Raw genomic sequence first — 262,806 nt, forward strand, 5'->3', positions numbered from 1 at the left:
GGATGGGTTAAAGTCAGTCAAATCAACTGGAGGAAGAGGGAGCTGCTTTCCAGACTTGACTCAGGGATCAAATTACCCTTATGTAATCGAGGACGTTTTGCAATCCAGTACGGAAGATATGCCACGATGCAAGCTGGAGTCTTTATCGATCACCCACAGGATGCATACTGGAAGCTCATTTTTATCTGATGCTTTGTCTCTCTATAGAAATGACCTTAGCAGCAAGAAACTCAGACTTCTAGGGATGCATTGAAGTATTCTCCGCCTCCATGTTATAAATCCATCCATACTTCAAGACAATAACAGACTGCTCCTGTGGTAGCCTGCTCGACATTGTTTCTTCTAACTTTGGCTTTCAGGAATATCAACCTCTCTCATATAGGCAGCATCTTTCCGCGAGAAAAGAGTATAATTATTTTATTATTCGCTTGTCGAGAAATGTATACATTCAGCCACAAGTGCAGGGTTGCAAGGGCATAGCAGACACAGGGTGCGTGGGAGACCTTCCTGCCCTTTATGTCCCTTGCCTATTTGGCCTGTATTTCCAAGTTTGATAACTGTACGAATGCGCCGTGGCTTGTAGGTTATAGTGTAGCTTGTTTTTCCATGAGCAGGCTGTGAGCACAGACAGTGAGAGAGGTGCTCTGACTCTGGATGCCATAGTCTCAGTTTAACTGTGTTGCTGTGTACAGGGGTAGACCTGCCATCGATCGACGGACGGCCGTTTTGTTGTTGTTTTTTTAACTCTCCCTAGGAGCCCCGGGACATGCTGCTGCAGAAAAATACTCGCTTGAGAACGAAAAAAAGTTGTTAAACTGCCAATAAATAAATTAATAACAACCATTTTATTAACTCTACACATATACCGTCAGCATTAAAATGATATAACAGCAAATTTGACTAACTGGCTGTACTGTACTAGTCCGTCGTGGTGTAGTGGTTTGTGATTTTGCCATGAGAGCAAACGATGTGGGTTTGATCCCCAGCCATGTTAATGTCAGATAGAATTCAAGTGGGGAAAAACCAAAACAAAACAATAGTTTGATTAATCGTTAATTTTGTAATTTATCAGAAAATAAATTGCAGTACCGCACATGTTTCAAAATGCACTATGAAAATCCTTTTGGTCCTGAAAAACCTGCCTGTGTGACTTCTGAAATTAAATAAATGATAAATAAATGGGTTGTACTTGTATAGCGCTTTTCTACCTTCAAGGTACTCAAAGCGCTTTGACACTACTTCCACATTTACCCATTCACACACACATTCACACACTGATGGAGGGAGCTGCCATGCAAGGCGCCAACCAGCACCCATCAGGAGCAAGGGTGAAGTGTCTTGCTCAGGACACAACGGACGTGACGAGGTTGGTACTAGGTGGGATTTGAACCAGTGACCCTCGGCTTGCGCACGGCCACTCTTCCACTGCGCCACGCCGTCCTTAAAATACAATTTTAGGTTGATACAGCGATCTCAAATTGTTCAATCCATTCATTAGTCAATAGTCTTTCCTGAATCCAACCAATCATCAAGTTATTCTGGACGATTCCATGCTTTTAACTTTGAAGAGACAGTCCTTTTTTTCTGTTCCTACATGAAGTCCTGGTTTTATGTGGTAGAACTTCACTCTTCCATTCTTTAGGCATCATGGCAAGGTACTACCACAATGTCCACAACAGATACTAACTTGAAGAGTATTCTAGAGTCATTGAAGCTTTATCAACGCTGTTTTACTTTAAAAGTTCCTTCAACCTCACTTCATCTGGGCTGACAGATGAAGGTCACACAGTTCTCCAACCAGACCATTCCCCCCCTTTTTTTATTTCAAATTATTTCTTAAAGAAAAATGGCATGTTCTCGAGTGAAGTCCAAGAGCATAATTCACTGACAACGTGATTTACATATCCTCCCCGTTCCGTTCTTTGTCTGTGACATCATGCTGACATGCTGGTGGCAGAATGGAAGTGAACCCTGTGATACCTTGAGAGCAATCTGCATAAAAATGAGCGGGATAATAATAGAGCTATGTAAAATGTCTGGCCAGCTGTGATATCCATACGTTTCTTTACCGTTTTGTCATTGCTTTTGACAGTGCTTTTGCTCCTGTTAAATTCATTTCCAAAACTCCATTACCAAACACACAATTTGTGTCTTTAAGCTCAGTTCTCATTACTTCAAGGCAGGCCGCCGCTTCAGCCTTCCTTCTCTTTCTACCATATTGATTCGCTAAAATTCAGTGGGCTGAGCTTGCAACGGAAAAGGGCACTGGGATCAATTCCCACAAAATTCCACATATTCGCCAGGCTTGTCAGTCCAGGATAATTTGTCTACAGGCTTGCCCCTCTGAATACACTGATGCATTCTGCTTTGTAATTGGTGCCCATCAGTGTCAAGTGTCTCCGCTAGCTAAAAGATGTTCAAGGCCAGCAAACCAGCCTCTCACTCCTTATTCACTAATTTGCAAGAGCCTGCATATTTCACGGTGATGCACCTTTGTTAGGCAAATACTTTGAAGACAGTTGCAGATAATTGGGAACGCAAACAGCTCCAATTGGCATGCGTTGTCAAAAGAATGAACAGCACAGTGTTGCATATCTGAAGGTATTGTTTGGTTGCTGTGCCTTCTATGAGCCATACAATTTCTAACTCTATTTACAGTTTGCAGATACTGATATAATTCCCCTTTCATTTTATAATCATGCTTTAACTAGAAAAGCATGTTGTTCTTAAAAGTACGGTCATGGCGTAAATTTCTTTAGTACAAAATAAGTTAGATTAGATTAGATAGTACTTTATTTATTCTGTCAGGAGAGTTCCTTCAGGAAAATTAAAATTTTCAGCACAATCCCACTCAAGATCAGACAAACATTACAGGGAGACAGAACAGGATCGCTGACGAGTCTGCCGGCTTCCAGCGCCCCTTACAAAAAAGATGAGATACAGGTAAACAACGGGTGGGGATGGGAGAAAAAAAAAAAAAAAATAGAAGATTAAAATAAAATAAAATAAAAAATAAAAAATAAAATTAAAAATCGGTCTTAGAGGGGGGGTGCAGACTGAGGCCAAGGGAAAAAACAACAACTCATAGCTATTGTACACATCCCTCTTACATGTGTGTAAGAAGGAAACATCAAACATCAAAGAACACAGAGGACATTAAAGACATTAAAGCAGCAGATACAACCAGACACTCCTCATACAGCTATGAATAAAAAGTAAAATAAACATATCCACTGTGGTGGCCTCTGCGGTGTTCCACGCCATCGTCCGCTGGGGTGGAGGGGGCATGGCCAGAGACAGGAGCAGACCCAACAAAGCAACCAAGACAGCCGACTCCACTCTCGGCCGCCAACCAACTCTCGGCCAGTGTCCAGTCCGCATGGATGAGCGAGGATACGTCCAAGGTGACTGAGGTGTCCGACACCTGCTCACCCAGCCAAGACACCGCGAAGACTCTCCGTCCCAGCGCTCAGTGCTAGCTCCGCAGCCCTGTCCCCTCATCCGCATCTCCTCCAGTCCCTCCAAACCGACTCCGGTGTGGCAGACACCCAGCAGCTGGTCTCCATGGCCAAAAGGCTCCCGGGAGGCAGATCCAGAAGTCCACAAAAAAAGCACCACAGAGGTCACGAAAGTGCCACCCCTTGTCACACAGTCCCAAAGGGTCCCGGACCAAAAGGCAAGAAAATATAATAACACATGAAAACAAGAGCGAAACATAAAAGGATGACACAAGAGCACAGAGCTCCTGCCTACAGCAGCCACTACAGCAGCGCCATCTTGGAAAATAGGACACTCAATGGGGTATTTGTGGTATTACTTCCTGTTTCGTCCTCAGTAACTTTTAGGGGGTTGAGTGCAATCACCACAAAATTGTGTATGCACAAGCATAAACATTTGTGCAAGTGTATTGCAAACAAGCACGTCTGCAAAGTTTGACCAAAAATGTTTGGACAAAATGTCCACACTCAACCAAAAGCTATTTAGAACTATTTGTATAAAAGTCATTGAGCATTTGTCGAATGATTATAAAACTTAAGTGATATTTGTACTTGATTGCATGTATGTTGGCATGTTTATCTAAAACAGGGGTCACCAACGCGGTGTCCGCGGGCATCAGGTAGCCCGTGAGGACCAGATGGGTCGCCCGCTGGCCTGTTCAAAAAAATAGCTCAAATAACAGCACTTACCAGTGAGCTGCCTCTATTTTTTAAATTGTGTTTATTTACTAGCAAACTGGTCTCGCTTTCCCCGACACTTTTAATTCTAAGAGAGACAAAACTCAAATAGAATTTGAAAATCCCCAAAAATATTTTAAAGACTTGGTCTTCACTTGTTTAAATAAATTCATTTATTTTTTTACTTTGCTTCTTATAACTTTCAGAAAGACAGTTTTAAAGAAAAAATACAACCTTAAAAATGATTTTAGGATTTTTAAACACATATACCTTTTTACTTTTTAAATTACTTCCTCTTCTTTCCTGACAATTGAAATCAATGTTCAAGTATTTTTTTTTATTGTAAAGAATAATAAATACATTTTAATTTAATTCTTCATTTTAATTTCTGTTTTTTCGACGAAGAATATTTGTGAAATATTTATTCAAACTTATTATGATTAAAATTCAAAAAAATTCTGGCAAATCTAGAAAATCTTTAGAATCAAATTTCAATATTATTTCAAAGTCTTTTGAATTTCTTTTAAAATTTTTGTTCTGGAAAATCTAGAAGAAATAATGATGTGTCTTTGTTAGAAATATAGCTTGGTCCAATTTGTTATATATTCTAACAAAATGCAGATTGGATTTTAACCTAATTAAAAAATGTCATCAAAATTCTAAAATTATTATTAATCAGGAAAAATTACTAATGATGATCCATAAATTCTTTTTTCAATATTTTCAAAAAGATTCGAATTAGCTAGTTTTTATCTTCTTTTTTTCGGTTGAATTTTAAAGAGTTGAAATTGAAGATAAACTATATTTCAAAATTTAATTTTCATTTTTTTCCTGTTTTCTCTTCTTTTAAACCGTTCAATTAAGTGTTTTTTCATCATTTATTCTCTACAAAAAAACCTTCCGTAAAAGGAAAAAAAAATGTACAACAGAATGACAGACAGAAATACCCATTTATATATATATATATATATATATATATATATATATTAAAGGTAAATTGAGCAAATTGGCTATTTCTGGCAATTTTTGTAAGTGTGTATCAAACTGGTAGCCCTTCGCATTTATCAGTACCCAAGAAGTAGCTCTTGGTTTCAAAAAGGTTGGTGACCCCTGATCTAAAACATGTTTTAAAAACTCTTAGGGGGCGCCACACATATTATTTACCTCTAATATTTAAAGGTATCTTGTCCAATTATGCCTTACCTACCTAAAAAAAAAAGGAACTGACCGTGTCCCAGGAGTACTACAGACAGGGATGGAAGGGGGTGTTTGTTCCAAAATCTCAGAGGCATTCTGGCAAATCTGAGTCTGACCTCCTGGGAGAGCCAGCAAGAGAGATGAGCGACAAAACTGTATTTCCAACTTTGTTTTTAATCCCCCTTACACGCTCTGCTGGTTCAACAGTAGTACTCTGTGCCAAGCTTTATGTATTTGCAGGGAAAATATAAAAATGAAGGGGTTGCGTGTCAGCGAAAAAACATCCATTTGTTTTCTTTTTTTTTTTCTAACACCTGCTGGCTGTGTCATCATTCTAGAGAGACCCAACAACTGGCTAACTTTTTGACTCTTATCATTTTGTTACCAATCAGCTCAGGCATCGGCTTATTGTTACCGCGATGGATTCAATCAGCGCGAGTCAACAGTTTGTCTGCTTGATGTCATTTTCAGGAGAAAACTGCAGGAAAGCCAAATGGCTTAGAGAGGCCAGCTCGACGTTTATGAAGCTGATCAAAGCCCTTTTGTGGGATTATTTTGTTACGGCAAACTCACAGGGCCATTGCAGCTGGACAAACTCTTTTTATGCAACACAAATTCCAGATGTTCCATAAGGGGACAGCTGATAATTAAGTAAAATAAATCTTTGTTGCATCAGCAGTGCCGAATGACTTCATAGCTGCTGTTGTTTTACCCTACTGGGCTAAAATAACAGTTGGCACCCTTTTCTGTAGACAAAATTGGCAAGCAGATTTACCCGTAAAACTGTTAGACACCTGGATGCACACAAGATGAGCATCTCTTTTAAACCTTTTTTACAAGTTTGAGTAAATATTTTTTCACAATTGCCTTTTCCACAGACACTTCATAAAAGAACCAAAAAAAGATCTGGCATTCACCCAATGTGCTTTTTACACTGCAGAACCCAAAAAGGTGTAATAGTTCCATGAGGAATCAAGCCCACATTATAATATTTTTTCTTTATGAAACAACCTTGCTTCGCCATTCCGGTACTTACTATTTACACAGGAGTTATTCCTGCTACTGTTAGAGCAGGGGTCTCAAACTCAATTTACCTGGGGGCCACTGGATGCAGAAAATGGGTGAGGCTGGGCCGCGAGAAAAGATTTCTTAAAAAAATGTAACATGCACTTTTTAATGAATTCACCTTCTTTGAAGGGCTTTCCCGCCCTAGCAACATACTTGCAAACTCTCGTGATCTTTCCGGGAAACACCCGAATATCAGTGACCCTTCCGACAATCTCCCGGGGCAATCATTCTCCCGGTTTTCACCTGAACAACAATATTAAGAGCGTTCCATAATGGCACTGCCTTTAACGTTCTCTACAACCTGCCGTCTTGTCCGCTTTTCCACCATACAGTGGCCCAGTCACATATTGTATGAGGTTTCTGCAGACCAACGGAAGTGACTGCAAGACATACTTGATCAACAGCCATACGGGTCACACTGAGGGTGGCCGTATAAACAAGTTCATCACTATTACAAATATGCGCCAAACTGTTAACCCACACCAAACAAGATTGACAAACACATTTTGGGCTACAACTCTTCCGGTCTACAATAGGGGGCAGAGTTGGGGGTGGGGGGGTTGTATATTGTAGCCCAGAAGAGTTAGGGCTGCATGGGATTCTGCGTATTTGTTCTGTTGTGTTTATGTTGTGTTACAGTGCGGATGTTCTCCCAAAATGTGTTTGTCATTCTTGTTAGGTGTGGGTTCATAGTGTAGCACATATTTGTAACAGTGTTAAAGTTGTTTAAAGGGCCACCCTCAGTGTGACCTTAATCAAGTATGCCTTGCAGTCGCTTACTAAATCTGTAGAAGCCAAATACAACATGTGGATTGGCTGGCAGGCCGTTTGTACAGGTTGGAGAGGGCGCTGAAGGAAGTGCCTCCACGGTGTCCAATTGATATTTTCGTTTGGGTGAAATTCGGGAGAATGATTACCCTTGGAGGGGCAATGAAAATTGGGAGTCTCCCGGAAAAACTGAGGGTATGCAAATCGATGGTGTACAAGTATGACGCTGTAAAGCACCATTCATGTAAAACTCGCGGGCCGCACCAACATTAGATTTTCATATTAAGGTGCGGGCCGCAAAATAACGTCTCGCGGGCCGCGTGTTTGAGACCCCTGTGTTAGACACTTAAAAGACAACCTCAGAAAGGTGGAATATTGGTGTTTTAGGGCTTTTTAAACAACAACCCAGCAAAAGGTGAAAGCAGTCTAATAAAATCATGCAAAAACGCCAGAACAGAAGAGCTTTGCTTTTTACAAAGAACCCAAAGAAGGTCCGTAATATCGTCAAAGGTTCAGAGAATCTGGAGAAATTACTGCACATAAGCGATGATATTACGGACCTTCGATCCCTTAGGCGTTACTCTATCAAGAAGCGACATCAGTGTGTAAAGGATATCACCACAGGGGATTCAAGAACACTTCAGAAAACCACTGTCGGTAACTACAGTAAGTGCAAGTGAAAACTCTACTATGCAAAGTGAAAGCAATTTATCAACAACACCCAGAAACGCCACCGGCTTTGCTAGGCCCGAGCTCACCTAAGAAGGACTGATGCAAAGTGGAAAAGTTTTCTGTGGTTTGACGAGTCCACATTACAAATTGTTTTTGGAAACTGTGGACGTTGTGTCCTCTGGAACAAAGAGGAAAAGAACCATCCGGATTGTTCTAGGTGCAAAATTCAAAAGCCAGCATCTGTGATGGTATGGGGGTGTATTAGTGCCCAAGGCATGGGTAACTTACACATCTGTGAAGGCACCATTAATGCTGAATGGTCCATACAGGTTTCGAAGCAACATAGGTTGCCATCCAAGCAACGTTATCATGGATGCCCCTGCTTACTAAAGCAAGACAATGCACAGCCGCGTGTTACAACAGCGTGGCTTCATATTAAATAAGTGTGGGTACTACACTGGCCTGTAGTCCAAACCTGTCTCCCATTGAAAATGTGTGGGACAATATGAAGCCTAAATTACCACAATGGAGACCCCGGACTGTTGAACAACTTGAGCTGGACATCAAGCAAAAATGGGAAAGAGTTCCACCTAAAAAGCTTAAAAAATTGGTCTCCTCATTTCCCAAATGTTTACTACTTGTTGTTAATGGGAAAGGCCAAGTAACACTGTGGTAAAAATGCCATGTGATGCTACCATTAAATTCTAAGTCAATGATTATTTGCAAAAAAACTCTTCACCTTGATCACCCCCTGGGAGGTGAGGGGAGCAGTGGAAAGCAGGGGTGCCGCGCCCGGGAATCATTTATGGTGATTTAACCCCCAATTCCAACCCTTGATGCTGAGTGCCAAGCAGGGAGGTAATGGGTCCCATTTTTGTAGTCTTTGTTATGACTCGGCTAGGGTTTAAACGCACAACCTACCGATCTCAGGGCGGACACTCTAACCACTAGGCCACTGAAGCTTGTTTTGTCTTGGTATAGAGAAAGAATACTAGATGTTCAAAGTCTTCCATTTTTATCCATATTCCATGTCCACATATATTTTCATCAAAGCAATTTTGTTCCACAACAGATATGCTTCCATGTACACATTAGAACCAATGACTAAATATATATAGGGTAAACTGTATATTATAATATTAAAATATAACCTCGAAAAAACTTTTAGTGTGGTTTACAAAACAGTGCTACTTTTTCATAGACATTTGTAACTTTAAGAAAAGAAATACACCAAAACCAAATGTCCACTCGTGGATGCAGGTGCTGTAGCATATTGACTAATGGAGGGCCTCAGAATATGGAACCAGTCCGCTGATGTTGCAGTTCTAATTTTCTGATTGGCCAAAATGTACGTTTTTATTTGACAGATGTTTGGGGAGGGGGTGTTCAACATTGTATAAGAAAATATAAGATATAGACAAGAAATATAATAATAAACAATAAAAAAAATTATATTAGAAAAAAAATGTTAGCGGTAGAAATGTGAGTATCTTAAAGGCTTACTGAAATGAGATGTTCTTATTTAAACGGGGATAGCAGGTCCATTCTATGTGTCATACTTGATCATTTCGCGATATTGCCATATTTTTGCTGAAAGGATTTAGTAGAGTACATTGCCGATAAAGTTCGCAACTTTTGGTCGCTAATAAAAAAGCCTTGCCTGTACCGGAAGTAGCAGACGATGTGCACGTGACGTCACGGGTTGTGGAGCTCCTCATATCCTCACATTGTTTACAATCATGGCCACCAGCAGCGAGAGCGATTCGGACCGAGAAAGCGACGATTTCCCCATTAATTTGAGCGAGGATGAAAGATTTGTGGATGAGGATAGTGAGAGTGAAGGACTAGGAAAAAAAGAAAAAAAAGAAAAGGTGAGGGCAGTGGGAGCGATTCAGATGTTATTAAACACATTTACTAGTGTTTTAGTAAGATTATATGGTACCTGAAAGTCGGAGGGGTGTGGCCACGGGTGTGGTGACCGCCAGTGTGTCTGGTGGGAAGAGGCAAGAGAGTCCACAGCTGCAGGAGAACGCAAGCTCCGACTTATTACCACAATTTTCTCAACCCTGCCGGTTGACATGTGGTAGGGAACCATGTTCGCTTGACCGCTCTGTTCCATAGTAAAGCTTCACCTTCAGGAATGTAAACAAGGAAACACCGGCTGTGTTTGTGTTGCTAAAGGCAGCTGCAATACACCGCTTTCCACCTACATCTTTCTTCTTTGATGTCTCCATTACTAATTGAACAAATTGCAAAAGATTCAGCAACACAGATGTCCAGAATACTATGTAATTATACAATTAAAGCAGACTACTTATAGCTTGGATCGGGCTGGAAAATAATGTCCGCTACAACCAGAGACGTCACGCGCACGCGTCATCATACCGACGTTTTCGACAGGATACTTCGCGCGAAATTTAAAATTGCAATTTAGTAAACTAAACCGGCCTTCTTGGCATGTGTTGCAATGTTAATATTTCATCATTGATATATAAACTATCAGACTGCGTGGTCGGTAGTAGTGGGTTTCAGTAGGCCTTTAATATCATGATATTTAAACCAACCTGCGACACAAATGGCACATGGACCGAAGTATGGCATGGCATGATTTCCCGTATCAGATGACTCTAAGGATGAAAACTGAGTGATACCCCACTTGAGGAAGTATCTATTGATCCCAGTGAAGGCCAACTTTGACAAACACTGTGTGGCATCATAGTAAGCGATTAGAGTGCAATGGGCACGGGGCCAAAATGGCACCCTGATGGTTTCCACCACCAACAAGCATTCATCCTGTAAAGCTTCAGGCACCTCTGAACCAATAAAGGCGTCAACAAGAGATCTGAAGTGTGTGTGTGTGTGTGTGTGTGTGTGGGGGGGTGTAACAAGCTCAATAGCAGACAAAAACAGATGACGACGTAATTGCACACATAGACACACTAAAAGTCCCAATGCCTGTCTTAATGTTCACAAGCCTGCCAGTTTTTCCGTCTCTGCCCATATGCTCAAGACAGCCAGTATGAAAGCAAAGACGGACGAGGACAAAATCACAGGAAAATAACAGAAAGCGGCGGTAGATGACATCATCGTAGCAAAGTCGTTTATTTAGTGCTTAAAAACTGATACAGTACTAATCCCTCTTCTACTATACGTAAGTGCATTACTGCACAATATGAGATACATTTCTAGTGGATCCAGACAATGGCACCTGAAGCCACATGCTTTTTTTTCACAATATTTCATCATCAACACTGGACCTTTTACTCTGCCGTGTTATTACATTTTAAACACTTTGTGTTGCACATAACTATACAATAATTCAGAAGGGGCTAATACAGCCCCACTTTAAAAGGAGTCTGATTTATAAAACACATTAGGGGCTTAGCTCTTTCTTATATATATATATGTATATATATATATATATATATATATATATATATATATATATATATATATATATATATATATATATATAGAAGCAGTGAAGCAGATACTTAAATACTACATTTAAAGGTTAAACAAAGGGTGGCTAAATGTACAAACTTTTCAATTGCATGTCTTAAAACAAGCGCTAACAAGGCAATTTAAAGCTTTTTTCCCCAAGTACACATGTTTTTTTAAGTTTAAACACATCATTGCAGAGGTAGTTTGAATAATCAAATTAGTACTTTATTGGGATATTCGGGGTTTTATTGTAGAAGCAGAAGAGATTCAGTTTTTGTAACGCTGGATATATATATATATATATATATATATATATATATATATAATGTTACAAAACTGATTCTCTTCTGCTTCTACAATAAAATCCAGTCTTGGTCAAAAGTTTACATACACTTGTGAAGGACACAATGTAACCTCGGACTATGTTAAGGTAACGTGTGGAGTTCCCCAGGGTTCGGTGTACAGTACACTGAAACAAAATTACCATATTTTTCTGCCTATAAGGCACTCTTATAGGGGCCATATGTAGAAATGGCATGCCAAGTCATCATTAAATGGCCCTGGTATGTCAAAAGGCATTAATAAATCATGTTCTTTTGGAATACCTCTATAACTGATAACGATAGTTCAGCCGGGATATGCTCATTTCAAAATTAGATTTCCAGCCCCGAAATCGTGTTATTGTTTTCATTTTGATGCCCCCCCCCCCTCCAACGTTTGACCAATTTTTGGTTGCCAGTTACGCACTGCCACATTCGTTGAGCTACTGCCACTGGTAAAGTTACTAAACATGTCAGACCTTAGTAAATCTAAAATGCCTCGTTATGATTCTCAACTTATTTATGACAAAGCCAGGATCAAAACTAAGATTTGTATCGAGGGACGATTTTTTCATCTGACGCCAAACTTTCTCATTTCCTCCTTGACAGGTAAGTAAGGCATTTACGTTTTCTTATGACTTGTAATAAATTAAAATTGACATTTTGCATGTAAACTATATTGTCCAAATACAGTCTGTGATATTGTCTAACAAAGCTAGTATGTTCTTGCAACGAATTCTTAGCATGCTAGCCCGGTCAATGACACATCGACATACAGACTAAAGGAGGAAATATATGCCCGTTAGCCTGTATGTTGATGTGTCATCCAACTGACAGGGCCAAATATATTTTCAACAAAAAAAACAAAAAACATGCTGATATGGGTAGTGTCAGTGTCTGTTTTGTTCTCAATATGCTGACACGCTGAAGAAATGTGTTCCAACAGTAGCACGGCTAATTGCGGTTTCTGGTACTGTATGTGCATCAAACACATATGGGGTGGCATTTGCTTGGCACAATGATTTTCTACTTTGTGTATTGACATGGTATTAGGCTATATGATTTATGCGTAATGTGTTTTTTGTGTAACGTGGATTGGCTCACAGAATTGCACTGTGCATTGAAGGACGGTGATGTGTGTACATGGAAGAGAATGCAGTGCGTCAGGTGGGCTGCAACATGGAGTTATGCTGAACGAAATGTGGCGGTAATTTTACTGTTGGCCTTGGTTTGCCATTAAAAGTAGGCCTATGCGATATATAACGTATTACCGTATTTTTCGGACCATAGGGCGCACCGGATTATAGGGTGCATTAAATGGGTCATATTATGATTTTATTCTAAATGTAAAACACTTCCTTGTGGTCTACATAACATGAAATGGTGGTTCTTTGGTCAAAATGTTGCATGAATTATGTTTCACAGACCATATTCAAGTCGCTTTCTGACAGTTGCTTCAGGATGTGCCGTTTTGTGGGGAGTCTTTGTTCACCTTCGGCAGCACCTTCTGCCCGTCATCTTTGTTGTAGCGGTGTAGCGTGCAAGGACGGGAGTGGAAGAAGTGTCAAAAGATGGAGCTAACTGTTTAAATGACATTCAGACTTTACTTAAATCAATAACAGAGCAGCATCTACTCATTCGTGGCTCACTACTGCAACAACAACGCCGGAAATGTATCCTGTGAAAAACCGTCCGACCGGAACTCTCTAATAACTAAAGTTCCGTGGGTGAATTATGTAAACTCACTACAGCGGTATGTTTTAGCGCTTCCGAAGCGAGTTTAATGAAAAATATGAGTTACAACTTTATGGTACTTTATATTACAAATGGCAACAGTGGAGGATAATGCCCGACAACAAGAGGATGGAGAAAAAGAAGAAGCTTATCGACTAGGTGTCAGGCACACATTTTCAAGATGTATTCATATACCAAATCACATCAGCAAGTACCAGAAGGTAAGAAAAGTTGGTTTTGCAAAATATTGTGAAACCAAATGCCAGATATGTCTGTTAATAGGTGGAATTTTGCATTATACAAACACCATAATAATACTCGTATGCTGTTGTATCGCTCCGACAATCCATCAAGCGGTGCGGCTTCATAGCTTACCAAAGTTGTACTAAAACATTTTGACAGATTTTTGAGCACCCTGTGGAATGTTCTATATTCTCAATGGAACATTTAAAGTGTTGCTGTCGTTTACTAACGTCATCTTGCAATTTACACTTATCTATAATGTGTGACGGCCATCTACTGGTTACACTTAACATTACACCATTACCGAATAATATAGCTTCGAGGTCAGTAAGCACAACTAGATTTATTCCGTACATTAGGCGCACTGGGTTATAAGGCGTACTAACGATGTAAGCAAATGAGAGGATTTTAGGTGTGCCTTATAGTGCGAAAAATACTGTTTATATATATATATATATATATATATATATATATATAATGTCTAGCATTAAAAGATTACAGTTGGTAAAAAATGCGGCTTCTAGACTTTTGACAATAACAAGAAAGTTTTATCACATTACGCCTGTACTGGCTCACCTGCACTGGCTTCCTGTGCACTTAAGATGTGACTTTAAGGTTTTACTACTTACGTATATAAAATACTACATGGTCTAGCTCCATCCTATCTTGCCGATTGTATTGTACCATATGTCCCGGCAAGAAATCTGCATTCAAAGGACTCCGGCTTATTAGTGATTCCCAAATCCCAAAAAAAGTCTGCGGGCTATAGAGCGTTTTCATTTCGGGCTCCAGTACTCTGGAATGCCCTCCAGGTAACAGTTCAAGATGCCACCTCAGTAGAAGCATTTAAGTCTCACCTTAAAACTCATTTGTATACTCTAGCCTTAGAATAGACTCCCTTTTTAGACCAGTTGATCTGCCATTTCTTTTCTTTTTCTCCTATGTCCCGCTCTCCCTTGTGGAGGGGGTCTGGTCCGATCCGGTGGCCATCTACTGCTTGCCTGTGTATCGGCTGGGGACATCTCTGCGCTGCTGATCCGCCTCCGCTTGGGATGGTTTCCTGCTGGCTCCGCTGTGAGTGGGACTCTCGCGACTGTGTTGGATCCAATATGGATTGAACTTTCACAGTATCATGTTAGACCCGCTCGACATCCATTGCTTTCGTCCTCTCCAAGGCTCTCATAGTCATCATTGTCACCGACGTCCCACTGGGTGTGAGTTTTCCTTGCTCTTATGTGGGCCTACCGAAGATGTGGTAGTGGTTTGTGTTGTGGTTTGTGCAGCGCTTTGAGACACTAGTGATTTAGGGCTGTATAAGTAAACATTGATTGATTGATTGAATAGTATATAATTATTTTGATGGTGGTTCATGTGGTCAAACTAGATATTTTAGCAGGGTAATGCCAACAATCTGTCCCGACACCCGACTAAAATATTGGTGCGTAATTTAAAAAAATACATTGGGCTAATCGACATTAATAAATGTGGCATAATTAATTAATAAACCATCTTGCAAGAAGCATAACCAAGAGGAACCTACAACGTAGGACTTATCGATTTCCATTTGAAGTTCTTGGTAGTAAGATTCGGATTCGGCTGCGTATCTGGCAAAATCAGTCATAGAGTGTGGGAGCGGACCACAAAATTGTGACCGTGATTGCAGTACAATTTCCGGCCACATTACTACATATGGCTTCTTTAAAATATTATAATTTTCTCCAAAATTGACAGTGCGCCTTATAACCTGGTGCGCCTTATGTATTACCGTATTTTAAGGAGTATAAGTCGCTCCAGAGTATAAGTCGCACCTGGCAAAAATGCATAATTAAGAAGGAAATACATTTATATAAGTCGCATGGAGTATTAGTCGCATTTTTGGGTGAAATTTATTTGATAAAACGCAACACCAAGAACAGACCTTTGAAAGGCAATTTAAAATAAATAAAGAATAGTGAACAACAGGCTGAATAAGTGTACGTTATATGACGCATAAATAACCAACTGAGAACGTGCCTGGTATGTTAACGTAACATATTATGGTAAGAGTCATTCAAATAACTATAGAACATGCTATACGTTTACCAAACAATCTGTCACTCCTAATCGCTAAATCCGATGAAATCTTATACGTCAAGTCTCTTACGTGAATGAGCTAAATAATATTATTTTATATTTTACGGTAACGTGTTAATAATTTCACACATAAATTGCTCCTGAGTATAACCATGAAAAAAACTGCGACTTATTGTCCAAAAAATACGGTAATTGTGGTTTTGCTTATTCTGGTTGTGGTACATTGTGTAATCATAAGTGTGACCAGTAGAAAGTCGTCACACATAGTGTGGAATGGCAGTTGACGTTTGTTTAATAAATGACACTAGTGCGTACAAAAATCTATCCAAAATGTTTTGCTATGATGTTGGTAAGCTACAAAACCATACCACTAGATGTCAGGGCGTTACGGCTAACATAGTCAGATGTACTGTGCTTCAACATACGGTTATTATTATGAAGTGTGCATAAGGACCCCAAAATGGGGTCAGTAGACTCGCTATGAAAGTGCTAAAAACTACATCAAAAGATGACTGGGAGAAGACGGTGTCGCAGTAGAGTCACGTAAATAAGACCGACCACAAAACGGAGCATCCTGAAGAGATGGTTAGAAAGCGGCTTGAAGATGGTCTGTAAAACATAATCTATGCAAAATGTTGACCAAAGAACTACCTTTACATGTTATGTGGAATCACAAGGAAGGCTTTTCAATGTAAAAAAATATATTTAATATGACCCCTTTAATGCTTCTTATAATCTGGTGCATCTTTTGTATGAAAATAAACTTGAATAGACCTGTTGACCGACAGTGCGCCCTGTAATCTGGTGCGCCTTATGCTTTGAAAAATACAGTAAGTAAAACTACTTTGCCTTTGAAGATGATGACACAATGGAGAAGGACCAGGAAGGCATCCTCTATTAGAATTGTATACTTTATAGGTATTGCTGGAAACAATACTAAAGACGACTTATTTTTTAACAGCTACTTTGCTAATTCCAGTTACACCAGTGTTTCTCGAACAGTGTGTCACGCCCGGCAGAATAGATTTTTATCATTTGTGTCTACATTTTAGAATTCATGTTAGAACGATAAGCAACCCTGCAGTTTTGTAGCGGCAGTCGAATCGAATCAACACACTCACTGTTCTACCCAGTAAACATAGTACTGTACGTACACGCAGGAACACGAGTACGAGGCTAACAGAGGCAGGGAGAGGAAGGAGTTTGTGACAGAAATTACAAGCAAAAAAGGAGTTGTCGTCAGTGGCATGTATAAAGAATGTAACTCACACAGTGTTGGTCAGATAAATAAATAAACATCAAGTTCTCAATAGTTTTTCAATTCATTGGGGTCACAGGAAACATCTGTCCCCCAGGGGGGCTATAGCAGGAGATAGATTTGCAGAAGTTATGTCAAAGGCAATACAAACAATTTTAGTTCCTACATTGTGAAAGGTTTGATTCTGGGGTGTGCAGACACACACTACCCACTGTTATAATATATACAATACATATTGCTATGTCACAGTAAAGTTGACTTTCTGGTCTGGGGTTATGATCACACTTTTTTTCTGCTATGCCCAATAATCTCTTGCAATGGCATCACAAAAGAAAACATTCTGAGGCGTTTATTTTTTACAAAATATATATTATTGATTTATTATATTATATCTGATATGTGTCAACAATTTCAAGATGAATGCACTCAACATCTTTAACTCCTACATTGAACAGAAAATGATGCAAACTAACTTACCAAAACCCTAATTTTTTCCGTACGCAGTCAGCACCAACATTTAACACAAGCTATTTTGGACAGGCAAACAATCAACAGCATTAGCGAGTATTACCCTTAAGCGAAAGAGATTAACTTCAAACAAACCCATTTTATGGCACATTGAACCAGTTTGGAAAATATCATTATGGCTAACGTATCATCTAACACTGTTCTGTCATTGTAAACCAGCTCATTTCAGTTCTGTCTATATTTCCTAACATCCATCCATCCATCCATTTTCTACCGCTTACTCCCCTTTGGGGTCGAGGGGCTTATCTCAGCTACAATAGGGCGGAAGGCGGCGTACACCCTGGACAAGTCGCCACTTCATCGCAGGGCCAACACAGATAGACAACATTCACACTCACATTCACACACTAGGGCCAATTTAGTGTTGCCAATCAACCTATCCCCAGGTGCATGTTTTTGGAGGTGGGAGGAAGCCGGAATACCCGGGGGGAACCCAAGCATTCACGGGGAGAACATGCATATTGTATACAATGACTAATGGTTACTTTCTCACATTTTTAAAAATATTTTATACCATACTGTTTTATTGTAATGAAACTGTCTTGGACCCATAGTGAATTGACAATAAAGAATATTGAATCTCAATTAGCAACACTTGTCCAAGGACTATTACTGTTGTAGTCGTAATGATTTGTGCAGTCCTTTGAGACATTTGTGATTTGGGGCTATATAAATAAACATTGATTGATTGATTGATTGACTATTATGTTACTTTTCCCACATGCAGCACAATGCCAGCTCACTGATGTTAGACTAAGGCTACGTTCGCACTAACCCCATTTGTACATGTTTTTTAAATATTATTGGAAAAAAATAGAGGATTTATATTTATGTTTATCTTAAAAACTGAGAGTTCAGTTTTTAAGATACTTTCATGTACACCATAGAACAATAATAAATAAATATTATTACAAGCAACTTCCCTTTTTTTTATTTTACATTTTCAAGTCACTGTATGTGTTTTTAGAAGAAAAAAAATGGAAACACCACCTAAATTACTCAATGTAACCTTAATACAGTAAACAAAACCACAAATACAGGAAGCCGCCCCATGTGTTAGTACCCAAAGTCAACATTTCTTAAATGTTTGTCCATCATCAAGTTATTGTTTCACCACCTACTGTCACTTGCTGGCCTGGAAGAGTATGCAATTGTGATGATGATGTTTACTGCAATTGCAGTACAGTACATAATATTTTTGGGACTGGTTAAAAAGGTTGGGTAAACATGAACTCATAATAGTTGTTTAAGTGTCGGTTTTATTGTTTAATGTCCTTAGTGTGTTGTCTCACTTCTTGTGTCTGTTCAGGCTTTTGGTATGTAAGGCATATTGACCCTGTGAAAATCAGCCTACCAATAAGTGACAAGGAAATTTGTGGAAAAAATATTTCATCTAAAGTTGTTAAAGGCCTACTGAAATGAGATTTTCTTATTGAAACGGGGATAGCAGGTCCATTCTATGTGTCATACTTGATAATTTCACGATATTGCCATATTTTTGCTGAAAAGATTTAGTAGAGAACATCGACGATAAAGTTCGCAACTTTTGGTCGCTAATAAAAAAGCCTTGCCTGTACCGGAAGTAGCAGACAATGTGCGCGTGACGTCACCGGTGTGAGGGCTCCTCACATCGTCACATTGTTTATAATGTGAGCCTCCAGCAGCAAAGGCTATTCGGACCAAGAAAGCGACAATTTCCCCATTAATTTGAGCAAAGATGAAAGATTTGTGGATGAAGAAAGATAGATTGAAGCACACAAAAAAAGAAAAAAAGAAAGAAAAAGCGACGGCTCCGGGCAGCGGCAGTGTGAGCGTTTCAGATGTAATTCGACACATTTACTACGATAATTCTGGAAGATCCCTTATCTGCTTAATGTTTTAATAGTGTTTTAGTGAGATTGTAAAGTCATACCTCAGAGTCGGATGGCTGCGGTGATCGCCAGTGTCTCTCAGAGAAGCCAAGGAGCCAAGCTCACATCTGGCTTTTTTGACAGCTGCTGCAGGACGCATAATCCACTGATGTCCCCAGTAAGAGTCGACTTAATATCGCAATTTTCTCATCCAAAAACTTGCTGGTTGACGTAGACAAACATGTTCGCTTGACCGCTCTGTGTTAAAGCTTCACAGCAAACAAAGAAACAGAGGCTGTGTCTCGGTTGCTAAAGGCAGCTGCAATCCACCTCTTTCCACCAACAGCATTCTAATTTGACATCTCCATTATTAATTGAACAAATTTCAAAAGATTCAGCAACACAGATGTCCAAATTACTGTGTAATTATGCGATGAAAAGAGACAACTTTTAGCCGCAAGTGATGCTGGGCTAATATGTCCCCTCAAACCCGAGATGTCACAAACACACGTCATCATATGCGTCATCATTCCGCGACGTTTTCAACAAGAAACTCCATCCATCCATCCATTTTCTACCGCTTATTCCCTTTCGGGGTCACGGGGGGCGCTGGCGCCTATCTCAGCTACAATCGGGCGGAAGGCAGGGTACACCCTGGACAAGTCGCCACCTCATCGCAGGGCCAACACAGATAGACAGACAACATTCACACACTAGGGCCAATTAAGTGTTGCCAATCAACCTATCCCCAGGCGCATGTCTTTGGAAGTGGGAGGAAGCCGGAGTACCCGGAGGGAACCCACGCAATCACGGGGAGAACATGCAAACCCCACACAGAAAGATCCCGAGCCTGGATTTGAACCCAGGACTGCAGGACCTTCGTATTGTGAGGCAGACGCACTAACCCCTCTTCCACCGTGAAGCCGCGAAACTCCGCGGGAAATTTAAAATTGCAATTTAGTAAACTAAAAAGGCCGCATTGGCATGTGTTGCAATGTTAATATTTCATCATTGATATATAAACTATCGGACAGCGTGGTCGGTAGTAGTGGGTTTCAGTAGGCCTTTAAATAGTAAACAGAGGCTCCAGGCGCTCTAACACAACATCCAGTCCACAGTGCAGGACACCAAGAAGGACACAGTCCTCCATGTTTATGTGAATTACAACTTGTTAAAATGTTTGTTGAGAACTGTATTCTTTCAGGAAAACAGGAAGAGAACAAATGTGTTAGTAATTTCTATCAATTGAAAAAGAGGTAGGATTAAATAAGCTCTGCTTCTTCTTACTCCTTTTTGGAGGCGTTATAATGAGAAACTGGAAATATGTGATGTGTCACATTGTAAACTGTATGCATGTTTGAAATAAACTTTAACCAAACCAAATCAAACCAACCTTTTCACTATGCAGCTCACTACACCATGCAGATCACTTTGAGGGCTACTGTTAGCACACTCTCCAGCCCACAATGCATGAGACTACTCACTGTTATGGACATGATTAGGTTACGCTGCAGCTGCCTATATAGGAAACGTTGCAGTGGTAGGAAAAAGTATCGTTTGATCGCCTGTGCTATCGATGCCACTAATGGAGCTCATAAGCAGGCAAAGGCAAACACTGGAAATGCAGTGGCTCCACGGTAATATTTTTGGAACTAAAAAGATTAAACTTGTCTACATCCTAATCACCTTACAATCAGAAACCTGCAAGTCTTTGCATTATGCTCCCTCACTTTACAGAAACCCTCAAGCCTTTCCTTGAGGGTTTATGCCACCTTTTACTGTACTTTCTTCTGCACGCTCTTCAAATCGTTGTTCCTTGCTTTCCTCCTTTCCTACCCAATCATACTATGCAACCATAACCTCATCCATACACCCCAACCTCCCTCCCAAACCGCCCTGAGCCTTCTACTTCCCTACCTCTCAGTAGCTACAGTAAAGCTGCAGCACTCGGCTCACTTATCCTCTCGTCTAAAACGGTTGTACTGCCTTGCTACATCTGATTCCTCTAGACAGGAGGTGAGAGTTCTCCTTTCCCCCTTGGTTCCGACCCCTGGCATTGTTTTCCCAACACAAACAGGCTGGCAGTAGCACGTGTCACAAAGCTTTGGACAAAACAGGTTCTAGTGCTTCCAAGGGAAGAGAGAAAATCCTTAGGAGGCAAGATCTGTATCGGATTAATGCATAAGTGAAAGATAAAGACTAGAAGGGGTGAAAACACAGAGGATATCCCCTGATATCAGTTTGGGGTAATGAATACAATTAATGTTAATCTGTTGAGTATTCACTTCCCAGGAGGTTAATAAAGGCAGTGATTTACATCCTCAGACTGTGAGTCATATTTAATCCAAGAGTACTCATGTGATTATTAGTCGCCAAAGTGACGTCTTTCATTACTAGCTCCCTCCCACATATGCCCAAAACTCTTCTGTGGGGTTAGAGATAACAATTAAAAATAACTTACGGGTTCGGAAACGGTGGTGAGGCCTTGTCGCAGGGCCCTTTCCTTGACGTCCATGAGTCCAACGAGATGTGGGCTTTACGGGGTGGGCAGCTGGCTGTGAGGTGGTCGGCTGCATCTTAGTGGTTATCCTCACAGTGGTGGTGGTAGTGCTGGAGGTTGTGGAGGCCTCAGTGGTGGTCTGCGCTGGCTTTGAATGGCCGTTGCGGCCACTTACTTTCCTGACTGTGCTGCGAGGGGTCACTTCCTTACCGCTCGGCGGTGGGGTGATGCGGGGGGAGCGGGTGGTGGACGTGACGACCGCAGTACCGCCAACACGCGTTCCCACGCGGTTATGAAGGTGTGGGGCTTGGTTGCCATCGCCAGCACCAGCGGCACTGCCATTGGCTGAGTGGTTCACCGGTGGCCCAAATCGAGTTCTTGGCGCCGGTGCAGTCCCGTCAGCAGCTAGCGGCGTTGTCGTGGACACCATTGCACTGGTGGAGGTGGCAGACGTGGTGGCAGTAGAGATGTCTGGCCCCTTGGGCATGGCACTGGGTTTTGAGAGAAAGATAGGGTCCTGCCCCATGCTACCTTTGGGATCCACCAGGTCTGTTGGGACATAGTCTTGGACGGATCCCACCACAATCCATTTCAGCAACATGAGACTAAGTCCCAAGCCCACAAAGCCCATAACTAAGGGCACGGCGCACAACCAGGTCTGCTGGCGAGGCCACACAGCGCAGGGGCCACAGCGGAGGGGGCCCGGAGCTCTGGGGGACGCCTGCTCAGCACCGGGCTCCTCCAGAGTCATGGCCGCTAGAGTGCTTGCACCCGAGTGCTCACTCATTGTGCTTTTTGGTCTCTCAGGGAGCTTTGGAGGTCAAACAGGTTGCCCAAAGACGGGAGAAATGGTTGGCAGAAAAGCGAGGCAGCACATCTTACATACACAGCAAGCTTTTTGTATATACAGTATACCAATGTATATATGTATTAATATAAATATAAATTAAGACACTCACATACATGCACTCACCGCTACTCTAGCACATCGCTCATGTAACAAATATTTTACCGCTGGAACATGCAGACATAAGCGACACACACTCCCTCTGGCGGACAAGAAACCAAACACACACACATGCACAAGAACACACACACACACACACGCTCACAAGGTATGCACAGGTGAGGGTGGGGGTGGTTTTCTCAAAGATGATAAATCCAAAGGTGCTTCACTCCCTTGTTAAAAAAAAAATGGTGAGTATCGATCCTTTGCAAGGTGATGGAGATCAGCGCTGTAAATCCATGGCGTGAAAATAGAAAGTCTTTCCTTTTAGTTCAAGTTCCCTTGCTCAGCCACGTCTGCCAGCTCTCCTGTTTTTAAGTAATCCAGTATTTGCTGAAGTTGATGCCATCCAAGCACCACCCGGCCCCACTTTCCTGCGAGAGACACCCTCGTCCCCGTTGGGCTTTATTGGCGTCCGCTTGCAAATAGATCCGCTCCTGGTGGTGCAAGGAGGCTGGTGGGAACCTTAATGGCTGGTTTACCTCCGCTGCATTCCCACAGTGGCGCAAGCAGCAGAATAGGAGATGAAGAGGAGGAAGAAGAGGGGATGGATGGGGGAAAAAAATTATGTGGCGGCTGTTTCTGGAGACGGTTGGGTCAGTCCAGTGATGTGTCTCCGTGCATCCCATTCCCAGTCCTCAACACTCCGAAAGTGACGCCCGCTGATTGTCCTGTCTCCATGGCGGCGGGCGCGGACAAAAAAGCGAGAAGACAGACTGCGTAGAGATGCTTGTTGGCTAAGCTCTGCAGCAGATGCAGATGGGAGGCAGAGGGAGGGAGGCGGCAGCAACAGCAGCACACACACATTCATGCACACACACACACTGCATGGAGAGGAGAGGCACAGACACACCCCAGGGAGGGTGGGACGAAGGGAGGGAGGAAGGAGAGGATAAGAGCGAAGCAAAAGGAGAATGGGGAGGGAGGAGCCAGGCTTCCACCCTGCAAACAAACCACGAAGCAGCAGGATCGTTTATGAACCACTACTTCAAGTTGAGATTTGGGCGGGCGTATTTGACAGTTCACAAGGCAGCCAGGTGTTCATTGTGAGTGGAAATCACCCTACAGGCAGAGAACAATTAAAGCTACGTGTACATTATGCAGCCCTTTGAGACACTAGTGATTTAGGGCTATATAAGTAAACATTGATTGATTGATTATCAGCACAAATATTTGGTAAATAAATTGAACAAGCAGTATGTTTCCTAAAGCATTGCAGTATATCATAGCAATCCACAGATACAATGCAATTATGTCGTCCTTTTGTGGCTTTGAACCATATGTCATAGGACAGTGGTTCTCAACCTTTTTTCAGTGATGTGCCCCCTGTGAACATTTTTTTAATTCAAGGGACGGCGTGGCGCAGTGGGAGAGTGGCCGTGCGCAACCCGAGCGTCCCTGGTTCAATTCCCACCTAGTACCAACCTCGTCACGTCCGTTGTGTCCTGAGCAAGACACTTCACCCTTGCTCCTGATGGGTGCTGGTTGGCGCCTTGCATGGCAGCTTCCTCCATCAGTGTGTGAATGTGTGTGTGAATGGGTAAATGTGGAAGTAGTGTCAAAGCGCTTTGAGTACCTTGAAGGTAGAAAAGCGCTATACAAGTACAACCCATTTATCATTTTATTTTATTTATAAGTACCCCCTAATCAGAGCAAAGCATTTTTGGTTGAAAAAAAGTGAAGTGAAGTGAATTATATTTATATAGCGCTTTTCTCTAGTGACTCAAAGCACTTTTACATAGTGAAACCCAATATCTAAGTTACATTTAAACCAGAAAAGAGATAAAGAAGTAAAATACAGCACTATGTCATCAGTTTCTGATTTACTAAACTGTATAACAGTAGTGGTCTTTCTTGAACTATTTGGGAAAAAAAAGATATAAAAAATAACAAAAAAACTTGTTGAAAAATAAACAAGTGATTCAACTATTGATGAAGATTTCTACACATAGAAGTAATCATCAACTTAAAGTGCCCTCTTTGGGGATTGTAATAGAGATCCATCTGGATTCATGAACTTAATTCTAAACATTTCTTCACAAAAAAAGAAATCTTTAACAATCAATATTTATGGAACATGTCCACAAAAAACCCAGCTGTCAACACTGAATATTGCATTGTTGCATTTCTTTTCACAGTTTATGAACTTACATTCACATTTTGTTCAATCAATCAATCTATTTATCAATCAATGATTATTTATATAGCCCTAAATCACTAGTGTCTCAAAGGGCTGCACAAACCACAACGACATCCTCGGTAGAGCCCACATAAGGGGAAGGAAAACTCACACCCAGTGGGACGTCGGTGACAATGATGACTATGAGAAACCTTGGAGAGTACCGCATATGTGGGCAACCCCCCTCCCCCCCAAGGGACCGAAAGCAATGGATGTCGAGCGGGTCTAACATGATACTGTGAAAGTTCTTTACAAGTTCATAGAAAATGAAGTATTATTCAATAAATATATTTATAAAGGATTTTTGAATTGTTGCTATTTTTAGAATTTTTTTCAAAAATCTCCCGTACCCCTTGGCATACCTTCAAGTACCCCTAGGGGTACGTGTACCCCCATATGAGAACCACTGCCATAAGATATGTCAAAAGTTGACAGTATGGAATAAAGAAAAATATTATTTCTGACGGTTAATAGTCCAAGTGTAAATGATGGATTCACAGCACTCACACAATAAAAGTAAAAAATATAGTGAATGCTTATATGTGAGCATTCTCACAATTAAAAAAAAAAACATGTTATGGATTAAAGACAGTAATAGATTCTCAGCATTCACACATTTAGGAAGAGTCGTATGTTTAGTAATCCACAGCATTAGAGTGAATGCTTGATTCTAATTACATTAAAAAGAGACCTTACATACAAATGCTAATGAGACTTATTCATATGCCTCATCATGAAGAGTTTGCTTGAAAAAAAAAGACGATAAGCTAATCTCATGTGCATCACTGCATGCAAACACATTGCCATGCTGTTACATCTTTCTGTCATCCTTTGTTGTGTGCATCATTTGTGTCGTGTTGTCATCCCACAAACACTAACCCAAAAAAAGGAAAAACTCCTGTTTATGAGGCAAGAATTTAGATCTCAGAGGATGTACCTGGCTGCTTTTGACAACAAATTTCCAATTCTCACAAATTGGAAATGAATGTGAGTTGTCGGCAGATATATGAAAAAGACCCTGCTTTTGCTACATGTATCTTTGTCACATTTATTTCCAAATTACATTCACGAACGTGAACTAGAAAATATTTCTGCATTAGGGAATATGAAGACTATGACGATTGTAATAATTGGCCTGAGTAAGTGTATAATGTGTGAGCTGACATCAGCACCTTTAAGAAGATAAGAGAAGAAAAAAGTTAGGTCAGTGTAGGAGGAAGATCTAAGCTTCATCGGCCAGCGTTCTCTGCTATCCCACATCACATCTTTTTCAAAAACATCTCAACTGCTCGTGGCAACACAACAATCTAGTTCAAACTCATCTTTTCTCCCCTCAAATGACCTCAAAATTATGCAATTTGTAAAGTAAAGTAAATTGAAAATGACACAATGACAGCCTGAACCCATGAGATTTTAGTAAGATTTCATCCAAAAAGCATGGTAATTAGTTTGAAACAAAAGTGAGGCTGCTTTTGTTTAAAGGCCTACTGAAACCCACTACTACCGACCACGCACTCTGATAGTTTATATATCAATGATGAAATCTTAACATTGCAACACATGCCAATACGGCCGGTTTAGTTCACTAAATTGCAATTTAAAAATTTTCCGCGAAGTATCTTGTTGAAAACGTGCGCGTGACGTCAACGGTTGTAGCAGACATGTTCTTCCAGCCCGATCCAAGCTATAAGTAGTCTGCTTTAATCGCATAATTACACAGTATTCTGGACATCTGTGTTGCTGACTCTTTTGCAATTTGTTCAATTAATAATGGAGAAGTCAAAGAAGAAAGATGTAGGTGGGAAGCGGTGTATTGCAGCTGCCTTTAGCAACACAAACACAGCCGGTGTTTCCTTGTTTACATCCCCGAAGGTGAAGCTTTACTATGGAACACAGCGGTCAAGCGAACATGGTTCCTGACCACATGTCAACCGGCAGGTTTCGGTGAGAAAACTGTGCTAATAAGTCGGCTCTTACCGTAGACATGAGCGGAGCTTGCGTCCTCCTGCAGCTAAGGACTATTACCTCCTCCCACCGGAGACAATGGCGGTCACCACACCTGTGGCCACACCCCTCAGACTTTCAGATACCATATAATCTCACTAAAACACTAGTAAAACAATAAGCAGATAAGGGATTCTCCAGAATTAACCTAGTAAATGTGTCTAATAACATCTGAATCGCTCCCACTGCCCTCGCCTTTTTTTTTTTAAGTCCTTCTCTCTCACTATCCTCATCCACAAATCTTTCATCCTCGCTCAAATTAATGGGAAAATCGTCGCTTTCTCGGTCTAAAACGCTCTCGCTGCTGATAGCTATGATTGTAAACATTGTTCAGATGTGAGGAGCTCCACAACCCTTGACGTCACGCGCACATCGTCTGCTACTTCCGGTACAAGCAAGGCTTTTTCGTTAGCGACCAAAAGTTGCAAACTTTATCGTCGATGTTCACTACTAAATCATTTCAGCAAAAATATGGCAATATCGCGAATTGATCAAGTATAACACATAGAATGGACCTGTTATCCCCGTTTAAATAAGAAAATCTCATTTCAGTAGGCCTTTAAAAATCTGCAGTGACAATGTTGGTTTGGTTGTTTATAGGACTATGCAAACACTACACAACCTATTTTCACAAAATGTCATGGATGGGTGGGAAACGTGTCAAAGAATAAATTATTCCAAATAAGGGTAAAGTACTTCATTATTAGGGGTGTCCCGATACAACTTTTCACTTCCGATACGATATCGATAATGTAACCTTGAGTATTGGCCAATGCCAAGATCAATCCAAGACGATATCAGCACATATCATGCCTACTTGTATCATTCATTTTGCAGACAGGGTCTCTGCATGTTTCAACAAGTCAAATTTGAAGAGGTCCTATTTTGCAAAACCAACTTTTATTAAATATTGATGCCTGTTTTTGTGTATTTGGGATCTGCATAAGTCTTGAAAATGTTAAATCAAACCATGGAAGCATGGCAGGGATATTTATAAAACAATATTGCCTTCCTTCACACTTCGTCCAAACAAAAAGCCAGGGATTTGCTCAATTGTGACACTTTTCCCCATCGGTGACGTCAGCAGATATTTCCATTTATGGTAAAGTTTTACCCAAAGAGTTTTGCGCTAGTCTGCCATCGTAGTGAATAAATTCCTTCTTTTTCTCTATCCTCTTGTTGTGGAGCAGACTGGCTTGTACATGCACATGCATCCTCCTGTGTTGCCATTTTGTAATACCAATTAGCATCCAGTTCTAACTTATATCTGTCAGCAGACTCCATATGAAAGTATTAAAAACTACAACATGGCTGACAGGGAGAAGACGAAGTCAAAGTGTAGGCGCATAAAAAAGACCACCCAAGAGAAGTATCCTACATTTCTCTTTTGTAAAGTACATCTGAACAGCCGATATGGGCATCTACATCAACTATATGATATACCTGAAAAGCTGGACAGGACAAAAAAAAAAAAAAAGACCAACCACAAGATGTTGCATTCTGAAGACATGGTCAGAAAGCGGTTAAACAGGGTCTTTTAATACAATATGTGCAAAATTTTGCCCAAACAACCACCATTACCTGTTATGTAGACCACAAAGAAGTGCTTTTAAGTAAAAAAACTAATTGACTTTATTAGCTTATTTGTGTTTCATTGTATCCATTAAAGCATATCCAATTGTATTTACAATCCACAAAGTATAGAAAAATAATGTCTAAAATGTCGCAAAATGCCACAATTTCCGTTAGCCATTTTGAATATTCCGTAGATTCTATGTCATTAGAGTAACGCGCAAACATTTGTAACAGTAAGTCTTTTTTTTATGCTTTCAAAATCGTAAATAAATAGCTAACAATTGAGTTAACAGATCGAGGGTCCTCTGTTGCGCTCATTAAACATTCTCTAAAAACATTCAGAAATCACCAACAAACATGTACATATTTTGATCTGAAAATTAACCAACTATGAGCAGTGCCATAACCAGGATTTGACAAATCCATCCATCCATTTTCTAACGCTTATTCCCTTTGGGGTCGCGGGGGGCGCTGGTGCCTATCTCAGCTACAATCGGGCGGAAGGCAGTGTACACCCTGGACAAATTGCCACCTCATCACAGGGCCAACACCAATAGACAGACAACATTCACACTCAAATTCACACACTAGGGCCAATTTAGTGTTGCCAATCAACCTATCCCCAGGTGATGTTTGTATGTTTAGCACTTAGCAATGCTGCGAATGCTAGTGTCACAATAAAATGTTATCCGCGTGGCAGTCAGCTTTCTAAAACTTATTGCTCATCCTCTTTGCAATGGGGCTGAAAAATACATGGTTTTGAATCACAATGTTTCCCAAAGTAATCGTTGTTGGCTCTCACAAAGTCTGCTTGATTAGCATTGTTGTTGATGGAGAAGTGATCTGTGGTTCTTAACGCAACGTCACGGATCACGTGACTGACTTCCTCATTATCCCCTCAAAATGGCTCGGGAATCTCTGTGAGATTGATACTATTTTGATCATGTCTATTTTCTTTGCAAACTTTGGAAGTCTTTTGGGTTCATAAATCTGATATGTATGATAATAGCTTCAATATACTGGCAATTTGTTTTTTCACTCTACTGGTACTATAAATGTAGAAAAAATCCTAACATGACCTCTTTGAGACTTTTTAAGCCCACAATAAATACAATTTAGGTCCTATTTTAAATCAAATAGTGTCTGTTAATTTCCAGTACAGTGAGTGAAATGCATGCAAAACATTAAAGGCCTACTGAAACCCACTACTACCCAACACGCAGTCTGATAGTTTATATATCAATGATGAAATATTAACATTGCAACACATGCCAATACGGCATTTTTAGTTTACTAAATTACAATTTTAAATTTGGGAGTTTCGTCCTGGAAACGTCGTATAATGATGACGTGCACGCAAGACGTCACGGGTTTTTAGGAAGTATGAGCTCTGCGCACACACACAGCTAAATGTCGTCTGCTTAAACGGCATAATTACACAGTATTTTGGAGATCTGTGTTGCTGAATCTTTTGCAATTTGTTCAATTAATAATGGAGAAGTCACAGTAGAAAGATGGAGTTGGGAAGCTTTAGCCTTTAGCCACACAAACACACGGTGATTCCTCGTTTAAAATTCCTGGAGGTGAAACGTTACTATGGATCAGAGCGCGGACAAGAGAACATGAATCAAGACGGAATGTCAACCAGTAGGTTTTGGTGGGAAAATTGTGGTTAAAAAGTCGCTTCTAACCAGAGAAAAGCTGAGCTTGTGTCGTCCATAGCTGCCGTCGACTCCCCTGAGACATCGCGTGTCAACACACCCGTAGAGACACCCTTCCGACTATCAGGTACTATTTAACTCACTAAAACACTAGCATCACAATAGAAAGATAAGGGATTTCCCAGAATAATCCTATTAAATGTGTCTAAAAACATCTGAGTCCGTCCCAATCGCGTTTTTGTTTTTTTTCTAGTCTGTAGCTATCAATATCCTCAAACACGAATCTTTCATCCTCGCTCAAATTAATAGGGAAATTGTCGTTTTCTCGGTCCGAATAGCTTTTTTTGTTGGAGGCTCCCATTAAAAATAATGTGAATATGTGAGGAGCCCCCACACATGTGACGTCATCGTCTGCGACTTCCGGTAGAGGCAGGGCTTTTCTCTTAACACCGACAGTTGCGAACTTTATCGTGGATGTTCTCTACTAAATCCTTTAAGAAAAAATACAGCAATATCGCAAAATGATCAAGTATGACACACAGAATGGACCTGCTATCCCCGTTTGAATAAGAAAATCTCATTTCAGTAGGCCTTTAAGTGGGGGCCAAATTGATTCAACTTGTGCATTAAAGATGCTGAAACCAATCAAATATAGGTCAGTACATTGCATTATAAGATAGCTAAGCTTTATAATGTAGGTGATCAAGCAAATTACTGTAACACATAATAATACATGTAGTTAATACATAATTTTATTTTTCAAGTAAGGACAAAGCAGTTAAAAAAAAAAGCTGCAGTCCAAAAATGGCCCCTGGGCTACACTTTTGACACCCCTGGTTTACAGTGTTTTCTTTAAACCGATATGTGATATCGATATCAAACCGAGACCCCCCCCGAACAAATGATTATTTTCAACGCCCACTATTGTAGTCCACTCGCATTGGGGGCCAAGAAATGCAAGGACAAACCACATCCAACAGACGGAGCTGAAGAGTTCTGCGCTGTTATGGAATGACGAAAAGTGATAATGGTACATTCTGCACATCGTTATCATAAGAGAATATAATGACAACATGAAAGGTGTGATTCTCTGTGACCACATATTGAGTTTCTCTCGCAAGGAAAGCAGAATCAAAGAATAGATATGTTGTATGGTTGCCCAGTCCTTTGAAATTGCCATCAAACATGTCTGAATGCAGTGCAAATCCGATGGCATAGTGTTTAATAGATCAGCTAAGAAGACTGAGTAATTCCTGGACTTCAAACTGCATCTGGGAAATATATTGAGAGAACCTGACCAGGATATCAATTTAAATTCAACTCCATGAATTTAAATTGAAGTTGCAACCAGGAAGGTCAATTCCAATTCAAACCAAATGTTGTTCTATACCAGAATAAAGCTTTAAATAAAAATTAATAACTTATTATAAGCCTCATGTACGCATCACATTATAATTACAGTAAGCATTTTCATACACAATTAAGAATGAAAAAAAACATATTTTATAAAGCAGACAATTAAAAAACTTATGATCACTTTCAAACAAAAAATATGTATTTTTGAAACAGTCCGTGTTAGTGTGTACATGGCCCAAGTGTTAAAGGCCTACTGAAACCCACGCACTCTGATACTTTATATATCAATGATGAAATATTAACATTGCAACACATGCCAAGAAGGCCGGTTTAGTTTACTAAATTACAATTTTAAATTTCCCGCTGAGTTTCTTGTTGAAAACGTCGCGGAATGATGACGCGTATGATGACCTGTGTTTGCGACGTTTCGGGTTGGAGGGGACATACTAGCTCAGCACCAGTTACGGCTAAAAGTCGTCTCTTTTCATCGCACAATTACACAGTAATTTGGACATCTGTGTTGCTGAATCTTTTGCAATTTGTTCAATTAATAATGGAGACTATAAAGAACAATGCTGTTAGTGGAAAGCGGTGTATTGCAGCTATCTTTAGCACCGAGACACAGCCGGTGTTTCTTTGTTTGTTGTGAAGCTTTAACACAAAGCGGTCAAGCGAATATGTTTCTCTACGTCAACCAGCATGTTTTTGGATGGGAAAATTGTGATATATATCTTACCGGAGACATCAGTGGATTATTCGTTTGTCCTGCAGTAGCTGGCAAAAAAGGCAGCTGTGAGCTTGGCTCCTCGGCTTCTCTCTGAGACACTGGCGTTTTCACCGCAGCCATCCGACCTCGAGGTATGACTTTACAATCTCACTAAAACACTATTAAAACAATAAGCAGATAAGGGATCTTCCAGAATTATCTTTGTAAATGTGTCTAATTACATCTGAAACGCTCACACTGTCGCCGCCTGGAGCCGTCGCTTTTTATTTTATTTTACTTTTTTCTAGTCCTTCACTATTAATATCCTCAGCCACGAATCTTTCATCCTCGCTCAAATTAATGGGGAAATTGTCGCTTTCTCAGTCCGAATAGCTCTTGCTGCTGGAGTCTCCCATTTTAAACAATGTGAGGATGTGAGGAGCCCTCACACGGGTGATGTCATCATCTGCGACTTCCGGTAAAGGCAAGGCTTTTTTATTAGCGACCAAAAGTTGCAAACTTTATCGTCAATGTTCTCTACTAAATCCTTTCAGCAAAAATAGAGCAATATCGCAAAATGATCAAGTATGACACATAGAATGGACCTGCTATCCCCTTTTAAATAAGAAAATCTCATTTCAGTAGGCCTTTAAATATGGAAGAAGTTGTGTTTAATTATAGTGTTTTAAAGTATGTTTAGTATGTAAGCGTAAACATGTATTAATTATGACATATATTTTTTCTGTTTCTTAATTGCAAGTTCTAAATCGCAATTAATGTAATTCCACTAAATGCAATTTCAATTCATCCATCCATCCATCCATTTTCTACCGCTTATTCCCTTTTTTTGGGGTCGCGGGGGGCGCTGGCGCCTATCTCAGTTACAATCGGGCGGAAGGCGGGGTACACCCTGGACAAGTCGCCACCTCATCGCAGGGCCAACACAGATAGACAGACAACATTCACACTCACATTCACACACTAGGGCCAATTTAGTGTTGCCAATCAACCTTGTGCTTCAAATAAACTAAATTAAAATTCAAAACTTCAAATGTTTGTATAAGCCTCATACAGCAAGTTCACGATCCCTTTCGAGATCGGATATTTAATGTTAGGATAACGTTCATAAAGTGCTTTTAATTAAATTGCATCTATGCAAGAGTGTGAACAAAAGGCTCCTGCTGCAGCAGAAAAGGGCTCCAAGGTAATGCAGATTTGAATGGTTTTACTCATTGGTTTAAAATATGCGGCTTGATGCTTATCAAATGAGTCAGCAGCAGCAGAACGGCGTGCATACTTCAAGCCCCTAACAGTCACATGCGGCACTAAATACAAGGGAGTCGTCATGGCGGGATGTAATTTATGGGCTACGGCGGCTGGAGGCTGGTGCCTATGGGGCCCAATGGGGAGTCGGGAATTAACTATACCGACGCCATTATGGTCTTCCGGCCTGATTAACGCCTGTTAATGTCAGGTAAAGTTCATCGCATCACGTGTCTCATTGACATGGCACATTTACAGCTTCATACATTGGACTGTCCAGCCAGTGTGTCCTGTCTCCAAGGGTCTGCCTGCCTGCTCTCCTCCCTCAGCCGGAGCTTGTGTTCCACAACACTGTGCATCAAGGCTATGAAGACGAGCCTTTTAGTGAATAATGGATGACTGCTTACCCTCCGCATCCTCCCCAAGACTCTGCTATCATGCTGTGTTTACCCCAAGACTGGCAGGATAAGGACACATCAAAATACCTTTTCGGTGGTGGTTTTGCTTCACTGCTGACAACGGCAACACCCACCAGTGTATTGATTGTTTCACATTAAAAGTCACTTCCTTACATCCCGTCCCTAGAATCTACATCAAGCCATTTTAGGAGAGCAAATATTAAGTCCGACTTTATCCTTTTGGGGGGGATTTCTGCAGGGGCATTTGTGTTCTCCGTTATTATTGATTGGTAGAATATATTGTATTCATTCATCCATTTACTCTACAGCAGTGGTTCTCAAATGGGGGTACGTGTACCCCTGGCGTACTTGAAGGTATGCCAAGGGGTACGTGAGATTTTTAAAAAATGTTCTAAAAATAGCAAAAATTCAAAATTCCTTTATAAATATATTCATTGAATAATACTTCAACAAAATATGAGTGTAAGTTCATAAACTGTGAAAAGAAATACAACAAAGCAATATTAAGTGTTGACAGCTAGATTTTCTGTGGACATGTTCCATAAATATTGATGTTAAAGATTTCTTTTTTGTGAAGAAATGTTTAGAATTAAGTTCATGAATCCATATGGATCTCTATTACAATCCCCAAAAAGGGCACTTTAAGTTGATGATTACTTCTATGTGTAGAAATCTGTATTTATAATTGAATCACTTGTTTATTTTTCAACAAGTTTTTAGTTATTTTTATATCTTTTTTTACAAATACTTCAGGAAAGACCACTACAAATGAGCAATATTTTGCACTGTTATACAATTTAATAAATCAGAAACTGATGACATAGTGCTGTATTTTACTTCTTTATCTCTTTTTTTCAACCAAACATGCTTTGCTCTGATTAGGGGGTGCTTGAATTGAAAAAATGTTCACAGGGGGTACATCACTGAAAAAAAGGTTGAGAACCACTGCTCTACAGCACATAGTGGGAACGAGGTTGTACCCTAAACTTTTGGGGGTTGGATGTTTCCAACAGGAAAGAATGAACATAGAAATCTGTTCTAGGGACAAACTGTTGCCTTTGCGCCAATAAACAAATAAGTTAAAACTCTTAACATTAGGATGGACAATTTTTACTATAACTTAACTCTTAATTACTGGCACACAAGTGTAGAAACAAATGTCAATCTACTAACATATTATCTTACTTAAAATGTATGATGCCACTGGTCATACTGATTTTATAATGTGTAAACGGCTTATTTTAAGGCAACTAAATTACATCTTTTTGAATAAGTGTCACACACAGGACCAATACAAAACAAAATATGGTGTTAAAACTGACTTAAGCAAGCTCAAGTAAGGTTTTACAAGAGATTTGCCTCATCTGTTTTTGAGATCTATTTTTTCCTAATAGTTTACTCAGTTTCCAAATTGTATGAGTTTGGGGGATTTCTATTTGTATATGCTATTGCTTGTATTTTGTCACATGATTTCTTCCCAGAAGTGAAAACCAGTGGTGGTCAACAAAAGTCAAGATTGCTGTAGTACAGATAGCAGCGCGCAAACTATCTCAGTACAAAAGAGGCTTAAATTTTCCTGCAAAAAATCAAACAATGCAATGGAATGAAACACTATGCTTTATCAAAAAAAGATGTGGTATCAAGGATTATCCATTGGTCGCGTTCCCAGACATAGATGCCATTCTACACGACAAAACAGATGGAAACTTGGAAAAGCATGGAGGTCTACAACTTCTTTGTGAGTTGCTGGGTCAAGGAAATTGTTATAAAGCAGGGGTCTCAAACTCAATTCACCTGGGGGGCATTGGATGCAGAGTCTGGGTGAGGCTGGGCAGCAAGAAAAGAAAATATTGTAGCGTCCCGGAAAAGTTAGTGCTGCAACTTTGGGGTATTTTTTCTTTTGTGTTTATGTTGTGTTACAGTGCGGATGTTCTCCCGCATTGTGTTTGTCATTCTTGTTTGGTGTGGGTTCACAGTGTGGAGCATATTTGTAACAGTGTTAAAGCGGTTTATACGGCCACCCTCAGTGTGACCTGTATGGCTGTTGACCAAGTATGCATGACATTCACTTGTGTGTGTGAAAAGCCGTGGATAATTATGTGACTGGGCCGGCACGCAAAGGCAGTGCCTTTAAGGTTTATTGGCGCTCTGTACTTCTCCCTATGTCTGTGTACCACTCCATATAGCGGCATTTTCCATCCATCCATTTTCTACCGCTTATTCCCTATGGGATCGCGGGGGGGCGTTGGTGCCTATTTCAGCTACAATTGGGTGGAAGGTGGGATACACACTGGACTTTTAAAAAGTCATAAATTTTACTTTTTGAAACTAATACCGATAATTTCCGATATTACATTTTAAAGCATTTATCGGATATTATCCGATATTATCGGACATCCCTACAAATAACGGTTTGAATTGGTCCAGGTTAACAGGGACTGTTATTACCGACAGACAGGTGTCGTGGTTTGACTGCAGCCGGGCACGTAAGAAAACCCTCGTCTACATGGCAACATCTCTGTCGCTTTCACTCATTTGCCGCTTTTCCACTAACGCAGGGCTAGGCAACCCAGAACGTTAAAAGAGCCATTTTGGAGCCAAATAACACTACGCTGTCAAGAGCCATTCATATAAAACTCACAAGCTGCACTAACATTAGACTTTCATATTAAGGTGGGGGCCGCGTGTAAAGGCTCTGCCGGATAAACATGCATCGTTTTTGCTCAGGTAAGGTTGCATTTCATGATTTACTTTGTGTCTAAGCTGTCATGTTTGTTGTTGTTGCATGCACATTTGACAACTAGCGTGTTTTCCCCGTCTTTATCAAACTATAGATGTCAACATTGTGTATGTGTTAAAAGCTTCATTTATGATTGCTGCCTTTGGTAAAAGTTGAACACTTTTGGGTTTTGCTCACATTTGCTTTTTTTTATATAGACTCGCCGAGTTGGTGCTATCCAACACATTCGTAGCAAACATGTGTTTAAGAAATACAAATAACATCAAGATAATATTTAAATCGGAATCAGAATCAGAATCAGAAATACTTTATTAATCCCGAGGAGAAATTTTAATTTTCACCACAATCCAATTTAAGATGAGACAAACATTACAGGGACACAGAACAGGATCACTGACGGGTCTGCCAACTTCTGTTACCCCTTACAAAAAAGGTGAAATACAGGTAAACAATGGGGGGAGGACGTGGAAGGAAAAAATAAATGAATAAATAAAAAATTGGTCCCAGGAGAGGGGTCCAGAGTGAGGCCAAGGGAAAAAACAACTCATAGCCATAGCACATATTCCTCTTACACATGTGTAAGAGGGAAACATCAAATTAAATGGGAAATAATAATTGTTAAAAGTATATCAAACAAACCTTTAACGAAGCAATCACTGTAAACCCATACATTCTTCGACTCTGCTCTCTTGGACTGAAGTTTGAGCTGCTTTTATCGTCAATTTCAAAATATCTTGCAGTCTTCCGCCTTTTTTGATTACCTCTTGGGGAACTCTAAAGAAACTTTTATCCGTTTCGCGATTTGAACGACTCATACAGCCGAAAACAACACAAACATAGGGCATTATTTTATTTGAAAAAGGTTAAATGGCACCTTGTACCCATTGAAAACAAAGCTAGCTTGACCACCACGCATAATTAATGGAGGGGGACCTGATGGGGACTTGACGTCAGTACAATCCAAGCAGTAGTCACAAAAGTATGCTGTACTAAAGAAATGTCAACCCTGTTGTGCAATTTTACATTCCACCATCTCAACTTTAGTACAGCGCTGACCTCAGTCTCCTTTCTGGTGGAACATATGTGAGAACTATTATTTTGTCTATTGTTTAGTTTTGACTGATGCATTTAATACACCTCGGTTTTCTCAGTTTCCTGCCGAAAGATTTGGAAATGTAAAACCAACTCCATTAGAACGTACGTCGATCGACAGTTTAGTTTTCATGTAAACTTACAGTAATTGTATGATAATGAACTGTCTGCAAAATTGGAGTACCAGGAACCAACCTTTCAAGCACAGGAAGAACCAAATTCTAGGTTCTTCAGTTAGTACTTTAGTCCTTGGCTCTGCAAAAAATCTGTGCAACAATAATAGAATAAATTCAAGAAGTGAGCGCATTATTGTCATTCAACTCTGTAAAATGGGATTTTGTTTAAATGGGTTCACCCAGTGGTTCAATGGGAAGCTAATTCCCTGCACAGGCAAATATCTCTACCTGAGTCAGGGATTGTTTGGTGTCGCTGGACAACATTCTATTCCAGGTCCTCTTTGTCCAAGTCGCTGCGGACTAAACTACAGATGTATTGTTTACTCCGAGATAATGATTGCGAGTATTCCAGGTACTACTGCGGACTAAACTACAGATGTATTGTTTACTCCGAGATAATGATTGCGAGTATTCCAGGTACTATTGTGTGCAGCTCAGGTTTTACGGTGTTGCTTGAAAGAGCTTATTTGTTAGGTTTCTAGAAGGTCTACATTGTGTTTTTCAACCTTTGCCGCCTTAGCTTTCAGGGAACGGGTCTGTAGAGACTATGCTTCCCTGCATGGCTGCCTTCGTGAAATTCTGAAATCCTGTGGGATCATTGCTTCGGTTAAAAAAGATAGATGTTCACTTGTGCAGTGTGTGCTTGAAATTGGGATGTTTTATCTGCCAGGACAACCAGAAAGACAGATTCTCACTGAACCATCGTTACTGTATCCTAGTAAAGCAAAGGTTTTCCATTGCATGTCTTCTTGAATTATTTTTCCATGAGGAAGAGAAGGATGCCAAAACCACATTAGGAAACCAGTCTGGACCTCAACCAAGACTGCAGAGAGTAATCAACAATATGTAACAGCCATTAAAATCATGAGCTTTCAGATGGGCTTCTCCCAAAACCCAGCACACTTCCAAAAATGGCCACAAGAAGGCATATTTCAGTCTGACAGTACGTCAGACTGAAGGACATCACGTCTGACACTGTGATCAGCAGCACCGGAGCACATCAGGAAACGGTGCTAGCCCCTCTTCTCTTCACCCTGTACACCGCTGACTTCTGCTACAACTCAGAGCTGTGTCACATCCAGAAGTACGCGGATGACACAGCAATCGTTGGGTGCATCAGGGACGGCAGAGAGGAGGAGTTTCGGAATCTGGTGAGGGACTTTGTTGTCTGGTGCTACACGAACCTCTTGCAGCTCAATCCGTCAAAGACCAAGGAGCTGGTCATTGACTTTGGGAGGTCGAGTCCACGGTCACAACCTATTGTGATCGAGGGAGTTGAGGTAAAGACCGTGGACTCATTCAAGTACCTCGGGGTCTGGGTGGACAATAAGCTGGACTGGACTGTTAACACGGACCACCAGTACAAGAAATGACAGAGCAGGCTGTACTTCCTCAGGAGACTGCACTCCTTCAACATTTGTAGAAAACTCCTGTGGATATACTACCAGTCTGTGGTTGCCAGTGTTCTGTTCTACATGGTAGTGTGCTGGGGGGGCAGTACATCTAAGAAGGACAGCTCCAGACTTGAGAAACTGATCAGGCGGGCCGGTTCTACAATCGGAATGAAACTGGACACACTGGTGACGGTGGCAGAGAAGAGGACTGTTGACAAACTAGTGAGCATCCTGGATGATGCCAGTCACCCTCTGCATAGCATTATCAGTAGCCAGAGGAGCTGTTCAGTGCTAGACAGCTTCATCCCAAGTGCAGGACTAATAGACTCAAGAACTCCTTTGTCCCACACGCCATTAGACTGTACAACTCCTCTCTGGGATGGGGGGCGGGGGGTACTAGGATGACAGGGGATGCAAAACAATAACAGTGCAATACGTTTTCATAACATGGTCACTACTGCCTACTTCATCTTGTTATATTCTTATTTTACTGTTATATTGTTATTCCCATTGTTGCTTTTTAGTTTTTATTCTTATTGTAATTTCTCTATTTTGTTTCCATTTAAACCCCCATTATTTACTTTTTACTTTTATTTAAATTGATGTCAACTCTGTACACTGCTGCTGGAATTTTAATTTTCCTGAAGGAACTCTCCTGAAGGAATCAATAACGTACTATCTATCTATCTGTTTGGCATCATACAGACACAAATCAATTATGCCTCGGCCCACCTGTGTTACAAAAAAGATAAATTAGAACAATACATAATGTTGGATATAGAGAACATACAAACCCTTTATTTATTGAGTCAAAAATATTAAAGCTTGATGATTTGATAAAATTGCAAACAGCTAAAATGATGTACAAAGCAAATTATAACCTGCTACCAAAGAATGTACAACAATTCTTCTCAACTAAAGAGGAGAAATATAACCTTAGAGAAAAATCTAATTTAAAACATTTGTATGCACGTACAACACCCAAAACCTTTAGCATATCAGTAGGTGGAATTAAATTATGGAATGGATTAAGTAAAGAAGTTAAACATTGTACTGATATGATCCACTTTAAGAGGATGTTCAAATTAATGCTTACAAAGTACAAAGAAGAAGAATTATGAGAAACACTTTCAACCTTATGGAAAATAAGATATTCTTCATCTCAGTATGTTGGTAATGTCTGAATTAATTAGTTACATGTTACAGAACTGTTGTATTACTCATTCACGGATTTCATTTTACTATTTTGCTGTACAAAGAGTCAGTAAATGAATGTATATATTTTTAAACACTCTGACGTGGGAAAGGGGTAGGATTAAATAAGTTTTGCTTCTTCCTACTGCTTTTCGGACATGATGTGATGTGAGGTGATATGAATTGTCTGATGTATTATGTTGTAAATGTGCTCATGTTCGAAATAAACTAAGAAAGAAAGAAAGACAGAACCTGGCAGTTGGCCTAGCTAGGTTTTGCAAGTATCAATACTGCTTAGTATGATGCAAAGCTACACTGCTGCAAAAACTGAAATCTAAACAACATTAAATATAAATAAATCCATCCAAAATACTTGAACTGTAGTGTATTGATCAGAATATAAAAACATAGGTGTGACTGACAACGGACAAAAAAAGTAGGAACACTGATCATAACATAAAAAATGTCTCAAGACAATTTAAGTTCAATGAAATTTACAATAAACACATTGAACAATTATTGTCTCACACACAGACACGAATAATAATTGAGGCTCATGCTGTATAAAATGGCGTGACAGTTCACAGTAGTTAGTTATACTTGCATAGTGCTTTTCTACCTTCAACGTACTCAAAGCGCTTTGACACTATTTCCACATTCACACACACACTGATGGCAGGAGCTGCCATTTAAGGCCCTAAAGGTGATGTGTCTTGCTCAAGGACACAACAGATGTGATTACGACGGCAGAAGCTGGGGATCGAACCAGTAACCCTCAAGTTGCTGGCATGGCTGCTCTACAAAACAGAGCTATGTCGTCCTCAATAAAAAAATCCATCAATGAATAGTAGTTTATCATTTAGCTTAGCTTAGCAAAAACCAACCTCGATTGCAGTGTTTATGTTACTTTGCTTTACATCATTGTTAATGGCACCATGACAAAAATGCTCAATAAATCACTTGATTACCTGCATATAAAAAAAAATAGAGTTCAACATTAGGAGGGACACATATTGTATTGGAAACCAGAACAGTCCATAAGTAGTTTAAACAGAAAGCTGACACAAATTAACATTCACAAAATGCTATGTCACATTAACCATTTTTAAAGTAACAACTTTCTAAAAAGAAAAAAACACAAATAATGCAAAAATTTAATTGTTTACGTTTTAATATATTATATTCTTAATGCAACAAAGTAAACAAATCCACACTTTACCTAAACTGCTGTACTTTTATGTTTTACTGATATTCATAGAGGCCCCGTGATGAGGTGGCAACTTGTCCAGGGTGTACACCGCCTTCCGCCCGATTGTAGCTGATATAGGCACCCCACGACCCCAAAAGGGATTAAGCGGTAGAAAATGGATGAATTATATTCTTAGATCTTAATGTATACATTACTTAGGAACATTGAAAAAGTTAAGAAATAAATAATGGACAAGTGACCATTCCAGTCAAACAGCAAGACGTTATAAACAAGTCACATCTGTGGCAATGTTCCCTACATACCTTTTTACAGATTACCTGCTTCATGACGCTCGAATCAGAGCAGGGAAGGGACTGTGTGGGTCAGTTACACGACACTTTGTTGCGCTTTCAAAATGAAGCACCTCAGTTACAGATTTCAAATGTGTCTCACATCCCTACCTGAATAATCTGTCTTCTAAACTGAATAATCCGTCGGGATCCTCTCAATGGAAGCTGTTCAGAGGATGTTCCAATGAGTGGGTTATTCGGCGATTCTGCAAATCGATTTTGTTGCAGAAGCAAGGGCACTTACTAAAAAAACAACCTTCCCCAGTACCCCAAAAAACAGGATTTGCATGATTCACAAGAGATGCAATTTCAGGTCGGAAAAAACGTACTTCTGTTTAGAAAAAAATACATTAAAAAAAAAACACACTTCTGAAGAAAACCCTGATAATAAGACTCGACCTAAAAATAAAAAAATGTAAAGGTAAAATTAAGGTGAAACGTCTTATAAGACATACAAAACAGTCCAGTTGCGATTGATTGAATGCCGTGAGAAAACAACGACCTGGATGAATGATGGATGAATGGTGAATAAAAGCACCCATTGACGTGTGTTTAATATCTTTTCAATAACAACTGGTAGATTGTAACAAAAACAATATATTTTGTAGCTGCTCAACAGTTGCTTGATGACGGCTCACCACTACCTTAAAAATTAGCATCGTGACTCCACTAATGAATAAAGAATTTTTTTTTTTTGAAAGTGGGTCTGCATCTCTGCAGGTCAGCTATATGTATAAGTGACAAAAAGAAATGCTCAAACGCCATATGTGCACTATCATAGCTGCCAACATTTGGTGTTTGCAATCCAGTAGATAACCCTGCAACCACCCCTGGCCCTACGTTTCCAGGGACTGACCGGGGGTTAGTGCTGTTAGATTAAATTGTTTTGCAACAGCATTGAAAAGCTTAGCGTTCAGCTACCGTATTTTCCGCGCTATAAACCGCCCCGTGTTATAAGCCGCACCTTCAATGAATGGCATATTTAAAATCTTTGTTAACCTATAAGCCGCACCGGGTCATAAGCCGCGCCCACGCTGCGCTAAAGGGAATGTCAAAAAAACTTGAATAATACAAACCAGTGTGCAAATGTGCAATGACAACAATAGTAACTCTCAAATATTGCAGAGCAATAGCAATATCAATAACTCAACGTTGCTCGAACGTTAATGTCACAGCACACAAAATAAACATTTAAAGCTCACCTTCAGAAGTTATTCCTCATCCATAAATCCCTCGAATTCTTCTTCTTCGGTGTCTGAATTAAAAAATTGGGCGAATACAGCATCCAAAATGGCGGGCTTTGTCTCGTCGAAGTCATCAGAGTCAGTGTCGCTGTTGTTGTCCGGCAGTTGCATGAATCCTGCCTTCCTGGCCGGATCTTTTTTTCAGCTATCTTGTTTTTACAATATGCGCGGAAAGTAGCCAGCTTTTCTTGAAAGTCTTTTGGCAGTTGCTGTGAAATAGTAGTCCGTGTGCGGATGGAGAGATTGCGTCTTTTCATGAACCGGAAACACCAAGAAGCACCACCTTTAAAATCATCCAAGTGAAGTTCGCTTGCTGGCGCTGTTGCCTTCATTTGAATAGTGATGGTACTGACATTTCTGCTTGCTGCTCTCTGCTCAACAACCCACTGTTCCAGTTTGTCCTCCAACTGTTGCCATCTTGCTTTGTTCCCTCGGAAACTCTGTGTTGTCTTCTTTACTTGGCGCAGGTCATCTTGTTTCTTCCTCCACCTACGCACCATTGACTCATTTATGTTCAATTCTCTCGCTGCTGCTCTGTTTCCGTGTTCTTCTGCGTGACTTATTGCCTTGAGTTTGAATTCTGCGTTGTACGCGTGTCTCTTAGTAGGACCCATTTTGTGGTCGTCTTTACAGAAACACAAAAGTGAAATGAATCGGATTAGCCGCGCGCTTCTTCTACGAGGGCGGGTGCTTACCTTGGCGGTTGCGTATCATAGAAGAAGAAGTGCTTCCTCTTTCCAGGTGGGCGGGTGCTTACCTTGGCGGTTGCGTATCATAGAAGAAGAAGTGCTTCCTCTTTCCAGGTGGGCGGGTGCTTACCTTGGCGGTTGCGTATCATAGAAGAAGTGCTGCCTCTTTCCAGGTGGGCGGGTGCTTACCTTGGCGGTTGCGTATCATAGAAGAAGAAGTGCTTCCTCTTTCCAGGTGGGCGGGTGCTTACCTTGGCGGTTGCGTATCATAGAAGAAGAAGTGCTTCCTCTTTCCAGGTGGGCGGGTGCTTACCTTGGCGGTTGCGTATCATAGAAGAAGAAGTGCTTCCTCTTTCCAGGTGGGCAGGTGCTTACCTTGGCGGTTGCGTATCATAGAAGAAGAAGTGCTTCCTCTTTCCAGGTGGGCGGGTGCTTACCTTGGCGGTTGCTTACCGTCGAAGAAGAAGCGCTTCCTCTTCTACGGGGAAAAAAGATGGCGGCTGTTTACCGTAGTTGCGAAACCTAAACTCTATGAAAATAAATATTTATATGAATACATATATAAGGCGCACCGAGTTATAAGCCGCACTGTCACCTTTTGAGAAAATTTGTGGCTTTTGGGTGCGGCTTATAGCGTGGAAAAAACGGTATATAATCAAATGATTGCCACCCCCACTAGTCAGATTTCTGACAAAATCTTAACTTTTTAAATAATATAAATAATGATATCCACTCATATTACAAGCTGATACATTTGCTAATCATCTGATAGTGTATGGGAGTTTTGGAATATTTTTTACTTACTGCATTCAAAATATATAGTATTAAAAACAAACTAGAAAAATCAGTATATATTTTTTTAAATATGGTAAAATGCAAAAATACATTTCCTCTGGGTTGTAACCACAGCGCTCAAATGTTTCCACATTTTGTTATGTTACAGCCTGATTCCAAAATGGAATGAATTCATTATTGTCTCCAAAATTCTGCAGACAATACCCCATAATGACAATGTGAAAATGTTTTGTGTTTTTGTGCAAATGTATTAAAGGAAAAAAAAAACAGATGTACGTTAGTATTCACAGCATTTACTTAATACTTTGTGGATGCACCTTCGGCAGCGATTACAGCCTCAAGTCCGTTTGAATACCATGGCACAAGCTTGGCACACCTATCTTTGCCCATTCCTCTGTGCAGCACTTCTCAAGCTCCATCAGGTTGGATGGGAAACGTGAAAGAAAATTATCTGGTCTGATGAAACAAAGATTGAAGTCTTTGGCGTGAATGTCCGGCATCATGTCCGGAGTAAACCAAGCACCGCTCATCACCAGGCCAACACCATCCCTACAGTGAATCGTGGTTGTGACAGCATCATGCTGTGGGGATAGTTTATAGCGGCGGGAACTGGGAAACTAGTAAAGCTGGAGGGAAAGATAAATGCAGCAAAGTACTGAGACATCTTGGATGAAAAACAACTTTTTCTATCCAATCTGATAGAGCTTGAGGTGTGCCAAGCTTGGGGAATCATATTCAAAAAGACTTGAGGCTGTATTTGCTGCCAACAACAAAGTATTGAGCAAAGGCTGTGAATATTTATGAACATGAATTTTGGGGATTTTTTTATTTTTCATAAATTTGCATGATTAAAAAAAATCACACTGTCATAATGGGGTTTAAAATTTTGAGGACAAAAAGACTTCAGGATGTAATTGCTGCCAAAGGTGCATCAACATAGTATTGAGCAAAAGGTGTGAATATTTATAAACATGTAATTGTTGCGGCGCACGCGCAGTCGGCATTTCCCTCCTCTGCGGATCCGCCCGGAGGATCCGCGGACAGCGCGTTCGGACATGATCCCGCTGAGCGCAGCACGCCCACGCACCGACAAGCCTGCACTCTATTACCAATCTGATCACTTGGTACTGATGAGGGCAAGTTCAATAAAGGACCAGTGGACACAAGGATTGGCGTGGGAACTTAGTTCTCAAATCAGATACCGTGAGGCTTATGTTCTTTCTCTCTGCGCTTTTGCCTCGTGTTCTGATATCCTTGTTTGTTCTCCCGTGTTTTGATATCCTTGTTTGTTCTCCCGTGTTTTCCGCAGTGTTTCCCTTCCGTTGCCCTGGATTTGGACTGCCTCCCTCGTTTCCCGACTCCTCGCTTGCCCCCGGAATCTGACGTCTCTCACTGCCCCACGGACCCCTCGCGGATCTTGGACTCAGTTTGCATTGCCCTCTTTGGTTTTGTCTGCTTCCTCATTCAACATTTACAGTAACACACACTTCAGTTAATCTACACACATAGTAACACATATTCGCACATGGGTTTGACACACTCCATTTCCTTAGTTTATTTAGTAGTATTGTTTGGTATTAATATACATACATTGACTTTATATGCAGTATATATAATAAATTGTACATTACTTTACCCTGATGTCAGTCTGCCGTCACCTTCCCTTAGTAGACATAACAGTAATAGTTTTTAGTTGTTTTTTTAAATATATTTGCAAAAAAATACATATATATATCATTGTCAAAGGGGTATTATGTTTGGAATTTTGAGGACAAAAATGGATTTAGTCAATTTTGGAATAGGGCTGTAACAACAAAATGCGGAAGAAATAAAGCGCAATGAATGCTTGCTTGGATGCACTTGTAACATCAAGATATAAAACTTTAGTTCTAAGGACTATTCAACTACACTGTTATGAGGGTCTCATTTTTATTAATGGATCATGGGGCAGGACATTATTTTATTAAATTTTTATCTTGTAGGTCAGTCTTTTTTTGTTATTCCATTTTATCTCATCAAATGAATAATACTGTATGATCAAAAAGTCATACTAGTCAAAGATCCTCTATGTGACAAAAGCGCTCCACTATTTTTAGGAACAGGCTTAAAAAAACACTTGTCAAAGATCTTCTGTATGACAGGTGTGTTGTTTTAAGGACCTAGTGTAAAAAATAAAAACACATATTACAAAGATGCTCTGTGGAGTGTTCAGCTGCTTTTAGAAATATGTTAGCAAGTAAGTGTTTAACTACTGCACTATGCAACTGTCCTCACTGGCATGAGTTGGCCCACTGGCTATTTACAGTAGTTAAAGTTAAAGTTAAAGTTAAAGTACCAATGATTGTCACACACACACACTAGGTGTGGTAAAATTTGTCCTCTGCATTTGACCCATCCCCTTGATCACCCCCTGGGAAGTGAGGGGAGCAGTGGGCAGCAGCAGTGCAGCGCCCGGGAATCATTTATGGTGATTTAACCCCCAATTCCAACCCTTGATGCTGAGTGCCAGGCAGGGAGGCAATAGGTCCTATTTTTTTATAGTCTTTGGTATGACTCGGCCGGGGTTTGAACTCCCAACTTACCGATAGTTAAACATTTAGTGAAGTGAATTATATTTATATAGCGCTTTTATCTAGTGAATCAAAGAGCTTTACATAGGAAAACCCATTAATCTAAAAGCGGTAGAAAATGGATGGGTGGATGGACATTTGAACCAGTGTGGGTGACACTGGGAGCAGTTCGGTAAAGTGCCTTGCCAAAAGACACAACGGCATTGACTAGGATTGCGGAAGCTAAGATCGACCCTGGAATAGTGTTGTCCTGATACCAATAAAATGTAAATCGATACTTTTAGATACTTTTCCAAATAAAAGGGAACTACTAAAAATGTCAATATTGGCTTTATTTTAATAGTAAATTTTATCATACAATAAACATACAGTATGTTTCCTATTGCACTCAGATAATTTTACAAGGTTCAAATATAAATTAAAGGGCATTAAAGACATTGGGCTTTTCTTGTTGCATGTAAAGAACAATTGTGCAATAGGAAACATACTGTACGAGCCTATGTAGCCGAGCGAGTTAGTCAAGCATGGAGAGCGGCCGTCGGCGGTCGAAAGTGTGGCTTTATTTTACTAAAAAAAAAGAAATATCGGCGAAATGTAACACGTGCGACAGGACTGTTTCGTGCTTAGGAGGGTGCACGTCGAACATGATGAAGCACCTCCGAGTTCCTGGAGTACAAATAAATGCGTGTCCTATCTTCGATGCGCTGCGCCGACCGTCCTCCTCTGCCTCTTCCTCTGGCTCCGGCTCCGACGCCCAGCCTGGCACCTCGGTGACTGCACAGCAGTCCGAATCCGGTAAGTAAAACAATATATATGGAATAAATAATGTGTTTTGCGCCAACGTTGAGGCAGCTAACAAATTAGCCCGCATATTTTTCATAGACAATTTACAACCTGCTAGCCAGGCTCTGCGATGTGCTCAGCGTACTCCGTTCACCGTAGCGGCAATGGGGAAGATGTCGGTGCCACAGATGGAAGAGTGCCACAAAAAGGTCACTGCACACATAGTCAAAAGACTACATCCCTTTTCAGAGGTGGCAAACACATTGATCTCGGCATAGTACAAGAAGAATCGCAATCGAGAATCGTCAGGAATCGGAATTGAAACAAAGAATCAGAATCGGAATCGTTCGAATTCAAACGATACCCAACCCTATTTAGAGATAGGGTGAGAAGCTCTGTCATCCGGGAGGAACTCAAAGTAAAGCCGCTGCTCCTCCACATTGAGAGAAGCCAGATGAGGTGGTTTGGGCATCTGGTCAGGATGCCACCCGGAAGCCTCCCTAGGGAGGTGTTTAGGGCACGTCCAACCGGTAGGAGGCCACGGGGAAGACCCAAGACACATTGGGAAGACTACGTCTCCCGGCTGGCCTGGGAACGCCTCGGGATCCCCCGGGAAGAGCTAGACGAAGTGGCTGGGGAGAGGGACGTCTGGGCTTCCCTGCTTAGGCTGCTGCCCAAATCCACGAACATTAACATTTGCAAAGGAGGAGCTGACAAAAAGGAGCAGACAGAGGGAGAAAGGGAGGGGTTGGGAGCAGTAGCTAAGTGTGTGTGTGTGGAAGAGGTACTATTGTGGCACACGCACAGTCTGCGTCTCCCTCCGCTGCGGGTCCACCCAGAGGACCCGCTGACAGTGCACCCAGACACGCCCCCGCACACGCTGATCGCAGCTCGCCCACGCAACTTAGTTCTCATATGGTGAACCGTAAGCGAAGCTTTATGCTCTGTCTTGTTTCCTCTCCGTGGCTTGACTTGTCCCTTGTCTTCTCCCGTGTCTCCGCAGTACCCTCCGTCGCCTGTAAAGTGAGCTGTGCGTCTCACTCTTCCCCGGATCTCCTTCTTCCTCCGATTGACTCCTTCGTTCCTCGACTCCTCGCTCGCCCCGGACAACGACGACTCGCTCCTCTCTGCCCCGCTTCCGCCCTTGGACTTCCCTGCCTGCCCCGCCCTTGTCTGACAGCACCGCGTATCCAACACTTTGGTAAAACGCTCCAATTAAATACTTCACATAGTCTTACATCATACACACTCTTGGGTTTTTGACACACACTGTTCTATAGTTTGTTAGTATTGTCTATTATTATTATTATTATTATTAGTATTATATATATATATTTATTATATATTACATTTCTGTACACTACTGCCATCTGGTGTCTGTTTGCCGTCACTCCTCTTGTTAAACCAAAGCACGTACTTCTGAAAGAGAGTTAGCACTTCTCCTCTGCTGTGAAATAAGTCTGCTTTGGCATTTTCCAGAAAATTCTGATCACATCATAATTAAAACTTGCTGTGGTATGAAACCTGCTTCATCCATTATACCGTGCCATTAAAGTACTCCGCGCAAATAGTCTCTTTTTTGTAACTGCAGGGCGATTCCCTCCTTATTTCCACACTGCTGTTGTCTTTTTAGGACTAATATTAAGTTAGCAAAATGGACAAAACTTGTCAAAGGGCAAAAAAACACAGAACAGTCGCACACGATAAAGAGCTGAGAAGTAACTAGTGGTGTACTGTGCAGCCAGTGGTGTGGAGCACTCCGCCTCCCCCAAAAATGCAGCGCCCTACTTTTTGTACTTTTTGCCTTAAAGCGAGACACGAAGTGAATGATGAATGAATGAAGTGTTCGTACACAGAGACATTCACAAAATATCTATTTATTATCATCATAATTTGATTGACAAACTTTAATATCCTCACAAAAACATTGTAAATCTGGATGATTTGTATTTGAGTCAGGATGTTGGTAGAGGAGTGCAATTTACTGAAGTCTTTCGGAGACTTTCGGAGAATCCGAAAGACTTGGCAGCTATGCAGTATGTATCTTTTGGGCTTGGATTAGCCCTGCAGTTATCAACTATTTTAGTAACAAGGTAATCTATTGATTAGTTTGTTCAATTAATCGGATAAAACACACTTCGTAGCCTAAATTTTTTTTTTTTTTTTAAGCCAAATAGTGTAAATAAACAAAAAATGTTCTTGCTATATCCTCTCACCTGCACTCAGTTGCAGCGGCTGTGTTAAAAACTATGTCTTAGAGGTGACAGAGCTTTCGCCGCAGCTGCTCCCAAGCTCCGGAACGACCTACCTCTAAATGTGTTAGACAAGCCTCCTCTCTTCCTGTTTTTAAATCTCTCTTAAAAACATACTTTTATTCCTTGGCTTTTAACACTGAGTGATATCCATCCTGCAATGGCGCCCCATTATACAGCTGCTGTGAACCTGTTGTATTGTTTTATTTATTTATTTATCATGTTCTGTTTGTGTTGTGTTGTTTGCTCGGTTCTCGTATTATATTTTAACCTGCACATTGTACAACACTTTGGCTACCCCTGTGGTAAATTTTAGATGTGCTTTATAAATAAAGTTGATTTGATTTGATTTGAGTCTGTGTTTTTAAAGTTCCAGGCTGCCCAAATCCAGATCAGACTGAACTCAGCCTAATTTGTTTTGTTTTGTTTGGAAGCAATGCGGCATCAGTGTAATGCAAAGCTAGTCTACCTCTCTGATCTCTATCAAAAATGTTTCTAAGTAATTAGCCTTAAATAGATTAAGGAGATGTCTCGTGGAGTTCATTGACTGTTCACCTCAGTCTCTGCGTGAACAGCAGAATATAGTCTTGGTATGAAGACGGTTATTTCCGACTGTTTTCATGCATGTTGTATCTTTGTCAGCATCATGTTTCTTTTAAGAGCTTGGCCTCCTTGAGTGGTACACAGCGAGCGCAAAGGCCCAGTCAGCTTCACGTTGTGCGTTTGTAAATGACACCATAACATAGCCTCTTTCAAAAAGTCACACAGCTAGTGCTAATTCTGCTAAATCCTCAAACTTACAAACATCAAATTCTACGCATAATCATTCAAATAAACAATTGTGTAATTTGTCATGCTGTATTAGTGATGGTAAATATGATTCTAACCTGTGAGTCACTCACCAAAGTAAATCGATTCACTTCATTTACGCATCACAAAACGCATGCCCAACAGCTTACATATGGTTACTGCATACTAAAGCTCGCCCCTGTCAAAGGTATTTGGTGATGAATCCCATGATGCAGAGAAGGAGGCAGGCATAGAATATGGAAACATGATTTAATTAAGACTAAACAAGAACAAATCAAAAGCATGCACGTGGGCGGAATAACAAACTAAGGGAGCTAGCACTGGAAGCTAGAAAACAAAAAGGAACTTTAGCATGGAAGGTAGTGGATAGCAAACAGAAAAACTGGAACTAACTAATGCTAACAGAAACAGCTTACCGCTACGACGACCAGGACAAAATGTAGCCTGACAGGTAGTAGCTGTAACAAACAACACAACAGGTAGCACGACAAGAGTGACGTGAGGCAACGACAATACAATGATCCAGCCCTGACTGGAGGAACAAAGCAGGTAAAATAGGAGCTGGCCGATTGACATCAGGTGTGACCAGATGCCAATCAGCCGCAGCTGAGTGAAAACAGGACACAGGGAGACAAACAGGAAGCTGAACCAAAATAAAAGCACTAGACAGGAACTAAGGACAGGAAATACTAAACACAAAGGAGAGAGACAAATGGAGAGGAAAAATCTAAAATATAGACAAACTGTCAGGGGAAAGTCTGACAGCCCCTACTCAATCCACTTGATTCACTAAGCACAGATTGCATGTGCAGAACCTCACTCGCGATTCATTTGATTCAGTTAGCACAGAGCGCATGTTTAGAACATTGCACATAATTGGCGACTGCTCAAGTCTCGCTGTCATCCGTCAATCATCTCAAGGCGCATAAAATGGTACTTTCACATAATGTAACAAGTACAAGAATTTAATAACATCCGCAAAACTTAAAGGCCTACTGAAACCCACTAGTACCGACCACGCAGTCTGATAGTTTATATATCAATAATGAAATATTAACATTGCAACACATGCCAATACGACCGGTTTAGTTTACTAAATTACAATTTTAAATTTCCCGCTGAGTTTCTTGTTGGAAACGTCGCGGAATGAATACGCGTGCGCGTGACGTCTCGAGTTGGAGGGGACATATTAGCGCAGCACCACTAGCGGCTAAAAGTCGTTTCTTTTCATCGTGCAATTACACAGTATTCTGGACATCTGTGTTGCTGAATCTTTTGCAATTTGTTAAATTAATAATGGAGAAGTCAAAGTAGAAAGATGGAGGTGGGAAGCTTTAGCCTTTAGCCACACAAACACACGGTGTTTCCTTGTTTAAAATTTCCGGAGGTGAAGCTTTACTATGGATCAGAGCGGTCAAGCGAACATGGATCCCGACCACTTGTCGGCCGGCAGGTTTCGGTGAGAAAATTGTGGTAAAAAGTCGCCTCTTACCGGTGATCAGCGGAGCTTCTGTCGTGCTGCTGCTGCCGTGACTAGAGACTGGCGTCAAGACACCCGTGGACAAACCCCTCCGACTATCAGGTACTATTTAACTCACTAAAACACTAGCAACACAATAGAAAGATAAGGGATTTCCCAGAATTATCCTAGTAAATATGTCTAAAAACATCTGAATCGCTCACAATGCAATCGCCATTTTTTTTAAACTTTATTTTATTATTTTTTTTGTTCTAGTCCTTCACTATCAATATCCTCAGCCACAAATCTTTCATCCTCGCTCAAATTAATGGGGAAATTGTCGCTTTCTCGGTCCGATTAGCTCTTTTTGTTGGAGGCTCCCATTATAAACAATGTGAGGATGTGAGGAGCCCTCACACGGGTGACATCATCGTCTGCGACTTCTGGTACAGGCAAGTCTTTTTTATCAGCGACCAAAAGTTGCGAACTTTATCGTCCATGTTCTCTACTAAATCCTTTCAGCAAAAATATGCCAATATTGCGAAATTATCAAGTAGGACACATAGAATGGACCTGCTATGCCTGTTTGAATAAGAAAATCTCATCTCAGTAGGCCTTTAATGCTGCACAACTTTAGAGGTAACAGTATTGATTCTACAACTGTGACAACAATCAAAGATAAGTTCACTTCGTCTGCAGCCTTCATTCAGTTATCATATCCACAGCAACAATTAACAGCGTTGTCTGTTTTGCCAACAACTCCTCATGTCTCTCTCTCTGCCTGTGGGCTCCTCGTGCAACTACTAATATTAATGCCATCCATCCATCCATCCATCCATCTTCTTCCGCTTATCCGAGGTCGGGTCGCGGGGGCAGCAGCCTAAGCAGGGAAGCCCAGACTTCCCTCTCCCCAGCCACTTCGTCTAGCTCTTCCCGGGGGATCCCGAGGCGTTTCCAGGCTAGCCGGGAGACATAGTCTTCCCAACGTGTCCTGGGTCTTCCCCGTGGCCTCCTACCGGTTGGACGTGCCCTAAACACCTCCCTCGGGTGGCGTTCGGGTGGCATCCTGACCAGAAGCCCGAACCACCTCATCTGGCTCCTCTCGATGTGAAGGAGCAGCGGCTTTACTTTGAGTTCCTCCCGGATGGCAGAGCTTCTCACCCTATCTCTAAGGGAGAGCCCCGCCACCCGGCGGAGGAAACTCATTTCGGCCGCTTGTACCCGTGATCTTATCCTTTCGGTCATGACCCAAAGCTCATGACCATAGGTGAGGATATTAATGCAAAGTTTGCTAATTTAATGAGATTGTTATATCGCCATTGTGGGATAAATAAAGGTCTATCGCTCTATATACAATGGCAGAAGTGATGCATCAGCGCCTCTTGCTGGTAAAAAGGTGGCAAAAGCCACAGGAAATGCTCACAACTGTGAATTCCCTGGACAAAGCAAACAACTAAATGCAAGCAACAAAACCAACAATCGTACGTTATTACAGTATGAATTATCAGTAAATAAGATAACTAACTATCAGACAATAGGCTAACAAAGACGTAATTTCAGTTTTTAATGATTCCTTTCTGACTCGCCGACGTCGATGGCCCCGCCTATGACCAGTTAGTTAGTGTCACCGGTTCATCGCTCAGCGACAAACGATGAACCAGTGGGACTCATCATTGACTTTGTAGTTTGTTCACTTAGTATCTGCACTGCAGTGAGTCATCGTCAAGCACCCGCAGCAGCACACATCAAACTGGGACCCAGCAAGTGATTTCAGCTCGGGCGAGAAGTGCAAAGGAGAGTTAATTTGAGGCAAGGCACATATTTGTTACTGTTTCTATGGGGCTACTACATTTATAAAAACACAGTTTGATTAACAGGGGCATTATTAATTACATGTTACATGGTTTATTCTCTTAATTGTCTAGCGTGGCAGGAACAAGTTAACCTGACACTCGCCAGATCTTTGTAGTTTGCTGAGCTCCACACAAGGATCTGGGCTCGACGGCAATGGAAACTCCTTCAAGATAGCAAAAAATAATGGACCAATCAGGATCGCTGGGCGGAATTTTATAGATGTGACGTAGCGCCAAAGCGACTGTTTGATTCAAACAACAATGACGGCACGCAGCGAGGAGTCGCGTGCTGACATTGATTCTGCATATTTTCTTTGCACAAACGACATTGATCGTCTACTGACATTGCTGTGTTTTTTTCGTAAAAGTTCTCTAACTGTTCACTCTGTCGTTATCCAATATATCGGCTCTTCTATTATGGATTTCCCAGCGTCGCTCTCATAAGCGTCACGGGTTGATTTCAATGTGAGTGGTTGACGTAGCACGTCATTCAAGATAACAGACAAGTGGTTTATCCAATCACATACAATGTTTTTTTTACAACGCCCCACCTTCTGAAATACATCTCCTATTGAGAAGTCCCAGATCCGTGTGTGGAGCTCAGCGAACTACAAGGATCTGGCGAGAGTCAGGTTAGGAACAATTCACTGACTGAGTTAATGGCCATGACAGCACTGATTCAGTAAAAAAAAAAAACATGCAACTTTTCGTTCATGACCCGCAGATCACTATTGTCATTGTGCTAAATAGTGAAAAGTGAGCTAGAGAACCCCTGCAGGCTCCGCTTTTAGTTCCTATACCACTATAGAAATGTTCACCACAGTGTCCTTGACGCCCCATCTGTTTGCTTTAATGAATGGAAGACCCAATATTTGGAACAACTTCACTTGATTAGCCATCCGTTTCCCCACACACACACACACACACACATATAGGCGCCGATCCCGTGGGATTGATGGCAACTTTCAATCTTTAAAATTATTTTTGAAAATTCAATCTTCCATCCATCCATTAATTTTGTGGCGAGTTTGGCCCGTTTTACATAAAATAAAAGTTACGAATTAAATAGTCTCTTATTAACAAAGTCTAACCAAGATTTTATTGTGCCCTATAATGAACTAATGGCACAATTATCTTGACTTTAAAAAAATGCAAACGAGTGAATGAAGGGCATGCTTATTCAACAGCCATACATGTCACACTAAGGGTGGCAGTATGAACAATGCCAACACTGTCATACATATGTGCCATATAGTAAATCACACTAAACAACAACGACAAACACACTTTGGAAGAATATTTGCAACACAACATAAACACTACAGAACAAATTCCCAGAATCCTGCAGCACTACCTCTTACGGGATACTACATCATAAACAAACCCCATTGGTGGAGCTACACCTAACATCCACTGTAATGATACCACGTACAATAGTGTATCTAGTCGATACCACTATAATTACATCGATATTTTTTAACATCACAAAATCTTCTTTTGTTTTTTTAAAATGTATATTATGTTTATAAACTCAGGAAATATGTCCCTGGACACATGAGGACTTTGAATATGACCAATGTATCATCCTGTAACTACTAGGTATCGGATTGATACACAAAAGTGTGGTATCATCCAAAACTAATGTATCAAAAAGTATCAAACGACAGAAGAATAAGTGATTATTACATTTTAACAGAAGTGTAGATAGAACATGTTGAAACAGAAAATAAGCAGATATTAACAGTAAATGAACAATTAGATTAATAATGATTTTCTTTACCACTTAACCCTAATAATTTTGACAAAATAATAGAATCATAAACAACACAATATGTTACTGCATATGTCAGCAGACTAATTATGAGCCTTTGTGTTGCGATCTGTGACTCAGATCTTCACATGTTTATTTTTCCATCTTTGTTTCATTCTCTTCTGACCCACTTACTTCCTGTTTAGTCCGTTACCATGGTTACACATTGATTTCACCTGCTCCTCGTTTTCTACACACCTGGTTCTCCTTGATTTCTCCCTATATAAGCTTTCCTCTTTTCTTTGTTCAGTCTCGGATCCTAATTTGCCCACGCGCAACAGTGACGACTCTCGACCTTCATCTTTGTATGTATATTCTCGCTAGCTTTTACGCTAAGCCATTTGTTTATTTAATAAATCCATTTATAACTTACCTTGTTGTGTTCATCGCTTCGACGCATCCCCGGAAGAACCAATCCGGCATTACAATGCCACACAAGCGTCACAGTAGGATCCGAGCATCAAAATGTTTTTCCGCGTCGAAACCACGGGAGGAACCCTTCGACTTGGGTTTGTGGTTGGAGCTCATGGCTTGGGAGCAGGAAAGACTTGACTGTGGGCCTGAAGTCCCCTCCGAAGCCGTTCGCGCTGCCCCGAAGAGGCGGGGGGTCCAGTGGAGAGGTCCCCCGCACGGCAGTAATTATCCAGCACCACTTCATCCTTCCTACGAACACAGCAAAATTCACCCCGACCAGGATTCACCTTCCACTACCGGTAATCCAGCTTGTTTTTTTTCCCCTGACTCTAGCAGTCACGACATTTGGGGTACGCCCACCGGTGACGCAACACCGCCCCCTGTTGTTGACATTTTTTCAGAAGATTTTTATATTGTGGACAGTACTTTTCATTCCCAACCTTTTTCGAATACCAATAACATTTATGATAAAATACGTAATTATCAGGATATTTTTTCTCATTATTCTAGTCAACCTCAGTCACCTAGTTTTTCTTCAACTCCACCTGTAAAACCTCATTCCCAGCCCAAGTCCAAGGTTTTTTCTCCCTTTTCAAAGGGACACTCTGGACAATATAGAGGGGAGGAGTCTGCCCGCCTCCAAACCTCCCACCACCCTCCCTTATGGTCAGTCCCTGACCACAGGGAACGGGTCTGGGATTCCCGTCTGGAGGGGGGGGCTATGGCCTATAGCTGTGTTGCGGAGGTAGCGCAGACGCTACCATTTCTTAAAACTGTCAAACCGCAACCTCCTATGAGGCCACCCTTACCTGTTTTTCGGCCCGTTAAACCGCTAGCTCCTCCTAGACCTCCTCCACCTGTGTTTCCCCCGGCCAAGTCTCAACGGCCTTGTAGACCTCCTCCACCTGTTTTTCCCCCGGCCAAGTCTCAACGGCCTTGTAGACCTCCTCCACCTGTGTTTCCCCCGGTCAAATCACAACGACCAAGTAGACCTCCTCCACCGGTGTTCAGACTTGCGAGGTCATTACCTCCAGCACGTCCTCCACCACCGGTGTTCTGCACTGCTCCCAGTCTGGTTCTCACACCAGCTCCCAGTCTGGTTCTCACACCAGCTCCCAGTCTGGTTCTCACACCAGCTCCCAGTCTGGTTCTCACACCAGAAAATGTTTCTAGCCTGGTTCTCAAGCCAGCACTAGACTCCCACCTGGTTCTCACACCAGCCTCCGACCCAGAACTGGTTCTCATACCAGTTACAGACTTTAGCCTGGAGCCCACTCCAGTACCAGCTCCAGAGCTGGAGCCTACTCCAGTACCAGCTCCACGCCGCCAAGCGCCGGTACCAGCTCCACGCCGCCAAGCACCGCCGACGACGGGGCTGGAGCCCACACCAGCGTCGACGACGGGGCTGGAGCCCACACCAGCGTCGACGACGGGGCTGGAACCTTCACCTGTGTCGACAGGGCTGGAGCCCACTCCAGTGCCAGCTCCTCGACAAGCGCCGGTACCAGTTCCACGCCGCCAAGCACTGCCGACGAAGAAGCTGGAGCCCACACCGGCGCCGACGATGAGGCTGGAGCTCACACCAGTCACGACTCCTGCGGCTCCCAGGCCGCCTCCGACGACTCCTGCGGCTCCCAGGCCGCCTCCGACGACTCCTGCGGCTCCCAGGCCGCCCCCGACGACTCCTGCGGCTCCCAGGCCGCCTCCGACGACTCCTGCGGCTCCCAGGCCGCCTCCGACGACTCCTGCGGCTCCCAGGCCGCCTCCGACGACTCCTGCGGCTCCCAGGCCGCCTCCGACGACTCCTGCGGCTCCCAGGCCGCCTCCGACGACTCCTGCGGCTCCCAGGCCGCCTCCGACGCCTTCTTCGGCTGCAGCACCCGCATCATCCTCGCCAGCTGCACTCGGGCCTGCTTTGGCTGCAGTCCCCGCACCCTCGTCTGCTGCTTCCAAGCCTGCTGGGATTTCGGTGCTGAGGCGTCGTCCACCACGTCGACCACGGGAGTGGCCTCTGCGAGGTCATCCTCCTCGCCAGACACTCCCTCCTCCATGTCGGCCACGGATGTGGCCGTGCCCGGGTCGTCCGCCTCGCCGGGCACCTCATCCTGCGAGGCGGCCACTAATGTGGCCTTTTCGAGGTCGCCCGCCAAAACTTTTTCGGCAGCGGCGTTCCATCCGCCGCCGCCACTTGACTTGTCCTCGGTGGATTCGGGGACACACGACTTGGCGACCCTCCACCGTGGCCTCCCTCCGCCCTCCCTTCGTTTGTGGACTCTGTTTTTGGGGAGGGGGTTCAAGTTGTTTCTTATTTGTTTTTGTTTTCTTTGAGACATCTGGAATCTGTCTTTTTGGGGGGGGGAATACTGTTGCGATCTGTGACTCAGATCTTCACATGTTTATTTTTCCATCTTTGTTTCATTCTCTTCTGACCCACTTACTTCCTGTTTAGTCCGTTACCATGGTTACACATTGATTTCACCTGCTCCTCGTTTTCTACACACCTGGTTCTCCTTGATTTCTCCCTATATAAGCTTTCCTCTTTTCTTTGTTCAGTCTCGGATCCTAATTTGCCCACGCGCAACAGTGACGACTCTCGACCTTCATCTTTGTATGTATATTCTCGCTAGCTTTTACGCTAAGCCATTTGTTTATTTAATAAATCCATTTATAACTTACCTTGTTGTGTTCATCGCTTCGACGCATCCCCGGAAGAACCAATCCGGCATTACAATGCCACACAAGCGTCACACTTTGTTTGCTTACTTAATACTAAAAGTCAAGTTGTCTTGTATGTTCACTATTTTATTTAAGGACAAAGATGCAATAAGAAACATATGTTTGATGTATTGTAAGATTTTTTGTTGAAATAAAGCCAATAATGCAATTTTTGTGGTCCCCTTTATGTAGAAAAATACCGAAAAATACCAAAATACTTTTGGTACTATTACCAAAATATTGGTATCGGGACAACAACCATAATAAGTTGATGAGAGCTTTATCTGTTAGCATCTTACATCTCTCAACAGCAGCTCTCTTGTTATTGCAGCCCTTTGAGACACTAGTGATTTAGGGCTATATAAGTAAACATTGATTGATTGATTGATATTAATATTGGTGTTGAACTAGTAAACAATCATATTTCTTGGAAGAAGCATTAACTTCTGCTAGTAATGGGGATGTTTTGGAAAGACCGGTTGTTTATTTGGGCTTGTTTTCTGTCACCACAACAAGCCATTGTTAGATGTTCAACAAGTTTCCTGGTTATTACGCCCAGATCGACTTGTCACGCTCCGAAAGACACGCACACATGACGCATGTGCAACTTCTATAGAGCACAGACTGACAGAAAACTGACAGATGGAGAGTTGGTGGCAGAATTAGTGGGTAAAACATAATTAGAAATATATATTTCTTTTAAAACAGACATATGTGCTTGGAAAATGTGCGTCTTTGTGTGTGTGTGCGTTTAGCTATTTAAAAAAGCATAAACATTTGCAGGAATCAAACCAATTGCTTGGATTTACGGGACATCACGTCCGGCTCATTAAATATGTGTGGTGGTCAAGCGAGCGTCTGTTTTCAGTGGGTACTTCATCATTTAGTTTTTCCTTGAAGAAAAATGCCTTATGCTTACATTGTTTTTGGCTGTACAGACCATCCATTTACTACCGCGTGTCCCTTTCGGGATTGCGGGGGATGCTGGAGGCTATCTCAGCTGCATTCGGGCAGAAGGCGGGGTACACTCTGGACACTTCATCGCAGTCGTTCAAATCATGAAATAGATCAATCATGTCTTCTGAGTTTCTCGAGAGGTAACCAAGAAGGGCGGAAGAGTCCAAAATGTTATAGGAAACAATGACGATAACAGTGGCTCTCGAAGGGAGCAGAGTCAAAGAACGCACAAGTTTGCAGTGACCACTTCGTTAAAGTTTTGTTTGATGTATATTTTAATATACTTTGTTTAGCATTATCTTGATATTGTTTGTATTTTATTCAAACCAGAAAGTCAGTGTCAATGATGCTTTGTCAGGAAAGGTACTTCTACGTCTCCCCTCTTGTTTTGTTGGTACACAAATGTGTCAGAGTACATATGACAAAAGAACAAAAATCGAATTTGAAAATGATTCAGTAAATTGTTAGTTTGTTTAATGGATGGACGGCTGTCCACTGTCGGCTGCGAATCATCGCAGTTTGTTTACACAGACACGTCCTCGCAAGTTGCAAAGTTGAATCATAAAATGTAACTTTACCCGAGCTAAAATGAGGCATATTTATCGGGGAGAGTCTTAATACCAATTTCCTTTATCCAGCCACACACAAAGAAGATGTAGACCTCCATACTTTTCCAAGCTTTCATCTGTTTTGTTATGTAGAATGATGTCTGGAGCACAAGGTAGTTTGATATTTCTGGGAACTCCACCGACGACTAATCCTTGTTATCACTCGACAAATCTTATTTTGATATTGAGATCTATTCCATTTCATAGTTAGATTTTTTGCTCTTTGATTGATTGATTTATTTCTTATCTGCTTTTTGCAGGAAGATCTATGTCCCTTGCGTACTGCACAACAGCCCTCTTGGCTTGGTTGACCACAATTTTTTTCACATCCGGGAAGAAGTCACGTGACTGAATACAAGCAATTGTCCAGTGTCATGTTGGGTGTACAATTTAAAAAGGTGCACCAATTAAAGATAAAAACTTCTATTTGCATCCATCCATCCATTTTCTACCGCTTATTCCCTTTTTGGGGTCGCGGGGGACGCTGGCGCCTATCTCAGCTACAATCGGGCGGGAGGCGGGGACACCCTGGACAAGTCGCCACCTCATCGCAGGGCCAACACAGATAGACAGACAACATTCACACTCACATTCACACACTAGGGCCAATTTAGTGTTGCCAATCAACCTATCCCCAGGTGCATGTCTTTGGAAGTGGGAGGAAGCCGGAGTACCCGGTGGGAACCCACGCATTCACGGGGAGAACATGCAAACTCCACACAGAAAGATCCCGAGCCTGGATTTGAACCCAGGACTGCAGGACTTTCGTATTGTGAGGCAGACGCACTAACCCCTCTGCCACCGTGAAGCCATTCTATTTGCAATTAATTGTAAATTAACTATGGAAAACATTTAGATTAATAGCAATTCAATATTTAAATCGTCAGACAGTCCTACAAAAGTTATCAGTATCGTATTGAATCAAAAATATCTGGCATCACCCATCACTAATTTCTGGCATCCGTTGTTTTTTTACTGCCCCTGTGAAAAGACTTTCCAATATATTGGACTTCAAAACTATTTCTCCCATAGGAAACTGGAAATAGAAATAATAACAATTTCCAGGGACGAACTCTTGCCTTGACTGTCATACAAATGTACAAATAAAATAACCACTATTCATACCAAGACATACAATCATTTTTTAAAAAGTTTTAACATTGTTGACAAAGGGGGATTTTGGTTAACTCCTGGTTTAGACGGCTCCAGTGTGTTTCATCACCTGGATCCTCAGTACTCAGCCGTGAAAGGTTGTTTTGGCGTACAGTGATTTGTAACACCTGCCATCGGGGAAAAGTTTGTCACTAGGGTGTGAGGGGTTTGCAGAGATGCTACTTGCCCATCTCCTGACCGTGGACTGGTATAAGTCAGTTGCAGTCTGTTTCTATCCAGCTTGGTCTGCAGATCCAAACAAGATAGTGATGGAGGTGCACAGAACAGACTGAACCATGAATGTGTAGAACATGATTAGCAGTTCCTAAGGGTAAGTTGAACTTCTTGAGCTGCCTTTTTGCTGATTGCATTCATGTCGGAGACATTTACAAATGGTAAACAATGTAGACTATATGCTCACGGTTACACAAGAGCCAAGCACAAAATGGTAGACGAGCTAGATGTACATGTCCTTAAAGGGGAACTAGAATTTTGGGGAATTTTGTCCATCGTTCACAATCATTATGAAACTCATGACAACGTATGTATTTTTATTTTTTAAATTCTAAATATTAAATAAAAGCGACCAAAAGTCTGCTTACAAAGGAGCCTTAATAAAAGCCAACAAACATAATAAAAAGTCACGTACTGTGCCAGGTTAGCTGTCATTAGGATGCCGACTTCTGGCATGTTCATATATTTCCATTTGGACAAAGAATGACGCATAATTTGTAACGTACAAAAGGAGGTGGAGGTGTCTTTTTGTGCTGCATCGCCAGTTTCTGGTCCTGTCAAAATGTACCAACTCCTCGGAATACCTATTCAGACTTCTGTGCAGGTTAGAGGCATGATTTATGATTTAGAATAAACTTACAGGAAGCAAGGAAGTAGAAGACTTCTCAATAATGTAAACATTGGCACACAAGCTTGTGATCATGGCGTCGCTATAAATAGTTTGTCTATGTTAGCGTTTAAAATAACAATATCACTAATGCTTGGTTAATATTCATGTCACAAAATGTAAATGGAGAATTGTTGGCGTTTTTTGAATGGTTATTTATTGAATTCTGTGGGTGAAATAGTGGAGCCCTCATTGTCAGTGCTGTAAACTCTCTGTTATTTACATGTATTTTTATATTTAGAATGCATTTTAAAAAATCCAACCGTCTTCATGTCTTTCATATTTATTGTGAACAATTGGCAAAATAAAAAAAGGTGCAGTACCCTCTAATTAACAATATTGCAGTCTAATACACCACATTTGTCAATATAAACAAGAATTAAATAATCAGAGTTGCATATTGGCTTCACGGTGGGAGAGGGGTTAGTGCGTCTGCCTCACAATACGAAGTTCCTGCAATCCTGGGTTCAAATCCAGGCTCGGGATCTTTCTGTGTGGAGTTTGCATGTTCTCCCCGTGAATGCGTGGGTTCCCTCCGGGTACTCCGGCTTCCTCCCACTTCCAAAGACATGCACCTGGGGATAGGTTGATTGGCAACACTAAATTGGCCCTAGTGTGTGAATGTGAGTGTGAATGTTGTCTGTCTATCTGTGTTGGCCCTGCGATGAGGTGGCAACTTGTCCAGGGTGTACCCTGCCTTCCGCCCGATTGTAGCTGAGATAGGCGCCAGCGCCCCCCGCGACCCCGAAAGGGAATAAGCGGTAGAAAATGGATGGATGGAGTTGCATATTCCTTACAGATACAAAGTCTACAACACAAAAGCGTAGAAAGCGTCCAGAAAAAACGTATTTTAATTACCACACCACTTAAACTTAAGTACAGTATAAGTTAATTTGTTATTGTTAATAATAAATAGATAGTTTTTAAAATCTACCTTTGTTCTCTCTTTTTACTCATTTGACTTAATCAAAACTTTTCTAACATTACACTCGACAAATTAATTAAAGAATGTATGATTCCTGTTGATATTGTATCGAATTAATATCTGTATCGTAACGGAAGTGAAAAAGTTATATCGGGACAACCCTAACACTCACATAATCACTGATGTGTCTGCAGGGCTAGCTGGTTGTCATATATCATTGTTAATGAAACTAATTATAGGAGCTTTATTATTGTATGTACACTGTCTACCACACTGCCTCCGACTGAAGTCAGATGAGCCAACCAATGACTAATGACTAATAACTCACGACTCGCTTTAAGTTCATCCATCCATCCATCCATCATCTTCCGCTTATCCGAGGTCGGGTCGCGGGGGCAGCAGCCTAAGCAGGGAAGCCCAGACTTCCCTATCTCCAGCCACTTCGTCCAGCTCTTCCCGGGGGATCCCGAGGCGTTCCCAGGCCAGCCAGGAGACATGGTCTTCCCAACGTGTCCTGGGTCTTCCCCGTGGCCTCCTACTAGCTGGACGTGCCCTAAACACATCCCTAGGGAGGCGTTCGGGTGGCATCCTGACCAGATGCCCGAACCACCTCATCTGGCTCCTCTCGATGTGGAGGAGCAGCGGCTTTACTTTGAGTTCCTCCCGGATGGCAGAGCTTCTCACCCTATCTCTAAGGGAGAGCCCCGCCACACGGCGGAGGAAACTCATTTCGGCTGCTTGTACCCGTGATCTTATCCTTTCGGTCATGACCCAAAGCTCATGACCATAGGTGAGGATGGGAACGTAGATCGACCGGTAAATTGAGAGCTTTGCCTTCCGGCTGAGCTCCTTCTTCACCACAACGGATCGATACAACGTCCGCATTACTGAAGACGCCGCACCGATCCGCCTGTCGATCTCACGATCCACTCTTCCCCCACTCGTGAACAAGACTCCTAGGTACTTGAACTCCTCCACTTGGGTCAGGGTCTCCTCCCCAACCCGGTTCAGAATTTCTTTAAGTTCAGAATTTCTTTAAGTTCAGAATTTCTTTAAGTTCAGAATTTCCTAAATCAAATAAACAATTTGGTAGTAGTTTTAGAATTTCTTTATGTACTGTTGAAAGCTACAAAGTTTTACACTGAATCTCATAGACATTTATTGATGTTCATAGGGTGATATAATTCCAAACTGTACATTCACAGAAGATTCAGACCTTAGCAATTCCTCTGTTCATGTGTCCAAATATCCTGTTGTTGAAGAGAGACTTTGTACTTTATTCTCATTATCAGATACACCTGCTTCAATTCAGAAGCAAAGTTTTAGCCAGTGTCTCATCAATTCAAGCTCCAAGCCAGCGCCGTCCAAACACAGTGCAAAGAATAATTTGGGAATCACCAGTCTTTATCTATTATTCAACCGCTTTCTTAATAATGCATGGATCTACTGCGCTATTAGATAGCCAGTTCGAAATGTTTGTTATAAATTTTCTCTCTTAATTGGCCAGAGGAGGTAGCCTCTCTGACCAGTGTCACATTTATAGGATGCGAAGACAACACATTAAATGATGCAGAGGCTTGTTTACAAAGCTAAAAGAAATCTTTCACAAAAACTACTGACTTAATGAAGAGCTGGACTTTAAATATATTGCTGTGCAGGTCTTTCCCATTGTGATGTGATGCGATGCACATTGTTGGACAGTCAATCAAAGTGTTTCAAGTGATTGTGTTGGACTGGCGGGATAAATTGGTCAGTGAGGCACTGAAGACAAGCTTGTTTGCAATTCAAAGACGCTTCTACTGCTAGTGATGTTATAGCGACGTGCAGGCATGGCACAAATCACAATGTCGACTAATACATGTATCTGCACTCACTGCTGCTGCTCTGGGGTTGCTCATTTAAAGGCCTACTGAAATGAGATTTTCTTATTTAAATGGGGATAACATGTCCATTAACATGTCCAGAAAAGGGTGGAGTGCCATCTCCGGGTTGGGGAGGAGACCCTGCCCCAAGTGGAGGAGTTCAAGTACCTAGGAGTCTTGTTCACGAGTGGGGGAAGAGTGGATCGTGAGATCGACAGGCGGATCGGTGCGGCGTCTTCAGTAATGCGGACGTTGTATCGATCCGTTGTGGTGAAGAAGGAGCTGAGCCGGAAGGCAAAGCTCTCAATTTACCGGTCGATCTACGTTCCCATCCTCACCTATGGTCATGAGCTTTGGGTCATGACCGAAAGGATAAGGTCACGGGTACAAGCGGCCGAAATGAGTTTCCTCCGCCGGGTGGCGGGGCTCTCCCTTAGAGATAGGGTGAGAAGCTCTGCCATCCGGGAGGAGCTCAACGTAAAGCCGCTGCTCCTCCACATCGAGAGGAGCCAGATGAGGTGGTTCGGGCATCTGGTCAGGATGCCACCCGAACGCCTCCCTAGGGATGTGTTTAGGGCACGTCCAGCTGGTAGGAGGCCACGGGGAAAACCCAGGACACGTTGGGAAGACTATGTCTCCCGGCTGGCCTGGGAACGCCTCGGGATCCCCCGGGAAGAGCTAGACGAAGTGGCTGGAGATAGGGAAGTCTGGGCTTCCCTGCTTAGGCTGCTGCCCCCGCGACCCGACCTCGGATAAGCGGAAGATGATGGATGGGATGGATGGATGGATGTCCATTTTATGTGTCATACTTGATCATTTCCCAATATTGCCATATTTTTGCTGAAAGGATTTAGTAGAGAACATAGACGATAAAGTTTGCAACTTTTGGTCGCTAATAAAAAAGCCTTGCCTGTACCGGAAGTAGCAGACAAATGACTTCACCCATGTGAGGGCTCCTCACATCCTGACATTATTTATAATGTGAGCCACCAGCAGTAAGAGCAATTCAGACCGAGAAAGCGATGGCAGCTGCAATCCACTGCTTTTCACCAACAGCATTCTTATTTGACGTCTCCATTAATAATTGAACAAATTGCAAAAGATTCAGCTACACAGATGTCCAAAATACCGTGTAATTGCGCGATGAAAAGAGATGACTTTTAGCCGTAAGTGGTGCTGGGCTAATATGTCCCCTCCAACCAATAACGTCACGAACACGCGTCATCATTCCGCAATGTTTTCAACAGGAAACTCCGCGGGAAATTTAAAATTGTAATTTAGTAAACTAAACCGGACGTATTGGCATGTGTTGCAATTTTAATATTTCATCATTGATATATAAACTATCAGACTGCGTGGTCGGTAGTAGTGGGTTTCAGTAGGCCTTTAAGGATCAAAAGTGACATTTCACACAGGCCAATTACAACATAATGCACACTCACCGACCAGCCACGTGCACTGCCTTTACACCTAAATTAGACCCAGTCATCTCAATTAGTCTGCAGCACTCGTGTTAACCAGGAAAGCTATAGGTTACCTCTTACATGCACCAAATGACCTCCTCAGGGGTTGTGCTTGCTCGCCTCCAATACAACACCATACAATTTAACTGGCCACATGTAGCAGAGTGTGGTGAGCTTTAAAATATAAAAGCAATCTCTGTGAGTTTAAAGGGGCTTGGAGGGCTGAGCAGGGCCAACAACAATAATAAACATACAATAGAATCGTCCCTAAAGTCAAGTGAAACAGACTTCTACCACCATTTTTTGCAAACAAATGCACACAAACTCTGCAAGACCTGAGCTCTGTGAGCATCAAACCTAGTTTTCTGTGGGTTCAAGATTTGATTAGGATTCAGAGACTACAGTTCAGTTATAAATATGCATATTTTTTTGCATCTTTAATTATTACATTGTATAGTAATATTATATATTCAAAATGTATTATATTTAAATATTATTTTGTCTAAAAGGCTTCTCCTTTGGTTGTGTAATTTCCGGTTTTTGGATGTAGTGCACACAGAAATGTTTATTTTGAGAGCAGTTTTTAATTTACTTTTGACGAGAATATATTTTAATTTTAGTCATATTTTAGTCATCTGAATTAAATTTGTTTTAGTGTAATTTTAGTTGGCTAAATTCCTCAACATTTTAGTCAAAAAAATTGCAGTACAGTTTATTGACTGAAATAATGTGTAACGGCCAAGCATTTGTTAAATTGTCTCAAAAGCACTTTTATTAATTATGTATTATTGCAGAGCATTTCAAAAACTTTTCTTTTGTATGTTGTTAAGTTTTGCAATTAGTAGCTGAACAGTGTGCCGAGGACATCGATTAGAGGGCACTCTACAAATATTTAAATTTTTAAGTTGGCGGGCAATCTCGCATATGGTGTACTACAAAAGTAGAGGTAGAGTAAGCAGTCATGTTGCTTCTTTACTGTCTTCAATATTTACAGTAATTCAGTACAGTATTAGTAATTTAGAAATATTAGTTAAGATGGAGAAGCACGGTGGAAGAGGGGTTAGTGTGTCTGCCTCACATTACGAAGGTCCTGATTAGTCCTGGGTTCAATCCCGGACTCGGAGTTTGCATGTCCTCCCTGTGAATGCATGGGTTCCCTCTGGGTACTCCGGCTTCCTCCCACTTCCAAAGACATGCACCTGGGGATAGGTTGATTGGCAACACTAAATTGGCCCTAGTGTGTGAATGTGAGTGTGAATGTTGTCTGTCTATCTGTGTTGGCCCTGCGATGACGTGGTGACTTGTCCAGGGTGTAACCTGCCTTCCGCCCGATTGTAGCTGAGATAGGCACCAGCGCCCCCCACGACCAAAAAGGGAATAAGCGGTAGAAAATGGATGGATGGATGTATAGTTAAGATGGTGGTGAATGACTGATGAATGATGGGTGGTGGTCGGAGGGGCCTTTGGCGCAAACTGGCAACCACGCTTCCGTCAGTCTACCCCAGGGCAGCTGTGGCTATGAAAGTTGTTTACCACCACCAGGTGTGAATGAATGATGGGATCTCACTTATCTGTGAAGCGCTTTGAGTGTCCAAAAAAAAGCTCCATAAAAATCTAATCCATTATTGTTATCATTATTCAGGCCTACTTACTGTTGAGTAGTAGTAAACATGACTTGTTTCTAAAGACAAAATTTAATTTAATTTTAAGTTAAGCCACAAGTTTTTCAATGTGAGATTTAAAAGACAAGTTATTATCAATAACATTCCCCGAGTACTTAAATATTCCAAGTTCAACCATATGAGCAGTTGCTGTTTTTGAAATGTTCAATGTCCGTCGCTTGCCATTTGAGAATAACATCGCTTTAGATTTCTCAGCATTTAGCACTATTCTAAGCTGAATCAGCTAGAATTGAACAACATCAAAAGCAGACTACAGAGCTTCAAGGTGTGCGCTATCATCATCTGAATAAAAATGGAATGCAGCATCCAACACATTATTCACATTATACACTGAAAACAGCAAAAGAGCTAATATGGAACCCTGAGGTACACCCTTTAACACAGGGAGGAAAGACGAAGAGGGCCCAGCAAAGCTGGACAATATTTTTTGCAATCCAATGCCTCAATAATGTCATTCACAACTTTAATAGGAATGGTTAAGGTGCTATGTCTCTTTGCAAAACCTGATTAATCCTGAGAAAGAAGATCATAGGTGTCTAATAATTATTAAAGTTGTTTGCTAACAAACTTTTCAAGAACTTCAGATAAGATGCAAAACTTAGAGATATATTGCTTATATAGTCATTAACAGCTGTGAGAATGCCTCCTTTGAACAAAGGTAAAGCATAAACCGATTTTCATATGTTAGGAATCTCATTACTGGACAAAGAAAGATAAAAAATATGCAAGTTATGCAAAAAAATCAACGGCTGACTGTAAAAAAATGGTAAATGAGTTGTACTTGTATAGCGTTTTCTACCTTCAAGGTACTTAAAGCGCTTTGACACTACTTCCACATTCACACACACACTCACACTGATGGCGTGAGCTGCTTTGCAACGACCTTACCCCGACCCATCAGGAGCAACGGTGAAGTGCCTTGCTCAAGCACACAACGGACGTGACTAGGGTGACGGAAGCAGAGGTTCGAAACAGGAACCCTCAGGTTGCTGGCAAGGGCACTCGACCAACCAAACCACGCAAAAAGAAGGGCTCAAGATTGTCAGGACCGGCAGATCTAGAATCCACTTGTTTTAAGGCTTTCTTGACCTCAAACACATCAAGAGGAGTAAGAATAAATGTATGAGCCATGGGCGTGTAATGAGAAACCTTCTGAACATTTGTCTAATTTGGATGTTGCAATAAGGAGTAAAATTAAGAACCAGAAGAAAAAAAATTCTTATCAAAACTATTAAATATGGCTGGTTTGTCAGTTAGATCACATGAGTCTTATTTATAGTTAGCAGCTTATTTGTGGTTTCACTTCCGTAAGACGTTTTTATGACTTCCCAGAATTTATTGGGATCATTTAAGCTACTGGTGGTTTTCGCAGGATAAAACTCAGGCTTTTAGTTCTTTAAAAGATTGTTCAAAAAGTTCTTAAAACATAACTAAAATAAATAGACACATTGTTAGAAAACCTACTATTGTGCATGCCCTGTGTTTCTTGGGCTTCACTGAAGTGTTTTAGTCTTTGTGTTTTATCTGTTTTAGTAACTTAACGTTTATTATTGTAATGTAAATATTGGTTTGTAATGTACAATTTTAAGATATATTTAAATGAAAAGTGTGTAACCCAAAAAAATATACTCTAATTATGTACTACTTCTGGCGGGCGTTATTTCTGTCTTACTGTGTTCAGCAGTATTTAAATGCACCGTAAAACACCTTGTCTCAATTCTCCCAGGAAAGATAGGATAGTTCCGTGCAAAGAGAGCACAGCTTGTAGGTTCAATGTACACAACTAAATATCTTATTTGCTCAGACAGTACAGTGTTTAAATAAGTTTAGATTGGGATGGATGGATAGATAGGGGTATGTTGTTTTTAACGGGGAAAAATGTATGTCTCTTGTTTTCGTGTGTGTGTGTGTGTGTGTGTGTGTGGATATGTTTATGTATGTATGCTGCATATGTGTGTAGATATGTACATACGTATATATAGATGTATGTTTGCATGTATATATATGTATATTTGCTCAGACAGTACAGTGTTTAAATAAGTTTAGATTGGGATGGATGGATGGATAGATAGGAGTATGTTGTTTTTAACGGGGAAAAATGTATGTCTATTGTTTTCGTGTGTGTGTGGATATGGATGTAGATATGTAAATGTGTTTATGTATGTATGCTGCATATGTGTGTAGATATGTACATACGTATATATAGATGTATGTTTGCATGTATATATATGTATATGTTTATGTATCTAGGTATATACAGTATATGTGTGTGTGTGTGTATATATATATATATATACAGACAGTATATATTAGGGCTGGGCGATATGTCGATATATTGCGGGTTTGTCTCTGTGCGATATAGAAAAGGACTATATCGTGATATTAGAGTACACGTTCTCACGCAGTTGCTTTTAGCTGCTGGCATTACACTGCATGCTCTTCGTACTCTTTGTCGCTCCTTCTCACAGACAGCAAGCGCACCTTCTTACACACGTCACATACTGTAACGTCATACGTCACGTACGCAGACGCCCTCGCGGAGCAGAGAGGTAGCAGCATGTGTACGTTAGTTGTGATGCGGGTGGTAATACGAGAGAAAGAAGGTACGAATCTGGTAACAAATGAAGGAAGAATTAATTCCCAAGAAAAACAGCAGGGTGTCCATCGTCTGGCGGTGGTTTGGCTTCAAGTGGGAATATGTCAAATAAACCATAATTTGTCAAGTGTGGGGCAAAAGCTTTGCTACCAAATGTAGCATTACTGCTAATATGTATCATCATTTGAGAAGTCACCTGCTAGAGAATGAAGAGTGTTTGAAACTCTGCATGTCAACATTTCCATTCGGTGACACACCAACAAAATGCCAAGGCAAACATTTCCAAATCAACACCGTATGAAAAAAAAGTCAACAACAAAAGGAGGTGATGTAACCTACAACATAGCAAAGGACAAACACTATTTGATTTCCTATCATGGAGCTCATTTTTACTTAACAGTTTTTGAAATAGCTTGTGTGACATCATGCACAAAAGTGCACTTAATTTGTTTTAAACTATTGTAGTGGCCATCCATCCATCCATCCATTTTCTACCGCTTATTCCCTTTTGGGGTCGCGGGGGGCGCTGGCGCCTATCTCAGCTACAATCGGGCGGAAGGCGGGGTACAGCCTGGACAAGTCGCCACCTCATCGCAGGTATTGTAGTGGCGTTCTGTACAAAAAGTGCACTTTAATTCATTGTTGTTTTGATATGTCATCTTAGTGACATCATGCACAAAAGTGCACTAATAGCTTGTTTTAAAATAACTCTGACAATCTTTCACTTTCTGTTTTGAAATTACATGAATGTTTGTGCCACTGCTTAATAACTGCTTGATAAATACAGTTTTGGTAAATTGATTTCCCTGTCTGCATGAAAGTTTAAAATGAGCATATATTAAGGCAGTTTGAACAAGAATGTTTTAATGTAGACACATAGAATCATCATACTGCTGTGATTATATGTATCAAGTGTTATTCAAGGCTAAGGCAAAATATCGAGATATAAATCGGGTATCGGGATATTAAAAAAAGGCCATATCGCCCAGCTCTAATATATATATATATATATATATATTCCGCCCGATTGTAGCTGAGATAGGCGCCAGCGCCCCCCGCAACCCCAAAAGGGAATAAGCGATAAAAAATGGATGGATGGATATATGTATAGGGTGTACCTTCAGGGCCTGGTTGTCAGGCGGCGGTCTACGCCTCAGGCTACTGCATCCGGGTTGCGTGTCTGGAGCTCCTGGATCCCACAGTCCATCCTTTCCGGGTGCCCGTCTTGGTAGGGGCCTGCTGGGTCTAATTCTCGTGTCTATTGTGGCAGCTTGGTGCACTGCAAGGTACTCGCGGTGCTGCAAGTCAGCCAGTTACTGACCTTGTGTCAGCGTGTCTGTGATAGTCTTTTAATTGATTTGTTTTATATACAGTATATATATATATATATATATATATATATATATATATATATATATATTTTTTTTTTTTTTTTAATTATTTTTTATTAAAACATTTTTACCCTCCCTCAGAGGGGAGGGTTCGACAGGGCAGTTGCTGGTTGTTCCATCTCCCTTGCTGGGGTTCCTGCAGGTGAGGTGTGTGGTTCCTGTGGCCCCGTACTTGGCGGCGACCGACTTGGGTGGGGTGGCCAGGGGCGGGCCCCTCCGTGCTTTCATGGGTGTGGGGGGTGGCTTGTGGGGGCCCGGTTGCTATAATAGTAGTGCAATAATGTTCATTGTCATTTCTGTAGTATTTATTTCACTAACTGCTTCTTTGCTATCACTTTTACCATTATATTTGTACATATCTTATTTGCTGCTGTTGTTCTGTTGTTGTGTTTGCTGTTGTTGTTGTTGTCTCTCTGTCTTATCCCCCCCTTTTTTTTATCTTTTTATCCCATCCTGCTCCGGTCCAGCTTGCTCGTGTAAATGGGATGACAGGCAGCAGAGCTAATTTACTCAGAATCACAGAAGCTGGGGAAGGAGGAAGTTAACGGCAGAGAGTGACAATTTCAAAAAGATGCTTGTCGTGAGGCAAAATTGTGGGATATTATTGATATTTTACATGCAATGCTGGTGGAAGTCTCGGCCTCACTTGTCAGTGAGAGGCATTAGGCAGCCGTCTCTCTAGGGGTACTGTGCCCCCCCCCTCCCACCACATGCTAGAATAGCTTTTGTCAGCTCTGATCAAATAACTCACAGCAGCAGCACATGGATAAGAATGAGTGCACTTCACTGTCAAACACAGCATGTGGATTTTTTTAATCAACGTGATCTCGTCATTTTCACTTCGCCTGGCGACAACACGCAGGAAGCCGACAGACAGCTTAAAGCGCACTTTGGTGGAACCTAGAGACGTACAAAGGACCAGCACAGTCAGCCACCTCATCATTAGGGACAACCTTCTTATGACATCCAAAATTAGATCAATGTCCAAAAAAAATCTGGCTTTGCAAAAATTAATGCTCAAGATATAATGCTGTGTTTTCCGTTTTAGTACCAACTCCCCTCCGCTTTACTTGCTATTTATGTGTTTCAATTAGCAGGTACTGCCAGTTACTATTACTACAACAGGGGACGTAAAGCTAGCCTACTCAGAAGACGACAAGATATTTACCTTGTAGCTACAGCATCATACTCCTCAAATAAAAAGTAAATACAGCGGCACTTCAAGCTAAAACGAGCACATCTCGTTCCACAACTGAGCTTACAACCCAGAATGCTCGGATCTGAAGGCCTCCCAAGCCATTGAAATTAATTGAATTCAATTTATTCTGCGCTTGGACCCACAAAACAGCACAATTTTAACTTTTACCATGTGTTTTAAATTAAAAAAAAGTTTTGATAAGGAAAGTTTTTTAAAAACAGTACGACAAATAACCACAATAAGTAGATTTATGAATGTAACAGGAGAGGTAGGTAATGTAAAATTCTCACAATTCTCACTCCTGCGAACCCATCACCTGTATTTTCTAAGACAGTAATAATAATGTGAAACATTGAACTTTTCCAGCAGTGTGGAATATAGATAGATCTAAATGTAGAACAAACCAAGTTACCAAAGAGGAAAGGCTGATCAAAAAGGTTTGAGATAGCCTCGAGTAATGGTGTTAAAGAAGCGGATATTCCCACAATCAGTGTTGTCATAGAGAAGAGTTTACAGTTTTCAGTGGATGTGCTGGGAGTGTTAATAGGAAGCAGCTAGAGTGGAGACGACATCTTTGATTTGTAGCCTAGCATAGAAACAGACCCCTCCAAGAAGGGACGGCACTACACCTGGGCGAGGGGGTGTGGGGACTATAGTCCCTTCAGAAATATGTTTAGCCCTAGTTCAGCCCTCGCAGCATTTTAGGTAGGACCATTTAATGTAAAACCAACTGTTGTTACCTACTGGTACCTGCTGTTGTGTATTTGGGATCTGTATAAGTCCCGAAAATGTAAAATCAAACCGTGGAAGCATGGCAGAGATATTTATAAAACAATGAGTGCTTTCCTTCATTCTTCCTCCAAACGAGCTGCACTATTTTTGACGCCCAAAGGCCGCCCAATCCCAGCGCCAATAGGACCTTTTTTGTCTCGCCCCTAAACCATAGGTAAGCACATATTTGGATCAGGGGCCACATTGGCTTTTAAACTTTAACACGGTGAGCACATGATGCATTTCAAAGCATATCATATCTGTTAGAATTAAGAGTAGACTTCTCGAAGATGGCCTATTTAATTACAATACAATTATATTCAACTAAATTATATCAGAACTTTAGTGCATCAAAGTCTGGCGTCTGTTTTGGTGTGGCAATTCTCAAAACAGATATGAGGTGTCCATCACTCAACTGGGATCTGTGGGGTGTTTTATTGATGTTCATCATACTGAATATCTGTCCACAGACATACGTAGATCTAAAGAGCACCAGTATCCTCTGGGTCATCTTTTGGATATTTGGAAATGTTGGTTGGCTTAATGAAGCATAAGACTCATCCAGTTTAAGCGAGTGGAACTCCTCCCTCAAGATAGGGTCACACTGGAGATCAAGCGTTTCAACTGCAGCTCCTGTGGCACCGTTTTAGGATATCGTGTGAAGGGACAGGACACCAGTTGGAGCGGCTTGTCAATTTTTCCAAAATCAGAGAAGCAATGACAGAATTCCCCATCCAGGTCATCTAGTGATTCCTCGTATTTTTTCACATGTTGTGGGGCCTCTTTCAATGTAGCCAGTGTGGGTAAATGAGTGAATGACTTATTTGACTGACAAAATAAACACAGCTTGGTTTTGATTTCTCTGACATTTGTGTACATTTCAAATACAAACTGATCTCTGCCTTGTAGCTTCACATGCAGCTCATTCATGTGTGCCAGCATGTCCACAGCAAACGCTAAATCACAAAGCCAATCTGTATCACTCAGCTCAGTGTTAGCTTTTTTAAGTTGCTCAAAAAAATGAGATAATCTCCTGTTTTAGCTCTCACACACGTTGACATACTTTACCCAAACTTAACCAACGGACATTAGAGGTTTAAAGTGGTGGTTGGCATCTGTCTCTTCAAAAAATCGAATAAACTGACAATGGTGAAGTGCCCTCGCACGAAATAAGTTAACAAGCTTTTTAACCGGCTTCACTACGTAGTCAAGCTGCACTACGGATTTGCACAATACCTCCTGGTGGATTTTGCAGTATAAAAAAAAAGCAACTTGTGTTGGGGGTTGTCCTCTTTCACTCTCTTCTAGATTCTTCTTAGTAACCCGATGTTTTTTCATGTGAGATTTGGCGACCCATCCGTGGTAACGTTAGCTAGCTCACTCCAAGCCAGTTTGTGCTTCATGCCGACTTCCGCCATGCTGTTGAATAAGCTTTCTCCTCGCATTTTTCCTTTTTGGGGTTCCATGGCCAAAAACTCCTCTGTTATCTCAAAATTGTCATGAATCCCTCTGATGAAAATCAAAAGCTGAGCAGTGTCCAGAATGTTATTACTTGCATCCAGTGCCAAGGAATATAATGTAAATGACTGTTTTTTTGTTGAGCTTGCTAGTTAGGTCTTCGCCAATTAGCTCCACAGAGCGAGTCACTGTCCTGCGTGACAAGCTATTTTTTTCAAATTGGCTCTTGCTCTTAGGGCACAAAAAACTTGTGGTCTCAAACAAGTACTCTTTTAGAAACTCTCCTTCGGAAAAAGGCTTACTCATCTTGGCTAATTTGAATGCCAGTAGCTAACTTGCTTTTGTGCATGATTCTTGGATGGTAGTTTGTCGGAAAAAGACGTTTTGCTGAGCCTGCAAATTAGCTTACAACTTCTAAGAACTAGCGGTCCGTTCTTGCATTGACTGGTTGTCTGCATAATTAGCGCACTTGATGGAGAAATAACAATTTACGTTGTATTCCTTCAAAACCGCGACGGTTTCTTGGCAAATAAGACATACAGCCTTTGACTGGACTTCAGTAAAAAAGCATTTAGTTGTCCATTCCTTATTGAACACCCGGCATTCGCTGTCAACGTTTCCTTTCTTTAGCCCATTCATTGTTGAAAATTGGTTCTGCTGTCAGAGCAATAGCAGTACAAAAAGTGTACCTGGGCTGGGCAATCAATCAAGCATACTGCATTCCTATTGCGCCATTCTGTGGAATTACTTGGTAATACAGGGCAGTTAACGTGGTCCTACTTTTTTCACAATTTGCTAAATTCTCCTTAAATTTTTTGGCGGGCCGGATCAAAAAGACCAATGAGCCAGATCACACCTCATTCCAACCCACTTCTCCAAAGTGGGCTGGCTCAGGGTGGAGGACAGAGTAAAACAACTTGCACTGAGCCTAGTCTATAAAATCCGCTACACCTCCTTGATACCGAAGTACATGTCAAATTACTTCCTTAACGTAAATGACCGCCATAACCACAACACCAGGGGGAGCTCCACAAACCACGTTAAACCCAGATTTCGATCTAACAATGGTCTTAACTCATTCTCTTTCTATGCCACATCAATATGGAATGCACTCCCAACAGGTATAAAAGTAAGTGCATCTCTATATTCCTTCAAAACCGCTCTAAAACAACACCTCCAGGCAACTTCAACACTTTACTAATACCCTCCTCCATTCACATCCCATCTCCCCGGATTATAAACAACTCAAATGTACTTCTAATGTATATACTTGTTCTTATGCTATCTGAACTCGCTATGTTCTCTGCTGGCTGTACATATCCTACTAAATAAGACCTACACTGTTTCAATGTCCATTTCTCTGTTGATGCAATTGTTGATGACTGAAGTTCTGATATCAACCAAAGCTCCTCATCCCACCCCCCGGATTGTAAATAATGTAAATAATTCAATGTACATACTATGATGATTAACTTGTGTGATGACTGTATTATGTTGATAGTATATATTTGTACCATGAATTGATTAACGTGGACCCCGACTTAAACAAGTTGAAAAACTTATTCGGGTGTTACCATTTAGTGGTCAATTGTACGGAATATGTACTGTACTGTGCAATCTACTAATAAAAGTATCAATAAATCAATCAATGTGGCTCACGGGCCATAGTTTGCCCACCATTGCCCTAAACGCAACCAACCAAGCTAATCTTTCTGTGACCAATCACGCAACCGGGTCTATCTTTTCGAACACCAATCAAATGTCCAGCAACAGCTTTTGGCTGCCCAATCACAACGTGAACGCAAAGGTTTTTGTCCCGCTCCTCAGAGCGCTTACTTTGGAGCGATCCCTCTTAAATTAAAAGGTAAAAACTTATGTGTTCATCTATTTCGCCTTATTTGGAAGTAACCCATGTGTTAGTATTGTTCCATAGTCATTCAATAAACATAAGCTATTGTTATTTTGCCCTCAAACGTACTGCAAGTGAAAAAGGGTGTCCCCCAAGGTTCTGTGTTGGGCCCCTTATTATTCACTATTTACATTACTAATCTTGGACAGAATATTCCGAACTCAACTTTCCATTTTTATACTGATGATACTGTCATATACAGCACAGCACCAACGCCTGCTGAGGCCTTTAAATATCTACAATATACATTTGACAGAGTACAAGAACAACTTTGCTATCTTCAACTGGTTTTAAATGCAGAGAAAACAAAGTGTATGTTCTTTCACACATCAAAAACTGTAAGATCAGCACTGTGTGTAAACATTTTAACGAGAAATGGGCAACAAATTATGTTAGTATCTTCTTTTAAATATTTGAGATTTTTAATTGATGACCACTTGAGTTTTAAGGAGCACATTCAGTATGTTGTAAAAAACTTGAAACTTTTACTGGGATTTTATTATAGAAAAAAGTCTTGCTTTTCTTTTACTGTGAAACAGAAATTGGAGGAAATAACCTTTTTACCTGTTATTGACTATGGAGATGTGTTGTACATGAATGCTACTGCTGGTTGTCTCCACAAGCTGGATAGTGTGTACCACGGGGCACTGAGATTCATCACCAACTGCGCTCCCCTTACTCACCATTGTGTCTTATACTCAATGGTTAACTGGACATCTTTATGTGCTCGACGCCTCAATCATTGGTATGTTTACATCTACAAAACCATTCTTTGTATCACTCCATCTTATCCATCTTGTCTTTTAACAAAATAAACAAGGAAGTCATAATCTGCGTTCAATGAATGTTCTTCAATTTGTCATTCCTAGAGTAAGAACTGAACTGGGCAAGAAAACATTTAGGTTTTCAGCACCGAAGGCTTGGAATATCCTACAATTGAATATTCAACTTCAAACCCTTGTTACATTGAATGAGTTTAAAGTTTCTGTGAAAGGATTGCAGTCTACCTTGTGTGTATGCACATGTGTGATGTGAGCAAGTTTTAATGTTGTAAATGTGATGTTTAATGTGTTGTTTACTGTTTTCATTGTAACCTTGCTGCTGCCCTCTTGGCCAGGTCTCCCTTGGAAAAGAGATCTTTGATCTCAATGGGATTTTACCTGGTTAAATAAAGGCTAAATAAATAAAATTGTAGTAATGTCTTCTAAGCACCCTAAAAACCACAAGGCAATGATGGCAGTGTCGGTGGCTTTCTCGGCTTATGTCTTTGGGCCACACTGGTGTCTGGCATGCAGATGCAGGTAAAAGGCCTGTACCAAGGCAACAAAAGTAGTACTATTTGCATCAAAAGGTATATTGAAAGCCTATTACATGATGTGTATCAATGTTAACTAAAAAGAATAATTAACTATCTACAATTATAATCACATAGTAACAGGTATTCTGGTTACAGATAGAAAAGGCAGATGCTAGGAATAATGAGGAGGAAAGCATAAAATCACCTTTTGATTTTACTTACAGTACTTCCCTGTAGCCCACAGTACTGTAGCCCATCTTTGTCCAATTACCTGGTTCTGGTTTTATATAGTGTAAATAGTGTGTAATGTAACTTGTTCTTTGTAAAAAATGTCTGTAAAAAGTACTGTACATAATGTAAATAAATGGATATAGGTTGTGTTTTGTGTTATTTCTTGTATGTGTAATAAAACATGCAACTTTAATATTTTCTATTTTCTCTTTGCAGAACATAATTTGAGGGCTGATATGTTTTTGAGTTTTTTAATAAAAAATAAAATAAAAACAGGTTAATAATCCAGCGTACAATAGTATACTGTTGCGTTTCGGACGCATTTTGAATGCGCGAGTTGTCGTCCCCCCCCCCGGATGCTATAGGACTTGGACCAGACGGGATTGCAGGTAGGAGCTTGTTTTAATAAATAATAAAAAAACACTTGACAAAAACAAAGAAATGGCTTGCCTATGAACGGAAAGCTAAATGCTAATGTTTAGCACTTGTTTTAATAAATAATAAAAAAACACTTGACAAAAACAAAGAAATGGCTTGCCTATGAACGGAAAGCTAAATGCTAATGTTTAGCAAGCATTGAGTGCAGAGTCCAATAGGGAACGACGTACAGAGGCCACGCGAAGCTAAGATGAGACTTAGCAGAGTAAATACAAAGCAGAAAAAAACAACGCAGCTGTTGCATAGAGCAAACAAAACATCCAGACAGAACTAAGGCGGCAAGCCGGTTAAATACTAAACCAATAATCACAAACAGGTGTGCGTCAGGAGCCAGTGCAGGTGGAACAAATTAAATCGCCATGGTGATGAATATAAACAAGGAAGCGCACACGACTCAGAGAACGGAAGAGTCCAGAAATAATCAAAACACAAAAAGGGATTCAAACATGGACTAGAGATGTGATCCGGGAACCGGATCACAACAGTATACAATGGTATACAATATACATACAATATATTATATTATTACATATTCATATACAGTATTTATGAGCACCATTCAAGGTCAAATAAATCACAATTATATAAATTACACTATGGATAAATAAACATATTTTATAACAAATGTATCACGGGTTGTTAGCAATGTGCAATATTGGCGGTAAAAATGTATTAAACTAACCACATTCTATTATATAAATAATGTAACACACTACAGTTGTTGCAGGAAATGAAAACAGAATCAAAATAAAACAAAACAAAGTTATTAATGACTCAGCTGTGTTCAGGATTCGAATGCTGTTCTCTTGTCCTTCTCCCTCCACCTTTCCCTTTTTCTTCCCCATCATGTAGGGACGATTGTTGCACAACTTGCAGAGCTGCCTGATTTCATTAACTACATATATACAGTATATTCCTCGTGACTGCATTGGTTCCCTCCGGGTACTCCGGCTTCCTCCCACCTCCAAAAACATGCACGTGGGGATAGGTTGATTGGCAACACTAAATTGGCCCTAGAGTGAAAATGTGACTGTGAATGTTGTCTGTCTATCTGTGTTGGCCCTGTGATGAGGTGGCGACTTGTCCAGGGTGTACGTCGCCTTCCGCCCGATTGTAGCTGAGATAGGCACAAGCGCCCCCTGCGACTCCAAAGGGAATAAGCGGTAGAAAATGGATGGATGGACATATATATATATAAATATTTATACACATATATACACACACATATACGCACACACAATGTACTGTATATACAATATTTATACAGTTCTGAAATGAATGTACCTATTTATATATATGTATATATATACATATACACATGTATATATATATATATATATATATATATATACATATATATATATATACATGTATATGTATATATATATCAAATGTGTAATGTATTTAAAAAAGCATCTAAATAAATCTTTGCATATCTCCCATCAAGCACTGTAATGGATTAATACAGTATATGTGTAATTTAAAATTATAGATAGGGACTTAATGTGTTGTATAATGTCCACAAAGTTCAATGAGCAGGAGGTGTGCTGATTTTATTTGTTAGTTTCTACCATGAGTGGTAAAAGTTGTTTGTATTAGGTCATATAAATTGATAGGAAAAACAACCTAACAGAAACCGAAAGGGAGCAAGTACGGCTGACAGGGGCTCTTTCTAATGCTAAGCTTCACCCACAAACCTCACCTTGGATGAGAGAAAGGCAGTAACATCACTGAGCAAGGATGAAAACATTACAATCCTGCCAGCCGACAAGGGGAGATGCAGAGTCATTCTCAACACAACCGACTACCAAAAACAGTTGCTTACACTCCTCAAAGACTCCAACACATATGAAATACTCCAAAGGGACCCCACAAGTTGGTATCAGAGAAGAATCATTGCGTGCTTACAAACGCTACAAAAGTAATAAGCCATCATCTGGGCATTGTATAACCGCTTATACCCACAAGAAACCATCCCCGGTATTGATGGCCTTCCAAAAATGACCCAAGATGGGGCTCCCCTCAGAGCCATTGTCAGCAGTATTAACTCTGTGACATACAATATTGTTAACCATGTGGCTAACATCTTGGCACCTTTGGTTGGCAAAATCACATAATGTCCAAAACTCGATTGACTTTGTAGCGAAGATCAGAGATCTGAAACTGGACCAAAATAAAACTATAGTTCAACTCGACGTCACCTCCCTGTTCACCTGTATTCCTACCCAGGATGCAATAAAGACAGTGAGGCAACGTCCACTCCGTGATCGCATCTTACAAGATCAATCCACACTAAACCCAGAAGAGATTTGCCTTTTGCTGGAATTTGGGTTTAAAGGCCTACTGAAATGAGATTTTCTTATTTAAACGGGGATAGCAGGTCCATTCTATGTGTCATACTTGATCATTTCGCGATATTGCCATATTTTTGCTGAAAGGATTTAGTAGAGAACATCCATGGTAAAGTTTGCAACTGTCGGTGCTAAGAGAAAAGCCTTGCCTGTACCGGAAGTCGCAGACGATGACGTCGCAACTGTGGGGGCTCCTCACATACTCAAATTGATTTTAATCGGAGCCTCCAACAAAAAGTGCTTTTCGGACCGAGAAAACGACAATTTCCCCATTAATTTGAGCGAGGATGAAAGATTTGTGTTTGAGGATATTGATAGCGACGGACTAGAAAAAAAAAAAAAAGAGTTAAAAAAACCGCGATTGCTGTAGCGGCGAACAGCTGTCTTGTCAGCCGATGCACAAGCTCGCAACCGCAGCAACTTGGCAACCAGCCAAACCCCGTTTAAAAATAAATAAATAAATAAATTATTATTATATTTTATGGTAAAGCACATCCGCACCACCTATTCACCTTCCGTATTGGCCCTCTGAATAGGGGTCGTCACTCAGCATGAAAGAAATTACTCGCTGTGCACTTTTTGCTTGTTTTATTTGGTACTGCAACAGCAGCAGTAGCAGCAGTACTAGTAGCAATAGCAGCAGCAGCAATAGCAGCAGCAGCAATAGCAGCAGCAGCAGCAATAGCAGCAGCAGCAGGTAATAACCAGTGGGGTATGCCGGTGACGAAGCACACTGTATTTTACCAAACGAACAATGACACCATTTTTAAAAGCTACCCAAGTAGTCACCTGACAGTAGTAGCCACGCCCATCTTAAAACTCCAAGCAAGGCGGCCATAAATAAATATACACATAACAAATACACATAATAAATCCAACACCTCCCACTTAAGTTCCTGATGTCCCATCTGAAGAACTTACACCACAATCAAGAGACCCCACCTCGTGACACCTGTTCGATAACCCAGTTACAATGATTTTTTTTTTTTTTTTTTTTTTTTAATTGGTAACTTCTTTGCATTGGCTAACTAGTGTCCACCCTAATTGTGCAGTGTCGTGTACTGTTGGCCGAAGAAGAGCATAGTCCCAGAGTCAATCATGACCCTCTGGCAGATGATGTGTGGCAGGGTCAATGTTTTTTTTTGTTTTTTTTTATGGAGTGTGGATGCTCATCTTCGTATATGTACTGTGTGCACTGTGTGGGCATTGTGGCAGCGATCCGCCTACACCAACCAGCCAAATATCTTAAAGGGGATTGGGACGTTGATTTGGCCAGGGGGTGAGGCAGTGACTGGAACTTTGAATTCCGGAAGATCGCGTCATGAAGTCGCAGCTGGAGTCGAATTCTCTGCTGGGATCAGCACGACCAGCCGCTTTATATCCCTTTGCAGGATGATGGGAGTTGTTGACTTGTCCTGCCTTTTGCGTGCGCTCCCCGTGGGATAGACAGAGGTGGAGTGGTCCCGGGGCCGCCAGGCTCAGGAGGCTTCATTCTTCTGTCGCTCTCCTTTTTCTTTCGCCTTGTGACCACGGCAGAAGATCCGCGTCTTTGAAGCTTCTTAATACTCTCATCGGCGACCGTGGCAGCAATTTCACTTGCAGTCTTCACCGGCCACTTGCTTTCAGGCCACTTGAGGAACTCAGGCCCGTTCTGCCACTCCGAATCATCGTTCAACTCCTCAGGAGTGCTGCTCCTAATCCCGTCATCTCTTAAATCAAGCCCAGTCCTCATCTTCCCCCTCTTCTTCGAGAAGTTGCTTGTAGCGAGGATGCGGAGGTTGTCTGATTCGGGCTCGTACCCAACGCTGGGGGCTTTGCTGTCCTCCTCATGCATCTGATTAGGGAGGATGAGGATGTCTGGCGTGCTCGGACAGCCAAACTGAGGACTGCTCTGGGTTCCCCCCCTCCCACTTTGGCCAGAGAAAACCCAGGGTTTTAGAGAGAACCCTCCTGCCTCCAAGATCTTCTCCACACCAACTGTTGTCTCTCTTAGAGCATCCCAATCATTGTACGACGTCAGGATGTCATCGACGTAGCAGTCTTCTTCTAAAACTCTACGTTCTTTGAGCATTGACGAGAACTGTGGCAGTTTGGCTGTCTCTCGCATTGCAACTTGGGCAATACATCCTGCTGGCTTATCGCCAATGTTCACTCGGACAACTGAAAACGTCTATTTCAGTCAGAGGGTCATCCCTCCACAGGAAACGATGCTGGTGGACCTCTTCATCCTTCAGCCAAACTGAGTTGTGCATCTTTCGTACATCGCCTAGGGCAGCATGTTGCCCGCTTCGGAACCGTAAGAGTACTCCTCTTATTGGATTAAGTACATCTGGACCTTTGTGGAGAAGGTCATTCAGGCTCCAACCCTGAAACTCTTGGCTACTGTTCCACACTATTCTCAGAGGGGTGGAAGCGGAGTGGGGATTCGGGGAGACCAAGTGGTTAAAGTACCACTTTGGGCCCTTCCAGGAATCTATCTCTTCTTCTGAAAGTTTGACAGCCACACCTCTTCTGACCATGTCATGGATTTGTTCCCCATACACTGCTTTCCAAGCGGGCTCTCGTCCCAGCCTGGACTCCGTCCTCCTGAAAGTAGCCTCCACGGCTCTGCGAATGTCAGGGAGAGAGGCTGGGTCTCCTTGCCAGGGGTACGCAGCATCCCAGTGTGGTGACTGGCTGTGCTTGTCTGCTAGAACATAGGAGAGGCCATTCTTGATTTTCTCAAACTCCCTTTCTTTTCCAAGGGTCATCTCCTTTCCTCCTGGGGCACACATGCCACATTTGCAGCCCCCACTTTGAGGGTCGCACGCTGCACCGATGCTGTCCCACCTGAACCACTCTTACACTTCCTTGTTAGTAGTAGCGGTGCTGCTGAGGACTGTCTCTTCCTTTGTGAATTCGGTATTCAGATTGCTTGAGTCCACAAGGACCTCTTCATATACTCTTGAGGCAGTTCTCATGGACCTCGCGAAATGAGTGTCGGACTGGTGTAAGGTTAAATCCACCATCTCGAGGAGGTCAGGGTGGGTCCCAGCGACCGTCTTTCCAAGTCGGCCATCCCAAATGATCAGGTCCCCCTCTCTCCTGACTGGCTGTGGGACCAGGCAACCTTCCCTGTGGCTGATGAGGAGATCGATTTTGGTGGGCCGGACCAAATCTTCAGTAGCAACACGAGGGAAGAACCTTTGAAGTTGATGTGGTGTGGCTTTCTGCGTGACCTCTGCGATGCTCTCCAGGCCGTAGCAAATGATCTTGTGCACTCCCACCGTTCTCTCGGGAGTTCCTACCCTCGACCGAAGGGTGTATCTCCGGGTCATGATTGTCCTCCGCATCCCACCAACTCCATGCACAATCAATTTGATGTTCTATCCACGTAGTCCGAGACGCTTGGCTCCAGTATTTGTGATGTAGTTGGTAACTGAAGCAAGGTCAATCAATGTACCGATGAGATGGCCAGAGTTGGTAGTGACCTTGAGGAGCATCATTAGCACTGGATATTCTTTGGGTACACTTCCAGTGCTGGTGCAGATTGCTGTGGTGGTTTTGTTTGAGAAGACTTTCCTGCACTCTGTCCTCTGCTCTGGGGTTAGCGTTGCAAGAAACTCTTCCTGGTGGCTGGTTAGGCCAAGAGGCCTTTTCACCACCTTCGCTGGGACTTTACTGCCACCATCCCTTGGAGTGGCAAACCTGGGGCAGAGCAGGTAGTGGTGAGCCTCGTCTTGCCGGCAATCTGCTTTACTACAGAGGAACCCTGAGTTGCAACGGCCATCCTTGGGGTGAATGTTCAAGCACCTGTTGCATCATGGATCCTTAGGTGAGACTTTCTTTTTGCCAGGTCCAAGTCCCTGAATGTTTTACATGCAAAAAGCCTTCCAGTGTGTGTTTCGTCGCCACAGACGGAGCATGCCGATTGTGGCTTTGCTGGAGGCCCGCGTTGACCTGCAATGACCCTGGAAAAAGCCTTCTTCGCCATTTTCTCTGAAGTTTCTTGGGGGCATTTCTCAGGGGGAGTCTGTTCTGCAAGGCTTGTTTCCAACTGGTCCAGCCCTTCAAGAATTACCTCCTGTCTCTTTAGGAATTGAAGAAGACACTCAAAGTGGTTCTGATGGGCGAAACCATTGGTGGGCTCATTCTTGTGAGTCACCCACTTCTCCTTTAGGAAGTTCGGTAGCTTACTCTACAGAGTGTGCCACCAGACGATTCTTCATAACGTCCTCCTCACCCAGGATGAGAAGGTTGCTTAGGGCCCTTTCCACTGTCTGGATCAGCTCAATTGATCTCCTAGGGTTATTTCCTTTTACAGGGGGCAGGCCTTGCACCTCACTCGCAATTATTTGGACAATCCTCGCCTTATTCCCATATCTGTTGTCCAAGCGTTGGAACATTTCCTCAGCGGACGCGCAGCTGGACAGGACTAGGTCCTTCTTCACTTTCTCACTGAGGCTAGCTAGGAGATGGAACCTTTGATACACCTGCCGTCCTCAGTGGATTCCCCAATTGCTCCAGTTCTCCTCACTCAGCCTTCCAACGGTAATAATCTCTTATGTCACCAGAAAATGTGGGGAGACGTGTTTTTTCGAGGGGGAACTGATTTCTGTAGCCGTAACCTCCAGGATACATGTCAGGGATGTCCCGGGGAGCACTCTGAGTCATCAGCGGTGTGCTATCGGCATTTGAAGTGGTTCCAGTGCTGCCACCAACTGGTCCACTAGGTGCCTGGATTCTGGCACCTGAAGCTGAGATGGTTGTTGGGAGAGGATTGGATGGAGCAGCGTGGGTGATGCTGCCTGTAGGAAGTTCTTCTTTGGGACTGGGACAGCTAAATGGAGGCTCTGTGAGACCGACTGGGTTGAGCACGTCCTGCGCCCTGTCAGACTCTTTTTCTTGTCGGACTTTGTCATCCATATCTTCATCGGATGACTCTGTGCTTCTTGGGTCTTGCCAGCTATCCTCCCAGTCTCTCACTCGGCGCCACAGAGCTCGGACCTTCTCCTTGAGCATCTTTGTGTTTGCATATGAGATAAGAGCATCCCAGTTGCTGCATCTTCGCTCGAGGTCATCGATCCTCTCTCTCAGGCCATGTCTGTTGAGCTCAAAATCAGACCTCTGTAACTTCTTTATGTTGCAGCCCTCAATCTGGTCCATCTTAGTCTCTGCACTGGAAACACATTCTCCGACGTCATCTGCTGCAAACTTAGTCCAGATTAATTTTTGAATGAGCTCAACGGTGTCTGTGTATTTACGGAGGCACTGAGCTGTCTTCTCCGCTATGCAGGCTGCTTCTTCTTTTGCCTTGTCCTCTTCATCCTAGGTTCCTTTCACCGCATTGAGGGCTTCAGCATAGTCATCTCCTGCATCACTGACCCTCTCATAGTCCACCTCAAGGATCCTCAGCTCGTCAATCAGGGCTCTCTCTCCTAACAGGTTGACTCTGGAGCCAAGTTTATTGGCCCTCTTGGTGACAGAGAATTGTGCAGCAGAGCGCTTCCCTCTGAGGGCTTCAAGTTCCTGTGTGTCCATTTTCCTTATTTATTTATTTATAAATAAATAACTAAATATTTATTAATTTATTTTTCTGACCAGGGTTTGGTTTCACCAGCAGGGTCCTTTCCCTCCAAATGGTGGTTCTCCTTTGGTCAATGGTTAGGTGGACACAGTATTGTTTCGCTTGGAGAGTTATTTATTTCTCTTCAAGGCTTGAAACTCATCGGAGGATTTGTAGGTTAGTTCCAATCTCATCCAACCCGTTGGTTATTACTGTTCAGTTTTTTCCGTATTTGCCCTCTTAATAGGGGTCGTCACTCAGCATGAAAGGAATTACTCGCTGTGCACTTTTTGCTTGTTTTATTTGGTACTGCAACAGCAGCAGTAGCAGTTGCAGTAGTAGTAGTAGCAATAGCAGCAGCAGCAATAGCAGCAGCAGCAGTAGCAGTTGCAGTAGTAGTAGTAGCAATAGCAGCAGCAGCAATAGCAGCAGCAGCAGCAGTAGCAGCAGCAGCAATAGCAGTAGTAGCAGCAGGTAATAACCAGTGGGGTATGCCGGTGACGAAGCACACTGTATTTTACCAAACGAACAATGACACCATTTTTAAAAGCTACCCAAGTAGTCACCTGACAGTAGTAGCCACGCCCATCTTAAAACTCCCAAGCAAGCCCGCCATAAATACATATACACATAACAAATACACATAATAAATCCAACACCCAGGTAAATAATAGATAATCTGGCATTATTTCAGCTAGTCTGTTTATATGATCACCTGATCTATTCACATTCACACGCAGGCAGAGCGCAGCGCGCTCCCGTCTCACCTGCTGGTGCGCGAGCCCGATAATCAGACAGCTGCGTTCAATCACGTGGTGCATAAAACGCCACCGCAGCGCAGAGTGGAGGAAGGTTCACTATCCTTGACAATAATCTAGAGTTGTGCAAAAAAAAAGTACCAAATCCAAAAGCTGAACGGACAGCCGGTAAGATTGTACTTTATTCCTCTTTGTTGGTGTTACGCACTTGTTGCGCTGGTGAGATGCGTGGGGGGGAGAGTTGTGTGCATGTAGCGTGCCTCGTCTGGAGGCTAAATACACACAGTGTTTGTTTAAATGTTGCTTGATAAGGAAATGTTAATGCATATTCTTTACTTGGTCTGATAAATGTTGGAACACTTTGCTTCATCAGGAGGGTGAATTTATTCAATTTAAAGTGTTGGATTTAATTATGCTGGATCATTGGCTGTCAGTGAGGGCATATATATAGGAAACATGTCATTTTTCTACCAGTAGACAACATTTAAGATCAGAGTGTTTCACTGCTAAATAAATACATTTATATTGGATATGTATTTTAAATATATATATAAAATAATTGGTTAATTGGTATGGTATGTATGTATTTTCATATTGGGTTTTCTGTTGCATTTATTTATTGTGTTTTTGGGGTTAAATGTATTTCATATATATCTTGGTGCATTTATGTTGAGACAATTTATTTCAAATCTGTTTTAACTTAAAGGGAAAATATTAGTCAATTTTCTTGCACGTGTTTAATGGTTAAGAGTTTGATAGCCTAATTATAATTGTAAATTAGGGGATTAGAATTCATTAATTTTGTACAGCATGTTAATCTTGTGGTGTTTTGTCTTTTACAGGTTTTTCACCTAAAAACTAGAAGCAAGAAGTTATAAGCTAGAAGTTAAAAACTAAGACTGCCAAAAGCTCCTAAAGACTGCAAAGACTCCATTTTCATTGGTAGAAGAAATTGTTGCAAACTAAAGGAAAATAAAAGGAAAAAAATAATGACGGTCTGATCTTTTGAGTGAAATCCAGAATCTATATTCAGCATTGGTACATCCTTTCAAGTGTGGGATAACCACAGCTAAAAAACCAAAACACTTGACAATTGTATTGGGACGGATTCCGATGTTTTTAAACACATTTACTAGGATCATTCTGGGAAATCCCTTATCTTTCTATTGTGTTGCTAGTGTTTTAGTAAGTTAAATAGTACCTGCTAGTCGGAAGGGTGTCTCCACGGGTGTGTTGACGCCAATGTCTCAGGGGAGTCGACGGCAGCTTCATGGACAGCCCAAGCTCAGCTTTTCTCCGGTAAGAAGAGACTTTTTAACCACAATTTTCTCACCGAAACCTGCTGGTTGACATTTGGTCTGGATTCATGTTCACTTGACCGCGCTCTGATCCATAGTAAATTTTCACCTCCGAGAATTTTAAACAGGGAATCACCGTGTGTTTGTGTGGCTAAAGGCTAAAGCTTCCCAACTCCATCTTTCTGCTGTGACTTTTCCAATATTAATTGAACAAATTGCAAAAGATTCAGCAACACAGATCTCCAAAATACTGTGTAATTATGTCGTTAAAGCAGACGACATTTAGCTGTGTGTGTGCGTAGCGCTCATACTTCCTAAAAACGTGTGACGTCTTGCGTACACGTCATCATTACACAACGTTTTTAAGACGAAACTAAAAAAGCCGTATTGGCATGTGTTGCAATGTCAAAATTGTATCATCGATATATAACCTATCAGACTGCGTGGTGGGTAGTAGTGGGTTTCAGTAGGCCTTTAACACTACATACATTAAATACATGGGCACGTTTTACCGAAAAAAACATGGTTGCGCCATGGGATCACCTCAATCTCCAATAGTAGCAAACCTTTACATGGAGGACTTCGAAAAGAGAGCTTTGAGCTATTTTAAGGGAACAGTACCAAGTCATTGGTACAGATATGTGGATGACACATGGGTGAAAATAGGAAACCAAGAAGTGCAAGCCTTCACTGAGCACATTAAGTTAGTGGACTTGTGAGAATGTCAAAGACAGCAGATTGCCTTTTTTGGACTGTGATGTCCACACTGGAGAAAACGGGGGCCTCCATGTTGGGATTTACCGAAAACCCACACATATCGATCAACACCTACTTTTTGACTCACACTACCCATTGGAAAAAAAACTGGGTGTTGTCAGAACCCTACAACACAGAGCTGATAATCTTCCTACCGGCCCACAGGCCAAAGAGAAAGCGCGTAGGCATTTGAAGGAAGCCCTCAAAACCTGTGGTAATCCCAGCTGGTTGTTTGTGAAAAGTGCATCTAGTTCCAGAAATGACAAAAACAGAGTGGATGAGGTGGAAAGAGTTGACGGATGCAAAACTATTGTCATTTCATTTGTATCAGGTCTATATGAGAAACTCAGAAGAATGTTTAACTGGTGCATATCTGGTATCTGGTGCAGATACTGGTGCATCTTAAAGACCAAACACCCCACACCCACAAAAACAATCCGATTTATGCTATCCAGTGAAATAATGCGGCTGATTGGCACCTGGCCACACCTGGTGTCAATCAGCCCGCTCCTATTTTAGACCTGCTTTGTCCTCCACTCTGCGCTGGATTATTGTCGTTGCTACCTGTCGTGTCGTGTCATGTCGTGTCAATGCAGCGTTGCGGTAAGCTATATTTGGTAGCGGTTTGTAGCTTACTGTCTTTTATTCCCTGCTTCCAAGTTTGTTTGTTCATGGCCAAGTTTGTTATGCGCCTCGTGCGCGCTTTTTGTTTGTACCCTTTTGGTTTTGTTCTTGTTTTAGTATTTAAAGATTAAATCATGTTTCTTTAAATTGTAAAGTTAATGATTTGCAAAAAAAAAATGTTTATCAGTTTGAACATCAAATATGTTGTCTTTGTAGCATATTCAACTGAATATGGGTTGAAAATGATTTGCAAATCATTGTATTCTGTTTGTATTTAAATCCAACACAATTTCCCAACTTATATGGAAACGGGGTTTGTAAATCAAAGATCATATTTACCAACTCAATAATTTGAATATACTGCAGGTACACGAGTGGAGGAGTTGGGTATAGGCCTCATGGAAGGACGAGAAACTGAACCCCTGTGAGAATATCACAAACAGCAAAATCAATTACATGCTTGGGTCACCTAATTGACATCCACCTGAGCATGAAGATAGATAGCTACCCGAGCAATAACATGTTGCAAACACTCCCAAGAAAGGTGGCTGCTAAAATTACTTGATCCCTGGCAATGCTTTTGCTTTTGTTTAACAAGGACAGCAACACTTTAATTTATGATAATGAATTACCTGATTGTGCTGGTGTCTTCAGCGGTAAATATACAGATACTGGACTGCAGTATTTACTACGTTTCCAGTGACAAAAACTTAACTGAACACTAAACAGTAGAATAACTAGCATCTAACGTTGGACGACAAATCCTGTGATTGCAGAGGAAATGTTACAGTCAGTCAAGACAATCCATTTAAACTTTGATTTGTTTGGAACTCGTTTCAACTTTCAGTGCCATTTCTCCTATCATGTTAGTGCAAAACATGCCGTACAAGCAACTAGTAACATTAATCATCGCGGATGAAAAATGTGTACGCGGGTTGACGTAATTACCATTCTATGATGTATTTGTGAAAAAGTTAAGTCATGAACAAAATGTTAAAGGGGAACATTATCACCAGACCTTTGCGTCAATATATACCTTGACGTTGCAGAAAAAAGACCATATAATTTTTTTAACCGATTTCCGAACTCTAAAAGGGTGAATTTGGCGATTTAAACGCCTTTCAATTGTTCGCTGTCGGAGCAATGACCTTTCACCCGTGACATCACAAAGTGAAGCAATCCGCATTCTTCTCAAACACATTACACACACCAATTCAAATCAGCTCTGTTATTTTCCGGTTTTTCGACTGTTTTCCGTACCTTGGAGACATTATGCCTCGTCGGTGTGCTGTCGGAGGGTGTAACAACACGATCAGGGACGGATTCAAGTTGCACCAGTGGCCAAAAGATGCGAAAGTCCCTCGTTTGTTCTGCACACTTTACCAACTACAGCTATGCTACGACAGAGATGGCAGAGACGGAAAGAATGTGTGGATATCCTGCTACACTCAAAGCAGATGCATTTCCAACGATAAAGTCAACGAAATCACAAAGGTGAGTTTTGTTAAAACTATTGACTTATGTGGAATGCTAATCATACATAATTGGTTACGGCATGACTGCAAGCTAATCGATGCTAACATACTATTTAGGGTAGCTGTATGTACATATTGCATCATTATGCCTCATTTGTAGCTATATTTGCATCCAGCCTTTCCCTCCACCCACATTTAATGCCAAACAAACACATACCAATCGTTGGTTAGAAGGCGATCGCCGAATTCGTCCACACTTCCTCCCGTGCCACCGTCTGTCGTGATATGGCTCGAAAGCTTCTGTTTCTTCTTTAATTTCTTTTTCGGTACCTGCCTCCACACTCCAACCATCCATTTCAATACGTGCGTAATCTGTTGAATCGCTTACGGCGCTGAAATCCGAGTCTGAATCTGAGCTACTATGCTAGACCTTTCTGCGCTATCCGCCATGTTTGTTTCTGGTGGCTTCACGCAGTGGCGTCACAGGACAATAGACGGGAGAATATAGTGATAGTGTAAATCAGGCACTTTGAAGCCGTTTTTCGAGATATTGCGTGATGGGTAAAATTTTGAGAAAAACTTTGAAAAATAAAATACGCCACTGGGAACTGATTTTTATTGGTTTTAACCATTCAGAAATTGTGATAAAGTTCCCCTTTAACTCAAAAACACACACAAACTAGCACAGGAAGTTGTTTGAGCTATGCAACTTTTTATTTTTTTAATTTGTGGCCTTGTATGGCAATTTGAGGCACTATGTCCTGTTTCCTCATGACTAATAACCATAATAGAGGTAATACAAATTGTAATATGTAACATTTTGAATATTCACACAAAATAAGTTATACAAGCAAAGTTAAACATAAAACTTATTAAAACATGTAGCTACAAATGAGTGACCATACAAGGTACCAGTGTACTCTTTCCCCATAAGAATTAGAAATACAATCCATTCCAGAATTTTTTGCAATTATAAAATCGTTTTTTTAAAATGTACTGTGTTAAAATCATGTTAGTGCAAATTAAGTTAAACAGTAAGCAGGCAAGCTAAAAAGTATCTGAGTTTCCTCAGCAATCAGCACTGCTAGCTGAGTTTGGCTATTTCTTTCATGTTTGCAGAAATATTTTTACACCATGACTTTCTACACGATATAATCTACAGTTTGTGTAATGTATCTAATGTGTGAAATTATTATTCTTTCTAGATGGATTACAAAAGCAGAAAAATCATACTGAGAGGCACTGGAGTACTCTGAGCCACAATGAAAAGGGCTACAGTTTATGCGCTCGCAGGTGCATGTTGCTACCGTCACTTTTCAGAGGAGGCCAGCATTATGTTTTCATCAATCAATCAAAGTTTATTTATATAGCCCTTAACCACAAGTGTCTTAAAGGACTGCACAAGCCACAACGACATCCTCGGCTCAAAATCTACATCAGAGCAAGAAAAAACTCAAACCAATGGGAACAACGAGAAACCTTGGAGGGGACCGCAGATGTGTTTTTAGGTAAGTGGCAAGAACATTTTTTTAATGCTCTGCTAAATGAAGGGTTGGAGGAAGGAATGAAAGAATATATAAAGGAATGATTGAATGTGGCTATCAAGATGGAGGATTATATAATTAAGCTCAAAACCCTCTTCAAACTGGACTTTCAGACAAAACGGACAGTGATCAGAGTTTTACAACAAAGTAAGTTTCCTGTAGAACGATAGAAGCACTTCAGATCAGATACAAATAAAAGGAATGACCCCAAATGTTTTTGTGTTATAAAAGTCAATAAATAGAACTAGGATGTTTTTGATGACAAAATCTTCATGAAAATAAATAATTTCCTTATTTCAACTATTGTCATTTTAATGAGCAAACAGTATTAACAGTGATTAGACCATATGAATTAAAAGTTTATTAAAAAAAAATTGCATAGCAACGTAAGTCACTTACAAAGGTATGCAATTCAAAATCTGGAAAATTTTAATCCTAAAAAAATTATCTTACGGTTATGCTTAAAGGCCTACTGAAAAACAATACTACTGACCACGAGGTCTGATAGTTTATATATCAATGATGAAATATTACATTCCAACACATGCCAATACGGCCGGTTTAGTTTACTAAATTGCAATTTTAAAGTCCGCGCGATGTATCCTGTTGAAAACGTTGCAGTATGATGACGTGTATGATGACGCGTGCGTTTGACGTCACCGGTTGCAACGGACATTTTTTTCCTGCCCGATCCAAGCTATAAGTAGTCTGCTTTAATCGCATAATTACACAGTATTCTGGACATCTTTGTTGCTGAATCTTTGCAATTTGTTCAATTAATAATGGAGACGTCAAAGAAGAAAGATGTAGGTGGGAAGCGGTGTATTGCAGCTGCCTTTAGCAACACATACAAAGCCGGCGTTTCCTTGTTTAAAATTCCCGAAGGTGAAGCTTAACTATGGAACAGAACGGTCAAGCGAACATGGTTCCCGACCACATGTCAACCGGCAGGTTTTGGTGAGAAAAATGTGGTAAGAAGTCAGCTCTTGCCGTAGACATGAGCGGAGTTTGGGTCCTCCTGCAGCCGCGTGGCTTCCCTCAGAGACACTGGCGGTCACCACACCCGTGACCACACCCCTCCGACTTTCAGGTACCATATAATCTCACTAAAACACTAGTAACACAATAAGCAGATAAGGGATATTCCAGAATTATCCTAGTAAATGTGTCTAATAACATCTGAATCGCTCCCACTGCACTCGCCTTTTTTTTTTTACTTTTTTTTTTTCTAGTCCTTCACTCTCACTATCCTCATCCACGAATCATTCATCTTCGCTCAAATTGATGGGGAAATTGGCGCTTTCTCGGCCCGAATATCTCTAGCTGCTGGTGTCCATTAATGTAAATAATGTGAGGATGTGAGGAGCTCTACAACCAGTGACGTCACGCGCACATTGTCTGCTACTTCCGGTACAGGCAAGGCTTTTTTATTAGCGACCAAAAGTTGCAAACTTTACCGTCGATGTTCTATACTAAATCCTTTCAGCCAAAATATGGCAATATTGCGAAATGATCAAGTCTGACACATAGAATGGACCTTCTATCCTCGTTTGAATAAGAAAATCTAATTTCAGTAGGCCTTTAATGATTTTACCCACACATAGGCACTAAATAGCAATATAACTGAAGAAAACAACCAAAAGTAATGTAATTGTAAGGATTGGGAGAACAGGGCTTGCAGCGTGACCACAGAGAATGTAAGAGTGTAAGTAAGATATTATTTAATTAACAAAGAAGGATAGGAAGTGCACAAGACACAAAATGTCTTTAGAAATAAACATATACTCTTACTACAGCAACATAGACTATGTAGCTTGGCAGAGAATAGCTGTCTGACAGAGTAGGCATAAATAGGAGCCTGATTGGCTACCAGGAACATTTGTCCCTGTTGCCAATCAGGGACAAGTTGGAAGCCAGCGCTTAGTGGCAGACAGGGGAAGTGACATTACAAAAAGAGCGCTGGGCAGGAACACAAATACCAGCGACAGAAAAACCCAACACAAGTCCACACTGTCATGGAGGTCAAGACAGTATTAGCATTAAAATGGTGAGGTCACAATGATCCCAGTTTTTTCAAAACTACAGAATAAGTGCCAACTGAAACTGTTGGCTATGCGATGGTGTGGTGACTTGTCAGAGTATACGCTACCTCCCGCCTGAGTGCAGCTGGGATAGGCTCCAGCTCCCCTCCTCCACAGCCCCCAGAGGGACAAGCGATAGAAAAAGGATGGATGTACAAGCTAGTGGGAAACCATGGCAACATGCGAGCGACGCAAATACTGCACACTTCCCATCAACCAAGAAAAATCTTTTGTTGATCTAACTGTCCTTCTGCCAGCCTGTGATCTAAAACTGAAATGATCAAAACAACGCTACAGCTTGTCTTACATACTCATCCTCCTTCCGATCTTTAATAACATTTTACTGACATGCACACAACAAAGCTTTAAGTGGTTTCACACTTAAAGTGCCAAAACTTTTTTTCACAAATGCTCACGTACGACAGCAGCAGCTTTTTTTATGATAAGCGTGTTTTACAACCCATTGTAGAATCGCTTCAAAGGCCCTGTTAAAAGTAGTTGCTTTGTTGTCAGCAGGGTTATTTGAAAATGACTTTCTCCTCCTACTACTACTAGCACTAGCACTTCCAATGATAGAGTAGGATTTGATACAAAAATGCACACTGCAATTAGTTTAAAATAATTTTTTGGTGGGCTTGACGTAAAACATCTTTAGTTGAAAAAAATGAATTTTGTAGAATTGTGGACAAAGTGTCACGATCCGGTATGCGGATCGTTTATTGTTTTGCCGCTTATATGTCTTTGTTCATGTTTAGTTCTGGACTCTGCCGATTCCTTGTGTTTGAGCACTTCCTTGTTTGTGTTAGTCACCATGGCAACGTATTGTGTTCCTCCTCACGGGCTCCTGTCACACACCTGTTTCTAATAATTATTTGTGTATTTAAGCCCACCTGGTTCCTTAGTTCGCCCTCGGTCCATTACTTGCTTTTCGCAACACGTCACGTTTTGTATCCTTGTGCCCTCGATTATTTTGTGCTAAGTTCCACCTTAGCTTCACGTGCGTGTGGCACGTCGTTTAATGTTTTCTGTTTCCTGCTACGTGTTTAACATTAGCTTTCCGTGCATTGGCACGCGCTTTGTTTTTCCCCTTTTTTGCACCAGTGTTCTTTTGTTTTATTATATTAAAACGTATTCTTACCTGCAATCCTGCTGACTGGTAGTGTGTGCATCCACGAAGTGGCAACTCCGCGCAACAAGTGCACCGAACGCGTGACACAAAGAGCCAAACTGCAATTACCTAAATTAGTATTTTGTTGGGCCACAGGGGTTAGTATGTGTGCCTCACAATACGAAGGTCCTGGGTTTGATAATGGACTCGGGATCTTTCTGTGTGGAGTTTGCATGTTCTCCCCGTGACTGCTTAGGTTCCCTCCGGGTACTACGGCTTCCTCCCACCTCCAAAGACATGCACCTGGGGATAGGCCCCTAGCGTGTGAATGTGAGTTTGAATGTTGTCTGTGTATCTGTGTTGGTCCTGCGATGAGGTCGTGACTTGTCCAGGGTGTCCGAATGCAGCTGGGATAGGATTCAGCACCCCCCGCAATCCCATAAGGGACAAGCGGTAGAAAATGCATGGATGGATGAAATATTTTGTGGGTAAATTTTTAAGTACGAAAGCGGATTTGATTTCATATTTTTATTTTAAGAAAACAGAAATCTCCTTTCTACTACAATATAGTTCAAACAGTTCTTACTCGTATTCAGAAGGTATTTCTACAAAAATACGAGTCTTTAGTATACTCAACCTACTTTATTACTTGACTATTGCAATTACATGATAACTAGTTTTTTAATAATGCTATCTGGAATGGTTAAAACATTTTCAAAATAATTTTGAAAAAACAAAAACACAATTAGTAAACAACAAAAAATTCTGATTTAGTACATCATTTAGATTTGTAATTTTTAGTACAATATTTTGATTTATCTAATATTAAATCAACACCTCTCTGGCAGTGTAAAGTAAAAATGTCCATTATCATCTTTGCAAAGGTACAATCTTGTATTGGACCTGTTGTGGGTGTACCTAATGCTTTGACTAGTGAGTCTATAAGTGTATACAGTCTTGTGTATTATTTCAAACAAAAAGCATAATATGAGGCAAAGCTCTTCTTTTGGATGGCAATACATAAAAATACAATTTAGGTCAGTGGCATTGTGTACAATCATTAGAATGTATGAAACTTGACAAGAACTACAAATATTCTTATGTTGAAAATGTAAGAAAGCAACCTCCCAAAGCAGTGTTGTGTGACATATGTACAAAGTGCTGAGTGAGCCCAGTTTCTTTGGAGTTTTTGAATCGTACTAGCAAGCGTAATAAATCTACATGGAGAAAAAGAGGGTGGGGCGAGAATGCTCTTTGGCAAGCTCCAGTCACTGAGATGACAGAGATCTGTTTCAAACATGAACAAAGTGATATTTGCATTTAGATATTCTGCAGAGATATCAGCAAGACAAACAAACATAGTGGGAACTCTGTGACTGACTATCTGTGCATTAGTAAAAACAAGAGTGGCTCCCGTCATTTGATTACATTATCTATAAACTGAGGCATTACAAGTTGTAGTAGGGAATCTTAAACCGCCGCACACAAAAAGGTAGAATATTGTCAAAACGTCCACCCCCACTGCTTGTGTCACCTGTTTTATTCAGATAAATACACTGGTGGCACTGTTATGAATCACAATTAGTTGTATTGACTTGAAAATTACCACACAGCTCACTCCCTTTATAAAACACTCAAATGTACACAAAATACACACCTTTACTGTGCGTTTACGTTTTTTTTAAATTTGAGCAAGAAAAAACAAAAATGTTTTAAAAAATGTTTAAAACAACAAAAGTTTAGTAAAATGAAGATTTTTTTTTAACCAATTAAAAAACATTTACAATACAGTACTTTATAGTGTGTAATTATAATAAATTCAGTGATGTTGATTGGTGTACAATGAAGTACGTCCCAAAGACACACAGGTGGAGATTTGAGTGGGTCCCTGAAATTTCTTGTTTTCTTTGTATTCTTAAATTGTAGTGTTAAACTCCCTTGATGGTGGTATGGTAGGATAGTGTTAACTCCTGTACAAACTCCGTTTCCATATGAGTTGGGAAATTGTGTTAGATGTAAATATAAACGGAATACAATGATTTGCAAATCCTTTTCAACCCATATTCATCTGAATGCACTACAAAGACAAGATATTTGATGTTCAAACTCCATCCATCCATCCATCTTCTTCCGCTTATCCGAGGTCGGGTCGCGGGGGCAGCAGCCTAAGCAGGGAAGCCCAGACTTCCCTATCCCCAGCCACTTCGTCCAGTTCTTCCCAGGGGATCCCGAGGCGTTACCAGGCCAGCCAGGGGACATAGCCTTCCCAACGTGTCCTGGTTCTTCCCCGTGGCCTCCTACCGGTTGGACGTGCCCTAAACACCTCCCTTGGGAGGCTTTCGGGTGGCATCCTGACCAATGCCCGAGCCACCTCATTTGGCTCCTCTCGATGTGGAGGAGCAGCGGCTTTACTTTGAGCTACTCCCAGATGGCAGAGCTTCTCACCCTATCTCTAAGGGAGAGCCCCGCCACCCGGCGGAGGAAACTCATTTCGGCCGCTTGTACCCGTGATCTTATACTTTCGGTCATGACCCAAAGCTAATGACCATAGGTGAGGATGGGAACGTAGATCGACCGGTAAATTGAGAGCTCTGCCTTCCGGCTCAGCGCCTTCTTCACCACAACGGATGTTCACACTTATAAACTTTTTTTTTTTTGCAAGAAATAATTAACTTGGAATTTCATGGCTGCAACACATGCCAAAGTAGTTGGGAAAGGGCATGTTCACCACAGTGTTACATCACCTTTTCTTTTAACAACACTCAATAAACGTTTGTGAACTGACGAAACGAATTGTTGAAGCTTTGAAAGTGCAATTCTTTCCCATTCTTGTTTTATGTAGAACTTCAGTCGTTCAACAGTGCGGGGTCTCCGCTGTCGTATTTTACGCTTCATAATGTGCCACATATTTTCCAAGGGAGACAGGTCTGAACTGCAGGTGGGCCAGGAAAGTACCCGCACTCTTTTTTTACTAAGCCATGCTGTTGTAACATGTGCTGAATGTGGCTTGACATTGTCTTGCTGAAATAAGCAGGGGCATCCATGAAAAAGACGGCGCTTAGATGGCAGCATATGTTGTTCCAAAACCTGTATGTACCTTTCAGCATTAATGGTGCCTTCACAGATGTGTAAGTTACCCATGCTTTGGGCACTAATGCACACCCATACCATCACAGATGCTGGCTTTTGAACTTTGCGTCGATAACAGTCTGGATGGTTCGCTTCCCCTTTGGTCCGAATGACATGATGTCGAATATTTCCGAAATCAATTTGAAATGTGGACTCATCAGACCACAGAACACCTTTTCACTTTGCATCAGTCCATCTTAAATGATCTCGGGCCCAGAGAAGCTGGCGGCGTTTCTGGATGTTGTTGATAAATGGCTTTCACTTTGCATAGTAGAGCTTTAACTTCCACTTACAGATGTAGCGACGATCTGTATTTAGTGACAGTGGTTTTCTGAAGTGCTCCTGAGCCCATGTGGTGATATCCTTTAGAGATTGATGTCGCTTTTTGATACAGTGCCGTCTGAGGGATCGAAAGTCACGGTCATTCAATGGTGGTTTCTGGCCATGCCGCTCACGTGGAATGATTTCTCCAGATTCTCTGGACTTTTTGATTATATTATGGACCGTAGATGTTTAAATCCCTAAATTTCTTGCAATTGCACTTTGAGAAACGTTGTTCTTAAAATGTTTCACTATTTGCTCACGCAGTTGTGGACAAAGGGGTGTACCTCGCCCCATCCTTTCGCGTGAAAGACTGAGCATTTTTTGGGAAGCTGATTTTATACCCAATCATGGCACCCATCTGCTCTCAATTAGCCTGCACACCTGTGGGATATTCCAAACAAGAGTTTGATGAACATTCCTCAACTATATCAGTATTTATTGCCATCTGTCCCAACTTCTTTGTCACGTGTTGCTGGCATCAAATTCTAAAGTTAATGATTTGCAAAAAAAAAAAATGTTTATCAGTTTGAACATCAAATATGTTGTCTTTGTAGCATATTCAACTGAATATGGGTTGAAAATAATTTGCAAATCATTGTATTCTGTTAATATTTACATCTGACACAATTTCCCAAATCATATGGAAACGGGGTTTGTATTTACAGTGTTTCTTCGCCAAAGGGAGACAACAAGAATGCTAGCTCCCGCGGACTTGGGAGTACTACGGAAAACAGCGAATGCATTTGGACTGGCAAAGCAGAAAATCAGTTATTGTCGAACAATTACTCAACGTCTAGTTTTGTACTCCATAACCATTGTGAAGCCATGAAGTGGTTGCGGCTGTCAAGTATGACTGCCAATTTCAGCCTACAAGCACTGTGTCCTAACAAGATATCTAGATCCCTAGATTGATTGTTGTAAAATGTTCATTATCACATTGTTTACATCCACACGTCCATTAAAGATATGATGCATGTATGATGGCTCAGGTGTGATTCACTACAATAGGGTCAGTCGAACAGCTGCTGATGGTGAGGCAAGCAAGGTTTACTGTTAAGAGAAATGGGGCAATAGGCTACAATGAAACACAGAGTAAGAATAAACTTCCAGGTCAGGGGTAACTATGACGTGGGCATTTTTTTTTTCCGCGCATGCGTACTAGGTCTTGTTGTGCCGGCGGACAGAGGGGGGAGGAGTCTTAAACAGCAGGATTCTGTGTGTGTGGACAAGGATAAGGCTAGGTTGGATATATAGCCTGGATAACTTTAGTGTAGAAGGGGCCTTAATGTCATTAAAAGAGTTAGCTCCATCTTTTGATACTTAAGTTAAAGTACCAATTATTTTCACACACACACTAGGTGTGGTGAGATTATCCTCTGCATTTGACCCATCACCCTCACCCCCTGGGAGTTGAGAGGAGCAGTGAGTAGCAGCGGTGACCGCGCCAGGGAAATCTTTTTGGTGACTTCTTCAACTCCCGTCCTTGCACATTACACCGGTACAACAAAGATGATGGGGAGAATATATGTACTGTCAGACTCCCTTATCATCCTCTTTGTCAAAGCAGTCTCAACTTTAATATTTGTCCAGGTCCTTGACAATAAGTAGTCTTGCTTCTGGACCGCCATTCAGCTAAATGTAGATTTTTCAGCTGGTCCTCCAAGTTCCCTGAAGTTTTTGTGATGGAATGTTGCAATACAAATACATTTTCACTTGTAATTCCTTTATTTCAAAATTGCACTTTTGAGACTTTGGCGTAAGATTAAGCTGTCTACAGTTTTTTTTATGATGAAGAAAAAGTATAGGACATTTGCATTTTCTATATAAAAGTAGGGGTGTAACAGTACTCAAAAATTTCGTTTCGGTACGTACCCCGGTATAGAGGTCACGGTTCGGTTCATTTTCAGTATAGTAAAAAAACAACAAAATGTACATGTTTTGGTTATTTATTTACCAAATTTGTAAACAATGGCTTAATCCTTTTAACAATGGGAACACTATAATAATTCTGCCCACGTTAATCCACATTAAACTGACTCAAAATGTCGCTTTGACTAAATAAAAGGACAAAACCTTTCTTCTACATATAAAAACTGCAACATTAAACAGTTTTATTTCAACTCTTCATGCTTAATTTATTACAGCATTTGGGAAGCCTGTAGTTGACTTTTATTATGTAAATGTTATATTTTTGTCGTGATAGCAGGGACCCTGCTATTCAAAACTAGGCTCCTACATTACTAATGATTAATGTAACTATTGCTGAAAAAAATAGTACAATAGCAATAGGAGAGACTATTCATCCTTGAACACCATGGACTTAATGTTAATTCATGTGAAATAAGAGACAGACAGGGCTTTGCTGCCCCTAACACACGCACACACACAGCAAAATGAGCTAACGTTACGCTAAAAGCTAATTAGCCTTCATCTCAAACCAGGACTGCGAGCGAGCTGAGCTGCAGTTTAAGTTTCGAGAAGGTCAACGGGCTCATAGTGATGCTAGCAGTAGTTGTGACTTGGAAGTGTTTAGTATAATTTGGGGAGAGTACGCTGTCCGCTGCTGAACCCATATCTGCTCAACGCTGAAGCATCGACTACATCGCTCTGAATACGCACTGCTGATTGGCTTTGTATGTAACCAATCAGATGGTTGTGTGGGCGGGACAATGCTGGGTGCTCAGACAGAGGCAGAAAGCAGAGCAGCTTGTTAAGACTTTAGATTACAAACTCGTTCGATGCACCTACGAACCGGACCGAAACCACCGTACCGAAACGGTTCAAAACAAATACACGTACCGTTACACCCTTATATACAAGTGTAGTGTGGCCCTGATACCCAGCCCAAGGCATGCATGCATGCTTGTGTATCGCTTGAGACGCTGTCTGCCTTCAGCCACAACAGGAGCCTGCTATTATATCACCTAGCGGAAGAGGAGCAAAAGCAAATCAGGAGGGCGCTTGATGTCAGTATCATGTTAGACACGCTCGACATCCATTGCTTTTCTCATAGTCATCATTGTCACCGATGTCCCAGTGGGTGTGAGTTTTCCTTGCCCTTATGTGGGCCTACCGAGGATGTCGTAGTGGTTTGTGTTGTGGTTTGTGCAGCCCTTTGAGACACAAGTGATTTAGGGCTATATAAGTAAATATTGATTGATTGATTGATTGATGTGACATCTAGAGAGTGACGTGTGTGACATGGGTTCCATCTGCACTGAACAGAAGCGCAGAAAATAATTTCTTGTCTAGCCTGCTGACAACAATGTTTCTTTTGCAAGTTACTATGATTTTAAAAAAGTTGTTCACAATGTATCGTTCATTTAACCAAAAATTTGCTGCATCCCCAGGACGCATGGAAAGTCAGTTCACCATGGTCCTCAAAATTTGAATGTGTCAGAGACGCAGGACAGGTAGCGAGCCACATCACAAATGAGGAAAAATATTGAATTTGTTACTGAAGAAGAGTTTACAGCACAGCAAACATATAATGTAGCTATTAAAGTGGCAAGTATGTGTGGCCCATTTACCCTGCAGTGCCAATAAAGTCGTTGTGATGCTTAAGTATTTAGTATCTTCCCATCAGGTCAGCTTGTTCGGCGCATAAAATTGTGCCTGCGGCACCATTGTCACCCTCGCAAATGTGACTCAACATTTCATTTCAGTCCATTAGAATGCCTTCCAGCTCCAAGTTTAACGACCACACGCAGCATAGACCAAATTCCGACAAGTCTCGCAAGAACGCCAACCGTGAGATTTAATTGAAAGTAGCCAATTCCCTGCACTAAAATCCTGGACGCGACCAGCAACGACAGAGCATTAGCGAACATCTTTGGGGAGATGGGGTGGGGTAACACTAGAACGCTGGCGCTTCATTCAAGGCGCCAAGACAAGCAGGCAGCGAGTGAAGCACAGAGACGTGGAAATATGGGTATGTGCCTCAGCGCTCTCCTAGGACCAATATAATGGCACTGCTAAAGTAGACATTTATGAGCCATATGCAAGACTTCATAAACTTTATTTTTGATTGTAGTATTAAATGAATAAAAGCTCAGTTTAAAGATGTGCTACTATTCAAATGTACAGCAAAACCTTGTGGAGTTGAATATAATTTATTACCAGAACAGCAGAGCAACCTAAATTGTGGTAAACATATTGATTATGGCAGAACACACCAAAAAGTCTCAGGAAGCAAGTCAATAAGTCAGAACGCTGTATATTTGGTTTTGAGGTTGCCATTTTGGACCTTTTTTTAGCTTTCCAACAATCGTAAACTTGTCCTGAACGGTTTGTCAACTCGGTACCAGTTTTTGGTCCACGTATTCTTTTTTGATTGATTGATACTTTTATTAGTAGATTGCACAGGACAGTACATATTCCGTACAATTGACCACTAAATGGTAACACCCGAATAAGTGTTTCAACTTGTTTAAGTCGGGGTCCTCGTTCATCAATTCATGGTATATCTACAGATATACAAAAAGCAAAATTTCTGTCATGACTCTAAAGTCTGCCTGTCATAAGTCAGCTGTCCAAATTCAGACATGAGCAGTTAATAAAAGTCCTAGTCCAAAGAGATTCATTCGTCTTTATATTGTTTACACCACAACCCAGTGATGGCAGGCAATGTCTAAAAATGTCTAATAGCTTTTTTGCCTTCATTGAGCATCAAATTGTTACAACTCTTTTTGGGGAAGCTCAGATAAATTTGATACGGCGGAAATCATTTTTGTGACTGCTCTGACTGATGACAAAATACGAACACACCCCGAATGCACCTCTCAAAAACTGTCAAGGGTGACTCATTGACAGAAGCACTTTTTTAAAGAAAGACGGAAAGGAAGCCAGCTGCCTCCACCTGTGTTCTTCCTTCTGTATAGATTTTCTAGCCTTTTGCAACCTTTGAGTGAACGCACGCACACAAGGATTCATGGAGTGTGAGTCAATAAGTTACACAGTAGACTCAGCAAAGAAACATATTCTACTCTACAAGCAAGAGTCAGTCAGTTAATTAAGACAAATGCATCAAGCATTCACAATGTATGGTCTCATTCATTTCTGTTTCTAGCTGTAATTTTATTACGCAACATGCCTGAAAGCTAGCTATTGATTTTAAGCTGTGTTTTATGTTTCTGGCGCCGATTCGAATGTTGGCTGGATTTTATAATGTAAAGATATTTCCATGTTTAATTGTCTTTTATTGATTTCAATATTGGCCTACAAACTAAGCTAACACTTTCACTCCTGGACTACTGGGTGAAATGGTGAAATGTCAAAACATGCCCCTATACTGTGTTTCCTGTGTTATTTTTCTCACAAATGCAACAGCACTGGTATTAAACCACAAGAGTCAGACTGGCTTAAATATTTTACAGCGCTATTAAGAACACCATAAAACGATTTACTGTTTGTTATTTCTATCAGTATTTTAAGACAGGAAACATCTGAAGTCACAATCTGCTCCAACCCAAGATGCTGGTTGAAATCCAGTTCTTCCCATTGACAGGTTGCAAAGAAAAATAAATAATATGTTCTAGTGTCTAATCGTCACTATATAAAAATGTGATTACATTTGTTGTAGAAGTGCAAAACAGATTTTGATTGCTGTTATTATTGTGGGTCCTTGCGCCTGAATGCAGTGGATATAGGCTCCAGCAGCCCCCGCGACCCCAAAAGGGACAAGCGGTAGAAAATGGATGGATGGATGGGTTATTATTGTGACTAAAATATATAATTTTAGCTTAAGCCTTCTTGTGGAATAAATGGCACACACAAGCCAAATAAAAAGCAAAAAAGACAAGGAAATACTTTAAAATTTGCTGAATTAATGTTTCCTGATGTACATTGACAGCCTGTGTCTTTACTTCCACAATTTTCTATAATCATTGAAAAATTGTTCAATAACAGATTAGAGAGTTTCATAAATAAAAATACAATACTCGAAGAGAACCAATATGGATACAGAGCTAATATTTCAACTTCAATGGCTTTAATTGAAATTACAGAATAAATTACCAATGCAATAGATAATAAAAAATGTGCGGCAGCAGTGTTTACGGATCTAACAAAAGCATTTGACACAATTAATCACAATATTTTAATTAAAAAACTACAACAATATGGCATCATAGGGTTAGTTTTAATTTGGATAAGAAGTTATCCAACGAACAGGAAACAATACGTGAAGCTAGGCGAACACACTTCTACAACGCCAAATATAACCTGTGGTGTACCTCAGGGATCAATACTAGGACCTAAATTATTCAATCTCTATATAAATTACATTTGTAAAGTTACAAGAGATTTAAAGTTAGTCTTATTTGCGGATGATACAACAGCGTTTTGTTCAGGAAAGAACACACAGAAGATAATACAAAAATAACAGAAGAAATTAAGAGATTAAAAAAATGGTTTGACAAAAACAGACTATTATTGAATCTCAGTAAAACTAAACTATTTGGTAACAGTAGAAGAGAAAGTCAAACACAAATACAAACAGATGGAATAGAAATTGAAAGAGTAAATGAAACCACATTTTTAGGTGTAATGATTGATGATAAATTGAACTGGAAATCTAATGTAAAAAATATACAACATAAAGTAGCAAGAAACACGTCAATAATGAATATAGCCAAATATGTTCAAGACCAAAAATCACTTCATATTCTATACTGCTCACTAGTGTTACCATATCTGAGTTACTGTGTAAAAATATGGGGAAATAATTACAAAAGTACACTTCATTCACTAACAGTGTTACAACAAAGATCAGTTAGAATAATAGATAATGTTGGATATAGAGAACATACAAACCCTTTATTTATTGAATCAAAAATACTGAAATTCCACGACATAGTGAATTAGCAAACGGCTAAAATTATACACAAAGCAAATTATAACCTGCTACCCAAGAATATACAACAATTCCTCTCAACAAAAGAGGAGAAATATAATCTGAGGGAAAAATGTAATTTAAAACATTTGTACGAACGTACAACACTTAAGATCTTCAGTATATCAGTATGTGGAATTAAATTATGGAATGGATTAAGCAAAACTATCAAACAATGTACTAATTTGATCCACCTCAAGAAACTCTTCAAACTGGAAGTGTTAACAAAGTACAAAAAAGAAGAACAAAGATAAACATTATGAATTTATTCACCCATTCATTCTTTCATTCTCAAAATAATCTTACTTATCTCATCGTATGGAGTAAAACTTACTTCACCAATTATTTATTTATTTATTTTTATTGTGATTACTTATGGAGTATATTGGGATTACATTGAGAACAGGAAGTGAACAAAAAATTTAGCAACTGTTATGTAAAAGAAAAGGGGTAGGATTAAATAAGCTCTGCTTCTTCCTACTCCTTTTCGAACATGTTGAAAAGAGAAACTGGAAATTGTGATGTATCATGTTGTATGCTTGCATGTTCCAAATAAACTCAAATTCAACTCAACTCAACATTTTAAGCACATTTATAGGCTGGGATGTTTTGGTCAAATTCCGAAGTTTGGACTTTAGGGGCGTTTAAATATAGTGGTAGTCTTTTTTATTTTCTACGTTGGGCAAATGACAGCTTTTTATGATTAGAGTGTGCCTATCTGAGTCACAATTCCTGTCAACTAAACAATAATTACCCAGAAAGAGTCGGAATTGCGTGCTCCCAGCTGAATTAAGTGTTGGAAGACATGATGAGGCATAGGCTTGTGTTACCATTTGTCTGCTGGGATGTAGGATGTAACCATGGCAATGAGCGGGAAGACATGGTGGTTGATGGATACGAGTTACCGACAGCACCTTCTTGCGTAGTGCAGCGCTTCTCATTGTTTTATTATCTATTATTTGATGTACTTGTTATTTACCCCTTATTTGTGTTCCTCTTTAATCACTGCATAAGTGATCTGTTTGGTACACATTGTCTATTGTCTTCTCTCCCAGAAAATGGAAACAAGGGAACAAACATTGATGTTCTTAATGTATCTTGTTAAGCATGTCTGACACAAATAGAATACCCAATCAAGATCAAATACCATTGCACAACAAGGTTAAACTAAAAAAATTGAAATTAGTCCCCAGTTTTTATAATTCTAAGACATTGTCTCCTAATTCGGATTAAAATATCCAGGGGCACTCCCAGAAAAGCTACTGTATTTATTGTTAATTTGCTTCCATTCTTCGCTTCCAGCGACAAATTGAAATGAAATAGCCTCCCATGGCAATAGATGAAAAGATCATCGCTCAAAGGCCTTCTTTTTTCATCCCTCAATTGCAGAAGGCAGCTTCATGCCTCTGTGCTAACGTCAACATTCAGTTTGCTCTAAACAACAACACTGTAGCAATTTTTAAAGGCATCCAGCAGCCAGCCATGCCCCTCGGCAGCAGGAAGCGTTCACACCTGAGAGAAAGTGTAAGCACAGTTAAAAGACAAGGCTCTCCTCTCTAATCCCTTTTTTCTTCCGGAGCAGGTGCTCGGATTTCTGGTGCCTACCCCCTCCTCCTCATCCTTCTCCTTTGCCTCGGCTCATTGCTTATCTCAGTTCAGAAGGCCTTTTTATCATTTGTCATGCGCTGCATATTGCCTCGCTAGACGTTTGGCTTTCTATTATTGCTCCCCTGCAGACGCCAATGATGCTTTTATTGCAAGAGCAAGGAACACTATCACCCTGGGCAGTTTTTTCTTCCATTTCGTCTTGTTTTTGGTCCTACGTACACTTTCTCTGCTGCTGAGCAAAGTACAGGTTCCACAGATTAAAGAAGCTTGTAAAATCACAATTACTGTGCAGAATAATGTGCGCTAAACTTATTTTGCTATTAGTTAGGTGATACAGTATGTCCATTCCATATAAAAAACTGTCAGTGATTGGTAGAGGTCTTCCATCGCTGTATCGTTACGACAGTCAGATGCATCACTAAGTTTTAATTGAGAGGCAAGTTTAGTACCTGCTGAGGCCCCCTGTCTACAGCTGGTGTGTTTGGTGGATTGTGTTCATTTAGTCTTTTTTAAATATTAGGAAAAACGCTTGTGTGCAGACCTGCGATGAGGTGGCGACTTGTCCAGTGTGTACACCACCTTCCGCCCGAATGCAGCTGAGATAGGCTCCAGCGACCCCCAGCGACCCCAAAGGGACAAGAGGTAGAAAATGGATGGATCGCTTGTGTGTAGACAAAGAAGAAAGAGATAACCTTTCCCTGCTTACAGTTTTGGTTGTCACTTCAGTCTTCCTCAGAGAGGTCACAGCTTCCTGGTGTGTTGTTTTTCAAAAAAGGTGGCTGTATTTTGCCCTTCCAAATCTCTTACTCTCTAAAACCTATTCGTCTGCACAAAATAATCTTTCACTCACTGTATAGTGTTTGAAGTGTATTTCTACATGAGCGGCACGGGAGTTGTCGGGACGCTCTGCTGTCAGAGAAAGAGCTTGACTTGCCACCGTGCAGACTATGTGAATTCGACACAAAGAACAATTTTACATTTTATTGAAAAAGACGGCGATGAGCGGGGGGAAGAGCAATGTGGAGACCACTTTCATACTTTACAACTTCTTTCATGAATTGAATTGTGTTTCTCAGCTACTTTATCAAAGTGTTGGAACTTGCAACTTTCTTTGGCCCTCGTGATGACTAATTTTGCAGTCATACTCAATAAAAAAAACAGAGACTGGGTCACCGATGCATTTGTTTGGGCTCTTAATATTACGGAATAATCCTGGCAAACAAACAAGTTTGTTTTCCCCAGTGTTTAGCTGCACAGTAACCAAAATGATATACAAAAACCGGGTCACGAATTAGGCAAAAAATTTAATCAAATAGTGGGGTGTATGTAAACCGACCTCCCACTATAGTTAATTTATTTGATTTATAAAAGCCTTAAAAGGGACTGTGTGGAAGCTTTTTAAGAGGCTAACTTTCCAATGTGTTTTAAGTAGGGCTGTCAAACGATTTAAATGTTAAATCACGATTATTTGCAAGTTCATAGTTAACTAAAAATCTATTGCGATTAATTGCGGATAAATATAACTTTTTGTCAATGAGTGTACACTAGACAAATCATTTTCAAGTTTATATTACCATAATTGGAAAATTATTTACCTTGAATGAAATGTTTTGTGTTAAACATTATGCTTTTTTTAAGCAGCTCGACACAAAAAGGATAAAAACACGCTTTTGTGAATTATATTTTATATTTTTAATGACGATAAAAAAATACCTGCAGTCCATTGGTGTTAGGGAGGTCACGGTATGAACATGTCTTATCACTGTTACTGTGACTAAAAATATTACGTTTAACATTATTATTATTATTATTTTTTTTTTAATGTGCTCAACATTTTCAAAAAGTACTTATACTGAAATCTTTAAACCAAGTTTTATATTAAAAAAAAACAGAAAAACATTAAAAATGATTTTTCTTTGAAAAGAAAAAACATTATTACAAATAAAAACAGTTTCATGTACATCAAGTAGAAATTGAATGTGCAAATGAAAAAAACACAAGCATTATAAACAAAGTATTATATCAGAAACCAAATAATAACATAAATAAATACTAATAAATGTGAAACTTGTGAGAGATGGGACCTTATGGATCTAAAGATAAACAAAAACAAATGTAAGAATTTTTCAAGATGGCACCTGATGGCCATTAGACGTAACTGCACTTTTGTCGATATAGACAAAAAATGTGTCATATACAGTATGAGATCTAGTTTTAAAGGCCTACTGAAATGAGATGTTCTTATTCAAACAGGGATAGCAGGTCCATTTTATGTGTCATACTTGATCATTTCGCAATATTGCCATATTTTTGCTGAAAGGATTTAGTAGAGAACATCGACGATAAAGTTCGCAACTTTTAGTGCTGATAAAAACGCCTTGTCTTTACCGGAAGTCGCAGACGATGACGTCACAAGAGTGAGGGCTCCTTACGTCCTCACATTGTTTTTAATGGGAGCCTCCAGCAGCAAGAACTATTCGGACCGAGAAAACGACAATTTCCCCATTAATTTGAGCGAGGACGAAAGTCTTGTGGATGATGATATTGATAGTGAAGGACTAGAAAAAAATAAAAATAAAGTAAAAAAAAAAAAAAAAAAAAGGCGACTGCATTGGGACGGATTCAGATGTTTTTAGACACATTTACTAGGATATTTCTGGGAAATCCCTTATCTTTCTATTGTGTTGCTAGTGTTTTAGTGAGATTAAATAGTACCTGATAGTCGGAGGGTTGTGTCCACGGGTGTCTTGAGGCCAGTGTCTGAGGGAAGTCACTGCATATACAAGGACGGCGCAGACACCACAGATCTCCGGTAAGAGGCGTCTTTTTAACACAATTTTCTCACCGAAACCTGCCGGTTGACAAGTAGTCGGGAACCATGTTCGCTTGACCGCTCTGATCCATAGTAAAGCTTCACCTCCGGGAATTTTAAACAAGGAATCACCGGCTAAAGGCTAAGCTTCCCAACTCCATCTTTCTACTTTGACTTCTCCATTATTAATTGAACAAATTGCAAAAGATTCAGCAACACAAATGTCCAGAATTCTGTTTAATTGCGCGTTGAAAAGAGACGACTTTTAGCCGCAAATAGTGCTGCGCTAATATTTCCTGACAGTCCGTGACGCCACGCCTTCGCGGGAAATTTAAAATTGCAATTTAGTAAACTAAACAGGCCGTATTGGCATGTGTTGCAATGTTAATATTTCATCATTGATATATAAAAATCCCTTGTTGACATTATCATTAGACATTTGTAAAAATAAAAATAAAAGAACAATAGTGTCACAGTGGCTTACACTTGCATCGCATCTCATAAATTTGACAACACACTGTGTCCAATATTTTCACAAAAAAAAAGTCATATTTTTGGTTCGTTTTATAGTTAAAACAAATTTACATTATTGCAATCAGTTGATAAAACATTGTCCTTTACAATTAAAAAAGCTTTTTTATTTTTTTAAATCTACTACTCTGCTAGCACATCAGCAGACAGGGGTAGATCCTGCTGAAATCCTATGTATTGAATGAATACAGAATCGTTTTGAATCGGAAAAATATAGTTTTTGAATCGAGAATCGCATTGAATCGAAAAAAATAGATATATAATCGAATCGTGACCCTAAGAATCGATATTGAATCGAATCGTGGGACACCCAAAGATTCACAGCCCTATTTTAAACGAACAAAATGCTTTGCCACATGAATGTTTTTTAAAGTAATAACTTTTTGAAATAAGGAAAAACACCTCATGTAAAAATTAGGATGTTCAATATGGTTCAATGCAACAGTTTGGCTAACAAAAATAAAGAAGACTGATGCAATCTATTGTCAAATACACAATCTTTGTGCCTTACTGAAAACTCAGCGTGTTGATACTTCAGAGTCTGAATTCAATTTAATTTGATTTTTGTTGTTGTTTTTTTTAGCTAGTACTGATGTTATTGGAACACTGACATGGTTAGCAGGACGGCGTGGCGCGGTTGGTAGAGTGGCCGTGCCAGGAACCTGAGGGTTCCTGGTTCGATCCCCACCTTATACCAACCAAGTCACGTCCATTGTGTCCTTGAGCAAGACACTTCACCCTTGCTCCTGATGGGTCGTGGTTAGGGCCTTGCATGGCAGGTACCGCCATCAGTGTGTGAATTTGTGTCTGAATGGGTGAATGTGGAAATAGTGTCAAAGCGCTTTGAGTACCTTGAAGGTAAAAAAGCGCTATACAAGTATAACCCATTTACCATTTATATAAAGGACAAGTGACCATTTCAGTAGACAAATGGCAATACTTTATAAACAAGTTGTGGTAACGTTTCCTACACATCGCCTGCTCATGGTCACTTTTAGTCACAGCAGCAGGAGGACGCTGTGTTGAGAAAATCAAAGCAACATCAAATACTTTTCTCTTTTCCTGTATACTTTTTGAGTGGGAAAACATGTATCTGTCTCCAATATTGTCCTCATTTGTCACCATCTAATAACAGTGCGCTCTGAAACGCACTGCAAAACTCCACAGTAGTGAAGCAAGTGTAATGAAGTAAAACAAAGCTATCGGCTCCATTCACCAGGAGGGAAAATCTCCGGAGCAAGGTTTGTATAGTTACCGCCATGTTCTCTAAAGCTAAGGTACTAGTGTGCATGTGCCGGCGGTGCTGCGATTCAGTTTCCAGGACGTAAACAGTGTTGCCTAAAATGCATTAATAAATGCAGTATTTTGGTCATTAAAAATTTGAACGGTATTACTAACCCATCTGGAATTTCACTTTGGTTTGTAAATATATAGTTTACCATTTCAACCCTAGTGGTGTCTCGCCAGATTTTGTAATTTATCGGAATGAAGACATTTGTATTCCTGCTGTAGAAGCACTTGCCATCAGAAGAGAGGAGCTACAGCATGTTTAGATACCAGTTTCGCGCATAAATAACACAAAATGTGGATTGTTACATTCATGGTCTGATTGTCAAAGATGTTTGGTAATGTAATGTGTGATATCTCTACCTGAATATATTCTTCTGATATTCTATACATTACATGTCAGGTTAATGGTACTCATATGTCTGCATGACTATATTTTAACCTTCTATATTTATTTATAAAATGTAGCATTCAGTCTACTAAACATTCTGTAATTGCAAACTATTAATCAAAACAGGTTATAAAAGAATAAGCATTTTTTTTCAATCTACCAGAAAACATTTATTCAGACAGAAAAATCACAGATTAAATCACAAAACATCTTTGACAAAGAATGATCGTAATGTAAGACGATTTTTAAGTGTTTTGGTGGTTGGAACAGATATGGCCCGTAGCGCTTTTATTGTAATTATAATAAGAAGTGTCTTGACATGTTTTGACGAAAGTCTCTAATAAAAGTGACTATAAAATTCCTCTCTACCGTATTGCTGAGCTTTTTTCCATCTTACTAAAGCAGTTAGAGTAAAAATCTACATGTTATATTATTAATGCACTCAACTGGACTGTAAACACGGTTGTGTAGCACCTCCTCTCAGCAAATGGAAAAGGCGCTGGCAGGCGTTTGATTCAATATTGTCGTTTCACAGCAGTTGAAGATAAAATAGTCTAGTATTGTCCTAGGAACGATTTCCCATGGCTTTGGACCTGAGATTTCCTTAATGTCCCCTTTACTGAGTTCATGTTTGTTATTTTCGAGCTTGTGGCTCAACAGTAACTGAACGAAATTACATTACCCCATGCAAGGGAACGGAACAAGGGTCAAAAAAGACTGAGGACACGTGTGTTAGTCACGCATTAAAAAAATTATTGCCATCAAAGGAACTTATAGGCAACGCATTATAGCGTTAACATTGACAGCCCTAGTTTTAAGCATTATGGCCTGCCCTCTTATGGCTTTCAGCAGATAATGGTATTATTACAGGCCCCACATAAGAAGCGCCCGAATATTATCAACTGTACTGTTGATAATAGAGGTAAATTATTGGTATTGTTCATTATCAATAGCGCTATTTCTATTGGTATTTGTATTGCTGCATTTGTAGTGTAATAATGTTCATTGTCAATACTATATTATTTATTTTACTAACTGACTAACTACAAACCACAGTTCCATATGAGTTGGGAAATTGTGTTAGATGTAAATATAAACGGAATAGAATGATTTGCAAATCATTTTCAACCCATATTCAGTTCAATATGCTACATAAACAACATATTTGATGTTCAAACTGATAAACATCATTTTTTTTGCAAATAATCATTAATTTTAGAATTTGATGCCAGCAACACGTGACAAAGAAGTTGGGAAAGGTGGCAATAAATACTGATAAAGTTGAGGAATGCTCATCAAACACTTGTTTAGAACATACCACAGGTGTGCAGGCTAATTGGGAACTGGTGGGTGCCATGATTGGGTATAAAAACAGCTTCCCAAAAAATGTTCAGTCTTTTACAAGAAAGGATGGGGCAGGGTACACCCCTTTGTCCACAACTGCGTGAGCAAATAGTCAAACAGTTTAAGAACAACGTTTCTTAATATGCATTTGCAAGAAATTTAGGGATTTCAACATCTACGGTCAATAATATAATCAAAAGGTTTTAGAGAATCTGGAGAAATCACTCCACGTAAGCGGCATGGCCGGAAACCAACATCGAATGACCGTGACCTTCGATTCCTCATACGGCACTGTATCAAAAACAGACATCAATCTCTAAAGGATATCACCACATGGGCTCAGGAACACTTCAGAAAACCACCATCACTAAATACAGTTTGTCGCTACATCTGTAAGTGCAAGTTAAAGCTCTACTATGCAAAACGAAAGCCATTTATCAACAACATCCAGAAACGCTGCCGGCTTCTCTGGGCCCGAGATCATCTAAGATGGACTGATGCAAAGTGTAAAAGTGTTCTGTGGTCTGACGAGTCCACATTTTAAATTGTTTTTGGAAATATTCCCTATCGGTTCATTCGGACCAAAGGGGAAGCGAACCATCCAGACTGTTATCGACACAAAGTTCAAAAGCCAGCATCTGTGATGGTATGGGGGTGCATTAGTGCCCAAGGCATGGGTAACTTACACATCTGTGAAGGCACCATTAATGCTGAAAGATAAATATAGGTTTTGGAACAACATATGCTGCCATCTAAGCGCCATCTTTTTCATGGATGCCCCTGCTTATTTCAGCAAGACAATGCCAAGCCACATTCCGCACGTGTTACAACAGCGTGGCTTCGTAAAAAAATCAGTGCGGTTACTTTCCTGGCATGCCTGCAGTCCAAACCTGTTTCCCATCGAAAATGTGTAGCGCATTTAGAAGTAGAAAATATGACAGCGGAGACCCCGGACTGTTGAACGACTGAAGCTCTACATAAAACAAGAATGGGAAATAATTCCACTTTCAAAGGTTCAACAATTAGTTTCGTCAGTTCCCAAACGTTTATTGAGTGTTGTTAAAAGAAAAAGTGACGTAACACAGTGGTGAACATGCCCTTTCCCAACTACTTTGGCACGTGTTGCAGCCATGAAATTCTAAGTTACCGGTAATTATTATTTGATAAAAAAAATTAAATTTATGAGTTTGAACATCAAATATCTTGTCTTTGTAGTGCATTCAACTGAATATGGGTTGAAAAGGATTTGCAAATCATTGTATTCTGTTTTTACTTACATCTAACACAAATTTCGAACTCATATGGAAACAGGGTTTGTAGTTCTTTCTGACTGCTTTTATGTGTGTGTGTGTGTGTGTGTGTGTGTGTGTGTGTGTGTGTGTGTGTGTGTGTGTGTGTGTGTGTGTGTGTGTGTGTGTGTGTGTGTGTGTGTGTGTGTGTGTGTGTGTGTGTGTGCGTTTGTCAAAGTGACATATGGGGACATTTTTATGAAATTTCACCTTACATATGAGGACCTGTTGAAATATGGGGACATTTTCCATGTCCTCATATTTCCCGCAATGCTATCGTGTTCTAGACCCTCCCAGCATGTTCCCAGACCAAAAATCTCTAAAGTCTTCATTTGTCAAATTTTCAGAAAGTGTGAAAGTGTGTTTAATTTTTTTGCTCACCTTCGATTTTGCCCCTAGTGGCCATCTTTGCTATTATGACACACACACACACACACACACTTGTCCTCATATGTCATATGTCCTCATACGTCATGTGGGTCAGAAACTCACACACTCCAACATTTTGAAAAACAGATAATCATTACAGCAATAAACATACTCTTGAATTCTGAATCAAATAACAACACATTTTCAACTGATCTGATGATCTCAACCTTTTTTTTATGTTAGTTTTATCTTTTCAATTGGTTTATCTGGAGAAGATTTGGGCTAGACACTTAGTAATAAAGTGATTATGGTGATGCTTTTATTTTTTTAATTCAGTATTTTACTATATTGGGCTTTTTGCTATTCTGTTGACTAAAATACAATGCCACACAATAATTACTTTAAATGTACCTGAAATGTAGGTTTCTGCATAAATGGCCCCTAAAAAACCTTCAACCTTGATTGACACAAAGGCAATAATTCAAGTGCAATTCAAACTATTCAAACATCCACGGATGACGCCATATCCATGGCTCTCAACTCCACACTGAGCCACGTGGAACACCGGGGGAGGTATGTCAGGATGCTTTTCATTGACTATAGCTCCGCCTTCAATACCATCATTCCAAACATCCTGGTCACCAAACTGCTGGACGTAGGCCTCCCCTCACCCACCTGTCTTTGGATTAAGAACTTTCTGACCAACCGACCTCAGACAGTAAAACTTGGCCCCCATCTCTCCTCCCCCCGCACAATCAGCATCGGCTCTCCACAGGGCTGTGTGCTGAGCCCTTTGCTGTACTCCCTCTACACCCATGAGTGTAGTCCAGCCCAGCCGGAGAACACCATAATCAAGTTCCCATTACAGGGGCGGGGATGAGTCTGCATACAGAGATGAGGTCCTGAAACTATCAGTGTGGTGTTCAGTGAATAATCTGGCACTGAACACCACAAAAACCAAGGAACTCATCTTTGACTTCAGGAAAAACACTGCAGACTCCGCCCCCCGCTACATCAACGGCGAGGAGGTGGAGAGAGTCAGCTCCTTCAAGTTCCTCAGCACCCTCATATCTGCTGACTTTTCCTGGACCCAAAATACAACTGTGGTCATCCGGAAGGCCCAGCGGAGACTCCACTTCCTGAGGGTGCTGAGGAAGAACAGACTGGATAGACAGCTGATGGTGACCTTCTATCGCTCGGCTGTCGAGACCCTGCTGACGTACTGCATAACAGTGTGGTACGCCAGGTGCACTGAAGCAGACAAACAGGCGATTCAGAGGGTCATAAAGTCTGCACAAAAAATCTTCAGCTTCCCCCTCCCCTCCCTAAAGGATTTACATAACTCCCGTTGCCTCAAGAAAGCAAAAAACATCACCAAGGACAGCACACACCCTGGCTACCACTTGTTCCACTTGCTACCATCAGGCAGGCGCTACAGGTGCATCAGAGCCAGAACAAACAGGCTCAGAGACAGCTTCTTTCCCAAAGCTGTCACCATGCTGAACTCTAACTTATAATAATAATAATTCACCGCTATACAATATAATGCCCTAATACCCTACTGTGCAATACTACCCTTCGAATGCAATACGTCCGACACTGATTGTTATTTATTAGGGCGTGGCGCAGTGGAAGAGTGGCCGTGTGCAACCCGAGGGTACCTGGTTCAATCCCCACCTAGTACCAACCTCGTCACGTCCGTTGTGTCCTGAGCAAGACACTTCACCCTTGCTCCTGATGGGTGCTGGTTGGCGCCTTGCATGGCAGCTCCCTCCATCAGTGTGTGAATGTGTGTGTGAATGTGTGTGTGAATGTGGAAGTAGTGTCAAAGCGCTTTGAGTACCTTGAAGGTAGAAAAGCGCTATACAAGTACAACCCATTTATCATTTATTACTTCGTAACTCTTGGTTTGTTCTGTATATTGTACAATATTTTATATTTCTATAGTGTTTTGTATATTGTACAGGATTGCTTGTTATTTTTACTGGATAGTAGTCTGTTTATTTCAATTGTTAGTTTCTCCTTCATTACCTCTTATGTTATTTTACCCCATATTTGTTCCCACAACCTCACCTTAAGTTGGTGTCTTTAATCTTGTAATATGCAAATATAATGACGATAAAGTCTATTCGATTCTATTCTATTCTTCTAAACTACATAAAGTATTTAATATTTTCAAATGGTAACAATAGCACATGGTTTTGGTATTTGTGTCTTTGGGACACATTTAGGATTCAATTAGCGATTGTTTTTGGAGGTATTCATTTTACATCAGTGGTTCTCAAATGGGGGTACGCGTACCCCTTGGGGTACTTTAAGGTATGCCAAGGGGTACGTGAGATTTTTTTGACAATATTCTAAAAATAGCAACAATTCAAAAATCCTTTATAAATATATTTATTGAATAATACTTTAACAAAATATGAATGTAAGTTCATAAAGTGTGAAAAGAAATACAACAATGCAATATTCAGTGTTGACAGCTTGATTTTTTGTGAACATGTTCCATAAATATTGATGTTAAAGATTTCTTTTTTTGTGAAGAAATTAAGTTGATGAATCCAGATGGATCTCTATTACAATCCCCAAAGAGGGCACTTTAAGTTGATGATTACTTCTAAGTGTAGAAATTTTATTTGTAATTAAATCATTTGTTTATTTTACAACAAGTTTTTAGTGATTTTATATCTTTTTTCCAAATAGTTCAAGAAATGAGCAATATTTTGCACTGTTATACAATTTAATAAATCAGAAACTGATGACATAGTTTCTGTATTTAACTTCTTTATCTCTTTTTTTTCAACCAAAATGTCTTTGCTCTGATTAGGGGGTACTTGAATTAAAAAAATGTTCACAGGGGGTACATCACTGAAAAAAGGTTGCGAACCACTGTTGTATTCAAGATGGTTACTTCCACCACTCTGAAGAGTCATAGTGTCTGATTGGTCCGATTTTCAGTTAGGCGCCGCCTGATTGGCCAATGGACGATGTCAGGTCCTAACAGATGGCTAAATCACAAGCTGACTATTTCTCTCGTGGAAGCTATATAACTGACGCATGACACTCAATATTAAATATATAAACATATATATACATATATATGAAAGTTTTCCAAAAGGACCATTTATAACCAGAATAGAAAACTTCAGACACGATTTTGAGCACTCGGTGAACACCACTTCCGGGACCTGCAGCACCGGAGGAGGACATCTATCTTGGCCACAAACGATCTCTGACAGTCTACTGCACGTGGAGGAGTCAGGTGAGGCTAAAATGGAGTTTAACTTAATTATTTAGACCAATGTTTTTTAACAATTCAACTTACTTCATTATAAACAACAGTTAAATGTTTTTTTGTTATTAATTGTGGTCAGATTTGATTTTATAAAGTTAAATAGAGCATTTCAGGTCTAAGCCAAGTCCAAGGCATTTAAATGTTTTAAATGGTTATCAATTAAGATGAAGGATGATAAGGGTTGCATGGAAGATTATGCCAGTAAACCTTTTCATAATTTTAGATAGACTAGACTAGAGTTGTTCAAATTGTTTCTCAAATACAAATATTTCAGGCTGATAAGCACTGTCTAGTAGGCATGTTACTGTTATAGTAATTGTAATAATTTGTTTGAGAAGCTTCATGACTGCAATAAGCCTAAACTTAACAGTTTTTGAAGGGTTTGGTTCTTTGTTTTATTTCTGTGTCACTGATGTTATTATTTTTATGTGTGGATTTGTTAGGTGTACCAACACATTTTGTAGATATCATGTCCAAAAGAAGAGCGAGACGTAATCCTGAGGCTGAAGCCACTGAGTTTATTTTATCTGGATGTGACAAGTCTTGTTTAAAGGCCCAGTGGATCAATGATTGGAAAGGTATGTCTTGTAATGTACCCTATTATTGTTAATTTGGATAATTTTCTTACTGTCTAATAGAGGTTGAACTATATGTCTTTAATTAGCAGTGTTTGGAATAACAGCGGTATATGATAACTAATGCAGTTACTGGTAAAAGTAACGAGTAAACTAATTACTTTCATGTACGTTACAATGCCGTTATGATGCATTTCATGTAATATGGCATGCTACTGTTGATGTGATTGTATGTCAACAAGACAGCTTCAGAAGCACAGCACGTTTAGTGCAGGTAATATCTTTTTACTAATGAAAGCAACACCCAGAACTAATTACGAAAATGAACTTGATATCAAATAGAAAGAGGCAACATCTCCCTGCAGACAACAAACACATACATACTACTAGTAACTACAAAGGAACAAATCATTGATTAATGTGACAAGTTGAAGTAAATAACACACCGTTTTTAGACAAAAAGCTATTGAGGCACATTCTATCTCTTAATTGACCAGAGGTAGCACAACCCAGTGAAAACATTCAACAGAACTACCTTGACTGGCACTGCTTAGCTAACAAACTATTCTGCTCTGTCTGGGCGCTGACGCCCCACGTCACTTGGTAACAGACACAGCCTTTTCAAGGCACACACACTCACACACTCTGCTCTCATGAAATATTTAAATATTTTTTTTTAAGTAACACAATTACTTGCCTAGTAATTATTTACATTCTGTTAGTAATGAAATGACTTTTTGGTCAAGTAACGACTAACTATAATTATTTATTTTTTTGAATAAATGTTCCAAACACTGTTAATTAGTAAACTCTGCATTATCAGGACGTGGTGTATTTGCTTGTGCATCAATTGAAAAAGGATCCTTTGTGGTCGAGTACCGAGGGGAGTTAATCTCGAGACGTGAGCGAGACAAGAGACAAACAACGTACACGGAAAAGCAAAATGCTTTCCTGTTTGATTTTAAATGGAACGATGACATTTGGTGGTAAGTAAAATTAGGTGTTCTTTAAAGGCCTACTGAAAGCCACTACTAGCGACCACGCAGTCTGATAGTTTATATATCAATGATGAAATATTAACATTGCAACACATGCCAATACGGCCGCTTTAGTTTACTAAATTGCAATTTTAAATTTCCCGGGAGTTTCTTGTTGAAAACGTCGCGGAATGATGACTTGGTCGCGTGACGTCACGGACTGTAAGGAAATATTAGCGCTGCACACACACACAGCTAAACGTCGTCTGCTTTAACGGCAAAATTACACAGTATTTTGGAGAACTGTGTTGCTGAATCTTTTGCAACATGTTCAATTAATAATGGAGAAGTCAAAGTAGAACGATGGAGTTGGGAAGCTTTAGCCTTTAGCCACACAAACACACGGTGATTCCTTGTTTGAAATTCCCGGAGGTGAAACTTTATTATGGATCAGAGCGGTCAAGCGAACATGGATCCCGCCCGACCAAATGTTAGCAGTTTTCGGTGAGAAAGTTGTGGTAAAAAGTCGCCACTCACCGGAGATCAGGTGAGTTTGTGCCGTCCGTACAGCTGCCGTCGACTTCCATCAGACACTGGCGTCAACACACCCGTGGACACACACTTCCGACTATCACCTACTATTACACTCACTAAAACACTATCAACACAATAGAAAGATAAGGGATTTCCCAGAATTATCCTAGTAAATGTTTCTAAAAACATTTGAATCAGTCCCAATTTTTTTTTTTTTTTTATTAATTTTTTCTAGCCCTTCGCTATCAATATCCTCAAACACGAATCTTTCATCCTCGCTCAAATTAATGGGGAAATTGTTGTTTTCTCGGTCCGAATAGCTCTTTTTGTTGGAGGCTCCCATTAAAAACAATGTGAGGATGTGTGGAGCCATCAACATGTGACGTCATCGTCTGCGACTTCCATTAAAGACAAGGCTTTTCTATTAGCGAACAAACGTTGCAAACTTTATCGTGGATGTTCTCTACTAAATCCTTTCAGCAAAAATATGGCAATATCGCAAAATGATGAAGTATGACGCATAGAATGGACCTGCTATCCCCGTTTAAATAAGAACATCTCATTTCAGTAGGCCTTTAAAGGCTTCAGCAACACAGATGTCCAAAATACTGTGTAATTATGCGGTTAAAGCAGACGACTTTTAGCTGTGTGTGTGTGCAGCGCTAGTATTTCCTAACAGTCCGTGATGTCATGACGTTTTCAACAGGACACTTCGCGGGAAATTTAAAATTGCAATTTAGTAAACTAAAGCGGCCGTATTGGCATGTGTTGCAATGTTAATATTTCATCAGTGATATATAAACTATCAGACTGCGTGGTTGCTAGTAGTGGCTTTCAGTAGGACTTTAAGTTACTGTGTAATAGTGGCAAAAACTTGAATTCTTGAACTTCTTAAATTTTAGTATTGATGCCTCTGATGAAGATGGGTCTCTTGGTCGCTTGGTTAATGATGCCCACAAGTCCCCAAACTGCACAATGAAAAAAATTACAGTCCAAAGTAGACCTCATCTTTGCTTGTTTGCTATTGAAAACATTCAAGCATTTAGTGAAATAACTTACAACTACGGACAATCTCAATGGCCTAGGAGAACTCAGGTGAGTAAATGACCTAATATAATACAATTCATTATCATGCCATTGACTAACAGCTAATTAAGAGTGCTGTTAACGATGTAATTAATTATTTCTGACAATATATTTTTGGTGCTTTGCTGCAGACACTTGAGGTTCCATCTCAAGATTCTCCAGATTCAGAAATGAGCATCAGGCAGACTTCATCCCTCCAACAGGTTATCAAATGTCTATGTGTCTAAATCCTCTCTAAGGTCATGTCCAAACAAACACAGGTACTTAATAAACGCATACTTATCTCTGCGTTTAGGGCCTCTTGTCCACATGCAAACGCATACTTATGTCCTTAAAAAGGCAGACTTTTGCAAACGCTGGACATGACATGTTTCAAAATTCTCCTTGCACGGCTCAAACTGAGACTTGTACTTCTCTGATGACTTCACTGTTGTGCGCTGTCATTTCCAAACCTGACTTGCTGGCTTTAAACACACAAAAAGATGACTTACTGTACATTTGAACTTAAAGGTGCTTTTATTTTCACTCAACATTGACAAAAAATACGCATCAAAATGGGCTTTGAGACACTCCCGACAGCGACAATGACAGTCATTTTAGATACGATTGCTGTTGGACTTCCAGTTGATGAGACAACTTTGACAGTCAAGACTTTTTGCTTGATATATTAGAAAGGACAGCTCATGAAGTTATCTTATGTGTGTTGGTTCCATTTGTGTAAATGGAGCGGGAGCGACTGTGCACACACCTGTGACGTGTCCGAGCGACTAAAAAAAAACATGAAGTATTCTTAATCCTTGTTAATGTTAAAAAAATATACATTTCATTGCACATGTACTTCTATATTGATCATTAAATGCATTATAATTCCACGAGAGTTTTGCAGCGGCACACGCACGTGCGCTTTAGGTACTTAAACGTGCAAAAAAGGGTTCCTTGGCTTGTGCTGAATTTACAAATAATGTGCACTTCACTGCACATGTCACCATGTTGCTGATTAAAGATGTCATAATTCAAGGTTTCAGCAGCACGGTTATGCATGAACGCTATGAACAAACACACAAAAAAAAGATTCATAATTTTCCCACGGCATAGTATCACCGGTATACTGGTCATATTACCGGTATATCGTATAAGTATATCAAGTAGTATATCAAGTATAGCAGTATGTCAAGTATTATATCATAGTAGTATATTGAAATTAACATAATGACAGACGTACAATGCCATCAGCAGTGGGTGCTTTTCCAGGCTTCTGATTGTGTGTGCATGACAGCAGGTGTATGCAATCGTATGTGGACGTAGACTGTTTTGAAACTACGCTTGTGTGGATGGTGATAGTTTTAATCCCATATATGCGTTTTTGAAACTCAGAGTTTGTGTGGACATGGCCTATATTTGACACACTATATACTTTAGAAGACATCTAATCCATTTAACATCTCACATATAGTTTGTACGACAACATATTCGGCAATGACAACACATGTTAGTCTGTGTGGAGTTTAAAACTTCAGTTTACCAAAACGGGAGATGTTACATTTTAACAACATGAATTCTACATGTGATCACTCGTCATGTCCTCATATTTTTTGAACTAAGAAACACTGTGTTTCATATAAGGTCCTCATATTTGTCTAAGAGCGATAACTCTATAATAATATTTACTTTTATCCGACATAATATGCTCAGAATGTAATCAACAAAGAGTGCTGATAATGTTATGATTAATGAGTTCTGACATTATATTTTTGTGTTTTGTTGCAGACACCAACTGTTGATGTTCCATTTCAACATTCTCCTCGTACAGATGTGAGCGATGAACTGACTTCATCCCTCAAACAGGTTATTACATTTCTATTTAACTATATCCGCTCTGAATTTGACTCAACCTATACTTTGGGAGACATTTAATCCATTTAACCTCTCACAGATCAGTTTATACAACAACATTTTTGTAAGGGTACATCCATGTTAGTCAGTGTGGAGTTTAAAACTCAGGTTTACCAAAACAGGAGATGTTTCAGGTCAGCAACATTAATTCTACATGTGATCACTCGTCCTTGTCCTATTGTATGAATTAAGAAAGACTTAAGTTTGTTTCACATAAGGCCCTCATATTTTCTGAACCAGATTGGTATGTGTTACAATATTAATGTCAAAGCTTTCAAATGAGCGGTTCAATCCAGGTCCTCATATTTTCTGGACCACATTTTAGTCTGTGTTACATCCTTAAGTAATTGTCTAAGAGATATAACTCTACAATAATATTTGCTATTTATCTGGCATAATATGCTCAGAATGTTATCAACAAAGAGTGCTGATAATGTTATGATTAATGAGTTCTGATATTGTTTTTTTGTGTTTTGTTGCAGACACCAACTGTTGATGTTCCATTTCAACATTCTCCTCGTACAGATGTGAGCGATGAACCGACTTCATCCCTCAAACAGGTTATTACATTTCTATTTAACTATATCCGCTCTGAATTTGACTCAACCTATACTTTGGGAGACATTTAATCCATTTAACCTCTCACAGATCAGTTTATACAACAACATATTTGTAAGGGTACATCCATGTTAGTCAGTGTGGAGTTTAAAACTCAGGTTTACCAAAACAGGAGATGTTTCAAGTCAGCAACATTAATTCTACATGTGATCACTCGTCATGTCCTCATATTGTTTGAACTAAGAAAGACTTCAGTGTGTTTCACATAAGGTCCTCATTTTTCTGAACCAGATTAGTGTGTGTTACAATATTAATGTCAAAGCTTTCAAATGAGCGGTTCAATCCAGGTCCTCATATTTTCTGGACCACATTTTAGTCTGTGTTACATTCTTAATTAATTGTCTAAGAGCTATAACTCTATAATAATCTTTCCTATTTATCTGGCATAATATGCTCAGAATGTTATCAACAAAGAGTGCTGATAATGTTATGATTAATGAGTTTTGACATTGTTTTTTTGTGTTTTGTTGCAGACACCAACTGTTGATGTTCCATTTCAACATTCTCCTCGTACAGATGTGAGCGATGAACCGACTTCATCCCTCCAACAGGTTATTACATTTCTATTTAACTATATCTGCTCTAAATTTGACACAACCTATACTTTGGGAGACATTTAATCCATTTAACCTCTCACAGATCAGTTTATACAACAACATTTTTGTAAGGGTACATCCATGTTAGTCAGTGTGGAGTTTAAAACTCAGGTTTACCAAAACAGGAGATGTTTCAAGTCAGCAACATTAATTCTACATGTGATCACTCGTCATGTCCTCATATTGTTTGAACTAAGAAAGACTTCAGTGTGTTTCACATAAGGTCCTCATTTTTCTGAACCAGATTAGTGTGTGTTACAATATTAATGTCAAAGCTTTCAAATGAGCGGTTCAATCCAGGTCCTCATATTTTCTGGACCACATTTTAGTCTGTGTTACATTCTTAATTAATTGTCTAAGAGCTATAACTCTATAATAATCTTTCCTATTTATCTGGCATAATATGCTCAGAATGTTATCAACAAAGAGTGCTGATAATGTTATGATTAATGAGTTTTGACATTGTTTTTTTGTGTTTTGTTGCAGACACCAACTGTTGATGTTCCATTTCAACATTCTCCTCGTACAGATGTGAGCGATGAACCGACTTCATCCCTCCAACAGGTTATTACATTTCTATTTAACTATATCTGCTCTAAATTTGACACAACCTATACTTTGGGAGACATTTAATCCATTTAACCTCTCACAGATCAGTTTATACAACAACATTTTTGTAAGGGTACATCCATGTTAGTCAGTGTGGAGTTTAAAACTTAGGTTTACCAAAACAGGAGATGTTTCAAGTCAGCAACATTAATTCTACATGTAATCACTCGTCATGTCCTCATATTGTTTGAACTAAGAAAGACTTCAGTGTGTTTCACATAAGGTCCTCATTTTTCTGAACCAGATTAGTGTGTGTTACAATATTAATGTCAAAGCTTTCAAATGAGCGGTTCAATCCAGGTCCTCATATTTTCTGGACCACATTTTAGTCTGTGTTACATTCTTAATTAATTGTCTAAGAGCTATAACTCTATAATAATCTTTCCTATTTATCTGGCATAATATGCTCAGAATGTTATCAACAAAGAGTGCTGATAATGTTATGATTAATGAGTTCTGACATTGTTTTTTTGTGTTTTGTTGCAGACACCAACTGTTGATGTTCCATCTCAACATTCTCCTGATTCAGATGTGAGCGATGAACGGACTTCATCCCTCCAACAGGTTATTACATTTCTATTTAACTATATCTGCTCTAAATTTGACACAACCTATACTTTGGGAGACATTTAATCCATTTAACCTCTCACAGATCAGTTTATACCACAACATTTTTGTAAGGGTACATCCATGTTTGTCAGTGTGGAGTTTAAAACTCAGGTTTACCAAAACGGGAGATGTTTCAAGTCAACAACATTAATTCCACATATGATCACTCGTCATGTCCTCATATTGTTTGAACTAAGAAAGACTTCAGTGTGTTTCACATAAGGTCCTCGTATTTTCTGAACCAGATTAGTGTGTGTTACAATATTAATGGCAAAGCTTTCAAATGAGTGGTTGAATCCAGATCCTTATATTTTTTGGGCCACATTTTAGTGTATGTTACATTCTTAATTAATTGTCTAAGAGCTAAAACTCTAATAATCTTTCCTATTTATCTGGCATAATATGCTCAGAATGTTATAGACAAAGAGTGCGAGGTCTAAGGTCCTAATATTTTTTAACTACATTAGTGTGTGCTACAATGTTAATGTCAAATCTTTAAAATTAGTGTTTCCTTCAAAAGTGCGCATATTGTCTGAACCTTTTTCAGTGTCTTTTGAATTATTCCTTTGTTGTCTAAGAGCTAAAATATTTCTATAATTTTAACTATAAATATTTCAGTATATGCTCAGTATTTAATCAACAAAAATGCTTATAATGCTATAATTAGGTAGTTCTGACAAAACATATTTGTATTTTGTTGCAGACACCAACTGTTGATGTTCTATCGCAACATTCTCCAGATTCAGAAGTGAGCGATAAAAAGACTTCATCCCTCCAACAGGTTATTACATATCTTACTTTTCTATATCCTCTCTAAAATTTCTACTACGTATTCTTTGGAAGACATTTAATTTATTAAACCTCTCACAGATCGGTTTATATGACCACATTTTTGTAGAGGTACATTTATGTTAGTCAGTGTGGAGTTTAAACCTATGTTTGCCAAAACAGGAGCTGTTACGAGTCAGGAACATGAATTCTACATGATATGAACACTCTTCATATTTTCTGAACCACATTTTAATGTGACTTCTAAGTGACTTCTTCTGGGGCCTATAATACATTATATTACTTTAATTAGTTTTCTTATGAAACCCGTACTTTCAAGATGTGTGCCACTTTCAGTTAAATTAAGGGGGAACCTGGTTGTGCAGTAATGAATGTCAAAAGTAGTAAGGAAACTTATTTCCATCTGATTAAAAATGTTACTGAGAAAAAATGTTATATGTGAATTTTATCTCATTTTTTAATCGCTTCCTAGGTTCATCATCTGTCAGTTAATGATGGGGTAATTCCTGATGGAGACTCTTCCAGCTTTAGTGACGAGGTAACATGTAGGACAAAACTATTAAGAATTGCAAATATTTTCTCATAGTTTTTTAACAACCTGTCCGTATAAATAGTGTTTAGCTGAAAATGTTGGCCTTGAAATGTAGTTAAAAGTTATTTCATTTTCCATCAGATACCGGATCTTGAATACTCAGACAATACCGATTGTGACGATAAAACCTATGTTCCAGACTCAAGAGGCAGTTCTTCAGATTCAAGTGTTTGCAGCAGTGATCTAGGAGTCACACCAGGTCTCTACCAAAATATTTTAAAGGACACCATCAAATCATTTGGTTTAGTCAAAACAGAGAGTGAAATCACCATTTCAAGCAAACCTGGAAGTTTCAGTTCATCATTAGCAAGCAGTGGTCCTAGTGCTTTTGAAACAGTTTGTTGCGCTGATTCTTCAAAGACCACTTCAAAAAATATCAGCTCCATAAAAGTTTTACCATTTCTCAAAACAGACAAGCAAAGCAAGTACAACAAGAAACAATACTGTCTGTATTGTAATAAGTCTCTCTCTAAATTGGCAAGGCACCTCCAAGTGGCACACAGGGACCAACCTGATGTTGCAAGGGCTTTTAGTCATGGTAAAAAATCTACCAAAAGAAGGGAGTTATTACAGAGTTTGAAGAAGAGGGGAAACTTTCAACATAACGCTTCTGTGGCAAGCACAGGATCCGGAGAGTTAGTCGCTTGTCGAAGACCCACTGCAGCTAAACCTCCTGATCAGTATGGTCACTGCAAGTATTGTCAAGGACTGTATGCAAAAGAATGCCTCTGGAGACATGTGCCAAGGTGCCCTCAGAAGTCTTTTGAGGCAGGGTCTCATGGGCAAAGGCAAAACCAGCTGGACTTACCAAAACCTGTTGAAATCCATGATGCTGTTTGGAAAATTGCCTGTGAAATGAACCAGGATGACATTTCTCTGGTTGTAAAAAGTGAAGGAGATATTCTTCGCCTTGGTGAATCGCTGTACAATGCCAGGAAACCACATGAGAGAAGGAATGATTATATCCGCCAAAAGATGAGAGAAATTGCAAGACTTTTATTAATGGCAAGGGCTACAACATCTTTGAGGACCACAGAAGATCTCGTTATGCCCAAGAACTTTCTCATTGTGATAGAAGCAGTTAGAGCTGTTGCTGGTTATGATGTAGAAAGCAACACTTATAAAACACCATCATTGGCTCTAAAACTCGGGCACAGTTTGGCTAAAGTTGCAGGCATTGTGCAATGCAATTCCATAATTGCAAATCGTTCTGATGTTGCAGAGTCAGCCAAGCAATTTGCTATTCTGTATGAAAAAAAGTGGGCGGAGTCCATTTCTGCTGCTGCGCTGGGCACACTTAACCAACGCAAATGGAATAAACCACAAGTTCTCCCGTTTACAGAAGACGTGTCACGGCTGCACAAGTTTCTTGGCTTCAAAATTGCTAAATGCATGAAGGCTCTGGAGGAAAACCCCAACAGAACAAACTTTGGATGTCTTGCCAAAGTGACATTGACGCAGGTAGTGCTTTTCAACAGAAAAAGACAGGGAGAAGTTTCCAAAATGGAGTTGCAGTCTTTCACATCCCGAAATCGCACACAGTTGAATCCCGACATTATGATGTGCCTTTCTGAGTTTGAGAAAAAACTTGCGAAGCACTTCGACAGAGTAGAGATACGTGGCAAACGATCTAGAATGGTGCCGGTGCTCCTTACACCGGAAATGATTGCTGCTATGGATCTCCTGCACAAAAGCAGAAAGGAATGTGGCGTTCACTCAGAGAATATATACCTATTCGCAAGGCCAGGTGTCCGCTCCTCATACAGAGGTTCGGACTGCCTACGCAAGTATGCACATGAGTGTGGTGCAATGAACCCAGAGGCACTTACATCCACAAAATTACGGAAACAAGTTGCTACTCTGTCAACATTGTTAAATCTCAAAGACAATGAAATGGACCAACTAGCGTCCTTTCTTGGACACGACATCCGTGTACACAGGGAGTTTTACAGGCTTCCAGAGAGTACCCTGCAACTCGCAAAAGTAAGCAAATTGCTAATAGCAATGGAAAAAGGAAAACTATCGGACTTGCAAGGAAGAGGACTCGAGGACATTGAGATAAATCCTGATGGTAACATTTAGAAATACTTCTTATAAATATATAGTGTGTTTATTAACCTTTCATGTAATACATCAGTTTTTTGTAACCCACCCAGAGGAAGTTGCCATGACTGATGATGATTCTGAAGAAGATACAGCTGACCTAAAAGAAAAAGGTACTTGTTTGGCAAGTTATGATAGGGGAATTTGTAATTATATAGTCCTAAAATGTTTCAATCAAAAATGTTCTTACTTTTCAAAGGCACAAGAACTGAGTCCCTTGGGGAACCACCGTGCACACCTAATCAAAACACCTTAAATAACATGGAGGACACTTCTGACTCTGTTGTGCTGGATGGCAAAACCATTAGCAGCACTCCGCCAAGAAATGGTAAAGTATTACAATTCTGCAGTGACGGAAATATTTAAGTGTTAAGTGTGATATAAAGTGTATTCTTTTTACGAAGTGCAATATGTTAAATGTTTACTTTTACAGTTTTCTAATTCTTCCTCTCAGATTCACAGCAGGACACCGCGGTGGAAGTGGGTTTTTCTCAAGCTTCTTCAACGTGCTCCACTCAAAAGCGAGGTAAATAAATTATCCACATTACTAACTATAATATTGTATTCTGTTTTTTACTTTTTTTACAAAGTGCAATATGTTAAATATTGACTTTTGCAGTTTTCTAATCTAATTCTTCCTTTCAGATTCACAGCAGGACAAAGCGCTGAAAGTAGGTATTTCTCAAGCTTCTTCAACACGCTCCACTCAAAAGCGAGGTAAATAATCCACATTACTAACTATAATATTGTATTCTGTTTTGCACCTTGTCACCGTGTTATAGTCATTATTTCTTCAGTAAGACATTGTGTTTTGTCTCCTTTATGACAGCTGCAAAGGTGAGAAGCAAGTGGACAGGTGAAGAAGTGGAAGCAGTTGAACGACACATGTTGCATTTTATAACTGGCAACAAAGTGCCAGGTAAAAAAGATTGTGAAGCCTGCCTCCAGAAAGAACCAGTAGCTCTACAAGACAGAGATTGGTTTGGCATAAAGTACTACATCCATAACAGAGTCATATCAAAAAAAAGAAAAATGTTGAAGTAAAACAAAGAAACATTTTTGTTTTTCCACATGTTCTGTGGTAGTTTGAATATGTTACCAGCAATTAAAAAAGCAAGATAAAAAGCAAGTGTTTTGTATTTATTCCAGATTATTGTTAGCGACAAAATCCACAAAACCAATACAGTTCAATCAATCAATCACAGTTTACTTATATAACCCTAAATCATGAGTGTCTCAAAGGGCTGCACAGGCCACAAGGACATCCTCGGCTCAGATCCCACATGTTCTTACATGTAATTACACCTAATCACAATTACATTTTTACCCATGTTTCTTTTAAACTATTCTTAGTTTTAGATCACATTAGGATTGGATTCATATTTATTTTAAATGACAACACATGAACTAACCAACTCAGGCGGTTTTGTTAAGTCGCTGTGATGTCATTAGCCTGATATGTCACATGAACCTGAAATGTTGTAACACTATGTGACGTCATGGACATCATATGTCACATAAAGCTGAAATGTTAAACACTTTAATGCCATGGACCCTAATATGTCACATGAAAACAAAATCTTTAACGCTCTGTGACGTCATGGTTGTCATATTTCACAAACTTGAAATCTTAAACACTCTGTGACGTCATGGTCGTCATATGTCACATAAACTTGAAATCTTAAACACTCTGTGACGTCATGGTCATCATATGTCACATAAACTTGAAATCTTAAACACTCTGACGTCATGGTCGTCATATGTCACATAAACTTGAAATCTTAAACACTCTGTGACGTCATGGTTGTCATATGTCACATGAACCTGAAATCTTAAACACTCTGTGACGTCATGGTTGTCATATGTCACATGAACCTGAAATCTTAAACACTCTGTGACGTCATGGTCGTCATATGTCACATAAACTTGAAATCTTAAACACTCTGGTCTTCATTTGTCACCTAAACCTGACAAGTCCTCATATGTACCATAAAAATCAGGTTCAGAAAAAAACAAAAGAGTTGCAAAAATCTCAATAGACCACTGTGTGTCTAAAATTCTGGTTCACTAACCGTCTGATTCCCAGGCCTGTAGGACCATTGGAAAGGCATGTCCCCATATGTCACGTTTTTGTCATAAGTCCTCATATGTCACCCAAACACGTATGTGTGTGTGTGTGTGTGTGTGTGTGTGTGTGTGTGTGTTCCCTGCGCAAGGGGCAAGCCTAATTGCCAAACAAATTCCATCCATCCATCCATTTTCTACCGCTTATTCCCTTTCGGGGTCGCGGGGGGGCGCTGGCGCCTATCTCAGCTACAATCGGGCGGAAGGCGGGGTACACCCTGGACAAGTTCCTTGGATTAAAAAGCAATTATTACTGAAACTACTAATGGTAACATAAGCTACCTGGTGATGTTATTGTTACTATTTTTTGGTCTTAAAAATGAAACAAATTGTAAACAACCCTTTTAGATTAATATTTTAAAGTAGTCTGAAATTTAAATGTGCTTCTAATCCCTAGTACCTTTCCTCCAAAACTCTTATGAGAAGAAGATGAACTGTGCTACAGTGTATATATACAGTATCTTGTAAAACAGTGCTTCTTATCAGACAAGTGAAAACAATGTAAATCTGCATAATAGCCAACTTGTTCACTAATAGGATTGGTCGAAAGTGCAATATCAGCTACAAAAAAGAAATTACATGTTCAAATCTCTACACATATACTCGGTACAGTCTGGACTGGTACATGCACCAGTGGTCCATGAATGTCAAGCGATTTTACTCAAAAAGAAATGCTGTGCAAGGAGGTCACATGTACACATGCAAGCAGGCATGCTGTTACGGTGCGCGCTCCTAATTTTAACATTTCATCAACCTAATGTCATCATCAACCAATTATAAAAGCACGTGTCAAAACACCCACATAGCCATCCTACATGGTAAAGTTCCTGCTGTCTCACTGTGCTTTCACACGGCTGCCTAATAAGTATTCAGTAGAGAAGCCAAGCAGAATTAGCACACTGAGTCACAACTTCTTGATTGCTGGTGGCAATTCTCTTTAGTCTTTTGGCACTCTACAATTTGCCGACCATGCTTTAACTTACACACTCAAAAGCAGCAAAGTGGGATGCATCCACTTTCCAAAGTAGAAAAGGCAAAACTTGCCAAATGTTGTTTGTGTAAGGGCCCGCAGGGGGACCTGTTGGCCTTCAATGAAGCTGGAAGAGTCAGTATTCCTCACAATAATGTCTTTTTTTTTACATGCACAGCCTAACATGAACTGAATGAGATAACTGCAATGTGCCTTTGAGAACAGCAAGCATTGTCATTATGCTGCTGAATTTTCACACTCACTAGGGCTAATGGTTGGCTGCTAACTCCAAATTTCCACAAGATGCGTAATAGCGCAAAGGTTTTCAGATGTAATTTCACCTCGTTGACACAAATGGATGAGGACATGCTGATCTTGACGGGTAAAATGGGTGTGTGCAGACAATCGCACACATATTTACATGGATGAGTAATAATTTAGGATACAAGTTTTTGTTTTAGACACAAGCCAACCACAGCTCAATTGTGTAATTTTACTTCAAAATAAAAGCGCTACGCTATACACAGGGGTTACCTCTCTTTAGAGTTTCTCCCTAATGTACGGGCTTCATATTATCCACCACACCTAACAAAAGGAAAGTAATATAATGTATTGTCGCGTCCAGAAGAAAACCAAATCTAACGCTCTTATTAGCTTTTATGGCCAATTTCATGCTAACAACGGGCCCAACTCCATCAAGTATTTTCTCCGTGCACACACATCTGCCCCCTTGCTTCACTCCTATATACACAACACTTGTTCATTCTCCACTGACACGGTGTGTTCACAGACCATGGGAAAAATGACCATCATAACACACTAACATATAACACCAGACATACGCACGGGGTTGTCTGAAGCGGAGGCCGGATGTCCACGCTGTGGACGTACTTTAATATATTCAAGGTATACCCGTGGAAGGCGATCTTTACAATTTAAGATGACACCGGTGGCTTTTAATGAGAGGCAGACTCCTAGCAACGCTAAGCAAGTGTGACGTCAGGCTCTTTGCAACTCTCTTTTGTCACAGATATGGCCCAACAGAATCCAAACAGTCTTTAAGTCACCAATAACACAAAATAGATTCTAGATTTGTATCCAGTCATTTTTATTACAGAAAAAGTGAATACATTTATTGGAGAAATCTCTAAAAAATATATATTTCACAAATTTTTGAAGTCCATCAGGGCCGTCACTAGCTTTTAAGGACAGAGGGGGCTTAGCCCCCAGGAGATGAACAGGATGTGAGCGAACGTAGTGCATAGGTACAAAACTTCCCAAACGACTAAAAAGACTTAGAAATTATTCTTTGTTATTATTAATATTTCAGTCGGTTAAGGAAATTAAATATATATGGAAGTCTGAATAGAAGTGACAAACGTTTACGTACTGTATACCAGTGGTTCTCAACCTTTTTTCAGTGACGTACCCCCTGAGAACATTTTTTTTATTTAAGTACCCCCTAATCAGAGCAAAGCATTTTTGGTTAAAAAAAAGAGATAAAGAAGTAAAATACAGCACTATGTCATTAGTTTCTGATTTATTAAATTGTATAACATTGCAAAATATTGCTCATTTGTAGTGGTCTTGCTTGAACTATTTGGAAAAAAAGATATAAAAATAACTAAAAACGTGTTGAAAAATAAACAAGTGGTCTAATTATAAATAAAGATTTTTACACATAGAAGTAATCATCAATTTAAAGTGCCCTCTTTGGGGATTGTAATAGAGATCCATCTGGTTCATGAACTTAATTCTAAACATTTCTTCACAAAAAAGAAATCTTTAACATCAATATTTATGGAACATGTCCACACAAAATCTAGCTGTCAACACTGAATATTGCACTGTTGCATTTATATTTCACAGTTTATGAACTTACATTCATATTTTGTTGAAGTATTATTCCATCCATCCATCCATCTTCCCTTTGGGAATAAGCGGTAGAATAAGCTACAATCGGGCAGAAGGCAGGGTAGAAGTATTATTCAATAAATATATTTATAAAGGATTTTTGAATTGTTGCTATTTTTAGAATATTTTTGAAAAATCTCACGTACCCTTTGGCATACCTTCAAGTACCCCCAGGGGTACACGTACCCCCATTTGAGAACCACTGCTGTATACCTGTAAGAAAGACTTAGAGTCCGTCTGCTGATCTAAAAAAAAAAGAGCCAAAGCTGTCAAAGAGCTGATAGGACCATCTTCAGAGTGCAATGCTGAAACAAATATTGCAAACAATAAAATGTAACTTCCAGGGCTTGACATTAATGATGTCCCGTCGTCCCGGGTACGGTAAAAAAAAAAAAAGCACGGGATGATGGCTTTTAACCATTTTTTTTATATTTCTCTTTATGTATTTATTCATTTTACATTTTATATTAAATGTCTTGGATTTTCATCCCTCTGAAACTCCTATGAAATGTTTAACAAGCCATCTTATAATAATACAACAGCTATTAATGTAAGATAAGAAATCAATGCAATAAAACAAATATATTTTAATGATGTTTTTTTCATTATTTTAACATTAGGCAAATGTATACTACTTTATATAGATGCTACAAGAAACACAAAACTTAAAAACTAAACTATTTACAATTGCAGACACAAGGTTTTGTGCAGCTTGACCACAGAGTTGAGAAGGGCAAAGATCTTCAATATTTGTATGTGAATATCACAAAGAAATCTTCTGGGGGAGGATGACGCCCCTACAGGTATTTGGTTTACAAACTTTCAGCCCCACCTAAAACAAAATTCACCAGCCACCACTGATTATGATGCATTCTCATTTTAGGCAAAACATAAGACAATACTCTCTTAACAGTATATCTGTAACCAGGAATAAGTCTTCAAGTAACAAAATTCAAATACTAACTTTGTTGGGTAAGACATAGTTTGGATTTATTCTGAATCCAGTGAAACAGATGGTGGTTTTAGCAGATTATATAAAGTCTTTCAGGTGTTTATATATGTTTAAGTATTTGGCAGACACTAATTTTATCTAAAGCAACATACATGAAAAATACATGTAAAACAATCACTGTAAACATGATCGTTTACGGGAAGAATGTAATAGAAAATATCAATACAAAATGTCAAGACAGAATAAACTCTCTGCTGTTGCAGCAACAGAGATACAGTCTATTGGTCCGTAAGATATATAGATATCTACTATATTCATACATTGTTTGGATTTATTCTGAATCCAGTGAAACAGATAGTGGTTTTAGCAGATTATATAAAGTCTTTCAGGTGTTTATATATGTTTAAGTATTTGGCAGACACTAATTTTATCTAAAGCAACATACGTGAAAAATACATATAAAACAATCACTGTAAACATGATCGTTTACGGGAAGAATGTAATAGAAAATATCAATACAAAATGTCAAGACGGAATAAACTCTCTGCTGTTGCAGCAACAGAGATACAGTCTATTGGTCCGTAAGATATATAGATATCTACTATATTCATACATTGTTTACGTAAGATATACACATGTATATGTAACCTAATCATATTGTTTCTTCAACTTAAACATAGCTGACCATTTTTTCCCCCCTTCTCTGGGATTATTATTCCCAGTTTTGATCTTGGTCACTAATAGCATATAAGAATATTCTATTACTGTTAAGCAAACTATGAACACGCCAAAACATGTGTCCTTTATCATAGTTACACGTATGAAAAAAAAGTGCGTGAAAATCAGTGGTATTCAGTGAGATAAAATGCGCTGACAGTTCATTGCTCCTGCCAAAAGAATTGCACTGAGTGGAGCGGATCACCACTCCAAGATGGCGGCCTCTCGTCTCGTCAGCGCCAGTAGGCAGTAGTGCTCCTTACGCTATAAAGCGAGGGGAAACTGAGTGATTAATGACAGGTTATATGATTATTTATTTTAAACTCTTATTCGGGCCATTTTAAAATGAATATTTCGGCATGTATTTGTAAAAAAAGAAAATAAATAAAAATAAAATAAAATATAACGCCAAATTATTTAGGGGGGCTTAAAAATATTTTTAGGGGGGCTTGAGCCCCCTAAAATAGGCCTAGTGACGCTTCTGAAGTCCATCGTACTATAAGCAGCAACAATTTAAAAATAAAACAAAATGATATCATCTAAGAAACATATACATGTTAATACTAGAATTAACAGATTTTTAAAAAATGTATATTCACATTTTTTTTTTGCCTTTTTAAAGAATATATGCATCATAGCAAATCATGCTATGACGTCATATTTGATCACGCCTATCTCAGCTACAATCGGGCGGAAGGCAGGGTACACCCTGGACAAGTCGCCACCTCATCGCAGGGCCAACACAGATAGACAGACAACATTCACACTCACATTCAAACACTAGGGCCAATTTTTAGTGTTGCCAATCAACCTATCCCCAGGTGCATGTCTTTGGAAGTGGGAGGAAGCCGGAGTACCCGGAGGGAACCCACGCATTCACGGGGAGAACATGCAAACTCCACACAGAAAGATTCGGAGCCTGGATTTGAACCCAGGACTGCAGGAACTTCGTACTGTGAGGCAGACGCACTAACCCCTCTGCCACCGTGAAGCCCTCACGCCCCACCACCACAGGTATTTTGGCAATTTTGAGGCAACCCTGACTTTAAAAAAACAAAAATGTCTTACATTACAATCCTGCTTTGTCAGCAATGTTTTGTAACGTTAATCTTTGATAAACACACACAATCTTTGATTGCACTTAAAAGAAATTCTAGTGCATCGGTTTAGAAATATTGTGTAATTTATTTTAAACATGTTCTGGTCGAGTCCTCAATTACAGAATGATTAGCAGGCACAATATTACATTTTATTCATTAATAAAGAAGGTGTCAAGCAACAATATGAATCCACCTCCTTGAAAACTATCTGTCTAGGGTACACTTATTAATGATGAAAAATGATATCTTTCTTCGATTAATTTGGAGTTAAATATAAAAGATGGGATTAATTGTGATTAAATATTTTAATCGTTTGACAGCCCTAATTTGGATACAAAAACACATATATATATACATACATACATGACAAAAAGTTAAAGCGTGTATCTGACATTAAAAATTCAATGTTTCTTGGCGGAGTTTGTGAAAGTGATGTGTTAGAAGTGGTCAGAAAGTTTAAAAACAAAAAATCTGTCGATGGTAACAACGTGGATATGTCACTTGTTAAAGTGATGGATTGTGTTCTGAAGCCGTTTACTTATATAAGTAATACATCTTTATCAACTGGAACTTTTCCTGGCAAAATGAAAATCGCTAAAATTATTCTGATTCATAAAAATGGTGATAAACATATGGTTTCAAATTATAGACCTGTGTCCTTACTACCTCAATTTGCAAAAAACTTGAGAAATCATTTGTAAATAGACTTGATAAATTAATTGACAAACAATAGCTACTAAATGACCATCAGTATGGGTTCAGGAATAATCGATCTACATCCATAGCGGTGATGGACTTTGTAGAAAACGTAGCTGCAGCAATAGAAAAAAAAAAAAGCAACAACACTCCGTTGGAGTAATTATTGACTTATGTAAATCTTTTGACACAATCGATCATTCCTTACTTCTGCAAAAATTGGAAAACTATGGCATAAGAGGTGTTTCACAACATTGGTTAAGTAGTTATTTAAGTAACAGATCTCAATATGTGGAAATTAATAAGACTAAATCACAGTCAAGAAGAGTACTTGTGGGGTTCCACAAGGCTCGGTATTGGGACCTAAGTAATTTATACTTTATTTAAATGATATTTGTCCAGTATCTAATAATTTGAAATGTATTATATTTGCAGGTGATACAAATGTATATTGTTCAGGAGAAGACTTGAAGGAAGTGTAGGATAACATGCATTATTTTTAATATGTCATATTCAGCTAAAAAAATGGTTTGATGTCAAAAAGTTATCATTAAATGATAAGAAAACTAAATGTATGGTGTTAAGTGGTGCGAGAACAAATTGTGAAGCAAAATTAAAATTAAATGAAGTGGAAATTGATAGAGTATATGAAACAAAATTCTTGGGAATAATAATTGATCACAAACCATGTTGGAAACCGCATATTGAATATATAAAAGGAAAAATATCCAAATCTGTTGCTATTCCTTATAAAGTAAGACACATGCCGAATATGAAATGTCTGCATATGTTATATTAATCTCTAATTTTTCTATATTTAACATATTGTGCTGAAGTTTGGGGAAATGTTTTTAAAGCAAAAATATACCCAATAATTAAACTTCAAAAAAGGGTCATTAGAATAATACGTAAAGCGTGCTTCTATGAACTTACCAATCCATTATTTATAAGTCCTAATGTGTTAAAATTTTCAGATATTGTGTTTTTAAAAACATTGGAAATTATGTTTAGAGTAAAGAACAACAGCCTTCCAGCTTGTATTTTTAGGTTATTTAAATTAAGAGGAGAAAACTATAATTTACTGGGATATTGATTTTTGAAATATGTAAAGTAAGAACGAATATAAAAATACAAATGTATTTCAGTTTTAGGAGTTAAATGGTGGAACGAACTTAGTAATGAGTTGTAGTCATGTAGTTCTTTGTTAAGGTTTAAGAAAACCTTGAAAGGTGAAATAATTGAAAATTATAACATATAGTAACAATTACTTTCATCCGATTGATTTTTTTTAACGTTGATGTTCCAGGCAATCTAATTTTCAGTGACGGAATAGGATAGGCAAATATAAGCTTTAGCTTCAGCCTATTCCTTTTTCGGTGATTCTTTTTCTTTTCTTTTGTGTTTGTACGTGTACGATTGTTAATATGTATAACCTGTACTGTTAAACTGATCACATAAAATGGTTGATTGTTGATTATATGTCCGAAATAAACTTATTTCATTCATTCATAAACTTATTTCTTTCAAGCACGCACGCAATCACTCACTCACATGCATGCATACATATATACATACCTACCTCTACAGAAACGGTACTCTTACTTGAGTACAATTTCTGGCTACTTTGCCCACCTCTGCTAATTTGGTATGCATATACAGTAGACCATAAATGTTCAACCCCTTTGCAACCGAAATTGACTATTACTGTATTATTCAAATTTGATATAAAAAACACACACATGCATTATTTTTAATTTGTCATTTATGCATTTGACTATTAAGCACTCTGTAAGGTAATGTGTCCTATTTTGTAAAACTTGTTTTGAACATAAATTCATCCCACAATAACATTAAAAGTCTTTTATAAGGTAATTATTCCACTTACCGTATGTACATGTGGAGGGGGAGCGGGAATGGCCCAGCCGGGAACCTGCTCGCGGGGTCGTGGCTCCAGGGCTGCCTCCTCTGGTGGTGCGAGTCGTCTACGGGGTGATGGGGTGGGCCTTTCGGCCGGCTTTGTGGTCGCCTCCCGCTGGACCGCCAGATGGTCCTCGGCCAGTGTCACCGCTGCCTCCAGGTCCCGCGGACGGTGGTATCGGACCCACGCTGCGGTTCTTGCTGGGATGGAGTCGATGAATTGCTCTAGCAGGATGAGCTCGAACATCCTCCTGTCTGGTTCTCCGGGTTGGAGCCAGCGGGTCGCCGCATCCCGGAGTTGCTGCGCCAGGATGAACGGGCGGTCTTTAAGTCCCAGCCGCAGGGCCCGGAATCGGCGTCGATGGTCCTCCGGGTTTCTGCCGACCCGATCCAGGCATGCACGGCGCTGGTTGGAAAACTGCAGCCGGGCGGCTGCTGGGAGACTGAGCGCCGCCCGATGCGCCTCCCCCGCCAGGAGCGGCAGCAATATTATGCCCCATTCATCTTCTGGCCACTTACATGACGTTGCTGTGGCCTCGAACACGTCAAGGAATGTTTGGGGATCTTCCGCCTCCGCCATGCGCTGCATCGCGGCTGTCGCCCCGGCTCCCGTTGTCCCTGCTGCCCTGCCCATTAGCACCTGCAGCACTTGGGTTTGCTGTTGGCTCGCCGCTGAAACCTCTGCCAACACTCGACCGAGCGCCTCAAGGGGGGTCGGGGCCGTCATCTCCTTTGTGGTCCTGTCACGTTGGGTGCCACAAACTCTGCTCTCGCCGGGTTCTTTTGGACCACAGACCACGGCCACACGCCCTCGTTTAGGGTTTACAAGGTTTTTATTTTCAATGTTCGATTTGGCTTTTCAGCAAAATGTCTCCTCGCGCTCCTTGCTTCCTCTGTTTCTCTCCCTCATGGTCTTCAACTCTGCTAATAAAGAGACAGGTGATTAGATTACTCGTTCCAGCTGAGAAATCTCCTCACCTGTCATTGCTTCACAGCCGGCTCCTGCGCATGCCCTGCCCACAGGGGATACGTGACCCGCTCCCCCACCACAGTACACTTTGCCTCACTCCTCTCAAGCCATTAGTAAAATAGGTTGCATGTTAGCAAAGTGCAATGAGCAGGTAAAATGCCCTTTAGACTCCCAAATAAAACAAAAGACGAAATAGAAAAAAGTGGAATTTTAAAAAAAGTTTTTGACCTTTGACTGTCCCCGGGTTCTGTGCTAGAAGTCTCCGAGCTGAGGAGGACCAGGCTTCAAACTGGACATATAAAAGATGCTTGAGATGCCTCTCAGCGAGTGTGGCTGGAAATGTGGTGGCTCAAGCGAGCTCATTTCCATTATGTCGTGCTCGCACTACGACAAACGCAATGGAGAATACTAAACACAGGATGGAAAGATGAAGCAACAAAGCTACATTCGCTATTATAATTACATCCCAGGTGACCTGTGGTTAATTTTATTTAATATTCACAGAGCTGCCCTGAAGCACCAGGGAAGATTATTTATGCTCTGACTGCTTTGCCAGGCAACTATGTATGCTGGTTATTTTTATTATTATTACATGTGCGTGTTTTAAAAGTAAATAATATTGTGAGACTAGTAAAATAGCAAAGACAAGCATAGCAAAAGCTCTTTTTTCCCTTATGCATATACTGAAATTAGGAATGTTTAGTAAAACAAATATTCTTGAAGGTTAAATTGAAAAAGAATATATGCCTATATTAGTAGTAGTACTAGTACTAGTAGTGGTGGTTGTACAATAGTTGTGGTGGTTGTACAATAGTTGTGGTGTCAAAATTGTATTTGATTTGTTTGATGTTCGGTTTTGGAATTTTCTTAATCATTTTGAAATTTACATTTCAACATGACTGTGCCTCTTAATGTATCTTTCTCACCCTGAATATAATATAACCAAGTCTTGACTCTTCCCCGAAAATATATCTTTAATCTTAATTGGATTCACCTCGGTATGAATGAGTAGCACAAATTTTACTTGCCGCTATCTTTACTCGCATTTCAACATTTAATGAGTAGTGAAGCACAAAGCAAAAAAAGGTCCTCAAGTGGGTCAGGAGTACTTTTTTTAAGTTTGAAAAATAGGTATTCAGAATGTACTCATGTAATTTAGAAGCTTTTCTTATCTTGGCACTCCACCTTTTCTTTTCTTCTGGGTTAAGTTTTGCAGTGACTATATGTAACATTTTGCTGACGACTTCTGTTTTGTGGTCGTAGCTATAAAAGGTGTGAAGCACACCGTTAATTGAAATTAAACTGCGATTTAGCTGCTGTGCAATCACAATTTGCCCCTTTTCATTAGTGTGCACATTTTATTGGCTCCAACCAAATGTTTACAGACTTTTTGTTGCCTTTAATGAAGTAAGCTCAGAAGAAAATACTATGATACAAGCTGGTCAAAACATTTTTGACCAGCTTGACATTTCACCTGAATGGCTAATTTTAGTATTATTAAGGTGAGGCTTAGAATTAGGGCTGGGTGTGATGTTAAAGATTACATGTTAACTTAAATGTATTACTATAGCGCCAATATTCAGCATGTTTTCTTAAAGCTCTTCACACATACTTCAGGCTTTACTAACATTAAGATATTGTCATTATTGAGATTACAGCATTTGTTCATTGTATTTATGTGTTCTAAGCAAATGGATCGTAGAAAATATAAAATAAAAGTGATGCTAAACAATGATTAAAAACATAATTTGGTACATATGTAATGAAGTTGTACAATTACGCATTTGAATAAAATCTTCAGGAAAAAAAATAAAAAAATAAGAATTCTTTATCCTTAACGTCATATTGCTCAAGATTGTAGCATACCTCAATACTTTAAAAGAACATCTTTAAATATATACTATATGTTAAACTTATATTTTGTTTATTATTATTACATCTCCAAATTTCCACTCTTTGTGTTTCCCTTTAGTTGCAATGACCTTCGCTTAGGGTGGCCCCACGAGGGCCACCTGTAGCCCATTGTCAATCAAGAGCTCAGGAAGTAGGCACAGGATTGTACTCTTCAGTTCGATGCCAAAATTATCCGTTGTTGGACTCCTTTTTGTTCATCTTGTCAATTTGGGAAACTTCCAGGATAAGCCCCTGTTTAAAAAAGGAGTCCCTCCTCTTTCCTGGTATTGTCACGTTGTGTCAAACTGGAACCTTGCCTTTTTCTAATTGCCCCTGTTGAGAATGGCTACAATTTTTTTCTTGCTCCTTAACAGTGTTGCCTTAATTTTGTTATAACCATATTTTTCACTAACTAGCTTAAATCATAAAGCCTCATTTGAATTTAAAGGTTTGCCTTTGTGAAAACTTTTTTAACACCTGTCTTTGTGAACTGTTAATTAAAACTTGTTGACCAACACACTTTAATTTACTAGCGGTAAACCAAAGCATTTTTTTCCTACGAGAGATGATGTTAATCCAATTCATATGTTCCACACAATCAAAAAAACTCCTATGAAGAATAATAGTTGTTTCACATGCAGAAAACAATGTTAAGTAGATGTGACAAATGAAATGGATAAATGAACATTACAAATCATTATCTCACATTGAAAACGCTTGTTGGCAAAGACGACATTGAATGAAGCCACCTTTGTGATTTGCTCAGAGTTCTTTCTTGAAATCAATATTGTTTCTCATTCTCTTTATCACTTACAACTTTATTTTCTCACGTTGTGTCACCCCGGGATGCGAGAGGACCGAGGACAAGCAGGAATTGCAGGTAAGAGCTTGGTTTAATACAAAAAAATTTAAAAGAACACTGACACAAAAGGCAAAAGCACGTGCCAACGCACGGGGAGCTAGGTTAACACTTAGCACTGAGACAAAATCCGAAAACAAACGTGCCGAGCGCACGGGAAGCTAAGATAAAACTTAGCACGGAACAAGACATAGGAAGATAACCACGTGAACGTTGCTTCCCGCAAACAAAAGATCCAGACCGAACAAAGGGAGAAGGAAGGCTTAAATACTGGCAGCAATCAGAAAGCAGGTGCGCGTCAACCAAAAGTAGCAGGTGGAACAAATACGAAACCATGGTAACAAAACAAACAAGGAAGTGCACAAACTAAAAATCGGAAGAGTCCAAAACAAACCAAGAATACAAAAGGACTCAAAAACCGAAATCAAAATGTGATCTGAGAAGCGGATCACAACATATTTGGCCCCATTGTTTTTCTTTTGCAATGATAATCAATAAAAAGACAGACTGAATCAGAAAAGCATGAAAGTTTGGACACTTAAACAGACTCATTTGTTACACTCATTGTTTGGCCATAAGATGTAGACAGTACTTGAAAACAGTGTTTTTGATTGATTGATGGAAACTTTTATTAATAGATTGCACAGTTCAGTACATATTCCGTACCATTGACCACTAAATGGTAACACCCGAATAAGTTTTTCAACTTGTTTAAGTCGGGTTCCACGTAAATCAATTCATGGTAACATATTGACGAAAAATTTAATTGAAAACCAAATACGAAAACCGAGATACCACCATTAGTATTTTACCTTTTACGTGTATCTATTTTATGTATTCATATTTGATATTGTTACATTTTTAACTTTTATCTTAACACGTTTCAAAATCCAAACTAATGCAATGTCCTTGAAAGGCCCATGTTCTTTCCAGGTTCCGCCATAAACGTCTGATGAAGAGCCCTTTAGCATGCTAATGTTCAGCGAATGGCTTTGTGTGCATGATGCCACCTGCTAGAGTAGAGATGAGGAAGAATGACATGAATATAGCCACTATTCTAAATAATCAAGAACTAGTTTCTAATAACGCAACAACTCAATATGACTTTTGTGCAGCCTTTGTCTCCATTAAAAAACACACATGACAAGGGTAGACTTATTCAAGTCCACAAAAGAATATTCCAAGGGGAATAATCAACCTCTCATTTGAATGTTAAGTGCTGATGTTGATGAGAGAAAGGGACAAAATGAACTGCGATAATCTGCTGCAAACCACTTTTTGATGGTCGAGTTGTCCTTGAAGAGCCTTTTCAATTATGTGCTAGCTATGTCTGTCTCGCACAGACAATTTTTGGGGGGATTAGAATGTTATTTCATGGAGGCAAAGCACATTTATGCTGCAGTCCAAGTACGGCATGGCAGTATAGTGTCCCATTAGCCACCTGGCACATCATGAGTCCACATAGTTTTTATTACAATGTGGCTTTGAGCTGCATCACAGTGAAAATGAATATGCTGCTAAATCTAAGGTCATTCTAATTTTAAGGTAATGCTAAAGGTTGCTCTAAAGGATGAGGAGGATGGTTTGGCGGCTCACACCTACCTAGTAAGCAACTCACAATAAATGATGGGGGTAGTGGTTGTTAGAATAATTATGTATATATTATCACACTAACTTTAGAATGCTTAAAGTCTGTTGCTTTAGTTATTAGCTATTGTGCTCAAGTTAGACTTTTTTTCTGATCTATGCAAGGACAAAACTTCTTGTCTGAGCGGTGGCCTCAGCCAGATGATGTTATCATAGTTTTGGCTCACTACCAGCCAAGGACTTCGGAGACTTCGGCATGGATGGGATGACAGCACGCAGACGAGACAGAGACTTCAAGGATCTCAACGAAGATAAGATGACAACACGGGGACGAACTCGGCGACAAGGCAAAATCACATTCCGTCACGTACTATGCGTCCTGGTCCTGCTTTGCATAATATATGTGACCACTCCTTTTAGAGGCAGATTCAGTGATGTTGACTATGGAACTCTGAATAAAAAGGAGAACGCGGCAACTGGACCTTAGAGCGTAGGGCGAGACTGTGACTAAGTGTGCAGTGCCCGCGTTCTCCTCATGAGCCCTATTTAACTCTGTGTCTGCTTGATTCCTTGCTTCTTGTCTGATTAATAGATGTCACCAGTGTTTGAACCTGACACCATTAGCACTGCATGTCAAAGGCACACAAAAAAACAAATAAATAAATAAATAAATGATAAATGGGTTGTACTTGTATAGCACTTTTGTACCTTCAAGGTACTCAAAGCGCTTTGACACTACTTCCACATTTACCCATTCACACACTGATGGAGGGAGCTGCCATGCAAGGCGCTAACCAACACCCATCAGGAGCAAGGGTGAAGTGTCTTGCTCAGGACACAACGGACGTGACGAGGTTGGTACTAGGTGGGGAAGATGTTGCAAACAAACTCAAGCAGTCTGATCGTTTATAAATCAGCATCCTGACTAAAATAATAATAAAACTGACACTTAGCCCTCCAATGACAGCTTTATTACTGACTCTGTACTCGCATTTGAAAAAAATATACATATATTGTAATGCGCTTCTAATAGAGCACTTGATAAAAAATATGTATATTGTAATGCGCTTCTAATAGAGCACTTGATAAAACAGCAGTGTATCCAGAGTTAAGGTAACACACTTAATTGAACTTCTGGGAGAATAATAATGTGTATAATAGTTCAACATACATTTCTCATACCCAAACTTGGACACACCATCAGTGTTGTGACCTGGCTTCACTGGGTGTTTCAGGTCTTGCAACAGACACCCTCTACCAGGCGACCCGAACGGGATTGATCAAGCTCCAGCTTGTGTCCAAGTGGCTTACGGCCTCCACTTGTCCCCCCTCTTTAACCAGAGCTATTTAGGTGCCATCTCTCCTACCTCCATGTCTGACTGGATGGATTATTACCTGCTTTGCCCTGTGATGCCCAAAGTTTCATAGGCCCATCCATCCATCCTTTTTCTACTGCTTGTCCTTTTGGGTCGCGGGGGGTGTTGGAGCCTATCTCAGCTACAATCGGGCGGGAGTCAGGGTACACCCTGGACAAGTTGCCACCTCATCGCAGGGTCAACACAGATAGACAGACAGCATTCACAGTCATATTCACACACTAGGGCCAATTTACTGTTGCCAATCAACCTATCACCAGGTGCTTGTCTTTGGAGGTGGGAGGAAGCTGGAGTACCCGGAGGGTAACCCACGCAGTCACGGGAAGAACATGCAAACTCCACACAGAAAGATCCCGAGCGTGGGATTGAACTCAGGACCTTCGTATTGTGAGGTACATGCACTAACCCCTGTACCACTGTGCTGCCAGTTTCATAGGCCTTGCTAAAGAATTGGCCTGCAAGTCACCGGCATCCCACCTCTACTGGCATGCACCTGGTCTTCCACCCATTCCTGCGACAGTCTTCCAAAAGCTGCTGATATGTTGCCCTCTTCCTCCAGGGCACAACCAGCTCCAGCATGTGTAGTTTCCTTGTGGCGCCTGAGATCAAGATGTTGTCTGGTCTCAAGGAAGACTGGGTGATATAAGATGAAACTCTCAGCTGCTGCTCCAGGTCAACTGACATTACCCAGTCTTGAGCTGCTGTAAACAGGCCTCCCAGGTGGTTCTTGGGTATGCGTTTCAGCTGTTCTCCTGCCCTGACTAACTGGACTGTACTGGTCATGGTATTAATGCACCTGTTGGCTATGATTTCCCTACGGATAGCCTCCGTAATGGACTTGGGGACCTGGTCTGCTTTTGCTCTTAGCCTTAGAGCAGCTGCTCAAGATCTGCTCAAGGGTCCCAGCTGGCATCTCCACCTTGCCCCGTAAGAAGAGGTTGGATGGGCTTGGTAGAATGTCATAAATCCCTTAAATAAGGAACTTAATCCTTTGGTGATTCCACTTCCAACTATCCTCCCAGGTGACATTCCGCTCAATCGCCTGAAATCTCCTTTCCGCTTGCAGGATTCACTCGGATCAACGGAATACATCTGAGTCCGGCTCGACCACGTGCCACACATCCAAGAATGGCCTTGTGCTGCAGGCGAGCCTCAACCTGTAGTATTGCCTCTCCTGCTTTCCACTTCCTTCCTGACCTCACAATAATGCCTGCCCCAGAGACTTTGTTATCCCTCAATCCAGTGTTTTGGAGATGCTCTCTTGCTTGAGTCACTACAAACTCCTCCCTGACAGAGCTAAATGGGAGCCTGAGCTTGTAGGTGCTCCTCTACAGAGCGATGCTTAACAAGCTGCGAGGTAGGCCCAGTCACCTACGGAGGTAGCTGTTCACCTTGCACTCAAATCCCTCCACCACAGTCATCAGAACCTAATATATGAGCAGAGGCCAACAATTTTTTGGAAGGATACCATTTTGGTAGATTCATGCCTTTAATCGCCCAGGAAGATCAGTTCTCTGCACTGCCTTCATTCAACTTCGAGGTTGGTGCTCATTTCCTTGATGGAATCTGTGTTCTTCAAACTGCAGCAAAGACCTCGCCAAAGCTTTTCACAGTTTTTTCCATCACAGACAGGATTTGGTCTTCTCCGAGCATGAATTGAAATGTGCCTGTGACTTTTCTATTGTTAAGGACCATGGAGCGGGATTTTGTGAGTTTGAAGCTCATGTGTGCCCAGGACATACACTTCTCCAACCCCTACAGGATCCATCTGGTTCCTGGCACAGTAGTTTTTGTAACCGTTAGATCATCCATAAAGGTCCTGATAGGTGGTTGTCTTGTGCCAGTCTTGCTGAGCGGGCCGTGGCACTCTGGTTCACCCGAGGTGTCGATGTAATTGTTGCTCAGCAGGAATTTGCTGAGTCTCTTCGCAACAACACTGAAGATCTTGCTCTCCACACTGAGCAGAGAGATGATCAGGACCTGATTGTCGTTCACAGGTCTCTCCTCTTTGGGAATAAATATCCTTTCAGGGAAGTGCCAAATGTTGGCGATATTCCCCCCTTCTCCAAATCACCTTCAAGGCATTTGTGAGCCGGCGGAGAAGCTTTGAGCAGTTCTTATAAACCATGTAAGGCTCTCTGTTTGTACCCGGCGCTGAGCTAGCTCTCGCTCAATGAACAACTCCCTCCACTTTTTTCAATTAGGGTTCTTACATATTGAAATCCAAGGTGTCTGGATGGTTTCTTTTGAGAATTATAAGTGCCCAGTTCTCTTATGACTGAGGAGTTCCTTTGAGAGCGGGAAACGGTTAGCCAGAAATGCCCCTCTCGGCTTGCTCTCTCCTTTCGCATTCTCCTGTGACTCTCCGTAATTAACAAGGTCAAAAGATCTGTCTTCAAAGCTTTGATAAAACTTACTTTTCCACACCTCCGGCCTACCTGTACTGCCTCTTGAGTGCCTTGAGCTCTTCCTTTAATTTTTGTGGTTGGGGACGTAGGCTGAAGGTGCAGACTTGGCCTCCTTGATTCCACATTGCTCCACAGCAGTATTCACTATGATTGTCATCAAAGCAGGCAGCCGGCGGTCCACATCTTCTTTCACTGTCCTCTCTATAAGATTTGGTCTACGTCTTCATCAAACTGATGCCACACACTTTTCTTCTTAGACCGGGGCCATTGGATCCTTGGATAGGCCGATGGTGCATGGCCATGTTCATGTTTTTGGCTCGGCACAATATGGTCACTAGTGGCAGCTGACAGAACTAGAAGACTTTGAGTACTCCTTTGAGCTGGGCTGGCCAACGGAGTGCCGGAAGTTTGAGTGACTGACACTTGGATGCTCTGGGTACTTTGACTTACAATCTAAATAAAAAAAGTAAAAATGTATCATATAGTTTTATATATTTTGATTTTTTTTTCTCCACATTTAAAGCGTTCCCTCAGGGCATACATTTGGCACACCCCATGATAGTCTACTTGGTGTTGATTTTTGTGCTAGTGCTAACTGCCGCCTTTGTTCTTCTTGCACCTTAGTTGCTAGTTCTTGCCTACGGGATGTTTTTTTGTGTTATTTATATTATTTTAGTGGCTTTTGTAGCGTTAAAGCTCGCATTTACCTGCATGAAAAAAAAAATCCGCTTACTTTAAAGTTAGGGTTAGGTGATAATATAATCGCAATCAATCATTCCAGTTATCACATCTGAGCATAATTACTTAATCAAACATGCCAGAAATGTACATAGCAACATCCAATCAGAGTAACCTTTTCCTGCTCTAGCCTGCCACCACATGAAGAATTAGCACTTCTACTGGTGCTGCCACCGGACCGATATTCTAACCTGAAACTAGCTAATGGGTATTGTTATTATAGATGATGCACATTAGCAAGTAGCAATGATGGTAACAGGGTGTGTAGCATTATAATTTTGAAATAGTAATGAATACTTTTTAAAATGTCTTCTACGCATCCCTATGCATCCTGATAAATAATCACCAATGTTAATTTTGACACCAGTTTTTAATTTAGTTTTAGTCATAATCTCTTGATGAAAATGCATTTTCGTTTTAGCCATACATTATTAGTCATCTAAATATTTTTTTTTTACGATAAATTTTAATAGACTAAATTTTTTCCAAATTTTAGTCAACTTAAATTATGGAAATATTTTTTAGTAAAATATAAAATATAACAGACAATGCATCTTTGAAGTTGTTTTGAGAGCACTTTTTTTACGTATTATTGCAGCGCATCTCAAATTTACAACAAGACCTGCTCCCCATTAATATTTAAATAAATACATTTCACACTAACCTTGTTGTGTGTTATTTTAGCTTAAATTAAGCATTTTTTTCAAATTCAAAAAAATAAATGACTAAAATGGACACAGGACAAAACCAACCAGTTGTATTCTGCACTGTGTATATAATAACTACACCGAGTGTGCACAATTGCCATCTTGGCCACTGTCCTGAATAAATACAGCAACCAGTGTTACAACTCTAGAATGTATATACATCTCACATACCTGTCTTCCTCCTTTGTGTGTTGTCAAGTTGTGCAATTAATAGGCGAACTGTTCACCGAAGACATCGATTATATTGCACTTTACAAGTATCTTACATATTAGATTGTCGTGCAAGCTCGCCTGTAGTGTACTACAAAAATCATGGTTGATTAAGGAGTCTTGCTCCTTTTCTACTGTGTTTAAAGTACCAGTAGAGTGGAAAACCAAGTTGCCTCTATATTAAAGCTATTATATATATATATATATATATATATATATCTGATTCATGAGACCGAAAGACTTCAAAAGTTTGCCGATAAACAAATATGATCAATAAAGTATCAATCTCACGGAGATTCCCAAGCCATTTTGAAAGCTACTGAGGAAGCTAGTCAGGTGATCACTTGACGTCGCACTAGGAATCACAGATACCGTCCCCATCAACAACAATTCTAATCGAGCAGACTTTGTGAGGGCCAAAAATTATTACTTTTGAAAAAAATATGATTCAAGACCTTATATTTTTGAGCCCAAACACAAAAAGGATGAGCGATCAGTTTTAGAAGCCGAGTGAAGGGGGCAGTCTCAATGTGACACTATACCATTCGCAGCGTTGCTAGGTGCTAAACATACAAACTAACCATAACAAACCAAAATAAAACAGACACTTAATGTAATATTTTCACTTTTGCTGGGATACCGACCGACCGGACGCTCATAGAGTTCCCTTAAGCTGAGGAATCAATCACAATCCTCACGAAGGGTTTAAAAAATGTTCCTGCAGTAGCGCTTTTTAGGGTCTATTTCACCATCCTGAGGATGTGAATGTCGACCAGCCTCAGTCCATGGTGACATTTGTCAACTACCAGGTAATCGATGCATGAATTATAATCTAGAATGAACTTTTAGCAAGTTTGACACGAAGCAGAAGCAGCTGTCGGCTCGGTGTCTCAACAATAGCACCGTAAACAAGCAATAGCTCACTGCTATCAATGCGCTGCTAAAAAAGGGTGCCTGCGTTGGCACTTATAATAACAATATTACTCATATTTGGTTAATTTTCAGATCACAACATGTAAATGGAGTATTGTTGGCGCTTTTGAAATGTTTTAGAGGGAGTATAATGAGCGCAGCAAATAACTCTCAATCTTTTGACTCAATCGTCAGCTATTTATGTACAATTTGAATGCATAAAAAAAGCCAAGCATATGTGTTCTTGTCTTACTTAAAGATTGTAAATGATAAATGCCACATCTCTTTCCAATTTTTGCGTATTTCCAGTATGACTGATCAGATAATATGGCCAGAGTGCAGAATTGTTAGTGTCGTGAAGTCAATCTTCGAAAACAGCTGAATGTTTTCGGAGCGGAATATTCAAAATGGCTGACTGAATTTGTGGTATTTTGCGACTTTTAAACAGTATTTTCAAATACTTTGCAGATTGTGCAATAAATAATATTGGATATGGTTTAATGGACCAGGACACCCTAGGCCGCAGTTCCATGATCGACTTTGTAGTTGTGTCATCGGATTTGCGGCCTTATGTTTTGGACACTCGAGTGAAGAGAGGGGCGGAGCTTTCTACCGATCACCACCTGTTGGTGAGTTGGTTGCGATGGTGGGGGAGGATGCCGGACAGACCTGGCAGGCCCAAGCGCATTGTGAAGGTCTGCTGGGAACGTCTGGCAGAGTCTCCTGTCAGAGAGAGTTTCAATTCACACCTCCGGGAGAACTTTGAACATGTCACGAGGGAGGTGCGGGACATTGAGTGGACCATGTTCCGAACCTCTATTGTCGAGGCGGCTGATTGGAGCTGTGGCCGCAAGGTTGTTGGTGCCGGTCGTGGCGGTAATCCCAGAACCCGTTGGTGGACACCAGCAGTGAGGGATGCCGTCAAGCTGAGGAAGGAGTCCTATCGGGTTCTTTTGGCTCATAGGACTCCGGAGGCAGTGGACGGGTACCGAGAGGCCAAGCGGTGTGCAGCTTTAGCGGTCGCGGAGGCAAAAACTCGGACATGGGAAGAGTTCGGGGAAGCCATGGAAAACGACTTCCGGACGGCTTCAAAGCAATTCTGGACCACCATACGCCGCCTCAGGAAGGGGAAGCAGTGCACTATCAACACCGTGTATGGTGCGGATGGTGTTCTGCTGACTTCGACTGTGGATGTTGTGGATCGGTGGAGGGAATACTTCGAAGACCTCCTCAATCCCACCAACACGTCTTCCTTTGAGGAAGCGGTGCCTGGGGAATCCGTGGTGGACTCTCCTATTTCTGGGGCTGAGGTCGCTGAGGTAGTTAAAAAGCTCCTCGGCGGAAAGGCCCCGGGGGTGGATGAGATTCGCCCGGAGTTCCTTAAGGCTCTGGATGCTGTGGGGCTGTCTTGGTTGACAAGACTCTGCAGCATCGCGTGGACATCGGGGGCGGTACCTCTGGATTGGCAGACCGGGGTGGTGGTCCCTCTCTTTAAGAAGGGGGACCGGAGGGTGTGTTCCAACTATCGTGGGATCACACTCCTCAGCCTTCCCGGTAAGGTTTATTCAGGTGTACTGGAGAGGAGGCTTCGCCGGATAGTCGAACCTCGGATTCAGGAGGAACAGTGTGGTTTTCGTCCTGGTCGTGGAACTGCGGACCAGCTCTATACTCTCGGCAGGGTACTTGAGGGTGCATGGGAGTTTGCCCAACCAGTCTACATGTGCTTTGTGGATTTGGAGAAGGCATTCGACCGTGTCCCTCGGGAAGTCCTGTGGGGAGTGCTCAGAGAGTATGACTGTCTTATTGTGGCAGTCCGCTCCCTGTATGATCAGTGTCAGAGCTTGGTCCGCATTGCTGGCAGTAAGTCGGACACATTTCCAGTGAGGGTTGGACTCCGCCAAGGCTGTCCTTTGTCACCGATTCTGTTCATAACTTTTATGGACAGAATTTCTAGGCGCAGCCAAGGCGTTGAGGGGTTCCGGTTTGGTGGCCACGGGATTAGGTCTCTGCTTTTTGCAGATGATGTAGTCCTGATGGCTTCATCTGGCCGGGATCTTCAGCTCTCACTGGATCGGTTCGCAGCCGAGTGTGAAGCGACCGGAATGAGAATCAGCACCTCCAAGTCCGAGTCCATGGTTCTCGCCCGGAAAAGGGTGGAGTGCCATCTCCGGGTTGGGGAGGAGACCCTGCCCCAAGTGGAGGAGTTCAAGTACCTAGGAGTCTTGTTCACGAGTGGGGGAAGAGTGGATCGTGAGATCGACAGGCGGATCGGTGCGGCGTCTTCAGTAATGCGGACATTGTATCGATCCGTTGTGGTGAAGAAGGAGCTGAGTCGGAAGGCAAAGCTCTCAATTTACCGGTCGATCTACGTTCCCATCCTCCCCTATGGTCATGAGCTTTGGGTCATGACCGAAAGGATAAGATCACGGGTACAAGCGGCCGAAATGAGTTTCCTCCGCCGGGTGGCGGGGCTCTCCCTTAGAGATAGGGTGAGAAGCTCTGCCATCCGGGGGGAACTCAAAGTAAATCCGCTGCTCCTCCACATCGAGAGGAGCCAGATGAGGTGGTTCGGGCATCTGGTCAGGATGCCACCCGAACGCCTCCCTAGGGAGGTGTTTAGGGCACGTCCAACCGGTAGAAGGCCACGGGGAAGACCCAGGACACGTTGGGAAGACCATGTCTCCCGGCTGGCCTGGGAACGCCTCGGGATCCCACGGGAAGAGCTAGACGAAGTGGCTGGAGAGAGGGAAGTCTGGGCTTCCCTGCTTAGGCTGCTGCCCCCGCGACCCGACCTCGGATAAGCGGAAGATGATGGATGGATGGTTTAATGGATACAATAGAAGAAAAATAAGCATATAAAGTCCACTTGTTTTCAACTCTGCTGGTAGACTAGTAATAGCGAGAGTAATTCAGAACATGAATCATTTGGAAATATTAGTTTAGGCCTATTTACTGTTGCGTAGATGTCCTGACGATTAGCCTGCAGATGGTGCTTCAAGTTGGTTGTATTTTTACCGGAGAAAATTGAGCCACAGGGTTTACAATGTGTCCTGTTGTCTACTATTGAAAAGGTAAAATATGTTCATATGTCTTCTCTTTCTTTCAGGTGTAGAAAACATCATGTAATTATATCTGTTACAATACAGTAGGGATGTAACAATATGGGAATTTCCTATCACTGTATTGTGACCAAAATTATCACGATTATCATTATCACCCTGGTATTGTGGAATGTGCTTGAAAAGATTTTTAAACAACTGAAATAAATAGACACACTATTTTGCATGTATTGTGTTTCTTGTGCTTCACTGAAGTGTTTTAGTCATAGTGTTTTATATGTTTTAGTAACTTAACATTTATTGCTGTACTGTAAATATTGCCTTGTACTGTAGCATTTTATTATTTATTAAAATGAAAATTCTGTAACAAATAAAATCTATTTTAATTATGTATGCATTGTGTCTGGCCTACTGTGTTCAGCGGTACAACACCTAGTCTCTTTTCCTCCGAGGAAAGATCGATCATCATAATTCTGTTCTTGTAGGTTCAATGCACACAGTTTAATACCTTAGTTGCTCAGACAGTAATATATGTTCGCATAAGTTTAGATTTGGGTTGTGGTTTTTAACGGCTAAAGACGTATATCTCGTTTTCATCTTTGCATTTAAGATAGTAAGTTGGCACCAGTAAGTCCGCTGTGAGTTCCTCAAAGTGCAAGTTATAAACGTTGGTTTTTAGATCATTTTAGTTCAAATGGAATACTACCGCCGGAAGTTTTGCCGTGGTCATCGTTCCCCTCACCTCCCAGTGGGTTAGGGTGATGGGTCAATTGCAGAGGATAATCTCACCACACCGTGTGTGTGTGTGTGTGACAATCACAGAAAAAAAAAGAGAAAGATTATTTAAGATTTTTGTTATTCCCATACAGTACAGTCTTGTGTCTCAGTGAGAAATCCAAGCACTGTCTTACAAAGACACTAGTTCCCCACCGTGATTTTCCCCCGACCCTCTCCTGCATGTCACGGTTATTGGACAGATTCTTAACGTATCCTACTCAGCTTAAGACAAAATTAAATATAATTGGATTTCTTCTTTGTCAACATTTTTGTCTCATTTTATATTCAGCAACTAAATTGTCAATTGATTTTGTCATTGTTTTCATCAACGTGAATTTGTTGTGATTTGTTATCGTACTATTTTAGTCAAGAGAAAATAGGTCATCGACGATAACTAAGCAAAACATTTTTGTCAAAATTAACACTCAGTCACATTAGTAAAGTTTACAATAAAATAAATCAAATAATACATAAGTCCATGATATTCTTGTTTCTTGTCATCATTTACTTTTCTTGTTTTAGACTATTTGACGTGCTGTTTCTCTTTTCTGCCTCCCTCTTCTGTATGGAGAGGTTACCGGGTGGCCAGGGATAAACCCCGGAGAGGTTTCAGTCTGGAGGAGATGCTAGCTGTTTTAAGTATTGACGTAGTGTGACTTGAAAGAAGACCTACGGCCCTCCGCTTTCCCCCACTGGACTGCACTATCACAATATCATGAATAATTTGCAATTACCGTACCCTCTTGGCATTCATTGCAACCTGTCACCAGGAGGGGCATCCCCACATCTGCAACCCCTTCCTATGGTTTCTGCTTTGTCTCATATTGGGTATTGAGTTTTCCTTACCCGGATGTGGGTTTTAGATCATGGTCTGTCATGATCCGATCATGTTTAGTTTGATATTTCCTCAGTTGTTTAGTTTAGCACCCTTGTTTGTATTCTTTGTTATCATGGGTGCTGATTTTTGTCACCTGCTCCAGGTCACTATTCAGCGAACTATTTATTCCTGCCTCGCGCGACACTCCGCCTGGCAATCTTATTCGCATTACGTGACATTAAGTTGTACTTTTTGCTTCTTGTTTTTGTCTGTTAAGCCTTTACCGTAGCTTCCTGCGCCATCAGGACAATTTTGTATTTTCGTATTTGGACTTGATTTTTTGATTAAATCATCTTTCATTCCTGCACACTGCTTCCTGACGTCCGTCTGCATCTTGGGGAAATGACAGCCAGGAAACGATGCGATCCCAACTTGACAATGTAATTGCGGTTTGTGCAGCCCTTGGAAACACCTGTGAGGAAACTCATTTTGGCCGCTTGTACCCGAGATCTTGCCCTTTCGGTAATGACCCAAAGCTCATGACCATAGGTGAGGATGGGAACGTAGATCGACCGGTAAATTGAGAGCTTTGCCTTCCGGCTCAGCTCCTTCTTCACCACAGCCGCCGCATTACTGAAGACGCCGCACCGATCCGCCTGTCGATCTCACAATCCACTCTTCCCCCACTCGGGAACAAGACTCCAAGGTACTTGAACTCCTCCACTTGGGGCAAGATCTCCTCCCCAACCCGGAGATGGCACTCCACACTGTTCCTCCTGAATCCAAAGTTTGACTATCCGGCGTAGCCTCCTCTCCAGTACACCTGAAAAGACCTTACCGGGAAGGCTGAGGAGTGTGATCCCACGATAGTTGGAACACACCCTCCGGTTCCCCTTCTTAAAGAGAGGAAAAACCACCCCGGTCTGCCAATCCAGAGGTACTGCCCCCTATGTCCACGCGATGTTGCAGAGTCTTGTCAACCAAGACAGCCCCACAGCATCCAGAGCCTTAAGGAACTCCGGGGGGATCTCATCCACCCCCGGAGCCTTGCCACCAAGGAGCATTTTATCTATCTCAGCAACTTCAGCCCCAGAACTAGGAGAGCCCACCCCAGATTCACCCAAGCACTGCTTCCTCATAGGAATGTGTTATGAATACTAAATATAATGTTCAGGGATGGGAATGAAGATTTACAAAATCAGCTGAAATTTTTTTAATCCTAAAACACCGCTTTGAAATCTATGTTAGCTTAAGATACATTTATAAATAAATAAATAAATGGGTTGTACTTGTATAGCGCATTTCTACCTTCAAGGTACTCAAAGCGCTTTGACACTACTTCCACATTTACCCATTCACACACACATTTACACACTGATGAAAGGAGCTGCCATTCAGGGCGCTAACCAGCACCCATCAGGAGCAAGGGTGAATTGTCTTGCTCAGGACACAACAGACTTGACGACGTTAGTACTAGGTGGGGATTGAATTAGGGACCCTCGGGTTTCGCACGGCCACCCTTCCACTGCGCCACACCGTCCCCAATTCCTGCTATTTTGAGTCAAAATCAAAAAATATTCTCCTAACCAAAATTTCACATTTATTAGCAAATATTTTCATAAAAATGTATCGTGATGAAAATTATGTATACAAGTTTACACATATATCAAATTCTTGCACTTTTGGATTATAGACAAAAATAGATCAAACAGAATTCTTCTCCGTAAACTCACTTTACTTAGATGCCTTGCCGATTTCGCAATGGTCAAAGAGTGCCACCTTTCCCCGGGATCCATAGTTCACAATGTCCTCGCAATATAAGCACTGAGCACGTCCCATTTCACCGCACTTTGCGATGAAATCGCTGATCAGTTTGTCTACTTCTACGATATTGTTGTTAATCTTCACCTTCAGTTTGATAGATATATCGAGCCATGCCCAGTTCCGCATGTTTCTCACGCCCTTATTGATATATTTCACTAATGAAGCATTCCTATCTTGAATAAGCTTAACCATGTCTGAAACTGTTTTGTCAATAAAGAAACGTGTTAATTGAGAGCTACTGTGTTTTCTTTCCAGATTAGTCGCCGATAAACACAACCAATATAAACAGAATACGAGTTCAGAAACGCTCACAATAATTGAGGATCAGGGACTAGATATTGTCGGCAAACGACGCGTGCAGACGCCTATAACGGGCAATGTCATTGGTTGATGTTGTCAGCTGATAGTAGAGCTAGCCAATCTGGTGCCTTCACACATTGGCATTATATTTTTCGCGAGAATTCTCTGCCTTGTACAGATAACTAGGTCAACGCAGGGACAAAAACCATGAGTACTTAACCCCCCCTATAATTTTCTCCCCGGATTTAAACGAGTCACAGAAATGACCCTGGCGGCGCCAAAATCGGCGGAACTCCGCGGATTCGCGGAAAATTCCCGTCCCTGAATGTTAGGGTTAATAATAATGAAACCATATTTTCTAAATGTAGTATTTTTCTGTTGGCATACACTTTTAGGTGAATCTAAAAAAGCCTTTTATGCTATCTCAAACAAATCAGTAAAAAGTGTGTGTGCGTGTGTACAAACTAGACTAAAAGGGATCATTACTGTCATTGACCTTGTCATGTGCTTGACTTTAAACTAAAGAAACAAGAGGATTTTTGGGAGGGGGGGGCCTGGGGGTTTATCAGAGAGTCACTAAAATACAAAAAAAAACTTAAATAATTCACTTTTTAATCTAAAAATATTAGTATCAAACACTCAGCCACCAGAAGCTAATCAGTGTTTGTCAACATTAAAAAAATGAATCACTTTTCATGACGACTCATCAACTGTTGAGCTTTGACTTTGCTATTCAGATTAGCAAAGATAATTTGCGGGGAGAGAGGGATAACTATGCTTGTATTTATTTTGTGAAATGTATTATTTTGTGTATTTGTTCCTTTTACTCTGTTTTACAATATGCCTTTGTTATTTCATTTTAAGTCCATCAAGAGTAATGTTCTTTTTTTAGAGCAGATGATCGTAACAATATGTCTGAGTGTCAAGCATATTAATCTAAATATAAATGTGTTTACAATGTTTATTGAAAGCATTACCGGATGATTAAACTAAATGTCTTCTTTGAAAATGGTTTATAGAAAATTATAAGGCCAAATTAAACCTTCTACTTGACAAAAGTAGGGATCTCAAAAATACTATTTTTGTTTGTGATAGGCCACTCATTGAGAATTTGTGTTACGAATATATTTTAGAACCAGGAACCTCAGCATTCAGATAAAGTGTGGGTTTAATATTCATGTAAAATTTGGGGATCAAATATCATTTCAAGCCAGTTGTGCATCACAACCTAGATAAGAATCAGACCAACATACATTATAAGGAGGTTCCAAATAACAAAAAATGGCTTTTACCATAGTATGATAATTGCGACTGTGTGAGGAGTTTTAAAAAGGCATTCCATTCTTAAAGCAATAAAGCATACAGCATCATTCAGCATTACTAAGAGGTTCATCCAACTGATATGTTGCCAATGTAAAGTATTTGTCTTCTTCAATCAGTTCTCAAATAGAAATAAACACTATGAAAGGTCTCTCTCAGCTAATTACAACTTCACAAAGAAATCCTTCTATCTTTTTTGACACCCTATATATAACTGTGACGCTTCTTGTTGTTGCACCAAAGTGTAGTTAACATCCAAACTTTATTTTTGATGGTAATTAGCCATCATGTGTTTGTCTTACCACCTGTTCACGTTCTGGCATTTGCAAGCCTCCATCTCGCATGCAGAGGTAAAAGTGGATGGCAGAAATCCTCTTACAGAACTACCATAAATACATGTAATTATAGACAAGGCCTTTGTCTGCTTAAACTGAGGACGCAGTATTATTTGCAGAGAGGTTAGTATTTAACAAAAACACAAAGTGGTACCTTGACCTTCAAGCACATTGCATTCCACTACCAAGCGCGTAAATCATGTTTCTTAAAGCAGCCCCGCTCATTGAAAATAATCTGTTCTTGGTCTTTTCACACAATTAAAATGCGTGTTAAAAAGAAACAATAACTTAGTCAGAAATATATGTTCAGGCAGCACTGTCGGACATGGGTTAGTGCATGTGCCTCACAATATGAAGGTCCTGTGTTCAATCTTGGGCTCGAGATCTCCCCGAGACTGCGTGGGTTCCCTCCGGGTACTCCGGCTTCCTCCCACTTCCAAAGAAATGCACCTGGGGATAGGTTGATTGGCAACACTAAATTGGCCCTAGTGTGTGAATGGGAGTGTGAATGTTGTCTGTCTCTGTGTTGGCCCTGCGATGAGGTGGTGACTTGTCCGGGGTGTACCTCTCCTTCTGCCTGATTGTAGCTGAGATAATTCAAGTGAAAATAGCATTGATTTTTTTTCACATTCAATTACTTTTTTTTTTTCAATCAGGAAGTTTCAGTGAATATTTAATTACCATTGTACACCACCAACACAATGTTTCAATATTTCACTCTCAATGTGACTGACATTGATTTTGTTCATCTATTTTATTTATTTTGTGTCATCAGTTCATGACGGCTTTCTGCATTCAGACAATGTTTGATACCATACATCAAGGGTCTCCAAAGTGGTCCAAATCGTCACAAGAATGGGACCTGACAACAAAAAATGCCCGATGACCTGTGCTTCTGTATAGGGTGGAGGATTTCTGTGCGTCTTGTTATGATGAACATGTGTACAAATTTCTTGCAAGATATATGTTTTCGAGTATGATAAAGCCGTTGAAATGTTTAAATTGGTGGAATAAGAATAGTAACGAATAATAATAAGAATTTTAAAAGTATATCTCAAGGGGATTGGACTAAATATGTCACTAAGTTGTGTTCCATCCATCCATTTCCTACCGCTTATTCCCTTTCGGGGTTGCGGGGGGCGCTGGCGCCTATCTCAGCTACAATCGGGCGGAAGGCGGGGTACACCCTGGACAAGTCGCCACCTCATCGCAGGGCCAACACAGATAGACAGACAACATTCACACTCTAGGGCCAATAAGTTGTGTTATATTCAATTTTAACTAGGGCTGGGCAACGATTAAAAATGTTAATCAAAGTTAATCGCACTTTTTCTCTGATGAATCGCGATTAACTGCATTGTATACGCAAAGCCCAATAATGAATTCAAAAGTAGTGTGTAGTGCACCTTTATTGGAATATTCTCCCACATGAACAAAAGCGCCAAAACATTTGTTGTGCAAACACAATTCAAATCAGTCCTTGTTAAACAGTAGCAGTTAAATAGCATATTTTATGAAAATCAACTCAAAAAATGTAAATACAAACATTTAAGCTTATTTCCACTGCCAGGGTATTTAAGTTATCCTGTTTGTTATGGAAAATAAATATAATCTACATACAAATCTCTGAGCCACAATCATAACATCTGAACAGGCAATTTCTGAGGTAACAGCAGAAACATTTTTTTTATCAGGGATCTTATGTTTAAAAAACCTATATTATAGGTAGTGGGCTGTTTTAGGGAATTTTTGATTAAATTATCCGTAGTAGCAATATTAATAATGTTGTGTTTATTCTGTGTAGTGCACTTAAAATAATTATGACCATATCTAGGAATTGATATGATGGGAATTTTCCGATTGGTTGCTTGGTGCTTTGATAAACTGAACGCATATACATGGTACTATATTGTGATGTTATGAGCCAGGGAACAAAAAAACTACCCTACCCAGCATGCAACAGGAGTGACGAGCATGCGCGGTAGCCCGGTAGAGGTTGTGTGTCGCCATGACGGCATCTTGTATGTTGTGATATGCACGCTCTGAAAGTAAACGTTAAGAACTCAGCCAACACGCCTCGCCTGCATTATTCATAAATAGACAGACAACACATATACTCCGCTGCTTCACAGGCCGCTGGATGTAGCCGGCAAAGTATTCCCATGCTAGCTAGCCGGTCTAGCAAGCACGCGTCATTCAGTCCAAAACGGCCCGATCTATCCACATCCAGAACTGTCTGGCGGTCGTAAGTGATCCCGGAGTGACCACGCTGTAAGCCAGCCATGAAATTTGTAGAATTGTCCGGTATTTTTGCCAAATGTTCCATCTTTACCAACAGCCCCTCCACGCCGAAGCCCGTCTGGGCGCCGCCATCTTCATAAGAAAAGGCGTTAACAAAATAAAAGCATGTAAACAACATACGCAAATGCGCGATAAAATAATTGTCGGTGTTAATAGATTGATGAGTTAACTTGTAATTAACGCATTAATTTGCCCACCCCTAATTTTAACACAAAGCTAAGATGTAGATGTTTTGTTTGGATAGTTCACCATATATTGATTGACCCACATTGTATTGGTTTTAGTATGTATAGTGCCTGTAAAAATACCATGCACTAAACTCTATAAAATAGTGTGTACTATTAATGGGGGTGTTGAGCAAAAGTGGTCCAAATCGCATTATCTAAATGAGGTTCTTGATTGTACTTCGCTGCTTTCATCATGGAACACCCATTTTTTGTAATGTTACAGCAGCCCTAGGCAAATTAAGGCCCGTGGGCCACATGCGGCCCGATGAGCTTGTCAATCTTGCCCGACGGACATTCCCAAGAAATTTTTTTAGATCTTTAAGATGGAGAGTGTAGCTGCCATTATGATGTGCAGTTATGTTTTCAAATGACCGTAAATCTTTAACCATACAAAGTATTTCAATGGTTGGAATCTGCCCTTATGGATGATATACCAGTTACTGTGATCATCTAATTAGTTACTATGGTCATCTATGTCACAGCAGCTCAGACTAGGCACCAAGCAGTGTGGGCAGGAAGCGTTTCCACTGACGCGGAAGGAGATTTTCACAACAAAGTTCTAAAGCTTAGTGATATATAGAATAGAATAGAAAGTACTTTATTGATCCCCGGGGGAAATTCAGCAAATATCAGATACATCAGATTGTAGGTGGGTTTATTGTGTACCCTTCGCGTTCATATTTTACTGTTTGCTGCATTTTGGTTGCGTTTCACTTGATTGTAAAAAATATGTCGATCGAAAGTGGGTGTGACATTCATATTTTGTCAATATTCAGTGTTTTATCGTTCACAGAAAAATGTAAAAATTCCATTCTGTTTTTTAAGGCGGTCTGTCATAACGTTTTTAACATTCAATCAGACATTATTGTGTGGTTTTGTATTAGTGTTCCTAAAAATAGAGATACAGGCTACCCAGAAACATTTGTTCTCTAAATGTGGCCCCAGAGTCAAAATAATTGCCCAGGCCTGTGTTACAACCTTATTCCAAAATGTACAGAATCTTCCAGATCATAGGGCGCACTGCCGATGAATGGTCTATCTTCGATCTTTTTTCATATACAAGGTGCACCAGATTATAGGGCGCATTATAGGAGTCATATTATCTATTTATTTTTCTAAATTGAAAACCCTTCCTTGTGGTCTACATGCTAACTGTTTTAATGACATTCAGACTTTACTTAAATCAATAACGGAGCAGCAGCATCTCATCCGAAAACAACAACAAGGCAGGAAATGTATCTCGGGAAAAAACAACCGACCAGAACTCTCTAATAACTAAAGTTCCTTGGGTGAATACTGTGTACTCACTGCACCGGTATATTTTAGCGCACTCATGGTGAGTTTACTGACAGATATATGTAAGAACTTTACAATACTTTATATTAGAAATGGCAACAGCAGAGGATGAATGTCCCATAACAAGAAGATGGAGAAAAAGAAGAAGCTTATCGACTATGGCGTCGGCAGGGACTACCACGTGCAATTTTTCAGGATTGATGCAGATCCCAAATACAGATGAGCAGGTACCAGAAGGTGAAAAAAAGTTGCTTTTGCATAATATTGCAAAACAAAACGCCAGATAATGTCTTACCTTATACCAGCGTTTCTCAAAGTGTGGGACGCGCGCAGAGAGGTGGGTAGTAACGCACTACATTTACTCCGTTACATTTACTTGAGTAACTTTTGGGATAAATTGTACTTCTACGAGTAGTTTTTATGCAACATAGTTTTACTTTTACTTGAGTATATTTATAGAGAAGAAACGCTACTTTTACTCCGTTCCATTTATCTACATTAAGCTCGCTACTCGCTACTTTTTTTTTTTATCGATCTATTAATGTTTGTTTTGGTTAATGACAGAGCTTCAAAGTAAAATCTACGCATGCCTGCGTTTCACCAATCACATGCAGTCACTGGTGACGTTGGACCAATCAAACAGAGCCAGGTGGTCACATGACCGTGATACGTAAAACCCGACTTAAACATGTTGACAAAACGTATTGGGGTGTTACCATTTAGTGGTCAAATGTACGGAATATGTACTATACTGTGCAATCTACTAATACAAGTTTCGATCAATCAAAAGTGTAAAGGAAAAAAAGACACTTTATTTCAACCGTACTTCCTGTCAAAAGCCTAAAGACTGCTCGCACAGTTCCTGTCTTCACAATAAAAGCGCCGCTCCATCGCGCCTGCGTTAACAAAATAAGAGTCTCCGAAAGCCAGCGCAAACAAGTTAGCAAGCTACGGTGTTTGCCGCCAATGTATATCTTGTAAAGTGTATAAAAACAAATATGGAAGCTGGACAGATAAGATGCCAAAAACCAACGACTTTCATGTGGTATTAGACAGAAAAGAGGAACTTTTTTTCACCTCCATTTGAAAACGTGGACGTTTGAGTCCAATCATTGCAAGTCATCAGAATCAGGTAATACACCAATTTATATTCTTGTCTTCATGAAAGATAGGAATCTATGTGTTAAACATGCATGTATATTCATTAAAACACCTTCAACATGTGAACAAAAACGGCAAAATAAATAAATATAAATTATATACTGTATATATAAATGTATGTATATATATATATATATATATATATATATATATATATATATATATATATGATATGTGTGTGTATAAATGATTTGTGTGTGTGTATGTATGATATGTGTGTGTGTATAAATGATATGTGTGTGTATGTATATGTATATATGAGGTAGATCACCTCGACTTGGTCATTTACTAAGTAATTGATAAACGTTGAAAAACTTATTGGGGTGTTACCATTTAGTGGTCAATTGTACGGAATATGTACTGTACTCTGCAATCAACTAATATAAGTTTTAAACAATCAATCAATCAATCAAATCAATTGAGGCTATGGTGCTGTTAAGCTATTGTGGCTCAATGTGCCATTTTTATTTTTTTATTTTAATGTACATTTATTTAATATATATTATTGTTTTAGTTGCTTAAGAGATATTCCTGGCTCTGAATTTGCTCATTTCTATTTTTATGTTTTTGTGCATTATTTGTTGCCGTAATCAGGTTACTCATTAGTTACTCAGTACTTGAGTAGTTTTTTCACAACATACTTTTTACTTTTACTCAAGTAAATATTTGGGTGACTACTCCTTACTTTTACTTGAGTAATAAATCTCTAAAGTAACAGTACTCTTACTTGAGTACAATTTCTGGCTACTCTACCCACCTCTGGGCGCGCCCCACTGGTGGGGAATAGAGACATGACAGGTGGGGCGCGAGGAACAGGAGGAAATTTCACTTAAACTTTTTTTTTTTTTTTTTTTTTAATTCTTAGATTATTTTTTTTTACAACCCCATTTTCTAAACAAACTGTAAATCAATTTGTGATTCTGTCTGTGAAATCCGATATATAAATTAATGTAAATTACGTATTTTTCCTGTAGACTTTAAATTTCTAGGTAGAAGCGAAAGTTTGACAGACGCAACAGTAACTAAGTAGGGCGGGGCTAAGCGGAACAAACTTTCGCGCGGATGGGTAGCAGGCTAATGTGTGGACCACAATTACACAAAATGGATAAATTGGCTTCATATAGAGTTGCATACAGAATTGCTCAATGCAAAAAAAAAGCACAGACATTTGCTGAGCAGCTGATTCTCCCCGCTGCAATAGACATGGTGTCAGTCATGCTTGACGAGACAAGCGCAGCAAAATTAAAAGCTGTCCCACAGTTGAGAGACGTATATGCGACATTGCAAGTGATCTTTAGGAACAACTTGTAGACCAGGGTTTGGCAACCGGCGGCTCCGGAGCCGCATGCGGCTCTTTGATCACTCTGATGCAGCTCAGTTTGTCATCCTGCTTGTCGAACCTCGGGACACGCCCACGGCCGAACGCGTCTCCGTCCTGCAGCAGCTGGCGGCTGCTGCAGGACGGGGACATGTCCAAGTTAAAGCGCCTGACAGCGGACCTTGAAGATGTTTCACGCCAGAAGGCCGTTCTTGTTCAGAATCACAAATAGTGTGATATTGGAAACCTCCCCAAGCCAGACAAACTTGTGTTCGAAACTTGGAACGCTATCCCCGACTTTTATGTGAACATGAAAAAGTATGCACTTGGAGTCCTGTCGATCTTTTGGATCCACATATGCATGTGAGCAGGTGTTCTCCAACATGAACTTTATTGAAAACAAACATCGCACACGCCTCGCAGATGAGAGTTTACAATCCTGTGTGAAGATAAAGGTGACGTCATACAGCCCCGATGTGGAGACGCTGTGCGCTGCGGTTCAGGAGCAGAAATCACATTGACCACGTATGATAAATATTTTAATTTCCTATACTTTTGCATATATTCACATTGTTTAATTGTTCAGCGAAATAGACATTTTATCATTTAGGTTGGCAGCTGATGCACGGCGCCAGTAAAAGGATGACGACACAAAGAGAGAGGACGCCATTTTTGGTTTTGTGCCAGTGAATAATTTAAATTTGGCGTTTTGTTTTTTCATTACTACAAGGAAGACTTAAATAGACATTAAATATTTTACTTAACCTTCAACCCGACATCTTTTTCGGAGTTAAAAACGTTTTGTTGCTTGCAGAAATTTTATTTCATTTTTTCTGCAGTCGTTCATTGATTTCATAAACGTAACCCATCATAGTTTGTTTATACATAGCACAAAGCAAAAAGAAAACTTCATATGCAGTGTTATTTCATTTTTTATTTTTTTATTTTATTTTATATTTACATTTTTTTGTCCTGTCCAGCTTCTCAGGCAAATCATATAATTGATGTAGATGCCCATATCGGCTGTTCACGTTTACTTCTCTTGTTGGATACCCCTGCTGTACACATTTTTGTTTTGTTCTGTCATTCATGTATTGCAGTGGTTCTCAAATGGGGGTGCGCGTACCCTTGGGGGTACTTGAAGGTATGCCAAGGGGTACGTGAGATTTTTTTTAAATATTCTAAAAATAGCAACAATTCAAAAATCCTTTGTAAATATATTTATTGAATAATAATTCAACAAAATATAAATGTAAGTTCATAAAGTGTGAAAAAAAATACAACAATGCAATATTCAGTGTTGACCGCTAGATTTTTTGTGGACATGTTCCATAAATATTGATGTTAAAGATTTATTTTTTTATGAAGAAATGTTTAGAATTAAGTTCATGAATCCAGATGGATCTCTATTACAATCCCCAAAGAGGGCACTTTAAGTTGATGATTACTTCTATGTGTAGAAATCTTTATTTATAATTGAATCACTTGTTTTATTTTTCAACAAGTTTTTAGTTATTTTTGTATCTTTTTTCCAAATAGTTCAAGAAAGACCACTACAAATTAGCAATATTTTTGCACTGTTATACAGTTTAATAAATCAGTAACTGATGACATTGTGCTGTATTTGACTTCTTTATCTCTTTTTTTCAACCAAAAATGCTTTGCTCTGATTAGGGGGTACTTGAATTAAAAAAATGTTCACTGGGGGTACATCACTGAAAAAAGGTTTAGAACCACTGATGTATTGCATCCATATGTTTTTTATCAACAAATTAAAAGTCAAAGTTCAAAGCAAAAAACGTCAATAATTTTTAAACATAATTTGCTGAAAGAAGATTCCGTATATACTTAGATTCTATTCCAGCACATGAATACAATAGAAAGAATCCCTTCTACCTGCATAGTTAACCGCTATGTGTTAACTATATGTGTTCTTGCCACACATAAAAATTGTGATAAGCACAATTCCCCAAAAAGTGCAGTTTTCTTTTAAAACAAAATATTTTGCCTCGCATGTTTCACTGTTTTCGCTATCTCTCCCAAAAGATATCCCGAAAGATGGGCATCAGTGTTCAGATGAGAGCCACGGTCGACCAATTGAGAATTTTTTTAGCTGACCTGAGCGGCAAGATTTCAGAAATGAGAACAGTTGAAAAAACAACAAAGACTACAAGCGATGCTAACCTCCAAACCCCTGATGAGGCACTGCTGCTGATGCTGAGCCAGCATGCCACCCTAGAGAAGGTGGCCAACATTGCGGAACGTCTCCAGCTGCATGTGACATTACTATGCAGGGCAGAGCTGGCCAAGGTCTAAAATAACCAGCTTGCAAGTAGTGAAGTGAATAAAGACCATCATCAACTTAACTTTTGTTTCCTGCTTAAGTTAGGCATGAACTGATATTCGATAAGTCAATCAATCGAACGATAAATGAAAATTAACTCAATAAGTTTTCCAGCCTCTATAACTGCAATATAGGCCTACATGCAATGTAATGGGCAATCACTGTTTGCTTTGGTTTCAGCTGCTGCAGATGCTTGATTGTCCTTATATCCAGGCAGCCTCCGTTTTTCTTTTTTTTGTCTCCTCAGGCAGAACGTTTAGTTTATTTCGTTATTTTACAGCTTCTGCCCTGATAGCAGTAATTGCACATAGGCGTTCTTCTTGTTGTTTTAGTATTGTGGCGGCACACAGGCGTTCGCAACGTCTTCCATCGTTGTAATGAATGGGGAAAGGGGGAGTGACATATGCCTTAAAGAAAGTCAGCACATTTGTAGTTTTTTGTGTGGCAGGGTTCTTGCCACCCTTTTCAATTTCGCTAAGTGCCATTAAAAGCCATATACACCCCGTCAGGCTATGACAGAGGTGTCATGCAGCTAATTGTAAGTTTATGTATCATCCCAAAAGTTAGGAAAATATTTTATGAAGGTTGAAAAGTTACTTATTGCTGCTTTAAAAGTTTACATTTCAATTACAATGTTAAAATATACGAGGAATACAAATGTATTGCATTCAAAAGGGTATACTTGCATTATTATTATTTATATGTATTATCGCGACCCCACAAGGGAATAAGCGGTAGAAAAATGGATGGATGGATGGACCATTACATCACTGGTTAATTTGGTCTCAAAATAATGTTGACAATATCATTGTTTACTGACAATACTTTGTAGGTCGATAGATCGTCAAGAAAAATGGGTTATGGACCCAGGAATAGCTAGAGTTCAGTTTAGTTACAGTTTATTTTGAACATGCATACGATGCAATGTAATACGTCACACAGTTCCAGTTGTTTCATTACAGCACGTCCGAAAAGGAGTAGAAAGAAGCAGAGCTTGTTTAATCCTACCCCTTTTCATACCATCACAATTTTATCCAATTTCCTTTTTCTCTATACAGTGAACAAATAGATAATAAATAAATAATATACCATAGTAAGCATACAACTATTAAATACATAAATATTTTTTGTCTCAATAAAAAAAAAAAGGAAAATAAATGTTCAAGATGTTCATAACTCTTGTTCTGTATACTTTGTGAAAACTTGTAGTTTGAACAGACTCTTGAACTCAATCATATTGGTGCTTTGTTTGATTTTTTGGGTTACTCCAATCCATAATTTATTCCACATATATGCGAAAGGTTTTAAGTGTTGTACGAGCATACAAATGTTTTAAATTTGATTTTCCTCTAAGGTTATATTCCTCCTCTTTTGTCGAGAAGAATTGTTGTACATTCTTGGGTAACAGGTTATAGAATGCCTTATACATAATTTTAGCTGTTTGCAAATGCACCAAATCGTTGAATTTGAAATAGAGTTAAACATGAAGTTGTGTGATTGACAGCTTCTGTCATCCTTATGGATGCAAAGCAAGTAGCACAAACTTCAGCAGATCTAAAATCAAAAAAAAGAAACAACCTCCATTTACACCTGTCATGTTACACTTAAGTGACCAAGACCTCTGACCTGCCTTTCTCCCTCCCTCCATCCCTTTTGCCTTGCCTCTCCACCCCACCGACCTGCTCATCCGTCGAGGAGAGAAAGCCTCGTAAATTATTCTCATCTTTGCATCCACGCTGCAGACATGACTAGGCTGCAAAACAGAAAACAAAAAACAATCGGCATGGGCAAACAGAGATGTGTTGGGATTTACGGTTAAGGAGGGGGTTTGAAGTGGTTGAGGGCATTACATTAAGAAACAAACATTTATCCAACCAATGAGCTCAGAGAGGTAGCGGTTGCCATAGCAGCCACTTTACCGCACACAAAAGGACAGATTACATGTCGCTTATCTGTACAGTTAGTTTCATAAATGTTCTAAACTTCATATTAAGGGTTTGGTCTCCTTTAATCCTCAAAATTCTTGATTTTATTTTGGAACACATTGACAATACACAACTTCGTGTATGAAGTAAAAGACACTATAGCCAACTGTAGACGTTATTAAATACTAATACATTTGATGCTGAAGGAAATAAATCACAGAACTTACGCTGACTTCATTTGTCTGAAGTAATAAATATTAATACAGTGATTTCTGTTGTGATCCGGTTCCCAGATCACATCTTTAATCTATGTTTGAGTCCCTTTTTGTGTTTTGATAATTTCTGGACTCTTACGATCCCTTTGTCTGAGCACTTCCTTGTTTGTATTTGTCACCACCATCATTTGCTCCACCTGCACTTACTTTCTGACGCACACCGGTTTTTGATTATTGTTTTAGTATTTAAACCGGCCTGCTACCTTAGTTCTGCCTGGATGTTTTGTTTGCTCCGCGCAACGGTTACGTTCGTTATTCTGCCTTGTATTAGCCTCGCTAAGTTACGTCTTAGCTTCTCGTGCAGTCGGCACGTCTTTGTGGACTTTGACTCAGTGCTAAGTGTTAGCATAGCTACCGTGCGTTTGGCACGCTTTTCATTGTTCTTTTGTAACAGTTTTATTTAATTTTTGTATTAAAACCAGCTCCTACCTGCAATTCCAGTCTTGTCCGAGTCCTGCAGCATCCGGGGGTGACAACTCGCGCATTCAAAATGCGTCCGAATCGTAACAATTTCAATGTAGTGAGTTCCCGGAACCTACAGGTAGGGATTTAAGTGTAGGGCTGGGAGATTATAGGATTGTGATCAATCATCGCAATTAATTTAGGTTCAATCACAGTGATCAGCTGTTAGCAGATATCCTTGATCAAACATGGCAGAAATGTCTGTTAGAAGATATCGCAGTAGCAAACAGTAGGGAAGCAACAAGGCTTGGTGTAATCCTGCACAGAACAATCCGCCTTTATTGACTGTGTTCTTGGGTTTGTATGTGAATGTGTGTGTGTCTGTGTATGTTTGCGTGTGTTTGTGTGAACGCGTTTGTGTCCGTGTGAGTGTGCGACCGTCCCGTTCTATCCTCGCAAAAGTCAGGCTCCTCACGACGTAATCATGCATTGTGCCTCCCTCCCTCCTTCCCCCCATCTTCTTCACACAGCTGGAAGTGCAGCTCAGAAGAACACAATAAAGGAATATTGCTAACACTAGCATAAAAGTTGAAACACAACATTTAAAAAGGAGTAGAAACTTCAGTGACAAACTTTAGTCTCCCTGACAGCTTGATTTCACGTTGTGATGCGCAGTAATATTGCCCTAAATACGGACTCGCATGCAGGCTCACACAGACTGGGAGAATTAAAAAAACTAATATAATCAAGAAAAAAAAGTAATTTCTATATCTAAATATTTTAAAATCAGACTTTTTGAATATTTATTTGCAAAGATTCAACTCCTATGATATAATATGTACTTAAAACTCAGCAGACACTTTTTTTATATAATATTTGAGTTTGTGGATAGAAACCTTTTGTTCCTGAAATAAACAGGTTTTATGTGTTGGCACACATTATTTTACAGTACCTCAAATTCAAACTGTACTTTAATGTATTTTCATAAAATATAAGAAACACTATTTAAGTTTCCAAAAACTCCACTATCTGGGTAACCGTTTCCCAAACGAATAGTGAGAAGCACTGATATACAAGTAATCAAGTAAAAAAAAAAATACTATTTGAAAGTCTTGTTTAGTAAATGTCTACTTGAAATAAAAGAATGGTAGTACTTACTACACCAGTGGTTCTCAAAAATTTTTCAGTGATGTACCCCCTGTGAACATTTTTTATAATTCAAGTACCCCCTAATCAGAGCAAAGCATTTCTTTTCACAGTTTATGAACTTACATTCATAGTTTGTTGAAGTATTATTCAATAATTATATTTATAAAGGATTTTTGAATTGTTGCTATTTTTAGAATATTTTTGAAAAATCTCACGTACCCCTTGGCATACCTTCAAGTACCCCCAGGGGTACGCGCACCCCCATTTGAGAACCACTGCACTACACCACTGATACTTTGTCGACTGCAGAATTAAGTTTGTGATGACGAGCAAAGTAACAAAATAGCTTTGAGAGGAGAAAAATTTGTTCTCCCCTTAGGTGCACTGTAAAAGTAGCAAAACAGTCACCCTAACACCAAGTTAGGAACTGTAACGTGGGTTACCTGAAATGTTGCACATCACCTAAACACCATATTAGGTATAACTAAAATGACAATTGTCAGCTTACATTATTACCTTGATCAAACATGGCGGAAATGTCTGTTAAAAGATATTGCAGTAGTAAACAGCAGGGATGCAATGGGACTCTGTATAATCGTGCAAGCCGACCTTAATAAAACATAAAAAATCATGATAATAATTGAGCTCAAATGATGTGAAAAAATTTATCTTTTTATTTTTTTTGCCATTTCGCTCAGCCCTATTGAGTGGGTTACAGGGAAATTCAATGGGTCCCGAATTTAAAAAACTAATGCTTTATTTTTTATTTTTCCTAAATTGTAACATTAAACTCCTTTGATTATGCTAAAGTAAGATATGGTATTAGGTATAATTAACGTATATATTCCCATATGTTGAAAACATACATGAAATAAAAAATACTATTCAGAATTTTCACAGACGCCATCTGACCATAGCATAATGAGAATCCCCATTCCAAGTACTTTTCATCACCACCACCGCAGTATGTTTCTTTTTTAATTTAATTATAGCACGTCCCCTATACGTTAAAACTTCTAAAACTAAAACTAAAAAAAGGACTTAAAGGTCTCAAAGGACATTACAGGACTCCAAGAACATCACAGGACTCCAAGAACATCACAGGTCTTTAAAGGCTCTCTCCATCCGAGAGGAGGATGTACGCCAGCAGTTCTTGAAGCTGAACACGCGGAAGGCCCCCATGCCGGATGTCCACCCTCAGACACTGCGCGGATCAGCTGGCTCCTGTCTTCACTGACATTTTTAACACCTCTCTGGAGCTATGCCATGTGTCGTCCTACTTCAAAACCTCCACCATTGTCCATGTCCCCAAAAAAGCACGGATCACAGGCTGGTGGCACTGACGTCTGTGGTCATGAAGTCCTTTGAGCGTTTGGTCCTGCCCCACCTCAAGGACATCACCGCCCGCCTCATGGACCCACTGCAGTTTGCCTACAGAGCCAACAGGTCTGTGGATGATGCAATGAACCTGGCCCTCCACTTCATTCTGGAGCATCTGGACTCCCCAGGAACCTACGCTAGGATCCTGTTTGTGGACTTCAGCTCTACCTTCAACATCATCCTCCCTGAAATGCTACGAGACAAGCTCTACCAGCTCAGCGTGCCCGACTCCCTCTCCTGTTGGGTCAATGACTTCCTGACAGACCGAAGACAGCAAGTGCGGCTGGGGAAGATCGTCTCAGACAGTACAACCACCAACACTGATACTCCTCAGGGCTGTGTACTTTCCCCCTGGCTCTTCTCCCTGTATACACACTGCTGCACCTCCGGTCACCAGTCCGTAAAGCTGCTTAAGTTTGCAGACGACACCATCCTCATCGGGCTCATCTCAGAATGCGACGAGTCCGCCTACAGGAGAGAGGTGGACCGGCTGGCGTTCTGGTGCAGCCTCAACAACCTGGAGCTGAACGCCCAGAAAACAGTGGAGATGATCGTGGATTTCAGGAAAGCCACATCCCCACCATCCCCCCCTCACCCTGATTGACTGTCCCACCCCCGTCTCCATTGTGGACTCCTTCCATTTCTTGGGCACCACCATCACGCAGGACCTCAAGTGGGAGCCGACCATCAGTTCCCTCATCAAGAAGGCCCAGCAGAGGATGCAGCTGAAGAAAATTAAGGTGCCGACCGAGATGCTGGTGCAGTTTTACTCAGCCATCATCGAGTCCATCCTCACCTCCTCCATCAATGTGTGGTTCCCCAGTGCCACAGTCCAGGATAAGCATCGACTGCAGCGCATCATACGTGCTGCTGAGAAGATTGGCTGCAAGCTCACACCCCTCCAGGACCTGTTCTCCTACAGGACCAGGAGGCGCATGGGTCGGATCACAGCTGACTCTTCTCACCCTGGACATAAACAATTCACCCCTCTCCCCTCAGACAGGAATCTACGGTCCATCCAGACCCACACCTCCCGCCACCTGAACAGTTTTTTCCACTCGGCCATCAGACACATGAACAATAACAAGATCTGATAGCTCAGTTACAGCTCTTTTTATTACCTATTCTGTGTTTTATGTTGCACGATTGCACCAAGAAAAATTCCTAGTTTGTGAACCCGCTCTCAAACAATGGCAATAAAAACTATTCTGATTCTGATTCTGAAACACCATTGACAGGAATGAACACGGCATCAGGCAGTTGAAACATGGCTTTAATAACTATGACGTTCTTGTCATTAATTGTTTAAAATAAATGTGCTGACTGGGTAGTTGTTTCGATAGCAGATAAACTAGGATGTGGTGATACTGTGTACTGTAATGATGCAACTGTGTAAAGGTTTAAACTGTGATTGTCTAACCGGCTGACAACAAAGTTTAATTCGCTAGTTACTAGAGCTGCAATTAATGACTATTTTTAAAGTCAACTTATCAGATTATGAAGCTTATTCAGTGGCTGAAATATAGCGATCAACATTTAAATTTAGCTGGAGATATTTTTTGACATGTGCTAACGAACAATAAAGATGAGTACTTTATTCAGAAATATTCATTTATGCTGTAACTGTGCTGTTCATTTGGCTAAAAAAATAACTATATTTAACTTGTGTCAATGTAAAAACAAGGACAGAAAAAATGTTGATAAAAAAGAAAATGTTTTTGATGTAAACAAAGGACAGTCAAAAAAACATCAATAACTAAACATCTACTAAACCTATCTTTCTCAAAAACAAAATAGCATTTTGTGATGATGGTGCTGTGTTTAAAAAGTTGCACACAAGAATATGAACAGGTTTTTTCTCACTTAAAGACCTTTCGGTATTGCTCCAATAACTTTGAATGTGCCAATCTTTTTTTAACTTTACCGAACTGACACAACTTTGTATTTCTGTTGTTGGCTAGTTAACTAACTATCTTACAGAGAAAAGGTAGGAGACCGCATCGTACAGATGTCCAACATGCCCCTGTTTCACATGCTTCCACATCATGGACGTACTGTCATGAAAGGCAAGGTCCACTTTCCTAAATGAGGAAGTGTTGATGTGCTTTGATTTGCGAGTGTTTTTTATCTCCCTGGTGCTTCTTTATGTCTGGAAAAACATGAGCGATCACGTCAGACTATTATTGGCTAATTTATTTGTAGGCGCCACATTTTATCAATTATTTTGTCGACAATATCTACCAATGATTGCATTACTGCGATCTCAAACACAATGTATAAATTTTCCTTAGAAAAATGAGGTATGCCATCTGGGATGGAAGGAGGGTGAATTTATTGTGTCCTTTCAGATAATTATGGGTCAGGGATTCAGAATGCGTAACAAGCTACTTCACCGATGATGATCAGTTCAGTTTATTTAGTTTGATACATTTTTCTGTTGACGTTAACATTACACTATAACTATAACTATAATTATACATTAATAAATAATAGTTTAGAAGATTTCATCGAAAATGTATCACTCTCCCGTAGTCTCACAAAATGTTTTTCTCTTATTTTTAATTATTGTCTCAGGGTTGGCCCTAGTGTGTGGATGTGAGGGTGAATGTCGTCTGTGTTGGCCCTGCGATGAGCTGGCGACTTGTCCAGGGTGTACGTCGCCTTCTGGCCGAATGCAGCTGGGATTGGCTCCCGCAACTCTGAGAGGGACAAGGGGTAGAAAATGGATGGATGGATGGGTCTATTTGTCGAGGTGCTGGTTTATAGTCCGGTCCTGTGGCAAGAACTCGCAGTGAACAAAGAATGCCCTCAACAGTCCTGAAACTTTTCTGACACACCTCTTCCCTCTACTCTCTTTATACAGTATGCCTTCATAGGTGCTGCTCTTTAGAACTGAAATGTTTGTATTGTACACTATTTAATGTCTGTATGAATAGCTTCTATTAACAAGAGTTTTATTCTGTCCTAAGATGCCAACTATTAATCAAAAAATAAGTAAAAACTGTTTTGAATTTCATCTTCCAGTCCTGCTTTGACTCACTGAGTGATGGCTACCTAGCGTCACGCTGAACTTACCCAAACGTGGTGACATCTGTCGCCACAATTTTGTCAGAAAGCACCTTGGCATGCAACTCACTACAAAGCTTGACCTACATAACATCTGTGTTTGTGTCAAGGGAAACAAGACACACCAAAATATGCTACTCTGATAATACAACACAGATAAACAAGCAGCGTCCTCATTTATGCCAGCGTGTCGTGTAGCCTCTGAGGTCATACAATTCTGAATTAAAACACAAAGACACTTTAGCAGGCATGTAAGGATTATTGGTGTTTTGCTTTTGGGGGGGGGGCTTTGTGACACATTCCAAATAAAAGGACATAGGGTTGAATGAATAGAGATGCCAAATTATTGTTGTATTGTTTTTACATTTAGCTGTAGTCCTTTTAGTGTCGTCCATCCATACATCCATTTTTCTACCTCTTATTCCCTTTTGGGGTCGCGGGGGGCACTCGTGCCTATCTCAACTACAATTGGCCGGAAGGCGGAGTACACCCTGGACAAGTCGCCACCTCATCACAGGGCCAACACAGATAGACAGGCAACATTCACACTCACACACTAGAGCCAATCTAGTGCTGCCACTCAACCTATCTCCAGGTGCATGTCTTTGGAAGTGGGAGGAAGCCAGAGAACCCGGAGGGAACCCACGCAGTCACGGGGAGAACATGCAAACTCCACTCAGAAAGATCCCGAGCCCGGTATTGACCCCAGGACTACTCAGGACCTTTGTATTGTGAGGCAGACGCACTAGCCCCTCTTCCATCGTCCTGCCCCCTTTTAGTGTTGTGTGTGATAATTGATAGAAAACAATTAGATATATTGTATGAATTCATTATCTACAGTATTTAATTAGGTTAGGTTTATTTAAAGTCTTTTTGTGTTGAAAAATGATACAAGCACTTATACGTTTAAACATTTACTTAGCCCATATTTGTTTCACATATTCTATAACAGTTGACAAAATGGCAAATAAATTATGTTTGTTATTTTTTTTTTTCATAAATTAGTCATAAAATAGTGACAGTTTTACCTTGAAACAGATTATTTTTCATCCCCAAAAATTTTGCTCAATTTCTTTTGCAAGCTTTTGATTTTGTGTCCTCTAACGTTGCACATTTTCTCACTAACAGGATCATGCTTGGACATGCTTCCTTTTTCCTTCTGGGCTGCGGTTTCACATGGTGTTCCTAAGACTTTAATGCCATTATATCTTGCTACAAAAGGTAATGACACTCAAATGGTTATTTTTCCGCCACATTGCCCGCACACTGGAAAAGTCATTCCAAGCATATTACAAGAAGGGTATAATGGCTCTATACTGTACACCTACTGGACACTTCATTGGGTACCTCTGCACTGCCTTGACAAAGATAATGCTTTTGATGTTATTCATTTAATATACATTGTAACATATAGAGCATGCACTGTTCGAGGAAAACAAAAGACCCATTCTTTGCACCTACTCGGTGAACAAAAAAAGTGAAGGTCACTCATTGGTATTCGTTTAACTCATCTGCTACTATTTCCTCCCAGTACCTGCATCTTTTTGTCTGACCTCTCAGCAGGCCACTCTGTCACTGACCGTTGTGCATTTTCATGTGCAGGTTCATTTGAAATCTACAGCATGCTCAGATTGGTTATATGTATCTTTTCAACACTGAAGTTCATAAATGCACATTTGTTTCACTATAAATCTGATCTGATAAGAAGCGTAAAATGAAGTATAGGTTTTGTAATAGGCTCCCAAAACTTCCTGCGTTTGACAATAACATTCATTGTAACCACAAAACACTACCAATCTAATGGCTTACAATGCTTTAAGGAAACAAGAAATTGCTACATTTCATGTAAATAACAATATCTGTTACATTATAGGTAGAAATAATGGCTACAGTATACCGTAATGACATGCATTTTTTTTATTTTACTACTAAAGGTTGTATTCCATCTAGGGTGACCAGGTGTCCGGATTTAGGCCAGACAGTCCGGATTTTTAATGCCCTCTCCGGCGTCCGGTGCAGCGTCAAGCCGGACACGTATTTATCCTCCTTTTTGAGGCACTCGGCTTGAAGAGCGGCGCTTTTTAATCTTTGCTGGGCTGCAGCGCAATAGCCAATCATAGACCGTAAAAAAATGCCTCCAACGCAATAACATATCAAATGATTGGCTAAGAGCAGGTGTCGGATACAAATCTGCTTATCATTGGTTAAAAAAGTAAACTAGTGTTATGAGAGTAGGGTATGTGTGTTTGGCAGCGGGTGAGTGACGTCAGTGAGTGAGTGGGCGATCAAGAGAGAGAGAGCAGTCGCTGAGGGCGGGGGAGTGGCTAGTGTTTGTGTGTGTGGGATTTTGACGGTGGAGAGAGACCAAAATAAAGGAGCCACGATTTTGCAACTAATAACTGGACTCGTCATTATCTCCAGAGAGTCCGGAATTGTGAAGACCCACCGGGTAAAGTAAAGGGTGTTGCCCCGAGAATCATCGGCCCTGGAGAAGTATCTCCCCTGCGCTCCTTTACTACGGTCTAGGCGGCGGAAGCAGGAAAGGTGCAACACAAGGGTCCATGTGCTGCTGCGGCATGACAGTGACAGAAAGTTAGTATCATGCCAAACGCAAGACCTCGTTTAAATCTGAATGGACAAAAGAGCATGAATTTATAACGAAAAGCAGTCGAGACTCATTCCATGGCTTCTGCACACTTTGTCGATGTGATGTCGACGTAAGTAGTCAGGGGAAAGCTGCAATTGAACGTCATGCGGGTACGGATAAACATAAAAGTAATAAACGTGCGGCAGGTACCTCTTCAATGAGGACACTTTTTCGTGAAGTTTCATGATGACAGAGGGGCTGTTGATCCTGAGCTGCTACTCAGGGTGAATGTGGAGTTTGCTTAAAGACAGGTCTGCTGCGCACACACACAGACACTGAAGACAAGTCCCCAAAAGACTGAAGCACTTTAGAGATGCTATGCTTTTTGAGTAGTTGAATGTTTTCTTGTTTGTTTGTTTGTTATAATCTCCTTTGTTGCATTTATAAAAGGTTATTCAGGCTTTTTTTAAAGCATTTTTTTTTTATTAATATGTTACCTGTTAATTGTTGTTTACATTCAAGCCCACACATGCTATGCTTTGTGGCACTCTGCAATTGAAAAGATTCATCTCAGTGGTCACTTTCTGAACACCACAATGTATTGAATAAATACAAATTCTGTTAACAAACACTTGACTTTAATATTTTTTCCTATTCAGCCACACAAACATCATTTTTAAACCACTCAAAATTTTACTATAAATAGGAGTATACCAGAGTCCTATGTACACCATAGTAATTTATTGATATGCCGCATAATGTCCTCCTTTTTGGTGTCATGGAAATGGTCACCCTAATTCCATCATGTGACTATAGAACAGAAGTATTTAAAGAAGTGGGCCACCAAACCAACATGGCTACTGTGCAGCAAACAGAAACCATGATAATATCGTACGGTGAGATTTTGATACAGTTACATCCCTGGTATTATTATTGATTTGCAATATAATTTTAATAATAAGAAATAATTGCAAGTGTTTGTCGAACAAAACTATCTACAGCTGCCTGCTGTTAGGCCACTAGGTGGGAGAAGAAACAAAGCTTAAAGATATTGCTGACATACTAGACCGAGGAAATTGCAATGACGTCTTGTTTTTGTCCACATTCTCTCTCCTTTTTGGATGTGACTTTTCTGTTTTCCCCACGCTCCTGAGGGAGAAGTCAACCTTTTAGCTGCTAAATTCTTTTCTTTGCTCCCCAATTCATCACAATCTACGCTCGGCGAATGAAGAAGCCAAAAAACGTTGACAGAAAAGCAATAAGTTATTTTTCTGTGTGAAGTCAAAGGAAAAAGTTGCTGGAGTTGCTAATTTGCCGCACATCCATTACTTGGAGTGACAAGTCTGACATTACAACACTAAAATACTTAGACACTGTTGCTTTAAAACAATTGAAGCTATAGCCGCTTTCACTTATATATCACCCCGTAAGAACTAAGCCGCAGGAATACAAACTATCTGCTATATAAAGCTAAAATAAAATGTTTGACTTTTGATATAAATCAGTGGGTGGGTGAGCAAAAAAAAAAAATGTGGATTCTATATACCGGTAGTATTTAGATGTTTTGCATAAATGGAAAAATCAGGAAAAATACATTTTTACATCTTTGAAATAATATACAAAAAAAAACATATTTTGTCATTTTAAAATTAAATAATTACCGGTATGTTCATATTTAAAGTGTATGTGTATTATTTTCTTGACAAAATTAGTTGGAAAATAAAAAACATACACATATACATAAATGGCAACTATCATAAAAAAGTTGTATAATAGAAGTATTAGCGATGTCAAAAGAATAGAATATATAATCACGATTAACCGCATTTTGTCCATACAGGCGTGTGAATACCGTTTGAGAAAAATGGAGGAAAACTGACAAAAAAAGAGGAAAATTTATATCAGCACGAAGTGCAGCCATGCAAACCCCGTGAGAACATTTTGAAAATCAAGACTACATTTCCTGCAAGCGCGTGCATTTCTACACTAAATTTTACATTTTGGAGTTATTCTCATTTACCAACCTACTTACATCTCCCATGTAATGTACCGCAGAATATTTAGGTTTGTTTTTTTAAACTAACATTATAATCTCTGAAATCTAATGTAAAATTTTACAACATGCATGCAAATGACTCAGAAAACATTTCCCTTTAAGTAATAAACTTCTGGTATTGTGACCTCTGTTTACATACGTCACGTCAAAAATGTATATTCTCGCTGGCTACTAGCAAATGTTCTAGAACTACAACTGGTTCGGAAGTAACAGGGTTTGGGTTGAAATCATCCAAACGTGATTAGCAGCAAAGTAGAAACCTATCATCGTTGTAGCTCCGAGAGCGTACGCAGGCGACAAATAAGGCAATTAGATTATGCTAACTGTGCTAATGCTAACTTGCGAGCTTGTTTCAGTGCCCCTAATTGTCTTCCTGTCCTTCAAGTCAGTGCGGCGTTTAGTACCTGCGGCTGAGGCAAGCGTATAACAAATTGTGTTTCGATTGTATTTCTATGATTGTTCATGTTTTTAATTTTGCTGAGGTAACTCTCCTGAAGGAATCAATAAAGTACTATGTATCTATCTAAAAAACGAGGAAGGGATATTTTGACACAAAAATTAATGTTTCAAAACACGTTTTCCCGGTCATTTCACTTCCCTGTCCATAGTTAACTCATTATTATTCAACTTGGCAATTAATGGCAAATAGAGGTTTTCTTTACTAAGTGTACATAATCAAAATGTACATCCAACTTTTTGGGGAATTATGGAAATGTTTGCATGTTAAACGATATAACAGCTTACCACAAAATTGACAATAACATTTTCCACCTGAGGTGTAATCCAGTCTTTGAGGATGCTCTCTTTCTATCATTATGTGCTGTATATGTTTTTAAAGATGTTTTGATATAGAGTTTTGCCAAGTAATTCTCCCTCTTTTTTTATCACTTCAATATCTGACAGTCTGGGCTCTGTCATAGTTGCACATGCGTAATTTTCGCGAGTGTGCTTGGGGGCGTGCCAAGTCCACCGGGGGCCTGATAACAGGGAAACATTTTCTTGAAAAAGGAAAAGTACCTTCTGGCACAATCAAGTTTAGTTTTACTGTCGAAACATAATGATTGTGAACGATAGGCAAAATTCCCAAAAATGTGCTATTCCTCTTTAAGCTTCGGTCAGGCTGATTAGAAAAATATATATATATATATATACACTGCGTAAGAAGGAACTCATAAATACCTGGCAGAAAATACATTTAACTACAATCATGTTCTAAAATAAAGGAAAAAAAATAATAATGAATATATTTCTTAACTTGAATGTCAAAATTCAAGTGCAAATAAAAATACAGCTTCCGCACTTTAGCCATCATTTTTGCGCCTAAAAGACTTCTATGACTTAAGCTCCGGACTTCTTTCGTTTGTTTGAGATTTTCATTACTGTCACAAGTGGTAGAAAAGTGTCTCACAACTGAGTACCGCTGCAGCCCAGAGCTGAGAAACAGATACTTTTCACGACCCAACGTGATATATTGTAGGAGTTATGTTAAGAAAATAATGAAAAAAAAACAAAAAAAATTCTGATTTACGTTAGTTTTTAAATGTGAGTTTTTAAACATGAGCCCAAATAAGAAACTACACATTCTAAAATAAGTCCCAAAAAATAAACCGCGATTCACACACTTTGCAAGCGACTTAAAAAAAGTTTCTTGTAATACGCAGAATAGGCATCACTGCTGCCAGCAGCTAGGCAGTCTGGTGATAACTCAGAGCGACAGTGGATGAAAATAACTTTGGTCTTGTGAGGAAAGTTAAGCTTGAAAGCCCTGGCAGGGTTTCAAGCTAAACTTGCCATTCAATAAAAGTTTTTCATTGTCCATTTCTGCTCTTCATTCATTCCATTTTCCACCACTGTGGTATGGACAGAGGGTCACACAGGAAGCGCATTGATCATGATAAAAAAAAAATTGTGCTGTTATAGGAAACTTAAGTCATTATCGCGTTAACTTTAACAGTCCTAATAAATAATGCAAAAATATCCCAAAAAAAACGTAAATAGAGAGTTTCCCTTCAGTCAACAATATTGACAACATAATTAAGATGCTGTATGTTGGATAATGGGAGTAATGGAAGTCAAAGTTGTAGCTCACTTGAGTTTAAAAAACCCAACAATTCAGACTTAAAATACATCTGAACTTTATCTCGTGAAAAATGCAGTATGTGAGCTTACATCAGTGGCTGCTATATTATTTAGCATGACTGTGGGTTGTTGGCTGTAGACTGAAGACAGATACTCGTCACCAAAATATGCGGAGTTGGAAGAAGACCCCCATGGAATCCGTCAACCACTGCATACAAAATCCAAATTAATTTAAGGCAGAAGACCCCCCATTGAATCCAGAAACTCCTGCACACTAAACCCAAAATAATTTATAATAAATAATCCAAACTGCATTTAAAAAATTATCTTAGTTGTTTTATTGCCTGTTTGCCTTTATTTCAATAAGAGAGGTTTTCAAAGATTCAATATCAGAACTAAAAAAAAAACCTCTTGTTCAAGGATGCCCATTAGATCGATCACAGAGGGTATGTCGTCAATCGCCAGCCAGGCATTAAAAAAAAAAAAATAGACCTAAAAATTATCAGACGTCACTTTCGTCACTTGATTGACATACACGGCACCCTAGGAGCTTGTGAGATGACGCTGGCTTCTGCATGATCAGTATGAAGAGAAAAACGACCGTCAGGAAGGCCAGAAACACTTATTTATTAAAAAAAAACTCTGTCGATGTACCTGCTGGCAAAAGCCTAAAGACCGACCACACAGTACCTGTCTTCACAATAAACATGCTACTCTATTATCATGCCTGCGCTAAGAAAATAAGAGTCTCAAAAATCTATCGCACACAAGCTAGCAACGGAGTTTGTCTTTGAATTATTTCTTATAAAGTGTATAAAAACGACTATGTAAGCTGGACAAAATAAGATGTCAAAAGCCAACCACTTTCATGTGGTATTGGCCAGAAATAAATACTTTTTTTCTTCCTTTACAATGGAAATTTTAAATTGTGGAACTTAGCACTACAGTGAATCCTGTCTGATTTCAATCAATGCAAGTCATCAGAATCAGGTAATACACCAAAATATCTTCTTGTTTTCGTAAAGAAAGGAATCTATGTGTTAAACATACTCGTATTTTTATTAAACACCTTTAACATGTTAACAAAAAACATGTTATGAAATGAATAAACATTTATGTATATATATATAAATGTTTATTCATTTATGTGTATATATATATATAAATGTTTATTCATATATATATATATATATATATATATAAATATATATATATATATATATATATATATATAAATGTTTATTCATTTCAAACACACATATGTACACACACACACACGCATATGTATATATATATACAGTATGTATAGTGTAATATAATATAATATTTGAGGATGAGGTAGATCACTTCGACTTGGTTATATAAAAAGCAGCTTGCCTGCTGAAAAACTGGGCACTCTTGCTCTAGTTTATCATTGGTGACGCTAGGCTAGCAGGTTTAAAATACGACCCATTGGAGTCTAATCTTTCTATTTTTAGTCTTTATTTTTTATAAAATGCTGCACATTTAAAAACTAAGAAATCAGAAAAAAATGTTTTTTTCATTTTTTTCTTAACATAACTCGTACAATATATCACGTTGGGTCGTGAAAAGTATCTGTTTCTCAGCTCTGGGCTGCAGCGGTACTCAGTTGTGGGACACTTTTCTACCACTTGTGACAGTAATGAAAATCTCAAACAAACGAAAGAAGTCCGGAGCTTAAGTCAAAGAAGTATTTTAGGCGCAAAAATTATGACTAAAGTGTGGAAGCTGTATTTTTATTTGCACTTGAATTTTGACGGTTAAGTTAAGAAATATTCTTTTTTTTTTTTTTCCTTTATTTTAGAACATGATTGTAATTAAATTTATTTTCTGCCAGGTATTTGTGAGTTCCTTCTTACGCAGTGTATATATTTGTTTTTCTAATCAGCCTGACCGAAGCTTAAAGAGGAATAGCACATTTTGGGGAATTTTGCCTATCGTTCACAATCATTATGAGAAACACTTCCGGCTTCCCGCAACAGTGTTTTTTTTGTAATCATGGCGCACTTGGTAACAGACAACAAAGACAACTATTTTTGGACAAATGAGGATTCACAACCTTGAAACTAAATACACAGGGGATGAACTACTGCTTATAGAAGCTAGCACAAAGAAGAGGCTGAAACTTGGAGCAGACGGAAGCTAAGAAAATGCAATAAATCTGGAACTTTTTAGCCACACTACACTGAATGAATGGAGTGCCCAAATCAACTGGAATCGTCCCCGGCCAGCTTGACCAAAGTGACAACTGTCCATCAAGTGAGTCTGTATACAGCACATCACCGTGCACTACGGTGCATGAGACAAATATCAATGATATACTGATGCTATTCTAGGCATTGATATTATTGATACATTTGAATCGGTCACCTTAATTTCACAATTAAGTTTTAGCGGTGAGCTTGTTGTGTCATCCTGCTTGGTGTGTAGCATGCTTAGTCATTTCTTGTCCTTGAGTCCTGCAGTAATGACGCCTTTAAGAAACCTAGTCAATTTCTGCAATGGAGTCAAAGATTAGTCAGAAACGTCTATGCAATGTGGATATAAAACCACGCTGACATGACACATTGGTTGCAGCCTGCCCTCAAATTCTAGCCAGTGCTTAAGCATGACAAGCTGCACCTTCCTGGAATTCATGTACACCCTGCATGGGTATAACAAGGAATCTGGAAATACAAATGTGTATTCCTGAGCGTGCATCCTTTTAAGGGAATATTTCACGTGAGAAAATCATTTAGTCATGTGAACACAGCTGCCGTCAACTGGGCTTGTCAGCTCATCAGCCGATCCTTCAGTTTGTTAAAAAAGGAAAATATCTGCCCACAATTCGATCCCAAAATTTAAACTAGACATGTAGACTGAAAAGTGCGGTAAACAAGTAGGGGATGATAGTTTGTTCTCATGGTGCTCATGAACAGACTAACAATTAGGGGCTGCATAACTTCAGACTGAAATTCCACCGAGTGCTTGTTCAGTGCAACTGCACTCCACTATGGCGGCGAAGGCGATGCATTTTTACTCTGTTCAGTGTGTCAACTTCCACCCAGCGGCTATTATTTCCCTGGATGTCAGAGCAAAGCTGTAGCAATTTCACACAGAAAAGTGTGGAGAGGGACAGGAACACAAACATAATAAAGTCACATGATTTTCAGAATAAAACACTCCATGTTTAATAATAGGTTATCGTAAATTCCGGACTATAAGCCGCTACTTCTTTCCTACGCTTTCAACCCTGCGGCTTATAAAACATTGCGGCTAATATAAATTTTTGTCTTCGCTGATGGCCATAATGTAAATAGTTTTTAAAAAATCCATCCATTTTCTACCGCTTATTCTCTACGGAGTCGCGGGGGGCACTGGAGCCTATCTCAGCTACAATCGGGCAGAAGGCGGGGTAGTTTAAAGTATATATATATATATATATATATATATATAAAAAGCCAAGAAACTAAAAAGGTGTGTCTTCTGCTTAGAGCTTTCAACAGGAAGTACAGGTACCGAATCGTCTTCCAATCGTCCATTGCGTTTCTACTCGTATGTATTCTTCATTCATCACTCCTGGCAACGTTTTTAAGTTTTACAGTATAACTACAACTATTCTGGCTTACTAAACCGTCTGATGTATGATGTCTGTAGGAGCGTTTTCGTGCATATTTGTATGTGCTATCGTAATGTAATGAAGCTATTGTTGTTAGCATTAGCAAATATGCAAATACGTTTACAAGTGTCTGCGTTAGTATTATTAATTTACAGTGTCTTTTTGTTGTATTGTTTCCGTTTTTTAAATTTACCATAATGTCACTAAGGACTTACTGAGTCTGTTTAGCTGATTGGAGTGCTAGTTTCCGCAGTTAGTGGGTCTATGACAATGACTTCTGTTTTGTTTGATCCCTTGTTTTACTGCCATGTTACAGACACAGTTTGGAAACAAGGTATGTAAATAAACATTTACCAAGTATTTCGGTGTAAATAACTCATGTCAATATGTACTAATCTGTGTCTTATAATCCATTGCAGCTAATATATGGAAGATATTTATTTTCTTCTGAAATCTCAGGGGTGCAATTTATATACTGGCGTGCTCTATAATACGGAAAACACTGTACCTGGGGCCCACTGAGTAAATGTAGCAGTTTTGTGGAAAATAATCTTGACCAGACCAATTTGTGTTAATACATTGCCCATCATTAGGAATAGCTATCAACAAAACAAACAAAGAAATAGCCTCAAAATACACTAACAAGGACTGGAACATTGTGTTAAAAATGGCTATCGGGCTCCACTTTGAATCTCTGAAGGAATAAATAATGTAGACAGGTCCAACTTGTGTGGCTTTTAAGATTTGTGTGCCATGTGAGTAAACCTCATTAGCAGTTCAAGGCCAGGTACCTATTCATGAGATCCTATGAATGTTTTGCAATATTTCTCGCGTATCAGCACTCCTTGTGTTTGCAGATGGAGCTAGGAATGAGACGCAAATATTTTTTGCATGAGGCCTGACCTACATGAGAGCAGCGCAACTAGGTTAGTCTGTGGTGCACAGGGAAGCAGCCTGGGCCTCCTTATTATTATATTATTCAAGTGTCTGGCGGCAAACTGACCACACGCATCCACTGCCAAGATGTGTCTCTGTGTAGCGAACAGATTATGTAAATGTCTATGTACATAAAATTATTTCGGGAAACCACCGCAAATGGCAGTTATTTATACAGTATGGTAAAGAATCTTAACCATAAATCATTTATGGTGGTTTATTTGCTTAAAACATGCTTAACAAGTTATATCAGATGGTTACGATTGCTTAATTCAACATGTCTGAAAATGAGTAGTAAGAAGCGAAACATATTTAATGCTGCACATCTGTCACTGAAAATTAATACCCACCGTACACAGAATTTTACAAGTTAAAACATTTTTATTAGCTGAATTCAATCCAATTAAATAGTTTTCACGTGCTGTGTAATAAAGGAAGGTGATGAAAAAATAAAAAAATAAAAAAAATAGAAATTTAAAAATGCCAAAAAGTACGTTAAAATTGTATATAAAAGTAGTAATAGGTAATAAAATGTACATAAAATATAAATAAAATAATACATTCAAAATAAACATTGGAATAAGTGGGACTACTACCTTATTTTCCAGACTATAAAGCAAACTTGTATTCAAGCCGCACCCACTAAATTTTAGAAATAAAAAATATTTCTTCAAATAGTAGCTGCACTGGACTATATCCTGCAGATATTTACGTTGTGAAATTAAGTTTTTTTTACATAGAAAGCGTTTGTAAGAGTTTATTTACATAGCTTAATTGTTTCTCAATGGTGATATAACAAAACAAAAGTTATCGTCCTGGACTCACTATATATGTGGAAGCAACATCTCCGATCAGCTGAGCAGATCAAATAACTCCCTGGTGATGTCTTGTGAAACTGGACTAAAATAAAAAAAGAATGCCATTGTAAGTTAATACTAAACAAGACATTCATGAATGTGTTAGCGTATCAACTAATGCTAACGACGCTAACGTCATTGCATTACAATAGCATGTACAAATATGCAGTGATCGGCAAGCTACTTGGAAAATGTAGTAAGCTCAGCTACAAGTTATTCTCACTTAAATGTAGCTAAGCTTCAGGGGAAGTTATCCCCAGAGAATTGTAGCAAGCCACACGGCAAAAGTAGCTTGCTACATCAAAGCTACATTTAACAGAATTTATGTCTATGTGCTCACATGTATAATATGTATTAATGTAATTAAGAGTGTACAAATGAACCCAATAAGTGTCCATTACTATTACCTATTGGTCATTTAGCTAATGACTCCCTACAACTACCTCTATTTAGTTTGCCTTTTCTTTGACCCACCGCTATAATGTTACTTATTTTCTCTACCTACAGTAAAAAATAAAGCCTCTATCTATATCTTGACAAAAAAAAAAAGACTTTTTTGTTCTTTGGGAACAGTTGGTAATAGTTATGCGCAGTAAAACTTTTCATGAACTCAACTCACCTCAATATGTGTTCCTAAATTTGTGTTGGACGTCTTAGATGAAGAGATCAGTTATGATTTTTGGTTTACAGAGTAAAGAACTAAAAGCTTAAGTTTTGGAGGGTTTTTTTTTCCAAACGCATACATTTGTCTAAATATGGCTAAGTTCATGCATTACTGTGGATTTCCTGCTAAAAACTGAAGGAAAAATCCAACCTGCCGGAGAGAATCTCTCTGACATTTTCAATGATGTTCCTTTTTTTGTGTGGTCAGCTTGAAGTAGCTTGAGTCTCTGACTCCATTGTCGTCATGCGACATGAGTGTGTGTCTGTTACGATTTTACTTCCAGGTTTCGATGTCCCGCCTTATCTTGCCTCTGATTGGGCAGTTCGTAACCTTAGCCAATCGTGACTCATCATAAGAATACCAACAAATCATCATGGATTTTCTTCTTACGTATGGCCGCTGCCGCTCGGTGACATCATACGCAAATACGGTGTTATCTTTCACTGTTATGCTGATGACTCTCTACTACCCTACCTACTACATGCCCCTAAAACTGACCAACATGCCGGATTGTAGTCAACTGGAGGCGTATCATAATGAAATTAAACAATGGATGTCCGCTAACTTTTTGCAACTCAACGCCAAGGAAACGGAAATGCTGATTATAGGTCCTGCTAGACACAGACACCTATTTAATGATACAACTTTAACATTTGATAACCAAATTTTACACAAGGCAACTTGGTAAAGAATCTGGGTATTATTTTCGTCCCAACTCTCTCGTTTGACTCACACATCAAGAATGTTAATATAACAGCCTTCTTTCATTTCTGTGATATCGCTAAAATTCTTTCCATTTTGTCCAAAAGCGACGCTGAGATCATTATTTATGCGTTCGTTACGTCTCGTCTTGATTACTGAAACGTATTATTTTCAGGTCTCCCTAAGTCTAGCATTAAACGATTACAGTTGGTACAAAATGCATCTGCTAGTCTTTTGACAAGAACAAGAAAGTTTGATCATAATACGCTTATACTGGCTCACCTGCACTGGTTTCCTGTGCACTTAAGATGTGACTTTAAGGTTTTACTACTTACGTATAAAATACTACACGTTCCAGCTCCATCCTATCTTGCCGATTGTATTGTGTCATATGTCCCGGCAAGAAATCTGCATTCAAACAACTCCGGCTTATTAGTGATTCGCAGAGCCCAAAAAATGTCTGTGGGCTTGTATACTTTAGCCTTTAAATAGACCCCATTTTTAGACCAGTTGTTCTGCCATTTATTTTATTTTCTACTCTGCCCCCTCTCCCTTGTGGAAGGGGGGGCACAGGTTCCGTGGCCATGGATGAAGTGCTGACTGTGCAGACCCAGGGTGGACTGTTCGCCTGAGCATCGGTTGGGGACATCTCTGATCTGCTGACCCGTCTCCGCTTGGGATGGTCTCCTACTGGCCCCACTATGGACTGGACTCTCACTATTATGTTAGATCCACTATGGACTGGACTTTTACAATATTATGATAGACCCACTCGGCGTCCATTGCATCCGGTCTCCCCTACAGACTGGGGGGAGGGTCCTCTCCAATGTTTCTCATAGTCATTCACATTGACATCCTACTGTGTTGTGAGTTTTTCCTTGCCCTTATGTGGGATCTGAACGGAGGATGTCGTTGTGGCTTGTGCAGCCCTCTGGGACACTTGTGATTTAGGGCTACATAAATAAACACTGATTGATTGATTGATTGATGGATGTATGGATTCTCATTCATCCAGGTCAGTGTATTTTCTCCATATATTTTTGGCCTGGATTTGCAGTCCATTTTCTCTCTTGGTAGCTTGTAGTTTTGATGTAAGCTACCTAGCTACTGTACATGGCTCTAAAAGTAGCTAAGCTACAAGAAAAGCTACTCGTTCAAAAAGTGGCTAAGCTACTGGAAAATGTAGTTCAGCTACATGTAGCTTGTTACTGCCCAACATTGCAAATATGCATGAAAACACTCCTACAGACACCACACATAGGATGGTTTAGTAAATAATAATTGTTTTGATTATACTGTAACGCTTAACAATGATGATTGAAGAGTCCATACGAGTAGAACGCTGTGGATGGGTACAAGACAAAACGGCACTTCTACTTCCTGTTCAAAGCACTAAATGGAGTGACACTGCAGCACCTGCAGCGAGCAAATTCATCCAAAGATGGCACAATAGCAAAAACAATACCACACCTCTTCAGTGTCTTTGCTTGTTTTAACTATTTACAAGGCCATCAGTGAAAAAAAATCCATAAATTAGTGTGAACGTATTATAAGCCGCAAGGTTCAATGGGAAGGAAAAAAGTAGCAGATTTTAGCCTGGAATAACAGTAAATAAAAACAAGCAAACCAAAGAAACCATATAATTTGAAAAGAAATATACAAACACTAAAGTAAGATTTTGGAATTAAAGGCCTACTGAAACCCACTACTACCGACCACGCAGTCTGATAGTTTATATATCAATGATGAAATCTTAACATTGCAACACATGCCAATACGGCCGGTTCAGTTTACTAAATTATAATTTTAAATTTCCCGTGGAGTTTACTGTTGAAAACGTCGCGGAATGATGACGCGCATGATGACGCGTGTTTGTGACGTTATTGGTGGGAGGCGACATTTTAGCCCAGCACCGCATATGGCTAAAAGTCGTCTCTTTTCATCGCGCAATTACACAGTATTTTGGACATGAGTGTTGCTGAATCTTTTGCAATTTGTTCAATTAATAATGGAGACTATAAAGAAGAATGCTGTTGGTGGAAAGCGGTGGATTGCAGCTGCCTTTAGCACCGAAACACAGCCGGTGTTTCTTTGTTTGTTGTGAAGCTTTAAGACAGAGCGTTCAATTGAACATGTTTCTATACGTCAACCAGCAAGTTTTTAGATGGGAAAATTGTGATATTAAGTCGACTCTTACCGGAGACTTGAGTGGAATATGCGACCTCCCCCTGTAGGTGTCAAAAAGGCAACTGTGATCTTGGCTCCTCTATGGCTTCCCTCAGAGACACTGGCGTTCACCACAGCCCTCCGACTTTCAGGTATGACTTTATAATCTCACTAAAACATCCATCCATCCATCCATCCATCCATCATCCATCATCTTCCGCTTATCAGAGGTCGGGTCGCGGGGGCAGCAGCCTAAGCAGGGAAGCCCAGACTTCCCTATCTCCAGCCACTTCGTCTAGCTCTTCCCGGGGGATCCCGAGGCGTTCCCAGGCCAGCCGGGAGACATAGTCTTCCCAACGTGTCCTGGGTCTTCCCCGTGGCCTCCTACCAGCTGGACGAGCCCTAAACACATCCATAGGGAGGCGCAAAACACTATTGACACAATAAGCAGATAAGAGATTTTCCAGACAAATCCTAGTAAATGCGTCTAATAACATCTGAATCGCTCACACTGCCGTCGCCTGGAGCCGTCGCCTTTTCTTTTTTTTTCTTGTGCTTCACTCTAACTTTCCTCATCCACGAATCGTTCATCCTTGTTCAAATTAATGGGGAACTCGTCGCTTTCTCGGTCCAAATTGCACTTACTGCTGGTGGCCATGATTATAAACGATGGGAGGATGTGAGGAGCCCTACAACCCGTGACGTCACGCGCACATCGTCTGCTACTTCCGATACAAGCAAGGCTTTTTTATTAGCGAGCAAAAGTCGCAAATTTTATCGTCGATGTTCTCTACTAAATCCTTTCAGCAAAAATATGGCAATATCGCTAAATGATCAACTATGACACATAGAATGGACCTGCTATTCCCGTTTGAATACAGTAAGAAAATATCATTTCAGTAGGCCTTTAATTTGAGTGCGGATGACTAAGGTGCATCCAGTCTTTCAGAGTTGGGCCTTTAATTTCGTTGTAGTCGAACTTATCTGAATTTTTGCAGTTGTATAGCGGCAGTACCAGCAAGCTCATCAACAGTAGAAACAATGTTACACAGTGAAACACGTGTACGCTCGTACTTGCCCTTTGTGTGCCAAAACATTTCGGAAACTTACAACCGGAGGCGTCTCAATGCATGGCCCTCCAAAGTGCAAAACCAGAGATAGACAGTGAAGTGACATTCGAAATGTTGACTGCCTATGACTTCTCTGTTGTTCCATCTCTCAGAGGGTCCACATGTCTGTGCACTCACAAAGAGATGGAGTGGCTCCTTGCTCAAAGCTGCTTTCATTTCAAGTGTCAGTGGCTGGTCAAAGCCAGAAGAGGACAGGAGTTAGCATGAAGAGGGAGGGTGTATGGGGTGCATGACGGGGTGCTCGCCCAAGCATCAGAGGGTGTCATTAGCAAGACTCAACTTGTCCAAGGCCAAGAGATGACAGGAATACTGATGATTTAGCGACTTCACTAACTGAGATCTTCAACTTGGATTTTAACTTCCGTCACTGCCACCATGGTATCCAATGGAAGAACAAGATCATAATTTATTCTTACTAATAATAATGCCTTATTTAGCTTTATTAAACTGCATGATGATTCATGAAATCTATCTCATTAAAGTAACAAAAAATTGATCTAAATATTTAACATATTTATACGTTTCTAAATAAAGGCTGTCAAATTTTAAATGTTAAAACAGTCCTTCTCGAAAAGTGGGGCAGGGCCCCCTGGGGGGTGCGGTGCAGTGCCAGGGGGGCACGTGTGACCTTGGGGATCATGCTCTTTTTTGCCCTCCTGGAATATGACAAGGCGTATGTAGCACTTGGCTTCACTGTGACTACAGTGGCAGACAAGGACAGACAGTTGTGTTGTTTACATTAATGTAGTATACAACGTTATGCAGAGGTGTACTGATAACAATTTTATAGACACATTTTACTTTTTATAGTTGCAGTGGAGAGGTAACCTGACTCTCGCCAGATCCTTGTAGTTCGCTGAGCTCCACACAAGAATTTGGTAGTTCTCAATAGGAGATGTGTTTCAGAAGGCGCAGGCTTGTAAAAAAATCATTGTATGTGATTGGATAAACCACTTGTCCGTTATCTTGAATGACGTGCTACTTCAACCACTCACATCGAAATTAACCCGTGACGCTGATGAGAGCAACGCTGGGAAATCCAAACTCAGTCGAAAGAAGAGCCAAAACCTACTTCCCAACAATTCATGCCTTCAAAACCGTTCTGTTCATCTTTTAGATAATTAATATTTGATAAATTTGACAAAACAGTTGCAATAGTAGAATCAATGTCAGCACACAACGCAGCGAGGGCTGCGTGCCGCCATTGTTTGAATCAAACAGTCGCTTCTATGCTAAGTCACATCGATGAAATCCTGCCCGGCGATCTTGATTGGTTCATTATTTTTTGCTATCTTGAAGGAATTTGCAATGCCTTTGAGCCCAGACCCTTGTGTGGAGCTCGGCAAACTACAGGAGTTTGGCGAGAGTCAGGTTAGTGGAGAGGGGCTGTGCAAAACATTTTATTCTTCCTAGGCGGGGCGTAACAGAAAATAAATGAGAAGCGTGAACGCATGTGATTAATCACAAAAAAAATATCAAATTAATCATGTTTAAATGCAGATTAATCTTGCAATTTTTGTACACCGCACATGCTCATTTGCCTAAACGCGATCATTACCTAAAAGGCAGTGAGACTTTGTTAAACAGTTAGTGACCAGGTCACATGACTGGTAGCAAGTTTCACAAAAAAAAAAACACCTTGATGAGGATTTAAATTAACACACAGGTCATGTGCATATATTGCAGCAATGAAATCGCTCACATCTTTAAAATTCCAACTAAAAACAAATACCATTTTGAGGTAAAACCAGACTAGTTTTGGTCCCTGGAAAATGATTCCATCCAAAAGTAAAGTAATGCTACGCTATATAGAATAGAAACAAGTCAAACACTTGCACCAGGCGGTAAACGGATGTTTTTAACTTTGAACCATGTTTACTGATTGGCCTTGTGCCGTTTCTTACGACCTAAACATTCAACTATGCAATCTTGAAAACACGAATAATACCGTATTTTCCAGACTATAGATTTAACATATTAGTCGCATAGGATTATAAGCCGCAAATCTATACGTTGTGAAATTAATTAACACAGAAATATTGTGTATATATTCATTTATATACCTTAGTTGTTTCCATGGCAACTAACACGGCAGTAAAACGCAAAATACGTAAATATTACTTGTTATTATGAATCTGCAGGTTACTACATTACATATATACTTACAGCGTGTACATAAAACATCTTCAACTTTTTATCCATGAGCAAATAAGCAAATTGTCAACCAGCACTAAAACTAACAAAAATGAATAACAGAAATGTAAAAAAATATCTTGTGCCATAATAATTTGAGGTGAAACAGAGTACTTTTAATAGAAAATGCATGTATGCTGGCAGTTCTGGTAAAGTGAAATCCTACAAAAGAAAATAAAAATAAATACAGGAGACTAGTACCGTATTTTTCGGACTATAAGTCGCGTTTTTTTTTGTAGTTTGGCCGGGGGTGTGACTTGGCCAAACTAGAAAAAAAAATTAAAAAAGGTTTTGTTTTTTTGGTTTGGCCGGGTCTCACCCCCGGCTGGACTGTGGAGAAGACTGCGACTTATAGTCGGAAAAATACGGTATACCCAGCACAATTTAAAGTGCAATTGTGTGCAGTCTACAAAAGATGGATAGAGGTGGGAAGTTTTCGCATTGGTGTACATACGCAGGTGCAGTACTAAAACCTTTTCGGAGTACATTAGACACAAAAACATGATGGAGATTTAGCCCATTCATCCATCCATCCATCCATCTTCCTCAGCTTATCCGAGGTCGGGTCGCGAGGGCACCAGCCTAAGCAGGGAAGCCCAGACATCCCTCTCCCCAGCCACTTCGTCTAGCTCCTCCCAGGGGATCCTGAGGCGTTCCCAGGCCAGCCGGGAGACATAGCCCATAAGTATACCAATTTCAAGACGAAAAACTAGTGTGAGGAATAAAATGTACAAATATATAAATGACAATAAATCCTACCTTCACTAAACTCCCTCTAAATTGGACAATTTTCTCTACTAAACAGTGGCAAAATAAACTCTCGAACTACACTACATACTTTTTTCTCATAACCGTTTTATTCTTTTGCTATATGCTAGGTCCAATTGAGCTAAGACAAATGCTCTAAGGAGATGTTACAAAGTCATTTGTCCTATTTGTAAATCCATTCAGCGGATGTGTGTGATGCCAGGCAAGTAACAGCAGCCATTAGGTTCATTTAAATGGAATAAATACACCACAGTTCATACTGTGCCACGCACTGTCACAGAAACATGGTTTATGCAAGTAGAATAGAAAATAAAGCATCAGTGACAAACAGATACACCTCTGATGCCAAATGGCAAGAAAACAACCAAATGGTTCATCCAGTTTGAGCAGATGCATCGACGCAACTGAGCTTTGCTTGGCGCCGGGTTTTGTTTTTAATTTAGTGTAAATACAAGGCTGACAGCAGAGTGTTTAATACACAGTGGCGTGAAACTACTGCAGTAGTCTTTCAAGCTTATCTTGTTAACACGACACAGTGATGCTATTATATTTACTAAGATTGCTGTGTTTAGGCGAACGACACAAATAAATAAACTTTGTCATGATCATCAACAATCGTATTGAGACTTTTGTTTCCCAGTCTTATACATCTAATTTTGAAGTTGAGAAACAGGGCTCACCATGATTGCCTTGACTCTTTTACTTAATTATGTAACATAACATCCTTCATGGAGGAGTAATGCCTATATTATGACAATCACACAGACTATTCCATTACCTCGCCAAAGGATGGGCGGAATCAGGAAGTTAAGCAGACAAACTAAAGAAAATTAATTCAAAAACCAAAACATAATAGTAAGTTATGAGACAAGTTTAAATAAAGAACATTGTAATTGAATTTATATTGGAAAAAGTAGCTATTATCAGTGCATCACTATCTGTTAGATACTGTAGACAGGAATACTGCCATACTTGCAATGATGTAAGCACAACGATAATATCTTAAAGTCAGAGTTTGTGGTAGTAGTCTCCCCTGACAGTAATCCACATGTCACCTTTACACACTATCTTTATCTAATCCAGTGCAGTCAAAACAAAGAGCAAGTGTCATCTTCTGAACTGGCACTATCAACTATTTATTTTTATCTGCCTTTTTGATTTATACACTTGCAGCACTGCACCACAGTGGGCACCTTATCTTTTATCAAAAAAGACATCTTCTCAGAGAGAGCATCCACAGCAGTCAGCACATTATAAAACAAAATAAAATAAATAAATAAAACCAGGACTTACCTGACTTAGAGACTACCAAATGTTGCGTTGCTTTGTTTTAATTAAGTCAGTCACATCTCATGATACCAAACAATTGAGATTGCGCTCTGATGAAAATTAATCAGCACTTGTGAATCCCCCCAGGGGTATATATTAATTGCCAGACCCTTTCATTTGAATTTCATGCTAGATGAAAATAAAGACGGTTTAGAAAATAATCTAAAAAGGAATATTGAACAAATTAAATGTAACCACTGCAATTTAGGGAAATATTAGCATTACTACCCCCTATGCTTATTCCTGTAATTTACAGAGATTAGCCATTCATTTTTTTAATTTCAAATGAAAAGCTTCTAACTTAAAACTTAAAAACTGGGACACACACCCGGTAACCTCTCTCATTTTAGTCCCTTTTGCGTTAAATATGTAACATATTACTATTGTACTTTTTAACAGGTTTGAACACAATTGTGTCGGTTTATTTCTATTTTCAATTAATTTAAAATGAATTTCATTAACATTGTTGGAAAACATGTTGCTTTCAGGCCTAAATTAAAATTTCTATCTTGTAAGAATTTAAATTGAATGCCCTACCTTATCGAGGACCTATCAGTCTGCTCGGAGAAACAACGAGGAACCTGAAGCTTCAGCACCATCTGTCAAGGCAAAATATATATAGAGATATACATACAAATAGAAACATATACTACACATACATACATATATACACATACATCCATTATGTATGTGTGAGAAAAAATCCCAACACTACTTCATCTCTACAGAACTGTTTCATGAGGGGGTTCCCTCAATCATCAGAAGAAAAAAAATAAAAAAATAAAAAATCTCCTGATGATTGAGGGAACCCCTCATGAAATACATACACATATTGCCCTCTACCACGGTATCGAGCACTTTTCTCTGGATAATCTAATCAAGACATATATGTTATATATGTTATATATATATATATACACATACATACTGTATATATACATATATATATACACACACACATACATATATATACATACATACATATACATACATATATACATATATGCACATACATATATATATACCGTATATATATATATATATATACACACATATATATATATATATATATATACATATATATATATATATACACACACACATATATATATATATATACATATACATATATATATATATACACATATATATATATATATATATATATATATACATACACACACACACACTTATACAAACCCCGTTTCCGTATGAGTTGGGAAATTGTGTTAGATGTATATATTAACGGAATACAATGCTTTGCAAATCCTTTTCAACCCATATTCAATTGAATGCACTACAAAAACAAGATATTTGATGTTCAAACTCATAAACTTTATTTTTTTTCTGCAAATAATATTTAACTTAGAATTTCATGGCTGCAACACTTGCCAAAGTAGTTGGGAAAGGACATGTTCACCACTGTGTTACATCACCTCCTGCAATCCAGACATGTCTCCCATCGAAAATGTGTGGCGCATTACGAAGCGTAAAATACGACAGCGGAGACCCCTGACAGTTGAACGACTAAATCTCTACATAAAACAAGAATGGGAAAGAATTCCACTTTCAAAGCTTCAACAATTACTTTCCTCAGTTCCCAAATGTTTATTGAGTGTTGTTAAAAGAAAATGTGATGTAACACAGTGGTGAACATGCCCTTTCCCAACTACTTTGGCACGTGTTGCAGCCATGAAATTCTAAGTTAATCATTTGCAAAAAATAATGTATTTTATGAGTTCGAACATCAAATATCTTGTCTTTGTAGTGCATTCAATTGAATATGGGTTGAAAAGGATTTGCAAATTATTCTATTCCGTTTATATTTACATCCAACACAATTTCCCAACTCATATGTAAACGGGGTTTGTACACACACACACAATATATATATAATATACATACACATACATACATATATATATATACACATACATATATATATATACACATACATATACATACATACATATACACACACAAACACACAAATTTATGTTTATTTACAAGTTAGAATGCATACATAAAATACATTTGTCCTCATGACTTTTTTAATGATTGTAAACAATCAACACATTTTTTTTTAAAAGTGCAGTTCCTTCTTTAAGTTTTATAATCAATCAGAAATATTAAGCAGCTAAATTGCGCAAAACATGGATACGTGTGGAGAGGGTATTTTGAATTTTCCCACAATGCATTGTAATCAATGGGTTTAATTTAGAATTTCTTATAGTGCTTGGACATTTTTATAATATCCACAAAGTTCAATGAGCAGGTTGTGTTATTTGTTACCACGTGTGTTGACTTTTTGTGTTAGTTGCGCCATGAGTAGGGAAGGATGTTTGGATTGTGCAAATGCTGTGCTATATTATTCACTTCAAATCACACATTTTGGTTAATGACCTGATCCACTTACATTGTCCGCAAATTAGTAGGAAACAGATTGCTAAATGTTTAAAATTAGTTTGGAAACACCCAGCGGGCCATATTTCTCATGACGCCTCGCGGGTCAAACTGAAGAAACCGGCGGGCTGCATTTTGCATACCCTTGGGCTATGCATTCACTGCTAGCTAATGAGAGCTATTCAAATCACTATAATTAGCAATTTACACAAGAAGCCAATACTATATGAAACATCTTTTAACATTTTAAAACTAATTTTTTTGTCAAGTTAATGTTTCAGCTTTTAGCAGAAACATCTAGCTCTCTTTGACCACATGGTCACTTGTTAAGAATTCTACTGGACATTAAGGCAGCAACAGAACCAATGTTTTAATTGCGATACGTTGCAAAATGCTGAACCAGCATTAATTCCTCTGACAAGTTCATTGTTTGCAGCACGACAAATGTAACACTCATACCAACATTTATAATTGGAGTACTGAAAATTTAAAGCCCATGCAGAGGTAGATAAAGATGCTAGATGCTGACCACTAATGTTACTTTAAATGCATCTACCACCATCTGAGGGAGTTGATAAAGTACAGCAATACGTAAACGGTAGAACAGGGATGGATGGTTACCTAAAGCCACAGCTGTTAATGCCAATGACTTGGCACTAATTTGAGATGTGTGGAATTTTTCTAGACCATGCAATGGTCAACTGCAGGAGATTTAGCAGTTAATTGAAAATAAATGTTAGATGTTTATTGGAGTTTGGGAAGTAATGATGTTAGCATGTTAACACAATGGCTAAGTTTAGCATTTAGCTCACCACCAGATTTTAATGTATTTCATGTTTGAAATACTAAGGAGGTGAGAGAGTGAGTATTTAGTATGCATTTGGGCCAGTGTGAGCCACAATCTCAGCCATGCAAAGTTAAACAAGAATGAGCAAATGTGGGACTGTGAGCTGTTTCTCCATAAATTGTCCATTTCGGGATTGCTCACTCCTTATTTTTCTATTGTGGAAGCTACCGAGCAGTCAAAGGTGACACAGGAGACATTGTGCTCTCATCTAAATTGTCACTTGTATATATTTCTGCTTGTATTTATGTCGCTTTTCTTCCAACATGACATGTCATGTAAAACATTTAGAACCCTCAATGCTCGTTTCATGTCTCATCACTTGCTTTTCCTCAAAGCACAACATTTACATTATACATCACCTCTGTTATACCGCAAGCTAAAGAGACTACAACATTTACAGGAAACGGTTGAACAATTTCTTAAGTAGCTTTGAGTGTTCCCCCAATTACCTCGCAACCGTCCTTAACTGCGTTCTTCCAACTTCAACTCTGCATCACATTCAGTATGGCGTAAACAGTAGCAATTTATTCATGTATTTTTATTTATTGTATGTCACTTTTTTCCAATGGATGTGAAAAGCTCAAATATTCATCTGTCTGGAAAAACAATTTGAGTCGAGAGGACCATTTATCAAGCGAAAACTACTCTTTGTCGTGTCAACTTTAATATGGCTTGTTTAGTTTTTGTTGTGTTGTTTTTGTGTCCTGTTAGTGGATTGATATTGATGTACTGCTGCCCGTGTACATGCTGCGCATACATAGTAGACGTACATGTGCTAGTGTAGTTCTAAATCCATTAACAGCCTCTCTGGTACTGTTTGTCATACAATGTATATTGATTGAGAGCAAAAAGGTAGTTTAGCTCTGTAGTAAATAAACAATAATGCCCAGAGTTAGCATGTTACATTTGCAAGGGTTATTAAAGTGCTGCACAAAGTGAAAATGGAAACCATTTTCGAGTATATTGCATTTAACTGTTGACTGACAAGTTGTGTCATGTTTGTGTACGTACCATATTTTTCAGACTATAAGGTACATAATTTTAGCCGTTTGCAAATGCACCAAATCATTGAATTTCAATATTTTGGATTTCATAAATAAAGGGTTTGTATGTACTCTATATCCAACATTATGTATTATTCTGACTGATCTTTTGTAACATATTTGGTGAATTAAGTTTAATTTTGTAATTATTTCCGCATAATTCTGGACTATATCCCAGATATGCTAAGACTAGTGTAGAAAATGTGAAGTCTAGAATAAATTTTGCTTTATTTATTATAGAAATACTCTTAATTCCTTCATTGTTTTCTGTTATATGTATTAGCTTATGTGTGTTGTCTCCTGAACACAAACATGTTTTCAATGTATAAATAAGTGAAGTGAAGTGACGTGAGTTATATTTATAATGCGCTTTTTCTCTAGTGACTCAAAGCGTTTTACATAGTGAAACCCAATCTATAAGTTACATTTAAACTGGGAGTGGCACTGGGAGCACATGGGTAAAGTGTCTTACCCAAGAACACAATGGCAGTGACTAGGATGGCAGAAGCGGGGATCGAACCTGGAACCCTCATGTTGCTGGCACGGCCACTTTACCAACCGAGCTATACCGCCATATTTAATGTTGTTGATCCCCAAACTTGACCATCCTAAAAAGGCACTATCGACAAAAGAGAGAAGAAAAGCATAATAGCAGTGATGGGTGTAAGACTAGAAATAGTCAGCAAGCAAAAATAGCGCTTTAACTGAACCCAGATCCTAAATAAGGTTGTTACTATTAGATTTTCATGAAAGCAAATGTTGATGAGTGACTTAGAGAGGGAACCAGAATCCCAAGACATACTGGTTTGGTGAGGTTTGGTTAAGTTTTCATCCAAAACCAGTATGACGGAGGAGGATCAAATGCTTCATATTGCAGCCAATATTTAAGAATCCTAATATTAGTTAGTAGCCTTGTAGTAAAACCTAGAGTTTGGTAGTGCTAGTCCTCCCGACAACTTAGGTAATTGCAACTATTGCTTACGTAACCTTTCTTTTCCTCCTGGTGATTGACTTTGGGATGAAGAAGCAGAGAAGGAAAACTTTGGTATACGGTTTGAAAAGAAAGATCAGTTCGACCTCGACTTCACTGATGACATTGCACTCTGAGAAGAATACACACACTAAATTGGCTCTAGTGTGTGAATGTGAATGTGAATGTTGTCTGTATATCTGTGTTGGCCCTGCGATGATATAGTGACTTGTCCAGGGTGTACGCTGCCTTCCGCCCAATTGTAGCTGAGATAGGCTCCAGCACCCCCCGCGATCCCAAAATGGACAAGAGGTAGAAAAATGATGGATGGATGGAGAAATATATTCAGAAGGTGGAAAAAGTCCAATGTTCAGTGAGCACCATTAGCAAAAATGGTAATATTGCGGAAGAAAGAAGAACACGGATTGGCAAGGCAAACTCAGTGTTTGGAAATATTCATAACTCATGGCAAAGAAAAAATTTAAAAATGGAAACAAAGATCAAAATACTCTATACTATATGAAGCTGTAGTACTATATGTCATGTTATATGCGTGTGAGACTTGGCAAATAACTGCAAAAAATTAAAGAAAGATAGATGCCTTCCACCAAAATAGACTCAGGAGAATAATGCAAATTTCCTGGAAAGATCGGATCACAAATGAAGAAGTACGCAAAAGATCCAAACAGAAACTAGTGACACTAAACATAAGTAAACAAAGATTGGTATGGCTTGGACATGTAATGAGAATGCCAGATGAAAGAATACCCAAAATAGCACGAGAATAGAAACCCCAGGAGGCAAAAGAAAAAGGGGCAGACCATTAATAACATGGAGAAGACCATTAGATAAAGACCTCACAAGCAGAAATACCATCTGGGGATAAGCCAAATCCATAGCCCCCAAAAAAATTGCAGTGGAGGAACTTTGCGGATCAATGTCCTATAAAACAGTGGTCCCCAACCTTTTTGTATCCGCGGACCGGTCAACGCGTAATAATTTGTCCCGTGGCCCAGGTGGGAGGGGGGAGGGATGTCCTTTTTTTTTTTTCTTTGTCATGAAAAAGGGAGGTTTTTGTGGTTGGTGCACTAATTGCAAGTGTATATTGTGTTTTTTATGTTGATTTAATAAATAAATAAATAAATAAATAACAATATATATATATATATTTATATTTTTATAGAAATTAATAAAATAATTATTCTGCGGCCCGGTACCAATCGGTTGGGGACCAGTGCTATAAAAGACGGAACAAGTATGTAACTATGTATATAAAGTCGTGGTCAAAAGTTTACATACACCTGCGAAGGACATTATGTCATGGCTGTCTTGAGTTTCCAATCATTCCTACATTTGTTAATTTTTTGTGATAGAGTGACTGGAGCACATACTTGTTTGTCACAAAGTTTGGTTCTTTTATGAATTTACTATGAGTCAACTGAAAATGTGACCATAGCTACATTTTTGTTTCATCTGACATCCCATGGACGAAGATAAAACCTTCTGGAGGAAAGTTCTGTGGTCAGATGAAACAAAAATGTAGCCGTTTGGTCACAACACCCAGCAATATGTTCGGAGGAGAAAAGGTATGGCCTTTAATCCCAGGAACACCATACCTCCCGCCAAGCATGGTGGTGGTAGTATTATGCTATAGGCCTATTTTGCTGCTAACGGAACAGGTGCTTTACAGAGAGTAAATGGGACAATGAAAAAAGGAGGATTACCTCCAAATCCTTCAGGACAAACTAAAATCATCAGCCCGGAGGTTGGGTCTTGGGCGCTGTTGGGTGTTCCAACTGGACGATGACCCCAAACACACGTCAAAAGTGGTAAAGGAATGGCTTAATCAGGCTAGAATGAAAGTTTTAGAATGGCTTTCCCCAACTCCTGGCTTAAACATGTGGACAATGCTGAAGAAACAAGACAAGGTGTCAGAAAACCAACAAATTTACCTGAACTGCACCAATTTTGTCAAGAGGAGTGGTCAGAAATTCAACCAGAAGCTTGTGGATGGGTATCAGAAACGCCTTATAGCAGTGAAACTTGCCAAAAGACATGTAACCAAATATTAACATTGCTGTACGTATTATTTTTGACCCAGCATGCACAGCCATGACATTATGTTCTTTACAAGTGTATGTAAACTTTTGACCATGACTGTATGTATGTATATATATATATATATATATATATGCAGTACAATCCATCCATCCATTTTCTACCGCTTATTCCCTTTTGGGGTCGCGGCGGGCGCTGGCGCCTATCTCAGCTACAATCGGGCGGAAGGCGGGGTACACCCTGGACAAGTCGCCACCTCATCGCAGGGCCAACACAGATAGACAACATTCACACTCACTTTCACACACTAGGGCCAATTTTAGTGTTGCCAATCAACCTATCCCCAGGTGCATGTCTTTGGAGGTTGGAGGAAGCCGGAGTACCCGGAGGGAACCCACGCATTCACGGGGAGAACATGCAAACTCCACACAGAAAGATCCCGAGCCTGGATTTGAACCCAGGACTGCAGGACCTTCGTATTGTGAGGCAGACGCTCTAACCCCTCTGCCACCGTGAAGCCCATGCAGTACAATATGATCAAATAATAAAATGTTGCATACAAAAACAGCAACAACAAAGAACCAAAAAAGAAAACAATAACTTTGAGTTTACATAATAATGTTCACACAAAAAATAAAAAGAGAAATATAAAAATATATATAAATATATATTTATGAAAAAATAAAACAAATAATAAATGGCCTAAAATATACACATTAGTGTACCAAAGAAAAACAATAAGTGACGAAAAAGTACCATCCATCCATTTCCTACTGCTTGTCACATAATCAATAGTCAATCAATAAAACCACTCATGACATTAGGTACAATCTATAATAATCTATTTCCGCAATACTCAATAGACTTAGAGTCTATTCTTAAAACCAACTATGCTGATGATTGATACCAGATATTGTGGAAGTCGATTCCAGTAAGTGATTGCCCTATACTACACAGTCACATTCAGTTCAGCTCCCGCTGCATACACCTATCAAATCAGTTTGGAATAATTACAAATAAAAAGCAACACCACACTTAAGTTTGTAACACATCAATTCATTCTCAAAAGTTTCAAGTGAACGCCACTTAAAGGAACTGCACTTTCTTTTTTTAATTTTGCCTATTGTTCACAATCATTATGAAATACGTGAAGACGGATGCGTTTTTTAATGCATTTGAAATAGTAAATAAAATATTTGAGCTTCAATACTAAAGCTGGTGTTTAGTTTGCGTGGTAGCACCTAATTGTATCTTGCACATGTGTTACTGTGGTGTTATAAAACCTCTACTTGATGCACAGCTTGCTTTTCTGTGTATTTAATTAATGCTACCTCAGCAAAGAATAGTAAATACCTGGTAGCTTTTCCAAAAGTGTTTTGTTTACATCTTCTTTTCTTTACATTTATGGATTGCAATGCCTTGAAGTTTGTACTTCTGCAATTTGCTCATAAATAATGCAATCACCACCTGTTTTGTACATGCCTATTGAAAAAATAAACACATTAAATTGCTCTGCCGTGGTACGTGATATATTATTTTTTTTCCCCTGCAAAGCTTCCAACTGCATCAAATTGCATCGAATCGAATTGTAATTAAAAAAAAAAAGTATTGTTTGTGAATCGTATCGTAACCCATGTATCAAGATTTATATCGAATTGCTATTTAAGGTATTCATTTTACAGCTTCCGTTTATTTTGAACATGCATACAATACAATTAGAATGTAATTTATCACATATTTCCAATTATTTCAGTAGAACACGTCCAAAAAGGAGTCGGAAGAAGCTTTTAATATTATAGCATGTATTTGTTCTCTGTTTGTAACAGAAAAGTGAATAAATAGATTTATAAATAAATACATTTACTGTAAATCAGTAAACAAATAAAAAATACATTAATAACCACTCTCTCTCTTTGTTTTTTTTAAATGAGGTTTAAGATCTTTAATATAATATTTCTTCATATGAACATTTTGAGTTTGAACAATCTCTGAAACTGAATCATATTAGTGCTTTTGTTTGATTTCCTTTTTTAATCCGTTCCATGATTTGTAGCAGGCATAGATTGCATTTAACTCAGTCCCAATTAAAGTTCAGAGTTCAGCGCCTGCGGTGTCAGCATTAATTAGGCAGCTCATTAGAGGCCATTAAAAATAGTGATGTGCATCTAGTTCTAATGACGCTGAACAAGTAAACTGCTGTAATCAAGCACCAATTAAGATTTGAGATTACATGCTCAAAGTGCAACATTTGCAAGAAATCTATGGATTATATATATATATATATATATATATATACCATCCAGTGATGGGCAGAAATGTCCAATGCTACAGTACAAATATGATACCACTCATATTTTAAGTGTTAGACGTCGTAAATATAAAAATAATCCTTAAAATGCTCAGATCAGTGAGCATTTTAAGGATTAAGCACTGCAGTGTGCCACAGAGGAAAAAAACTGTTTTGGCAAAGAAGACAAATGTGATGACAACCATAAAACAAGAAATTAAACGCATCCTGCTTAGTACAATATGGCTACATCGTCAATAACAACAATCACTTAACATACTTCTTTTTACACTCACATGACAACTAATTTAAAAAAAAATCTGTCATCAAACAGTGATTAGTTGTGTCCATTATAGTATTTTAGTTTAGCCTTATTATGTAGGGATTAACTTATTTTTAATACTTGCATGACAGATAAGAATGTTTAAAAAAATCACTTATGTACCGTATTTTCCGGAGTATAAATCGCTCCGGAGTTTAAGTCGCACCCGCTGAAAATGCGAAATAAAGAAAGTAAAAAACATATATAAGTCGCACTGGATTATAAATAGCATTTTTTGGGGAAATGTATTTCATACAACCCAACACCAAGAATAGACATTTAAAAGGCAATTTAATATAAATAAAGAATAGTGAACAACAGGCTGAATAAGTGTACGTTATATTACGCATAAATAACCAACTGAGAACGTGCCTGGTATGTAATAACTATAACTTATAGAACATGCTATACGTTTACAAAACAATCTGTCACTCTTAATCGCTAAATCCCATGAAGTCTTATACGTCTAGTCTCTTACGTGATTAAGAGCTAAATAATATTATTTGATATTTTACAGTAATGTGTTAATAATTTCACACATAAGTCGCTCCTGAGTGTAAGTCGCACCCCTGGCCAAACTATGAAAAAAACAGCGACTTATAGTCTGAAAAATACGGTATGTGGTATCCAAGGGAAAGTAGCCTTATTTATTTACTTGTTTTTAACTTGTTTGACAGCTAAAATGTTAAACCAAAATCAAATAACCACCACAAAGGACACTGTTTTTAAGGTGGATACATGTCATTCAAGTGAGAGTAATCTTATTTTTGGTTAACTTCTTTTTACACTTGTATAACAGCAAATAATGTTAAAAAGTCAGACACTGTTAAAAACGGTTAAGTAGTTTTATTAATTTCACTTCAATTTGGCTTGGTTATATTGGTTTTCACATTTTGTGCTTCTGTAGTTGTTGAAAAACAACTTCTATAGTGTTATCAGAGTTATCAAATAGTTTCAGTATTTTAATTACAATAAACAGCCGTTAACTTGTTAACTTATTTTTAGAACTTATTTTTACAACAGCTAAGAATGTTTAAAGGTTCATATTACATGTTCATGTAAAAGTTAACTTTGTCTATGCTTGTATAAGAATGTGTCATCCAATGGAGAGTGTTTACTTATCTTAGTCTGTTACATCAGCTAATTTTTAATGTCTTATACTTGTACAACAATAAATGTTTATTGCGGGTAAATAGTGCTGGATCCTTTAATTATTGTATTTAGCATTGCTGTGCTAGTTGTCAAATAATAATAATAATAATGTCTTAATCGTCTCCTCCATGAACACAGTGGAAGTCAATTATTAACAAGTCACAGGGAGTATTGTTCAAAAGGGAATACGCGTTTCAGTCGGCCATGTGTTTCGCACAGCCATCGCCACTGTTTGCCCTTGTGTGTCACATTACAGCGTCTTATCGCGTCAAGGATAATTGGAAGTGTGGGGGGGAATACCAAGCGGGAGATACTGAGGACGACGGTGGGAAAACAAACAAAGGGGAAAAAAATGTGGGACGACATCCATGCCAGGCCTCACAGAAATGACACACTGTTATGTGGTCGCCATTGATGGTGCCTTCAAGGACAAATATGTCGTTTCACTGCCGAGAGAACAGAACCGAGATAACATGACAAAAAGATCTGAGATCCTAAGGGAAGGACAGCAAATGTTGTCCCATTAGATTTGTACACCTGCTGATAAGTATATGACCTGAGGGTGTGGTTGTCATTCTTCAATGGATATCAATAATAATAGTTGTAGCTGAGATAGGCACCAGCGCCCCCCGCGACCCCAAAGGGAATAAGCGGTAGAAGATGGATGGATGGATGGATAGTTACAGCCCTACAATACCAGGAGTGGCCTGTAAGTTGTGCTAAAATACACATATGTCAATAATAGTCAATTCAATTGATATAGTCGCTCTACTGTATATATGTAAATGGTTAAGAAAGGAACATCGCCCCATTCAGTACTGTAGACTAAGCTTGTCCCTTCAAAGACAGGACCCTACTGATTTATTAATAATTATTTACTCACACAAGACAGCTAAAAAGTTAAATCAATGACAGGCCAATGCTTGAACAGGCAATATTCAACTGTTTTACAATCAAAATAACAATTATGATTTTCTTACATTGCTTTCTCATTTATGACCCTATTCGCCAAAGTGTTTTTTATGCTTTTGAAGCTAGGCACAATCCCCTAATCAAATTCTACCATCCAGCCTGCAGACACGCCTACCCAGCATAAGTCAGGCAAAAGTGTGTACGTCTGGAATGAAGTCAGACTTATTGCTAATGAGACAGACTTTGCTGTGATGCTTTTTTTTCAATTACCTGAAAATGCATACAGTTTTATTAACACTTGTGAATGTCATTGAAATGCATAAAAAGATCACACTTTAAATTTGAAAAGACCGTTTCCATCCAAGCTGTGCTTGTCATGTGATTGTGTACAGTCATGGAGATGTAGTCTGTCTATGCACGCTAGAGCAGCTTCTTCATGGCTGGAGGTGAAACAAAGTTTTGTTTCACCTATGATAATAACCACTCTGATATTATTTAAGTAAGACAGTAAGTAAATAACATTTATTTGTATAGCACCTTTCACAGAGAAAAAAGCCACAAGGTGCTTCACAACACTGTTAAAATATCAGAACGTACACTTAATATAAAAGGCCGAAATACAATGTAAAAGCACAATATAAAAACAAAGTATGAATGAACAAAATAAAACACTATTAGTGATGTTAAGAGTTCTGATCAAAATGTCTGTGAAGCTGTGACTTGTCAGAGGGGCTTGACAGCTATTTCTGTGTGTGTGTTTTTGCAAGGGAACGTGACAGTTTAATGTTAACTTAAAAAAAAAAAATAGTAATTAGACTCAAAATACATTATATATGTATTTTACTACTAAATAGATTGTTCAATGATCACGATCCAAATGCATTTAACATCTGTACCAGGATGTTCAAACACAGCAAATATAAGTGGGATCCCCTTCTGCTGTGGTCGCACTTATGAAACAACAATGTGCATTATGATTTCTGATGGTTAACTCAGAGTGGCATTTTGGTGCTTTTATCCTCATCTCAATAAATGTTTGCAGGTGTCTCAATTGAAGCGATCAGAATAAAATGTATAGTTCTCTGGAAGTTTATTTTATCATTTTAGAATGTATGGTGTACACTGCATCTAAACTTCAAGTGCAATATAAGTTTTAACCTTCTTGGGGTGCTGGAAGTAATTCCAGCCTCATAGGTGCGAAACTTTTTTATTTCTTATTCCTTGTGTATTTCTATTACGAGATACTTGAAAACGAAGAGACAGAAGAAAAAGGAATTTTGAACTTGAAGGAACTTTTCTAAGGCATCTGTGTGCTGAAGAACACTAATTAGTGGAACTACATTGCAGTTTTTTTTAATACGCTGTAATGTTTAAACAAGTTTATTGCTGTTTATTATACTTACAAGCTTCAATTTGATACACAAAGCTACGAGAAGTGATCGAAGTTTTTTAAAGTACCAAGAGAGTGAAAAAAGAAGTTGCCATTATATTGAAGCTATTATCATATGTATTTGATTTATGACACCAAAAGACTTCCAACATTTGCGAACAAATGGTTATGATCAAAATAGTATCAACAATTGCGAACAAATGGTTATGATCAAAATAGTATCTCACTGAGACTCCCGAGCCTCTTTGAGACTTAATATCAAGCAAGTCACATGATCCGTGATGTAGAAATAGCAACCACAGAACCCCTTTCCCATCAACAACAATGCTAATCATGCAGACTTTGTGAGAGCCAACAATCATTACTTTGGGAAACATTGGGATTCAGAACCTTGTATTTTTGAGCCCGAACACAAGGAGGATGAGTAATTAATTTTAGAGACTGAGTGCTTAACGGAATCAGCTTTATCGAAACACTGTATCATCAGCAGCATTGCTAGGTGCTAAACATACAAACTAACCATAATGAACCATAATAAAACAAACACTTACCGTACAATTTCCATTTTCACTGGGATGCCGACCAACATGACACTTGCATAATAATACTGCCCGGTTTCCCACATTCCGTTTATTTCGAAAACTTTCTAAAAAAATGTTGCACAGCAACTAAATGAACCCTTAGTGTCTAACAATCTCTGTGAACCCTTTCAATCCAGTGTCAGGGCAAATCACTCTACGGAGACAGCCCTCGCAAAAATTACTAATGACCTATTGCTAACAATGGATTCCAATGCGTCATCTATGTTGCTGCTTCTTGATCTTAGCGCTGCTTTCGATACCGTCGATCATAATATTTTATTAGAGCGTATCAAAAAACACGTATTGGTATGTCAGACTTAGCCTTGTCTTAGTTTAACTCTTATATTACTGAAAGGATGCAGTGAGTCTCCGGTGGCCATGGATGAAGTGCTGGCTGTCCATGGTCAGGACCCGGGGTGGACCGCTCGCCTATGCATTGGCTGGGGACGTCTCTGCGCTGCTGACCTGTCTCCGCTCGGGATGGTATCCTGCTGGCCCCACTATGGACTGGACTTTCACTATTATGTTAGATCCACTATGGACTGGACTTTCACAATATTATGCTAGATCCACTCGACGTCCATTGCACCGGTCTCCCCTAGAGGGGCGGGGGTAGGGGGTGGTGTCACCCAAATCTGCGGTCCTCTCCAAGGTTTGTCATTGTCATCCCACTGGGTTGAGTTTTTCCTTGCCCCGATGTAAGATCTGAACCGAGGATGTCGTTGTGGCTTGTGCAGCCATTTCAGACACTTGTGATTTAGGGCTATATAAATAAACATTGATTGATTGATTGATAATCCTGTTTAGTTTACGATTTGATCACAATCCTCAAGAAAGGTTAATAAATGTTACAGCAACTATTGTCTTTTTCAACATTTCGGGGGATGTGAAAGTCGATTAGCCTCTTGGTCAATGGCCACAGTAGTCCACTACCAGGTGAGAGAAACATGAATTATAATCTAGAATTAACTTTTAGCAAGTGCGAGACAAAGCAGAAGCAGCTGCTGGCTTAGTGTGACAACAATAGCAATGTACACTTGGATAAACTTGATGCTATCAATGCGCCGCAAAAATAATTTCTTTTCTGATGCTTATAATAACAATATTGCTCATATTTGGTTAATTTTCAAGACATTACATGTAAATGGAGTATGGTTGGCGGGTTCTGGATGTTTTTAGAGAGGGTATAATGGCCGCTATAGAGGACCCTCGATTTTTTGGCTCAATTGTTATTTATTTATTTACAATTTCAAATGCATAAAAAAGCCAAACGTAAGTGTTCTTGTCTTACATAAGGATTGTGAATAATAAACAGCACATCACTTTCCAATGTTTGCTTATTTCCAGTATGACTGATCTTATAATACGGTCAGAGTGTAGAAGCGTTCCTATTTTGACATAGAATATATGGTAATTGCCAAAGATATTCTGAGCGGAATATTCAAAATGGCTGAAAGAATTAGGAGCATTTGGGACTGTTTAGACTGTATTTTCACTTACTTTGCGGATTATAAATACAATTGGATATGTTTTAATGGACGGACGGACAGACAGAAAGACAGACAGATAGTACTTTATTGATTCCTTCAGGAGAGTTCCTTCAGGAAAATTAAAATACAATGAAACATAATGAAGTCTATAAAGTCATCTTGTTTTTCCACTTATCTGGTACTTTCAACAGATTAACAGAGGAATATACAGCAAAGTATTCAGATGGACTTCGAAGTGGGGGACTTCATGTCCGACAATCCACCAAGCGGTGCGGCTTCTTAGTTTACTTAAGTCGTACAAAAAATGTTGAGAGATTTTTGAGTGTCGTGTGTAATGCTTTATATTCTCAATGGAACATTTAGAGTTTTGGTGGTGTTTACTGGCGTCATGTTGCAGTCTACACGTATCTCTTATGTGTGACTGCCATCTACTGGTCACGTTTATTATCACACCACCTACCAACTAAAATAGCTTCGAGGTCGGTAAGCACAACCAGCATTTTTCTGTACATTAAGCGCACCAGGTTATAAGGCGCACTATCAATTTTTGAGAAAATTAAAGGATTTTAAGTGTGCCTTATAGTTTGAAAAATACGGTAGATGTATTAATTCCCTGTTCTTTCACATTGGATAAATACAGGCTTAAGAAAACTAAAAACTATCAGAAGCATCTTTTTTGCGAATAAATATTTATTGTTCTTTGGAACGCCAAAATTAAATATTGGCAAACACCTTAACAACCCTTTTTCTGATTTGGCATGAAATTACAATGCCCTTGCCCATGACCAATGTTCCAAGTTTCAAGATTTTCCTGCAGAGGTGCAGTGTGTTTGAGTACAAGAGTACTTTTACCTGATGTCATCAACCAGGAAGTCGGCCATGAAGAAGGCAAGCACGACAATATATAGTTGGTGAAAGAGACCAATGCCAACTTTACAATACTTTTGCAGTTGTTTCGGCTGCCACAATCGCGCAGAGTGAACATTTACAGCACTACTGTGCGCAAAGTTGTTCAAATTGCACAGCTACTTTGTGAATGTTTCAAGGTTACTTTAGTTAAGTTTTGTAGCTATGAATAACGCTCTAAAAACTAAAATGTTTAAAGAAAGATAGAATTCATGCTTTTTTTTTTTTACTTTTACATTTTTAAGAATGTATTGTCTTTAAGACATTTTAGGACTTAAATTTAAATAATAACATTTTAGACTTTTTAAAACCATGCAGATACCCTGAAAAACTCTATTGATTTTAATTACAAACAGGATTTCCCCTCGATTGCCAAAATACCTGTGGCGTAGGAATGTGGATAGGGGCGTATGAAATTTGCCATGATGCAAATATTTTGGGGCGGTTTAGCTCGGTTGGTAGAGTGGCCGTGCCAGCAACTTGAGGGTTGCAGGTTCGATTCCCGCTTCCGCCATTCTAGTCACTGCCGTTGTGTCCTTGGGCAAGACACTTTACCCACCTGCTCCCAGTGCCACCCACACTGGTTTGAATGTAACTTAGATATTGGGTTTCACTATGTAAAGCGCTTTGAGTCACTAGAGAAAAAGCGCTATATAAATATAATTCACTTTATACAGGCAAAAAAAAAAATTATACATACATTTAAAACAAATCTATTATTATTCATTAGCGTATTAGCATATATTTTTCTTACGTAATGTAGGTTTGCTTTATTTTTCAATTGTTGCTGCTTATTGTAAAATGTAGTTTGTTGAGTATTTTTATTCTACAAATTTCTACAATCCATTTAGTCACTCTTAATTTATCAAAACCCACAAGCAAAAAAATTTAGCATCTTTTTCTGGTGTTATTGTAGGCTGTACTAGTTTTTAGAGACTCATCACTCCTGTTGCCCCATGTATACAACGAAAAGCGAGCTGCAGAGAGCCTGACAAGCCTTCCTTTCCTTAAAACCCACCACTGTCATCTTAAATTTAGAAAATCGCTGTCCGCAGGTAAAGCGAGGATACATTAAAATATGTCCATAGCGAGTATATTCTTCCTCTGATCCAGTATTACGGTATCACTCAGCAGCACTCTTTCACTGATAGAAGTAGGTCTTTTTTCGGCAGCCACATTTTCAGTGCATCACTAGTCAATAGTACACTAGTCAATAGTATTAGTAATGCCATCAAACAATACATTTTTACAAGTGATTAGTCCGCAGTGGTCCCGCAAAGTTTTCACAGCGCTTGAATTTTTCCACTGCCTATTTATACTGCAGCTACCTGCTGGTGTTAAAGGCCTACTGAAATTAGATTTTCTTATTCAAACGGGGATAGCAGGTCCATTCTATGTGTCATACTTGATCATTTCGCGATATTGCCATATTTTTGCTGAAAGGATTTAGTAGAGAACATCGACGATAAAGTTCGCAACTTTTGGTCGCTAATAAAAAAGCCTTGCCTTTACCGGAAGTAGCAGACGATGTGCGCGTGATGTCACGGGTTGTCGGGCTCTTCACATCCTCACATTGTTTATAATCATAGCCACCAGCAGCAAGAGCGATTCGGACAGAGAAAGCGACGATTTCCCCATTAATTTGAGCGAGGATGAAAGATTCGTGGAAGAGGAAAGTTAGAGTGAAGCACTAGGTATAAAACATTTTTTTTAAAAAGGCGACAGCAGTGGGAGCGACTCAGATGTTATTAGACACATTTACTAGGATAATTCTGGAAAATCCCTTATCTGCTTATTGTGTTACTGGTGTTTTAGTGCGATTATAAAGTCATACCTGAAAGTCAGAGGGCTGAGGTGACCGCCAGTGTCTCTGATTGAAGCCATATGGAGGAGCCAAGAAAGTCAGAGCTGCCTTTTTGACAGCTGCTGCAGGACGCAAACTCCGTTCAAGTCTCCGGTAAGAGCCGACTTAATATCACAATTTTCTCATCCAAAAACTTGCAGGTTGACATGTGGTAGAGAAACATGTTCGCTTGACCGCTCTGTTCCATATTAAAACTTCACAACAAACAAAGAAACGTCTGTGTTTTGGTTGCTAAAGGTAGCTGCAATCCACCGCTTTGCACCAACAGCATTCTTCTTTATAGTCTCCATTATTATTGAACAAATTACAAAAGATTCAGCAACACAGATGTCCAAAATACTGTGTAATTATGCGATTAAAGCACACGACTTTCAGCCGTGAGTGGTGCCGGGCTAAAATGTCCGCTCCAACCAATAACGTCGCAAGCACGCGTCAACATAAGCGTCATCATTCCGCGACGTTTTCAACATGATACCTTGCGGGAAATTTAAAATTGCAATTTAGTAAACTAAACCGGCCGTATTGGCATGTGTTGCAATGTTAATATTTCATCATTGATTTATAAACTATCAGACTGCGTGGTCGGTAGTAGTGGGTTTCAGTAGGCCTTTAAAGTGTATGTTTGTGTGTTATGATGTTGATTTTTCCCATTGACTTGAACACACCGTGAGGCATGAGGAAGTGTGTTGTGTATCTTGGGAGTGAAACACGGAGACGGACCTGTGTGTGTGCACTGAAGAAAAACTTGTTGAAATTGGCGCGGTTAGCAAAAGATTGGCTATAAAAGCTAAAAGACCATCAAACATTGTGTGTTTTCTTCTGGAGGCTCCGATACATTATATTACATTAATTTGTTTTCATGTTGAAAAAAAAACAACTTTTTATTGTGTGGCAGCTAATATTTTTGGGCTAAATATAATAATTTGTCAAACATTAAGGAGGAAACCTTGATAGAGGTCAAATGTCAATTATAAACCAATCACAATCACCTTTGTGTCAGCTGTTACACATTCTCCTGTATGTATTGTTATTGTGGCGAGAACCCTGTTGCATACTGGGTAATAAATCATTCTTGATTATCCCAATAACACAAGGTGGTCAATGTACCACTATCTGGGGACGGCGTGGCGCGGTTGGGAGAGTGGCCGTGCCAGCAACCTGAGGGTTCCTGGTTCAATCCCCACCTTCTACCAACCTCGTCACGCCTGTTGTGTCCTTGAGCAAGACACTTCACCCTTGCTCCTGATGGTTCGTGGTTAGGGCCTTGCATGGCAGCTCCCGCCATCAGTGTGTGAATGTGTGTGTGTATGGGTGAATGTGGAAATAGTGTCAAAGCGCTTTGAGTACCTTGAAGGTAGAAAAGCGCTATACAAGTATAACCCATTTTACCATTTTTTTTTTGTGTGCATATGTTCGTGCTAACTCACTCTCAACTTTAACCCAATCTTCTTTGGGCATTTGATTTTGCTTCCAGGAAGGAACCCTAATACTTTTAAATTATGTCCAACAACTGAGGTATTTATGTGGAGGTAAACTTATTAAAATGATAATTTTTACATCAGAAATCAAATATTTCCAATCTCTGTGTGACAATTCCAGTGTCATTGTCCTGTATTTGTATTAAATAAGTCAAAAGCCCTATTGTTTTTTAAAAGATATGTGGTAAAAAAGTAGGTTTGTGGTCACATCAGTTAAGTATCCATTTTGCGCTATATCCGCTTACTCTTTCTATTTCAAAAGCAACAACCCTGTTGACTAATATCAGTCATGATAATCAATATATCGTGAGACATTTTTGAGGCATTACCAGCTAAAACAATTTGACACTGTGTGGAACAATTTCCCTTTGTCTAAGTGTAGATCACATTGCGTTTGACAAACATCCCAAAAAAACAGCCAAGGTATAAGTGTTTCCTTTTAACTCTCTAAACATAGAAAGTGAAAAGGGCCCTAATACTTTTGAGTACTATGCGATAGTGTGTGAATGTGAGTGTGAATGTTTTCTGTCTATCTGTGTTGGCCCTGCGATGAGGAGGTGACTTGTCCAGGGTGTACGCCGCCTTCCGCCTGATTGTAGCTGAGATAGGCACCAGCGCCCCCCGCGACCCCAAAAGGGAATAAGCGGTAGAAAATAGATGGATGGAAGGCATATTAGGAGTCAAATTGTTACACCAATACCTCTTACAGGGCTGTACTGTACATGTCACTTGTTTCCCCCAAATCGTCTTCAAGTTTTACAATACTATTGTATCTTTATTTTCTGCACAATACATGAAGCTTTATTTTCATCACAATACATGAAGCTTTATTTTCTGCACAATACATGAAGCCACGATGCTTTCAGGCTCCTATTTTTTTATTCAAAGTGCTGACAGGTTGTTTGGTATTGCACTGCTAACCTATATCAAATTGCACCATTCCCACAGAGTGCAATTAAACATCATTTTGTGTCAACATGTTTACATTTGTATTCATGTCATTGCGCTGTCTATTATTTTTTTTAGAAGCGCAAAGCAAGCTCTTTAAATATGACACCGTCTTAAAGAAAGTGGTCCTCCAGGAGAAGAGCGAGTGTCTTGTAGCAGGAATAAGGGTGACTGATAGCAGTGCTTGTTAAAAAAGGAGCAAGTTCTTAACAAGTGTCGCATGCTAAAACCGACGGGAAGCCACAAAAACACAAAGCAGAATTGGAGGCTGCGTACTAAGCCTTGCATTGTTGATTGCATCAGCATAGCACTGAAGGATATCTGTGGAGTTTTCAGGACAATAGTGGAATTGTTGCAGCTGGAAATAGACCAGCTACATTTACATTGGGTTAGCACCTACAAACACTGCTTATAGGGCAGCTCAAAATAAATGAAATACACATATTGAACAAAAGAGTATACAAATGGAAAAAATATATTTCAGATGTTTTTTTCAATTTTTTTGTGACAAAAGCAGCCTAGATATAGTCAATCTCTGTAGTATGTAACAACACTGCTCCCTGCTGCTTGCTCATATATTGCATCTTACTTTAATATGAGGTTCAGGGTTAAAAATATTAGATTATGGTTATCTATAAGTACGTTTGGGTGTAACTTCAGCCCAATGGTTATCAGTGCAATTGAGGTCAATGAATAGTGATGATATTATGTATTTTGTGTTGTGCATTTGGGTATGTATTATTTGGACACATCCTCACTGTACCTTTAGTTCATCAAATGTTTCGGCCATTACCACCAGACACCCTCGCTCATGGGAGGACCTGCTGGGATGATCTGGTTCAGAAATCATTTAAGACTTAAACAAGTTGAAAAACTTATTCGGGTGTTACCATTAAGTGGTAAATTGCATGGAATATGTACTGTACTGTGCAAACTACTAATAAAAGTTTAAATCAATCAATCAATCAATCCAAAAACTACTTTTTAAGGGGTCTACAAACATCACAGTTCCCCCCCTCCCCTACTCATCAAGTCTACTCCCATCCTCTGTTAGCCTGTCAGTTGAGTGGCACAGTCAAGCTGCAGTATCAGTACTAATTTATTTATTTGCTCTTACAATCTAAAACAGACTGCACATTTACAATTACTGTATGCAACTTCTTCCCTTAGAGTAGATTTGTGAACCAATGATCCAATTTTGCAAATACTTAGTTCATTGTCATTGAATTGTAAAGGATTATTTTAACCTACAAGTCCGAGTTTGAGTCCATGGTTCTCGCCCGTAAAAGGGTGGAGTGCCATCTCCGGGTTGGGGAGGAGACCCTGCCCCAAGTGGAGGAGTTCAAGTACCTAGGAGTCTTGTTCACGAGTGAGGGAAGAGTGGACCGTGAGATCGACAGGCGGATCGGTGCGACGTCTTCAGTAACGCGGACGTTGTACCGATCCGTTGTGGTGAAGAAGGAGCTGAGCCGGAAGGCAAAGCTCTCAATTTACCCGTCGATCTACGTTCCCATCCTCAACTATGGTCATGAGCTTTGGGTCATGACCGAAAGGATAAGATCACGGGTACAAGCGGCCGAAATGAGTTTCCTCCGCCGGGTGGCAGGGCTCTCCCTTAGAGATAGGGTGAGAAGCTCTGCCATCCGGGAGTAGCTCAAAGTAAAGCCGCTGCTCCTCCACATCGAGAGGAGCCAGATGAGGTGGTTCGGGCATCTGGTCAGGATGCCACCCGAACGCCTACCGAGGGAAGTGTTTAGGGCACGTCCAACCGGTAGGAGGCCACGGGGAAGACCCAGGACACGTTGGGAAGACTATGTCTCCCGGCTGGCCTGGGAACGCCTCGGGATCCCCCGGGAAGACCTAGACGAAGTGGCTACGGAAAGGGAAGTCTGGGTTTCCCTGCTTAGGCTGTTGCCCCCGCGACCCGACCTCGGATGTGTATATATATATACATATATATGTATATATAAGGGCTGCGAATCTTTGGGTGTCCCACGATTCGAATCAATATCAATTCTTGGGGATTCGATTATATATCGATTTCTCCGATTCAACGCGATTGTCAATTCAAAAACTATATTTTTCCGATTCAAAACCATTCTGTATTCATTCAATACATAGGATTTCAGCAGGATCTACCCCAGTCTGCTGACATGCTAGCAGAGTACATTTTTTTTTAAAAGCTTTTATAATTGTAAAGGACAATGTTTTATCAACTGATTACAATAATGTAAATTTGCTTTAACTATTAAACGAACTAAAAATATGACTTATTTTATCTTTGTGAAAACATTGGACAGTGTGTTGTCAAGCTTATGAGATGCGATGCAAGTGTAAGCCACTGTGACACTATTGTTCTTTTTTTTTTATTATTATAAATGTCTAATGATAATGTCAAAGAGGGATTTTTAATCACTGCTATGCTGAAATTCCAACTAATATTGATACTGTTGTTGATAATATTCATTTTTGTTTCACTACTTTTGGTTTGTTCTGTGTCGTGTTTGTGTCTCCACTCAATTGTTCTGTTCATTCGATTCGATTTTTTCCGACACCCCTAATATAAAAGATATAAATATATATATATATATATATATATATATATATATGCATGTATCGCATTACTAATCAATTGAAATCGGTACTATACCACCTTTGAAAATACCATTCTTTCATCTGAATGCCGCCGTGCGGCTGTGACTACAAAGCTGAGGCGCATGATGCTGAGTGTGAAAAAACGCACAGACAAAGTGCATACAAGCAATAACATTGTGGTGGGGAAAAATGACAGCCGCACAACCATCTGAGCTCTTGATAGACTGACAAAACTTACCAAACTGCCTTTTTGAAACACTTTTTTTTTTTGATCACAGCAGTAACAGGCAGACGTGTGAGAAAAACATACGACTGAGAGAGACAAGATAGGCAAGTTAAGGATTATATCATTTACTCATGCAGAAACAGCTGTTAAATGCAGGAAATGTCAACTCGTAATAATTTCCTGCCTGTTGTTTTGGCGGCCCCTTTAGCGTAGCTTTTCTATGCGCCGCATGGACTGCATACCCACTTTTTACTCGACTAAATGTGGGTTAAGACAGTTGTTGTCAATTACTTGTTGTCATGCTCTCCCTGGGGGACATAAATATTATGGTTTGAGATGACATCCGCAGTTTTTTTGCAAGGTAAGCATTGGCCGTATCCTTGTACTCTCTTTTTTGTCATTTCTTTTTTGTTGTTTTTTTTTTTATGTATACCACGGTGTATCGCTACCACTGTCATATGTTGTTACTTTTTAGCTTATTGATAAAAAACACAAAGTGTGTAAAAGAACTGCTACAATAAACAGTTGGACATTCAAAAGTTTAGAGATGGTCAAAAAAAAAATTCCCTCCAAAAGGTCATAGTACATTTTAGATTGATGTGATAAGTGTAAAGCAGTGGTCACAAACCTTTCTGATCACAAGATCCCTGGTCTCAGCCAAAAACCAAAGCAAGATCTACCCCTGCGTCAACTATGTTTTACATATGTGTGTATACATGTATATGTGTGTCTATATATATATATATATATATATGTATATATAGACACACATATATATACACATATATATATACAAACCCCGTTTCCGTATGAGTTGGGAAATTGTGTTAGATGTAAATATAAGCGGAATACAATGATTTGCAAAAAAAAATTCAACCCATATTCAGTTGAATATGCTACAAAGACAACATATTTGATGGTCAAACTGATAAACATGTTTTTTTTTTTAAATAATCATGAACTTTAGAATTTGATGCCAGCAACACGTGACAAAGAAGTTGGGAAAGGTGGCAATAAATACTGATAAAGTTGAGGAATGCTCATCAAACACTTATTTGGAACATCCCACAGGTGTGCAGGCTAATTGGGAACCGGTGGGTGCCAAGATTGGGTACAAAAACTGCTTCCCAAAAAATGCTCAGTCTTTCACAAGAAAGGATGGGGCGAGGTACACCTCTTTGTCCGCAACTGCGTGAGCAAATAGTCAAAGAGTTTAAGAACAATGTTTCTCAAAGTGCAATTGCCAGAAATTTAGAGATTTCAACATCTACGGTCCATATGGACCATGGGGCGGCATGGCGTAGTGGGTAGAGCGGGCGTGCCGAAACCTGAGGGTTGCAGGTTCGCTTCCCACCTATGGACATCAAAGTCGCTGCCGTTGTGTCCTTGGGCAGGACACTTCACCCTTTGCCCCCGGTGCCGCTCACACCGGTGAATGAATGATGAATGAATGATTGGTGGTGGTCGGAGGGGCTGTAGGCGCAAACTGGCAGCCACGCTTCCGTCAGTCTACCCCAGGGCAGCTGTGGTTACAGATGTAGTTTACCACCACCAGGTGTGAATGAATGATGGGTTCCCACTTCTCTGTGAGCGCTTTGAGTATATAACAATAGAAAAGCGCGATATAAATCTAATCCATTATTATTATTATTATTATATCATCATCAAAAGGATCAGAGAATCTGGAGAAATCCCTCCACGTAAGCGGCATGGCCGGAAACCAACATTGAATGACCGTGACCTTTGATTCCTCAGACGGCACTGTATCAAAAACCGACATCAATCTCAAAATGATATCACCACATGGGCTCAAGAACACTTCAGAAAACCACTGTCACTAAATACAGTTTGTTGCTACATCAGTAAGTGGAAGTTAAAGCTCTACTATGCAAAGCGAAAGCCATTTATCAACAACATCCAGAAACGCCGCCAGCTTCTCTGGGCCCGAGATCATCAAAGATGGACTGATGCAAAGTGGAAAAGTGATCTGTGGTCTGACAACTCCACATTTGAAATTGTTTTTTGGAAATATTCGACATCGTGTCATCCGGACCAAAGGCGAAGAGAACCAACCAGACTGTTATCGACGCAAAGTTCAAAAGCCAGCATCTGTGATGGTATGGGGGTGCATTAGTGCCCAAGGCATGGGTAACTTACACATCTGTGAAGGCACCATTAATGCTGAAAGGTATATACAGGTTTTGGAACAACATATGCTGCCATCTAAGAGCCGTCTTTTTTTATGCTTATTTCAGCAAGACAATGCCAAGCCACATTCAGCACGTGTTACAACAGCGTGGCTTCATAAAAAAAAGAGTGCGGGTACTTTCCTGGCCCGCCTGCAGTCCAGACATGTCTCCCATGAAAAATGTGTGGCGCATTATGAAGCGTAAAATACGACAGCGGAAATCCCGGACTGTTGAACGACTGAAGCTCTACATAAAACAAGAATGGGAAAGAATTCCACTTTCAAAGCTTCAACAATTAGTTTCCTCAGTTCCCAAACGTTTATTGAGTGTTGTTAAAAGAAAAGGTGATGTAACACAGTGGTGAACATGCCCTTTCCCAACTACTTTGGCACATGTTGCAGCCATGAAATTCTAAGTAAATTATTATTTGCAAAAAAAAAAATTAAGTTTATGAGTTTGAACATCAACTATCTTGTCTTTGTAGTGCATTCAATTGAATGTAGGTTGAAAAGAATTTGCAAATCATTGTATTCCGTTTATATCAATCAATCAATCAATGTTTATTTATTTATTTGACGACTCTTGACTTCCGGTTCCGGGTCAACGTGAATGACTGCTCGCTGACTGCTCTTGTTGCATAAAAGCTAAGTATCGTTCTATCTGTGTGCTTTTAACTGTTTTGCAGCCTTACTTACAACTTCTCGAACATATTTAATAGTTCAATTTAACTTGCAAATCACCCGATGTCTGTCTCACCACTCCGTCCTCAGCTAGCTAGCTGGTAAGCTAACGAGGCTAGCGGAGAAAGGCAGCGCCGTTCTGAAGGAAGCTACATCGTGACCACCACTTCCCGAAGACAGCTGGCATTCCACTCGGCGACGGAAAGCTTCTGTGAGTATGGCTTCCTGCGCTTCGTGCACTTTACTCATGGATAGGTTGGCTCTGCTAGAGAGCCATGTCCGCCAGTTAGAGCAGTGTAATTTCGTAACTTTAGATGTTGCGGACACATCTGCTAGCGTTAGCTGTAGCGAGCTAACTAGCCCAGCTTGTTGCAGCCCTAAGCGGCCTACAAGCTACGGTGTACCGGTTGAGACGCATAACAGATTTAGCCCTTTAGCTAGTCCTACACCCCAGTCTACCGGGCACCACACTTTAGTCATAGGGGACTCCATCACCCGAAACATAAAGCTTAGCAAACCAGACACAATTAAGTGTATTCCCGGGGGCAGAGCACCTGACATTGATGCTAATCTTAGGGAGCTAACTCGCAACAGGCCTAGTAAACACGTACGACAGGCTAACCGCACCACTAGTTATGCGAACATAGTTACACACGTTGGCTCCAATGACGTTAGGATGAGACAATCAGAGATTACAAAGAGAAACATAGCCAGGGCTTGTAATCTCGCTAGAAAGATGTCCAGGCAGCGAGTAATTGTCTCTGGCCCCCTGCCTGGGAGAGGCAATGATGAGAGATATAGCAGATTGGTCTCTCTTAACAAGTGGCTGGATAGATTCTGTAGACAGCAGGGATTTACGTTTATTGATAATTGGCCCTCTTTCTGGGGCAAACCTGGCTTGCTGAGGAGAGACGCCCTTCACCCTAACCAAGAAGGCGCTATCCTCTTGTCTCGGAACATAGATTTCGCATTGAGCCACATTTGACTAACTGCACTAGAGCAAGCCCGGTCACAGGCAATTACAGAGCCTGCTAGCCTGGGTATGGAGTCAGTTAAGTTAGAACTAGCCAGCGCCAGGCTGGACACATAGCAATTTTCTTAGAATAATACACAACTCACATAATGTTTTTTCTGCTATGACTATGACTACATCAGAGTTAGACATGCCTTCTACTAAGGTGGCAAATTATGATGCGTTCAGTTTATCGCAGCACCAAGTAGACAATCTGAAAATTCCTGTCAAAAAAGCGGTTATTCATCCTCTCCTTAAAAGACCTAACCTCGATCCTGACCTCATGGTAAACTACCAACCGGTGTCTCACCTTCCCTTTATTTCGAAAATCCTCGAAAAAATTGTTGCAGAGCAGCTGAATTAACACTTAGCGTTAAACAATCTATGTGAAACCTTTCAATCCGGTTTCAGGGCAAATCACTCTACTGAGACAGCCCTCGCAAAAATTACTAATGATCTATTGCTAACGATGGATTCTGATGAGTCATCTATGTTGCTGCTCCTCGATCTTAGCGCTGCTTTCGATACCGTCGATCATAATATCTTATTAGAGCGTATCAAAACACGAATTGGTATGTCAGACTTATTCCTGTCTTGGTTTAACTCTTATCCTACTGACAGGGTACAGTGCGTCTCCCATAAGAGTATGACCTCGGACTATGTTAAGGTAACGTGTGGAGTTCCCCAGGGTTCGGTCCTTGGCCCTGCACTCTTCAGCATCTACATGCTGCCGCTGGGTGACGTCATACGCAAATACGGTATTAGCTTTCACTGTTATGCTGATGACACCCAACTCTACATGCCCCTAAAGCTGACCAACACGCCGGACTGTAGTCAGTTGGAAGCGTGTCTTAATGAAATTAAACAATGAATGTCCGCAAATTTTTTGCAACTTAACGCCAAAAAAACGGAAATGCTAATTATCGGTCCTGCTAGACACCGACCTCTATTTAATAATACAATTTTAACATTTGACAACCAAATAATAAAACAAAGTGACTCGGTAAAAAATCTGGGTATTATCTTCGACCAAACTCTCTCCTTTGACTCACACATTAAAAGCGTTACTAAAACGGCCTTCTTTCATCTCCGTAATATCGCTAAAATTCGCTCCATTTTGTCCACTAAAGACGCCGAGATCATTATCCATGCGTTTGTTACATCTCGTCTCGATTACTGTAACGTATTATTTTCGGGTCCCCCCATGTCTAGCATTAAAAGATTACAGTTGGTACAAAATGCGGCTGATAGACTTTTGACAAGAACAAAGTTTGATCACATTACGCCTGTACTGGCTCACCTAAACTGGCTCCCTGTGCACTTAAGATGTGACTTTAAGGTTTTACTACTTACGTATAAAATACTACACGGTCTAGCTCCATCCTATCTTGCCGATTGTATTGTACCATATGTGTGTAATCTGTGTTCAAAAGACTCCGGCTTATTAGTGATTCCTAAAGCCCAAAAACAGTCTGCGGGCTATAGAGCGTTTTCCGTTCGGGCTCGAGTACTCTGGAATGCCCTCCCGGTAACAGTTCGAGATGCTACCTCAGTAGAAGCATTTAAGTCTCACCTTAAAACTCATCTGTATACTCTAGCCTTTAAATAGACCTCCTTTTTAGACCAGTTGATCTGCCGCTTCTTTTCTTTTTTCTCCTATGTCCCCCCCTCCCTTGTGGAGGGGGTCCGGTCCGATGACCATGGATGAAGTACTGGCTGTCCAGAGTCGGGACCCAGGAGGGACCGCTCGCCTGTGTATCGGTTGGGGACATCTCTACGCTGCTGATCCGCCTCCGCTTGAGATGGTTTCCTGTGGACGGGACTCTGGCTGCTGTCTTGGATCCGCTTTGAACTGAACTCTCGCGGCTGTGTTGGAGCCACTATGGATTGAACTTTCACAGTATCATGTTAGACCCGCTCGACATCCATTGCTTTCGGTCCCCTAGAGGGGGGGGGGGGGGTGCCCACTTCTGAGGTCCTCTACAAGGTTTCTCATAGTCAGCATTGTCACTGGCGTCCCACTGGATGTGAATTCTCCCTGCCCACTGGGTGTGAGTTTTCCTTGCCCTTTTGTGGGTTCTTCCGAGGATGTCGTAGTCGTAATGGTTTGTGCAGTCCTTTGAGACATTTGTGAATTAGGGCTATATAAATAAACATTGATTGATTGATTGATTGATATATAGCCCTAAATCACAAGTGTCTCAAAGGACTGTACAAACATACTTCTAACACAATTTCCCAACTCATATGGAAACGGGTTTTGTATATAGAGATATATATATGTTTATATATTAGGGAAAATACTTATTTCCCACCATAATTTACGAAAAAAATCTTTAAAATTCCTACAATATGAATTCCTGTATTTTTCTCTCACAGTTGAAGTGTACCTATGATGACAATTACAGACCTCTGTCATTATTTTAGGTGGGAGAACTTGCACAATCAGTGGCTGAATAAATACTTTTTTGCCCTACTGTATGTATGTATATATATATATATATATATATATATATATATATATATATATATATATATATATATAGAGGTCAAAGGGGCCTAGGCAAATAAAAATAACAGCTAAAAGCTCAGGACATAATATCCATCCATCCATCCATTTTCTGCCGCTTATTCCCTTTGCGGTAGTGGGGGGCGCTAGGGCCTATCTCAGCTACAATCGAGCGGAAGGCGGCGTACACCCTGGACAAGTCGCCACGTCATCGCAGGGCCCACACAGATAGACAGACAACATTCACACTCACATTCACACACTAGGGCCAATTTAGTGTTGCCAATCAACCTATCCCCAGGTGCATGTCTTTGGAAGTGGGAGGAAGCCGGAGTACCCAGAGGGAACCCAGAGGGAACCCACGCAGTCACGGGGAGAACATGCAAACTCCACACAGAAAGATCCTGAGCCCGGGATTGAACCCAGGACTACTCAGGACCTTCGTATTGTGAGGCAGACGCACTAACCCCTCTCTCCCCCCGTGCCACCCATAATATAATATGTCAAGGGTTAAAGGCCTACTGAAACCCACTACTACCGACCACGGAGTCTGATAGTTTATATATCAATGATGAAATATTAACATTGCAACACATGCCAATACGCCCTTTTTAGTTTACTAAATTACAATTTTAAATTTCCCGGGAGTTTCGTCTTTGAAACGTCGCGTAATGATGACGTGTACGCAAGACGTCACGGGTTTTTAGGAAGTATGAGCGTTGCGCACACAAACAGCTAAATGTCGTCTGCTTTAACTGCAAATTTATACAGTTTTTTGGACATCTGTGTTGCTGAATCTTTTGCAATTTGTTCAATTAATATTGGAGAAGTCACAGTAGAAAGATGGAGTTAGGAAGCTTTAGCCTTTAGCCACACAAACACACTGTGATTCCTTGTTTAAAATTCCTGGAGGTGAAACTTTCCAATGGATCAGAGCGCGGTCAAGAGAACATGAATCCCGACCACATGTCAACCAGCAGTTTTCGGTGAGAAAATTGTGGTTAAAAAGTCAGTTCTTACCGGAGAAAAGCTGAGCTTGTGCCGTCCATAGCCGCCGTCGACTCCCCTGAGACACTGGCGTCAAGGCACCCGTGGAGACACCCTACCGACTATCAGGAAATATTAAACTCACTAAAAGACTAGCAACACAATAGAAAGATAAGGGATTTCCCAGAATTAACCTAGTAAATGTGGCTAAAAACATCGGAATCCGTCCCAATGCAATCGCGTTTTCTTTTTTTTAAACTTTTTTTTTTGTTTGTTTTTTTCTAGTCCGTCGCTATCAATATCCTCAAACACGAATCTTTCATCCTCGCTCAAATTAATGGGGAAATTGTCGTTTTCTCGGTCCAAATAACACTTTTTGTTGGAGGCTCCCATTAAAAACAATGTGAATATGTGAGGAGCCATCAAACATGTGACGTCATCGTCTGTGACTTCCGGTAAAGGCAAGGCTTTTCTCTTAGCACCGAAAGTTGCGAACTTTATTGTGGATGTTCTCTACTAAATCCTTTCAGCAAAAATATGGCAAAATCGTGAAATGATCAAGTATGACACATAGATTGGACCTGCTATTCCCGTTTAAATAAAAAAAATCTCATTTCAGTAGCACTTTAATAATAAATGAGCTAAAATGGCCTCCAGGCCGCATTTTGAACACCCCTGCCCTGCACTGCGTTTGATTAAACAAGCTCTGTGGGAGTAACGTTTACTTACCGGCTGCTTAGGAACCGGTCAGTTGTTAACACCGCTAGGTTGCTCTGACCGGTCCAAACAGGGATGGAGAAGATGAGGGAGGAGGGAAAGGAGAGTCACAGGCCTCCATTTTCTTTCTTCCTGCTGTTGCCAAAACAGGGAGTGAGAATCAATGGTGGATAGTCGACACCTGTTAGTATTATTACATTTATATTCCAGGAGTAATTGTGTCTAAAACTATATTTATAGTGTCAAAAAGTGTTTTTATCAATTCAAATGTATTAATATTTCCTCTTCTAACCATGAATTCGTCGAAAGAGTAACTTGTCACCGCCGACGTGTTAACCAACGCTCGTGCTAATGGCCGTACTTCCGGGTTGATCGCCATTGGTTGACTAATTGTCGTTATGCAAATTAGCAACATCGAATCAGCTTTGCTTTAACAGTTTTGTGTTGTGTTCGTGAAAATATTAATATATGTTAGCGAGGAAGGTCCCTTTTTAGTGTTACTATTTATGAGACTTTAATATTAATATTTGCATGATTGATTACAATAAATCGGAGTTGATTTAATGGCTGTGCTGAAACTGAAAGATTGTGCATGATCTTGATGTCCACTGGGTGGCACTGTTACGTCATGCTAAGTCAACAAAACAATTGTTTTTATATTTTTTGTGGTATTGTATGAGGGCAGCCTCAAATTAACTATATATTAGAAAAAAAAATAATTCATAGTGTCATTATGTTTAAATATTTACTGTATTTTTATTGTCATTCATGAATCCTATATAGATAGATGGATGGATGGATGGATGGATGGATGGATGGATGGATAGATAGATAGATAGATAGATAGATAGATAGATAGATAGATAGATAGATAGATAGATAGATAGATAGATAGATAGATAGATGGATAGATGGATAGATGGATAGATAGATAGATAGATAGATAGATAGATAGATAGATAGATAGATAGATGGATAGATAGTACTTCATTTATTCCTTCAGGATAGTTCCTTCAGGAAAATTAACATTTTCAGCACAATCCCATTCAAGATCAGACAAACATTACAGGGAGACAGAACAGGATCGCTGATGGGTCTACCGACTTCCGGCGCCCCTTAGAAAAAAGGTGAGATACAGGTAAACAAGGGGGGGGGGAGAGATGGGAAAAAAAATAAAAGATTAAAATAAAATAAAATGAAAAAAATCGGTCTAAGCTACTTCTACACACAGCTATGAATAAAAAGTAAAAGAAACATATGCACTGTGGTGGCCTCTGCGGTGTTCCGTGCCATAGTCAACCAGTGACGTCACGCGCACATCGTCTGCTACTTCCGGTAAAGGCAAGGCTTTTTTATTAGCGACCAAAAGTTGCAAACTTTACCGTCGATGTTCTCTACTAAATCCTTTCAGCAAAAATATGGCATTATCGCGAAATGATCAAGTATGACACATAGAATGGACCTGCTATCCCCGTTTAAATAAGAAAATCTCATTTCAGTAGGGCTTTAAGGTTGTCTGTCTATCTGCGTTGGCCCTGTGATGAGGTGGCGACTTGTCCAAGGTGTACACCACCTTCCGCCTGAATGTAGCTGAGATAGGCACTAGCGCCCCTCGCAACCCCAAAGGGAATAAGCGGTAGGAAATGAATGGGTGGATAGATGGGTGTGAATGTGAGTATGAATGTTGTCTATTTATCGGTGTTGGCCCTGTGATGAGGTGGTGACTTGTCCAAGGTGTAACCCACCTTCCGCCCGAATATAGCTGAGATAGGCTCCAGCACCCCCTAAACCCCCAAAAATGACAAGCAGTAGAAAATGGATGGATGGATGGATATAAATAAATAAATGATAAATGGGTTGTACTTGTATAGCGCTTTTCTACTTTCAAGGTACTCAAAGCGCTTTGACACTACTTCCACATTTACCCATTCACACACACATTCACACACTGATGGAGGGAGCTGCCATGCAAGGCGCCAACCAGCACCCATCAGGAGCAAGGGTGAAGTGTCTTGCTCAGGACACAACGGATGTGATGAGGTTGGTTCTTGGTGGGATTTGAACCAGTGACCCTCGGGTTGCGCACGGCCACTCTCCCACTGCGCCACGCCGTCCCAATATTTATTATGCATTTTATTAGTTTTTTTTATTGTTTGCCAACAATAAATCTTAATCAAGCGTAAATATGTTACTGACGAACACAATTAAATAGAAACAGCAAAGGTGCCAATTGTAAAAGGGAAAAATATCATTAGTTTTTATAATATTCCAACAATAACATTTGTTAAAATTTTCCAACAGAAAAAAATTGGGGAAACATAAAAATATTTAAAATCTGTGTTATTCATCAGCAAAAAAGCACTGAGTGCAGAATAGAAAACATTTCAACAAAATAATACATGTCAAGGAAAAGCTACTCACCTATCCATTTTATTCCTAATAAAAGCAAAAGTGGATTTAATCATTATGTTTTATCATCAGGGTGTAAAAATGTTGACTATCTAACAAGGCTCATTGCTCTTTGGGTCGTTTTGTGCCCATTAGGCAGAAAAGCAGGTCGTGAACACACTTTTAGTACAACTCTAAACAGCACAGTCACGGCACAGTACACAGCTAAACTTGTTATTCATCCACGCTGAGATGTTGCAAAGACATGTTGCTACACCATAAGATGCATACTTTGACGTATTATTGGCAGTGGAGGATTGGCTTAATGGGTCCTGGCATGTTTACATACTTTATTACCTCATATAGCGGCTGCTCAACTGCAGAGAGGGCCTGCTGGGGTACTTGTATTTGTACAAAAGCATTTGCATAAGAACTGTAAATAAAATTTCAACATATTCTTTATATATTACATTAATTAACCATTATCGCTGTTGATTGGTTCCAGGCGTGATCGTGGTAAACACCTACATAGCCTCCTTTTACACTTCTTAAAATCAAATATACCGGTAGTAATGCTGCCTGAGGCTGAGCCAATCAGTGGCATTGCTACTGAACAGTGCACCCTGGTTTGGTCTTGTGGAGTCGTCAATACTGCTGTTGCATTGATAATTCCCGTTCATTTAGCCATTTTTATGAATGAACATGCTTAATTTAGGTGAAAAGTTCATGGAATATATGACGTGTGGTTCCCCGGCGCCACAGTCCAGGATAAGTCTCCCATCCAAAGGCAAAACCCAGTAACTCAATTTTGGTCAAAACTGAGCTGATAACAATTTTGGCGTTCCTAGGTGATATACTTTACATTAGTGTATGCGATATTGTAATTTGTTCCGTAAGTAAGCTGTTACGCGCGTGGCAGGACCTAGCAACTACCACATAACCCCGTAGATACAACAGAAAAACCTAGTATCTCAAGGGACCAATCGGAGCTTCTTTGTCAGTCGCCTTATTGTCTTTAATGAGACATTTGCACGAATGGGGGCCGACGGTCAACCTGATTATGTGATATTATGGCACGTGTGGATTGGCCCAGGACGTTGCAAGCACCTTCATTAAATGTACTGTTCTCGATTCTTCCCCTTGCATAATCTTTTGGGCAGATAACTGTGGAGGTCAAAATAAAAACTGGACGCTGTACACGGCTCTTGCCCAATGTGCAAACGCAGAATGGGGCCCACCCGAGATTGTGATAAAATATCTGGAGAAAGGGCACACGTTCATGAGAGCAGATTCAATCCATGGCTCAATCGGCAAGAAAATGAAAGCTCAAGAAAACATCTATACGTTTTATGACTTTGTAGATCTTTGTAAGACAGCATCAAGTTGGTTTTCCTTTGTTTTCTCAAAATCAGCTAGAAGTGAGTTATTAGGTTTTGCCTTTGGACGGGAGAAGTATCGACTGCAGCGCATCGTACGTGCTGCTGAGCAGGTGATTGGCTGCAGGATACCATCCCTCCAGGACACGTTCTCCTCCAGGACCAGGAGGCATGTGGGTCGGATCACAGCTGACTCTTCTCACCCTGGACACAAACTATTCTCCCTTCTCCCCTCAGGCAGGAGACAAGGGTCCATCCAGACCCACACCTCCCGCCACCTGAACAGTCTTTTCCCCCTCAGCCATCAGACACATAACAATAACAAGATCTGATACCTCAGTTACAGTTAATTTTATCACCTATTCTGTGTTATATGTGTTTTATGTTGCACAATTGTACCAAGAAAAAAATCCTAGTTTGTGAACCTGTTCTCAAACAATGGCAATAAAACTATTCTGATTCTGATTCTGTGATCTGTGTCAACAGTCTCCTGCTAACTCAGAACATATGTTTTGGCTCTGCCCATCCCTGTGCAGTTATTGGATTTAAATTGTAATACTTTGTCTTTCGTTATTGGCAAAAAGATTGAACTGAATCCTCTAAGCGGACTATTTGGGCTAGCTCGAATTCAATCTTCTCTCAGCAAATCCCAAAAGAATCTGGTCACAATCACTATTTTGTTGCCTCGAAGACTCATTGTTCTAAATTGGAAGGCTGCAGCGCCTCCCGGCTGGATTGGAGATATTCTTTATTTCCTTAAATTGGAGAAGATTAGGCTGACATTGACTGGCTGTTCTGTGAAGTATCAGGAAGTATGGGGTGGTTTTCTAAAATATGTAAGAGACTGATCTCATATTTAAAGGAAATTGAAAAGTAATTAAAATGTAGATAATTGATGAGCCTATTGACTGGTTTTGTGTATTGCTACACCGTGTTGGGGACATTCAGAAGTGAAGTTGTATGTCAATAGTTGCCTGTACTTATTTGACTGATGCATTTTCAGTGTGTGTGTTTGTGTGTTTGTTGTTTCACTGTTGATTGTATCTGCCAAAAAAAAAACAATTAAACCAGTGTTTTTGTTTTTGTAAAATAGATATAAACCATTTTTATGTTTTTGAATAACATACCACAATAACATTACCATGAATTGATTTACGTGGACCCCGACTTAAATAAGTTGAAAAACGTATTCGGGTGTTACTGTTTAGTCATCAAATGTACGGAATATAGAGTGTTAGACAAGCCTCCTCTCTTCCTGTTTTTAAATCTCTCTTAAAAACATACTTTTATTCCTTGGCTTTTAACACTAAATTATATCCATCCTGCAATGGTGCCCCATTATACACCTGCTGTGAACCTGTTTTTATGTTTTATTTATTTATTTTTTATCATGTTCTGTTCGTGTTGTGTTGTTTGCTCGGTCCTCGTATTATCTTTTAACCTGTCCATTGTACAGCACTTTGGCTACCCCTGTGGTAAATTTTAAATGTGCTTTATAAATAAAGTTGATTTGATTTGATTTGTACTGTGCAATCTACTAATAAAAGCTTCAATCAATCAATCAATACAAAGTATATATATTTGTCCTGCATGTAATAATTCCACTTCTTGCTAACTTTTTTTTTTTTTTTTTCAGATTTTGCTTTTTTATTAGCTAAATATTTTTAGGTCCATGCAAATGGTTGTACAGCTTTTGACAGCTTTACAGATGCCACAACTGGTGTATCCACTGACAGAAAAAGGTCATTTTTGTTGTTTAAAGGCCTACTAAAATGAGATTTTCTTATTTAAACGGCAATAGCAGGTCCATTCTATGTGTCATACTTGATCATTTCGTAATATTGCCTTATTTTTGCTGAAAGGATTTAGTAGAGAACATCGAGGATAAAGTTTGCAACTTTTGGCCGCTTATAGAAAAGCCCTGCCTGTACCGGAAGTATGTGCGCATGACGTCACGAGTTGCAGGGCTCCACGCATATTCCCATTGTTTTTAATGGGAGCCACCAGCAGTAAGGGCAATTCGGACCGAGAAAGCGACAATTTTCTCATTAATTTGAGCGAGGATGAAAGATTTGTGAATTAGGATATTGATAGTGAAGAAATAGAAAAAGAAGAAAAAAGAAAAAAAAGCGACGGCTCCGGGCGACGGCAGAGTGAGCGTTTCAGATGAAATTAGACACATTTACTACGATAATTCTGGAAGATCCCTTATCTGCTTATTGTTTTAATAGTGTTTTAGTGAGATTTTAAAGATTGTAAAAGATTGTAAAGACATACCTCGAGGTCGGATGGCTGCGGTGAACACGAAGTGTCTAAGTGAGAAGCTGAGGAGCCAAGCTCACAGCTGCCGCTGCTGCAGGACGACGAATAATCCAATGATTTCTCCGGTAAGATATATATCACAATTTCCCCATCCAAAAACATGCTGGTTGACGTAAAGAAAACATGTTCGCTTGACCGCTCCGCGTCACAACAAACAAAGAAACACCGGCTGTGTCTCGGTGCTAAAGACAGCTGCAATACACCGCTTTCCACTAACAGCATTGTTTTTTATAGTCTCCATTATTAAATGAACAAATTGCAAAAGATTCAGCAACACAGATGTCCAAAATACTGTGTTAATATGCGGTTAAAGCAGACGACTTTTAGCCGCGAGTGGTGCAGCTGCTAATATTTCCTGACAGTCAGTGACGTCACAAGTACGCGTCATCATTCCGCGACGTTTTCAACAAGAAACTTGCGGGAAATTTAAAATTGCAATTTAGTAAACTAAAAAGGCCGTATTGGCATGTGTTGCAATGTTAATATTTCATCATTGATATATAAACAATCAGACTGCGTGGTCGGTAGTAGTGGGTTTCAGTAGGCCTTTAATATCCTGTTTGATGTTTAGCGTTCACCGATTTGAGTGTTTGACAATTCATCAAGGCAGGGCGTCTATCTAAGCGGCGACCACTACAGTGGAGGAAATGCGCTGTCACATAATCCTGTCATCTGCGTTCATTTAAATGTCATGTTTACGATCAACAAGACGGCAAGCTGTGCCTTTAAGAGGAAGTGAATGCGTTTCGTGTGAATTGTTGCATAGGCGCGCTATTGATTAGCACAATCGTAACCTGCATGAGTGACATGTTAATACCAATAAATGACAGCCGATAACATAGATAACGCTGACGTGGGAGTTTCCGAAGACACACCCCTGGGTGTTATTTATTTGTTGTCAATATACTAAAGATTGTGTACATTTGCTTAAGTGAAACAGCCATCATACGCAGGAAATAACCTTAACCTGCTTAAAGCGTTAATCACATGCTCGTGTGCTTGCTGCACCCAAACAAAACATACTGTATTGTTTCCGTCTCAATAAGTAACCAATACATTTTCAATGACCATCTGCTCAAATATTGACTTACGTTGACAAATCGTGAGCCAAGGAATCAGAGCCATTCATTTATAAACTAATCATCCGCACAAACACTTCATTGCCATCTGTCCAGCAAAATACTGTACATAAAAAGGAGAAGGAGCAATAAATTGACCAATCAATTTGTCTAATGCACTCTTCACTTTGCATGCACTCGTACGAATCGATGCCTCACTCATTGTCAGGCTGCACGGAAAGAGAAGCCGCAAATCCATCGTCGAGAGTAATAGCGACTTGTTTTTGCACGTTTTTATGCTAACTGCATTTTGAGTTGCATACAGTGGGGCAAAAAAGTATTTAGTCAGCCACCGATTGTGCAAGTTCTCCCACTTAAAATGATGACAGAGGTCTGTCATTTTCAACATAGGTACACTTCAACTGTGAGAGACAGAATATGAAAAAAAAAATCCAGGAATTCACATTGTAGGAATTTCAAATAATTTATTTGTAAATTATGGTGGAAAATAAGTATTTGGTCAACCATTCAAAGCTCTCACTGATGGAAGGATGTTTTGGCTCAAAATCTCACGATACATGGCCCCATTCATTCTTTCCTTAACACGGATCAATCGTCCTGTCCCCTTAGCGGAAAAACAGCCCCAAAGCATGGTCTTTCCACCCCTATGCTTCACAGTAGGTATGGTGTTCTTGGGATGCAACTCAGTATTCTTCTACCTCCAAACACGACGAGTTGAGTTTATACCAAAAAGTTCTATTTTGGTTTCATCTGACCACATGACATTCTCCCAATCCTCTGCTGTATCATCCATGTATCCATTTTGGTATAAACTCAACTCGTCGTGTATAATGAGGCATGCCACATTATACACATTATATATATTATTATTTTAAATCCACTATAGACTGGACTCTCACAATAATATGTTAGATCCACTCTACGTCCATTACACTGGTAGCCCAGGAGGGGGTCCCCACTTCTGCGGTCCCATCCAAGGTTTCTTATTGTCATCTCAATTGGGTTGAGTTTTTTCTTGTCCTGATGTGGGAATGTCGTTGTGGCTTGTGCAGCCCTTTGAGACACTCGTGATTTAGGGCTATATAAATAAACTTTGATTGATTTATACATAAATATTTTTTTTTTCAAATATGCAAAAAAACAAGAGCAAGCCTGATCCAACACAGTGCTATAGCCTGAACAGCCATTATAACAAAATGAAAACAATGGAGAATAAAAAACGAAAACAAATGAGCATTGGACTTTCCTTTTTTTTTTTTTACATATTTGAAAATTGATTGATTGATACCTGCTACATATATTGAATGAAATAGACAATGGACATGAATATGCAACAGTAACAATTCTGGAGGACAATTAAGGTGCTATTGCACTTGCAAAAAATGCTGTGCGTCGCCGATGATGACAGCACGTCATCTCACCCTAAAATTTAGGGGTGCTAAAAAAAATCTATACATCGCAATTATTATTTCTTCCAATTGTAAATCGATTCATGATTCTAAAAAATACATTTTGTTTTCAGGAATATATTTTGAAAAATACATTTTTAGGCCATCTCTGCACTTAAGTGTGTGTTTTGAAATGGTTTTAAAAACATTTTTGGATCAAATAATATACTGCGAAAATTGGTTTTGAATCGAGAATCGTATTGAATCAAGAATGGATTCTGAATCGAATTGTCACCCCAAGTATCGGAATCGAGTGGAATTGTGAGTTGATTTAAATCCCTACTAAAGTTGGAGTGTGAATAATGAGTGGGTTCATTACTGTAATCATATGAGCTATATGATAATGTATCCTGTAACGATATACCTCATGTTGTGCTGTATCATGATTATTTTTTATTATTACAGCCAATATTTTCAAACTCATGGGATCCTTATCACATTAAAAATCTACAACAATAATAAATTAATAAATTAATAAATAAAAGCAGCAGTAAAACAACTAGAATAACAATTACAAAGCCCTCCACACTTGATTAAATATATTGTATTCAGTAGTTGATTAAATCCTAAAATGGCGTATAAAAAATTACATGTTTTTGATGATTTCTGTTAATTTTCATTCATTTTAATCTACTTTTTTCAGATTACATTGTTACAGTATTTTCTGTTTTAAAATGTGTTAATAGCGATTATTTTGGATATCTTGTCGGAAATAAAATTATAAAAAGGAGTTGTGTGAGAAATCTCAAGTCAGTCCAACTCATAAGGGGATGAATTTATAGCGCCACTATGTGGTGTATTTGTCAGAAACATAATAGCACAGGCAACACAGTAGGGTTGCATGTTTTGACTAAATTGACACCCTTTCGTGTGTAACAGTTCAGAATAGTGAGTTTACATCGGATATTCTCAAACTGTGGTACGTGAAAATCCAAATAATCACCTAATTAAATATTCAAACACAGTGTAACTGTTCAAACTGTGTTAAAATGGACAAAATATTAAATATACCTGTTAATTAAAACCACTGTCTTGTTTTAATGAATATTTAGGCCTACTAGGCTACTCTATTTTAATGTTGGTCATTATGGTAAACTTGGAGTGTTCTCTGAGGTGATACTTGGTGAAAGAAGATTGAGAACCACTGCTGTTCTCAATTATTTTCTGATACGTCCTCTCCACCCCCCAGGAAGGGGAAAACATCCCCTGATTTGATACTGAAAAATAAAAAATACATAAACTCAATAAATAATAATAATAATGAATTCAAATTGATGACCTGCTCAGTAGCCTTGTGGTTAGCGTGTCCGCCCTGAGATCAGTAGGTCGTGAGTTCAAACCAAATACCAAAGACTATACAAATGGGACCCATTGCCTCCCTGCTTGGCACTCAGCATCAACGGTTGGAATTGGGGGTTAAATCACCAAAATGATTCCCGAGCGCAACCACCGTTGCCGCTCACTGCTCCCCCAAACCCCCAGGTGGTGGAACAAGCGGATGGGTCAAATGCAGAGTGTAATTTCACCACATCCAGTGTGTGTGTGTGTGTGTGTGTTTGTGTGACTATCAGTGGTACTTCAACTTTTACATGAACTCAGAAGCACAATAAATCTTCAAACGTATGCAAAACATGGTGATGATATTTTTAAAAATATGGATTATTGGCTACAATAAGCACATTTTGCAGTGTTTAAGTCAGGCGTGTCAAACTCATTTTAGATCGGGGGCCACATGGAGAAAAATCTACTCCCAAGTGGGCTGGACTGTTAAAATCCCGGCATGTTAACTTAAAAATAAAGACAACTTCAGATTGTTTTCTTTGTTTTAAAAAAAAGCACAAGCACATTCTGAAAATGTACAAATCCTAATGTTGTTGTTGTTATTGTTTTTTTTGTTTTTTACAATTACCTGTTGCGGTTAATAGTATATATACTTTATATATCGTCATTTATATTTTGTGAATAAATGATGTGATAATGTTCATCAGTCAACTCATAGGTGTTCATATTCAATAAATCAAGATGAAAAAATGATATCAAACTCAAATTACAGTATGTTATTTACGTAGTTTGCTCGTTTTCCTCGACTGATGTACTAACATCATGTGGTTTATTTTGTACATATGTAGCATCATCGACAAAGATTCAAATAATTGCTAGTACGACATCTAGTGGACACTTTCAGAACAGCAGTTTCTTTCATTGAAAAATTTCATGTTCATTTTTAGACTTAGCAAACTCATAAAACCTGCCCGCGGGCCTGATCCGTCCCTCGGGCCGTACGTTTGACACCTCTGGTTCAAGCTTTTTGTCAGGTCCATCCATCCATTTTTCTACCGCTTATTCCCTCTTGGGGTCGCGGGGGGCGCTGGCGCCTATCTCAGCTACAATCGGGCGGAAGGCGGGGTACACCCTGGACAAGTCGCCACCTCATTGCAGGGCCAACACCGATAGACAGACAACATTTACACTCACATTCACACACTAGGGCCAATTTAGTGTTGCCAATCAACCTATCCCCAGGTGCATGTCTTTGGAAGTGGGAAGAAGCCAAAGTACCCGGAGGGAACCCATGCATTCACATTTAGGACATTCAAACTCCACACAGAAAGATCCCGAGTCCGGGATTGAACCCTGACTGCTCAGGACCTTCGTATTGTGAGGCAGACGCACTAACCCCTCGCTCTTGAAAAAGAGATTTTAATCTTAACGAGTCTATTCCTGTTTAAATAAAGGCTATTGAAGCTCCTCGAAGTGGGGGTTAGAAGCATGATACTGATAAAGCAGATGTCCCCGTACTTTTAGAATCGGGGGGCGCATTGGGTTTAAAAAGTTTGGCCGGGGGGCCAGGTCATCTATATATATATATATATATATATATATATATATATATATAAATATATATATATATATATATATATATCCATCCATCCATTTTCTACTGCTTATTCCCTTTTGGGGTCGCGGGGGGCACTGGCGCCTATCTCAGCTACAATCGGGCGGAAGGCGGGGTACACCCTGGACAAGTCGCCACCTCATTGCAGGGCCAACACAGATTGACAGACAACATTCACACTCACATTCAAATATATATATATATGTGTGTGTGTGTGTGTGTACACATGCAGACACACACACACACATTTATAAAACATAGTTGACGCAGAGGTAGATCTTGCTTTGATTTTTGGCTGAGACCAGGGATCTTGGGATCAAAAAGGTTTGTGACCACTGCTTTACACTTATCACATCAATCTAAAGCACGGGCCTCAGACACGCGGCCCGCGGGCCAATTGCGGCCCGCAAGACGTTATTTTGCGGCCCCACCTTAATATGAATGGTGCTTGACAGCGTTGTGTTATTTGGGTCCAAAATGGCTCTTTCAACATTCTGGGTTGCCTACCCCTGCGTTAGTGGAAAAGCGGCAAATGAGTGAAAGCGACAGAGACGTTGTCATGGAGACGAGGGTTTTCTTAAGTGCCTGGCTTCAGTCACGCCGTATCACCTGTCCGTCAGTAATAACAGTCCCCGATAACCTGGACCAATTCAAACCGTTATTTGTTTTTTCTAATTGTTTAATTTGCATTGCCTCACACGATGAACACTACATATATTTCTATATGACGCTGGATAATACTCCGGGAGCCGTCACTTTTTTGCGCTGGCTATCCCGGTACTTTCCCGGCCGGCTTCTAGCCGCTGACCCCCGTGTTGCTGGAGGGAGGAAAAGCGGAACGAATCACATTGCAGAAATAACATTCTTCTCCGTGTGTCGGCTAAATACAAATATATTCCACAACCCCAAACATGTCTTTTTCAAAGCCTGCAGTGAAGAGTTAGTGATGTGCAAAGACAATTCCAGGAAAAGTGGGAAATGCAATACTGCTTCGTTGAGCACAGGGGCAACCCGATGTGTCTTATTTGCACAGAGAAAGTTGCGGTGCACAATGAATACAATTTGAAACGTTATTATACAACTAAACATGCTGAGGAGTATGCAATTTTTTTTTTTAAATAAATCTTTTCTTGCGGCTCAACCTCACTCAGACCCTGCGTCCAGTGGCCCCCAGGTACATTGAGTTTGAGATCCCTGATCTAAAGTGTACTATGACCTTTACAGGGGAATTTAATTTTACCATCTCTAAACTTTTGAATGTCCAACTGTTTATTGTGGCAGTTTTTTTTTTACACACCTTGCTGTTTATATATATATATATATATATATATATATATATATATATATATGTAGGTGTGGGAAAAATCACAAGACTACAGAACTGTTTCATGAGGGGTTCCCTCAATCATCAGGAGATTTATATATATATATATATATATATGTCTTGATTGGATTATCCAGAGAATAGTGCTCGATACCGTGGTAGAGCGCAAAAAATCTCCTGATGATTGAGGGAACCCCTCATGAAACAGTTCTGTAGAGATGAAGTAGTCTTGTGATTTTTCCCACACCCACATACATATATATATATATATATATATATATATATATATATATATATATAAATATATACCGTATTTCCTTCAATTGCCGCCGGGGCGCTAATTAATTTAAAACCTCTTCTCACTCCTGCGCTTACCAAAGGCATGCAGTAAAAGTAAGCATGCACTAATTATTTTAAAACCTTTTCTCACTCCGGCACTTACCAAAGGTATGCAGTACAAATTTGAGTGTGATGTAAGCTTGGACCTTAAATCCTACTAATAGCTCTTAATCTTCTTCCCTTTATGCGATTTCAAATTACCGGTATTGAAATCAGCCTCATCCATTTAGAAAAGGACGACAGGGGAAGTGTCACTCGTGACGTCACGAATTTGACCAGGCGGTAATACTAAGCATGCGCTAATTATTTTGGGAAGAGAGTTTTTCAAGGCAGTAATTCAAGGCAGGCGCATACTATATGCCCTGTGGAAATTCAAGGAAATACGATATATATATATATATACGTATATATGATGTCACGTTATCGCTGGGAAAATGCATTTTCAGACAGCATGGTTAGCCTGAGCGAATCGGAGATACCGAGAGTAACAAGTGGTAGAAAATGGATTAGAAAGGACAGTTTTAAAAAAAATGATAATATAAAAACAAATATATATATATATATATATATATATACATATATATTTATTATTATTTTTTTTAACTTGGGACTTCCCGCGGGCCTGATTTGTATTAAAAAAATAATAATATAAAAACAAATATATATAAATGGGTTGTACTTGTATAGTGCTTTTCTACCTTCAAGGTACTCAAAGCGCTTTGACACTACTTCCATATTCACACACTGATGGAGGGAGCTGCCATGCAAGGCGCCAACCAGCACCCATCAGGAGCAAGGGTGAAGTGTCTTGCTCAGGACACAACGGACGTGACGAGGTTGGTTCTAGGTGGGATTTGAACCAGTGACCCTCGGGTTGCGCACGGCCACTATTCCACTGCGCCACGCCGTCCCTATATATATATATATATATATATATATATATATATATATATATATATATATATATATATATATATATATATATATATATATATATATATATATATATATATATATATATATATATATATATATATATATATATATATATATATATATATATATATATATCCATCCATCCATCCATTTTCTACCGCTTATTCCCTTTCGGGGTCGCGGGGGGCGCTGGCGCCTATCTCAGCTACAATCGGGCGGAAGGCAGGGTACACCCTGGACAAGTCGCCATCTCATCGCAGGGCCAACACAGATAGACAGACAACATTCACACTCACATTCACACACTAGGGCCAATTTAGTGTTGCCAATCAACCTATCCCCAGGTGCATGTCTTTGGAAGTGGGAGGAAGCCGGAGTACCCGGAGGGAACCCACGCATTCACGGGGAGAACATGCAAACTCCACACAGAAAGATCCCGAGCCTGGATTTGAACCCAGGACTGCAGGAACGTTGTATTGTGAGGCAGACGCACTAACCCCTCTGCCACCGTGAAGCCCTATATGTATATATATATATATATATATATATATATATATATATATATATATTTTTTTTTTTATTTTTTTATTTTTTTTTACTTGGGACTTCCCACGGGCCGGATTTTGTATGATGGCGGGCTGGATCCGGCCTCTGGGCCGTAGTTTGGGAACCCCTGTGAGAAAGCCCCTGCACTCATTAGGATACTGTTTTTGGTGGGCGAGACAGCCTGAATCTTGATATTACAAAATATATAATTGAAGGTTTGCAGGTGTGCCTAATAAAGTGGCCCTCATTAACGTCGGGATGATGGTGCGCGCGTGTGACGTCACGCCCCTCGCCTAACATCCCAGACCCATCCTCGCAGGTCGCTTTATTCCGCCTCACAGTCCACGAGAGTCCGGACGTGCTGGTCTCCTCTCCTCGGCTCCGTGGATTCTCCCACTCCGCGCCATGTCTTCTTCTTTTGCGGGGATTTTTAAAGTTGCTTTGGACCACCGACGAAGAGCGACGGCGGACCATTGAAGTCCACGTGCCAACGCGGAAGTAGCTTTTTAAAAATATATATTTTAAAGAGCCGTTTTGAGAAAAAAAAAACGTGTCATTATCGACCAACGTTTCGCTAAAGAGGTTGGATATGATTTGGTGGAGAAGTGTTCGGGTGTTCCAGCGCGGCTTGTGACCCAGCAGGATGCGTCATGTTGCCCGTGATAAGTTCCGTCTGAATAAACAAGTCGCCATGATTTTAACAACTTTTGCCATCTTCCTCTCACTGCCAGGTAAGTCTTTTTTTGTTTCTATGTCCATGTTGTCGTTGCAAGTATTTCTAAGACATGAGTGAGTGAGGCCAATTGTCCCCAACTCGCAGACTTGCTGTCCGCTTTAAAGAGCGGTGGTGCGCCCCCTAGAGGAGGCGGGCGTCTGGACTGCGTCAAGGCCAGCGAGCAGTGCCTGAAGGAGGCCGCCTGCAGCACCAAGTACCGCACCATGAGGCAGTGCGTGGCGGGCAGGGAGAGCAACCTGAGCGCGGTGACGGCTCCGGAGGCGCAGGGCGAGTGCCGGAGCGCCATGGAGGCCATGAAGCAGAACGCCCTGAACCACTGCAGGTGCAGGAGGGGCATGAAGAAGGAGAAGAACTGCCTGCGTATCTTCTGGAGCATTTATCAGAGTTTGCAAGGTGCATATATTAAAGTTAAAGTACCAATGATTGTCACACACAGGGGCGCCGAAAAGGGGGGGGGGAAAGGAGACGGATTCTAGGTTCCCATGATGGAGGGGGGCCCAGAGATGATGAAATTGTATGAAATTATGTGTTGGGGGCCCATGTTGCAGGCAAAATACCAATGTGAGCAATTTGTATAATGCGCAATCCATCCATTTCCTACCGCTTATTCCCTTTTGGGGTTGCGGGGGGCGCTGGCGCCTATCTCAGCTACAATCGGGCGGAAGGCGGGGTACACCCTGGACAAGTCGCCACCTCATCACAGGGCCAACACAGATAGACAGACAACATTCACACTCACTTTCACACACTAGGGCCAATTTAGTGTTGCCAATCAACCTATCCCCAGGTGCATGTCTTTGGAAGTGGGAGGAAGGCGGAGTACCCGGAGGGAACCCACGCATTCACGGGGAGAACATGCAAACTCCACACAGAAAGATCCCGAGCCTGGATTTGAACCCAGGACTGCAGGACCTTCGTATTGTGAGGCAGACGCACTAACCCCTCTTCCGCCGTGAAGCCCCTATAATGCGCAATCTTTTTGCAAATTGCTACCAGCTATATATTCGAATAATGTGTGGTGCACATTTTGCAAATGAATGAGCGCAATTTGTATGATGCACAATTTGTATAATCTTTTTGGCAATTTTGGAAGTTGCTTCCGGGGCTTCACGGTGGGAGAGGGGTTAGTACGAAGGTCCTGAAGTCCTGGGTTCAATCCCAGGCTCGGGATCTTTCTGTGTGGAGTTTGCATGTTCTCCCCGTGAATATGCTGGTTCGGATTCCTCCCACTTCCAAAGACCTGCACCTGGGGATAGGTTGATTGGCAACACTAAATTGGCCCTAGTGTGTGAATGTGAGTGTGAATGTTGTCTGTCTATCTGTGTTGGCCCTGCGATGGGATGGCGACTTGTACAGGGTGTACCCCGCCTTCCGCCCAATTGTAGCTGAGATAGGCGCCAGCGCCCCCCGCAACCCCAAAAGGGAATAAGCGGTAGGAAATGGATGGATGAATGGAAATTGCTTCCAGCTATATATTGATTGTGTTGGAAGTTCTGGCTACTAACCCTAAGCCTAACCCTGACCCTAGATGCCATCTACGCAGTGTTGGGGAGACTGTTTTGCTGTTCTTCGTCTGTTCGATGTAGCTCTCTGTGCAGAATTCCACAAATTCTTCTTCAGCCGTCCTCAAACCATCCATTTGCACGGTCGCGCCATTTTCAAACAAAATCTCATTCTGCGATATGCAAATGGAAATGACGTATAATTTGCAAAGTGCGCGAGATTGGTGAAATGCTTACAACACACACACTAGGTGTGGTGAAATTTGACCTCTGCATTTGACCCATCCCTTTGATCATCCCCTGGGAGGTGAGGGGAACAGTGGGCAGCAGCGGTGCCGTGCCCGGGAATCATTTATGGTGATTTAACCCCCAATTCCAACCCTTGATGCTGAGTGCCAAGCAAGGAGGCAATGGGTCCCATTTTTTTTATATAGTCTTTGGTATGACTCGGCCGGGGTTTGAACTCACAACCTACCGATCTCAGGGCGGACACTAACCACTTTAATGAGCACGACATACAGTAAATGCCCCTTCGGACTTCTTAAAAAAAACGTGTGTTTGAAATGCAAATTACAGAAAGCGCAACACAATAATGCTGCATGATCATTGCCAGGCTGCCAATAAAATAGTATGAATTATTATTGAACACATTTGATGTCAGGGTGTTCAGCTGTATAGTCTATTGTAGGTGTTCCTAATAGCATTGCTTTTAGCTGACATGTAAGAATTAACAGCAATTTTAATTCAGTTTAAGGTTTTTGTTTTTTTTAGAAATGAATATAGATTTTGCTTTTTAAAAAAATGCTTATTAAGTTTAGTTGTACCACAGTATAGTTGAACAAAAATTTGGGGAAATGTTTATTCTTAAATGTGTTCAATATATAAATTAATCAATCAATGTTTATTTCTATACCCTAAATCAGTGGTTCTCAAATGGGGGTGCGCGTACCCCTGGGGGTACTTGAAGGTATGACAAGGGGTACATGAAATTTAAAAAAAATATTCTAAAAATAGCAAGAATTCAAAAATCCTTTATAAATATATTTATTGAATAATACTTCAACAAAATATGAATGTAAGTTCATAAACTGTGAAAAGAAATGCAACAATGTAATACTCAGTGTTGACAGCTAGTTTTTTGTGTGGACATGTTCCATAAATGTTGATGTTAAAATGTCTTTTTTGTGAAGAAATGTTTAGAATTAAGTTCTTGAATCAAGATGGATCTCTATTACAATCCCCAAAGAGGGCACTTTAAGTTGATGATTACTTATATGTGTAAAAGTCTTTATTTATAATTGAAGTTAGTTATTTTGATATATTTTTTTCCAAATAGTTTAAGAAAGACCACTACAAATGAGCAATATTTTGCACTGTTATACAATTTAATAAATCCAAAACTGAATTTTACTTCTTTATCTCTTTTTTTATCGACCAAAAATTATTTGCTCTGATTAGGGGGTACTTTACTTAAAAAATGTTCACAGGGGGTACATCACTGAAAAAAGGTTGAGAACCACTGCCCTAAATCACAAGTGTCTCAATGGGCTGCACAAGCCACAACGGTTCAGATCGGTTCAGATCCCACATTATATACTACATTTATTTAAAAAATAAAATTAAAGCAATAAAACACTTTCTAGATTACTCTTACATTTTTTAAATAATTAAAAAATAAACTCTGCCTTTAAAATTAATATATGCTAAATTTTACCACAAAGTATATTTATATTTTAGATGTATTATTATATTCAAATTGATACATTTTTATGAATAAATTATTAGTTTTTTGTGGACCCCTAACATACTTTAGGATATTTTAGCTCCATTGTTTTTGTTACGAGAACTTGCCAAAATATTGGGGGGATTAAATACATGTATAAAACATTAGAAACAGCTTTCAATATGATGCACAATAATAACAAATATTCTTATGGGTATTTTTAGATACAGTGGTTGTACGTAGATTATAGAAGTGTACTTCACGGTGTTCGCAGTGAGAAATCGACATGAAACTGGTTTGAAAAGATTATTATCTGCCACAGTGTGTCACTGTATAGAATTTGGTGTAATTGTTTGTCATCCTGTTGCACACAGGTAACGACCTACTGGAATATTCTCCATACGAGGCAGTCAACAGCCGCTTGTCGGATATCTTTCACTTGGCCCCCATCATTGCTGGTAAGTCCAAATCACAGCAGCGCTTGGACTACCTTATACTGCATTTGTCGTCCACTGCTGCCCTCGGGATGTCCATTAGCTGGAGCTGTTATCTGACACTGTCACCCACTGCACATCACTTTGTCTCCATTCTCAACACTTTGCACTGGTGTGCGTGTGTGTGTGTGTGTATGTGTGTTCTGCTATATGACCGTGCACCATCACACCATGTCCTGTTAACCCGCTAATCATGTTATTACAGCTTTGTATTTAAGGATTGTGTGCAAAATGTCACTCGGTAGAAATGTTACATTTTCAAGATAGCTATTTTTAATAATTCAATGCAGGGGAAATTACGGTAACTGCTTTGAAAATATGACAAAGTAGTGGGTTTTATTGTCAAAATATACTAATATGCATTCTTCTTTATATATGTCTGTGTATTTGTGGTGTGTAGAGGTAGATTTTGTCTTGTTTTATTTTTTTGCGCATAGGAAGTGCTGCTGGAAAAGGTCTTGTTTGAACGTAATAGCACTTCCCTTTAGTAAGATATCCTAGTACCTTCCTACATTGCATGCTTTGAGTGGATCTAATTGGCGGTCTAATCATGTTGAAGGAACGCTCCACCCAGTCGATGCCATTTGCTTGTTGTAACGCTCTCAAAATACACTTAAATTTCTGTCTTTTTCCAACAAAAAACTGATAATGCACATTGAACCACTCAAAAATGTGTATTTACTTCATGGCTTTCAGGCTGAAGATGACTCATGCGAGTAACAGGACTGAAAGTAACAGGGGTGGGGGTTTTAGCATAAAATTAGCAAATACATGAAATAGAGGCACATGGCATTAGTGCACATTTGTAATTAAACAAAAAAAAAACATTTACAAAAAAATAAACAAATAACCAAGCAGGACTCTGCTGCGATGCTAATTCCCCCTATCCATCCATCCATCCATTTTCTACCGCTTATTCCCTTTCGGGGTCGCGGGGGGGCGCTGGCGCCTATCTCAGCTACAATCGGGCGGAAGGCAGGGTACACCCTGGACAAGTCGCCACCTCATCGCAGGGCCAACACAGACAGACAACATTCACACTCACAATCACACACTAGGGCCAATTTAGTGTTGCCAATCAACCTATCCCCAGGTGCATGTCTTTGGAAGTGGGAGGAAGCCGGAGTACCCGGAGGGAACCCACGCATTCACGGGGAGAACATGCAAACTCCACACAGAAAGATCCCGAGCCTGGATTTGAACCCAGGACTGCAGGAACTTCGTATTGTGAGGCAGACGCACTAACCCCTCTTCCACAGTGAAGCCTAATTCCCCTGGATTTGAACCCAGGACTGCAGGAACTTCGTATTGTGAGGCAGACGCACTAACCCCTCTGCCACCGTGAAGCCTAATTCCCCGTAGTCATGATTAATATACCATCAAATATTCACTTTCGGTCTTCCCGTGGCCTGCAGAGAATCGGAATGATGCAACTTCCTGTGGCGTAGTCCAACCCTCACTGGAAACGTGTCCGACTTACTGCCGGCAATGCGGACCAAGCTCTGACACTGATCGTACAGGGAGTGAACTGCCACAATTGTCACCGATTCTGTCCATAACCTTTATGGACAGAATTTCTAGGCGCAGTCAAGGCGTTGAGGGGTTCCGGTTTGGTGGCCGCGGGATTAGGTCTCTGCTTTTTGCAGATGATGTGGTGCTGATGGCTTAATCAGGCCAGGATCTTCAACTCTCACTGGATCGGTTCGCCGCCGGGTGTGAAGCGACTGGAATGAGAATCAGCACCTCCGAGTCCATGGTTCTTGCCCTGTAAAGGGTGTAGTGCCATCTCCAGGTTGGGGAGGAGATCCTGCCCAAAGTGGAGGAGTTCAAGTACCTATGAGTCTTGTTCACGAGTGAGGGAAGAGTGGATCGTGAGATCGACAGGTGGATCGGTGGGGCGTCTTGAGTAATGTGGACGTTGTAACAATCCGTTGTGGTGAAGAAGGAGCTGAGCCGGAAGGCAAAGCTCTCAATTTACCGGTCGATCTACAGTACGTTCCCATCTTCACCTATGGTCATGAGCTTTGGGTCATGACCGAAAGGATAAGATCATGGGTACAAGCGGCCGAAATGAGTTTCCTCCGCCGTGTGGCGGGGCTCTCCCTTAGAGATAGGGTGAGAAGCTCTGCCTTCAGGGAGGAGTTCAAAGTAAAGCCGCTGCTCCTCCTCATCGAGAGGAGCCAGATGAGGTGGGTCGGGCATCTGGTCAGGATGCCACCCGAACGCCTCCCTAGGGAGGTGTTTAGGGCACGTCCAACCTGTATGAGGCCATGGGGAAGACCCAGGACACGTTGAGAAGACTATGTCTCCCGGCTGGCCTGGGAACGCCTCGGGATCCCCCGGGAAGAGCTGCATGAAATGGCTGGGGAGAGGAAAGTCTGGGGTTCCCTGCTTAGGGCTGCTGCCCCCGGGACCCAACCTCGGATAAGCGGAAGAAGATGGATGGATGGATGGCAACTTCCTGTGGACCAGGTGACTTGTGGAATATTCCAAAATTTTTCAGAGCCATAATGTGTAATGTATAACAGGACTGAATGAAAACCTAGGGACATGACTTAAGTGGGATTTTCAATTATTATTATTGTGGAGATAGCCCTCCAGTGGGTTCCTCAGACCACTAAACACCGCCATGAGAGCCCGGATCAGGGTTACAACACTGTTTTATTTTTTATAAGTTAGTGCAGCAGGTTGCTTTCCAACAACTGTCTTTCCGTGTCTGTTTCTCGCTTGCTCTCACTCCAGCTCCAACATCTCTCCTTCCGGCTGCTGCTAATAAAGGCGACATCTACGCACCTGTAGCTGTCTTTGAGGCTGGTCCTGGCACACCCTGTTCCGCAGTAAGCCCGCATGCCACGCCCCCTCCACATACCTCCACCGCCAGACTCAGGCTGGGAAGCCGTCCGGCTGCTCCTAACCCCCCTTCCTCACCTCTTTTTTCGTCTTGGGGGTTGGGCAGCCCACTATTTCCGCTGTTTTATCTACTTGCGGGCGCACCTGCCCTCCTCTGAAGTGGTACCCCAAATACTGTACTTCCCTCCGGCCAACTGCACATTTCGCCGGGTTGGCGGTGAGCCCCGCTTGCCTTAGGGACTCCAGCATGTGTTCTTCCCAGCCACCACTCTGGATGATGACATCATCCCGATAGGCGGCCGCGTTTGGGCGCAACACCCAGTCCATGAGGCGCTATAACGTGGCGGGCGCACCGAAGAAGCCAACGTAAGTGTCATAAATTGGTATAAACCTTCCGGAGTGGAAAATTACGTTTTTTTCCTTGGACTCTGGCGACAAGGGAATCTGCGAGAAACCCTTGGTCAACTACAGTGTCGTAAAAAAGCGAGCAGTGCCTATCCATTCCAGGAGCTTGTCGACCCGTAGCATTGGGTAGGCGTCAAGACGTGACACCTAATTTATCTTTAGGTAATCCACACGGAACCGCACAGACCCATGCTTCTTCCCTACCAGAACAATGGGGCTTCACTACGCACTGTGGGATTCTTCTATTACCCCTAACTCCAGCATAGATTTTAATTCCTCCCGAACTACTTTGCGTTTGTGTTCGGGGAGCCTGTAGGTTCCGAGACCGCACCGTAACACCCGGTGTCAATGTGATGTCGGATGAGGTTTGTGCGGCCGGGCCGAGGGGAAAACACATCAGAAAAGCGCTACTGCAGCTTGGCAACATCTGCTTTCTGCGCTAACGTGAGCTGATTATCACAGAGGACGGGGGAGGGCCGGGCGAAGCGTGGCATCTCCGGCCCAAACTCCTCATCCTCGACCACCGTCACCATGGAAACAGGCTGCGTCTCCTTCCATGCCTTCAGGAGGTTGGGATGGTAAATTTGAGTGTCTCCGCCGCGGTCCGAGCGCCGGACCTCATAATCCACATCGCTCACTTGCTATGTGACCGCTAAGGGTCCTTGCCACTCGGCGAGTAATTTCGAGCTGGATGTCGGAAGTAATGCAAGCACTTTTTCTCCTGGTGAAAGTTTCCTTAGCTGCATCCCCCTGTTATACAAGTGCTGCTGACGTTCCTGGGCCCGGAGCAAATTCTCACGTGACAAGTGCCCCACCGTGTGGAGTTTTGCTCTCAGGTCCATGATGTATTGAATTTCATTTTTGCCGGGGCTTGGACCCATATCCCGTGTGCTCCGGTCAGTCCACTCTAACGGGCCCTCCATGAGTGGTAATGGGCGCAAAGGCGCCCCGGAGGTGGCCGCTGAATTGACCAGCTGGCAGTCCGGGCAAGCCACACACCAGCCCGGCCAGTAGAAACGGACCATTACCCGGTGGAATGTCTTATCATACCCCATGGGGTGAAAGTGCGCCGCCTGGAAAACCATTTCCCGACGGCGTTTCGGCACCAACAACTGGGTGATCTCCTCGCCTGTTTGAGTGTCACGACTCACTCGGTATAACCTATCCCTAATAATTGCGAAGTGAGGGAATACCCGCGCTGTCCATCAGCTGATCATCGATGGAAACCACCTGGTCCCAGGCCGCGCGCAGAGTGTAATCCTGGGACTGCTCGAGGGGGAAATCCCCCGTAGGGTGCCAGTGGGGGCCCGGGGAGGCTCCACGAAGCCCCCGCCGGTTCCCCCTCGGCAGGGTCGGATGAACCCGCGTCGTCGCTGAGCACCGCACTGATATTCCCCTTTCCTACTGAAGGCACCCCTACTACGCATTGCGTCAATAAATTGTTAATCCCCGGCCAATTGGTACCCAGGATTAAAGTTAAAGTACCAATGATTGTCACACACACACTAGGTGTGGCAAAATTATTCTCTGCATTTGACCCATCATCCTTGATCACCCCCTGGTAGGTGAGGGGAGCAGTGGGCAGCAGCGGTGCCGCGCCCGGGAATAATTTTTGGTGATTTAACCCCCAATTCCAACCCTTAATGCTGAGTGCCATGCAGTGAGGTAATGGATCCCATTTTTATAGTCTTTAGTATGACTCAGCCGGGATTTGAACTCAGGGCTGACACTCTAGTAGGTTAAGGGGTGCAAAAGGTGCGTACTTATAGCAACCTTGACGCTATGATTTTGATTGCCGTATTGAATTTCCACCGGCACCACAGGGTATTCGTGCACATCCCCATGAACACATCTAATTCTCACCTGTGCTGCCTGGCTCAAAGCCCCGGGTCGAACCAGTTTCTGGTGGATCATGGACTGCTCACAGCCTTAATCCACAATCGCCCGGTATGTACTACCTTGTATCCTTATCGGTATACAGTACGTTTCAGTCGGGCCGGGGGAGGCCGCCGGAGGGCCAGCAACCTGGATCACCTGCCTCACCTCCACACGTGGAGGTCCCTGACGCACGTGACCGGACTGCCCACGCCTCGAGCAAGCCTGCCAAGGCATTTGAGGGGCCGTCTACGTGGGAGTCACCTTATTCGCAGCAACCGGGACCTGCGAGGAAGCACACACACAAGAGTCAGTTTCACAGCGCTGTGAAGCCGGCGGCGCCTCCTCCCACTGCGCGCTCAGTCCGCGTGGGTTTGGTGCTGGGCGCTCGGCTGCCTCGCGATGCACCACGAAGTGGTTCTCGGCGAGCGTCACCGCTGCGTTCAGGCCTCGAGGCCGGTGGTAACGGACCCAGGCCACCGTCCACGCTGGGATCGCCTCCAGGACCAGCCACTCCATTACCTGGGCGTCACCTTCGCCCGGTTGCAGCCAGTGCGCCGCCGCCTCTCGGAGCTGCTGACCAAACATGAACGGGCGGTTCTCCGTCCCCAGACGCAGCGCCCAGAACCGGCTCCATTGGTCCTCGGCAGTGCAACTGGTCCGGTCCAGCACCGCCGTCCTCAGGTCCAAGAAGTGTACGCGGGAGGCCGCCGGTAGGCTGAGCGCCGTTCGCTGTTCCTCCCCCGCCAGCAGCGGCAAGAGTCGCACTCCGCACTCCTCTTTTGGTTGCGTGCATGCCTCCGCCGTGGCCACAAAAATGTCTATGAAGGCATGGGGGTCTTCCTTTTACCCCGTGCGCCGTACGGAGATGGCCGCTGATGTTGGCCATGCCGCTCTCACCGGCTCTAGCTGCCGATGGCTGGCCGCTGTCACCTCTGCGAGAATGTTGGTCGCTGCTGCCAGGAGGTCGGCTTCCATCTCCTCAGGTGGTGCGGCTTGTTTGGGCGCCAAATTGTGGAGGTAGCCTTCCAGTGGATTCCTCAGACCACCAAACACCGCCATGAAAGCCCGGATCAGGGTTACAACAATGTGTTTTTTTTTTATAAGTTAGTGCAGCGGGTTGCTGTCCAACAACTGTCTTTCCGTGTCTGTTTTGTTGCTCGCTCGCTCTCACTCCAGCTCCAGCAATGTCTCTTCTCCTGGCTGCTGATAATAAAGGTGACAGTTGATTAGATAACAAGGCCCACCTGGGCCATCTACGCACCTCTCGCTGTCTTCAAGGCCGGTCCTGGCACATCTCGTTCCGCGGCAGGTCCGTAGGCCACATTCCTCTCCACAAATATATTTTAAATAAACTTAAAGGGGAACTGCACTTTTTTGGGAATTTTGTTTGTCGTTTCCAATAATTATGAAAGACATGACAAAAGATGTAATTTTTTTTAATGCATTCCAAATATTAAATAATTGCGATCAAAAGTCTGCTTGCAATGGAGCCTACGGGAGCCGTGCAATTCTTCCTATAAAGCCCTTAAAAAATCATCCAAACACTTCTATTAAAGTTTTATATACATGATGCATGTAAACATGTTATGTAGTAACCGGCACATTTATATGAATATTTAATTCGTATTTTAATCATTTTAAACATACACGGTGCATTCGTTTGAAAAATGCTTGACAATGTTTGCTGTTTTTTTTCCCTTAAGTATTATCATAGCAGACTTTATGAGAGCAAACAGACATAATGAAACATCACTTACTGTACAATGTCTGTTGTCATTAGGACTGCTAGGATGTTCATATATTCCCATTTAGATAAAGAGTGTCTCATTATCCTCGCAAAGAAACAGGGTGGAGTGCGGGGGTACCAAGCGTTTTTTTCGTGTCGTTCTCGCCAGTTTCAGGTCCTTAATGGCTGTCACTAAATCTAAATGGAGTATTGTCAGCGCTTTTTGAATGCTTATTTATGGGATTTTATGGGCAGAATAGTGGAGCTCCCTTTGGCTGCACTGCAAGCAGACTTTTATTTCCGTTTAGTGTTTAGAATGCATTAAATAAATCCATCTATCGTCATGTATTTCGTAGTGATTGATCTCAAAAAGGGAGTTCATCTTTAAGTTAAGTATAAAAGTATAATTGTGATACAAAAATAACACAAGTACATCAAAAATATAACATCTCAGAAGGATTTAAATAATTATATTTCATGGTAAAGTCACATATTAGGAATCAGGGACATGCAACAAATGCTATTTTTCCAAAGAAGTGTAAGCTAAGGGTGTTAATATTTATTGATATCAGACCTATATTATTCAAAAAGATGTATGGAATTATATCACCTTGCATGTAAAACAATTAATATGATCTCTGATACAAGCAGTTCTGCTTGTGCAAAACTGGACAACCAGTTAACATCTCAATATCCCTGCGATGAGGGCGACTTGTCCAGGGTTTACCCCGCCTTCCGCCCGATTGTAGCTGAGATAGGCACCAGCGCCCCCGTGATCCATAAGGGAATAAGCGGTAGAAAATGGATGGGATGGATCTCAATATCCTTCAATAAGCACACAATGTTGGTCTTCTCTTGTATTTTAATCAAGTCATATACAAAAGGTAAACATGGTATTCTACCGGCTACTTAGTGTTAGGAGCTACGCAACAGCTAAGCACACAATAGCACACAAGCTTAACTTACGTAATAAGTGTCCTTAAGTGAACAATATTGCTGTCTAAAACAGCACATTAGTCCATATTAACAGGTATCGAATATTATAGTTGCATATTTCTTACAAATATAACAAAGTATCCAGAAACAATCGTGTCTGCGTCATTTGACATACTGTGTTATGAGCTTAACCTCGTTAATTATTGTGACCACAAAGTTTTGTCAATGAACGAATCACCACTTCACTTCAACTTAAAAAGAACATAAGTCCATTCCAGACGGATAATAACAAATAGGGTAATGTTTTTCATACATACCTTTCTTTAATGTTTAACTCTTTTTACTTGATTAAGCCTTTTTCGATGTTCAATCGATCAAAGTTTATTTATAAAGCCCTTAATCACAAGTGTCTCAAAGGGCTGCACAAGCCACAACGACCTCCTCGGCTCAGATCCCACATCAGGGCAAGAAAAAACTCAACCCAACGTTCCCCAGTACAAAATAATTAAAGTATGCATGATTCGTGCTGATATCAGACTTTAAGGCTTCAATATCGGTATCGGCCAATGAACAAAAAACTCCAATATCAACATCGTGTCTATCAGTCATTGTATTTTACATTTTTATTGAGCATTTATATGTTTTATTTTCCTGGGGACAAATGGCACCAATTGGGTGGTATGGCTTTTTTTTTTTTTTACTAATGTCAGCCATATTTGTGGAGTATGTTGTGGGAGGATTTAACTATTTTTCTGTTAAGTTATTGTTCATTCTTCTAGGTCAACTGTATAGCGGTATAGCTCGGTTGGTAGAGTGGCCCTGCCAGCAACTTGAGGGTTGCAGGTTCGATTCCCACTTCCGCCATCCTAGTCACTGCCATTGTGTCCTTGGGCAAGACACGTTACCCACCTGCTCCCAGTGCCACCCACACTGGTTTAAATGTAACTTAGATATTGGGTTTCACTATGTAAAGCGCTTTGAGTCACTCGAGAAAAGCGCTATATAAATATAATTCACTTCACTTCAAAAGTGTAATTTTAAAGTTAAAGTTAAAGTACCAATGATTGTCACACACACACTCTATGTGTGGCGAAATTATTCTCTGCATTTGACCCATCACCCTTGATCACCCCCTGGGAGGTGAGGGGAGCAGTGGGCAGCAGCGGTGCCACGCCCGGGAATAATTTTTGGTGATTTAACCCCCAATTCCAACCCTTAATGCTGAGTGCCAAGCTTAACATAATATGCTTATGTTTTACTTCTAAATTGATGAAAACTAGTGCACCTAAACAGATTATTACTCTTGTAATGATCTGTCATATTATATAGTGGAATGAAGGAACATAACATTTAATAGCATTTAATTGTAACTTTTCTTTATCATTTACTATGTTCCCACATGCAGTGCAATGGAGGGCAGTGAAGGATTGCAGGAAAACAAATGGAATTGGAAAAGAAATGGCGAAGGTGGCGTGCAGATAAGGAATAAGGCGAGCTATGAATCAAAACCAGGAGTGTTTTAACACAAAACGAGGGAGGGAAAGGGGGTCACAGTTTTCACTCAAGCACAAAAATCGCGTGCATGATGCAGTTTTTCGATAAGACGAGCTGACGCGTGCTGTGCATACCTGAGTAGCTGGGATCCGCATTGTGTAACAACTTGTGTGGTAACATCATTCATGTTTATGTATGAAACTATGAAAGCCACTTAGGGTTTTTAAAAATGGCCTTATGTACATTAAAGGCCTACTGAAACCCACTACTACCGACCACGCAGTCTGATAGTTTATACATCAATGATGAAATTGCAACCATTGCAACACATGCCAATACGGCCGGTTTAGTTTACTAAATTGCAATTTTAAATTTCGCGCGGAAGTATCCTGCTAAAACGTCTGTAGGTGGGAAGCGGTGTATTGCGGCCGCCTTTAGCAACACAAACACAGTTGGTGTTTCCTTGTTTACATTCCCGAAAGATGACGGTGAAGCTTTACTATGGAACAGAGCGGTCAAGCGAACATGGTTCCCTACCACATGTCAACCGGCAGGTTTCGGTGAGAAAATGGTGGTAATAAGTCGGCTCTTACTGTAGACATGAGCGGAGAGCCTGCGTCGTTCCTCCTGCGCCTGTCAAAGAGGCAGCTGCGGACTCTCTTGCTTCCTCCCACCGGCCGCCCCCTACCGTTGGATGCTTCATCGAGAAACTTGGCTTTCTTTTGCAGACACTGGCGATCACCACACCCGTGGCCACACCCCTTCGACTTTCAGGTTGTATAGGTACGACCATATAATCTCACTAAAACACTAGTAACACAATAAGCAGATAAGGAATTTTCCAGAATTATCTTAGTAAATATGTCTAATAACATCTGAATTGCTCTGCCGTCTATTTTTTTTTCTTTTTTTTTTGTTCCTAGTCCTTCACTCTCACTTTCCTCATCCACGAATCTTTCATCCTCGCTCAAATTAATGGGGAAATCGTCGCTTTCTCGGTCCGAATCGCTCTCGCTGCTGGTGGCCATGATTGTAAACAATGTGAGGAGCTCCACAACCCGTGACGTCACGCGCACATCATCTGCTACTTCCGGTACAGGCAAGGCTTTTTTATTAGCGACCAAAAGTTGCGATCTTTATCGTGGATGTTCTCTACTAAATCCTTTCAGCAAAAATATGGCAATATCGCGAAATGATCAAGTATGACACATAGAATGGACCTGCTATCACCATTTAAATAAGAAAATCTCATTTCAGTAGGCCTTTAACACATATGGTCAGGCTGTCAGACACGTGCCAAAACAACAGGTGGCGCTGTAACACCGAACCATACGGCCAGTTGAGCCAACCAGGAGCTCGAAGAAAGCTACGGCATGAAAAACACAATTCATGATCAAATATTAATACTTGTGGCACTCACAAGTTCCTCCAGGACTCTCTTCTCCTTGCTGGTCTTCCTTGTAGCCAACTGGAATCCAGTCCATAGCTCTCTCTCATTGAATGCTGTAAACATAAAGCCAAGTGGCCCTAAAATCAAACAACACATTGTTTACAAAAATGAAGTAAACGTTCTTCAGAAAGTACCGCGGTCCGGACAGTTTGAGGTGCGTCACGTGCCATCGTGATGGTGACTCAAGCCAAAAATGTCAGTAAACACACACACACACTGACACATTGTGACTCAATCCCTGTGTCAATGTTCTTTGACATTTTGTCACATAGAAATGTTATTGAGCGCCCAAAATGGCTACCCCCGGATGCCTTGGCCATACTTACATGTTGTGTAATGCATATTAATAATGTTATTATTAGTAGTAGTAGTAGAATAGTTTTTATCATCCTTTATTATACAAACACTGTTTCCATATGAGTTGGGAAATTGTGTTAGATGTCAATATAAACGTAATACAATGATTTGCAAATCATTTTCAACCCATATTCAGTTGAATATGCTACAAAGACAACATATTTGATGTTCAAACTGATAACAATTTTTTTTTGCAAATAATCATTAACTTTAGAATTTGATGCCAGCAACACGTGATAAAAAAGTTGGGAAAGGTGGCAATAAATACTGATAAAGTTGAGGAATACTGATAAAACACTTATATGGAACATCCCACAGGTGTGCAGGCTAATTGGGAACAGGTGGGTGCCATGATTGGGTATAAAAGCAGCTTCTATGAAATGCTAAGTAATTCACAAACAAGGATGGGGCGAGGGTCACCACTTTGTAAGCAAATGATCAAACAGTTTTAGAACATTTCTCAA

General features: G+C 40.2%; 5 protein-coding genes across 5 annotated transcripts in view; 3 read left to right on the forward strand and 2 right to left on the reverse strand.

The window, feature by feature from the left end:
- The window catches only part of nrg3b (neuregulin 3b), a 672,622-nt gene extending 648,971 nt beyond the window's left edge, over window positions 1-23,651 (reverse strand). The window contains exon 1 of the mRNA XM_061909597.1: window positions 21,792-23,651. Within this exon, the coding sequence (XP_061765581.1) occupies window positions 21,792-22,617 (826 nt within the window). The 5' untranslated portion in view covers window positions 22,618-23,651. The remainder of the gene's footprint in view (window positions 1-21,791) is intronic.
- Window positions 23,652-121,288: 97,637 nt separating this feature from the next.
- LOC133558459 (N-lysine methyltransferase KMT5A-like) lies at window positions 121,289-127,383 on the forward strand. The gene is made up of 7 exons (XM_061909842.1): window positions 121,289-121,756; window positions 122,577-122,739; window positions 124,167-124,359; window positions 124,482-124,553; window positions 126,118-126,195; window positions 126,726-126,803; window positions 127,378-127,383. Exons 1-7 carry the CDS (start codon window positions 121,591-121,593, stop codon window positions 127,381-127,383), a joined length of 756 nt encoding a protein of 251 aa, XP_061765826.1. The 5' UTR covers window positions 121,289-121,590.
- A 563-nt stretch (window positions 127,384-127,946) lies between these two features.
- On the forward strand, window positions 127,947-133,256 carry si:dkey-3k20.1 (uncharacterized). Its single transcript, XM_061907371.1, has 9 exons — window positions 127,947-128,021; window positions 129,379-129,456; window positions 129,937-130,002; window positions 130,138-132,127; window positions 132,213-132,272; window positions 132,359-132,487; window positions 132,614-132,685; window positions 132,805-132,876; window positions 132,989-133,256. The coding sequence occupies exons 4-9, from the start codon at window positions 130,912-130,914 to the stop codon at window positions 133,201-133,203; spliced, it is 1,764 nt and encodes a 587-aa protein (XP_061763355.1). The 5' UTR covers window positions 127,947-128,021; window positions 129,379-129,456; window positions 129,937-130,002; window positions 130,138-130,911; the 3' UTR covers window positions 133,204-133,256.
- A 9,237-nt stretch (window positions 133,257-142,493) lies between these two features.
- LOC133558460 (zinc finger protein 397-like) lies at window positions 142,494-232,521 on the reverse strand. Its single transcript, XM_061909843.1, has 4 exons — window positions 232,430-232,521; window positions 232,150-232,272; window positions 201,109-201,170; window positions 142,494-143,470 (listed from the first exon to the last, which is right to left on the reverse strand). The coding sequence occupies exon 4, from the start codon at window positions 143,274-143,276 to the stop codon at window positions 142,494-142,496; it is 783 nt and encodes a 260-aa protein (XP_061765827.1). The 5' UTR covers window positions 143,277-143,470; window positions 201,109-201,170; window positions 232,150-232,272; window positions 232,430-232,521.
- Window positions 232,522-247,071: 14,550 nt separating this feature from the next.
- The window catches only part of gfra1b (gdnf family receptor alpha 1b), a 42,589-nt gene continuing 26,854 nt past the window's right edge, over window positions 247,072-262,806 (forward strand). The window contains exons 1-3 of the mRNA XM_061909598.1: window positions 247,072-247,522; window positions 247,612-247,920; window positions 251,127-251,210. Of these exons, the coding sequence (XP_061765582.1) occupies window positions 247,435-247,522; window positions 247,612-247,920; window positions 251,127-251,210 (481 nt within the window). The 5' untranslated portion in view covers window positions 247,072-247,434. The remainder of the gene's footprint in view (window positions 247,523-247,611; window positions 247,921-251,126; window positions 251,211-262,806) is intronic.

This window comes from Nerophis ophidion, linkage group LG08 (assembly GCF_033978795.1).
Source record: "Nerophis ophidion isolate RoL-2023_Sa linkage group LG08, RoL_Noph_v1.0, whole genome shotgun sequence".
In the NCBI taxonomy this organism is placed as follows: domain Eukaryota; kingdom Metazoa; phylum Chordata; class Actinopteri; order Syngnathiformes; family Syngnathidae; genus Nerophis; species Nerophis ophidion.

Coding starts and splice junctions, on each gene's coding strand:
- LOC133558459 (XM_061909842.1), top strand. CDS start 121,591: ATGTTATTATTTTTATGTGTGGATTTGTTAGGTGTACCAACACATTTT. Junction 121,757..122,576: donor GTGGATCAATGATTGGAAAG/GTATGTCTTGTA, acceptor CTGCATTATCAG/GACGTGGTGTATTTGCTTGT. Junction 124,360..124,481: donor AATGGCCTAGGAGAACTCAG/GTGAGTAAATGA, acceptor GCTTTGCTGCAG/ACACTTGAGGTTCCATCTCA.
- si:dkey-3k20.1 (XM_061907371.1), top strand. CDS start 130,912: ATGAACCAGGATGACATTTCTCTGGTTGTAAAAAGTGAAGGAGATATT. Junction 132,128..132,212: donor CATTGAGATAAATCCTGATG/GTAACATTTAGA, acceptor TAACCCACCCAG/AGGAAGTTGCCATGACTGAT. Junction 132,488..132,613: donor CAGCACTCCGCCAAGAAATG/GTAAAGTATTAC, acceptor TCTTCCTCTCAG/ATTCACAGCAGGACACCGCG.
- LOC133558460 (XM_061909843.1), bottom strand. CDS start 143,276: ATGACGGCCCCGACCCCCCTTGAGGCGCTCGGTCGAGTGTTGGCAGAG.